We start from the raw sequence: 288,358 nt of genomic DNA, 5'->3' as shown, positions 1-288,358 counted from the left end.
ATTACATTTGTACAGTCAGAATTTCAAAACAAACAAAAAAAATTATGAAAATCCACTATCATGTTTCATTTAGTAACTTTTCATTTTCCTATATATATATATATGATAATGATAAGATGTTCTCATAGTACTTACTCCCACCTAATAGAAGCTCTAGATTGTCAAATTTCTTAAATAGTTTTTGTTGATCAGTTCCTATCATATATGAAGAATTATCTAATAGAAAACAAGTTTTGAATCATGTGATTATAGGATACATGTATGTTTTTTAAGTCCTTTCAAAATCAATGGCTCACAATGTATCAAAATTACATGACTTAAAAAATCTTATTTTTATGTCCAAAAAACATGATCCAAAGCATGCGTCCTATCAAATAAACTATGTTGAGTATATCAATAAGGTTTAATTCAGAAGATACAACCTACTACCATGATTTCCAGTATGTGGGAGTAGGTATTCCTGGAGCACCGTAGCATTACTCTCTCTCTCTCTCTCACACACACACATACATACACACATATATATATATATATATCACTCTTTTCTTCAAAATCAAGTGTTACAAATGAGATCATCAAGGAAACTTAATTTGAATCACATGATTACGATAAGTAATTAGGATTTTAAAGGGGTCTAAAAATCAATGGCTCACAATGTGCCAAAATTTCCTAAATCAAAAGATCATATTTTTACATTAAAAAAGTATGATCTAAGGCTCGATCCTTAACAAACAAACCATGTTGAAGACATCTATATGGTTAGATTGAGTCGATACAATTTGCACCTATGATTTCTAGCTCATTAGTTTCTTACCTTCATTAGTAGCAAATACTTTCACACACACATATATATCCTTAGAAGGTCTTTTTTTTCTCTTAATTTGGTAGCCGCCTCGGCCTTCATGCTAGGCCAATAGTGAGGTGGGGAGCGAAGCGGCTAAGTTTCGATTGGGCTGCTTTAATATCCCTTTCACTCATAGTATGGGTCACGATCCTGCAAGGTGAGCCAACACTTTTAACTCGTAGGCTAGTTTGAATTGCAGGATGCAACTCGCCTGCATGAAGCCGGAATCGCTAATAAGAGCCGGTCAACCATACACCGGTGAATTATATAAAGAAAGTAATAAAATCTTGCAAATCAATAAGATCATTATAATGTTGTGGCAAAATTACAATAGACTGGAGTAGGTGGCATTGTGAAAATCTCGGGATGTTGTCGTTATTTTGAGTCTTGACAACATGTGAATGTGTGACAATAATATCGTGGCAAGGAAATTACTCATAGGGAAGTTCCAATAGTCACAAAGAATTTCTCGAAACCAGAAAATCTCAGGAGATTTTGATAAAAACTTGTTTTTTTAAGAAAAATCTCGGTGCATCAAAAGGATTAAAAAATATTAAATGTTTAAGCCTAAAATGAAAAAGTGTTTAATAAGTAAACTAATAAGTTTATTGAAGAAAACATGAATAATTAAAAATAAATATTACGAATCGGGTTTATCAAATAAAATAAGAATGGGTTTAAAAACTACAAGGAATGGGCCCTTGCCCCGAAGGAGTCTCTAGGCTTCAGCTTGCGCAAAATGAGATTTTCAAATAAGAAAAGGTACAACTATGCCCCTCATTAGAAATTTTGTTTGATGATTTCGCAAGTTATACAAATGGATAACGAGATCAATGAAGGACTAGGAGTGTAGATAGGTAGGCCCAGATGGGCTAGGTTCGAGCCTGAGTGTAAAGACCTGGTCCATTGGAAACTAGGAAACACCCTTTCCTTTAGATTAGGGGTGGACATTGGCCTGGCGAACTTCCTCTCAATTAGGGGCCTATAAGGGCTCCACAGGCCCTAGCCTGGCATGACCAAATCATAGTTGGTCTCAGGCCAAGCCTTTATAGGACCAACCCAATTAATTAATTGGGCCCTCTGAGCCACATTATTTTCTAAATGGGTAAGGCAAGACCCAACCCAACTTTAATCGGGCCTGGGCTGTAAAAAGCATCCCCAGCCTGACCCATCACAGGCTGGGTACCATACAACCTGTTGGGTACTTGCCGCTATGTCCACCCGTGCTTTAGATACCTTTTGGGCAAATTGGACCCTGGCAACTCTAATTAAGGCTAGAAAATGAAATGGCATTCGGTAGGGTACGTTTGATCATGTTTTTGAGAAGTGAAAACACTGTTCAAAGGGATTTACTTTTAAAATATTGCAAAATTTCATGAGAAAGTGAGATTTGCTTTCTAAATCTTATTTTTGGATTATGTGTCAACTCACTTCTTATGAGGCTTGATTTTGAAGTTACATGATTTTTTTTTTATGTTTGATTGTTTTTGAGATCCTGTTCAAATGAATCACTTTTCAAATCTCATGAGATTTCAAATCACATGAGATGCAACCAAACATACCTTCAATCTTCAGCTTGGCTTGAATCCCCAAAAGTTTGTTTGTGGTCATAAAATAATCTTTGTGAGCTGAGCATAAGTTATCTCATTTAGAAATTCAAGCCAAGCCCCTAAAAAAAAGCCAAACCAAGCCTTTATTAGTGGGATTATGTAATATTAAATTAATTGTATTTAACATTAGATAAATTAAACTTTATTAAAATAACTAAAATATTCTTAAAAAATGACATTTTTTAAAAGACCAGTAATGCCCTAAAAAGTAAACACAAGGATTTGAAAAAATGCTACTTTTAAGGGCATTTTAACAATTTTAATAAGGTTGAATGTAGTTAAATACAATTAGTTTAATCTTAGATAAACTATATATATCTATATATCTATATATATATCTATATATCTATATATATATATATATATATATATATATATATATATATATATATATATATATATATATATATATATATATATATATATATATATATATATAAGGGGATGGTCTTACCCCTTTTTCATTAGGTCCGTATATAACCGTTTAAAAATTATACTTTCAAGTATTTTTTGCTCAATATGAACAGTTAAATGTGTTTATCATTTCTTATTTACTAAAAAAACATTCTTTCAAATTGAATTGATGTAAAAATATAAATATTTTATCATCAAATTTAGCATAATATTAATCATTGTTTTTTTTTTTACTTTTTAAAAATAGACATCTAAGAATAAAAAATCTTAATCAAATACATATTCTCTATTGAGTAAACCATGATAAACATATCTAACAAGTAAAAAATACTTGGAAGTATGATTTTTTGAGAGTTGTAATTGAACCTAACAAAAAAAGGGGTAGGACCATTCTCTCTCTCCACACACACACATAATGTGTGTGTCCCTTTTGTGTAGATGTGCATACAATATCAATGAATTGAAACTCATATGTATAAGTTTTTTTGACAAAATCTGACTTTACACATGTCTTTAGCATAGTCAATTAGTTAGAGATCCACCTTATTAGTCTGTTTAGGACCTTTTAAAAAGTATACTTTCAAGTAGTTTTGCTCCATTTAAACTGTTAGATGTGTTTATCATTTCTTATTTACTTAAAAAACAAGCTTTATTCAAATTGATTTGATGTAAAAATGTAAATATTTTATCATCAAATTTTAGTATAATATTAATTATTGAACTTTTTAATTTTTTGAAATACACATCTCAGCATAAAAAATCTTAATAAAACACATATTCTCTAATGAGTAAACAATGATATACACATCTAACAACAACAATAACTACGCCTTCATCCCAAAACAATTGGGGTCGGCGATATGAACCAACAAAGAAAATCATTCTGGGTCTTCCACATGAATCCTTCTCCAATCATTTCTATCCAATGCCATGTCCTCGGTGAGGTTCAAAGCATTCATATCCTTTCCTATCATCTCCATTTAAGTCTTCCTAGGCTTACCCCGACCTCTTTTAACTAATATATTTTCCCATTTCTCAATCCTTCTAACTGGAGCATCATTAGGCCTTCGCCGTATATGTTCAAACCACCATAAACGTTTCTCTCTCATCTTATTTTTAATGGGTGCAACGCCTACCTTCTTACGTATCTCCTCGTTCCGAATCTTATCTTTTAGTGTATTTCCACATATCCATCTAAGCATACGCATCTCAGCTACACTCATTTTTTGAATATGATGTCTCTTGGCAGCCCAACATTCCGTACCATATAGTAAAGCGGGCCTAATAGTCGTCCTATAAAACTTTCCGTTCAACCGCAATGACATTCTACGATCGCACAACACTCCAGTTGCACTTTTCCATTTCATCCACCCAACCTTTATCCTATGATTTACATCTCCATCAATTTCTCCACCTTTAGGGATGGCAGTCGACCCAGGAGAAATGGGACCCTGTCCCACACGCCTCGTTTGGATCGAGGATGAAGGACATAAAACGACGATGAAGGTTAAAATCAAAACTGGTGCAGAGATGTAGGACTAAATGTTGAGACGGGGCAGGGGTGGAGACCTTGTCCCCCGCCCCCGCTCCTGCCCCCGCCCTCGCCCTCGCCCTCGCCCTCACCCCAGTCCACAGCCATCCCTAAATTCATTGTGATGACCCTATGTGTTGATGAGTAAATCTTTTTTTTTTTTTTTTTGAAAGGCAAGCTGGGGTTAGGCAGACCCTTACCAAATATCTCTTAAGCCCCATGTGCCAGAGGGATTCAAACCTGGGCCTTCAGCTTGGCACAGGACCCCGCTTACCAAATGGGATATCACCTCGGTGGTGTTGATGAGTAAATCTATTGTGACGCTTAGCCATGTCAATGAATAAACATGTTGTGACGGTTGATTGTGTCAGTGAACATGCCTATTGTGACACTAGGAGGTGTTACTAACATGAACTATTCTAACGCTTGAAGGCTTTACTAAAAATTTATATTACTGTGCTAAATATGGGTTGGTGAACCTGCCTATTGTAATACTAGAATGCGTTACTAACATAATTTATTCTAATGCTGCAAGGCGTCACTAAAAATTTAACGCTAACAACGTGCATTACTAATTGCAGTACTGACGAGATCTTTACTGACGTTTGCTGTGATGCTCAGAAGTTTACTGACGCATACGCGCTCAGTAAAGACCAGTATTGCAGTGTATCTTCACCGAAGGGCCTCTTTGTTTAACCCAAAAAGCTCAAATATGACACTTTTTTGTGTGAAAATACGTCATTTTCTTAATTTCAGTGTCAACGGAATCCACTCATCCCTATCTTCATACCCTGATGTCATATCTATGTGAGATCTCTTTGTTGCAAGTTGTTTTCATATCAAATTAGTCACCTTAGGTGAATTCACCATGGTTTGACAAGAAGAGCAGCTAGTGCACGTCACCTTGTGTTGGCACGTTGCAGGTTCAAAACCCAAACGGTATAATTGTATAACTGATAGGCGTCTGCCTAACCCCAGCTTGGTTTAAAAAAAAAAAAAAATCCATCTTTAGATAGTGTTTTTTCAATGTTTTTTTTTTTAAATCATAAGCAATGTTGTTAAAATCGGTCTGAATTGGCTGATTTACACCGAATCGGTCAAATGACGATTAAAAAAGGGCTGATTCACAACCGATTCAATTCATTTTTTAATATTTTTTTATTGTTTAATGGCATGTGTCATCTGATGGTAAAAAGTTGTCGATTCTCAAACTATTCGATTCAGTTCAATTCGATTCTTAGGTTTTTCTAGAAAGCTGATAGTGAACCAGTTTTAACAACATTGATCGTATGATTTTGGTATTTTCATGGCCGTTGATTTTTGAATAGCAAGAAAATCCTATGCACAGGCGGGATTCTCATGATTAAAATGCCGATCTTAAATGACAAAATATGTAGAGCGCAACTTTAGGGTGAGATTTGATGAAAGCAGCACACAACAATGAAATCCTGGAGGAGGTATGACAGTAGGATATTTTATTTTTGGATTTATAAGCCGAAAAAATGGACTCGGGGGAAGACCTGATTGCGCTGGCTCAGCCTGCCATTCCTACTGTCATCATGCCAGCATCGTAAAACTCCGAGGCTAGGACCCCTGCACCCAAAAACTATGCTAGGCATTGGCTTGCATAGAAGGATGGTGCCCATAGGAATCAAACCTTGACTATCCATCAAGCAGCCAAGCCCCCACCACACTACGCCAACCCCTACCTTGGAGCATGACATTACACTACAAGAAAAATATTATTTAGCGACAGAAATTTGTGACAAAAATAATCCATCGTAACGTTGCGATGGATTAGCGAGAGAAAACTATCTGTCGCTAAAATTTGAATTATTTGCGAAATTTGCGACGGAAAAATTCCGTCGTCAATGCTGTCGCTAATTTGCGACGGATTAGTAGTGGACAAATTCTATCTCACACTCTGTCGCAACATCACGATGGATGAATGACACCATTTTTTCGTCGCTACTCCGTCGCAAATTTGCTATGGCATTTGCGATAGACTTTTTCATTGCTAATCCGTCGCTAAATAACCCGTAAAACCCTAATGTGAGCCATTTTCTTTTCTCTTTCTTTTTTATTCTGTCGCCCGTTGCCTTTCACCCATAGCTCGTCGTTTGCCGCCCATTATCCACCGCCCGTCACTCGTCAGCCACACTCGTCGCCTGCCACCCTCTCCTTCACCTCCTCCTTCTTCCCTCACTCCATCTCTCACCACCGTGTGCCTCGTCGCCAACCCCCAAGCACCGATGTCGTCGTATGCTGTGTGCCGATGACCCCACAACCCCCAAACAACCCAATTCGTCGACAGTGCCTCATGGTGCGACAAGGTCTGGACATAATTGGGGTCTCACCCTCTCCGGTGCCGTGTGTCACCACCGCCGACCCCCGAGCACCGATGCCGCCGTGTGCCGATGACCCCCTAACAACCCGATTCGTTGACAGCGCCTCGTGGTGCGACAGAGTCCGAACACGATTGGGCTCTCACCCTCTTCGGTGCCCCCTTCCAGGGGACTTGGGTCCAGTCCATCGGTGAAGACGCTTCTATAGACTACAATTTGGTAGGCGAAGCCTACCGATTCTCAAGCTGAACTATTCTCGGTTCACTCATCGTTACTAGAGGAATCCTTGTAAGATTCTTTTCCTCCGCTTATTGATATGCTTAAACTCAACGGGTGGCCTCACCTGACCTGGGGTCGCTAAGATGAGACAAGTAATCAACTTTAGAGTTCCAGCAAACTTCTGATGCTTCATGCGAGCTGCGGCAATCCACCGCACATAGAGTGCACGACTATGGTAATCCCCCGCTTGCCTCACCACATCGTGCCATGATCCAACATTTCAGCCGACGACACATCGATAAAAAAGGCACTGCAGGCCAATCCTCTATTTGTACATTTGTGCTTTGCAGGTGCATAACTAAGCTAATTGCGCGATGCTTAGTGCTAAGCATCACATGTGTCTAAAAATACCATGCAAAAAGAAATAAGAAAAATGCAAAGGCAAAAACATGCAAATCGGGTAAATACCCGTGATGAGTAATTGATGTAGGCGCATCACAAGTTATTTAATTTTTTGGATGCAACACTTTTTTATTTACACACTCACTTATTTGTGGATATCTAAGACTGATTTGATGGAGTTCGAAGATCATGCTGAGCATGATTTGAATGTATAAAAATAGAAGTGTTCTTACGTTTATAGTTCGTATTCCATGCTAGTCATGGTAGTAGTTAGCAAGATATTAAAGTGTGTTTGTTGCAGGTACATGTTTGACATTATTTTGATATAAATGATTTGAATATGTTGCAATGTTTGAAGTGACTGTATTCATGCTTGTATGAAGTTATTTTCAATTTGATTATGCCTTTCATGTAAAATTGTATTATGAAAATATGCTTCAAATGAATGTAGCGTGATGATGAATGTGAATTCATCATTCTAAATATCCTTGTGATGAGTGTAAATATGATGTGATGGTTTTGCACATAAAAATATTAAGTTATCAACGTTTGCATCATAGTTCTTATGATTGAATGACATCATATATATATATATATGATTGTGTGTGTGATATATATATCAATTCATTACATCCACCATTAATGCATGATAAATTAGATATTTTCTTTATCATAACATTCTTATGATTCTCTTTTAACTGGTTAGGATAATATTTGTAACATCATAGGACAAAATGACTGTAAACTGTGAATGATCGACAAAGCCTCAGGCATTGTGGAGGTGAATCATAAATCAAAGTTTGGAACATATGAACCATCATATTAGCCTCGCAAGCTCAACAAGTTTACTATACTTCATATCCGAATACAAGGAAGTCAAATAGAAATTAATGGTTGGCAGTATGCAAGGTGAAGTCTAAACTATACCCCGAGTATGATCAATTACAGGAAGACAAGATTGCTGAAGAAGGTGATTACTATCAGTCAGATGATATGTTTGACTTCTCTTATGGTTACAATGTCACACATGATTTGCATGTCATATCTTCATTGTCCGATGGCATACGTATGTAAGAATGTGATTCAAATGATATACCAAGTGGATGGATGCCTAATGAAGAAGAAGACATCAAACAAGTGATGAGGAAGCATACTCGAGATAGTGAAATACATCTTATAATACATACCACATCACTTTCTCATATGCTCTTATGTTTGTATTTCAGAGACTATGTTATTCATTGTTGTGGTTAGTGGGATATTGAAGTGTGTTTGCTGCAGGTACATGTTTGACATTGTTTTGATATGAATGATTTGAATATATTGCAATGTTTGATGTGACTGTACGCATGCTTGTATGAAGTTATTTTCGATTTGATTATGTATCCATGAAGATATAAAGTTGTGTAACTGATCAAAATAAAGTTTTTATTTGTTAGAATATGGTTTGTGGAAGTCACAGTGGTCGAGCACACAGTGGTAGCTAGTCTCAACCTTCATCTTCATGGGCTACTTCGATAAGTATATCATTTAACTAATTGTATACTTGATTGATTTAAATGTGCATTGTGTGAATTTCTAACTCATTTTTCTATAAATGATGTTTCGCCTGTACATGACCCACCTACACCAACTATTCATACACGTCACGAGACAACGCCGAATATAGGGTCTTCTCAGTCTCACACACAATGACTAATTCAAATAGTGTATATCGATAATCGACCATAAATATTTCATTTTCACTTATCCAATACTTATCTTATAAATAATGTATATCAATAGTTAATGTGTACCAATTCATGTGCAGTGCGAGGTTCGAGCTACAAGAATTAATACAAGAAATTAGGCAGTCACTAGTTCAGCATCTTCCAGGACTGGTCGCTCAATGGAAAGAGTACCCGAAGGAAGTGTTGAACATATTGTGCTCTTTATTCATGGTACATAATCGTTTATTATAGATAATGTGTTTTATATTTAATTTTTTGTTATAGTCATGTCTACTAACTTTCTGAAATTATTTGTAGGCTTCAAATCGCTTCACAATTGCGATGGAGGAGCAGGACGCGATGTGGGTGTAGTAGAAGATGATTGCTAGTCAATTTGCAGACATGCTGCACAATATGAAGACTGCAATAATAAAAGCATCTGGTGGGATAGATGATCCACTGTAGTGGAAGGGACATGACCCTCCTACTATCAGGTCAGATTATTGGGATGTAATGTGTGACAAGTGAGCGGACCATGAATTTCAAAACCGCTCACCAAAGGCTACACAAAACCGAGCGAAGATGCCTGATGCCCATCTACACATAGGTGAATTTAGGCCTTTTGGGAGCCACAAAAAGAAAACGGTAACTCATCAATATATATTATCAAATTTATAAGTATTGTTATATACTTTTTAATTGATTTTTTCATCATTTAACCCCGTAAGAAGCAGAAAAAAGAGACATTGTGCCTTACAAGAATGTGTTTATTGAAACATTGTAATAGATAAGTTACCATGAACATTGTAATTCTTAATTATTAATCCATACTGTAATCATTACTTTGTACGAGTCATACGAGCAACAGATGGTAGAGCGATATGACGATGACTCTACTCAGCATCCGCCTTTTGATCCTGCAGCATGAGTGACTGCAACCGGTGAACCAAAAAAGGGTTGTGTGTTCAGGTTTGGGAGTAATATCAATACCACACCAGTCGTTGCCTCCTCTAGCTAGGGCTCTCAGAGTTCTCTCGTCAGCATTAACTCCGAACGTTCGATTGACCCTGCTAATTCTTGGGATGGTGTTCACCAGCTTGTTAAGAACACGGTGCATGACTATTTATTTGAAACCATTTTCAACATTGTCCGTAATGAGTTGTGCAACTTTTTTCGAGACAGGATAACTTTGTCTGCATGTGCCTATTAGGTATGAAAGTTTCATGTTGTTAGATTTCAAGCTAATATATGCATGATTTCATCACATATGAGCATGATTTCATTATTATGAAAGTTTTTTAACTGCCTTATAACACATATATACATGATTGAATCACTATGAAACTTTTTTGACAACCTTAAAATACATATCTGTATGATTTCAAAAGCAGAGAAGACACATCCAAGTCAGAATAAAATCTGTAAGGGAACTGGTGTCTCAGTTAGTGGTTGCTGTGGACTATGTTGGATCCAAAGAAAACACAGCTGACCCATTAACGAAAGGACTAGATAAGTCTTTAGTCCTAAAATCCAGAGAGGGGATGGGACTGAAACCCATCAGTAGTTCATCTACAGTAGCAACCCAACCTATCTGAGTGGAGATCCCACAAAGTAGGTTCAATGTGGTAATAACAAGCTGTAGGGTGAACTGGTTAGCACCTTACTAAAGATGATACTTTGTATCTGTGTCTGTTCCTCTGTTTACTCTAGAAAGGTGCTGTAGTTGCAAGTTAAGGAAGAGTTAAAACTCTGAATGGGTCCAAAGTCTTCAAGGCGAGATGTTAGCAGTGCATCTTTGGAGAAGCCCACCTATGTGAGTGTGACTGTGTGGCCGCAGTTCAAGGAATTGGGTTATTCCTGAAGTCACTCATGAAACAGGATTCGGGCGCATGGCCATTAACGCGCCGCCCCTAAAGATTACAACCAGAACCTTTATCATGTTGTTGCTGATGGACACTCCTACACCAAAGGTTCAAGTTCAAGACTTCAGTTCACTTCGTTCCTGTAGGGGTAAAGTTAGTCAACTAAGGTAGTGGTTCAAACCGGAAGGTACCATTGCTGAAAGCATGATATGTCTTGTTGCAGAATGTCTTTTTTTGGCACTTTTGTTTCCTCCCGCTTCATTCTTTGAATTTGTGGGGGAATGTTAGGTGTAAGAAAGAATGGAGAGAAATTCAAAGAAGGAATGAGGTGTTTAAGATAGAGGTCTTGATGAGGTGGAATAGTTCCATATTGCTTTTGCATGAGTTTTCTGAGAGCTTTATAAGCAATTAGTGAACTCATACACTTGTTCCTGAGAACAAGGGAGTGGGATGACCACCACACACACGCGCGCGCGCGCACGCCCGCCCGCCGTGCCGTACCGTGCCGAGCCGAGCCGGGTCGGGTCGGGCTCGGGTTCGGGTTCGGGTTCGGGTTCGGGTAATTGGCCCTTTAGGGCCATATCCAATCAAGACAAGTATCTTTTTACCCAAAGTTTCTTTGGATTCGGTAACGGGCTATGAGAATGGATAACGGGTCACGACTCCTCGGATTCCGTGCCCGTTATGGAACTTCGGATTCCGTAACGGATCTCGATCTTTCGAAGTCCGTTAACGGATCACGTCCCCTCGGATTCCGTAACGGGCTCCTTCCACGTTTCATAACCGTTCGTGGGTTATAAAAGCGTGGTCAGGGGTGGGGTTACGTAGATGCTGAGACAGGCGATTTTCTGAAGGAGAGTTCTGCGATTTCCCATCTCCCCTGTTACTCTCTCTCTCTTTCCTGTGAGTTTTTCCGAAAGAGTGGTTCTGCAACTTTGGTTCGAAGAGGCTGTTTTCGAAGGACGATCCGCCGGAGTGCACCGTTCGGTTCGTCGTGGCTATTGTATCCTGGGGGAAGGACGTCAGACCCTGATTTGCACAGTATGTGGGGGCGAATCTTCTCTAAGGGGAGTACTTTCGTACGCCTTAGCCTATTACATAAAGTAAACATGTTCCTGTTGTTTTCTTTATGTTCTATGCATCTGTTTAATCTTATGCTGTCGTCTGGATTTTGGTCTGATGCGGAAAATGCCATGCTTGCTCCCTGTTACTGTTTCGGTCGTTTGTTAATCATGTTATTTACACTGTTATATTTCTTGATTTATTTCGTGTTTTATATCATGATGACGATTGTGAAACTGTGTGATCTTTAATATGATCCAACAGTCTTAGAGAAGATTCTAAGCATGTCGACTTCTTCTGCTTTTGTACCAAAAGTGGACATGTCCGGTATGCCAGAAAAGTTTGCCGGTCAGAACTTCAAGCATTGGCAGCAACGCATGAAGATCTGGTTCACTACGATTGGGCTGTTGAATGTTCTGGAAGTCGACTGCCCTTCGGTGTCTGATACTAACCCTGACCCTGCTGCAGTTACTGCGGCTGTAGAGTGGAAAGAAAAAGACAGTATATGCCGTGGTTGCATACTGTTGGCTCTGTCCAACACATTGTTCGATGTGTACTGTTCTTCGTCTACCACTGCTAAGGGTTTATGGGATCAACTTGACAAGAAGTACAATACCGAAGACCAAGGTCTTGAAAAGTACTCTGTTGCCAAGTTTCTGAAATATCAGATGGTAGAAGGCAAGTCGGTCACTGAGCAGGCACACGAGTTTCTGCTACTGCTCCATAGTTTGGCTGAGACTGAAATGAAACTTCCTGAGAAGTTTCAGGTTATGACCATCGTAGAGAAATTTCCTAAGTCTTGGGTAGACTTCGGTATGTCTCTCAAGCACCGTAGAGGAAAAATTTTTCTAGATGATCTTATGGTAGCCATTGCCATTGAAGAAGAGCATAGGAGCCAGAAACAGATCGTAATGCCAACTGAACCGCCTAAGGTGAACATGATGACCGGAGCTTTTAAGGGCAAAGGACAAAAATCGAAATCTGCAATGAAAAACCAGTTTAAACCTAAGGCCAAAATCCAGAAAAAGGCAAAGAACAAACCGTGCTGGAACTGTGGGCAGGTTGGGCACTGGGCTAAGGAATGTCCTTCCAAGAAGTCCAAAGCTCATGGGACCACAGAAAGAACGCCTCAAGTCAACATGGTGACTGAGGTCGTTGGGACCAGTACTGGGTATGTTTCTGTTAACCCACAAATCTATCACGTTTATGAGCCAACTGAGTGGCTGGTTGACATTGGGGCTAATGTGCACGTCTGTGCTGATAAGTCTGTCTTTGTCTCATACCAGGCTGCTGCAGGCAGATCCGTGACTATGGGCAATTCAACGGCTGCAAAGGTGTTAGGAATTGGACGCGTGGATCTGAAGTTTCCTTCAGGACGAGTTCTATCTTTACACAGAGTGCACCATGTGCCTGTAGTTAGAAGGAACATTCTTAGTGGTTCATGTCTTGTTAGAGAGGGTTATGAATTTAACTTTAAATGTAATAAAATTGTTATTTTACATTCTGAAACTTTTATTGGCAAGGGGTATTTAGATGATGGTTTATTTAAACTTCGTGTTGAACATGATTGCAGTGATAAATTAGAAAATGATGTTTCTTTTGACTCATTGTCTAATGTTGCTTATAACATAGAATCATCTGACTTATGGCATAATAGATTAGGTCATGTGAATTTCAACTCTGTGAAACGCATGATGAACTTGAAAATGATTCCTGAGCATTCCATTGATAAAACTAAAAAATGTGAAATTTGTGTGCAAGCAAAACAATGTAGGAAACCATTCCATACGATTGTTAGAGATTCTGAAATATTGGATCTGGTGCATACAGATATCTGTGAGTTTAATGGAGTGTTAACTAGAAATCATAAAAAATATTTTATCACTTTTATAGATGATGGCACTAAATACTGTTATGTGTATCTGCTAAAATCAAAAGATGAAGCTTTTGATAAGTTTCTTAACTTTAAGAATGAAGCAGAAACACAAACTGGTAGAAAACTTAAAAGATTGAGGTCTGATAGAGGGGGAGAATATACCTCTAATAAACTCGATGAATATTGCAAATCTATTGGAATAGTTCATGAGTTTACTGCTCCATATTCTCCTCAATCCAATGGGATTGCAGAAAGAAAGAATAGAACCCTAACTGACATGATAAATACTCTACTTGGGAGTTCTGGATTACCTACCTATATGTGGGGGGATGCTCTGAATACGGCTTGTCATATTCTGAATAGAGTACCTCAAAAGCATAAGGATAGTAGCCCTTTTGAACTCTGGAGAAATAGGAAAGCTAGCTTAAAATACCTTAAAGTGTGGGGGTGCCTTGCTAAGGTACTTGTCCCAGAACACAATAGGAAGAAGCTGGGTCCTAAAACAGTAGATGCTGTCTTTTTGGGTTATGTAGAGAACAACTATGCCTATAAGTTCTTAGTAATTAAGTCTGAGATATTTGGCATAGATGTTAACTCTATTGTAGATCTTCGAGAAGCTACATTCTTTGAGGATGTATTTCTCATGAAAGTTGGTGTACCTCAGAATCTGTCTTCTTTAGATATACCTTCAACTTCTGGTTAAATTCCCGAACATGTGGAAATGATGACAGATGTGGGGGTAGAACCATCTTGTTCCCATCCTAGACCCGATGAGTCTGAGGAAGTGGTTGAACCTAGAAGGAGCAAGAGACCAATGATTACCAAGGATTTGGGAAGTGACTTTATCACTTACCTTATCGAAGATGATCCTCCCACTTTCCGAGATGCAATGGCTTCACCTGAAGCAAAGCATTGGAAAGACGCCATCAAGAGTGAAATGGACTCCATTATCTCTAATGGTACTTGGGAACTGGTTGACCTCCCTCGTGGTAGTTCCACAATTGGGTGCAAGTGGATCTTTAAGAAGAAGTTGAAACCAGATGGATCTATTGACAAGTACAAGGCGAGACTGGTTGCCAAGGGGTTCAAACAAAAGGAGGGAATAGATTACTTTGATACCTATTCTCCGGTTACCCGGATGACCACTATTAGGGTGCTTATTGCACTGGCTTCCATTTATGATCTCTCGGTCCATCAAATGGACGTGAAGACCGCTTTCTTGCATGGCGATCTTGAAGAAGAGATCTATATGGATCAACCTGAGGGTTATGTGGCTCCTGGTAATGAAGATAAAGTTTGTAGACTTGTTAAGTCATTATATGGACTGAAACAAGCCCCTAAACAATGGCATGAGAAGTTTGATAATATTATATTATCATTTGGCTTTGTTGTCAATGAATCTGATAAGTGTGTTTATTGTAAAGTTAAAAGTGATGGTTGTATTATTTTATGCCTGTATGTAGATGATATTCTACTGTTTGGTTCCAATATGGGAATTGTTAATGAGACAAAGTCGTTTCTTAGTAGTAAATTTGATATGAAGGATATGGGTGTTGCAAGCGTGATCTTAGGCTTAAAGCTGACTCATTCAGCTGAAGGGTTAACCATTTCTCAATCTCACTTTGTCGAGAAAGTACTTGTGAAATTTGGTTATAACCAAGGGAGATCTGTAGCAACTCCATATGACCCTTCTATCCCTCTTCATAAGAATACGACTGGTGTTCCTGTGTCTCAATTGAGGTATTCCCAGATTATTGGAAGTTTGATGTATCTTGCAAATTGCACGAGACCGGATATTTCGTTCTCCGTGACAAAACTAAGTAGATACACAAGTTGTCCAAATCGCACTCATTGGAAGGCATTGGACAGGGTACTTAGATACCTGAAAGGAACCATTTCCTTGAGTTTGCATTACAAGAGATTCCCTGCAGTTCTTGAGGGATATAGTGATGCGAGCTGGATAGCCATGAACTCTGGCAGTTATGGCGTGACAGAGTATGTATTTACCTTGGGTGGCGGCGCAGTCGCCTGGAGATCAGTAAAACAGACCATCTTGTCTCGATCTACTTTTGAGGCTGAACTCTGTGCTTTAGATGTCACTGGATTGGAAGCTGAATGGTTAAATGGACTTCTTGAGGAACTTCCTTTAATGTGCAAGCCAATTCCTGCGATATATGTGCATTGTGACAATATGGGCACTATTGCAAAGATTAAAAGCACAAAATATAACCAAAAGCAGAGAAGACACATCCAAGTCAGAATAAAATCTGTAAGGGAACTGGTGTCTCAGTTAGTGGTTGCTGTGGACTATGTTGGATCCAAAGAAAACACAGCTGACCCATTAACGAAAGGACTAGATAAGTCTTTAGTCCTAAAATCCAGAGAGGGGATGGGACTGAAACCCATCAGTAGTTCATCTACAGTAGCAACCCAACCTATCTGAGTGGAGATCCCACAAAGTAGGTTCAATGTGGTAATAACAAGCTGTAGGGTGAACTGGTTAGCACCTTACTAAAGATGATACTTTGTATCTGTGTCTGTTCCTCTGTTTACTCTAGAAAGGTGCTGTAGTTGCAAGTTAAGGAAGAGTTAAAACTCTGAATGGGTTCAAAGTCTTAAAGGCGAGATGTTAGCAGTGCATCTTTGGAGAAGCCCACCTATGTGAGTGTGATTGTGTGGCCGCAGTTCAAGGAATTGGGTTATTCCTGAAGTCACTCATGAAACAGGATTCGGGCGCATGGCCATTAACGCGCCGCCCCTAAAGATTACAACCAGAACCTTTATCATGTTGTTGCTGATGGACACTCCTACACCAAAGGTTCAAGTTCAAGACTTCAGTTCACTTCGTTCCTGTGGGGGTAAAGTTAGTCAACTAAGGTAGTGGTTCAAACCGGAAGGTACCATTGCTGAAAGCATGATATGTCTTGTTGCAGAATGTCTTTTTTTGGCACTTTTGTTTCCTCCCGCTTCATTCTTTGAATTTGTGGGGGAATGTTAGGTGTAAGAAAGAATGGAGAGAAATTCAAAGAAGGAATGAGGTGTTTAAGATAGAGGTCTTGATGAGGTGGAATAGTTCCATATTGCTTTTGCATGAGTTTTCTGAGAGCTTTATAAGCAATTAGTGAACTCATACACTTGTTCCTGAGAACAAGGGAGTGGGATGACCACCACACACACGCGCGCGCGCGCGCGCCCGCCCGCCGTGCCGTGCCGTGCCGAGCCGAGCCGGGTCGGGTCGGGCTCGGGTTCGGGTTCGGGTTCGGGTTCGGGTTCGGGTTCGGGTAATTGGCCCTTTAGGGCCATATCCAATCAAGACAAGTATCTTTTTACCCAAAGTTTCTTTGGATTCGGTAACGGGTTATGAGAATGGATAACGGGTCACGACTCCTCGGATTCCGTGCCCGTTATGGAACTTCAGATTCCGTAACGGATCTCGATCTTTTGAAGTCCGTTAACGGATCACGTCCCCTCGGATTCCGTAACGGGCTCCTTCCACGTTTCATAACCGTTTGTGGGTTATAAAAGCGTGGTCAGGGGTGGGGTTACGTAGATGCTGAGACAGGCGATTTTCTGAAGGAGAGTTCTGCGATTTCCCATCTCCCCTGTTACTCTCTCTCTCTTTCCTGTGAGTTTTTCCGAAAGAGTGGTTCTGCAACTTTGGTTCGAAGAGGCTGTTTTCGAAGGACGATCCGCCGGAGTGCACCGTTCGGTTCGTCGTGGCTATTGTATCCTGGGGGAAGGACGCCGGACCCTGATTTGCACAGTATGTGGGGGCGAATCTTCTCTAAGGGGAGTACTTTCGTACGCCTTAGCCTATTACATAAACTAAACATGTTCCTGTTGTTTTCTTTATGTTCTATGCTTATGCTGTCGTCTGGATTTTGGTCTGATGCGGAAAATGCCATGCTTGCTCCCTGTTACTGTTTCGGTCGTTTGTTAATCATGTTATTTACACTGTTATATTTCTTGATTTATTTCGTGTTTTATATCATGATGACGATTGTGAAACTGTGTGATCTGAAATATGATCCAACATCTGGTGGTATAAAATCATAGTGCACCCTCACCCCTAGGGAGTCACCGTTGGCTTAATGTGCAAGGGGTTAATGACTGTGAGATTGAACCCAAACCACCCATGTAGTGGCCTAGGCTTCATCCTATTATGCCAAAACAGAGTTGCCAGTCCAAGAAGCCGGAACAAGAAGAAGAAGCGAAAAGCGAGACATTTCTAAGAAGCAAAAAACACAATACGATTTAAAAGCGAACCAAGAATCGTCTCGAAAGCGAGAAGAAAAGTGATCCGAAAGCAACCTAGAAAGCAAAACAGAAGCTAAGAAGGAAGCGACTTAGAATTCAAGTGAGAAGTGAAAAAAAATCAAATTTTCCTAATATTGGGCACAAAAAAAATGTCAAAAGCTCCAAACAAAAAAAAATTGCATCATAATATTGAAAAGTGAGTGAGAAGCAATCGAGAAATGACCTAGAAATTTGCATCATAATATTGAAAAGTGAGTGGGAAGCAATTGAGAAGTGATAGAGAAGCGAGTGAGAAGTGATCGAGAAGCCAATGAGAAGCAAAATGAGAAGCACACTTTTCCATAATGAGAAGCACGCTCCGCAATCAAAATGGGCACTTCTTCGCTCATTTCAAAAGCACTGTGTTTTGTGCTTTTGAGACGCGTTTCAAAGAAGCACGCTTCCCCAAGCCCATGGGTGCTTCTGGTAACCTTACGTCAAACCCCTTTAGGGCTTTATACTGCAGACACTAACTCAAGTCCACGGTTAACTTAACACCTCTCAGCCTGTAATGGGAAGTCCAAACCATAACAGTGGTTTCTTGGTGTCAAATAAAAAAAATTAAAAATATAGGAAATAACCCTTGAGATTTGAACCCGAGACCCCTATTATGATAGTGCAAACCAACTATTTAGCTATCTCATTCTACCAGAGTCTCCAAACTTGGTCAGCACATAATCTAAAGATTGCATTCTTTGTCTTAAAATAGGCTTCTTATAATGGTTTGTTTCGTAGGCCTTGAAAGCTTTCAAACATAATGAAAGCTCATTTCAAAAGTGTGAAACTGCCTTGTTACATTGTGAAAACCTCACTTTCAATCAATAGTGTGTAGTCGCTTCTTAGTTCATCACTTTCATTTCGAAATTTCTTAAGACTCCTTGTTTCACACTTTACCTTGCACCCACTTCTTTGGTAACTACGATTTAGTTCTAAAATTCAACACTAGTTATAAAGGGAAGTAAATTCATGAGATCAGAGCATGCTACAAACCCCTGAATTAAAGATGTGTGTTAAACAGGCCAGGATTTGCTTAGTGGCAGCAGGCCTGGGGAAAAGGTGCTGACTTCTTTGTGCTGGGTACGATTCCCACTGGGTGTGCGGGTGCCTTTAACTGGTGGGTTTGGTATTGGTGACCTCACCTGGGGTTTACCTTGCAGAGAGGAAAAAGATTTAACCTCTGTTGTTACTTTTACACAATGGGTTAAACTGATAATTTTTAAAGTAAAAAATCAAGAAATTCCACAACCAACAAAGATGAGCACTTAGGAAAAGGTGCTATCTTTACCGTTGATAATCATACAACTTGCAACAAAGCAGTAAACCACTTCAATAGTTTTTATCATTATTAGGAGACACTTGCGCCATTAATGGACCTACTCTTCTCCATACTTGGCATGATCAAAGAAGAGCAAGTTTTATGGCTACTTCCACTAGTAAGGGGACCAGCAGCAGAAGCAGAAGGGAACCTCGCCGAATTGCTTCTCAGTTTCTTCCTTTCTCCTTCAAATAACTTGAGCTCTTGCCCCTGTCTGACCGTTGTCGCATGAAGCCCGGTTGGTAATACGCAGTTGCACAGGGAACCTGAAATATGAAGCAGGGAGGATAACACATAAATCAGCATAGTTTTCTTTGAGCATACTGATGAAGCTATCTCAATAATTCCCAGCAGAACAGCTATAGCTCTTTAACACGTGATGGTCTTGTCAACATTAGGACGCCAAGTTCATGATCTCCATGGAATTTACTATAGAGATTAATGCTGAACTTCACGAACTTAGACACATATTACATTATTCCAAACATACATGCACCTGTTTGAGGATTGACTAGTTCAGTATCTGAAAAAATATCAATACCTGCTTTTATGTGGAGAAATGCACTTTTCAACATTAGGGTGACTTCTTTCAAAAAAACATTAGGGTGACAAGTTCATGAACTCCATGAAATCTACCATAACAGAAACATTGGAATGCATGAACTTGGACCCATATTACATGATTTCAAGCATACATCCATTTGAGGGTTGACTGGTTCATTATCTAAAAATATGAAAATCTGCTTTTATTTGGAGACCAACAACCTCCAAGGATGGTTAGGTTAATTTAAATGGATTATATATCACTATATGTAGGCCATCCTTCAAAACAAGAAAGAATATGCTTGGACCATAGAACTTGAACAAGGGACATGAATATGATCTCCCCTGCAAAGAATTCATCTCTTTCAGTGCATAATGAAAAACAAGAAAAGTTATTGAATCAAAACTAGTTAAGTGGTCTATTTCAAATTAATATGCCCCTCATCTTTAACCCCAAATGGCCCCTAAAGAAATCTAAAGCACTAGCCTATGGATCTCTTTCAACACAAGTGTCTAACCCTTGGGTTGGTCTTGGATAGCCCACATTTATTATCTTTTTTTTCGGATAAGGCCCACATTTAATATCTTGATAGATAAACGATGCAAGGCCCAGTCTATCTTATTTCTTTAGACGCACCAACCACACCCTTAAATGTAACCCAAAACAAAGCCACATATTTCTGTCCCAATTGAGATTGAAATCTTCTCTTGAACGGCCTTAAACGAAGCTACTTTAAACATCAAGGTGATGAACGCAAACACATTAAAACATGACATATTTCTCTTTTGAAACTGCAAAAACTACACTCTGCAAATAACTCATGAAAAAATTAATACTTCTCTCTCAAAATAACACTCTGCTATCAGAATAAGGATATGTTAACATTAATACCAATAATAACACTATAAAACCCAAAATAGTACAACCACAGATAATTCCTAACAAGTAACAATATGTGTTGACATCAGGAGAAGAATGTACATACCACAAACATATTTTCTGCCAAACTACACATATCTAAGAAAGAAAAAGGATCCAAAAATTGCAAACAAACCAACTTAGTCATTTTAGAGTAAATGCAAAATGGTTTCTTCATTTTCTATTGGTAAAATATAGAAGAAATGCTTGGTGAGAAAGAAACAGGAAGAGAGGCTAACCTAATCTGGCAAGACGGTTTACCCATCTAGGAATGGTCCTTCCTGTGAGCTTCAAGCAGGCATCGTTGCAAAAATGGTTACAATTCTTCCTGATGAGATTGTATGCGTTTCCGGTGTAATTCTCAGATAGTTTTCCCATCAATTCCCTGACCTCCTTCTGGCCGAGGTCCGTCCGTCCGATCAGAATCGACTTCCGAAATGTGAATCCGGGGCATTTCTTCGGCTCTCCTTCGAAAATTCCGGTTGTAGGAGACTCATGTGCCCCGAAAGCATACTCCACTTCATGAACTGAAGTATCTCGGAATTTACGGGAACCAATATTATTATTTTGTTATATATTGATGGCATGATAATTTTTACTAGTAATAACCAAAGAGGAGACTTTTGCAGAGAATCTAACTGTTACCTTGTACGCCTGAATGGTAGATCCCGAGGCCGAACCAGTAAGCATAACCATTAATAGGCGTCAAATCGTACACGTTTAGATAGACGGGAACAGATCCTGATCGGCGTTTGGCAGAGAGCCCCCTGCACAACATTTTTCCAGAGAGATTCACAAGATGGGGATCTCTGTTTATTGGAGTAGAGAATTCAACAAGCATCACTTTCACCCAAAAGTATTCCTTGGGGCTTGTTTCAATCCACCTCTCTCTCTCTCTCTCTCTCTCTCTGATTTGGTGGATTGGTGACGAAAGTGGCAACCGTTTAGTAGTACCAATTGGCTATACAAGGAACCTACATACTATAATTAAAGGAGAAGAAACAGTGAAAAGTAATTGGAGTATTTATTTGATCGAGATTCTCAATATTGTTCCCTACTTCAAAGCATCCCTTTTCTGTGTAGTCCCTTGTGTCTCCACTTTATTTGGTGCGTTTGCACCTCTCTAATGTTTTTGTCATGAGATTTGTCTGGTTGGCTTTTCTCATTACTTTGCCAAGGATCCTCTCACTGTAGTGAGTTGGTTGCTCCAACTCAACATGAAAGTTAGTTTAGGTCATGAATAGGGATGGCAGTGGACTGGGGCAGGCACTCCTGCCCCGTCTCAAAAATTTGCCCTCTATCTTTGCACGAGTTTTGATTTTAACCTTCATCCGTGCTCCATTCTCCGTTTCATGTCCTTCATTCCTGATCCAAACTAGTCAAGGTTGAGTGCTTCATTTTCTCTGTCTTTTCGCTGCTGCTCCCTTCCGCTGTTAGAGAAAGAAGATTAAGGTTTGGAGAAAAAATGAGAGCTGATTCGTTAGAAGAAGGATAGGAAGGAGAGACGAGAGATTTGAGAAATAGTTTTATGTTAGGATTAAGAATATATATATATATATATATAAGATTTTATAATATGTATAATAGGGATGGCAGTGGACCGGGGGAAAGTGGGGCCCCGCCCTGCCTCGCCCCGTTTGGACCAGGGATGAAGGGTATGAAACGGGGATGGAGGCGGGGACGAAGGTTAAAATCCATCCCCGTCCGGGGGTGGAGGCGGGGATGGACGTGCACTTTTCCCTGCCCCGCCTCGTCCCCGCCACGATCCCCGCCTCATCCCCACCACGACCACTTTTCCCCGCAATATCCCCGCCCCGCCCTGCCTCATCCCCGTTTGAACCGGGGATGGAGGATAAAATCCATTCCCCGCCGGGGATGGAGGCGGGGGTGGAGGATAAAATCTTGAGGCGGGGCGGGGGTGGAGACCTTGTCCCCCGCCCCGCCCCGCCCCACTGCCATCCCTAATGTATAATGCTATAATAGTAATTTTCTTGACAAATATTGAAGACTGGGCGGGGCAGGGCGTTAGCAAGAGTAAGTCCATTCCCACCTCCATTCTTGCACGGGTTTTGATTTTAACCTCAATCCTCGATCCATTCTCCGTTTCATATCTTCCATCCCTGGTCCAAACTAGGCAAGGCTGGGCATTGTCATTCGACAGACATCCCTAGTCCTGGACCAGATGCGTCATTGAGAAGCTGAACTCGGATCAGGTGATCAAGGATATTGCCCCAATCACTTAATCAACTGATAGACAGTGTAGTTCTTGTGGGCCCATCCTTTGTCAGCTAAGCCCAGCACTCTTCGGCATGATTGGTTGATTTAGTAATTACTGTGGTTACCGCACCTGAGGATGTGAACAGTTTGAGTTCGTGTTGGATATCTGACTGAATATGAGTCCTTTTAGTCAGATTTGGTAAGCAAAACCAGATCTGAATGCTGATCTGATTCAGGTTCTACTGTAGCATTCTCATATTCGAATCTAAATCCAAATCCAAGACCACTTAAAGTTGCACAAGATCTGACCCGATTATATGTATCACAGTATATACTAATACGGATCAGGAACCAGTACAGGCTTTATGCTTCTGAGCCCAAATCCAATTATCTTACATCCGACTATATTTGACATGAGACCAATTTGTTTACGTACCTAGCCCTACCCGGACCTTAAATCTGTGATTGGCTAGAGCACATAAGGGATCACTTAAGAGATCCCAACTAAGTTATGCAGGGGATCTAGGAATCTCTTAACTGATCCTTCATGTGCCCTCAGCCAATCAGGTGATCGCATTCCATGGGCCCCAAAGTAGTAACAGAATGCAGACCCCACTCAAAATGCTGTCATGTGATTGGCTGGAGGCACATAAGGGATCAGTTAAGAGACCCTTTGGATCCAAAGTAATATGGTTGGCTTGCATGGCTCAGATGATTCAAGAAAGTAAATCGTTTCCAAACTTTAAGAGAGTCTAGACCAAGTTGAGATGGATACTTTTCGGTTCATTTCCTCTCGTTGAAACTCTTAAAGCAACTGGGTCCTATATGATCTTAGTGGAGATTAGGACCCAGTGAGAGTGCCTAATCTTTTATTTGTTTTTTGGTTATTTTAGAGGTCCGACTATGTTTTGTCTCCCACCTACAGGCCTCGCATGCACCTTTGCTGGGTCTGGATGTGGGCTACATGTCTCACCATATCTTAAAATGACAAACTCCTACTTTTGGATTCAAGCCCACACATCATATTGCGGCTCTCTCTGGAACAATATTGTCAGTATCGGTATCGCCCCTGAATCGTTTGGCCACCGATTCAGCTGTATAATACTTAAGTGAATGGTTCTGTATCGACCCAAAAATAAAAAAAAAATTATTAGTTGTTAATCATTAACGTAACACAGTGTTAAAACTTTTAAAATAAATTTAAAATTATTTTTGCCATTTTTTACATTTATTAAAAAATAACCGATTCAGGCTTGCAGCGTATCGATTTTCTGCAGATATGCATCGATACTGACAACATTGCTGTGGACAGGCCCCAGTTGTCGCTGTTTCTTTTAGTGATAGCATCTTCAGTGGCGCGTTAAGTGTCGGTCAGTGTATCCATTAGCGACGAACAAGGGGACCCTTTGGCGGCAGTCATGTCCTTTGCTAGTGCTGTATTGTCATGTAATTGGCCGAATATGATCTACACCAACAAGAGCTCTGACTCTGTGGCTGCGTGGGTTGGCTTAAGGGTTTCAATTGAAGGACATCAAGAGTTCGATACCTGGGGTGTGTGTGTTCCTTGTCGTAAAGATGAAGCTAAAGAGAAAAGACTTTAAGATTCAGACTTGAGGCAATAGTTAGAAACAAAAAAATGCTTGTCATGGTTCAGGAGCAGAGTTGTCAGTCGGAGAAGTGAGAGCGAGAAACAATACAGAAAACGGAAGTGGGAAGCAAGACACTTTCAAAATTTTAAGAAGCGAAAATACATGATGACTTAGAAATGAATCAGGAATCGTCTCGAAAGTGAACCGAAAGCAACCTAAGAAGCGAGTGAAAAGCGAAAAAAAAGGAAAAAAATAAAGCACACTTTCCAATTAATTTTGGTGCTTCCCAACACATTTCGAAAACGCCACATTTTGCGCTTCCGAAATTCTCATCCCCAGGTCCTATGGCGCTTCAGGTAACCCTGTTCAAGAGTCGTTTATGACCATGAAAATCAAGCCAGTGGATATGCAAATTAGTTATGATTCCGTTGTAATGCACCAAGTCAAATTCTTGCCCCCACACACTTGATGTCTTGCATAATCCTAAACATTTGGATCTGGACACAGGTCCAACATGTTAGATAAAACCATAGTCACACCTAAGGTTGTCAACGGGTCAGGTTTGGTTTGGACTCAGTTGGAATCAGACTTGGAGCAGATTTTTGAGTATGGTATCAGGTTCAGACTCGAGTCTAAACGGGTCCATCATAAGAAAAACCATACCTGGACCCGATAGAAACTACATGAACCAAACCCAGTAAAACCATATTTTTTTTATGATTTTTACATTAAAAAATTGAGGGTCTTAATTAGAACTCGGGTCGGGTCCGAGTCTGGTATAAATTTCCACAAACTATACCTGAATCCATATATTAATTGGACCTTCGGGTCCAGACCCGAGTCTTAATCGGGACTTTTTATTTATCACCATACCTGGACCCTATAGGGTTTGGTTCGGTTTGGGTCTGGGTAAACCAGGCCCATTGACACTCCTACTCATATCTTGAGCCGGCACAATCCTATGCCATGAACTATAGTAAAACGTTGTGGATCTGGCATGGATCATCTGCAACCAAATATCTAGATCAGACCTGTTTCATGATCGTATCTCAGTATGAGTCTCAAAATCTCATGTCAGATCTGAGATCCAGATCTAGAGTGGGAGTCCTACTTGTTTTATTTGAGACTTGGAAAACAAGGACAAAGAAAAAGGGTGATGGGAAATTTGATACCCAGCTTTTGAACATAATGTTTTTAGATACAGGATGACATTTGCTACCCACGTGGGAACCACCTACTTAGAACTCATAGGAGAAGTTGTTTTCACCAAATTAACTGGACCTCATGAGATGTGTTCAGCATAGGGGTGAGCAACCGGCCGGACCGCCCGCTAATGGACCAGGCTGACCGGGCTGGTCCGAAAGCCCGGTTGGACGAAGTCGGGCTACAGGCCGGCCTGGGCCAAAAGCCTGAAATAGTAGGAATGGAGATGTACAAATATGTTTTTAAGGTTAAAAAATTTGGTACATAGTAGGTCTGATTTTTTAAAATCTCACATACATTATACATCAGAAAAATATGATCCAAAGGTCAGTTTCTGCTATGCTTAATACGTAGATCACATCCATCTGAAGGGTGAGATGTGAAAAAAACTGAAAACAAAATAAAATTATTGCATTTTTTAACTAGTTACCCAGGAGGGTAGCAAACATTACCCCCTTTAATTAGGTACGGAGGGAGATAAATATCAATTTCGTAAAATTGGACCCCTCCAGTGTTTTTACATTGTTTTATAGTTACATTAGAAATGCTTTTGGATGGGTTAGAAGTTAGAAATATCTCACAAAGGCCTGCAGTTTGCACGAGGTATCATTCATGTGGGACCCACATGCAGGAGCATTCCATGTTCAAAGTTTGGGTTTTCCCATGTCATCTCATGTTCAGATGTTAGGTGGGTGAGGGTCTTGGTCGGGTCCACCCAACTGACTGGTTTGGTGCTTCAAGTGTTCAAGGCTGGCCAAGCCAGCTCAAGTGGGTCCACATGAGCTCGAACCGAGTCAACTGGGGGCAAGGCCAGAAAACTGAATCAGTCTTTGGTTCCAGGCAGGGTAGGCTCCTTCTGTCTCTGATCCTTTAATTTGACAATTGAAGGCCACACACAAGCAGTGTTTGCTTTTGTTTTGGCTAACAACATATGGTTGCCAAATGATGGAGGCTCATTGTCTGGTGCAATGATAAAGTAGTCTGCGAGCTAGCCTAGTATGGTCAGTGTGGGTTCGCTCGTTTACAGCCAGACACTGTTCAGGCTCAGCTCATCTCTCAGGCTAGCTGAGCTGAACTGGCTCATTTGAAATTTCATAAGGTTCGAAGTGAGAATGGAACCTCTGTTATATATAGAGGTTACGTACGTGGTACAAGCATACCATCCGGTCAGTTGGGCTAATATGTTATTTTTGACATAAATAAGAGGAATTGGTTCCTCCTACCTGCATCCATACGGTGTGGACTGCTGATTTTCAATGTTCTAAGTCATGTTTTGCAAGCCCCAAAGGGGTTTGACGCAGTGGGATGGGGGCCTAGGCTACTAGGCAGGCAGTCTAGGTTCAAATCCCATGTGCAAGCCGAAGCGTGGCAACTCCCTTAGGGCAAGGGTTAAGCCCACAGAGTTTTACACTGTCACGATAGTGATTGAGCTAGGGTGGCTAGGTCTCTGATCCCGTGGGTGGTTTCTCCGTGTAAATATTAAAAAAAAATCATGTTTTGCAAACCAGACCTTACAGATACGTGTAGCATGTTTTGTTTGCTAGGAACTGACAGTTGGAGTGTGTTTTTCTGATAAAAGAATTAATACGATATTATGAGCTTTGAAATTTATAAAAATTTTGGGTCATTGACATTTGAAACCTTATAAAACTTTATTATATTTGGATGATCCAAAAATGGGTTCCTACTAAACAAGCTAGGTAGATCACATCCATAAGATCAAATTAGAAAAAAAGAACCAAAAAAAAATAAAATATTTGAGCAATCAAAACGGTTCATTCCCTCCTACCAGGGTAGGAGGAAACAATTACTCATATACATTAATTATAAACGTGCTCATCTAGATGACCCAAGATAAGTTGAGTCGATCTGAATGCCCATTGTGAAAGTTTTGAGAAATAACCATTTACAGAATATAAATGAGTCCAAAACCATTTTGCATGTGAAATTTTTGAAAAATAACCATGATAGATGGCTATGTGGTCAAGTTCATGCTTGGTTCGATCCCCATCCAATACTAGTAAGGGATCCTTAAAACCAAATTGGGGGAATCCCAAGAACATCCTAGTTGCATCTGAACCGGAGTGCAACCACAATACTGATAGAAGTTCTGGATGTTGGACTCAGACCTCGACTTGGGTCCACATGGACCACAGCTTAGAGCCTCTGCAAAGGGTGAAACACAGGTCTCTGCAAAGTCATATTCATGTTGGCCCTGCTCAATACCAAATGATCAAAGGAGTTGGTAACCTGTTGATAAGAAAGGCGGCAACCTAAGCCCAAGGTGAGAGAAGGTCTTAAGATTGCTAGGAAAGAAAATACTTGCAATGATCTTTCACAAGTAGAGCTGTGCACAAGGGACCACATTTATCGACAATTTTACATGGCGGTGCTTGAAACATACAAAGAGTGCTGGAGCCTTGGTCATGTTTGTAAAACCATGTTGTTGAGGTTTCACTATCAATATGTTCGAAGTTGCCCACATTCCATGAAAATTCAAGGCTCTAGTGCCCCCACATTGCAAGACAATATTCAGCATTAACCTGCAGCAAAAAGGAGTGAATATAATAGTGGTTGGATCCATGTTTGGGGGTGCTCAATCTTGGGTTTTGGATAGGGCAGACAATGGGCATGGTCCTAGTGCACTTTTAAGGGGGGCAAGGGCTTCTCTCTCTCTCTCTTTCCTGAGCGTCTTTTATAGGTGAATGGGCCAACTCCTCGCTCTTGGTTCTTAGCCTGGTTAATTTTACACGATAAGGTACAAACGGACAACTTCCTTAAGAAGGTGGGTTTTCAGTATCCGAGTAGGTGCGTCTTTTGCCAAGCGACGGAAGAATCCACCTACCAGCTGTTTTGGGCGTGCCCAATCTTTTTGGATCTCTTTAAAAGTACGTAGAATCAGCCTGAAGTAATTGTGAGACAGGAATCCTTCGCGCTCAACCTTCTGTGGAGTCTGCCGCGGGTTTGCAGTTGCAAACAGTGACGGCTGATATGGAGAACTTGGCTTCTTACTTCTTGGTGGGCTGTGTGGATGACTCGCAACAATGCGATCTTTCATCAAATTTTGATTGCTTTCAATAAGCTTGTTCATTGCATCTTGGCTGATGTGTACGCAATTCTGTGCCTTCTCTCATGTTATCCACCTCCTTAAGCTGCTTTCTCTTCCTCAAGACCCTGACTGATCTATGTGTTCTCCTATTTTTATGTTTTACCTTTGTGCTTTCAGCCTTTTGTTTTGGGTTTGTTGTTATTTTTGTTTTTGCGGGCTCAACTTTTTGTTGATCTCCCGCCTTAGTAATGTTGATCTCTCTCTCTCTCTCTCTCTCTCTCTCTCTCTCTCTCTCTCTCTCTCTCTATCTATCTATATATATATATATATATATATATATATATATATATATATATATATATATATATATATATATATATATATATATATATATATATATATATATATATATATATATATATTATTGAAGTTAGGCAAACCCTACCAGTTACAAGCAGTTGAGTCAAACATTATAATGGAACCAATCTGATTGCTTATCTTTCCAGATCCATCTCCAGCAGCAAAACCCATCCGAGCTAGATTGTGCGCCCACTGATTACTGTACTTGTCAACATGAAAACATTTGGCATGTTCTAAACTAAACAATATATTAGCAACCTTCGAAGCCATGCAAATTGGTCGACCTCTGCCCTCCAATAGTCTAATTGTTGCGGCCACTTCTGGATGATTCGATGATTAACTTACTACAAGGAGGGATGAGAGCCAACACCTCCCTCCAAGCTATCCACTCCCACTTGCAGTCATCTTCTCTCAGAGCTAACCATCCAAGACATAAATTCCAGCCTTGGTGATACAGTAAGCCTCACCTGCCATGATTTGGATATATGTGAGTACAAACTGTAAACATTCATCTTTATCCATCCTTCTACAGGCATGCACCACCATTCAGCATAAATCCAAACCCTTACAATTGGATGAGCATTGTTTGGACAATTTCGAAGAACATTCAACTGAACCTCATTAAGCACAAGATGGACAACACATTCTCGCGACATATCTACTTATTCTGCACTTCCCATAACTTCCTGATAACCATCTGAAAAGAAACTATCCATGCTTTTTTAGTGCTCCTATGATCCTATCTTTAAATTTATGACATCCCTAATGGCGTAAGGAGTCTCCAATATCCAAGTCTGGAAATTGCGTCCTGCCAACATACCTAACAACCCTTCTCGAAATCTGTTTTGCGACAGAGCAGTGAATCATGATATGAACTAAGGTTTCGTCATCAAGCTTACACATCGGACAACAACTGCATACCCAATTGCTTGATTCTATCCATTGTAAGAAGTCTGTTCTCAACTGCAAATCTTAATGTAAGAGCTACTCTAGGAACATAAGCACTGGACCAGATTAATTTGTGCAGATCAAATCTTGTTCCCTTTTTGCTGATCACCTCCCAAGCCAATTTAGTCATGAAAGGTTGGCCACCTTGCCACTGCAGCAGGCGAGCTTTTAGATCGAGGTTGGCAATTTACCAAATTTGCAATGTTTGTCACTTGGTCTTGAGTGCAAAACTGAATGATAGAGCTGTATTGCAAACATTGTTTTTGAAACTGGTGGCATTGCAACCGCCTCATTGTGACCATTGAGATATGCTCATGGATGAAACAAATAAGTGGGAATCGGTCACGCCATAGGTCTGTTGGGTTCAGCCCTATCCCTCATTAATGATATGGGGAAGTGGAATAGCCATCCATTGCTTCTCATTAATGCAGGAGAAGTTGAAGGGCCAAAACTCCTTCGTTTTCTGGAATAAGTCTACAAGGCTCATATCTAGAAGGTTCACACCTAGAAGGTTCACATTTAGAAGGCTCTATGCCATCTATAAATAGGGGTGCAGAGGTTGTGTGTTATGAGTAGGAGAGTAGAGTGACAGTGTGCAGAGAGAAAAGAAGAGAGAAAGAGTAAAGAGAAGAAGATGAAGGAAGAAGGTTCGTCACCACACATTGATCCTGAGAGAGAGGTGTTGGTTGTGGTGTGGGTTTTGACTCGGGTTGTGCACCCGAGAGGTAATCTTGTATCACTTTTTTCCTATGATTTCTTTGTTATTATTCTCTTTAGCTTTGGGCAAGCTATTGGACGTTGTACTGTCTATATTGTACTCTCTATTTTTATTATAGTGGATTATTCTCTTCGTGCCCCATGGATGTAGGTTGTGTTGACCAAACCACGCAAACCCTTGTGTTGTAATTTGATTATGCATTTGTTAGATCCTATATTGCTTTTACACATTTTTTGTTATCTTCATTTCTCTACTAATGGTATCAAAGCTAGGTTCGTAGAAAATTATGTCTTTTAAGTTAGTTAGCTCTAAGTTTGAGGTGGAGAGGTTTGATGACAAAGAAAACTTCTCCTTATGACAAAGAAGGGTGAAGGCTCTACTTGCACAGCAAGGGTTGCACAAGGCCCTTGTCGGGAAGGCGAATAAGCCAAAAAACATGACCGATAATGAATGTGATGATCTTGACTTCAAGGCCATTGGTGTGATTGAGTTCTATCTATCAGATGAAGTCATGTGTAACGTGATGGAAGAAAGGACAACAGCGGAATTGTGGTTGCGGCTAGAGAGCCTGTATATAACGAAGAACTTGTCCAACAAGTTACACTGCAAGAAATAACTTTATAGTCTTCATATGAAGGAATGTACTCTCATTCTTGACCATCTTAGTATGTTTAATAAGATTATTGCGGGTCTGTTTAGTTAGGATGTTAAACTTGAAGATGAGGATAAAACTTTGTTGTTACTAACCTCATTGTCACCATCTTATGAGCATCTTGTGACAACCATAATTTATGAAAAAGAAACATTGGATATGGAAGATGTCACAGGTACACTCATTTCAAGTGAAATTAGGAGAAAACCATCACTAAATGAGGATTCTGCTATAAAATTGATGGTGAGTTCATCCAAAGGCAGAGGTCGGTCAAAAGATAGAAAAATTAATCGTAGATATAGGAGTAAGTCTAGGTCAAAGAAAGACATCACTTGCTATAATTGCGGAAAGAAAGTGCATTTCCAGAATCAGTGTAAAGAGCCAAAGAAAAATCATAAAAAGGGAAAATAGATAGAATCATCAGAAACCAAAGAAGATACCATAACCACAGTTGAAGGTGAGCTTATGATTTTGTCTACTACTAATGATCCATGTATCTATGTATGCCAGGATACAGATTGGGTTACAGACACAGGAGCCCCGTACCATGCCACACCACGGAGAGAGTATTTTAGTACATACAAGATCAGTAGTTTTGGTGTTGCCTGAATGTGAAACATAAGAACACCAAAAATTATAGGGATTGGAGATATTCATCTCCAGACCAGTCTTGGGTACATGTTGGTGCTCAAGGATGCCAGACATGTTCCAGACTTGAGGTTGAATTTGCTTTCAGTAGGAAAGCTTGATGAAAAGGGCAGAAGCAGTGTTTTTAGTCAAGGACAGTGGAAACTCAGCAGCGGGTCATTGGTTCAGGACAGAGGAAAGAGATGTTGTACTCTTTACAAGATGCAAGTTAAGGTATGCAAGGAACAATTGAATACAATTGAGGACTCTTCTATTGATTTGTGGCACAATCGGTTAGGCCACATGAGTGATAAGGGCTTGCAGATTCTTGCTAAGGGGGAACAACTTCCAGAGTTAAAAGGTATACCTCTAAACTCGTGTGTTTATTGCTTAGCTGGTAAGCAACATAGAGTATCTTTTATTAGAAATGCCTTTTATAAAAAATCTCACATTCTGGAGCGAGTTTATACTGATGTTTGTGGTCCTCTGAAAACAAAAATTGTTAATGGTTTTACTAATATAAAAACTTTAAGTGGTGCACTTTATTTTGTTACTTTTATAGATGACTTCTTCAGGAAGGTTTGGGCATACCCTCTGAAAACCAAGGATTAGGTTCTTGATGTATTTAAGAAATTTTATGGTATGGTTGAGAGGAAAACGACTGAAATGCATCAGGTCAGATAATGGTGGCGAGCACACAGGTCCATTCCATGAATATTGCAAAATTCATGGAATTCGACATGAGTTGACAGTTCTAGGTACCCTACAGTATAATGCAATTGCAGAAAGGATGAACCATACATTAATTGCAAAGAGAATCAGGTGTATGCTTGCACAGTCCAAGCTGCCAAAAAAATTTGGGGGAGAGGCTTTAAGGACAACAATTGATGTGATCAACTTGTCTCCTGCTCATGCCTTAGTAAATGATGTTGCAAATAGGGTGTGGTCAGGAAAGAATGTTTCCTACAAGCACCTGAGAGTATTTGAATGAAGGGCATTTGCACATATCCCCAAGGAGGAGAGGTCGAAGCTTGATGATAAGATGAGGCAATGTATTTTTTTGGGATATGGTGATGCCAAATTCGGCTATAGGCTATGGGATCTAGAGAAGTAGAAGGTATTCAGATCCAAATATATGGTATTATTTGAAGACCAGACACTTAAAGATATCAAGAATGAGGTGTCAATTCAGACTTCTACAAGTGGATCTATCCACTTAGATCCAGTTACTCCTCTAGTGACACAAGTTGAAGGAAGGACAGTGCAAGAAGATGATGCAAAGACTGATGTTGATTTACCTGCAGGCCATGTTGAGCAGGAAGAAGTTGAAGAACAACCTTCTGCAAAACCCCAGTTGAGAATATCTTCCAGAGAGTCACAACCTTCCAGAATATATTCTCCACATGAGTATGTGATGCTTACTGATGCAGGTGAACCAGAGAGTTACACGAAAGCACAAAAGTGTGAGCAAAAAGAGCAGTGGCTAATAGCTATGCATGATAAAATGGATGCATTGCAGAAGAACCACACTTATGACTTGGTGGAACTACCAGAAGGCAGAAAGGCCTTGAAGAACAAGTGAGTTTTCAGGTTGAAAACTCAAGAACAATGTTCTCAACCAAAGTACAATGCCAGATTGGTTGTGAAAGGCTTTGGTCAAAAGCACGGTATTGACTTTGAAGAGATTTTCTCTTCTATTGTTAAAATGTCTTCTATTCGTGTTGCTCTAGGTATTACTGCTAGCCGGGACTTGGAGATTGAGCAGCTAGATGTGAAGACTACTTTCCTCCATATTGATTTGGAGGAAGAGATATACATGGAGCAACCAGAATGCTTCAAAGTCAAAGGTAAAGAAAATCTTGTCTGCAAGTTGAAAAAGAGTTTGTATGGGCTGAAGAAAGCTCCAAGATAGTGGTACAAGAAATTTGATTCATTTATGGCTGAAAATGGATACAATAGATTGGCTTCAGATTATTGTGTCTACATAAAATGGTTCAGTGAGAATTTTGTTATTCTCTTGTTATATGTTGATGATATGCTTATCCTTGGAGAAGATATGTCTATAATTGACAGGCTCAAGAAGGAACTGAGTACGACCTTTGCAATGAAGGACATAAGGCCAACAAAGAAAATATTGTGCATGCAGATCTCTCATGATAGAAAAATAAAAAAGATATGGTTGTCACATGAGAAATACATCAAGAAGGTATTGGACATGTTCAGTATGAATAATGCAAAACCAATTGGTTCTCCTTTTGCAGGTCGCTTTAAGAGATAGTCAATTTCAAAGATATGTATCTTGATAATAACTTTCAAGTTGCAGTCATCATTGAAAAACTACTTGATTCTTAGAAAGAATATATGAATTACCTAAAACATAAAAATGAGAAAATAACTTTAGATGGTCTTCTGAAGGACATCCAAATTGAAGAGGAGACTCGTCTTCGTAACAAAAAGAATTTGAGTCCTAAAAAGGGTTATTCTAAAGTGAATATTATTAATAACAAATGTAGCAAAACCATGAAAACTCAGAGAAACAAAAATAATTTCGTAAAATAGAAAAAGCTAATTGATAAAAAAAAAATTAGTTGCTATGTTTGTGGCAAGTTATGCCATTTTGCTAGAAAATACAGAGAACGAAAGATGACTGGTCCCAAGCCAAATGACTCAGAAAAAAGGCTTATTGCTATAATCTTTGAAACCTTTATGGTGGTTGTGAATAGGGACTGGTACCTGGATACTGCCAAGCATTGTTTATGTGACAAACGATAGAAACTTGTTCAAGTCGTATGAAGTAGGGGGGAGGTATGCAATCTCTTTATGAAAAACTCTTCATCAATTAAAGTGTTGGGAAAAGGGAGTGTAGAAATTAAGTTTACCTCCATAAAAATCCTAACACTTAAGAATATTCACTATACTCTAAAATTTTGTAAGAACTTAATCTTTGCAGATCTACCATCACGAAATGGTTTCAAAATTGTTATTGAGTCTGAGATTATAATTGTGACAAAAGAAATCTTTGTAGGCAAAGGATTTGCTACTGGTGGTATGTTCACGATAACCATAAATGAATATATCACTTCTGTTTACATAGTTGACTCATATTTTTTTTGGCATTCATGATTTTGACATATTAATTCTTGTAGCATTCATAATATGAATACTTTTGGTCTGCTTTCTTGCCATGTCAAAATAAAATATAATCATAAGTGTGTGACATGCATTTAAACTAAGCTAACTAGACTTTTATTTTCTAGTATAGAAAAGAATTATAAATTGCTTGAATTATTGCATTCAGATGTGGGTACAATAGATAATGTTTTAAGTCATGGTGATAGAGTTATCAGTCAAGAAAGTGAGAGCGAAAAGCGATTCAGGAAGCAAAAGCAAATAATGAGGCACTTTAAAAAATTTAAAAAGCGGGAAGCATGAAACAACTTACAAGCGAACTAGAAAGCGACTTAGGAAGTGAACCTGAAGCTAGGGAGAAATAAAAAAAGTGAATACAAATACAAATACAAATACAAAAAAGTTTAAAAAAGAGAGAAGTGTGCTTCCCAGCACGTTTTGCGCTTCCAAAATGCACTTCCCCCCTCCTTATGGCACTTGTGGTTATTCTGATCCGGATCTCCAATAGAATTGGATCTAACCCATGCCAATCCGATATTAATGAGCAAAATCATGTCCATTAAGCTAATTGGGTTGTAACTACAAGGTTTAAGTGCTATTAATTTGGACCCAGGAGCTTGTTTAGGTGTTTTAAAATCAGGGCCCTATTCAACCTAGGATAATCAGATTTTGCACCGGCTTTAAGGGTTGGGTTGCAAAGAAGTATATGGGTTGATTCAGGTTGACCCACAAGTGGATCTGGCTTTCAATGAATGCGTCCAGTTCCAGATCTGGATTTGACTTGTTACACATGGTAGACTTCCAGATCCGGATATGATCTAACCCCACTGGTATTGTATAAGCAGAAACCGAGTCAAGCATGTTGACTTTCATATGAAATAGATAAAACAGGTTCTGTCAGACCTTGTTTAGAGCAGATTCTAAACCTATTTATTTATCTGATTCTGATATGGATCCGACTAAATCTGAACCATTTATGAAAAGCACACTAATTTCCAAACCGTTTCCACACAAAAATCCCGTAAGTCTGGTCAAATATCTGATCCGGATCCAACGCACTCACAGCCCTTGCAACTTTTGAAAGAAGGGTTTTACCTGAATAAACCAAGCATGGTTCTTCCAATCTGACCCAGTTACATGTACCAGACCCATACAAACTAGCTTCGGTTGATCCTGGGGCTGATATGGGAAACATAAAGTGGGATCCAGCTCCAACCCTACCTGTTATGAGCCTTATTCAAACCTCCATGAAATAGCACACAAGTGGCCCCCACTTGCGATGGCAAGCGGGCAACACTAGAGCGGCAGAAAACTACTGAAAGGGGGACCGGTAAACAACGTACGCATGATGAGATTCGAAAGGATGGATGACAGAAAATGTAGTGAATTATGGTTATACACAAAGCTAGCTTGAGTGTGATAGGGGTAGAGTTCACCTTACCAACCGAGTGGCTCGTCACTCGGCTCGGTTTGGCTCATCACAATTAGTATAGCTGGCGAGCCACAGGGTGTTAGGCTTAGGCTTCGCTCAACTCAAGAGAACTCTCTCTCTCTCTCTCTCTCTCTCTCTATATATATATATATATATATATATATATATATATATATATATATATATATACATATATATAGTCTCTAGAATATGAAAATTTGAAATATGAGAATTTTCAATATTTTTTTTTTGCAAATCCAACCATGTGGCATTTTCGATGAAAAAATGTGATTTTTGAATGCTTAAATATTTATGAAGATTATGAGCTATTGATTTTAAAGCCTTAAAAAAATCTTGTTTATGCATCGAAATCGAACGATTCAAGGGTGAGTTATCATAAAACCAAGCACGAAGATCACATTTATGGTTAAATTCAAGAGAAAAGAACAAAAAACCCATGAAAATCATAGTTCCCACATTAGTTCTCATATTTTCAGTTCTCATATTCTAGTGATTATATATATATAATTAAAATATGTAAACAAATATGCACCAAGATTTTTAAAGTTTATTTATTTCTAAAATTGCACCAAATGAATGTGATCTAGATGCTTGGTTTTTATAGAAACAGACTCTTAGATCATCCAATTATAATATATAAGGATCTCTTAAAGCTTGAAAATCATCGGCTCAGAATTTTTTTAAATATTCAAGCATACAAAAGCATATTTTTTTGCTCCGATTATGATGATCCAATAGTTGATTCCAAGCAAATGGACCATGTCGAATGCATTGTAGGAGATTTGCAAAAAACTCTATGAAAATCTCATTTCATACTAGTTTACATATTTTACTAATCGCTAGAATATGAAAATTGAAAATATGAGAACTAATGTGTGAATTGGGATTTCATGATTTTTTTGTTGTTTTTTCTTAACTCTAAATGTATGCATGTGATATACATGCTTGGTTTTATAAGAACTTGCTCTTGAATCATTCAATTGTGATGCATAAATGAGCTTTTTTTAAGGCTTAAAAATCATTGATAATCTTCATAAATATTCAAGCATTAAAAAATCACATTTTTAAATGAAAAATACACTATCTAATGGTTGATTCTTGGTTAAATTTGCAAAAAAATGTTGAAAATGCCCATATTTCTAGTTCTCATATTTCAGTTCTTATATATATATATATATATATATATATATATATATATATATATATATATATATATATATATATATAACCATTAGAACATGAAAACTAGAAATATGAGAACTAATGTGTGATCTGCGATTTTTATGGATTTTTTGTTTTTTTTTCTCTTGAATCTAACTGTACATATGTAATCTGCATGCTTGGTTTTATAAGAACTCACTCTTGAATCGTCCAATTTTGATGCATAAAAGAGATTTTTTTAAGGCTTTAAAATCAATGGATCATAATCTTCATAAATATTCAATCATTCAAAAATCACATTTTTTCATCGAAAATACATGATCCAATAGTTGAATCCTATTAAATTCACCATATCAGGCACATCCACATGGTTAGATTTGCAAAAAAAGTATTGAAAATGCTCATATTTTTAGTTCTCATATTCTATTGAGTATATATATATATAACACTACAAGAAAATTGCTAATTAGCAATGGACATTTGCGATGGATTTTTTTTGTCGCAAATTTGTGACGAATGAGCAAGAGAAAACTATCTGTCACTAACATTCAAAATATTTGCAAAATTAGCGACGAAAATATCTCCTTCGCTAATTTCGTCGCTAATGAGCGACGAATTAGCGACAAAATTTTTTCGTCGTCAAACACTACAAGAAAATTGCTAATTAGCGAGCGAATTATTTCGCAACTACTCTATCGCTAATTAGCGAGGGATTAGCGAAGAAATTTTTCTGTCGCTAATTAGCGATGGAATTAGCGATGGAATTAGCGACAAAATTTTTTCATCGCTAATCTTTCGCTACTTTTCGATTTAAACCAGTGCAAAATTTTCCCTTTCTCCCCATTCAAAATTTAAACCGACTACTACATGGAGAGCTTTCTTGACTTCTCGAACAAGGATGACTTCGTGGCGGAGGAACGCGAGGAAGAAGAAGAGTCGGAGTCGCCTGCCGGCGCTGGAGGACCAGACTGACCCGACCTCTCCGATCCGGTAAATGGTTTTCTTTTTCGAGCGTGGCTTTCCGTTCCTGGCCTAACGATTCTGTTGGGGGTTATGGTTTCAGGTCGACGGACAAGCGAGGGAACTAGGTAAGAAGGGCACAAGTTTAGAGGTGCAGCCAATGCATTATGTAGAACACCCCGCAGTGGCGGGCCGGGCTGGACAATCGGGAAACCAGGTCGAGAGGGCCTCGGAGATCGCACATGAGAGTGCACTGGTTCGGAGGTGCACTCTCCTGCATTGTGTAGAAGACCCCATAATGGCGGGCCAGGCCAGAAAAGCAGGGAACCAGGTTGGGAGGGCGCTGGAGAGCGCGCCGGAGAGTGCACCGGAGAGTGCATCGGAGAGCACGACGGTTCTGCGCAAAATACCCAGCAGTGGCGGGTCGGGCCGCTCGGGTGCAACGCATGTGTGGTGTGGTATAAGTCCGGCCTATTGCTGTCAGAATACTGCTCGACAAGGAGCAATTTTTTTTAAAAATTTAGCGATAGATTAGAGACGGATATTATCTGTCACTAATTTAAAATAGTGATGAATATTATCCATCGTTAATTTAAAATAGCGACAGACTCGCGACCGATCATGTTCGTAGCTAATCCATCACAAATTAGCGACAAAAGTAACGACGAATAAGTTCTGTCACTAATTAGCGACCAAAATTATGTGACGGATGCTATCTATTGTTAATCCATCGCTAAACTGTTTAGCAACAGATTAGAGATGGATTAGCGATGGATAGCATCCGTCGCTAATCCATGTTTTTCTTGTAGTGTAACATGTAATGTTTTTATGCGAGGCAGCTCTTTTTTTTTAGTTAAACACAAACACAAGCTCAATCCACTTGTAAACAAGCTGAGTCTGAGCATGCCTTGTTCCGTTCGTTTACCAGCTCTACTCCCATGTGTGAATTCTGAATGAGGTTGGACCAATGTCCTTAAATAGACAGAGACATCACATCAGGAGTCAACAAATGACTCCACCCAACGATTTGTGGCCGCATTGGATGACAAGGAGAGTGCGGTTTGCACCTCAAAGTTGCAAACTACCAAAAATTTTCACCCTTAAGGCTGCCATCATCACCTCATGTTCTTAGCAATAACACTGTTGGAAGCAAGAGGACAGTAAATGGCCAAAGTGCCCTTCATTAGGGCAATGCCGTTCTTTTCTTTTTTGTCGATGGGTCTGCACTCAGCTGTGCTGGTATACATGGCCTGAGTTCTCTATGGTTGGTTGGTAGGTTGCATTGGATGGAACTATAAACAGTGTGGATCCAAATCCACTTTAGTGTCTACACTGGATTGGATAATGAAAGTCTGAGTCCATCAGATCAATTTAAATGTTGTCTGATTGGCTTGGGTTTATAGGCTTAATAGCTGTTGTAGTGGGATCCGGACCGGATTTGGATCCAGTTTTTTTTTTTTTTAGGCTTGGTTTTTAACATGTCCAAAAATCAAGGCTTCAAACTGTGGTCATCAAAACCAATAGCTTCAAGTGCTTAGGTTGGATTAGGATCATACTGACAAAAATTAAAACGGCAAAATAACGCCCACAAAATTCGCATGAGAAATTGAAAATTTTCATTTTGTCTCATTTTTATCATCATAAATTAATTAATTAAAAAAAATAGAAAATACATTTGTATGAAGAAATAAAAGTATAAAAAGAGCAAAAAAAGTGCCATTTTCCCGTTAAATAGCCGATGTAACAGTAAATATCATTATAAAATCATAATATTCGTTATAAATGACAATATCATGATATTTTTAAATAGTGCAATAATTTGGCAGTTTAAAACAGTAACCAAAACCTATGTCATAGGGGACACGCCATTTGGTGATAGAGACACCATTTTAATATCTTTTTATTATTTTTCATGTTTTATTTTAATAAAAATGCATTTTTACCATTAAAATGTAGAAACAATAGTTTCTTATTGATTAAAAAACTAAAACATTTTGTGTCCTCATGTCTTATCTTCCATAAAAATTTCAGAATTGCGAGTCAGACCCGCATCTCGCATCCTCGTGTCTTTGTGACATAAACCGAAACACAACATTTGTTTCACGATATTTTCAAAAAATATTGTCAATATTTGTCACTGTGGTTAGGACTGACTTGGATCTGACCCATTTAATGGTACTGGGGCTTACCTTCGCCCTCCTCTTGTTGAATTGTTGATTCACAGTGGAATGTCAGCCTCAACTACCAATCACTTGATAGTGAGAATTAACTGAGGCACATGCATGGTCCTGTTGGTCCTCACTCATTTTAAAAGGACTTTAACAAATAAAAGAGTTGATGTAGTAGACCTTTCAAGTATGAAATGGATGGCTTTCTTTTGTCAATCTTTGCTCCTCAACCAATGAATTTTAGGGTAGTATTGATTGCTTAAGGAACCTCATTCTCCATGAAACTCCAAAGTATTGAAGTCAATGTAGCATTTCATTGTTGCTGTTCTGTTCTGTTTCTTTTCTAGTGGATGACGTCCATTTGATCATTCTCTTCCATAATTCACATGCAATCTTTTAGGATTCTTGTCCTTTCTAGTGTTGCTTTAAGAAAAGACAAAAACTCAGTTCCCACTTTTAATTGCAGTCGTGCAGAGATAAGGAGGCTCTTGTCTGTCTTTGACGGAGAGTTGGGCACATTTTTTTAGAGATACAATAATGGTCCTATCTTTTTTTTTATGGTTGAAGTTGTACCATGACCTGCCTTTATAGACAAAAACCTGCCATCCACCGCATCTGTCCTTTACCCACATCTCTCTCTCTCTCTCTCTCTCTCTCTATATATATATATATATATATATATATATATATATATATATAAAGAATATGTGAGATTTTATTAAGGGTGTCAATGGGTTGGTTTACTCATATCCGACCCGAACCAAATTCTATAAGGTTTGTGTATGGTGATAAATAAGAAGACCCCATTAAGATCAGAAAGTTTGATTAATACATAGACTCGGGTATAGTTTATAAAATTTTATACCCGACCCAAGTTTCGATTAAGACCCACAAATTTTCAATGTAAATTTGATAAAAAAAGTGTGGTTTTATCGGGTATGGTTCAGGTTTGGTTCATGTAGTTTTTATTGGGTCCGGGTATGGTTTTTCTTGTAGTAGATTCGATTAGACTCGGGTCAAAACCTGAAACCATACCCAAAAATCTGGTCTAAGTCTGGTTTCACCTCGGTCCTAACCAAAACCGACAGGTTGACACCCCTAGATTTTATGAGGGTTTAAAAACAATAATATAAAGTCTACTAAAATATTTAGCTCCAAAACAAACATTTTCATGTGGGAAAACTATGATTCTAAGGGTCGATTTCTACTATTGTGACCATGCTGAACATATCCATGAGCTCAAAATTGATCAAAACATTCTCCCCATATTACTTCCAAGTAGGGAGTTCCTTACCCACGAGGATATCAAATGATATCCCTACATATTTAATGCATTGTTGATTTATTGCGAGTAAGCTAGAATCAAGTGATTCTTATTGTATCGGCTACAAAGAAATTGGTATCGGGCCTATTTTTTTAAAAAAAGGTTAAAATTAGTTTCTTATATTTTGAATATTGTTAATGTTATTTTAATATTTTTGTTGACACATGTAATCTGCTGATAAAAAATTAACCGATTCAGCTCGTTTCACTTCAGAATCGAAATCGGAAAATTCTCTTAATCATTTTGAAAAATGGATTCAGCCCCAATGCCAATTCTGACAACATTGATCTGATGACATTTTATATGATATTATCAAGGACGTTTACCATGTATAATTGACCTTTATAAGAGGTTAATTGTAGAATTCGGGTAGGCATGTGCAGTTCAAAGAATTCAACATGGTACATATTGAAATCCATGAATGTACATGGTCAAGTTTCACGTGATGCATAAGTACAGATTTGGTGGTATCATGTCATCGATGAAGTTGATGAGAACCCAAACACATCACTGATATGATGACATCTTTACACGATTGCCATTAAACTCAAACAGTTCTGCTAGTAATATTGCTGATGCATCATTACAGCCACGGTTTCTTTCGTAGCTCTTTCACTGATATCAGTGGCGGATCTTGGGGATTTTATAATAAAATAAAATGGTTCAAAATAAGGTCATTTATGAGCCTTATTTTGAAAAAAAAAAGATCATGATGATAAAAAAATTTGACCATATTAATAAAATACTAAAAAATAGGTGAAATGAGTAAGCACAAAATTTCAAAAAACTCATTTTTCACAAAGTATTTTGTTACTAACTTGATTTTTGTTCTTGTGGCAAGAAGAAAGATAGATGTGTACAAAAAGAGACCCAGACAATCAACCATTCAAGAGAGAGGCCCAAGAAAATAAGAGATGGCGAGAGAAAGATGAAGAGAACCCAAAAAATAAAAGCAGAAAACTGAGCACTATGTCTTTCACTCTTCACTTTTTATCATAGAAGGTAGGTTTTGCTTTTTTACTAAAGGTTGTATTGCTTTTTTGAGTTTTTACTTTTTGAAAGTACATTTTTTGTCTTATTTATTTTAAACCTTTCAAAGAAAGTTTAGAATTAATGATTTCAATCCCTTGCCTAATTAACCAAAAGAAAGAAAGAAAAAAGGAAAAAAAGTTTCACTCCAATATCTATGCAAATCGGCGTAATTAATCAGACGACTTGTATGGTACTGGCTAGGAATCGATATGGTACAAGGCAGATTCGCTGACGTTCAAATTTTTTAAAAATGATTAATTTTTTAATATTTTTTATAAATTTAAATATTATTTTAATATATTTTCAACACGTCATTTTTTTTCTTGAAAATTGGATGATTCAGTTCCATTAAGCTCAATCAGGAATTGCTGAATCGTTTCATGGCCTGATGCGATATTGACAACATTGCTCTGGATGTGCTTCAAAGATTGTTCAGTCAAAAGACTTCACATTATATGGAGCATTGCTGCATGGTGGGCATATATGGGTGCCGAGAAATGCCAAGATGGAAGAATGACTTCTAGTCAAAACATAATTTGTATCATTAGATTACGTGACGTGAGGTAATTTTTAATCATTTGAAAATCAACAGCCTGCTTAGTACCAAGTTTTATGATTGCAAAATCTATGTTTCTCTGTAAAAACCATTTTACCAAAAGTGGTACTGCTAAAAATGAACCATTCTTCACAAATCTGTGGGTCAATTCGACCAAATACTGATTACCACATGCTTAATAATTTTAGAAATTTTTGGATCCTGTCAAACTCTGGATGAGATTAGCAATCTCACCACAAAACCCACTCTTCTGTTAATCTCACCCAGCGTTTGACAGGATCTGCTCTATCATTTTGTTTTTTTTGTACCACACATCAAAACCGCACCTGAAATTGGAGACTCTGCTGCACTGGTCGTAGTTTGCTGTACCTCCTACAGTCTTGGAGGCGTAAAACTTCGTGGGCAGTACCTCACGTTTGAGGTTCTCCTGCCCACCGGAGAGCACCTAGCTTTGACCTTCCGGCAAAGATGATCTACCTGTGGGTTTCAAACTTGTAACATCCCATCAACTTGTTGACATTCACAAGTAGCCCCTAGCAGATGAGTGGAGTCCTTGGGAGCCTTTGCAGAATATTTTAATTTAGGTAAATTTAGATAAATAGACACTTAACATTATTGAAAAATAGAAGGAAATTCTCCGTTGTTCATAACTCAATAGATTTTCTAATAAAAAAAAGGGAAGCATCAAACAAGAATGGCAAAAGAACAAAATCCTGCTTCCACATTTTTTTTCAAATTTCTTCGCCTACTTTGTTTCCAAAAAATGAATCCAACCAGCGTTCCTTCCAAACTAAGGTAATAAAAACTTACCCATGGAAAAATGTCTCCATATATGTTCCCATGTTTGTTTACTTTACCTGCTTGCGCTTCCTCTGTTAATTTTCAGCCTTCTGCTTGAATTGCATGCATCTTTATGACTCGTGTAGAAGAATTTTGGTTTCTCACTGTTACAGCTAGAGTAAAAACACCCAATAAATGAAATCAAAGGTTCAAGGCTCAACAAGCTCAGGAGCTTGTATTTTTCTTCTTGTTAGAAATATATCTCCACAGTTTATAAAACCAAGCATTTACTTACCAAAAATGAAATGTAAAAGGCAAAAAAAAAATCATAACTTCAATGACAGATCAAGCTTGTTACACTCTTTCTGAGGCTCAAATTGGGCACCATTCCAGCCGAATTCGTAGCCATTGACCGCTGCCATCGGAGACCCCAAGTTCCTCCCGGTCCACTGGGCGAACCCACCATCAAACCTAGCTGCACCACCGGCTCTCCAGCCAGTGTCGCAATCGCCAAGTGTGTGCTTACCGACCGCAGGGCGTTGGTCAAAGTGCAACTGGGTCCAGCCATGGTGCACACTTGGTGCGGCCGGTTTATGAATCATGGCGTGTGCCTGGATCCCAAGAGACCGGTTTGGGAACGATCCATGGAGCGGCAGAGATGCCATGCTCTGGAAACCATGGTGGCTGCCAAACCCGGCAGCACTGCCGCCGAGCCTCTGACCTCTCTTGGCTAGAGTCCTCTCTCTCTTGTGTGCGTTCTGGTGACCACCTAGTGCCTGTGAGCTCAGGAAAGTCCTTCGGCAGTAGTTGCAAGAGAAGACCCTGGGTTCGAGCTCGGTCTCTTGTTCGGCATCCGGCTCGCGCCGGCGCTCGGCAGGGAAAGTATTGTTAAGGTTCTCTATCAGATTGAGTTCGAGCACAGCACCAGAATTCGAGTCATTCTTGCCTAGGTTTAGATCTAGTTCGATCTGAGCCTCCAACCCAGCGACCTCATGGTCCTTTGAAGTGGCCTCACTAGTTGCATCTGATATTTCATGATCAGATTTCTCTCCCCCCATCAGATCCCTCTTCTTCTCTGTTATATATGGACTGTCAGAAAAGAGTGATCAAATTGGAGGTCTATGGTGTTTACTTCAAGGAAATATGTTTTTTTTTTCTGAATCAAATGCAATGAGTTACATGGTATATTTATTGAAAGAAATAAAGGAGAAAAGAGCAATATTTCATGTTCAAAAGAAGTGAAGAAAAAAAGAAATAGAGAATTCAAACTTACTGTGATGTTGGTGAGGGATTTAGATTGTCACCAAGAAAAGTCTGATCACATAAATGAATGAAGGTGAGCTTTTTTTCTTCTTCTTCTGATAGAGAGGAACTCCTTTGTAAAGTCTCTAAAAGGTAAAGACTATGGGAAAAGGAAAGAATATGGACCAAAGTCCTGGACTACCCACTTTATATGTTTTTTTATATGTACAACAAATGAATTTGTCATACATGGAAGATTTATGCATTTATGGTCCTGTTTGTTTCTATAGAAAGAAATTGCTGACGTGGGCTGCTCAAATGGGTCTAATCTGAATAGGATCCAAACCAGATCATTTTCTATGGACAATCATAACAAAAAGTTAATTTCAATTGGATCTGAGTGTACAACCAACTCAATGTGGAGTGCATTATATGATCCTAATCAGCACACATTGATCATCAAGCAATAAAAGAATGCATACTGACTTGGATCTGAACACCTCAGATCTTAAGCAGTTTGCTCAGTGGGATTGCCAGTTGGACTATTGCTCTTAAAGTACAAAGCATCAAATATGATGCTGATCCTATCAATATTTTCTATAAGTCAAGTTGCTAAGTGGAACCGTCTCTCTCTCTCTCTCTCTCTCTCTCTATATATATATATATATATATATATATATATATATATATATATATATATATATATATATATATATATATATATATATATATATATATATATATAAAGTCCATACACTTTTTTATGGTAATTTAGTAAAAATATTAATACATGCTGGGTTAGCATTTTCTTAGGTCGCCATCATTGTAACAATATAGGCTATATATAGCCTATATATATAACATTATATATCACCACTCAATCCAAATCCTAAAAACTTTTAAAAAAATAGGCACTCAGATATATTAAGATACATGAGTAAAAATCAAGTTTTTTACCTGTATTTTTCTTTTCTTTTGGAAATCTAACCTTTCAATTGATGTAGATAAACAAAACTGGGGATTTTTGGGGGATTCAATTTAGAAAAAAAAAATAAAAGTAAACATACTTGATCCCCTTCATATCTTGTAGGTTTGAAGAATCCAAACATATAGCGTGTGTTAACATGTAATTGCGTTGAATGTTATGTTATATGTTTATTTATTTTCAATAATAAATGAATATTATAGCTAATGCACTGATCTAGTGCACTTTTTTTATGGATTTATAACCTGAAGAAACCGCTGTCATGAAGACCTGGTCGCGCTGGCTCAGCCTGTCATACCTACAGTCGTCTTGCTGGCAGCGTAAAACTCTGAGGTGCCTAGGACCCCTTCCCCCGGGGCATATGCTACGCATTGGCTTGCATAGATGGGCAATGCCCATGGGAATGGAACCTTGACTGCCTGTCTAGTAGCCAAGGACCCACCCTACACTAACCCTTTGGGGCTACTGATCTAGTGCGTGAATTTGATCTTCTATATATGTTCAATAGCAACTTGATTGCTAATAAATTAACAATGGATAGGCTATATAGCCAATATGTGATATGAATGGAAACGGCCATATATAAATTTGTGACCATGGTCACCATTACGTATGCATGAGTTTTTTTTTTTTCAATTTTTGTTGTAAAACTAATTCCTCACAGATGTGATCTACATGGTTTGGTTAGTGAAATCGGCTCTTTGATCATCCAATAAGTAGGTATAAATTTATGAACCTTGAAAAATCAAACGGCCTACAATGTGAAATGTTTTTTCAGCTCATAAAATAAAAAAATTTCATAAAAAAAACATGATCCAAAAGACAGTTCCTAACATTTGGACCATGCTAAATCTATCTATGAGGTCTGATTGGGTCGACCTAACCCATGACATGATCAAATAATCCACACTTGTGTGTGTGTGTGTGTCACCTATTCATTGCATATATTTGTGAGATATGTGGGCTGGGCGATTCTGACCAAGGGTAAAAGGAGTACTGAACAAGCAACAATTTAAGTGACTAGTTTGGTGGACTTATCTAGGTTGGGTGGTGGCTGGTTCTCAGGTGTTCAAATAGTGTATTCCATGCTCAAGTGTAGGACCCACGGCTGGAAAACTACACCTGACCTAACACAATGCATTGCTGTTGCAGGGAAATGGACTTAATTAGGAAGCACAGTAACGATCACTGAAAACCTGGATTAGAACCTAATTTTAATACCAAATCTACAGAGTTCAAGTAGGTTGAAAAATATTGAACATATATAGAGCATCTCATTTTCATTATTCTTCCCCCGCGGACGGGTTTGATTTAACAACTACGTACATTGACAAACTCTTTCTCTAAAACAAAACCTGAATCCGGTGCTTGCCTTTGACTATCAAGGTTTTCCCTTCTCACTTGGCTTCTCAACTCCCTAGGCCCTCCGCTCTTGATAGAGCTCCGGGCTGCGGCCCAGGGAGCGCAGGCAAGGGGGGAAGCAAACCTTTCAGGGTTTTGACTGCATGTAGGGCTGTTAATGGTCGGGTATCCAACCCATCAGGGTGCACCCAAACCTGCCAAAATAATATACTCTCGGGTTCAAGTTTGGGTTCGGGTTAATTATGTCGAGTTAGGAAAATAGAATATCAAACCTGACTCACATAATTTAGAGGTATTTTTAAAATATATTTTTAGTAAGAATGAACGTGGAAACACTTGGGTCAGCATTTTTTATGCCCATATATAATTAAATATCAAGGAGAAGGTTGGGTCGAGTACCCGAGACAACCTATCGACAGCCCTATCTACGTAGATATCCATCCTTGATTCTGTATGTTGCCCTTTCCTAAATTGATTATTCTGATAGCCGCTTGGATTGGGTTCAAAAATACAATATAGCTGCCCGCCTCCAGATCCACAGAGGATCAGGTGCAATGTGATTGCACACTTTTAGTGTTCTGCTGCACCTGATCACCCTCCATCGTTTCTTGGGCCCCCACAACTGACAGGCCCTATCCCCACTGATATTTTCTGCTAAATCCCTTTGTTTTCTTAAACTAGATAAATTGTTCACAAAGCTCTAATCACTATATAGGTTAGGCGAGTCAGCATAAAGCATTCAAGCCTAAGGATGTCAAGAGTTCAATACCTAGGTTGTGCTTAGATTATCACAAGGTGAAGGTGGTCCAGGGGTTTTAACTGCTTAGGGGTGCATGGGTCATATGGTAAGGCTTCATTCTCTTCCATTCATTAAATATAAAGAAAGACCTACATTCAAATAAATTTACTTCCACCCAGGGGGGTGGGACAGGGGCTCTGCATGGTTCGTAGGAGTTGTCAGGGCACTTTTCCTTGTTGTGAGACGTTGCATGTTCAAACCTCAGTGGTATGTAATAATAAGGGGTGGAGGTATGCCCAACAGAGTCTGGATCGGGTGCAATATAATTGCACACAAATTGTTCATTAAGCACCCGATCGCCCTCCATCAGGTCTTGGTTCCTGTACCTGGCAGGTCCTGTCCCCAAGATAGAGGATGATCGCCCTCCATCAGGTCAGGTCCTGTCTCCAAGATAGAGGGTGATCAGGTGCTTAACGCACAAGGGGCACTTGCATCTTATACAATTCCAAATCACATGCAATTCTATCTCATGTAACTCCAGATCATATGATTCCAAATCACAAGGTAGACAATGTGGTTTGAATCACAGGAGAAGCTAGTAAATTGGCACCAAATGTGATTTCAAATATGTCAGCTCCATTTCCTGTTGTTTGCTTGCATGATCAGTGATCAGTATGAGGCAGATGAGCCTCTGCCACTCACTATTGTGAGAGAATGATTCTCATTTAGGAACAAGCAAACAAGTTTCCATACTTCTACATAGACAATACCGTTTTGGTGCAACTCATTAAGGCTTTTTTTTTTTTTACAAACAGTACCTTAAGTTTTGAATGAGGGGTTTGTGTCTAGGAATACAATTTGGTACCTAAATGACTCGTAATTGAATATTTGCCTTATTTAGATGTCATGCTTACTGTCAAATTTTTTATCATCTCCAAATCCCAACTAGGTCTATAGATATCATCGATATGATTTATTTAGTAAAGAACATGTTTTGGATTATTAAATTGTATTGTGTTGACAGGTTTTTTAAGAGCTTGTAATATCAATCATCCATAATTCACAAAGTTTCATGAATAGGAAAAAAAAAACATGTTTTTTACATTGATTGATGCCTCTTACCCCGAAGCCTATTTTCTGATCCAGCTTTAGGTAAGGATATGAGATTGTCTTAATGGAGTCCACTAACCTGGCCAGTTTATACATGGGGTTTAGAAGAGCCCAACCTGACCACCTCAAACCCAGGCCAATAAGACTCCTGCCCAAACCAATCATGACAAGGTCCGGGTTGGTCCCATGCATGTCCACTCCTACCCATATTAACCGGTGTGTGCCTGCGCTCTACCTACATCCAACCAATGCCACAGAGCCACGTGGCATACGGTGACAAGATTCCTATTCATCGTTTGAGAAAGTGATTTGGCATCCTCACCGTCCACAAATTGCATAAAGACCGTCGGATCCTCGTGGGAAGAAACCATAGACAGTGAAGATGTCAAATCACTTTCTTAAAGTGATTTGACGGATTACCTGATCTGCTCTCCACACATTGGCCGACAAGTAGGTGGTAGATGACGTGGAGGGCCCACGGTGGCCCTCACTATGAGGCAGCATGCCTATCAATTAAACCATGGTCACATCCACAAAGTAAGCTTTCCCAATAATATCTCTCTCTCTCTCTCTCTAAACCATGTTCCACATGGTTTCACCAATAGGGAAGAGAGAAGATGATTAGCCTAAAGTGCTGGACCTTACACATCCCACTTAAAACAATAACAGACCCCAAATTGTTTGAGAGCCGTCCATCTTTGAGAATGATGGGACTTGGAGGGCCGAGTGAGCATAGTACAGTACCTGAATAAAAAGCGTATGAAATGAGAAAAGGAGAGGTGAGAAAGCACTACAGCACCCTCTTGTCTTTTAGGCTTTTTTTAGGACCCCACCCCCTGGGGCTCCTCAATAAATATGCATTTCCTTGTCCATACGCCCAACTTAACTAGATTCTCAAGGGATTTTGCATGTCTCTACCTTCCTTAATTTAAAAGGAATACAGCCATCTTATGGTGTTCACACAAAAATACATTTGAATGTGGATGAGATCATCAGTTGTGAACGCCTCCGTGTCCTCACTTCCTAGGGTGTTCACCCAACAGCAGCGACTGTACACCACTTAAGTAGTCCAAACAACATCCATCCCAAAAAGGCCAATTGTCATATAATAATATATCACTATGCCCACTTACTCATCGACCATATCCACACCACCCATATGACGTTCAAATCTCTCTCTCTCTCTCTCTCTCTCATCAAATTAATATTTGGTGCGGTTGAAGGCATCAAATTGTATGAAACTATATATTGAGCTGAAAATCATTCCTTTTGGTGTGTGTTTTTGTAAATTAAATCTTATGGATGTGATCTACAATATTTGTTTAGTGGGAAATGGGTTTTGAAACATATGGTTGTGACACATAAGCTGGTTTTTCAAAGATTTAAAAAATGAATGGGTTTTCCCATGAATTATCCAAAGAAATATGAACGATCTACAATGCCCTAAAATTTCATGACAAAAATCATATTTTTGAATTGAATTAACACGATCCAAGACTTGATCCTTAATTAGCAAACAAATCTTCCCGAATACAACAATGTGATGAAATTGAGTTGATAAAGCTTGAACCTATGATTTTTAGCTCAATAGTTAAATGTGTGTGTGTGTGTGTGTGTGAATATTTGCTGCAACTTCTCTGTAGAATTTAGTAAAAAACATCATGTTTTACATACATATATAAACCTTACAAATGTAATGTACATTGTTTGTTTGTTTAGCCTTTTTTTTTAGAATAATACATTTGTGTTTAGTCAAAATCATGTGTTGGATCATATAATTATGCTCATGTAAATAAGTTTGTCAAGAACTTTAAAAAAATCAACACCTCACAATGTAACAATTTTTTTTCACTTAAAACATGATTTTATATGAAAATGACACAATCCAAGACAAATGCTAAATGGACATGTACACACGTGTGTGTTTAAGCCAAGGGAAAACCTCTTAATCCACTGCACATTGACAGGCTTCCGGTTGTTAAAACCCTTTAGATTTTTTCTGCTTAGTGGGATTACACTCAGTTTTGACCTTGCAGCATTGGACGCCTCCCATGAGTTTCCCACCTCAGTTTATTACAATCGTTTCATATATTTTTTCTTATTTTTAGTACACAAAAAAAAATCCCATACTCTAAGAGAACTTTTTAAGTATCATGGGTTTTCTTTATAAATTTTTTTAATGATATTATAATAAGTTATTAACATGAATTAAGATAAGATTTAGGCTCTGTTTGGGGAGCCGGTGTTGGAGAAGAGATGGAGTGATGAGAGTGAAAATAAAAAAATGGGAGAGAGCTCTGAACATCTTCTTGATGTAGTTGAAAATGGTTCATCTTCAGTCCCACACCATTTTCATCTCCCAAAACGGTGTTCCCAAACTCCTTTGGTGGTTAAGTAGTATTAATTACACCCTCATTAAATATCATCTCTTCCCATCTCCGGCTCCCAAACAGAGCCTCAATGATGATAACGACGAGGGGTACACATGTTCATTTGATGCTTCTTTTTTCAGTTAAAGTTATTCTATTGATGGTCTCTAGTTATGTCAGATCAGCCATAGTAACCACATAAAGTGCAAGTAAAAGAAGCCAATATGGAAACATATAGGTTTGGTGCATTTCAACTCAGTTTGCATAGCTTTTAGACAAATTAAGTTGTCCCATGGAGTCAAAAGATCCTTTACTTTGATAAAAGAAAAAGATTTACAGGAAAAAAACTGTGTTTCTTTTATTGTAACAGGTGGTGGCAGAAAAGCACAAAAAATACAGGAGATAGGTGGAATAATTAGAGATGTGAACTACATGCCCCTGGCCATGTCACATGGACACGTCAAAAAGGACTCGGAAGGCACCATTTTTGTTCTGTTTTCTGTTAGAAATAGTATATCAGGGAACATTGATATGGGTATAAGTTGAAGTATCCCTGCGACATAGGCCTCAGCAGGCATCCTCTGGCATACACAGGAATTTGCCCCAAAAGGGCTCCACTCATCTGGTCATCCCCGGGGGACCTCAAGGATTTTACCAAATGAAGGCCAGCCAATGTGCAGTCGATGATGGGGTTTTCTTGTTAGACTAGCCACAAAAGAAAAAAAAAATACACATGCAGAAATTTCTGCCATATACAAACCAGGGATGGCAATGGACAAGGGAAGGTGCGGTCTCCACCCTTGTCCTGTCTCAAAACTTTTTCCTCCATTGTCGGTCCATCCCCATCTCCATTCCTGTTCCCGTCCCTGTCTCCGTCCCGTCCCCGTCCCCCTCCCATCACCATCACCATCACCGTCATTGTCTCTGTCCCTGTTTTTAAAATAACTTTGTTTTTTATTTTAAGAGGAATAGGAAGTAAGTAAGGAGGGGAAGGGTTTAGGGTTATATATATATAAGTATAATAATAATTTCATTAACGGGGATCCAAGACGAGGGACAGGACAAGGGCAAGAGTAAGTACATCCCCGCCTTCATCCCCGTACTGGTTTTAATTTTCTCCTTCATCCCGCATCCATTCCCCGTTTTATGTCCTCCGTCTCTGGTTCAAATGGGGCGGGTTTGGATGAATCTCTGTTTTTCTCAGATCCACCGCCATCCCTAACCACACCTAGGACGCAATTCACACAAGCAATAAAACTTTTATAAACTTGCAAGTAGGACCGGCATGTGACACAACTATGTGCATAAATTTTTTGAGAAAATAGGACATGAGGGGTTTACAACAACAACTACGCCTTCATCCCAAAACAATTGGGGTCGGCGATATGAACCAACAAATAAAATCATTTTGGGTCTTCCGCATGAATCCTTCTCCTCCATTCATTTCTATCCAATGCCATGTCCTCGGTGAGGTTCAAAGCATTCATATCCTTTCCTATCACCTCCATCCATGTCTTCCTAGGCCTACCCCGACCTCTTTTAACTAATATATTTTCCCATTTCTCCATCCTTCTAACTGAAGCATCATTAGGCCTTCGTCGAATATGTCCAAACCACCGTAAACGATTCTCTCTCATCTTATTTTCAATGGGTCCAACACCTACCTTCTTACGTATCTCCTCGTTCTGAATCTTATCTTTTATTGTATTTCCACACATCCATCTCAGCATACGCATCTCAGCTACACTCATTTTTTAAATATGATGTTTCTTGGCAGCCCAACATTCCGTACCATATAGTAAAGCGGGCCTAATAGTCGTCCTATAAAACTTTCCCTTCAACCGCAATGACATTCTACGATCACACAACACTCTAGTTGCACTCTTCCATTTCATCCACGCAACCTTTATCCTATGATTTACATCTGCATCAATTTCTCCATACTTTTGAATGATAGATCCCAAATATTTGAAAGAATCATCCACCGGTATTTCTTGCTCACCAAGCTTCACTACACTCACATCTCTATTTTGTTGCTTACTAAATCGGCATTCCATGTATTATGTCTTACTCTTACTCAACTTAAAACCTCTTGCTTCCAATGTCTGTCTCCATAATTCTAACTTAGCATTAACCCCAGCTCTAGACTCATCAATCAAAACAATATCATCAGCAAACAACATACACCACGACACATTTTCTTGAATTGATCTCGTAAGCTCATCCATCACTATAGCAAATAGGAAAGGGCTTAAAGCAGATCTTTGATGTAACCCAACCGTTATAGGAAAATTGGTTGTCACCCCTCCACAAGTGCGGACATTGGTTACTACTCCTTCATACATATCTTTAATTATACTAATGTACTTGAGAGAAACACCTTTCTTCATCATTGTCCACTAGAGAACGTCCCTAGGTACTCTATCGTAAGCCTTCTCCAAATCAATAAAAACCATATGCAAATCTTTGTTTCTCTCTCTATTTCTCTCAATAAGTTGTCTAAGAAGATGTATAGCTTCCATAGTAGATCTTCCAGGCATAAAACCAAATTGATTCTCTGATATCATGACAACCTTCCTCAACCTAGACTCAATCACCCTCTCCCAAAGTTTCATAGTATGACTCATGAGTTTTATACCACAATAGTTTGTGCAATCTTGTATATCACCCTTATTCTTATATAGAGGCACCAAAGTACTCTTCCTCCACTCATTAGGCATCTTATTTGTCCGCCAAATCTTGTTAAAAAGATTTGTCAACCATTCTAAACATTTCTCTCCCAAGCATTTCAAAGCCTCGATAGGTATACCATTTGGGCCAATTGCCCTTCTTGATTTCATTTTCTTCAAAGCCTCTGCAATTTCTTTCTTTTGAATCTTGCGCATGAAGTCACGATTCATCCCATGAAAAGGAATGAAAAAGTCTTCAAGATCCTGAGCATGACTTTCATTAAATTGCTTATCAAAATAATCTTTCCATCTCTCCTTAATCTCCTCATCTTTGACTAAAACCCTTTGCGTTTCATCTTTGATACATCTAACCATACCCATATCCCTCGATTTCCTATCTCTCATTTTTGCAATCCTATAAATATCCTTCTCACCCTCTTTGGTATCCAACTTGTCATAAACCAACTTATATACCTTATTCCTCGCGTTCCGAACCAGTTTTTTAGCTTCCTTCTTTGCTATCATATACTTCTCCAAATTCTCATTATCACGACTTTTACTTAGATTTCTATAACACTCTCTTTTAACCTTAATAGCTAATTTGACATCCTCGTTCCACCACGATGTATCCTTACCTAGCGGTGCACCGCCTTTAGACTCAACCAATACCTCCTTAGCCACCTTTCTCCTGCCACCCGCTATCTTATTTCACATAGATTCTGAATCCTCCTCGAGACACCAATCAACTTCCTTAACTACCCGCTCTACAAACATTTCTTGTTTAGCTGCTTTCAGTGCCCACCACTTAATTCTAGGATCTATCCTATGTCTATCCCTTTTGCGGCATTGTCTAATTCTAAGATCTAAAATTAAGACTCTATATTGTATTGCTACACTTTCTCCCGATATAACCTTACAATCGATGCAACAACCCCTATCTCTCTTTCTAAGTAGGAAAAAATCTATCTGACTCGTATTAACCCCACTTTTAAATGTTACTAGGTGAGACTCCATCTTCCTAAACCAAGTGTTTGCTAAGATCATATCATAGGACAAACCAAAATCTAAAATCCTTTCTCCAGTATCGTTTCTTTCTCCTATACCATAGAATCCATGGATACTCTCAAATACATCCCTACTAATGCCTACATGCCCATTAAGGTCACCGCCGATGAAAAGCCTTTCTCCATAAGATATCCCTTGTACTACTCCATCTAAATCTTTTCAAAATTGATGCTTAGTGGAATCATCTAAACCTACTTGAGGTGCATAAACACTAATAATATTAATAATATTTGTACCTAATATTAATTTAATAAGTAAAATCCTATCACCCTTCCTACGGACCTCAACTACATGAGGGGTTTATTAAATTTTAATCTATAAAAATTATTTTTGATATTTTAATGTGCAAAAACATATTTTTGTCTAAATATAATTAAAATTTATCAAAAATCTATTAAAATAGTGTTGGTACGTTCTTGGCTGGTGTCAATGTGTCTAGTGACTACAGTCTGTGTCACCGAGGACACATAGCCAAAATGGTGTGTCCCTGTGATAGCTTGTAAATAGCATAGCAAGTAAAGCAATTGATCTTTGCTGTCCCTAATGGTTTTAGGAAAGTTCTTTTTCTGCATGAAGCTTTATAAGGTCAAAGGGGAAAAGGTAGACACGATGATGCAGATCGGCCAAAACCAAAAGGGTAGATGCACAAACTGGAGTCTGTGGTTGACCCTTTAAACCAAAAGGGATAAAGAAGAAATCTGATTTTCTTTTTTGACATATCTACTACTACAAAGATAATTGGTGTATTGTTGAGCCCTCTTATCAGATTAATTTTGATACTAATACATGCCTTTCAAAAACTTAGGGGCTAAGTTGCTTTAAGATGTGGTGAGCCTATGTGACAGGTTGCTAAAGACTAAGAGTTAGCTCATTTAATTTGTACTTGGTTTTTTTTTCTATTTTATTATTTTATTTAGCATCATTTATAGGTAAATGATGGATTGAGATAGACTTAAAGCATTAATGATTGACTTTAACTGGTGTGTGTGTGTGTGTGTGTGTGTGTGTGTGTGTGTGTGTGAGAGAGAGAGAGAGAGAGAGAGAGAGAGAGAGATGCACATAATTGATGGATGAGTAAAAGTAAAAGGGTATTGGGTGCAAGAAATTTGATGTTTTTTGTTTTTTTTAATTAACGTTGGCATGTGTTTTGAGAATGTCATTATAAATTTGTTTGGTCATTTGTATAAAGATTTTCAAAAAAGAAAGTGGCACTTTGTAATTTTTTCAAAAACTTAAAAGTAAATTTGTTAAAGTCTCTCCCCCTCTCTCACGGTAACCACAAAATAAAGAAAATAAAGAAACCTGCATTATTGCCCCCCATGCGCAACGTCTACCTATGCCTTTTATATTTGCCAAAATCAGTCCCTCTATCGTCAACACATCAATGTTTGTATGAGCACTGATTCGGTCTTCACGCATTGGAGACTAGCACTTTGTAGGTGTGGCTTTCTCTTTCATATTTCAAAGCAAGTGCATCCTCGCTTTCCAATTCAAGATTTTGAGTCCCCACTTTAATTCTACTGTTCTCCTTGAGATGAGAAGTTTTATATGAAAATATTTCTCACTTCTATAAACATTTCCTTTTTTTCCTTTTAATTGTTTTTTTTTACTTGGTAATATATTGTCTTAGTTTTTCTCTTTTTTTACATGGGAGAGGTGCATGACGTTTGGTTCTTCCACCTCCTTCTCCCTTCCACTTTTTCCTTAAAAATCGAGTTTTCTTTATGATAATTGGTAGGGGTTGGCTTTAATTTTTTTAGGCGGTATTGGGATAGGATCGAGTTTTGAATCATGCATGTCAATTTATGCATGGTAGCTAATACGCTGGGCAATCCTGACTTGTTTGATTTTGTTTTGCTTTTTTCTATTGGTTTTATGATATATTTGTCTGATAATATTATAAGAGAATGTTTATGTACGTATAAAAAATGTATTGAAACTTTGTGTGATTTTTCTTTGATTATACGGAATTAACAAAAAGCTATTCCAGTACTATATTAAAAAAGAAAAAATAAAGAAAAATTGCCCACATGGGGAAAGACTTTGTGTTAGTTTATTTTCTTTTCACTAAATACGGAAGTTTGTAAAATGATTTCCCATTTATTTATCTATAGCCTTTAACCAAATGGGTTAAACCTCGCAAACCTACTAAATTGCCTTTTCACTTCAACTCCAAAATATTTTTGTTGGTCATTAGGTTTTTCTTTATTTTTTATCGACAAAACTTATATTTTTTAGAATGTCTTTATGCATCATAAGGATAAATAATAAATGTTTTAAAAATGTTTTAAATTAATTCAATCTTGATAAAAGTGTCTAATATCAATTTTTTTTACCGTTTCAGTTGCCTTGTTGGTCTAGTGTTTAATAAAAGTGCAAAAAGTAGGCATAATTGGTAAGGCTCACAACCAGATCAATTGGATCTGACTTCATATCTGCTTAATTAGACTGACTCCAATGACACTCTGTGTCCCTATGTGTCTATCAGGATTGATATCAGCCTGCAGTAGACCCATTTACTGCATAACCATACTAAGGTAATTTTGATATCCAATGGTTCAAATGATGAACACCAAGTGTACCACCAACAGCCAGTTCATGTTTGACTGGTGGACCACTAATGTTTGTGTTTTGGGGTCCAACCTCCCAAGGAGGAACCAAGAAGTTCATTAAATATTTACAAGAAAGGTGTAGTTGAATTTGATTTTACGTGTGTTAGCAGGTAAGAACTTTGAAATGCAACTGCATATGTTGGTCAATGATGACTATGAAAGAAACAACACAGGTTAAAACCAATGCCTTGACCTATTATCTTTCTTTCTTTTATCAGGAAAAATGAAAAGTTAAAAAAGTATGGTTGGTTGTCTTCTTTATGCAGATCAAACATTTAGAACTATTTTGCAGTTGAGCACATATTCGAACAACTCACATTATAATAATATGAAAGCATAGTTACCGAGGTGGTATCCCATGTGATAAAGCGGGGTCCTGTGTCAAGCTGAAGGCCCAGGATCGAATCCCTGCCACATGGGGCGGCTGTTGTTCTGATAGGGGTCTGCCCAACCTAGTGCAGGAAAGAATTCTTTATAGGAATATATATATATATATATATAAAAAGGTGATGGACTCACCAATCAAAAGGTCCTCCTTTCAGACAAAGGAGTCTCATGAATCAACAAGATGATTTGGTCCCAAGGTGAAGAGAAAAAGACTCTCTTGGTTGGACATGATGCCAAGTGCAGGGAGGCTTCCAGTGCTCTGAGATAACGACGTACCATGTTTTAATATGTATTTCATCATAAAATGAATCTCTCTCTCTCTCATTTTTTTCATGTTTTCTCAAATCTGCCTCTACATGCTTGATTTTATAAGAATTGACTCTTAGATCGTCCAATTCCACACATGGGTAGGTTTTTATAAGGTTTGAAAATCAATGGTCTACAATTTTGATAAATATTCAAATTCAAAAATTCATATTTTCATAAAAAACATGATCCAAGCATTGTTTTCTAGCAAATCGACCATGCTGAATGCATCTGTGGGGTCAGATTTGCAAAAGTTGCCCCCAAATCTCCTGATCGCTCACAGTAGACTCCTAACTTAGTAGGCGCCTACTATCTACTCATTATTCATCATATTGTCATTGTCACTTTCACATGGTTGCAAGATTAATGGCGTGTTTGTAAACCTTGTGATTTTGGTCATGAAAAAGCATTCAAAGTGAAATAAGTTTCTAATCTTCTGATTGGCCTTACACCGTGAACTTTGGCTCAATTGATTCCATGCAAATCATGTGAATGTTTTCATAAAGGACTGCTTTCATATGCATAAGCAAAGTAATCGCTCCCCAATTATCAACCAGATCAGCTTCCACCTGATCACAGATAGGGACACCCTGAGTATTGTACTCTTGACATCCTTCAGCCAAAACACCTTACGCTGACCTACCTAACCAGGTGTTCACTTGAGCAATATTGAACCCTTCATATTGTCAAACAAGGCTTGAGGCAATATATGCCTTTCTTCCAATGTCACAAAGACGTGAACATGAACTGTGACTCAATAAGAGCATGAGAAGCCAATTTACAAAATGTTGAAAAATAACACATGAGGACATGAATTTCTAATTATTTAACTGATTAAAATAATTTAAAATATCTTAATATATATAAACTTAAAATATAATTAAAATTATTTAAAAACTCTTAAGAATAAAACAATGACAGCACGTGTCCAAATAGCGTGTCGTGTCACCTAAAGACTGCACCCCAAATGGGGTATTATCCCTATCACACATCCTTCTTCTCCAGTTCATCAACCTAATTGACATTTTCTTTATGCAACCAATCAAACTGTTGTCTTGATGGCACGTTATTCATCCCATGCAAGAAAAATATATGCTTTGTGAAGATGCATTTAATTAAGTAGAATGTCTCCTCAGTTATCACAACTCTTTTTAAGTACGCCAGGCATCCATGTACTACGTCTTTCAATCCAACCACCATCATCATATCTCGTCCACCAAACCATATTTTTTTTTTCTTCAACCAAACAGAAGTGCCCTTGTCTAGAAGCAGAAACAAAAACCATTTATCACAAATCATATTAAGGGCCTGTTTGTTTTAGGGCATTTTGATGGGAAAATGCTGAGCTGGCAGGAAAGCCCATGCTTTTTCCACCATTGATGAAACAACCAACAGTGCAATGGAAGGGAAATGTGTGAGCTGGTGTCAGCCCCAGCTTTTCTCACCCTCTCCCCCTTTTCATGTCATTTTTGAGTCACACTTTCCCCCCCATGTGAAAGTCATTTCTCATCCTTGGTGCACGATGGCAGTAGGGCTGGTAAACGAACCAAACACGTGTTGTTCGGGCTCGGCTCATTTACAATCAGTTAGTGTTCGGGCACAGCTCATCTCAGCCGAACCGAGCTCAGCTTGTATAGGCCCGAGCTGAACAAGCCAAGCCTGAGCTTGCTTGTTTAAGTTAAAAAACATTTTTTAATCAAGAGGTCTAAGGTGAGAATGAAACTCTTGACCTAGTGGTTTTAAGCACAACCATTCAACCAGTGGAGCTACCATGTTTCTTATAATGATTAAGATACATATAAGCTATACGGGGAATGAAAACCTACCCAATAGAAAACCCACCAAACCTACCCAATAAAAAATGTTTATCAGATTTTTGGTGTTTTTTTTTTAATTCTGACCTTACAACGTGATCTATGCACTTGTTTTTATAGGAATCAGTTGATTCTTAGAGCATTTGATTTCGATGCATGGATATGTTTTTATAAGGTTTCAAAAATCAACAGCCTACAATTTCATAAAATTTTCAGGCTCCAAATACCATTTTTCCATCCAAAATGGATGATCCAAGTGTCGATTTCTGGTAAATCAATCATGCTGAACACATCTGTAAGGTCAGAATTTTGAAAAAAAAAACACAGAAAATCCGATAAATATTTCTTATTGGGTAGGTTTGGGAGGTTTTATATTGGGTAGGTTGTCATTTTCCTAAGCTATATAATTAACTTTAACAAGCCTATACCAGCAGAGCCGAGACAAACACCCTATTGTTTGTGCTCAGCAAGGCTACTTATAACAAATGAGCTCGCGCTCGGCTTGTAATCTAAATGAACCAAGCACTAACAAGCTGGGAATGAGCCGAGAAACCAGTTGTTTGGTTCGTTTCCCAGCCACAACTGGCAGCATGGTGGGCTCCAGGGATGAAAAAGGGAGTTCCCATCCCTAGCATGAAAAAAAGGGACCCTATGATAGACTTTCGCATTCTTCTTGATAGAGTGCACACTGGCGACTTCGTTAACAAATTGTACATGCTTGAATCAGAAGGAAGAGAACTTCAAACATTCTGAACAATTTCACAAATCTTAGTAACAGAATTTTCTCAGTAAGAGAAAATCTCATAATAAATTAAAAGAATTTGAAGAAATCTTTTGGAAAGAATCTCAGCATATTTAAAACTTTAAAAATAAAAATGCTTAAAAACATTAAAAAAAATAAGAAAAATAAAAAGCTGCATCCCTATTTTTGTTATATAGCATAATAGAAATGGCCTCGAGTCCCAGTCACGAAAAAAATTACAAAACAATCTTGAAAGAAAGGGCATTTCTAAGGGGAAGAAACTGTGTAGGAGAATAAGGATAAAGAATATACTTAAACTACAAAGATATGCTAGCAATTTCAGTTTTATAATCAAATTTTAAAGTTGACTCTCAAACTTCAGGAAAAACAAAAATGGCGCCTGCTCCCCTTTCTGTTATATAGCAACAGAAATGGCCTCAAGTCCCAGTTGCAAACAAGAATACAAGATGATCATGCAAGCAGGGGCGTAGCTAGGGGGGGGCAGGACTGGGCTGTAGCCCAGTCCTGCCTCCCCAAACAGTTAAATTTTTTTTTTTTTTTTAAAAGCCCAGTCCTAGCCCTGCCCTGATTCCATATGAAATAGATTTTTATCCATTTTTTAGCCCAGCCCGGTCCTAGCCCAGCCCTTACTGCAGCAAATAGTTTGATTTGTCCATATGAAATAGATTTTTATTAATAATTGTAGCCATTTTTTATTTTATCTCAAAAAAAATTTTTCCGGGGGCGCTGCCCCCGAACCCCCGACTATCACACAAATAATTTTTTTTTTCTACACCCTTGTTTGCCCACCCCTCACATGAATCCTAGCTACGCCCCTGCATGCAAGGGCATTCCAAAGTGGAAGAACACACATCTATGCTCCTCTAAAACTGTTTTTGACAGGAAAGAGAACAAAAAGGAAGTAAACGATAGCCCATCTTTGATGCAAGTTGGGCATATTGGCAGGAGGCTATGAAGTCTATGCAGATGATATCTAAATCCAGAGGCCCACAAGGGGTACATACTATTTTGTTTACAATCTTGTATGCTACATTTGTCAGCCAAAGATGTTGGATGGAGAAAGGAACAAAAACAAAATCCAAAGGTTTCCTGAAAACAATAATCACCACTTTCTTGTTACTCAGCATAGACGCTTACGTGAAGAATCAGTGAAGACAATTCATTTTAATTTACATGGTGAGTGATTATTTCAAGTTATCCTTGATCTGTTTGAGATCCCTACCTAACCTTCAAACATTTTTTCTAATGGGAGTTAACAATGTAGCAAACAAAATATGTAATTATGTTGAATTTAACCTGATGCTATTCATATTTATGTGCATCTCAGATTCCCACCTATGATTACTAATCAGGACCATAAACAAGTTTTTATTGCTTCTCGTCTTTTAGATTAGCATGCAATGTAGGGGAAGTTCTGAAAACCATTTGCAATATGATATAGAACTGCAATATCTGGATGTAATTATTAATCCTGATTTATATTGGTTCATTGTCATCCATTTATAGGATATTTAGATGTATCCATCAGTACTGGAAGCTTTTAAAAACCTTGTAAATTTGCTTCAAAAGCACGAAACCACGTGCTTCTTTCACCTTTCCAAAACTTTATGGAAAGCTTGCTTCCACCATTATGAAAGTTGGAGTTGCACCTTTTGTTTAGTATTTTCTTTTCTTTTTACAAAATATCTTGTATTATAAAATGTATATATGATATTTTGGGCAAAAGGCCTAAAGATGTGCTGAAGTAAAAATACTTCTATTTTTTTCTTTAATGCTACTTCCTACACGCTCCAATTATTCTTATGCTTCATAAATGCTGCACACCTCATGCACTGAGGCACTTTTTAAAAGCTCACTTCCATTTCACCCACTGCTTCTCAGTCCAGATAGTAGACAATTATGAAGAAAAATCACAACTCCATACTTTTACCAAATGTAGTGATTCTTGGCCCAAAAAATCTCTAAAATGGCCCTCTATCTGGCACAAAAGAACCAAAAGCAAAATCCCACATCCTTACTCATTATTGGAGAGGTTGCTGATGTCACTAGGTGGTAACCAGAATCTTCAACTCTGTCCCAGAGCTTGACATCTGCTATGATACCATATTTAACCCATTGGGGCTATATTTACAGTGTTATTGAAGGTAAAAACAAGAAAAAATTTGTGAAATAGATAGAGAGAAATGAAGAAGATGAGGTATCGGGTGATGTAGAGAGAAAGGAGACACTAAGAGAAGAAAAATTAGGCAATCTTAGTGTCTTCTCATTCTATTGAGCATCAAATATTTACATAACTTTTCAGGTAGGAGAAAATTGCCCTTGTAAGATGCAGAAAGCAACAAGAATATGCAAAATAGGAGTACAATGACAAAAATACCTACTAGTAAACCTATTATTCTTCTTGGAAAAAGGAAATTGTAACCAGAGATTCCAGAAATGAGCACATGTAGGTGTCTTATATTTGAGTTACAATTAAGAAAGCAAAATAGCTAACATGAAAAATAAACATTAGTTATGGCATGCAAGATCAATGTATAGCTTCTGAAAAATAAAACTTTCACACATGGTGATGAACTAAGCATGAACCCTACCTAAATTCTACTAGTTGGATTTCCCTGTAGCCTATGTCACATAAGTACGAGTGCGGGTCCGGGGTATCACATGGGTATGATACAGAAATTTCCAGAAATATGGGTATGAAAGTATATATATATATGTGTGTGTGTGTGTGTGTGTGTGTGTGTGTGTGTGTGTGTGTGTGTGTGTGTGATCTATATGTGAATGAGTTTGAATTATATTCCTTGGTCTATTGGTGAGCCATATCCCTAAGGATTGTGAAAGATGCTCCACTAGAAATATTCTTGTTATTGTTTCCACCCAAAAGGTGGTTCCCACTCTAATAGCTCCAAATAAATCAAATACATGTCACTTAGAGAAGAAAATGTCCCATATATATATATATATATATATATATATATATATATATATATATATATATATAAACTTCCATTCATGAACTAAAAGTCTTAACACATATCACAAATATATAGTTAACAATTATCATATATATAGTTAACATTAGATGCTTTTGATCTCACATGTTGGCCACAAGTTGACCAGATTACAAAACGGATGAAGTGGGCCATGTTAGGACCCAAACTTAGTTTACCCATAGCCCAAGAGTACCCAGTACCAGTGCCCCATGTCAACATGGTATGACACGAGTACTGCAGCATGGTAGAAGTACCCATGTTACATAGCCTATAACTGAAAAATAGTGAAAATATTTGAACCACCCCTCTTTCGTTAGTGTATTGTTTTATACAAGTATTTAATCTTCCAAAACTAAAGAAAAATATGAAAATTGGAGGAAAGAGAAAGTTAAACTCTACACGAACCAAATATGAAACAGAGTATTTGGTGGGAGAGGAGAAGAAAAACAAAATTCGCAAACAAAGGAGGCATGCAGAGTCTTGGATTATTAATTAAAATGGTGTGCAAGGATTCTCTTTCAGCCAGGCCCTTGCCCATATGATAAAGTTGTCCATCTGAACGATTCTAAACCTGGGTTTTGTCTGCAACCCTCACAACATAGAGGAGAGGCATCTTTGCAGGTTGATGTGAGTGATGTCACCACATTCAGCTGGATGTAGACCATCTAACTTGAAACTTCACACCCATAAGCAGTGAAAAAGGAACCAACATTCCAATTGTTATAAGCCCCCCCTCCCCCTACACACACACACACATTGGGAATAAGAGACTCATAGACAACATATCAAAACTCAAATAGATGTAAACTTTAACACCCAAAAGAACGAAAATTGCTTTATTTACAAATTGGAAATGAACAAGTTGCCAACTTACAAGAGAACACTGACTATTCACAACAGTTTACTTTGACAGCCAGTAAATTAGAATAAGAAACGTGCAAGAAGAAGCAACAAGTGAAAGGATGATAGTATCCATTGACTTTTTCTTTTTTATCAAAGAGAGAATATTATTGACCTGCATAATCAGAGTAAGTGATACTCATAAACTGCAGCTAAAACGCAATATCAGAAAACATGAATGATAGAGTGATTCAGCTGTAAAACTTGAAAATTCAAGAAATCTAACATACCGTCGGTAAGCCGCCACTGACATCACTAATCTTTGTGCTGATACCACTAAATGTTAAGCGTTGGAAAACAAGTGCTCCCAAGGTAGCTTGGGCTTGTGATATAACATTATCTATCTGTAGAACCACAAATGTCCTGGTGTTAATTCAAGACAAGATTCAAATGTTCAGAAAGAACATTTTCTCAGAAAAATATTGCAGTTACTCAAACAGGCCTCAGCAAAAAATACAATTGAAAGTAGTCCATCCAGATGCCCACAAGGGCTCTGCACACCTGACTTGGTGGATCAGCTTAAGGCGACCAAGTTGAAGGATGTCAAAGACTTTGATACCCAAGGTGCACGTCCCTTGCTGCAGGACAAGCCAACAGGAAGCTATTCCTGGTGGGAAGGAGGGAGTAGTAGTGGAATTTCACACTGCAGAGACTGAAACAAGCCCACAGTGAACGTGGTACCTCTCAGCCAGTAACAAGACGTCCAAACCATAGCGGTGGTTTCTCCTTGTTATAAAAAAGGAGAGGAAAAAACAGTATCCAATTCAACAGACAATGCAGTACTGTTTCTATCTCCTAGGGGTCCATGAATTGCCATTAGTCGTTACTTAGCTACTAATTTTAACAGAAAGATGCTGATTGTCTTTTATCAAAACTCCAGTTTGAAAGTGTGTAACAATAATTTGTGTCAAAGGTTTGAAAATTCAGTGTCCTATTAGAGATGCTGGCAGAGCTATCATAATAAAATGCTGGGGTATAGTTACTATCTGAAAACACAGATACTTAAGCAACTTTTTGTATCCTAATATAAATTTTTTATTTATTCTAATCCAGAATGGGATTTCAAACCATAGAGTCCTCATGCAGAAGAGTGCCCTTTTATTGCATTGCAACTCTGTTTGGCTTTTTTCCTTCGTCAATTATATACTATGGTATCAAAGAACAGAATTCTACAAATATCGCATAACCATCCTTATCCACTTACCTTTATTCCCTTATATCTCCTCTTTCTCTGCACTCTTGTTCTTCATCATCCACAAGAGGGCATTTAATTGCAAGGAGGATTCTTTACAAGCAAATCTGCATGGTATCCCATACCCGCATCCGCATCCATGTGACATAGGCCTGGACCCACTGCACGGGTTGAGAATTTCTTTTCCAAACACGAACACCCCCCACCCCCCTCTTCTCTCCTCTTAGAGTTCAAAATCTCAAACTTTGTCAAACTGTGCACTTAAAAATTCTTGCATTGTGTTCTTCAGTCATTTCTGCTGATGATTGTCTAGCCTCATCAGACCTCAGCAGGTAAGAGTTGAATTAAGCATCCAAATAAGACCTACAAGCATGTTCTCAGCCTATTTTTTTAACCCAAGCCAAAAACACAATCAGCAAGTCCCTATGAAATCTAAAACCCAGATACGGTTTCAGTCCCAGGTAGGGAAGGATAGAACAAACCTGCGGTCTTATTTCCATCCCCATTACCTTATATACTTGCAATGGGATCATTAAATCGTTTTATTATAAGCTCATGCTTCTCACCCTCATCTCCTAACCAATATGTATTTGATTCCTTATCGAATTCCCAGTTTCAGATGTTCCCTCAATCAAAAAAATTTAAGTGAAAATTGGGACAAATAATCCAGTTTCTAGACTCACATTTACATCTCACACGCCAAAGTTTTCATCCACAAATGCTTCCCCAACCGAAATTGTTCCCGGTGCAACCCAGGGGCAAATTTGCTTTCCCTAATCAGATGTTTTCACACTTTCAAGCATTCAGAGTGAGACTTCCATCATATAATAAAAAAATCAACCATTTTTCGCAACCACATTCGCTTGGATTTCAACAATAACACCAATTAGAATGGAAATCGGGTAAAAATGGCGCGTTTGTAGACGCAATTCAACAAAAGAAAAGGGGAAATCGACGCAAGCGACCCAGATCTTCAACATTCTGGTCCAGAATCAGTATGACAAAGACGGAATCGGCAATCTTCTCCGAACAAACGACTACAAAAAATCACCAAAAACTATAATAAACAAGGAAAAATAAGAGAGAGAAGGAAGAATCTGTTTGCGTAGGGCGTCCCATGTGCTCGGCAAATCCATGAAATCCGGACTCCTCTTCCCAAACTAGAATTCAGATCCAGATCATCGCCAGAGAAGAATAGTGATGGAAGTGAACCGGGGGAAAACGGGTATCCGTCCAAACCTGTCCCGTTTGGAGCGGAGATTGAAGACAAGGTGAAAATCAAAACCAACTTAATTTGCCAACGTCCGCCGTCTCTCTTAATGAAATTATTGATATACTTTGATTATATTATAAAATAATATTTAACCTTTAGTTCCTCCTTTTTAATCCTAAAAACAGATTTCTTTGTTTTCACTCTTTCCTCTAAAGATCATATAAATCTTGTACAAAGAGAAAACAGAGATTCATCAAACCCGCCCCCATTGAAGGCGGAGATAAAAGACATAAAATGAAGAATGAACAGGAGATTGAGGTGAAAATCAAAACCCATATCGGGAAAATTTTGAAGATGAAACAGGGGTGAAGATCATATAAAAAACAGATGGGTTCTTGGGTGAGAAAAAATTAGGCTTAAACTTGTTTATGCCCAACCCGTTTTATGTCCGACTCAAATTGGTTTTAACGATTTGTACCATTCTCACCTAAGTCCAAACGAGACTTGTGCCAAATTTCATTCCATACCCAACTGGAACTTGAATCGAACCAAACAATAACAAAATTTGTAAAACCCTTTTCAAGTAATGTTCTTTTCATTTTTAAATTTAAGTATTGACTAGGTGACCTACCGCCAGTTTATCAGGCTTTTGAAAGGTTTTGTTTTCAATGTTTTCGTTAAATCTGACTAAATAGATTATACATGCTTGATTTTATAATGATGACTTTTGGATTTTCTGATCCTAACATATTGGTAGGTTTTATAAGATTCAAATTTTTATGAGTTTTAAAATTTATAAAAAAATTAATTAATTGATTTTTTAATCTAGTTTTTATAACGAAAAAACCTTCACCAAAGTGAGGAAAACCCCCTGGTGAAACCCTACTACGTCGTGGCCCACCTCTGTTTCATGTCACCATGGACTTGCAACATGCAATGCAAGGTTGATTTTTGAATTCTTATAAAATTCTGCTCAAATGTCATGATTGGATTATTCAAAAACTAATTTCTACTAAACCATGGAGATCACATCCCTAAGGTTAGGTTTCCAAGAAAGTATAAAAAATAAAATTTGAGACTGTCCACACCTGCTTACTAAAAGTCATACTTTCAAGTCGTTTTTGCTCGATCTGAATCATTAGATGCGTTTGTCATTGGTTATTAACTAAGAAACAATCTTTCTTTTAAATTGATTTAATGTAAAAATATAAAAAATTTATTATCAAATTCTAGTATAATATCAACCATTGATTCTTTTATATCTTTAAAATACACATTTGAGCATAAAAAATCTTAATCAAATACATGTTCCTTACTGAGTAAATGATAAACACATTTAATCAGATCAAGCAAAAAATACTTAAAAGTATGATTTTTGAAGACTTCTAACATGACATAACAAAAAAAGTGCAGGACCATCCTCTTCTTTCTCTCTCTTATATATATATATATATATAAAACAAACCTATGTGGGACGAGCCGAGCCGAGCTTGCCATGTTCGTGCTCAGCTCATTTACCTAAACGAGCTGGGTCGTAGCTCGCCTCACCAAACTCCATTTCGGAGCCGAACTGAATCACGAGCTGCTCTTCTCGTTTCTCAGACCCAAATATACCTAACCTGTGTGTATCCATTAGGTGGAGCCATGTGGGTCTTGGTTCGGGTATGTAGAATATGACAAAACATTAGGATTTTCTTTGACTTGTGCACCTTGGAATCAGCCATCATGGTTTAACTTGGCCCTACTGGTTCCTATGGTCCTAAGCAAGTCCAGCCTGATCAAGTGCAGGTGCATGGAATCCAGGTTCAGCAGGACAAGTTCCGGTGCAACCTAATCAGTTTCATCTCTGTCTCTCGAAAGTTTAAGTTTAAATGGGTCAAAACTGATCACAGACCCTGACTGGGAGTGAAGACAATCAAGCCAGGCATGGACCAGTGTTATCAGTAGGACTGCCAGACCTGCACTGGACTCGAGTAGGTCCTGATCCAGAACCGACTCTTGAGTGCTGGTCCTGGGACTCGGTCTTCATCCTACCAAACCTAGCGTATAAAAACCATCTCTGGTTCCGTATATGGACAACATAGATCCATTTTTATACTTTTTACATTGAAAAAATGCAGTTCTTAACCGGAATTCATGTCGGACATGTGTTTGGTATGGGTTTTTCTAAACAATACCCGATTCCAAATACTACTCCAATGGATCAGACCCGAAAAGTCAACCAGAACTATTTCATTATTACTGAACCAATGTAGATCCGATATAGGTCGGAATCGGGTTAAATACCCGACCAATTGACAGGCCTAGTTATCAGGTTGGGCTCAGTTTGGGATAGGTCATGTCTCGTCTCTGTTGAACTCAGTGAATTTTGAAACTGGTAGGTGATGGAAGTGGGACAATATCCTAACCCCAAACAGTCAAGTATATAAATACGAAAACCAATTAATTAGGAAAAAAACTCTCAAAATGCCTACCAAACAATAAAATAATAGTGATCAATACAACTTTACGTAGATTTCACTATCACAAGATTCCAAATTTGTGACAACCAATCCCACTCACACCACACATTATTGAAGTGTAGATAAGTCAGTAAAAGTGACTACCCACTTTCCAGTTTCCATGCCTAATAGTCAAAAAAAGTGACCACCCACTTTCCATGCCTCTCTCTCTCTCTCTCTCTCTCTCTCTCTCTCTCTCTCAGAGAAATGGTGCTAGTGCTTGCTGTGTCCTTCCTCTCTCTTTTGCTTCCCTCTTCAGCCTTGACAGCCAGCATCAAGGCTGCATACTGGCCTTCATGGACCAATTCCTATGCCCCTCCATCATCCATCAATACCACCTTCTTCTCACACATCTACTATGCCTTCCTAGACATGGATCCTTCAACCTTCCAGCTTCTCGTTTCCCCATCTCAGGCTACCCTACTTTCCGAATTTACGACGGTCCTTCGAGGTCGCAATCCCCCTGCTAAGACCCTTATCTCCATCGGTGGCGGTGGGGCTGATCCGGCTGCATATGCTCGTATGGCTAGCAATTCCTCATCTCGCCGGGCTTTTATCGGCTCGACGATCTCCATTGCTAGGAACTACAACTTTGATGGCCTAGACCTTGACTGGGAATTCCCAAGGACTACTCAAGAGATGCAAAGCCTTGCCACGCTTCTTCGCGAGTGGCGCTCAGCCACCGAAAAGGAGGAGATCGACTCTGGCCAGCCACGCCTTCTTCTTACTGCAGCAGTCTACTTTTCGTCACACTTTTGGCTCAGTGGTGTGCCGAGAGCATATCCAGCAAGGTCAATCAAGGACAACCTTGACTGGGTGAGCCCGATGTGCTACGATTACCATGGCTCGTGGAACACGTCGTTGACTGGTGCGCATGCTGCGCTTTACGATCCCAAGAACAACATTAGCACCAGCAGTGGCATCAAGTCCTGGATCAGGTCCGGTGTGCCACCGAAGCAGATTGTTCTTGGTCTGCCACTGTACGGTCGCACCTGGACCCTCAAGGATGCTGGGTCGCATGGGTTAGGTGCACCAGCAGTGGGTGTGGGGCCAGGAAAAGGAGTGTTAACTTACTCACAGGTGGCAGACTTCAATTTGGCCAACAATGCAAAGGTTGTATATGATGGGCCCACAGTGTCCACGTACTCGTATGCAGGGACAGCTTGGATAGGTTACGATGATGTGGCATCAATCACAAGGAAGATTAAGTTTGCCCTGACCCACCAACTCGGAGGATACTTTTTCTGGGCTGTTAGCTACGATAGGAATTGGACGCTGTCAAGACAAGGTACGTGGGAGCTGCTGTTTTAGGGCACATTCACAATTCCTTGTGAAAAATAGGTTTTTTTTTTCAAGATCCTTGCATGCAAATCGCAATCACAATACTTTCTCAAGCTTTTACAAACATGAGAAGTGCAAGTTGTGATTGTGATTCTCACTTGAGAATGATCTTTTCTAGAGACTTGAGAAAGTTGGTTTCGCACCTGTGACCAACTTTCTCAACTATGATGGCTGGGCTCACCTGTGACCAAAGCAAACATGATGTAGACTAGAGTTTCTTTGAGCTCTCTCTCTCTCTCTCATTTAATATATAGTTTATCTAATATTAAATAAATTATATTTAACATTAGTTGTATTTACTTGATTGAAATTGAAATGATCAAAACACCTTTTAAAAGTAATAATATTTTTAAAAACACATGATTACCTTTTTAGGATAAAAAATAGTTTTGTATTTTATATTCAAATTTGTAAAGTAAACCATTTATATTTTTGAAAGCATGTTAGGGCCATCAATGTCGCTGTATCTTGAGTTAATTTCAAAGCATGTTTTGCAATTTAGGGCCATCAAAGGGTCGGGTCATGTTCAACTCAAGTCCAACATGGACATGGAGTTTCGGATTAGGGTCATGTTTGGATTGGAATTTTGTCACACTCTCTTACCAAATCCAAGTATCGGTCTTTATTGTGGTTACCACATCTGACCTGTATAATACAAGTTCTGTTCTTGGGTAGCATGTTTACCACAAAGAATGACTAACCTTTGACAAACTAATAGCATTGCTTCACTTGGTTTTTTTTTTCACCATTTACAATGCTTCTCATTTTCAAAATCAACCAGCAACATTCAAATTATGGTTGGAAATCTTGACACGATAAAATGGATTTGGATCAAATTCATGATTTGTTTTAACCTTAAATGAATAATGATTGTACATATCGGAATGAAGATCAGACCTGAATCCAAATCCAATGAGCTCATAAATTTTGTGGCGAGCATGATCTTGGTCATATTTCAGCCGATGCCCGAAAAGTCACAAGATTTCTAGTTCATGATCTTCACGATTCACATAATCCCCAAATGCACCCTTTTTCTTTCTTTGTTTTTCAATGTTAAATTCGGATTTGCTGGTTACATGATATTGGTTGTCTTTGTTGACAGCTTGGGTGACATGGGGACTCTGAGGTATGTTCACCATGTGATCCAATATGGAGGCCCGACTTCATCAATGGTGCATATGACCTATTCAAAGTTACACTTCACGTGCTCTCTCTCTCTCTCTCTCTCTCTCTCTCTCTCTCTCTCTCTCTCTCTCTCTCTCTCTCTCTCACACACACACACACACACAGAAACTATGTAGCAAGAACTCATAGGTCAAGTTGTATTGACTCAAACAGATTACATAAATATGTTCAATATGGTTTGTTTGCTATTAATTCGTGTTTTTACAACATAAAAAAAAAGAACTTTGTATATTATGAGCGATTGATTTTTCAAACTGCTTGAAAAACCTGCTTACCTGCACAATCGCATGATTCAAAAATTCAATTCCTACTAAACAAATCATGTATGATCACATCAGTGGCGGAGCCAGGGGTAGGCATGGGTGGGCGGTCGCCCACCCCAGAATTAGAAACCGAGTTGAAATATGATACGACTCGGGTCTTCTTCTTCATTCTGCACGATTTGGTGGTTGCATTCTTTCCTTGCGAATGCTTGTCGAATAAGATCAGAGCAGGGTGGTGCAGGAGTGGAGATCAAGCCTCCGTGCGATACAGAGTACCCTATGGCCTATGGCACCCAGACGCAGGAGACGGTGGACATGGGATGGAGCCAGCCTAGGGAGTTGCTCCGCCTCATGCTGTGGCGAGGACCGTCCCCTCCGAGAAGGAGCTGAGGAGGCACCTTAGTTGGAAGACCTTCGGCTTGCTGCTGGATCACCACCGAGAAGGAGGTGGCTCAACTACTGAAACAGGCTTTCGATCTCGATCTATGATCTTCACCACCACGGAGGCTTCGAGCCATTGCGCCACCGATAGAGGTCGATCATCACCACCCGAAGTCTGCCCACCCAACGAAAAACTTCTGGCTCCGCCACTGTCTCACATACAAAAATATTTTAAAATATGAAAAAAAATAATCAATTGTTTCTTATATTCTTGGTACCAATTTGTATGTGTGTTTACGCATGCTCGCGTGTTGGCTTAAAATTGGCCAAATTGAGCACATGAACGGAAATTGAAAGGAGATTGTTTGAGGAACCTGACCATAGAATTGTGGAATAAGAGAGAGTATGTGGTGCATAAAAAGTCATTCATTGGGTTTGGAGTCGCATTGCAACCCCGATGTGCGATGGCAGATTGGTAATGGAGCCCACACAAAATTTTGGAAAGAACCATGGCTATTTCATCGTCCTGTTGATTCCATCACTCCAGAGGAATATGGTCAGATCTACTCACTTATATCTCATGGTGTTTGAAGCAACATCACTATACCTCTCTCATGAAGATATTCAAAATTGGCTCCCGCATTGGGCATCTTTAAGTCCTCGATCTATATTTAGTTCAGCAAACGTGCTTCATTGGCAAAACGGCCACTGCTCACAAGTATCTCATAAGCATTTGTGGGAAACATTGTGCACTAAATTTAATGTGGATGAATAACGTAAACACATCTGGATCAAGAATCATATCCCTCGAGCAGCCTAGACCCTGTACTTATCCTGTAAAAACAGGATTTTAACCTTAGATCGACTTCAGAGGATTGGCATCACATTAGCTAATCGATGCCCAGAATTTGGAACATCATGAAAAAATTTGGGAAGTCCAAGAGATTAATGCAATCTCTAATCCATGAGATGCAATGGCGGTTTCACGTGAAGTTCAAACAGGATTGGTTGCAGACATGCTGGAAACAAACCTTTCATGTAGTGTGGCATATCTGGAAGTTGAGAAACCAGGTTGTTCATAATGGCGAGACATTATCTGAGACGGAAGACGTACATTCCTTGTGGCACTCATGCAAAGAAAACTACTTGAAACCCAATGATGTCATTGACCTTCAACTTCTATCCCACGCAATGGGCAGTAGCACCAGAATTGCATATGCTATGCAGGATGCTACGGGCCATCATTTGGCAGTAGGTGTCATTCAACATTCTAAGGTGCTTTTGTTTTCAGAATTTCTCATCCTAGAGGATTTGATTCAAATGATGCATGATACATGGGTACATTCAAATAACAGAGGTTGGGTTTCTCGTATGAAGGCTGCTCAGGAAGGGCTCATCAGATCCCTGGACCATGTGAGAGCTGGGAATATCATCATGAGCCATTGTGTCTTCTGATTCAGAAATCTTGGTCTGAAAGCATGTTTAGTTATAAATTTTATTTTTAAAGATGGATACTATGTAATGTGGAAAGATAAACCGCCTTATGTAAATTTTGATTTTCAACCATAGTAGTACATGTCTACTGTAGGTATAGGAGGAAAACCTTAATCTCCCAGCTTGAATGTCTAAAAAAAAGTAAGAAAAAAAACTTGCCAGTCAGCAAAGAAGAAGAGGATGCAGGATTTTGGGGCTAAATTTGTCTCGTTTTCTCTGAGATGATACGTGACTTATTTCCTTTCCTTTATATAAGAGATACAATAATTTTAATGGACATAATAGTCCTACAACATAAACAATGTTACAAGTATGCTCCAATAAACACGCCCACACAATATACAGTCAATATACAGTTTGGATTTGGACTAGATCCAAACTGATCCAACCCATTATCACAATACTTTAATAACCTCCCTCAAGTGCATGGTCCTGTACCATGGACAACTTGCCCTTTAAAAACCAAAAATTGTTCTTCATCCGTCCTTTTATAAATAAATCTGCCACTTGATTTTATGTAGAAATGAAGTGAGGTTCAATCTCTTTGTCTTCAACTTTTTTGCCGGATGAAGTCATGATCTATCTCAATGTGCTTTGTCCTACTATGATAAATAGGATTAAACGATATTTTGATGGCACTCTGATTGTCACATAGTAAAATAGATTTTGAGATCGGTTCTCGCAACTCATTCAACAAACGCCTTGTCCAAGTAACTTCAGCAGTTGTCGCAACCATCGATTGATATTTAGCTTTGATACTTGATCTGGCCACTGCTTTATGTTTTGTACAAATCCAAGACACCAAATTTTCCCCAAGAAAGATGTAATATCCCGAAACAGACCTTCTTTCATTAGGATCTCCTGCTCAATCCGCATCACTGTAGACAGTGATGACATGCATAACTTTTCTTTTCCAAAATTTCTTATATAGAAGCCCATCTCCAACTTTACCCTTTAAATACCCCAATATTCTCTTGATTGCATCAATGTGCCCTGTTCATGGTTCATGCATGAACTGTGACACTTGGTTGACTAAATAAATAATGTTAGGGCAAGTAAAGGTAAGATATTAAAGCATGCCAACTATATTTTGATATCTTGTAGGATCCATGTAGCGCTCTCCATCCTACGAATTGAGTTTTTGATGTAAAACACTTGGCGTAGATAAAGGCTTGCAATCCTTCATGCCAAACTTTCTCAATAAATCCAATGCATACTTGTGTTGCGTTAGGGTCAAGTAATCATCCTTTTTGTCCACCTCAACTCCAAGTAAATATCGCAAATCCTCAAGATCTTTCATCTTAAACCACTGACTTAAGAGTCTCTTTATTTCTTCAATGTGATTCTTTGAGTTTCCTATAACAATGATATCATCAACATATATCAACAATAAGGTAATTGTACCTTCACTTTTGAAGATGAATAGTGAATGATCCAAGAGAGATCAACATAACCCATATTTTTATATTTTCAAGGAGAAACTTTCAAACCACGAGCGTGAGGCCTGTTTCAAATCATAGTTGGCTCTTCTTAGTCTGCATACATGTGTCCCTGGGTCTCCTTCAGCATATCTAGGGAGTTGCTCTATGTAAACTTCTTCCTTCAAATCTCTATGAAAAAATGTATTCTTGACATCCAATTGACTCAATGTCCACCCATGATCAACAACTAAAAATAATATAATTCTTATTGTTCCCGTCTTAACCATAGGATTGAAGGTTTCATCATAATCTCGACCATATTCTTGAGTGAACCCCTTTGCAACAAGTTTGGTCGTGTATCGTTCTATGGTGCCATCAGGTTTGTACTTGATTTTGTAAACCTAGTTCGAATCAACAACATTTTTATCAGTGGGTCTGGAAATAATTTCTCATGTTTGGCATTCATGTAGTGCTTTCATTTCTTCATTCATGGCTTTAATCCATTTATTTGATTGCATAGCTTGGTAAAATGCCATGAGTTCATCATGCTTCTCAATCTGCGATAAAAATAGCAAAAAATTTATAGAAAAAATTTCATAACTAACCCACCTCTCAATAGGATGTTTGATTGCAGCTGACCTTCTCACGTTATCTTGAGTCACATGATTATCTTGTTCTACATTTTGAACAAGAGGAGAATCTTTTTCTTTTCTCACATAAATATACCCTTTGAATTTATCAATATAAGGGGGTTGCGAGCCTGCACCTTCTTGAACGCTAGGTGGAGATAAGCCTACTTGACCTGAGTTGATGTCATCCTTATCAACAGATTGTGCCTCCTGAATACACTGGGATGAGCAACCACCATTGATACTCGCAAATAAATTTGCATTCAGCCATGGATGATAAACTTCTGCTCTAGGAATTCATTGGCAGAGATTGAAAAATACATCACCAAAATCATTATTATCAAAAATAATATTTCTTGAAATTCTAACACGTCTAATCACAGGATCATAACATCAATATCCTTTATAATTATCTGCATATCCCACAAACCTACACTTGCAAACCTTTGGCTGAAATTTATTTTTGAAGGAATCATCAATATGGACATAACAACTACATCAAAAAACACTTGTTATGTCCCACATCTAATAATATTTCTTGAAATTCTAACACGTCTAATCACAGGATCATAACATCGATATCCTTTATAATTATCTGCATATCCCACAAACCTACACTTGGAAGCCTTTGGCTGAAATTTATTTTTGAAGGAATCATCAATATGGACATAACAAGTGCATCCAAAAACACGCCGAGCATTATAATCAGGATGGATGCCAAAAAGAGAGAAAAATGAAGAATTATTTTGTAAAATTGTGAACCGCCAAATGAAATGCTTCTGTCCATAAGCTATTAGGGAGATTGTTGTCATGCATCATACTCATAACAGTCTCAACAATATGTTCATGCTTTCTCTCAGCAATCCCATTTTGTTGAGGTATATGTGGACAAGACAATCTATGCTTTATTCCATTACTATGGAGAAAATCAATAAAGTTCTTTGAGGCATACTCACCATCTCGTTCAAGTAAAAAATGCAAGATATTGGTAGAAATGTAGTTTTGAATAAAGTCATGAAAATTACAAAATAGGTAAAAAACTTCAAACTTGTGTTTCATAAAAAATATCCAAGTGTAATGAGAATAAATATTAATGAAAACGATGTACTATCGATTGCCAGAAGTAGAACAAATGGAAGCAGGTCCCCAAACATCAGAATAAACAATTTCAAAAGACCTTGAAACTCTTTTATTGATAGAATTAAAAGGAAGTACATGACTCTTACATATTTGACAACTTGGGCACTTTTTATCGTTTTCCTCAAGAGTCAAACTTGACTTAGGGATTAACTCACTTGACATAAGTTTCTGAAGAAAATGATGACTACAATGACCAAGTCAACCATGCCAAAGACTTGGCTTATTACATTTAGAAAGACTGAAGACAGTCTCAAGACATAATGAAGATGATATAGACTGAAAAGACTTAGACTCCAATGAAGGCTTTGAGGCAGAACTTGTACGCGCATATGGATCTTCCTTGAAGATGTACATATTTTCTTGTCGCTCTCCTTCAATGAACATCTCTCTCGTTTGAAGATCCTTGACACGCACAGAAGATTAAGTAAATTCAACATAGAAATGTGTATCATCAACAAGTCTAGATACATAAATAATATTCTTTTTTATATTAGGGGCATGGATGCCATTTGACAGATTGAGAGATGATTTTGACAAAGAAATGGTTGCATTTCCAACATGAGAGATATAATGATGAGATCCATATCCAGTAACTATATTATTTTTACCAAAGAAATTGAGCTTGAGAGCTTACCAACATCCCCCGTAACATAGGTTGTTGCCCTAGAGTCAACATACCATAACCCTTGAACATTCTGCTCCAAGTGTAACCCAGACAATGCAGACAACAAAAGTTTTTTCACATCCCCCTCAGCCTTAGCAACATTGTCTTCTTTCTTTGGCTCAATATTTTGGGACCTTCCTTTATTTTGGGGATTGAATCAGCAATTAGCCTTAATGTGTCCCCTCTTATTACACAAATAACACGTTGGAACAACTCTTTGATTTTGATTCTTCACATTGGAGTTGGGTGGCATATTAGGTGTAGGAATCAAACCTGAACCTGCATATCTTCCTCGACCCCTTCCTCCTCGAAAGTTATTGCCTCCACGACCATGACCAAAGGAAAATTCAGTAGTTAAAACATCATGAGAATCAGGTTGAGCATCGGAATCATCAACAATTCCCTTTAATGACATATCATACTGCAGAAGTTTTACTCGTAGGTCTTTAAATGTGGGCAGAATAGGTACACATAACAAGGATGTCACCAATACATGGTAATCTGGCCCCTAAACTATTCAACGTTTGTTGCACTTTATCCTTATCGTGTACCTCATATTCAATAATAGCTAGTTGATATGTAATAAACTTCACCTTATTCAAATATTCCATGACAGACATGTTGCCTTTTCTGAGGAGTTGAAATTCATGCTTGAGAAATAAAACTCTAGCCTCAGATATATGAGAAAAAGTTTGCGTCAATCTGTTCCACAATTCTATCATTGTGCAGTCGTTTGGAATAGCAATCAACACCTCTTGCGATAAGGTAGAAGTGATGTAGGCAATCACTGTTTGATATCTCTTCATCCATGAAACATAATCTAAATTTCGAATAATCTTGAAAGATATAGACCACTGTGCAGCATTTTCCTCCTTTGTGATGAATTCTGGTGGGGTTGAAATTGATCCATCCAGATGACCAAAAAAATCTTGACTCCTAATAAAAGAAATAATATGTCTCTTCCAAGTCAAGAAATTAAAATTATTTATTTTTTTCAAAACAAGTTGACTGAGAAAGTTTGATGACAATCCAGGGTGAGTTGAAGAGGAGTCCATGGTCACGAAGGAAGAAAATATAAAATAGGGATACTCGAAGAAGAAAGAAAGAAGGGAGAGATTGATCAAACACTCAAACACTAACGTGATATCACTGTTCAGATTCAGTCCAAAGAAAAGTTTATCTTGTTATAACTGGATTTAGATCTTCACTGCAATCAGTCAGCCTTTTCACTTTTTTTGGCAGAAATCAAATCACGTTAATATGCAGTGAAAAGAGATGTACACAAAGATTGAGGACTGAAACTAAATAAATTGATGACAAGGCAACAAGTGTTTGATCAACGACAAACTTATGACAGAAAGAAAATTGGGAATCAATGCACGACAACATAGGAATAGAAGTTTGAGAGATTGAGGGATTAGGGTTTAACCCATGGCAAGACTGAGACAGAATAGAGATTGCATACTGACGCTAAAAAATAGAAACAAAAAATAAGATTTGGGAATGTTAGAATATTAGGGTTTTGGAAATACAGTCAAGAATATTTCAGATGGAGAAAAAACAAGATTTTAAGAGAAGCAAACAAAAACCCAATAAATTTTTTTTTGAGATAGACAAGAGGAATCACTTGGACCTGCATATCTTCCTTGACCCCTTCTTCCTCGGAAGTTATTTCATCCATGACCGCGACCAAAGGAAAACTCAATAGCTAAAACATTATGGGAATCAGGTTGAGCACCAACATCTTCAGCAATGCCTTTTAATGACATCTCATACTATATAAGTTTTGCTCGTAGGTCCTCAAATATGAGCAGTATAGGTAAACACAGTAATGACATCACCAATACATGATAATCTGGGCCCAAACCATTCAATGTCTGTTGCACCTTATCCTTGTCTTGCACTTCACATCCAATAATAGCTAGTTGACTTGTAATGGGTTTCACTTTATTAAAGTATTCTATGATAGACATGTTGCCTTTTCTGAGGAGTTGAAATTCATGCTTGAGAAACAAAACACTCGCTTCAGATATCTGAGAATAAGTCTGCATTAATCTGATCCACAATTTCATCATTGTGCAGTCGTTTGGAATGACAATCAACACCCCCTGTGATAAGGTAGAAGTGATGTAGGCAATTAATGCTTGATCTTTCTTCATCCAAGAAACATAATCTGAATTTCGAACAATCTTGGAAGATGCATCCCCTTCTTTGCGATGAATTCTGGTTAGGCTGAAATTGATCCATCCAGATGACTAAAGAGATCTTGGCTCCTAATAAAAGAAACTATGTCTCTTCCAAGTTAGGAAATTTGAATTATTCAATTTTTCATAAACAAGCAGACTGAGGAAGTTTGATGACAATCCAAATTGAGTTGAAGAGGAGTCATGGTCACAAAGTAAGGAAATATAAAATAGAAATACTCAAAGAAGAAAAACAAGTGGTTGATCAAACGCTAGCTTAATATGACTGTTTAGATTCAATCCAAGAAGATAGTTAACCTGTCACAACTGGATTCAGATCTGCAACTGCAATCAGTCTATCCTTTTTTTTAAAGAGAAACGAAAATCAGATCATGTGACTATGTAGGTTATCACTTCAATGTGTATAAATCAAATCACTTTAATATGCAGTGTTTGATCAACGTTAATAAACTTTAAAGCAAAGGAATATTTATAACTAAATCATGGCAAGAATCATATTTTAGATGGCATATGAGAAAACAAACTTTAAGAGAAATCATATTTCAGACATGAATATGATCACGATTTTAATACCAAGAAACGATTAGAAATCATATTTTAGATGAAAATATGAAAAAAATGATTTTAAGAGATACAAGAGAAATACGAGAGAACGGATTTTAAGAGATACGATGAAATGCAAGAACACCACAAAAAAACAGTTGATTAGCGACGAAATTTAGCGACGACATTATTCCGTCGCTACTTAGCGACGGATTAACGAGAGAAATGCATCCATCGCTATAATTGGAGAATTTTACGAAAATAGCGATAGATTATTTTCCCTCGCAAAATCCGTCGCTAAGTAGCGATGGATTGTGCGAGAGAATATTTTGTCGTAATAAATACGGCATTTAGCGAAGGAATTGCGACGGAATATATTCCGTCGCTATTTAGCGACGACCTGGGCGACAAAATATATTTTGTCGCCTTTTTCGTGTTTTGAATTACGATGGCTTAGCGACGGCACTAAGCTGTCGCTAAATGTCACATAACCCTTAATCCCAGCTCTCTTTTTCCTTTCTTCTTTCGCTGCTCCCGCTCCCGCCCGCCGCCCTCTCCCTCCTGCCGCCCTCTTCCTTCAGTCGCCCTATCCATCCCGTCGACCTCTCTGCCGGCCCCCACCGTTCGCCGGAAGTCGATCTCCGTCAACCTTCCGTCGCCGCCGCCCGGAGGAAGCGCAGGTATTTTTGGGCCCCACCGTTAAATGGATTGGGGGTCGACCCCCTGCGTTTTTCGACAAGGGGTCGACTCCGCCAGGATCTCAACCCCAGCAGGGGGTCAACCCCTTGTCATGTCCGGCAGGGGGTCGACCTCAGTAGAGGGTCGACCCCAGCAGGCGCTCGACCCCGTCAAGGGGTCGACCCCCTACGGTTCCGACAGGGGGTCGACCCCTTGCCATGTCCGGTAGGGGGTCGACCCCGACAGAGGGTCGACCCCAGCAAGGGGTCGACCCCGACAGAGGGTCGACCCCAGCAAGGGGTCGACCCCCTGCGGTTTCGGCAGGGGGTCGACCCCCTGCGGTTCCGGCAGGGGGTCGACCCCTTGCCGTGTCCAGTAGGGGGTCGACCCCGGCAGAGGGTTGACCCCCTGTCGTTTCCGGCAGTGGGTCGACCCTCTACCATGTCTGGCAGGGGGTCGACCACCTGCCGTGTACGACAGGGGGTCGACCACCTGCCGTGTATGGCAGAGGGTCGACCCTGGCAGAGGGTTGACCCCCTGTTGTGTCCTGTAGGGGGTCGACCCGCTACCAGAAACAGTTTCTGGCAGCGGGTCGACCCCCTACTATTCTGGCAGGGGGTTAACCCCCTATGTTCCGGCAGAGGGTCGACCCCCTGTGGTTTTGGTAGGTCATTAGGTACTAGGCTTCTCAAGCCCTATGCAAGATGTTTTTATTTGCTTCGGGTTTTTTTCGTGGTGACTTTATTTTAAAACAACATTTTTTTTTGTGCAGATTTTTCAATGGAACCAGCTCGTGCTCAGCCACTTGTGGTAAGTAAGGGACAAAAACAATGCAAATCGAGTAAATACCCGTGGTGAGTAAGTGATGCAAGTGTATCACATGTTATTTAATTTATTAGATGTAACACTTTATTGTTTATACACTCACTTAGTTGTTAATATTTAGGGTTGCTTTGTTGGAGTTCGGAGATCATGCTAAGCATGATTTTAATGTATGAATATTGAAGTGTTCTTATTTTTGGAGTACGGAGTCTATGCTAGGCATGGTAGTAGTTAGTGAGATATTGAAGTGTGTTTGCTACAGGTACATGTTTGCCATTTGTTTAATATGAATGATTACAATGTATTGCAATGTTTGATGTAATTGTATCCATGTTTGCATGTAGTTATTTTCAATTTGATTATGACTTCCATGTGAAATTGTATAATGAAAGCATGCTTCAAATGATTGTATCGTGTCATTAATAGTTTGCACATGAAAATATTAAGTTATCAATGCATGCATCAAAATTCTTGTTATTGTATGACATCATATATTGCATGATAAATTTGATATGTTCTTCATCGTAGCATTCTGATTGTTCTCTTTTAATTCGTTAGGCTATTATTCGTAACATCATAAAAAATGACTACAAACCGTGAATTGATGTACCGTAGGATAGTGGACAATGAGTTATCGCATGAATATATGGATGGTGTTGACAATTTTATTGAATTTGCAACGGGAAGTGTCAGTAAAGTGGATCCCACAGGTCAGATTAGGTGTCCCTGCAAGATTTGTAAGAATAGTCGATTTGTAGAACCTCATAGCGTTAGACATCACCTATACAGGAAGGGTTTTGTGAGTGATTATCAGAACTGGATGTTTCATGAAGAAGAATTTAGAAACTATTTTGATGCACGGGTGAATGTGGTGCACGATAATCCATATACGGATTTGATATTTGATGTCGCAGGAACATAACTGGGTTTTGCTATGAGTTCTAGTGATGTAAGAACTGCCGTAGATGAAGAATCACCAAATGATGCAGCTAGTAGATTTTATGATTTACTTAGAGATGTTGATGAGCCACTTTGGAACGGTTGTGAGAGTCACACTATCTTGTCTGCAGTTCTTCAACTAATGAATTTGAAGTCCGAGTATAATTTGAGTCAATCATGTTTGGGAGCCACTTGAAGCTCATCTACAGACAGGTGAATCTAAGACATTTGGGAGCCACCTGAAGAAAATGATAACTCATCAATATATAATATTAATTTTATAAGTATTGTTGCAAACTTGTGAACTAAATCTTTTGTCATTTAACTTCGCATGAAGCAGAAAAAGGAGACATTGTACCATATAATGACGTGTTTGTTGAAACACATAAACGGAAGACCACGGGAGTCTTCGTATCAGAGAAGGTGATAACGACAATGGTATGTATTTATTCTATTAATAATCATTGCAATATATATGCAAGTTATCATAATGTTATTATTAATTATTAATGCATACTTTAAACATTATTTTGTAGGAGGCATATGAGCAACAGATGGTAGAGCGATATGGCGATGACGTTACTCAGCATCCATCATTTGATCCTACAACATGGGTGACTGCAGCAGGTGAACCCAAAAAAGGTCGCATGTTCGGGTTTGGGAGTAATATGAACACTTCACCAGTTATTGCTTCTTCCAGTTACGGCTCACCGACTTCTTGCACCGAGATAAGCTCCAAGCAACAGACTATTCTTTCCGGTGATGATGTACGTCAGATCGTTACAGAATCACTGAATAACTACTTCCATGACACCGTCGCCCCCTTTCTCTGAAATGAGATCAACAATCTTGTTCTGAACAGAGAATCTTCGATTGCAGATCTCTCTCAGATATAATCACATATTTAGTTTTTTGTCTGCCTTAGAACACATATGAGCATAATCGAATCACATATATAACTTTTTGCCTGCCTTAGAGCACATATGAGCATGATAGAATCACATATAGAGTTTTTTGCCTGCCTTAGAGCACATATGAGCATGCTATAATCACATATAAAGTTTTTTGCCTGCCTTAGAGCACATATGAGCACGTGATAGAATCACATATAAAGTTTTTTTGACTGCCTTAGAACACATATGAGCATGCTATAATCACATATTCATTTTTTTGACTGCTTGAGAACACATATGAGCATGTTATAATCACATATTCAATTTTTTGACTACTTTAAAACACATATGAGCATGCCAAAATCACATATAGAGTTTTTTTACTGCCTTAGAGCATATATCATTCATGATAGAATCACATATAAAGTTTTTTGCTTTGCCTGCCTTAGAGCACATATGAGCATGATAGAATCACATATATAGTTTGTGTCTGCCTTAGAATACATATGGGCATGCTATAATCACATATTCAATTTTTTGACTGCCTTAGCACACATACGAGCATGATCGAATCACATATATAGCTTTTTGTCTGCCTTAAAGCACATATAAGCATGGTAGAATCACATATGAGCATGGTAGAATCACATATAGAGTTTTTTGCCTGCCTTAGAGCACATATGAGCATGCTATAATCACATATAAATTTTTTTTATTGCCTTAGAACATATATGAGCACGTGATAGAATCACATGTAGTGTGTAATTTATTTCATTATATTTTGTTTATCAATACTGATTGTTCTTTTCTTGTGTAGGCTGCTAGCGATAATCAGCGTAGCGGAGCTGAAGGGACAGATAAAGGCAATGAACAAGAAGACGCACAAAATCTTGGCGATGATTAGAGAACTGTGTTGAAGAAGTTCTAATTTTTTTTGTTTCCTAATTGTAATTGTTGAATTGTAAATAATTAAACTTGTTAATTTTAAGGTGGAACGATTAATTGTTTGTAGATTCCTTTTATATGGAAATTTTTGTGTAGTTTGTTTTTTATTTACAGGAAATATAAATTGTACAGGAAATATAAATTGTATCGTTCTCGGTATTTAATTTTCAAATAAATTTTTTAATTTTTTTTTTATGTTTGCGACGAATTAGCGACAGAAACATCCGTCGCTATGGATATAAACCTAGCAACGGCGTAGCGACGGAAACAGTCGTCGCTATGCATATAAATCTATCGACGACTTAGCGACAAACGTAAATCCGTCGCCAAGCCGAGGTCATCGTTTAGTACCGACGGATTGACGACGGAATACATCGCTCGTTATTCCGTCGCAAGTAGCGACAGACCGAGCGACAAATTTATTCCGTCGCCAGTTAGCGTTGAAAAATTCGCGACGTAAGCATACTGTTGCCTCGTCGTCGCTAATCCGTCGCTAAGCCAGTTAGCAACGAATTAGTGACGGAATAGCGACAGAATGTGGTCATCGCTAATCCACTGCTTTGTTGTGGTGGAAAATAGATGTTAAGATAAACGTATTTCATATGCGAATACAATCAAGATACCGAGAAATAATTAAGATTCATACTTCAGATGAGAATACGAGAAAACAAATTTCGAGAAAGAGAAGAACCGAGAAATAATTAGAGAAGAGAATATTTCCTGACAGGAATCAAATATTAATCTCTATGGTCGTACCTTTTGGAGACAATACCAAAACCCTAGATCCAATCTTGCTTTGATACCATGTTAGATCTTGAGATATCACCAGAATCGATCTGCAAGAGGAAGATGCAAAGTAGTTGGGGTTGAATAGGTCGCGTCATTCTCAATACATGCGTGACCTATCTTTTCTCATTTATACTTAAGATACAATGATTTTCATCAACATAACAATCCTACAACAAAAATAATATTACAAGTATACCCCAATAAACATGTCAATCACGCAATACACGATTTGGGCCTTTGTTGCACCTTGGTTCTTTGCTACACCTTGAGGAGTTGATAAATCTTGTGACTTTGCTAAGCCATGTGACGTTGTTGAGCCATATGACATTGTTGCCATTGGAGACCTTGAAGTTTGGAAATTTGCATTGTTTCAAGCTTGCTCATGTGAGCCCTGTGTGTATGAACCTTGTTCATGAAAACCCATTGCTGATGTTCGAGTAAACCCTTGTTGTTGTTCGTGAACCATGCAATTGCTTGTGACATTTTATGGCAGTCATAGACTGCATCCGTTCCATTGTTTCCATTGTCTCAAAGAAAACATGTTGCTTGAATCGGCCAACCTTCATCGATTTTGGTTTGGCTAGAAACTTGATTATTTTGTTAAACTTGTGTTGTGAAAGTTGTTGGGTCTTGGATTTAATACTTCATCGTGGTAGTTCTTGATTGAGTTCTCATTTGTGCATGCAATATTTGAAACTTGCCTGCACTTTTTAAAGAGTTCGGTTTTGTGAAATTGTTATCATGCTATCTTGTGTTTGGTAAATATCTCTCATGTGTTGCTTGTATTTTTTATCTAACCAGAGTTGGGTTAAGGAGGAGGGGATATTGAACATTGTAAAAATTATCATTAGAAGTGTTTTTTTATGCAGGTCGAACTTTAATCACCCAAAGATAAAATTGACAGATAATAATCTTATTTGTGCTCGTTGTTTCCATTTTCGGTTTTCTGGTTCGTCTGGCCCAGTCTAAGTAAATAGAGTGTATTTTCTTAGATATAGGACAGATTTATGCGTGATTAGATTCGTTGAAAAGATGATGAATTTTTTGACAACTTTTGTATTTTCTCCATCAATAGATTCTATATTTACAGTCTCTAATAACGGACCCAAACAGAGAGCATTCTCATTCACATGACTATGTTCTAGTTTATCAGTCAGTCTCAGTGTTGATGTGATATCTTGACACCCTAGAGTCAGAATTTTGTGTTCTTGGAGTTGTTGAAAAGCTATCAAAAATATCTACATCTTTCATGTTTTGTCCATCAACAGATTCTGTCCCTAAAGTCTATAAATAGACCCGAACAGAGAGAACAGTCTTTCGGGTGACTATTTCTGGTATGTAAGTCAATCCTGTTGTTTGAATCATATCTTGATTTCTCGATATCAAAAAACTATGATTTTTGAAGCGTTAGAAAGATGTTTCTATCGTATGCATTTTCTCTATTGACCATATTTTCAAATCCAGTAACCTACTGAGTTGAATTTCAGTAGTATCAATCACTACCGTATTTCTAAAATCTCATTTTGAAAGCTTCCGCAATAGAATAGTAGGTTCGGTGTCTTGGTCACAAACTAACTCGTGGTCAGTCTGCACCATTATTGGTATCAAAGCTAGTTCAGGGTTTTTTCTAATTCTAGAGTGCTCGTGGGTGCATTCGTCATGGCATAGCGAATGAGTGGTCAAGGTCGAGGCAACTATGACTTCGACAATGAAGCATGTGATCTTAGATGTGAAAATCATGACTTGCGGCGATAAGTCAAAGAGCTAACCCGTAGAATAAATGACTTTACTAGGGAGAGGGAACATCGATCTGAGCATAGTACTCACAAATCTCGAGGGTTTCATGATGCGAGTCAGTATGACTTTGATAGCAAGTTTGACCCACATATGTGTTTGCATTAGGGTAGGAACATGGATCTTCCTAGGAGATCCAATTGGGAGTCAGGTCTTAAGTTTGAAATTCTTGAATTTAAGAGATCCAACACTCTAGAGGAGTTCTTGGACTGGTTAGGTGTGGTCAGGGAGGTCCTAGAGTTCAAGGAAGTCCTCGAGAAAAATAGAGTATGATTAGTCACCCTTAGGTTGAAGGGTAGGGTTGTTGCTTGGTGGAGACAACTCAAGCAGACTCGTATGTATCAGGGTAGAACACCTATCGAGCATTAAGAGAATATTGAACAAAAGCTTTGAACTCAGTTTCTATCTCGCAATTACCATATGGAGTTGTACCAGAGGTACCAGAACCTCAAACAAGGTACAAAGGATGTCGATCAGTATAACGAGGAGTTTCATGATTTGGTAGCTAGGAATGTTGTGTCAGAAGCTCATCAACGAGCTAGACAGCAGAAGAAGTCTTCACAGAGAAAGACTTTGGCTAGAGTCAATCAGCCCATGAAGACCGCTAGTCATGCACCTGCTGCACTGGCTCACAGAAAATGCAATTTAAATCTAACAATAATTTTGAAGAGAAAAATATTTTAAAGATTTTAACAAATAACCCCATATACCCAAGAGAATTCAAAAATCCCAATCATTTTGATAATTAACACTCATAAAACAAATGAGATTTTAAAAACATTTTTAGAAATAACAAATAATTTTTCAAATATAAGAAAAAATGGTGTTGTTCTCATGCATAATGTATGAGATAGACAACAAAAAGTAAAAATAACTAAAAGATTTAAAATGCATATAGAGTCAAGATTTCTCTTGAATCCAAGCCATACGTCGATCATTATTTCTTCATGAGACACAAATCCGAACCAATGAATTTTAAAACCCAAAGAGGCAAAATACCAAGAAAATTTTCTTGGATTTGATATCATGTAATGAAATAAGCAAAAAATAAAAGTACAATGTGTACGAGTACAAATATAAATCCACTAAGGGATAATACAAAGGCACTAAGGTACTACACAAGCACAAAGTGCATACAATAGCTACAAAGAGCCTAAATGTGCACAAACACAAGTCCTCAAAGAGACAACACACAATCCAATCAATGACAAATACATAAGATTACAAGATACGCTAATGAACACATACATAAGAACACAAAATATAAAATAAAAATTCTTTATTGATGTAGAATGCTTAGAAAAAACATTAGAAACAAATGAAGGGATTTACCGCTTTATATAGGCTACATGGGTCACCATATAGTCGTTGGGATGCTCCCAACGGCAAATATAGCCATTGGGGAGATCCCAGCGACTATATTGGACTTTGTCCAATATACCTTTATAAAAGAGGGAGAAGACAAAAAAATATAAAAACTGTACAAGACAAAACTTTCTCTAATAGGTAGTACCTATTACATAAGTGCAAATAACCAAAATGCCCATACATGGGAAAAACCTATTACAATAATAAAACAGTTATATATATATATATATATATCAAGGTTGTATGTATCATATCATAACCCGTATCGGTCGGGCCAAAAATAAGATACGTATCGTATCGTATTGTATCATATCGTAAAAAATCATAAATTTTGAAAAAAATAAATAAATTCTAAAAAAATCATAAAAAACAAAATAAATTTTAAAAACTCATAATACATAAAACAATAATGATTTGCACAAAATACATCGAGAAAATCACATATGAAGCTTTAATGTCTCTATGAGCTGCATAAGACATTATCAAACATCAACAATCTCACAAGAACAATGCAAAATATTAAATATCTTGCAATTAAGAATATGCCACAAGACTCATACTTTCATATTACATAAACAAAAATATTATGACAATAGTTGCAGTCGATTTTCAATCGGTTTTCACTCATTACTTGAGTGTCTCATTGTCACACTAGATCATCTTATGCCATTTGTGTTGGAGGAGTGTAAAACCTGATTTCTACCTTGATATAAATCTCTCATTTTTGCGGATCCAGTGGGGGCAATACCCCCGAGAGTAACTTTGTAATTTTACTCATAATATTTTTTTTTTACCTTAACCCACTTCTTGAGTAGAAAAAATGATGAAAATACACTCTTGATGAAATCGCAAAAGCTCTCTTCTTTTGTGCACAAATCAGCCCCCAAATTGCTCTCATGAGTAATAGGGTGCATGGATACCTATCTAATGATTTCTACAAAAATGAAAGAGTCAGCCCTCAAGAGGTCTTTAAAATCCAAAATTGAAAAATTATGATTTGGTCATTTTTAAGAGTGTTGACCATGTATCGTACGATACACCCCATATCATACAATACAGACATGTATCGTACATACACCCCATATCATACAATACAGACATGTATCGTACGATACATATAATACACACTTGTATTGTGATACGAGTGCATATCGTATCGATATTCTAAATAATGACAATACATATCGTATTGTATCATACAATACAATATATATATATATATATACACTTTAACAGTTGCATACATGAATTTTTTTAAAAATACATGCATTATTGAATTACTCTTAAAACTTGTGTGCAAACTTGGAAATTACCCTTAAATAAAAAAATAAGACAGAACAGAAAACAAAAACCAATAACATGGTGTATTGCATCTGATGTTCATCACATTTTTATTGAAAAAAACCAGAATTCTGATCAAAGAATGGAATGTGAGGAACAAGAAATGCTATGTTAGAAGATACAAGAGGAGAGAAAAGAATGCTATGTTAGAAGATACAAGAGGAGAGAAAAGAATGCTATGTTAGAAGATACAAGAGAGGAGAAAAGAATGCAATGTTAAAAGATGCAAGAGGGTACAGCAACAAATACAGACATGTACTTTTTTTCATGTTAGCCTCTTTTCGTTTCTGGCACATGTATCCTCAGTTTTGCTTCTTCCCTCCAGTCAAAATTCGTGAAATTTGCAAGCCTCGGCTGAATGCTTGGTTGAAGAGCAGTCGCGTCTGAAACTCAGATACAAAGGGGAACCAGGCAAGGATAGCAACAGGGGAAAAAATTACAAGGCCCATAATATAATCGTATCCCTTTGCAAGTGCTTTTACTGAGGCCCAGAGGCCCAAAGCTTTCACCAGTGGCCTGCATGCTTGCGCAATCTGCATCAACATTATGATAAGGATCTCTCATCAACAAGACTGCACATATTGGCATAACAAGTTCAACTGCATAGAGCTAGGATGTCAACAACTAGCACAATTCATTAATGTTGTCAGCAGATTCAATAAAAGCAAGACTTTTTACTTAACAACATTAGATCTCAGGATAGAGGAATTACAAGTGAGATGACATTGGAGATGGACCATTGAGGCAAGCTCAATGTCCAAGGAAATTAACATAAACCACAGATTTGGTACGCTTTAGAGGGAGAAAAAAGGTTGCCACTGTATGTCAACTTATTTCACTAGCATTTCTATGTTCTATCCAGTGTTATCAGTATCCTATCGAGCTGTATCGGCCATCAAACTGATATGATACTGCATCAGGTATCATCAGGTTGTGATTAATAGGTTGTATCAGCCCGTATCCTACAATATGGTACGATACACCCATTCTATTATCGTTTTGACATGTTTGGCAAATCCAAGTAGATTTGATTTTTTCTTTGTTTTATGTAATTTAACTCTAAACAGTAAACATTTTATTTTGTTATTTATTACATTTTGCATGTTTCAGTAGTGCACAGCTATGTTTAAATGATTATAATACTTAAATTAACTTTATTATTGCATTTTATGTTTTTTCCTAGCTTTTCTGATTTTTTAGATTTTTCTGATTTTCTGTAATTTTTTAAATAGGGTTTTTTCTGTATCTTATGATACAACACAGTATGATACATGCCCTTCCAATACAGGCTTCAATATGCTTTTTACAACATTGGTTCTATCACTGAGTGCCCAATAGACTTGTTTTGTAGTAAAAAAAAAAATGAAAACAAAAATGAAAAATCTAGCAGTTTATCTTGCCTGTCACACAAATGCTATGTTTATGATAGATAGGAGGGAGAAGAAAAACACCTGTAATAGCGCCCACGCTGTTGGCGTGAAAGCCAAGATACTGGCAAAGATGTCCCCAACTGTGAGGTTAAGCAGCAAGAAGAGGATAACTACAGCCGCAACTGATCCAATAAACAATAATAGTTTGAGCAGTCTGAACATCAATTGGAAATCTGCACTGAACTTCTTCCTTCCCATGGACACCACCTGCAGCATAGTTTCCAATATCCATTTAGGTGATCTATTTAAGTAACCAACCTAGTGTAATGAAGTATGCGGAAATGTAATACAAGAATGCTAATGCATTCACAATGTCCATTAATGTACAAGCACAAAGGCACAAGAGAGAGATAAGAGAGAATTTCACTTAGACAATACAAAAAGCCTTTAAAAGGCTACACAAATAAGTAAAAAGTAAAGAACTTTATTGTAAAGGAGCTCACAAGCTTAAGAATACAAGGGGAGAAGTCCCTTATTTATACATAAAAAAAAAAAGGGAAAAAGGAGAGCCATTGGGGGCTCCGACATGGTGTCGTTAGGAGCCCTCAACAGTCATATTTATGACCGTTGGGGGTCTCAACGACTCTATGTGGGAGCCCCCCAATGCTTAATAAAAAGGACAAAAAAGAAAAGAAAAGAAAATAAATCTACCCTATTTGAAATAGTTATTTCTAGAAGCCACCATGTAAAAAGACCAAAGTACCCCTGTATATATATTTTAACAGCTTGGTATACATATACATACATAAAGACATACAAATGCATAAATCAATATATACATATATAGAATGAAAAATTATAATGAAACTTCAAGTACACAGGAGAGATGCCATGAGGGGCTACAAAAGAGTGCACACCCACACAAATACAAAGCCACTAATGAGCAAGATACAAAGAGCCACAAAGGGCTAATCACAATGCTCATAAATAGGAACAAGAACATTGTTAAGATATAGTTAATACATATATATATATAGTTATGTAAACCAAAATACCCATTAGGGGTATTTCAGTCTTTTCACCAAATAGGCATCAGCCCCTAATGGGCTGATATTTTATTGTTCATTGTCTTTTGCATTTTTGTCTTTTGTATTTTTTGTTTTTTTATTTTATTTTTTGTTATGCAAAAGGGGCAGCCCATATGACTGTTGGAGCTGCCCCAACAGTCACAAATGTGACCGTTGGGTGCAGTCCCAACAGTCATATGCTCAGCCTCTTATTCTCCCATTGTATTATAAATAGCTCTCATGGGGCCATGTATTTCTTTAACTCTTTGAGAGTGCCTTTTATGCAATAACAATTTGTTAAGACCCTTGTGTGGGTGGTTTCCTTGATTCAATCAAGTATTCTACTTGATTGAAAGTGTGTTCTTGCACGTGTATCAGATTCAATCCACTTCATTACAAAAGTGTGTTCTTGCATGTGTATCAGATTCAATCCACTTCATTACAAACATAAAAAAATAATTGTAATTGAACAAAATGCTATCAAAAAGCAACTCAAGGAGAGGGGGCTAACAATCCCTAATTATATACCAAAAGAACCAAGAGGAGGCCCCCATAGAGACGTTGGGATGAGTCCCAAGGACTCTATGGTTAATGATCATAGAGCCCATGGTCATTAAATAAAAAGAAAAATAAATAAGAAAAATAAAATTACAAGACAGACCTTATTGGACTGTTTTAATTACAAAGGATAAAATGACAAAAATACTCCTGACTACAAAAGTATATATATTATATATATATTAATCAAACTTACGGTGAGATCACTGAAAGTTTGTTAAGGAAAAAAATAAACCGAGGTGCAGGAAGGACTTTGATAAATCTGTAAGTTGACTACGATGTGACGTACAATAACTCAATAGTTCCTTTCAGATACTCATCATGTACATAATGACAATACATCTCAATGTGCTTTGTTCTTTCATGGAATGTGTGGTTGCTCACAATGTAAATTGCACTTTTGTTGTAACAACACATTTTCGAAGGTTTGGAGATATAAACTATCATATCTTGAAGAAGAGTCATTAGCCATACAAGCTTCATTGTTGTCATGGTCGTGGCTCGATATTCTGCTTTAGTTGAAGACAACGAGACCTTTTGTTGTTTCTTTCACCTTCAAGAAATTAAGGAATCCTCTGTAATGAAAAGAGGCGGAAGCACCAATGAAGTAAAAAGCACTCTTTAAGAGTGACCTCAAGAGCCAAGAACACAAACACTAAAAGTGCACACACAAAACTCTCAAAAGTAGAAAATGACTTAAAGTCATAAGTTGGATTTATTGAAGAAAGGAAGAGAAGGGTGAAAACCCATTGCTTACAAGAGGAGAATACCTCCTCTATTTATAGAGGAGGGAATCTAAAGGAAGGGACCACAAGGGGCTCCCATGTAGTCGTTGGGAGCCCCAACGGTCATAAATCTGACCGTTGGGGCCCCAACGACTACATGTGTGGGGCCCTTGTGGTCTTACAAAAAGGAGAAAATAAAAAACAAAAAAGGAAAAAGAAAAAGGAGAAAAAAGAAAAAAGTAAAAAAGAAAAAGGTTACATTGTGGTTTTACAAAAATACCCCTATCGGGTATTCCAAGAAAGGGAAAACTGTATATATATACATATATGTATATATATACTTATATATATACGAATGTATATATATATATATATATATATAAGAATATGTATATATATATATATACATATTTTAACATCCTCTAAGAAAATACAAAAACCAGTAGTTGATGTTGTGTCATTTGGATTACCACCCCAATTAGCATCAATGCAAGCAGTTAAATCTAAGGATGAGGAGGAGGATAAGAAAGCCCTTTTGAGATTGTATTTAATATATCGAATAATCCTCATAACTATGCCCATGTGTACTGTGGTAGGAGCATGTTGAAAATGATTTGTTGTATGAACTGTGTGAGCGGTATAAGGTTGAGTAATAGAAAGGTAGGTGAGAGATCCAATCAATTGTTGATAAGGAGTAAGATCTTTGAGTAGTACACTATCTTCAAGTATTAATTTGGCATTTATGACTTCTAGGGTCTCTACCTTTTCACCAGAAATTCCTGACCTAGCACATATGTCAATAACCAATTTCATTTGGGAGAGGATATATCCTCTGGATTAGTAGAAAACCTCAATTCCTAAAAATATCTTAAAAACCCTAAGTCAAACATATCAAAATTTTTCTTTAAAATAAATGTAATTTCAATAACTCCTTTGTCAATTCTTTTAATGATTATGTCATCAACATATAGTAGAAGTATCACAATCTTAGTACATGTTTTCTTGACAAAGAGAGCAGTGTCAATATAAAAAAAAATCTCAAACCAAGCAAACATTACTAAACTTATTATACCAAGCCTTAGGAGCTTGTTTAAGACCATACAAGGCCTTCTTTAGTTTCAAAATTTTACTATTAATATCAACTTCTGGCAGAGGACCTACGCAAACTTTCTCACAAAGTTTTTCATTTAAAAATACATTCTTAATGTCTAGTTGATAAATTGACTATTGTTGGATAGAGGCAAAGTCGATTAAGATTCGAACACTGGTCATCCTAGCGATAGGAGCAAAAGTTTCTTCATAATCTATTCCATATTCATGTGCATATCCTTTGGCAACCAATCTTGTTTTAAACCTTTCTAAGGATACAACAATGGTCTTGACTTTAAACACCCACTACATCCCATAGGTTTATTGCCTAAAGAAAGATTACCTATTTTTCAAGTGTTGGCCTTCCTAAGGGCATCAAGCTCTATTTCCATTGTTTTAATCCAATGAGGGATATTTTTTGGCATCATTATAATGGAATGATTCATAATAGGAGTGAAGAGTTATTAAACATGCTCTAAAGTTGTGAGAAAAATAACCATAAGATACAAATCTATTAGGAGCATTAAAGATTCAATTAGATCTTTTAAGTTGGGATTCCTCTAAAGGTATATTTTGAGAGAACTTGTCGAGAGCACATGGATGATCACCTTGTCCACGCCAGGTATAAACATGCATATTTTCAATTAGTCTTTCATTTTGATGACCTACCTCATCAACAATTGAATGTTCATTATTAAAAGCATCATTCAAACAAAGATCAAAAACATCATTAGAGTCAAGCTTTTTAGAGTCATCATGTCATGGTAAAAGATTAAATAGAAATGTATAGTTAATTTCTTCTTTAGTTCCTTTCAAATCCATTTTCATTCCCTAAGAAAGTAATGTCTTTAGAAATATAAAGGTTGTTGTTCTTTGTGTCAAAACAACAATGCCTTTTTTTACTTTCCCAGTATCCCAAGAAAACACACTCAATAGATTTTAGAGATAGTTTAGCATTTTTATGAGTAAGCACATAACTTTGACAACCAAAGATTCTTAGTCTTTTAAAATTGGGAGTCATTTTGAAAAGTTTGCAAATGGTAAGACATTTTGTAAGGAAGATGAAAGCATTCTATTTATTAAGTAGATTGAGGTTAAAATGGCTTCGACCCAAAAAAATTTTGGAATGTCCCTAGAAATGAGAAGAGTCCTATTGGTTTATATTATATGTCTATGTTTCCTTTCCACTAACCCATTTTGTTGAAGGGTTATAGAGCAAGACTTTTGATAACAAATGACAATTTGTTTCAAATAAGTTTGAAAAACATTTGGCATATATTCCCCTCTAAAATCAGAATTAAGAATAGATATGTTACTAAGAAATTGATTTTTAATCATTATATGAAATACTTTAAAAAAAGAGAACACATCAAATTTAAGATTTAGAAAGTAAACCCATGTATATCTAGTGAACTCATCAACAAAAATAATATAATAAGAGTAACCTCCCTTTGATATGACCGGTGAAGGGGTCCATACATCCGAATGCACTAATTTAAAAGGACGAACATAAACAAAATATCTATGGGAAAAAGGAATAACTTTCATTTTTTCAAAAATGCAATCTTTACAAGATATATCATTTTCATTACAAATATTTTGCAAAAAAGGAAAGAGATGCATTTTCGAAAAACTAGGATGCCCACGTCTCTTATGCCAAATATCAATACTTTTGCTTTGTATATAATTACTTTTGACTTGGATGGAAGAGTCAAAAAATCTATAAAGTAAAGATTGTCTCTCCTATGGCCTTGTCCAATAAGCTTCCCTGACTGGAAATCTTGCACGATGCAATATTTAGACGAGAAAGAGACTTTGCATTCATAGTCAAAAATTTAAGAGACGGAGAAAAGATTTAAATTCAATTTTTGAACAACCTTTATTTTTGGAACAAGAAATCTTTGAATCAAGAGTTTCAATACTATCTATTTTTAAAAAGGTTCTACCGGCAGTAGAGACATAAGATGAAATAAAATTAGGGAAAACTTCAGAAATGGCATTCTCATTAGGGCTCATATGAAAAGAAGCACCCAAGTCAATAATCCACATATCTGGAGGAGATGAAGAAGATGCAATGGCAACACCCGAAGTAAAAGATTTGAGGAGTTGTTATAGTGCCTCTAATATTTGACTATGAGTGTTTTTAATATCTCCTTCATTCTTGCTAGATTCTTCCTTCTTAGGTGTGATTTCTTCAACAAAAGTGACTTTGCCTTTAAGCTTTGGGAAAACCGATTTAATATGTCCCAGTTTATTACAATAATGACAAATAGCACCTTTCATATAATCACTATTATAGTTATTTTGTTTTACAAAGTGAGAGGCTCTTACATTGCTACCCAACCTAGTAACGGCCAAAACATCTTCACCTTTAGTAGTCATGCCAAGGTGAGTCCCCTCTTGGCATACCTCGGCAAGAGAATCTTTAAAAGGGATGGTCGATGTAACACCCCGAAATTTTAACTCAAATTTTGAGGACTTTTTTTTTTAACAGCAAAAACAAGAAATACTATAGGGTTAAGCATTTCGAGACATTACGGTGGAGAGAAAACCCAACACATTTATTTCATTCTATTTATCAATGAAAATCATCAGAGTTAAAATCATAAAGGAACTCAAACTATCCCTGGAACAATAAATCCAAAAATCTCGATCTGATGCCTCATCCCGCAGCCGCTCATAAACCTTATTCTTTACCTGAAAAATAGTAAATTTATTGGAATTAGACTACCACGTCTAAGTAGGAAAAACTGTAATTTTTCTTGCAGGTATATCATGTGTCAAGTATGTGATGTGGGTGTCGTGTGTGAGTTTTCAACCTATTAAGACTCACACAAAGAAGGTTATGTAACAGCAGTAACAGACATGTATTCAAGCAGGCATACAGATTATGCAGCAATTATAATTAAGCAATTATAGCATTTTATGCAAAGACAACAATTAAGCAAGTAAGGCATTAAGCAATTAAATCATATTCTGCAACAACAATAACAGTCATGCATAACATTCGTGTAGTAGTCCCAATACGAATTTGATTATCTCATATCCACACATTGCAGGATGTCATATCATCACAAGCTCAGAACATGCTGGAAGAATATAAACCGGTCTCCCTAGTAACTCCACTCAAGGTGATACCTAACATGTTCTAACTGATGTTTATATTGTCTTATCCCGTGGGTACACACGGGCCGAGGCAACCATCACTGAAGAGAACGTTCAGGGGTATATTATTCAAGGTTATTTTATTAACCCGAACATTCTAACTGTGACTGAAATCCCAAGGGAGCGGCCAGTGACCGAGAGAGCCTCCCAAAGGCCAAAACCAAAACAGGATGCATCCCTAACTTCTGCAGAAGAGCAAAGAGCTACCACCTAGGACATATTGGTAGTCCGGGTCCCCCAACTCCGAGGACTGGGGACCAACAAGTCACTTTAGCTCGAAACAAAAAAAAAACATGTCCCCAGAGTTTTGTACCACCTACCCTCTCCAAGGTAAGCCTGAATCTGAGTGAGTTAATCTTTTCATTTAATTATTTTCCCGAAGTATGGGGTATTTCCCCAACTTCCTTCTACTATCATAGCAGTAGAATTCTCAACCTTAGTCATTTTACCAAGGTGTATAAATCATCCAAATCCTTTCTCCATATTGATTGCTTAAACCCACTCAGAGTGCTCCGGTGCCTTTAAACCAGTCAAGCACACAAGTCTCGGTACCTTTAAACCAGTCAGGCCATAAAAATTAAATTTAAGTTTCTCATCAATGTTATGGTTATTACCCAAAGTGCTTCGGTACCTTCAAACCAATCGTACACAAATGCCCTGATATCTTTAAACCAGTCAGGCTCACAGAAATTAACCTTGAATTTTTTTTCCACTAATGTTATTAACCTTGAGTGCAAGCTCGTTACCCAAAGTACCTGCATCAGGTACCCAATTCATATTGCCCAATTAGGCAAGATTCCTAAACTCCCTATCATTCATTTTGACTCCACAGTGGACAAGGAAAAACAATTCACATAACTTGACTGCATGCAACAAACATTTTCAATAAATGACATTTCTTTAATATGTCTCACAACTCTCCTACAGAAAACAGTCAAACTCAGACATTTCCAGATTTGAATGTCAGTAGCTTACATCCCATAATTTCATATATAAACAAATTGCACATACGCCCATTTTTATATCAAGTTACAATTCCTTCTATCACTAAAAAATAAAACATAATGTTTCACAAATATGTAGCATCACATATTTCCCACTACAATCAGGATGTCATATACATGTTCATAATGGCAATAAAGATTAAAACACACTTTGTTCTCCTTTTTTTTTGTAACTAGCACATAATAGTAGTTGATTTACTTAGAGAATATGCATTGCATAAATCAGACGTGCAGTTTCAGAAATTTATTAATGACCCTACATGACAACATTTCGAAAAATATGTGGGTTCTTTCATGTATAACACCAATATACTTCTGTGTACGCTCCCCAATATGTGCAGTAAGAGTAATGTCGTGTAATGGTTGTATGAGTACTGTGAAAAAGCACATAAAATTTAAACACAAAGTGCATGTCCATTTGTTCGTGTACATAAGGTTATAGCCAAGGCTCAATTTACTCACAATTTATAACACATATACCGTTAAGGTTATACAACAATTAGCAAGGAAATAATAGGACAAACTCTATTATAACTACCCAAATATACATGTAGATATTGTTTTGCATATGAATAGGCATATACTTGTACAGCCTAACAGGTTGACAGGTGTGTACAGGTTATTGTTCTACCAAGGCTAAAAAAATAATCTATCAATCAATCAGTATGTGCATGCTTCTATTCTACACCACGCAATAGTCTGGGCATAATAATTTTAGAATATACAGTTATCTGTGCCTGAGAAAAATCAGGACACACAAAACACGCGCTTAAATTACAGTTATACAGGCATCAAATTAATATACAACTTCCTATGAAACAGAATATCATCATAATAGGCAGTAAGCATCAGATTAATGTGCACTTTCATATGAAACAGAATATCATAATATCATGTAGCTAACTTGACATTTGGAAATATGGAACACAGGCAGCTTCGTGTGAAATCGAAGATCATTATAATAGGCAGCTAAATTGCCATTGATTAATCATATGAAAAAAAAATATGCACAAGTCCTAATCATACTTAGTGACATTCACAAGTGGCCCACTATATATATATATATATATATAGAGAGAGAGAGAGAGAGAGATAACATCTAACTATTAAATGCACAAACAGTTGTGGAACAAGTCCATGAAAACTTTTTCTTTTGATGCAAGGTGGGCAAGGTAGGGGAAGAGACTTAGTGGGATCTGAACCTGAGGCCCCCTGGGTCAAGATAGCATGTCCATACTAATCCAGCTATCATACTTGATCCTTATGAGAACATGATGAACAATAAGTCTTATTTATTCTAGTATAGATTGGCAATAGATAGAGGACCAATCTGATGTCGTGTACACACTAAATCATATTAGAGACAAATAGAAACTGAAGAAAAGAAGTTTAAAGGAGTAAATTAGCGAAGCCAGTATCCAAGAAGTTCGATGGAGTAGCTCAGTGAAATCTAGCACCAAAAAAAATAACATGCCAATCTCTTTCAAGGAGACCGTTACATAAACACAGAAACCTACATTCAGGAATATTAACAGTTCTCTGTAATTTCTTTTACATTGTAGATATGCATTACAACTATTCCAGATTACAGCGACAATAGCATTGCTCGACACCAAGATCAATAAAAAGGGCTAAAGAGGCAATAAGTACAATCCACAATATAGACAAATAGATGCAGGAGACAATATGGAGTAGCTAGCTGAACTAAATTTAAGGATGCATAAGGCAGGGAAATAACCTCACCAAAGAAAGGGGCCCAAAACAGTGAGAAACCAACAAACAATGTCAAAGAACTGAACACGCATGGAAGGTTCTTACAAGTTATGTTGTTAAAATAACACATTACTAAGCTTCGTTGTGGACAAAGAAGCTTCCCTATTGAATGTACACAATCATGAAAAGAAGCACGTTAGCTGAAGATCAGTAAGAAAGGCATGCTTGATCCTCTTGTGGAATGTACTGCTACAAGCTCCACAAAGTAACTCTTACGTGATCACCAAATTTACCAAAATTTATATCAAAAAGAATAATTCAAATCATGAGGTGAGATTCCCTTGCATTCTTGAACACAGTATACGGAAGATTTACAAATCCCTATTCTCGAAAATCCCATTCCTAATACAATCGGAAACCCCCAAATTGTAGATTTGGGGTTTCCAGTTTAGGGTTGACAGAAAAACCTCCGATTTGGGGATTCTTTTTTTTTTTTCTTTTTGTTTCCCACGCACACACCTAATCACATTCCATAGCCCACGAGAAGAAATCACAACATCCTACCTGTTTCGGCGAGAGGGAGGAGGCTGTCGCGGTTGGGAAGGTCGTCGGTGTCGATTGCTCCACCGTCGAGCGAGAAATCGAGAGAGGAGCGAGAGACCGAGGATAGGGGAAGACAAACAGGCTGCTGCTGCGAGAGGCGAGTCCGCCGACCTCGATTTCTCCATTGCCGAGCAAGGGTTCAAAAGGACAAGGAGACAGAGACTGTGGGAGGAGAAAGAAGAGGAGAGTGGGAGGAAGAGGAAGACAGAGGGCATGAGAGGAAGAGAGGTGTGGGAGGGGAGTAAATAGGGCAGGTGGCCCCGAAACGGAAGGAGGTAGTTACCTCCTCCTCCCCGGCGGCTGCGCACACCCCTTCCCCTTTCACACCATCGCCCTGCGTTAGGGTTCACTCAGAACCCTACGCAGCATATCGGGAGCCCAGTATCGGGTAAAAAAAAATTTTAATTACTTACCTTGCGTACGCGGGGTGCGGCTCGGGTCTGGATCCGAGACCCGGGATCCAACCGAGTGTTGGATCCGCGTCCCTCCTGCGATGTGGATCCGTAAGTTGGATCCATATGGATCCAACCATAAATTTATTAAAATTATTTTTTATATATTATTTATCTATTTATTTCTAATATATGTATATGATATTATATATATGGACCCAAATTGATATGGGTCTCGGGTCCGAATCGTGGATTCCAGTAATTTATTATAGACCCAACCTTAAAATTTTAAGTGGATCCATACTACATTTAAATCTCAGATGTCCAGGATCCAATTGTCGTAATGTGAATCCACCCATCACATATGCTATTCCGGACCCCTCTAAAGTGTTATAGGTACAAAAATAGAAATTTTCTCATTATCGTCTGATTTACTTCAAGGATCCAAATAGGTTATCCAAGATCCAATAAATAGTAAATAATTAAAACAATAAAATATTCTTGTATCACTTTAATGACTTAAAATCTAAATTTATTTATCTGATAAAAATCACGGGTATTACAGTCGAGGTCCTATGAAGGAGAAAGGACCTCACTTATACAAATTCCGGTCTTAGACCATAAAGAAAATAAAAGAAGTGTTCTTTCTCAACTTGCTATCTTCTAAGTTCAATATCTTCGGGAGCCACCCATTTTGGCTCAAGAAGTGTTAATTTGTCTCAAAGAAGAGACAAAGCACTAAAATAATCACGAATATTCATGTCCCTTGTGCAGTGGTTTTAATCTTGTCTTGACAAAAATATTGTCTAGCAAGATCTTTTTGGGTATACATACCCTTAAGAAAGAACCATACTTCATTAGCTCTTTAGAACTTAGCAATGTTGGCACATATTTGTATGTCAATGTTATTCATGAACTGTGCTAAAATCTTAGCATGGTTGCTTTCCTAATCTTCTACCTTTAGTTGATGTTCATGGATAGCCTTAATGCGATCATCTCCTTCAAGGGCATTTTCAACACATTCTTCGACTTTGGCGAGCTTTAAAGATGGTTCGGGAGTGGTGTGTTAAGATAGATGTATTCTTTTGTATATATATATATATATATATATGTATGTATCCGTATATATATTATATATATGATTAATCAATATATGTTGACTAAAGTCAACATTGGTTGACTTCTAGCCATTGAAGAGGGTGTCCAACAACTAGATTTCTAGTCGTTGGACCCTCTCCAATGGCTAAAAAGGGCTTTTTGTTCTCCCTTTACTCTCTTCTTCACTCTATAAATAAGTGGGTGTGTAAAACCTATAAATATTGGATATTATTAATAAATAAATAATTTATTTTTATCTTTGAATTAGAAATGTGTTTCTATCATTTAAATCTCATTTATTGGTGTTTAAATGCTCAATTACTCATTTATGGCTAACAAGGATAAAATTAGTATTTTTAAAACTATTTCAGATATTTAATAATCAATTATATTACATCTTATAAAAAACATGTTTTTAAGAGTTTTGTAAAATATTGGTGTAATATCATTGAATTTTGGAATTTACTAGATGAATTTAGCAAGTTAAAAATCTTAATTTTTAACCAAGAGGCATTTTGGTCATTTTAATCAAAAGTACTATTTAAAATATTTAATCTATGTTTTGTAATAATCAAATTTGATGAGATGGAGATGTTGGTGTATGCATCGTTTTTTGCTCAGTAGTTAATATTTATTGGTGGTCTACCCTATTTTTCTATATTTTTGAAGATTTCATATTTTTAGAGCTTTTGACATTTTTGACCATGCATCAAGTGTTGGGTTCATTGTTGCTTGAGCGGTCTTTGTGGATTTTGAAACCCCTTGGTCTTTCGGGTTTTGATTTGTTGTTCTTCACATTATCAAAGCAAGTTTCCTTAACTAATCTCATAGAAAGCATGTTTAGGCACTAATTACGTAAGCATAATGTTGTTGCGCTAAATACTTCACTGAATTGCAAATACAAATTATGCGCACACACCGCACGAAGTTGTGGATATCTAGGGGTGATATTGTTGCCTATATGTTTAACTGATTTGAATGCAGGATATACTAAAAATGTAAAATGTGATACGCTAAGTATCAAAACAGCTATAAGTCAATGTGCATTGAATGCAAAAATGCAAATCGGGTAAATGCTCATGGTAAGTACGTGGTGCAAATGCATCACCTAATAAATTTATTGTTATTGTATATAACACTTTCCTGCTCACACACACACCACTTAGTTGTAGATATTTAGGACTGTTATGATTGTAGTTCAAAGATCATGTTGAGCATGATTTGAATGTATGAGAATATAATTGATTTTCTTGTCGTAGTTCGGAGATCATGCTCGTCATGATTTTAAATAGCAGAATATGGAGTATGTTTGTTGCAGGTATATGTTTGAGCATGCATTTATGTAAATGAATGTTGCATAAATAGATATGTTTGACATGACCATATTGAATGATAGTGTGAAATAATAATTGTGTAATCATGCACGAAAGCATGAACGATAGAATCATGTTCATGATATGATTATGCAAATACCGTTATGCATGAACTGATACGTACGAACCATGATTTGTGTGAATGCTATTAATATATATATACTATGTGTGAGAAACATTATGCATGAAATACTTGCTTTGCATATTGATTCATGTGGTGAAACAACATATATATGACTTGAATCTTGTGTGCATAACTCGAACTATGTAAGAGTTACGTATGTTGAGGTTTAGTTACTTCGTATTATGAAATGTGCATGTTCACGTATGCATGCATAGAACTCATGTTTTGTTTACGTATAATTCGATGTTCAATCTATGAAATGCAATGTTCCTTGTGGCGATGATAATGATGCATAGGATAATATGCTTTTGTATGATATGATTTAAATGCCATGTGATATGAAATTATGAAGGAATACGATAAATGTTTAAGTTCAATAGTGAATTATGGTTTATGAAACCTTATTGGCTAAATGTGTGATTTTATGATTTAAGTGTCATATGAAGTAATGTATGATGTGATGCATATTGATTATATACATGCTTGTGCCTGTGTTGGTGGCTAACGACCCAGAGAGTGGTCAATTGATTTGATGCATGTATCATAATAGTTTTTACTGGATATCGTACCCACTGAGGAATTGTTTTCAAAGGATTCTCTGTGAGGGTATGCATGATCAGATCAGGTAATCCGACTAGAGCGGTAAGTATCTGTGAGGAAGTACATTATCCAAGAATAGGCAGCCCACGAAGACTGTATATTCATGTAAGGAACTTCATTATCCAAGACCAGGCAGACCATCCGTCTAGGGTAGTAACTCCTTGTGAGGTTGTACATTTCCCAGACTAGGCGATCTAGTGTGGATCTTGTGAATATTTATATGATTAAATGAAAGGTTATAATGAATTATGATAATTTTTTGAGTTGATTGAGATAACCAGTTATGAATCTATAGATTTAGCTTTTCTATTATAGCATGATTATATACTGAACTAAAATGTGAAAATCAGATCCTTTTTTATTTTAGATCTTGATATGAGGTTATGGTTGTGACGCTTATATTAGCGTATAGGTGAATAACACATCACGTGTATAAATGACTAATTTTGACTTATTAGGTGAATGATACATCACGCCTACATAGTTTCATTGCAAATAATTGCATTATGATTGTTTGAGTTAATACATCACACTTATGTATTATGATTGATGTGTATCATGAATATTTAACTAAAATACTTAGAAGGTATGTGCGTGTGTTTCACACTGGAATGGTCAAATGTGATTTGACTTATTGTTTATAAGAATTATGAATGTATATAAAAATGATGCAATGATATGAATGCCTTAGATGCATATAAATTATGCTTTATTATGTGAGTTAAGGTTGAATAGAATATTAAGTGATGAAATACTTTTAAATGCTTTATGTTTGAATGCTTGAAATGAATTACTCATAGGACATTCCCTTATTTATCACTTTACGATTGATAAATAATATATCATGTCTTTACCTTTAAATGCTTGATATGTTTTCTTTAAGTTTGAGTTGCTTTACCAGACTTTAGCGAGTCTAACCCTGTTTTATGGGGAACAGGTAATGCAGGTAAAGTATGATGAGTAGTTGGAGCGAAAGACTGGTCGAGTTGCATCCTCGAGGCTCCACTCTTATCTTGCGATCTTGATAGACATGATCTTTTCGTTTTAAGTACTTGATCATATAGAGACTAAACTATTGTTTTTATACTCTGATTTGAAATGAAATTAAAACTTCATATTTCAGTCTTATATTATACGTGGTTTGAAATATGTATATCTCGTACATTGTGATTTGATTGTTATCTTTAGTGTAACCTTACCTAAAGTCTTAACCATTTTTTAAAATCGTTTTCGCATTATAAGATCTAATTTACTTATAAAAAAAATAGTCTCAAAATTTCAATATTTGAACAAAAATTAAGGTTAAAATTTTGTCGAAGTTATAGGGTGTGTCAATATATGAGGTTTGAGAGTGTATGGGTAGACTTTAGTATAATGAGTGTTTTGAGTGACTTTAGTGAATCTCTTTGTAATTTTGCTTTTCTTTTGTATTATTTGAATTTCATTCTTAATGAAATTGTTTATTTTTCAAGTTTTGTGTTCCATTGTTATTTCTATGATGAATATGTATTCAAATACATTGTATTTGTTGGTTCTTGATCTATTCCGAAGTGCATCGGGATTTATGTTATTCTTATGATATGGTATCAGAGCTTGGCATCTTTGACTTGGTATCTTGTTCGTGTTTGTTATATTAAATAAAACTCTTAATTGATTAATGTCTTGGACTCGATGATCTCATATTCCGGTATGTGTTTTATATTTGGTAAAGTGTCTAGGGTAAAATTTCACAATTTGTTTTTGGTATGTTATGTTGAAAAAATTGGACATGTTTTTCAAATTGACTGAAATTAAAGCTTTCTTTTAAATCTCTTTTTAAATATATTATTATTTTATTGGCTCTTGCATAAGCATGTTGATTCAAAATATATTTTAAGTATGCTAGTACTTTTATTTTAACAAAACATTACTAAGTAAATATGTGATTTTTTAAGGATTTTAAAATTATGATTACATGTTCTTCAGGTTTCTTGCATTGGTGTGTCCTTAGACACTTGTTGTGTTTGTCCATTAAGAACTTTTGTGGATATTTTTGTTCTATCCTATCATCAATAAAATATTATCTTATTGTGTTAACCACCTTGGGTGGATTTAGTGTGTGAGCCCATCTTGTGGCTTGTGCATGTTCCTTTGATGCTTTGGTGAAACTCTTTGAGTGTCCACTTTGTTGATTTGGTGAACATCTTTGAGAAACCTTGTTTTTTTTTTCATGTTAAAACTTATTTAAAAAAAAAATCGTTGTTGTTGAGTCTTAATTGACTTTATGTGTTTTGCCCATTGATGATTTATTGACTTGGGTACTTGTTCGCTCTTGCTACTCTTAGTGATTTCTTTCTTTGATATTTAACATCATGGTTCTTAGAGATCTTATACTTGTTGCAAAATTTCTTGTATGACATATGTGAGTTCGTGATTAGAGAAAATTATGTATTAAACATCTATATGAAAGATCCTTATGAATCTCTACATATGTGCCTTCATTGTCTCATAGTAGACTTATGATTTAGATTAAGCTTCTTAAAACTATTATTCTTGTTTCCTTTTATTGGATCTTTGTGCCTTGGTGCACATGAACTTTGATTGGCGAATTTATGAAAGGTAAATATAAAAATTTCATCTTCTCTGTGTTGATTGCTTAAAATTGAGCGTGTTGATTGCTTAAAATTGAGCATGATCCTTATTGATTGATTGCTTGTTCAAATTTGTGAAAAATGGTCTATCATGTATTACATATAATTGCATCAATCTTCAGATTGTTGTGCATATGTTTGCACTATATTCATGCTAAGGTTTTCATCTACTTTTATTGAATTTGATTTCAAACTTATATTTTTTTCAAAACAGTTATTTGATATGAACTCACCTATTTGAAAATTAATTTTCATAAGTATTTATTGCCTTCTTATGGCATTGATTTTGTTCATAGAATTTTATATGATGCATCATCTCTTTAGGCCTTGTTGTTGAGTCAAGGTTAGCCGTTGAGGTGAGTTATGTGTGCACCTCATGTCATCATATAAATCTAGATTTTCAAGGGTTATGAGTGACGTGGTCACTTGTCTTGGGTCTGATTGATGGTTGATTGACCTCTGAACTCATTATTGTTGATATTCTGAATTAGCCATTGAGGTGAGTTATGTGTGCACCTCAAATCATCTTATCAATCTGCAATTATCAATGTAATAAACAAAAAAAAATTATTGGCTTGGATTCTGGTCGGATCCAGACCCGGACCCAATTGTGGTACCGCCTCTCGCCCTCTCGTCTCTTCCCGACTCTCTCTCTCGCTTGTTTGTTGCCGCCACCGGCGACCACCTTTCTCCGGCGAGCCAGCTCAGAGCCCTCCGCCACCATCACTGTCGTTGCGACCGACGCCGACGACCCCTAGTACGCTGCCTCCTACTTTTTCCCCCTTTTTCTTTTCTTCTCCCTTCGTCGACTGACAGGGGCAAAAGCCCCTGCCGATTGGCCTGTTACAGCAGGGGACGGGCCGAGCCCTCCTCCCTGCCTCCTGTTACGGCAGAGGAGGGGCTCGCCCCCCTCCTCTCTGTTCCCTCTGTCACGGCAGGGGAGGGGCCGAGCCCTCCTCCCTGCCTCCTGTTACGGCAGAGGAGGGGCTCGCCCCCCTCCTCTCTGTTCCTTTTGTTCGGCAGGGGAGGGGCTGAGCCCCCTCCCTGCTTCGTGTTACGGTAAGGGAGGGACTGAGCCCCCTCTCTGCTCTTTGTTTTGACAGGGGAGGGGGTCGAGCCCCCTCCCAGCTCGTTGTTACAGCAAGGGAGGGGCCGAGCCCCCTCCCTACTCCCTGTTACGGCATGGGAGGGGGATGAGCCCTCCCTGTGCCTCTTCTCTCATTAGGCAGGGGCGATCCCCTACCTTCGTTGTTTTTCGGCAGACGGGGGCAAGTTCCCTCGCCTCACTTTTCCCTGGCATCAGGCGGGGGCTTCGCCCCCTGCCTATTCGTATTTCGGCAGGTAGGGGCAAAGCCCCCTGCCTCCCTCTTAGCATGTTTGTTAGGCAGGGGCGAAGCCCCCTGCCTCTGTTCGTTGTTGAGAGGTAGGGGCTTTGACCCTGCCTCTCTTCTACTTTGTCAAGCAAGGGTGCAACCCTGCCTGCCCTCGCTTTATGAGGGCAAAGGTGCAATCCCCTACCTTTTTTTTGGTTGCTGACAGGAGGTTAGCAGGGGCTCGCAGCCCCTGCCTTTGCTTCTTGCGCGGATAGCAGGTGCGCAGGGGCACGATGCTCCTGCCTTTGTTTTCTTCATGTCAGGACGACGGCAGTACCCCTGACCTTCTATTTTTGGTATTAGCTTGCTAAGATTGTTACTTTTACAGCTCGTGCGACGGATCTTGCTCGCGCTCCGTGACCCGAGCCGTCCATCGCTTACACTCGCAGACGCCAGCAAGCTTGCAACTCTCAAAGGTAGGGGAAGATTGCACAGAAGACTTGGACAACTGAATTAAGTTCAATTAACGAAAAAGGGATCATTAAATAAATATATATATAGAAATATATATATATTTATACGAGTACATATTTAACTCAAGGATGCGATTTCACGATCCTTGTCCTTTACTTTGCCGTTGCGCATCGCGCAAAGGTTCTGCATTGCACTCCTGCTTACAGTCTTTACTTTGCCATCGCGCATCGTGCAAAGATTTTGTGTTGCACTCCTGCTTACAATCTTTACTTTGTTGTCGCGCTTTACGCCAGACTCTTGCTTTTGCATGTGTTGTTTCTGCCTTGCTATTGCAGATGACGTGCAGGTTCTTGCTCTTTGCGTATGCCTTAAAGGCATCCTCGTAGAGGATGCAAGGGGCATTTATCACTCTCCCTCTTGCGACAAGAGTTCAGTCGGGAGCTGGCGATACACCTTCGTCTAAGGAGAGGGATATCTCGCAAGGATCCTGACTCTTCGTGTGCGCAGTCCTGCAGAGTCGACTTGAGATTTTAGGGAGCTGCGCAAAAGCATCAAAGACTGCTCCAAATCGAAGCATTTTGAAGGATGTGACTGGCTGGTTCTGCTCGCCTTTTTGGCATATCTCGAGTGATCCCGAATTGGGGGTTCGAGCGAACTTCTTAGCGGGTGTTCTGTTGAGAAACCCGTATCCCGTCTATAGAGGCTGGTATCGAGTCATGCGAGACATGTAGATACCCCGATAGCGGATGTGATTCGAGATAATCACATGCATAATGTTGGCACAAGGTACTGTTGTTTCAAAAGATAAAGTAAAGCTGATAAACTTTACATCTTTGTGAAACACTCATGTTAAGGCTTCTATTGAGGAGCTATACCCCCTTTATCCTAGAGTACTTGTAGTCGTGCATGACACGTCTAGTACTGCGATGATCGGATGAGACGGTTGTGCGACCTCGGATAGTGCTAAATGCACAATGTTGTAATAACATAAATGGCCTCACATTCGCCTTCATAGGCAAGATGCTCAAGTGGTTTAAAGACTACAGCATAGGATGGGTTGTTAGTTAAGCAACCCCTAACGCACCCATTCGCTTCTGGTTGTTCTGTCAAGGGAGAGGACAGAGCGGTATAAAACTCTAATGGACAGGTTGTTAATAACCACCCCACGGGCAATGATCTGGCCTCCCCAGTCAATGGAGTTAAGGGGAAAGGGGCTACATTAGTTAGCTCAACACTTCTGCAGAAGTTGGATGCATCCGCAGCACAGCCTCCTTTGGGGAATCCTCTCTCGGCTAAAGTCGGCCCTTTAGGAGCGGACTTAACTAGTTATTCGGGTTATTGAAAATACATAGAATAACAGACGCCCGAACTAGTTTCAGTTGTTTCTACGTTTTGCCTGCGCGTACCCGCAGGCCAGTAATATCGAAACATAAAGTCTGTTCACACTGATCGATCGCTTGCTTGCTCGGTAGTTCAGTATGTTATTCGTTGAGTTGTGCACGCCTGTCAATGCATTACTCTAGTTGGTTAAACTGCTTACGCAGTTCTTTGCGGAGTAATAAGGAGCTTCTCATACTAGTTAAATGCTTATAATAATAGCATTATGCCAGTTGCTACATATTAGCATGTGACTTGCTTTATCCCTTGGTCGAACTGTTTCGTGCTTATTGTAGCATAGCACTTGTTGGCTTGCATCTATTATGATTGATGTGATTGCATATAGCTCGTAATCTACGAACTGGTGGCAACTAGGATTGATGTGGCCATTTGTCTTATAAGCTGCTTACATATTATGATATAACTGTTGTCGTATGATTGCTTATGAATGGCGGGTGATGTAATGGTTTATGCCTTACGATTAATTTAATTACTTGTTGATAGACTGAGCCATATTATGGTAATTATATGTTTTACGAGCATTGTTACGAGTGCTTGTCTTATTCAGTTGTTTTGTTTGGTTGTCAGATAGAGTTAGTTACTCTTCGCCTATAGAATCAACTGAATTGCAATATTTGTGTGTTCTCATGTGTCATTTACGCATGCTTTGAGGTCCTATTTGAGGATTGCAATATTCCTTGTGACAATAATACGATGTGTAGGATTATATGCTTCTGTGTGGAGTGATACGATGCATATTACTCATATACATGCTTGTGCCCATATTGTGGCTACTGACCTCGAGGCGGTCAATGGTTCAGAGCAGTCGATTATTGATGCATATATCACCGAGTAGGGTGTCTGTCGAGAACCTGATTTCCAAAGGATTATCTGCGAGGGCGTGTATGATCAAGATCAGGTACCCGGCTAGAGTGGTAGATTCTCTGTGAGGATGTACACTGTCCACGAACGGGTAGCCACAAAGGCGGTGAACTCCTGTGAGGAAGTGTATGGTCCAAGACCAGGTATACCATCTAGAGCGGAATTCCTTGTGAGGTTATACATTTCTCAGATCAGGTGATCCGGCATTGATCTTGTTGTTTGTATTAGTGGTTATCGACCCTGAGAGCGGTCATTCGTGTTTATGTGTGTATCACAATGATTTTTATTGGATATGACATTTGTTGGGGACTGACTTCCCAAAGGTTTCGTTGTGGGGGTATATATGATCAAGATCAGGTGACCCGGCTAGAGTGGGACATCTCTGTGAGGATGTACACTGTCCACGAACGGGTAGCTGCAAAGACGGTAAACTCCTGTGAGGAAGTGTATGGTCCAAGACCAAGTATACCCTCTAAAGCAGTAATTCCTTGTCAGGTCGTATATTTTCCGGATCGAGCGATCCGACGTGGATCTTATATTTTTACTTACCATAAAAAGTTATGGTGAGCTGTGATGATCTTCTGAGATTGTTTGTGATAGCCAACTATGAATACATAGTTTCGGCTTTCTGTTTTAGCATGATTACATTCATGACTCAGATGTGAGAATCCGATCATTAGCGATTTGAGATAGTGATCATGTTTTGGACCTTCTACGGAAGAGTGAGCTTTTCTGAGAAAGTATGACGCCTTAGTGAGTAATAACCGGTGACATGTGGTCGCGTAAGGCCTTGAGAGATGAAAATAGTTTAAGGTTGTTCAGGATAAAGCGTTTGTTAGAAGTTGTGAGAGCGACAAACGATGTCCTGATACTGATTCAATGCAGAGACCTCATTCTAGGAACGAGAACAAGTTAGTTACATGGTGGTTCACAGCCTACGATCAATTGAATCGTATGTTGCGTTTGTCAGTTGCACTGCTTACTTACTTTGAACTACTTACTTGCTTTGAACTGCTTACTGTTTACACTACTTACACATTTGCACTGCTTACGCGCTTGCACTGCTGACTCGCTTGCACTACTTACTCGCTCGCACTACTTATTCGCTTGTACTACTTACACGTTTGCACTATTCACCTGCTTGAATTGCTTACATGTTTAACTGCATATCTACTTTAAACTGCGTAACCTACTGAATTAAATGTGCTTAATTCAGTTTCTTGTAGTCTCTCTTGTGCACCTACTAGTTTTTCGCGAAACTAACTCATTCTATGGGTATAGGTGAAGATTAGGTACACTACGGGTGATGGCGCGATTGCAAGATGGCTTCAAGACTTCTTCCTGCTCTTAGCTCGCGTCTTGGACGCTTTGGGTTTGTATCGGGTTTTCCTTATGATACCCTAATTTTGTGAGTTTTGGTTCTCTTAGCTAACGTGCCCAAAGTTGTCAGCTTGCTTTCTGATTTAACAAAAGAAAAATCTTGCCTGTTTTTCTGAAAAGGTTCACAAGTTTGAAATTTGGGGTGTTACAATCAAAGTCTATGAGTGTTGTGTTGACACCAGTCTTGGATTTGATTGATAGTTTATTGGCCTCTGAATCTATATATGCTTTTGTTGATTCAAAGATGTTTGTTGGAGTGAGTTGTATGCATCTTATTTTATGTCAGTTTAGATTGTCAACTTATGGTTTGGCTCTAACTGACAGTTGTTTGATGTCTGGATATGAGTGTTATATCACTCATTTGTTGTATGGCCATTATTATTATGGATGCTTATAACTCTGTTTATCTGAGATATCTATCTGTTTTTGAAACTATAGTGTTTCGAAATATGGTTAAAATTGATATTCTTATTGATAACATTAGTGTGTTTCTATTACAAGTTTTTTTACCTCGAATGTCTTCTCGTTTTTATGTCTCGTATTTAAGTGCCATTATATACAGACAAGAGATGTTTGTTCACACCTTCATGTGTGTTTTCTGCCCATTGATGGCATTGTGATTATACTCTTATTCTAGTAGCTGATACATTCATGTTGAGTGTCATTAAATATAGACAAAAGATGGTTATTCACATTTTTTGTGTTTGTTAAGCCCATAAGTGACATTGTAATTATACTCTTGTTTTAGTAGTTGATACACTCATTTTAAGTATCATTATATGTAGACAAGAGATATTTATTCATACTTTTGTATGTGTTTTTAGCCCATAAGTGGCATTGAAATTATGCTCATGTTCTAGTCGCTAATACAATTGATTTTTTGGGGTTGGAGGTCTGGTAAAGTGATTGCTTATGGTAGTCAAACTAGTGTTTTAATTTACAAAATCCATTCATTATGATGTATGAGATTTTTTTAATCTCTATAATTTTTCAAAAACTCATTTGCTCTTTTATGAGAAATGGTTGTTAAAATCTTTTTATGCATTTTGCATTATACTTTAGTTCCATGAGTTATTCCATGATTGATTGTCTTGGACAATTTGCTTAAGTTTATGCTTTTTCAAGCATATATTCAATAAAGAATATATTTTTTACTTGTTTGTGTTGCCCTTCGTTGGCTCTTTTTGTTGTCCCATAGTGGACTTGTGATTTTGCACTTTTGTGCTTATATTATGCCTTTGTGCCTTTGTATTATCCACTATTGGACTTGCATGTGCTTTTGCACTTTGTTTTTGTAATTCCACGTACTCCATTGCATGCTTTTCTAAGCATTTCATTAGTATGCTCATAGCGGTTATTGTATGCATCTGATTGCTCTTGAGATTGATCTCACTTTGTATTACTTTTTGGTAAAACCGGTGCTTGTACATTCCTATTGAATTTGTGTGGATCCTCATTGGGATTCCTTTTTTCGCTTGTTTTCTAAGCATGTGTTATCTCTTAAAATTGGTCCATAAGTGACTTTTTTTAGTTGTATGGCTGATATTGCTTCTAAAATAAAATTGATCTATGTATTTGATTTTTCTTAAATCTTTTATTGAGTAATTGAAATCATTTCTTATTTTTCGCTGTGTAAAAATAATTTGCTATTTAAATTGCTTTATGATATTGATAATATAAAAAATTCATGCCTGTTATGCAATAATATGCTTTTTGTGAAAGATATATGTGTGCATGATTTCATGAATGATTAAACTAATAAATGACTGGTGTTTGAAATTAATAATTGTTTTAAAATTAATTCTCTCTAAATATTTTTTGAAATTTGCTAAATTGACTTATTTTTTATATATTATATCTTTGTGTGTTTAGCCATCCTCTCTCCATAATATATATATATATATATATATATATATATATATATATATATATATATCCTATTAGATTGCTCTTGTTTTGTTCTCTTTACAGGTTCTCCAAATATTAGCGGTATTGAGATTCTAAAAGACATTTCAAGCATATCAAAAATTGATGATATTAAAGATCCTCTGTGTAATGGAGCATATGTTTGAGCATCCTTTAAAGAATCACCAAATGGAAGAAATTGTTGAAGTCTATGAAGACATTTTTTGTAATGGGTTTCTCATTTTGTAATTTCAAACTTACAATGAAACACTGTAAGTTTGAGGGAGGGTGTTAAGATAAATGTATTTTTTTGTACATATATATGTATGTATACATATATATATATATATATATAATATTAAATATTATATATATATATAAATATATTATATATATATGATTAGTCACCATAGGTTGACTAAAGTCAACATTGGTTGTCTTCTAGCCGTTGGAAAGGGTGTCCAATGGCTAAAAAGAGCTTTCTCTTCTCCCTTTACTCTCTTTTCCCCTCTACAAATAAGTGGGTGTGTGCATATGTGAGGTTTGAGAGAGTGTATGGGTAGTTTTTATTGTAATGAGTGTTTTGAGTACCTGTAGTGAGGCTCTTTGTAATTTTGCATTTCTTTTGTATTATTTGAATTTCATTCTTAATGAAATTGTTTATTTTTCAAGTTTTGTCTTTCATTGTTATTTCTATGATGAATATATATTCAAATACGTTGTATTGTTGGTTCTTGATCCATTCTGGGGTGCATCGGGATTCGTGTTATTCTCATGTTATGGTGTGCATCACGAATCCCCATAGTTTCTTGCCTTTGAGTTGGTTTTTCATTGTCGAAGACCACATCATGTAGTTGGATCTGTTGAGCTTGAAGGAGAGCTCAACTCATGATTCATGCTCCATGACGAATAATAAGAGGAAAGGATAAAGAAGAAAAAGAGAGCATTAAAAACTTTTTATCATGAACATACGATCTTTGATCACCACAAACAAATCCTCTAAGATCAAAACAACCCAAAGAGCTCTGATACCATGTAATGAGACTTCAAGTGCACAAGAGAGATGCCACAAAGGGCTACTAGAGTGCACACCCACACAAAAACAAAGCCACTAATGAGCAAGATACAAAGAGCCACTAAGGGCTAATTACAATGCTCACAAAGAAAAAACAAGAACATAAAAAATAATAAATTGTTATTGAGAAAACTGCTATAAAAGAGCAATACATGGAGAGGGGCTAACAGCCCCAATTTATACACCAAAAGAACGGGAAGGCTCCCATAGAGACGTTAGGATCTCCCCAACAGTAATATTTGTGACCGTTGTGATGAGTCCCAAGGACTCTATGGTTAATGGCCATAGAGCCCTTTGTCATTAAATAAAAAGAAAATTACAAGACAGTCCCTAGTGGACTGTTCTAATTACAAGTGGTAAAATGACAAAAATACCCTTGACTGCAAAACTATACATATATATTAGAATATATATGTATATATACATAACATATAGATATATATATATGTATATATATACATATATATATATATATGTATATATTTTAACAAAAAACTCATACACAATACGCACCCACATCAGCAACATCTAGAAACAGACACCATTTTTACATTTCCTGGTCATGCATGTGCTGGAATTTTGCCAGAAAACTATGCAATTCCAGAAAAGTCATGGTTCTATGGTATAAGATGCCAGACCATAACAGTATTGATGGGTCTGGGAACATACAATGGAGTCATTTAATGTGCAGGATAGCACAATCTTTTTAAAGTTTGCCCCAGCAGATGCAAGAATCAGGACATACATCTTACATGCAGAGCAGATGATTTATGAGACTTGGAAGAGTATGTGGAAGAATCCAAAACTAACCTTTAAGATGAGCATCAGTGCAACAATAACAAGCCACGACAGTCCATAAACCTGAAAATGGAAGCACATTAATTCATCATAATTGAAAAAGAATGACATCAGACATGCTTCTAAGATCTGTAATTAGTTCTATTAACTACTAAATGGCATGTAGATATTCTTCAATCAGTGCATCAGTAAGAAGATGATCCATTTAAAACAAAACAATCTCCACCAAGAGAATAACCATATGAATTTCATATAAAAAAACAAAAACTTAATATATGTATGACGTGTGTGCATAAGAAAAAAAACTTCTTATATAATTACAAATGTTAATTCATCTCTACATTTTAAGAAACACTTGGATGATCAACCAAAAGCAACAAAGAAATTAACTCTCTAAGACCAAGAATAATCAGATGAATATGTGCATTTTATATTTTTTATCATAATTAAGACTAATGGTATTATTACAATATTTCAGATAACTTGTTTCCCCAAAAAGATGCTGGTCAATTTAAAAAATAAAAATAATATAATTTGAAAATATGAAAATTTGAAATTAATTTTTTTTGAAAAAATATCACAATATTCAGATCGTAATGGTTAATTAAGGGTGATGATGATGATGAGTTATTTGAGGATCTAAATTGTAAGGAGCAGCCTAGATTTGGTGGTAGTGGTAGCAATACATCAAGGTGCATTCAGGCCATAGAGCTGTAAATGTAGAGCATATACAAACCATAGAATTTCTATATGTATATTATATGTAACACACTAGAATATCTATGAGTTCATTATAAGGAAATTAACTCATCATAGCTAGACACATCTCGATACAGGAAATGACAATAATTGGCCTCTCCTAACCAATTTAAGTATGGACAATTATATTAGCTTTTTATGTTTCATTTCATGGGAATTACAGTAATTGGCCTCTCCTAACCAATTTATGGACCAGTATATTAACGTTTTATGTTTCATTTCATGAGAATTACAGTAATTGGCCTCTCTTAACCAATTCAAGTATGAACCAGTATATTAGTTTTTTATGTTTCATAATCAAACCTTAGAATATGATCTTTATAGTTATTTAGAAGAAAAATCTATTAGATTAGGAATTTCTTATGTTCAGATATCTTTTAAAAGAATCTAAAAATCAATAGCCCACATTGCACCAAAACTTTGCAATGAAAATTTTGATTGTTCTCCATCAAAACAGTTCAATTGAAAAACAAGTTTTCTAGTACACAAGCAATAACAAACACAATTACAGAATCAGATTAATCAAAAAACAGCTGCAGATTTGACTTTTCGAAGTGGTTCATACCCAAATTGGATAGGACAGGCCAATTATAATATATATATATATATATATATATATATATATATATATATATATATATATACCAAGAGTTCAGAGAGAGAGAAAGCAAACATCACTACCTAAAGATGTCTTAATTGCGGTAAATATGGACATTAACTCTTGTCTTTGTCATATTCATTGAAATAACTAAAGAAGCCGAGTGACAATGATAAACGAATGATGAAACACAGTGCAGACTATGCCTGAATTTGCAATGAAGGGGCAAAATTATTGCACGTTCTTCACATGTTGCTGGAAGAAATCAGGCATCTTGAAGACAGAGGCTAGATAGGAAGGCAATTTTTATAGAATAATCACAATGGTGGGGCTACCAGAGATGTGACGTGGATAGCAATTGGTTGAAAAGTTGGATTTAAGAACATGTAAAAATGACACATATTATGAGTGTCACTGCTACTACAGTCCAGTTGATTAGTTGAAGTAATAACTAACAAGGGAATTTAGGACATATTAACATCCTAATATGTTCTACAACACTCATAATATACAAGCAGTTTATTCTGGAGACAGATCTTTTAAATAGTTACTAAATTACTAATCAAAAGCACTCGTACACAAGATATGGCCATCATTGAGCAGCTAATATGTGAGAAAACTAAAGGAAATCTTAGTAGTAGTTAATTTGCACATATGCTTGATGACAATAATATTATGATCATATATACATATAAATCATCAGAATTTCTCGAACATATGTATATTTGGCTGGAATGGTTCAAACTTCAGGTACCTTGAATGACTACTAAAAAAGATTATACATACAAATTGACTATTGAAGTGGGCTAAGAAACTTACAATGATGCTTGTATTCTTGTTTGATATTTCCAAATGGTAAACAATTCCATATTGGAACAGGAAGAACCGAAGGGAGAGAACAATCTCACAGAAGCGTCCAAATAGCCCAGTGTATTGCAAGTGTTCCTGCTCCTCTTCCCACCATGACTCCCAGCTCTTATTCCCTGGTACACCGATTCCTCCCCTACTACTCATCCACTTGATCCAATCATCCCAGTCTTCTACAATCTTCTGCCACTCAAATCCAGATGGGTTGAAAAGGAAGGGGCAAAATAGCCAAGTTACCACCATGAACCACATTGACATTGTAGTCAACATGTATGCAATCATATCAGATGATTCATAACCATAAATCTCATACACTACTAGAAGTATCATCAACTCCAACCCCTTCACAAAGTGGCTCCTTGAGTAAAGCCTGTAATTCTCTGCAAACTTTTCATGTCGCACCACAAAACCACGACCAGTGGCCCTATATTTAGCCCCACCATGCAAGACAGTGCGACCAAAATAATGGGTCTTTGTACCAAGAGAAAAGGTGAAGAAAACAGCACACAGCTGAAGTTGCATGATGATAAGATCACTCAGTGCTGTTTTGAAGCCTCTTTCTAATCCAATCTCCATAAGCATAGGCAATGTCATCAAAAAGCCTATTTGAACAAGGGACTGGGATGCCAGTGCAGCCTTTAGAGGATCATCACCCCTAGCACGTGCATGCCTTACTAGTGAGTTCTCCAACCCACTTAGTGATAGATAAAGCCTTCCATACAAGAATACATAAACAATAATGACAACCATCTGCACCCCATAAAAATCAAGATGCAATATTAGTCAAAGGAGACGTAATAAAAACAAAGATGCAATATAAATGCACTAACAATTACCATGGAGCTGAAGTAAAATCCAACAGTTGTAAAATAACATGAAAGCATGCGGAACATGTCAAAACGGTGCCCCAAACGGTAGATGTCTCGGCTCAGTATCTGCTCCCCATTACCACATGCTACTTTTGCTTCAAAAAGTGATATTTGGTTAAGCCCGACATCACGACCTTTTCCAACTTGGATATACTCGTGGTGGGTAATATTTCCCCGCCTTAATGTAGAGTTGAAACCTGTCAATAAGTTTGTGCAACACAAATTCAGATTAATATGGAGTACTGGAATGCCCTAATAAAAATAAGATGATTACCGGCAAAAATATCTTCGCTTAGGTTGATCCCTCGAGAAGCCTTGCTAATACCACCTCTTGTGATGTGGAAAATCCTGTCAAAAACATCTGGATGGCCATAGTGGAAACGAACCCTGAACACATCAAAGATATTCATCCTGCATCAGTTCATATTCAACTATGGCTTCGGAACTAAAATTGGAGATAGCCACAGTTGAATAGTACATACAAAATCTAAAATCATGCATCTAAAATTTTAATGATGTCCATGAACAAAAATAATAAAAATGATAAGTAAATCTAACAACTAAAATCTTTGAAAAATCAAAGGAGAAACTTCGTTTCAATGGATAGTATTGAGTTATACATGATATTTGTCCCACATTTGGATTTTATTTCTTTGTCTCTGGCCATGATTTGATACACAAATACTGACTTTACAAGCATGCATGTTTTTTTCACATTCAATTGAAATCATAATGATGACCATAGATCTCCACTAACAGTCTGAATGGAGAACATGGACAGCTACTATAAAGCAAAGCCACAAATCCAATTCGTAGGATTTTCTCAGCAAGAAAAACTGGCAACACAAAAAAAATCATTTTAAAAAAAATGTGGAAATAAATTTTAAAATATCAAACTGAAGAAAAATAGTCAACATATAAACATAATAAAGACAATAACATGTGTTATAATCACAATAAAATCTGCTAATTAATAAAGATACTGATTGATTTTCACAATTTCCCATTTTGTGAATTGATTGCAATACAAATACAATATAACAGTGATATCTTTGACATAGGTATAAAGATAACTAAATCTGTTCATGAATAGCCCTACACTGCTACATCACGATGTATTTTGGGTGACCATAACTTTAGCAGCATAAGGAAATTAAGTTGTGTGACATGGTTTATCATGAAATATCTTCCTGAGAGTGAAGTTTCACGTTTCACAAAATCAGAAATCACAAAATCAGCCTTCATCTCATGGTTCAATCCAGATTTACCGGAAGCTTCTTAGATAGGTGGGAAGCCTGCTACCCGGAAACTCGCTTCAGAAGCATGATACTCCTCGATTCCGAAACTTGATGAGAATCTCAATTCCCCCATGCTTTCCATATGCTTCATCTATTCTTCTTATATATTCTCTCACTCTACTTTTCATATTTTTTATTTGCTTGCTCTCACGCTTCTCAATCACTTCCATGTGCTTTATCTAAATTGGCAGTTATCATTTTTAGATTTTGTTAAAAATTTAATTCTTACACTAAAAAATCATGAAATTTAAGAATAGTCATTTTTATTTGTGTTCCATTTCGATTCTCATTCAATTCATATATTATTTTTTTATTCCTCGCTTCCCACATCCTATACATTTTAAAATGCATTGCTTCTTGATTCCGCTTCCCGTGTCGTTTCCCGCTTCTGCTTCCTAGTCTGGCAACCTTGGTTCAATCCAACCCTACAACATATGATTGTTGAATCCAGTGAGCCAAGATCTAAAGAAGGGAACAACACTCACAGCCAGGGATACCTCATCTACCATTCATCATGGTAGGTCTACTTGAAAGTGATATAAGATACTCTTCTGTCATGATTGTTCATATCAATTGTACTGCTTATATTTTATAAGGGCATGTCTGACTTTATCCATTTTCTGCATGATAATCATGTTTAATAATGGGTCAAACACCCTTATATTCCCATTTAGATTTTGAGGGAAGTTAGGAATATCATTACTGGAGGGAAATTTACTGATTGAAGTTAAATCATACCTTTCTGCATTACTTAATAATCCACAAGGATATTTCTATAATTCAAGTTTTAACATAATATGAAAAGAGAATTATGCATCTATGTGTGCATATATGAGTGAATAAGTATTATTATATACCATAAAAATCAGAAAGATAACTATTACCTGTTCATGCTTTTTGGGTTAGAAATGTTCATCAATTTTGTGTTCCAAAAAGTCACTGTCTAGATAACCATTGCATAGGGCAACAGATCTAAACCAATTAGTTCACCAAGAAAAAAACTATCTTGAGTTTTTACCATATAGTCACACTTTGGGAATAAATGCATCTGCATCAATCTTGTTTAACCTAAAATTTAAAAAAACAAAAAAAAAAGATGTAAATCTAAATTCTACTGATTTCCCACATCTCAGACACCAGAAACTGGTCCAGATTAGCTCCAGTAGGGAAAGATGACACCTCCATGCAAGTTGCCAGCTTGTCATGCATGAATGCCCAAATATAAGGTGTTGTTGCAATACCAGGGTCTTGTCCATTTTCTTGACACTTTTATTTTCTGAACCATAGCAGCAGCAATGTATGCAACAGGTATGATTGGTGCCATCTAGGATTGATGCCACTAGCCAGTAGCCAAACAAGGCATGAGGCATGCTGCTATTTGGATGGTGCCAAAAGAATTAAAAATATAGTCTATAGATGTAAACTTATTTTGGACAATCATTATCCACAAATGAAAAAAAATAAAAGCAATGATCAATTTGTTATGAATACTGACAACTTTCATAGTGACTAATGTTGTGGTGGAAATTGAATGCCCAAAACATACATTTTCTGATAACCACATACTAGAAAAGGAAAGCAGCATGGCGTTAAGGGCATACTTTTTGTTCACAGATGTTTAGTGTTCTAAAGCATCGGTTCTTTTGTTGAACAGTTAAAGAGAACAACTAAAATTAAAGCATAAAAGAAATGCTTTGATAATAACAGTATTTCTCTCCCTTGTTATACTGTCAACCTGCAATGTTGTTTGGGGAGGGGGGGCACCACAGCATCTTCAACAAATATTAAGTTTTCGTTATTAATCTTTTCAGAAACACATGCATGAGAAAAGTAGACATGCAACAAATGTAAAGAGAAGAAAGATTACTTCAATGGGTTTGCTAGAACCCTTTGACCAATTGTTACAAAACTTGTTTCTTGATTTGACATAAACCATCCCAAAGAAGAGACACTGCATTTTCATTTAGTAAAATAATTAGAGATCCAGAAAACAAAAGGTACCTAAAACTATGCAATTAAAAAGCTCACAGGTTGGGAAAGAACAAAACCTTCCCGTGAAAATATGCTCACGGACACCTAAGATTGTAGGTGGACGCACCCCATGATCTTCATTGAACTCTTCCAGGAGATTGCGCATTTTAAAAGCTTCTTCCAAGTAATTATCCTATGATCATGGCAGGACACATATGTACAATACGGCCATTTATTGCAGCAGAACCACTATAAAGACAAGGATTACATCAAAACTCTTACCTGATTCATATCAATTGTCTGAAGAGCTTCCCCCCGAGTGAATATTATTGCATGGTTCTGATTTTCTGGCTTACCTTCTCCTATCTTTGCAGGACCAGGTAATTTTATTCGATAAATTTCCTATTAAAAGTAAAAGGTCACAAACAGACCAACCATCTACTCTCCACCTAAAATTCAAAGTGTGAAAAATGACTACCTGATCACGATTATCAACAGCTTTGATTAAAACAGAATAATAGACCTTCTGCACTCTGCCATTTTCTCTTTCCTCAACTTCATCAATATAGGCTACACGTAGAGACGGATGGCTACACAGAAGAGACCATTATTAGCTTTCACATCAAGAACAAGACATCATAGTGACATGCATGATACATTGAAGATGCAGGAATTCAAGTTGTCATGTGAATGATACATGGTTAAATTTATGATTGATATGCATGAAAAAATCCTGCCTTTTAAACAATCTTAAAAGTGAGTTGAGGTAATTTGTGAACTGAATTATAATGAGATATTTGTCAAATACATAGCTGTCTATTCCAAGAGACTGAATGAAATGAGAGAATCAACACAAATATTTGGCTGGAGTTTGAAGTAGCGAGAGGATTATGAGAACTCTTGGTTATGTGCATAAACATAGAATTTGGTCATCAGGGAACAGGGAGAGAGAAAACATACTTAACCATAAGATTCAGAATGTCTGTAGCACGGCGATCTCCACTTTGCTTTTGGTTACCATAGTTCTGGCAGGTAGCAACATATGTGAATTTCATGTCAGCCACAGCCTCAAGCTGAGAACACAGTGACCTCTGGCTCTTCTTCTCTTCATCCGTTGGATCAGTAACTGCTTTATAGCCTTCCAATATTTCTGAATCCAAATATAAAAAGAAAAATGAATGCAACTATCATAGGACAAGCCTATTTCTGAAATATAATATAAAGAGAAAAACAAATAAAATTATCATATAACAAGCCTTAGCATCAATGGAGGGAAGGAAATAGTTCAGCATTCCATACCAGTTTCAGAAGCCATGTCAAGAAAAGACTGAAGCTTCAAGGCCCTTCTGTAGTACATCATCCCTCGAACTGAAGTAAATGATTACTTCATAAGCACACAAACAAACTCTGGTTCAAAAAATCTGTATTGGGAATAACATCATCTACCTGTTCTGCAAAGGGTTTGCCCTCTTAGAGATGCCCAGTGACGGAGATGCAGGACATTCTCTTCATTACTCCAAACCTCACTCTCTCTTTTGCAATTTAGTCGTTCCATGAAATTGTTCCATTCATCTAATAAAATTCAGAATAACAGTGGAAAAGGTTCACTTTTTACCAGTCACATTCATAAGCCCTCAATGAAAAATGCTGCATATTACATGGAAGCTGCAATAGTAATCTCAAAAGAAAATAGGCACCTGGGAAAATCTTCTGCAAGTAGAATATTATTGAGATACCATCCTCATTCTCCAGCTCAATGTCACTTTTCGAGTAGACCGTTTCCTCACTATAGTATGGTGTCATAACACTGCAACAGTCACCAGATTAATTAGAAAAAATTTAAACAGTTTAAACAATATGAAAATGAACTAAAGAAACATTTTTAGCAGATAATTCGATCATTCCCGTGTCATACCACAAGCATAAAAAAAAATTATCTAAAAGGCAACCTTTCAAAAATATGGAAAATGTTCAAGGTTAAAAAGGCATTAGCCATTTCGACCTTTAAAAGGACAATAATAACTAGCTCTCTTTCATGTAATAAGAACATGGACACAATATAATAGCTTCTCTAATGGTTTTACGACTTTTTGGTAGCAGATAAGTGAATATGAAACTCAAGAGTGCATTCTGGTAGAGATACCACAAGCTCACTGACTTCTCATCAGATTGCACTCACAATGGTAATGAATTGCCATTTGTCACGGAGGAACTCCTTCATATTGAGGATTATAACTGTAGCTCATCCATCTTTTGGTTTTTTGAGACACTCCTTGTTAGGAAGGATGCATTGGATGGCAAAGGCACTATAGTCATTCAAGTAGAATAATGACACTCGTAATTTCTACACAGTTGTGTAACTAAAAGAAGCATCCTTAATTTGTGAAAATATCTTCAAGAATATCAAGTCCAAAGATGACTTGATTAGCCCACAAGAATTGCAAAGAAAATAGGTGCACAAAGGCACAATGAAACACTCACAAAGGAGCACAAATGCACAAAGGCATAAAAAAATTATCTTTTATTGAAGGAGAAAACATTCCAAAAGCAATACTTTACAATGGGCAAACACCCTTTACTTATAGACTACAAAAAGACCCAAGGAGGGGCCCTCATATAGACGTTGGACTCCAACGGTCATATTTATGACCGTTAGAGGGTTCCTGTAACGCCCCAAAATTTCGAACCTTATAAATTCCTTGAAATAGTTGGAAAATTCCTTTTCTTTACAGAGTTTATTTCTAAATTCAGCGGAAACGATTTCTTTTAAAAGAAAAAGGACAGGTATTACAACCTTGGGCACGTTAGCGAGAAAACAAAGATTTACCATGGACGATCTGCAATAATACTTAGGAAACCATTTCTTCTATTTAAAGAGAGTATCAAGTTTGTACAAAAGTTGGATTTCCTCAAGGGAAAACCATATCAAAAACCAAAATGTCCAGGAGAAGCACTACGAGTAGAAACAGTGGATCCTTAAATCATCTCGCAGTCGCGCCATCGCCTGATGCACCTAATCGTCACCTGTACCCATGAGATGGGTTAGTTTTGCGAAAAACTAGCAGAAGATTATAAAGACAGAAAAAACTAAATTAGGCATAGATAATTTATGCAGCAGGTAGTAACGAGCAAACTAAGAAGATAGACTGGAGGAATAAGCTAAGTACAACAAACTGAAAAGGGTGTGCATGCTCATTTTAGTTATTACTTGATAACCGGCCATGCGGGTACATACATGGCACGTGAGTCGAGACAGTCGAGTCCAAGCCGAGTGTTCATTATGTTAAGTATTTTAATATACCTCGGTTGTCTGACTGAATCCTATTCTTATGGAGACGACCGATGCTCGAGAGAGTAAGTCCCCAAGGCCTGATAGGGATGCATCCAACTTCTGCAGAAGTGTTAGGCTAACTTATGTAGCCCCTATCCCTCCCCCTAACCTCCGATGACTGGGAAAAAACAGGTATTTTGCCCTTTTTGAAAGTCATAAATGGACTGTCTATCGGAGTTGGTACCCTTCGTCCTCTCTCTTGACGAAGCCAGGTTGAATTGAGCGCGACGGGGTTTCTTAGCCGTTGCCTCATTCTTCATGCTCTGGTCCATTAGACCGAAACGAGCATCTTGCCTATGAAGGCGATCCCACTCTTATATGTGTTTTCAACAATGTGCATTAAGCATCAATCGAGGTCATAAGATTCTCTAATCCAATCGTCGCAGTACTAACATGTCTCGCATGTTAAAGAAGTACACTTACGAGGAAAGGGATACAGGTCCTTAATAGGAGCCTCGGGAGTGTGTTTCGCAAAGATATAATGTTTTTAAAATCTATTTTAACATTTTAAATCTTTCGAAACGACACACAACTTGCCAACATATGGCATGTGATTTTCTCGAATCTGACATCCGATGACGCAGTGTCTGGGTGCTATGTAAGTCACGACACTGGTTTTGGTAAATGGGTTTTACAAATGAACCCATCACCCAACAACTTGATCTTGCCCCAGATCAAGGGTTTTCCAAAATCATATCGTGTGGAAAGAGGAATAGGTATTCCTCCCGAATATACTGAGTCTATGGCAAGGCAAAAACAAAAGACAATAATGCGAAAAAGGAAGTGCCTGGGCGCGAAGCGCGACGGCAAACAAGAACTGCGAAAGCAAAGGACAAGGATCGCGAAGCCGCGTCCTTGAATTAAAAGACAGTAAGTAGTAAATACGAAAGCAAAAGCCTGAGCGCAAAGCGCGACGGCAACAGAAACAAGAAGTGCGTAAGCAAAGGACAAGGACCGCGAAACCGCGTCCTTGATTTAAAAGACAATAAGTAGTAATACGAAAGTAAAAGCCTAGGCGCAAAGCGCGACGGCAAACTGAAATGCGAAAGCAAAGGACAAGGATCGCGAAACCGCGTCCTTGATTTAAAAGTGTACTTATATACGTATAAGTATATAAATATATCATTAAGTCCTTTCGATCATCAATTATTTAAGCTTGATTTAATTATTTAAGTCCTTGTGCAACTTCTCCTACCTTGGAGTATTGCGAGAATGAAGCCGTCTACGAACGTAAGTGATCGTCGGTTTAGTTCACGGGGCGCGAACGGGCTCCGTTGCGTAACACTGCAAAAGTACGTAGTTTAGCATGTATAAAATGAATATAGGTAGGGAGAAAGCTCGGTTTCTCCGCAACTCAATGCAGGGGTCATCGGCCCCTACCGTTATGAAAGAGAACGGGGTAGGGTCCAATGACCCATGCCATTAAAGGAGATGGGTGCAGAGGCCATCGGCTCCTGCCGGATATCTAAAGGAGGGCAGGGGCCATCGGCCCCTGCCGTGATAAAAGTAAGAGGGCAGGGGCCAAAGGCCCCTGCTAAGTCTTCAAAAGGGAGGGGCAAGGGCCTTCGAGGCCCTTGCTGGGTTTTGAAAAGGAGGGGGTTCGCCGGAGAGGGTGGCACCGTGAAGGGGGTTGGCCGGCGTCGGCAAAGAGAAAGAGAGATAGAGTCGGGGGAAGAGAGAGCAGAAGGGAGAGAGACGAGAGATGAGAGAGAGTCGGGGGAGGCTCGTAAGCCTTCCCCTCTCCCCTCTCGCCTTTTAATAGGGAGGGGGCGCACACAGGGCCCGCCCCCTGTGTCGCCGGAGGTTCCCCTCCCTCTGCGGGCTGCCAGCCCCCTCTGAAAAGGATTTTCGAGGGGCTGGCACGGGTTGGATCCGGGTCGGGTCTGGACTCGACCCGGGTCCGATCTTTTTAAAAATTTTTTTTTTTAAACTGGTTTTTACATCCAACCCTCCTTAAAATAATTTCGTCCTCGAAATTAAATTGAACTTAACGATCAAAGTACAAGTCAGGGTATTTCTCCCTAATAGCAGAGTCAGGCTCCCAAGTACATTCCTCAATTCCATGGTGCTTCCAACGCACCTTTACAAGAGATATCGTCTTAGATCTAAGCACTTACTCTCGATGATCAACGATCTCGACTGGTTTTTCCTCGAAAGACAAATCCTTCTGAATGTCTGCATCATCATAATGGATGATGTGAGATGGGTCGTGAACGTATTTTCGAAGCATGGATACGTGAAAAACGTTATGGATCTGAGCGTACTGAGGAGGTAAAGCCACACGATAAGCTGCTTCACCAATCCGTTTCAGGATCTCGAACGGTCCGACAAATCTAGGGCTTAGCTTTCCCTTTTTCCCAAAACAAAAAACGCTCTTTGTGGGAGATACCTTAACAAAAACCATATCTCCTATCGAGAAGGTGAGCTCTCGACGACGACGATCCGCGTAACTTTTCTGCCGACTCTATGCAGTACGGAGTCGCTCTCGTATCATCTGCACCTGCTGAGTGTAGTGTTGTAGCACTATAGGAGATTCCATCCTTCGCTCGCCAACCTCGTCCCAGTAGAGAGGCGAACGACAAGGCTTTCCATACAAGGCCTCGTAAGGGGCCATCCCGATGCTAGCATGATAACTGTTATTGTACGCGAATTCGGCCAGACTGGTATGAGAATCCCATTCTCCCTTCCAGTCCATCATGCACGCACGCAACATGTTCTCCAAAGTTTGAATTGTGCGTTCAGACTGTCCGTCAGTCTGAGGGTGAAAAGCGGTGCTGAACTTTAAATTCGTACCCAACGCGATTTGAAGTTGTCCCCAAAACCTCGAGGTAAACCTCGGATCACGATCAGAGATGATAGATACCGGAACTCCGTGCAACCTCAAAATCTCACGAATGTAGAGATCCGCCAAACTGTCTAAGGACTGACTAATACGGATAGGAAGGAAATGAGCCGATTTGGTGAGTCGATCAACGATCACCCGAATCGCATCGTTCTTTCTTCGTGTCCTTGGCAAACCGACGATAAAGTCCATAGTGATGTCTTCCCACTTCCATTGTGGGATCTCCATTTGTTGCATCACTCCGCCAGGTCGTTGATGCTCGATCTTAATCTGCTGGCAAGTCAAACACTTAGAGATGTATTCGGCCACGTCTCGCTTCATTCCGCTCCACCAATATCTGCGCTGCAAGTCTTTGAACATCTTCGTGCCTCTCGGGTGAATCGTATATTTGGATTTATGGGCCTCTTCGAGAATTTCGTCTCTCAAAACGGGATCATTTTGGACCCAAAGACGATTTTTGAGCCAAAGGCTTCCATCGTCCTTAAGTCGGAAAAGAGTATCAGTCTGTTGTGTACGAGCCTTCAGCTTCTCGTACTGTGCATCAGTCTTTTGCCCAGCAAGGATCTTGGCTAATAGCTCAGGTTGAGCTATCAGATTAGAAAGACTGATAGAATTTGATGAGACTGCAAACGGTTTCCATGAAACCAAATCCTCAATCAACTTCCAACCAACGTATAATAGGTTGACGGAAATGCTAGAAGCCTTACGGCTGAGAGCATCAGCTACCACGTTCGCCTTTCCTTGATGGTAGGAAAGGGTGAAATCGTAATCCTTGAGCAATTCTAGCCACCGTCGTTGCCTCATATTAAGCTCCTTCTGTGAAAACAAGTATTTGAGGCTCTTATGATCCGTAAAAGCCTCGAATTGTTCCCCGTACAAGTAGTGTCGCCAAATCTTTAATGCGAACACCACAGCCGCTAATTCCAAGTCATGAGTCGGATAATTCTTCTCATGAATCTTAAGTTGACGCGATGCGTAGGCGATTACCTTACCATTCTGCATTAGGACGCAGCCTAAGCCTGTCCCGGAAGCGTCAGTATAAATCACGAAGCCGCCTTGTCCTGAAGGCAAGGCCAAGATAGGAGCGGTAGTAAGTCGTTCCTTCAACAACTGAAAACTGTTTTCGCACGAATCGTCCCACACGAACCTAGCCTCCTTCTTTAGCAGCTTTGTCATAGGCAGAGAGATTTTGGAAAAGTCTTGGATAAATCTTCGATAATATCCAGCTAATCCAAGGAAACTTCTGATGTCACGAACATTCCTCGGTTGTTGCCAATTTAGTACGGCCTCCACCTTGGCAGGATCTACGGATACGCCTCTCTCGGATATAACATGTCCCAAAAACATAACCTCCTTAAGCCAAAACTCGCTTTTAGAGAATTTAGCGAACAAACGCTCCTTCCGCAAGGTTTCCAAAATGATGATCAGGTGTTTGCGATGTTGATCCCAGGTCTCCGAGTACACCAGGATGTCATCGATGAACACGATGACGAAGGTGTCTAAAAAGGGTTTAAACACACGGTTCATGAGGTCCATGAAGGCTGCAGGAGCGTTGGTGAGTCCGAAAGGCATGACAGTAAACTCGAAATGCCCATACCTGGTTCGAAAAGCCGTCTTGGAGATATCATCTCCCTTAATTCTGAGTTGATGGTATCCTGACCTGAGGTCGATTTTTGAGAAAATCTTGGCATTCCGCAGTTGATCGAACAGATCTTCGATACGCGGTAACGGATATTTATTCTTTATCGTGGCCTGGTTGAGCATTTGATAGTCGATGCACAACCGCAATGATCCGTCCTTCTTTTTAACGAATAAAACAGGAGCTCCCCAAGGCGAGACACTGGGGCGAATGAATCCTAGATCCATCAACTCCTGTAGTTGCTTCTTGAGTTCCTCGAGCTCGGCTGGCGCCATACGGTATGGAGCTTTAGAAATTGGCGCAGTACCCGGTAGCAACTCGATGTTGAATTCAACCTCTCGTGGTGGGGGAAGTCCTGACAGCTCCTCTGGGAAGACGTCTGAAAAATCCCGAACCACCTCTAGATCTCTAATCGAAACTAGCGTCGGTTCAGACTGGACGATACTGACTAAAAAGGCAGTGCATCCCCTTCTCAGGCAATGTTGTGCCTTTAGCAAAGAAATCATCTTGCTTGCACGGACTGCCTTCACGAACTTGAATTCCACCTTAGGCATCCCTGGTGGAGATAACACAATCTTGCTTTCATGGCAAAAGATTTTGGCATGGTACTTGTGCAGCCAATCCATGCCTAGGATGACGTCAAATTCGGTCATATCTAGAAGGATAGTGCAGGCCAGATAATGTCGATCTGCCAAGACTACGTCCAAAGCTGGCACGTAGGTCGCACAAATAGTGCTCTTCCCAATCGGGTTATAGACGTTGAGAGCATTATCAAACGAACTTACAGGTACGTGCAAGAGTTCAGCAAATTTTACAGAAATAAAAGAATGAGTGGCACCGCAATCAAAGAGTACGAAAGCTGCTTGGTTAGCAATCAAGATGGTACCTTGCACAAGCTCGCCTTTGGTCAGTTGTTCGACCGTGGCAGTATAAACGCGTCCCGGTGCTTTCTTCTGGCCGCTGGACTGTGGTTGTTGCGCCTGGTAAGAATGTTGCTGATGTTGCGGTTGCGGCGGTGGTCGGGGGAGCAGAGGTGCTCCACTATTCCGTCTGAGGTCGTCAGCCGCCTTCTTGCGGCACTCGTGTGCAAAGTGGCCCATCTTACCACAGTACAGGCATCCGCCTGTAAGAAGAGGGCATGCTTGCCCGGGGTGAGGTCGTCCGCATTTGGGGCAGACATCGCCCGCCTGCTGCCGGGCGGGAGGGTTGCCCTGAGGACGCTGACGTTTGGAGGGAGGATATGGCTTTCTTCCACCTTCCTTGTTTACGAAAGAGGGCGGTCGCTTGGTTTGACCACCAGATGGATATCTCTTTTGATTGTTACCCGCAACGGGTGGCTTCTTGCTTTGGGTGCTCTTGGAGCGTTCCCAATCCTCGGTCAGGAGAGTGGCTGCAGCAACAGCTGTGGAGAGAGTTGATGGCATGCTGTTTAGGACCCTTGGTCGGAGTCCTTTTAATCCGCGGATGAATTTACCTGCCCGCTCCCGATCATCAGCGAATAAGTTGGGGCAATGACGCTCCAACTCCTGGAACCTGGAGATGTAGTCCACCAGACTTGACGAGCCTTGGCAAAGTTCCAAGAACTCCACCTTTTTCCTCTCCCTAGCATGAGGAGAAAAATAGTTCTCTAAGAAAGCCTTTTTGAAGGACTCCCAAGGAATAAGTGAATCTGCTGAGAACTGGATGTTCCGAGTCGTGTCCCACCAATGGTGGGCGGCACCCAAAAGTCTGAAAGTACCGAAAATAGTCTTCTTGTCTTCTGGGACTGTCAAAACTTGGAAAACTCATTCTACTTCCAAAATCCAGTTTTCAGCTGCATCGGGGTCGGGCTTGCCTGCGAAGGTTGGAGGATCGAGCTTTAAGAACTTTTCATATGATACTGTCGCAGGGTGGCTTGGTTCTGGGGTAGGTACTTGGTTGTGCGTTTGATTTCGCATGGCGCTAGCCAATGCGCTCAAGGAATCCATGATGAATCCCCGTTGATCTGACCATTCGTCAGACGAACCTTCGTTCGACCCTCGAACCATCCTTAAAATACCCAGATGATACATAAGTCAATACTTGAAGGAGAAGAGTAATATCAAAAAGTTTATCGTATTTCCGAGTAATAGAGATTACAAAAGCCCAGCAGTGCTGGTATAAGAGGGCACTTACAAAAAGTCAAAACAAAAACTGTCCACGGGTACAAAAACCAACGAGTTTATATCCTTTAGGGATGATGTGAGTACTTCCTTAAGTACTCTCTTGCGATACCCGTGCGCCTTAACCCGCGCAGAGGGGGAAAATGATGTAAATCCTCATTCGGGACTCCTTGCCCGTGAAGAGGAGTAGTGGGGGAGTAATGTGGCGAGGCATCCGGTGCATAGGGCGGCGAAGCCAGAGTGTACACCGGAGAATCCGGTATGTACTGCGGTGGAGCTGGTGTGTACACCGGAGAATCCGATATGTACAGCGGTGAAGCCGGAGTGTTTATCGGGGTATCTGATATGTACTGCGGCGAGTCTAGGGTTGGTGTGTATATTGGTGAGTTGGGGGAAGGCATAAGAGTGGGTGGAGCGACGTCCTGAGCACTTTCTAAGGGTAATATTTGTAAATCACACGATGGTGTGTCATAAGTACCCTGGACTGAGGATGCTGTGTCCTCCAAATCTTGTGCTACAGTCGCCCTTCTATCGTATGTCCTTCTTCACCACAGAATTCGCACCCTATCTGGGCCTGCCAGGGGGATTCTGCTTCAGAGGATTCCAGAGAAGTGTGCCGATTAACTAGGACATGGTTTGGTATACGACTTCCTTCCCGAAAGTGCACTGCCACCCATGTCGCGGCTAGCGGTGCTTGGTAGGCATCTGGAAGCGTAAAGCCCCATGAATCCGCAAAAGTGGGAGGGGGCGGCCTGTTGGTCCAATGATCTGAACCGGTAGTCGAACGCTCAAGTCTTCCTACCACAGAATTTCTGCCCCTTACAGAACGACAGCGCGTTCTTCTTGCGCCTCTTCTGCGTTCCAATCTCTCACCATTCGGAGGGTTCATTTTCTTTGAACAAGAAAAACCCCCAAATACTCATGTAAGGTATACTCTAGTCAAATAGTATAAAAAGAGAAATTAATTTACTTACAGTGCGATGCGGATGCTCGATGACCAAGAATCACTGTTTCGATCTGCTCCGATACCAAGTTGTAACGCCCCAAAATTTTGAACCTTATAAATTCCTTGAAATAGTTGGAAAATTCTTTTTCTTTACAGAGTTTATTTCTAAAATCAGCGGAAAACGATTTCTTTTAAAAGAAAAAGGACAGGTATTACAACCTTGGGCACGTTAGCGAGAAAACAAAGATTTACCATTGACGATCTGCAATAATACTTAGGAAACCATTTCTTCTATTTAAAGAGAGTATCAAGTTTGTACAAAAGTTGGATTTCCTTAAGGGAAAACCGTATCAAAAACCAAAATATCCAGGAGAAGCACTACGAGTAGAAACAGTGGATCCTTAAATCATCTCGCAGTCGCGCCATCGCCTGATGCACCTAATCGTCACCTGTACCCATGAGATGGGTTAGTTTTGCAAAAAACTAGCAGGAGAGTACAAAGACAAAAAGAACTAAATTAGGCATAGATAATTTATGCAGCAGGTAGTAACGAGCAAACTAAGAAGATAGACTGGAGGAATAAGCTAAGTACAACAAACTGAAAAGGGTGTGCATGCTCATTTTAGTTATTACTTGATAACCGGCCATGCGAGTACATACATGACACGTGAGTCGAGACAGTCGAGTCCAAGCCGAGTGTTCATTATGTTAAGTATTTTAATATACCTCGGTTGTCTGACTGAATCATATTCATATGGAGACGACCGATGGTCGAGAGAGTAAGTCCCCAAAGCCTAATAGGGATGCATCCAACTTCTGCAGAAGTGTTAGGCTAACTTATGTAGCCCCTATCCCTCCCCCTAACCTCCGATGACTGGGGAAAAACGGGTCTTTTGCCCTTTTTGAAAGCCATAAATGGAGTGTCTATCGGAGTTGGTACCCTTCGTCCTCTCTCTTGACGAAGCCAGGTTGAATTGAGCGCGACGGGGTTTCTTAGCCGTTGCCTCATTCTTCATGCTCTGGTCCATTAGACCGAAACGAGCATCTTGCCTATGAAGGCGATCCCACTCTTATATGTGTTTTCAACAATGTGCATTAAGCATCAATCGAGGTCATAAGATTCTCTAATCCAATCGTCGCAGTACTAACATGTCTCGCATGTTAAAGAAGTACACTTACGAGGAAAGGGATACAGGTCCATAATAGGAGCCTCGGGAGTGTGTTTCGCAAAGATATAATGTTTTTAAAAGCTATTTTAACATTTTAAATCTTTCGAAACGACACACAACTTGCCAACATATGGCATGTGATTTTCTCGAATCTGACATCCGATGACGCAGTGTCTGGGTGATATGTAAGTCACGACACTGGTTTTGGTAAATGGGTTTTACAAATGAACCCATCACCCAACAACTTGATCTTACCCCAGATCAAGGGTTTTCCAAAATCATATCGTGTGGAAAGAGGAATAGGTATTCCTCCCGAATATACTGAGTCTATGGCAAGGCAAAAACAAAAGACAATAATGCGAAAAGGAAGTGCCTGGGGGCGAAGCGCGACGACAAACAAGAACTGCGAAAGCAAAGGACAAGGATCGCGAAGCCGCGTCCTTGAATTAAAAAACAGCAAGTAGTAAATACGAAAGCAAAAGCCTGGGCACAAAGCGCGACGGCAACAGAAACAGGAAGTGCGTAAGCAAAGGACAAGGACCGCGAAACCGCGTCCTTGAATTAAAAGACAATAAGCAGTAAATACGAAAGTAAAAGCCTGAGCGCAAAGCGCGACGGCAAACTGAAATGCGAAAGCAAAGGATAAGGATCGCGAAACCGCGTTCTTGATTTAAAAGTGTACTTATATACGTATAAGTATATAAATATATCATTAAGTCCTTTCGATCATCAATTATTTAAGCTTGATTTAATTATTTAAGTCCTTGTGCAACTTCTCCTACCTTGGAGTATTGCGAGAATGAAGCCGTCTACGAACGTAAGTGATCGTCGGTTTAGTTCGCGGGGCGCGAACGGGCTCCGTTGCGTAACACTGCAAAAGTACGTAGTTTAGCATGTATAAAATGAATATAGGTAGGGAGAAAGCTTGGTTTCTCCACAACTCAATGCAGGGGTCATCGGCCCCTACCGTTATGAAAGAGAACGGGGTAGGGTCCAATGACCCATGCCATTAAAGGAGATGGGTGCAGGGGCCATCGGCCCCTGCCGGATATCTAAAGGAGGGCAGGGGCCATCGGCCCCTGCCGTGATAAAAGTAAGAGGGGCAGGGGCATTTGGCCCCTGCTAAGTCTTCAAAAGGGAGGGGCAAGGGCCTTCGAGGCCCTTGCTGGGTTTTGAAAAGGAGGGGCTGGAGCCTTCGGCTCCTGCCAGCCTTCTTAAAAGAAAGGGGCCCCTGCCAAGGGAATGCATAGGGGGAGAGTGCAGGGGCCAAAGGCCCCTGCCGAGCCCTTGCTCGCCAGAAAAAGAGACAAGGGCTTCTGGCCCCTGTCGGTTAAAAGAGGGGCAGGGGCCAAATGGCCCCTGCTTGGTTTCCGAGGGGTGGGGCAGGAGCCTTCGGCTCCTGCCTCCTCTCTTAAGGAGAAGGGTAGGGGCCATCGGCCCCTGCCAAAAAATTAAAAGGGCAGGGGGCTCCGCCCCCTGCCTGCTAAGAAGAGGAAAGCAAGGGGGGCGGAGCCCCCTTGCTTGTCGAAAAAGAGGAAGGCAAGGGGGCGGAGCCCCTTGCCTGTCGAGAAAAGGAGGAGGAAGGCTCGGCAGGGGCCGCCGGCCACCTGCCGGCCTTCCGGCGAATCAGGGGGAGGAAAAAAGGGGGAAAAAGAGGGGGCTACCTGGGCTGCCGTGAAGGGGGGGGGGGGTTCGCCGGAGAGGGTGGCGCCGTGAAGGGGGTTGGCCGGCGTCGGCAAAGAGAAAGAGAGATAGAGTCGGGGGAAGAGAGAGCAGAGGGGAGAGAGACGAGAGATGAGAGAGAGTCGGGGGGTCGGGGGAGGCTCGTAAGCCTTCCCCTCTCCCCTCTCGCCTTTTAATAGGGAGGGGGCGCACACAGGGCCCGCCCCCTGTGTCGCCGGAGGTTCCCCTCCCTCTGCGAGCTGCCAGCCCCTCTGAAAAGGATTTTCGAGGGGCTGGCACGGGTTGGATCCGGGTCGGGTCTGATCTTTTTTTAAACTGGTTTTTACAGTTCCAACTGTGAAGATGAGAGGAGGTAGCACCAGAACCTGTTCACGCAAGAAAAATAAGGTGGAGGAGAGAGACGTGGTTGCTGCAGTCATGAAAACCCACAATCCTTCTCTTTTTTGGGTCGTGACCTAATTCCTCTTATTATAAAGAAAGGCATTAGTATACAATGGACGGTAATGCCCTCAATGAATAAAACAAAATACAATGTACATGAATAATGGCACACGCTGAATATAACATATGGATCTAGATCCAAATGTGGACCCAGTCCATATACGACATCTTAATAGCCTCCCTCAAGTTGTGCATGGTTTTGGACCATGGACAACTTGTTCTTTAAGAACCAAAACGTGTGTTTCGTTAAACCCTTAGTGAACAAATCAGCCACTTGATTCTCCGAGCGGACATACTGAGGGACAATCTCCTTATCTTCAATTTTTTGTCTGATAAAATATTGATCGATCTCAATATGTTTTGTCCGGCTATGATGGATGGGATTGAAGGCGATATGTATGGCACTCTGATTATCACAAAGTAAAAGACAACTTGAGATAGTTTCTCCCAACTCAGTCAACAAATGCCTAATCCACGTAACTTCTGCAGTGGTAGCAGCCATAGATCTGTATTCGGCCTCAGTACTAGATCTATCCACTGCCTTTTGTTTCCTGCTACTCCAAGATACAAGATTAGAGTCAATAAAGACGCAATAACCCGATACCGACCTTTCATCAGGATCCAATGCCCAGTCGGCATCTGTATAAGCATAAATGTCATGTCCATTCTTTTCACACAAAGATTGAATATACGAAAGTCCATCTCCAACAATACCTTTCAAAAATCTAAGGATCCTTTTAACGACATCCATGTGACCCGTTCGTGGCTCATGCATAAGCTGAGAGACTTGATTGACAGCATAAATAATGTCTAGCCTAGTAAAGGTAAGATACTGAAACATACCTACCAGACTCCGGTATCTAGTGGGGTCATGATACAGATCCCCATTTTAGAGACTAAGCTTTTGATTGATCACACTAGGGGTGGCTAGCGGTTTGCAATAAGTCATTCATGCTTTTTCCAACAAATCTAACGTATATTTATGATGAGTTAAAGTCAACTTTCCTCCTTTTCTATCCACCTCTACACCAAAAAAAGTATCTTAAAGTGCCGAGGTCTTTCATCTTAAACCACTTACTCAGTAAGTCCTTGACTTCTTGAATATGGCTTGGTGCATTGCATGTGATGATGATATCATCAACATATATTAACAACAATATAACAGTATGTGTACCTTGACAAATAAATAAAGAATGATCGAGTTGGGAATGACGAAAGCCATGCTTCTAAATCTCTAACGAAAAACTCTTAAACCAAGATCTAGAAGCCTGCCTCAAGCCATAAAGTGCTTTCTTCAATTTACATACATACTCCTTAGAATCACTTTCAGCATACCCGAGGAGTTGCTCCATATATACTTCTTCCTTCAAATTTCCATGAAGGAAGGCATTTTTCACGTCTAGCTGATTGAGACTCCATCCATGGTCAACGACCAGGGAAAGAACAATTCAAATTGTTCCCATCTTGACCATTGGAGTGAATGTTTCATCATAATCTTGTCCATATTCCTGTGTGAACCCCTTCGCTACTAGGCGAGCTTTATACCGTTCAATGCTTCCATCTAGCTTATGCTTAATTTTAAACACCCATCTTGATCCGACAACATTCTTGTCTGGAGGTGACACTCGTGGAGAGCTTCCATTTCTTCATTCATAGCCTCAATCCACTTATTTGACTGAACAACTTGATAGAAACTGATTGGTTCATCTTGTTTCTCAATTTTGGATAAAAAGAGCTGGAAATCCATGGTGAAGTTTTCATAACTGACCCACCTTTCAATAGGATGTCGAATCCTTTCTGATCTCCTTAAGAGCACATGTTCTGTGGAAGATGGACATAGATCAGGTGTGACACTTAATTGTTCCTCATTAGAAAGAGTTGGTTCCCTTCCTCTTCTTGTATAGATGTTCCCTTTGTATCTGCCCACATCTGAGAATGGGACTGCATTATGAATATCATTCTGATCTGTTGAGTTGTCTATTGGAGATGGAGACTGATGTATACAAGCAAAAGAATGATCCCCGTCCACGTTAGAGAAAAGCTCTGCACTTAACCAAGGATGATAAACAGACACATTAGGGCTTGGCTGCACAGTAGTACTAGTATCAACACTATTCCCAAAGTTGCCTTCATCGAAAACAACATTTCTAGATATTTTGATGCGCCTCTTTACAGGATCATAGCACCTGTAGCCTCTATAATCATCTACATAGCCTACAAACCTGCACTTAGATGCTTTGTCCTGAAATTTATTTTGCAAGGTCTTGTCAATGTGCACATAGCATATAGATCCAAAGGCTCGCAGTTCATCATAATTGGGATACACACCAAACAGAGTAAAATAAGGAGATAAATGGCTGAATGAAAAGCTTCAGTCCAGAGACTAATGGGAACCCCACTATCATGCATCATACTCATCGCACTTTCAACAATATGTCAGTGTTTTCGTTCAGCAACACCGTTTTGCTGAGGAGTATGTGGACAGGACACTCCACGATCAATCCCATTATCTTGAAGAAAATCAACAAAATTTCTAAAGGAGTACTCCCCTCATCCATCACATTGGAAATGAACAATATTAGAAGAAAACTGATTCTTAACGAAAGCATGAAAGCGACAAAAAATATCAAAGACTTCAGACTTGTGTTTCATGAAAAATATCCAAGTGTATCAAGAAAAACTATCAATAAAAGAAACATAATATCGACTACCAGAAAGAGAAGATTCAAGAGCAGGTCCCCAAACAACAAAACAAATAACCTCGAAAGGTCTGGAAGCTCTTTTATTCATCAACACAAAGGAAAGAACATGACTTTTGCAAAGTTGACAACTTGAACGCATTCCATTGTCTGACTCAGAACTCAAACTAGACTCAGGAATGAGATTATTTAACACAAGCCTTTCAATAAAGGCACGACTACAATGACCAAGACGTGAATGCCAGATGTCTGGCTTATTACATTTGGCTAGGCTAAGAACACACTGTGTGGATGGTGATTGGGCAGACTTAAGCTTTGACTTCAAGACACGAGAACCACGAATAGAAGGATCTTCTTGGAAGACGTACATGTTCCCTTGTCGTTTTCCTTTAGCGAACGTCTACTTCGTTCGAAGATCCTTGACATAAACAGAAGGAGTAAACTCAACTGAGAAATTCATATCATCTACTAGCTTAGAAACTGAAACAATATTTTTCTTGATGTCTGGGGCATGAAAGACATTAGATAAAGGAAGTGAAGAAGACTTTGACAAAGGAATATGTATATTTCCAGTATGTGAAATAGAGTGGTGAGAGTCATCTCCAGTAACTATGTTGTTTTTACCAAAATAAGGAATTAAAGTAGAGAGCTTACCAGCATTACCTGTAACATGTGCGGCAACTCCAGAGTCAACGTACCATACTCCTTGATCATCCTGCTTAAGGTTTAACCCAGATAGTGTAGCCAAGAGGAGTTCCTTCGCTTCTCCACTGACCTTACTCCTTTTTGAGATTTTCCTTTATTTTGTGGATTAAACCAATAGTTGGCTTTAATATGCCCTCGCTTATTACATAGGAAACAAGTGGGAATAGTCCTTTGATTTTGATTACCAGAAAAGGAGATGCTCGGAGTTGGTAATAGCCCACATCCTCCTTGTGGTCCTCTACCTCTACCACGCCCTCCGACAAAAAGGTTATCTCTACGATCACGTCCAAAGGCAACCCCAGTAGCAAGGACATTGTGAGTATCTGTCTGCCCCGCAGACTGACTCGTCATTCCCTTCAATGTCATCTCATATTGTAGCAATTTAGCACGAAGATCTTCAAAACCAGGCAAAACAGGCAAGCACAACAAAGAAGTAACACGAACATGATACTCCTGACCCAATCCACTTAGAGTTTGTTGTACTTTATCTTTATTTGACACTGCATACCCAACAACTGCTAGTTGATCTGTGATGCTCTTGACCTGATTCAGAAATTCCATAATCGACATGGATCCCCTTTTGAGTAACTGAAATTCACGCTTCAAATATAGAACTCTGGCCTCTGATATCTGTGAGTACGTCTAAATCAATCTGTCCCATAGCTCCTTTGCTGAACAATCATCAGAAATGGCAACTAGAACTTCTTGAGATAAAGTAGAGGTAATATAAGCGACCAAAGCTTGGTCACGCTTCATCCAAGAAATAAAATTAGGGTTTCAGACCAGTTTGGTGGAAACAACCCCATCTCCATCCTTGGCTTCCTGCATGACAAATTCTGGTGGGACTTAGACTGATCCATCTAGGTGTCCAGAAAGATCTTGGCTTCTGATAAAAGAAGCAATTTGCCTCTTCCAAGTCAGAAAGTTGGTATTGCACAATTTTTCAGAAACAAGTTGACTTAAAAAGTTGGACGAAAGACCATATTGAGAAGTAAAAGAGTCCATGATTAAAAGAAAGATACAAATAATGAAAAGAGAAGTGATTACGTTGATCACAATGGAAAAAGAGCTTTTGCTTCAACAGTTGTTCGACTTTCCTTTTTTTTGTTGATGCAGAGAGATACAGACTACACGTCAGATCATATTATTATTGGAATCTGATTTGGTGCGTCAAAACAAAAGATAAAGGAAGTTGTTAATGCTTTGTTATCCTAAATTCCAAAACAGTGATATTAAGAATGATGTTCAACAAGAAAGAGATAGAAAAAAAAAGAAAAATTGTTCTGGTGAACAAAGTGCAGATTGAATAACAAGGACAATATATTTTGGGTAAAGAAAGAAAGAAAGAGAGCACATGTGAAGATATGTAACTTTCTGTTCACGTAGGCAGTAGTAATAAAAGAGAAGTGTTTGGGTCTATCGTAAAACAGAATAACAGAGAAGAAAAGGTCGACAATTTTTTTTTTTAAAAAGAGATGTAGATTAAGAACAAAAGGGTTTTCAGATAGGAAAGAGACGAAGGAAGATGATGGGAAGAAATGACGTCAAGATGAAAGAAACAGATTTTGAATAGCAGATTAAGAATCAAATTTAAGAAAATACCTTAGGAAACACTGAGAAGGAAAAGTCAAGAGGAGAGAAAACTGAGGAAGACTTAAAGGAGGCACCAGAACCTTCAGTTGCTTTGATACCATGTGAAGATGAGAGGAGGTAGCACCAGAACTTGTTCACGCAAGAAAAACAAGGTGGAGGAGAGAGACGTGGTTGTTGCAGTCACGAAAACCCACGATCCTTCTCTTTTTTGGGTCGTGACCTAATTCCTCTTATTATAAAGAAAGGCATTAGTATACAATGGACGGTAATGCCCTCAATGAATAAAACAAAATACAATGTACATGAATAATGGCACACACTGAATATAACATATGGATCTGGATCCAAACGTGGACCTAGTCCATATATGATATCTTAATACCAACGTCTATAATGTGGACAACTAATGATAAAAACACAAAAAGAAAAAGAAAAGAAAAATAAAATGCATATTCAAGTGAATATGCGAGTTACATGTGAAAAGACAGATTTACCCCTAAAAGGTATAACAAAGAAAATATATATTTATATATACAAATAGATAGATACATAGACATATATACAGAATATATATGTATCTCTCTCTCTCTCTCTCTCTCTCTCTCTCTCTCTCTCTCGCTCTATATATATATATATATATATATATATATATATTAGACACAATTTAGCACCCCCCCCCCTCAAACTTACGATATAATAACCCAAAGTTTGCCAAGAAGAAAATTGAATCTAGGAGAACAAAGCACCTTAGTAAAAAAGTCAGACAACTGATATTCTGATGTTATATAAGGAAGATCTATAACTTTCTTCAGATATTCTTTTCTAACATAGTGGCAGTTCATCTCGATATGCTCTATGCGCTCATGAAATATGTAATTTTTGACAATATAGATTGCACTCTTGTTCTCACAACACAGCTTCGTGGGCCCTTGAACATGAACCCCCATGTCCTCCAATAATTGGTGAATCCAAACAATCTCCATGGTTATAGTTGTCATAGCTCGATATTCGGCTTCAGTAGATGACGAAAAAACCTTTTGTTGCTTCTTGCATCTCCAAAAAATTAAATATTCACTTAAGAACACGCAAAAACCATTGGTGGAGTGACGATTATTTGGATCACCTCCCTAATCAGAGTCAGTATAAGCAATTAAATTTAACTCAGAAGATAAAGATAGAAATACTCTCATATTCAAAGATCCCTTTATATATCTGATGATTCGAAGAATTGCACTCACATGAATTGATGTAGACGCACGCTGGAATTGACTTGCAACATAAACGACATGTGAAATATTAGGTCTAGTGATGCTAAGATACATCAAAGGCCCAACAAGTTGCCTGTAAGGAGTGGGATCTTTTAGGAGAACCCCATCATCAATTTTTAACTTTGTTCCTACCACTTCAAGAGTTTCACAAACTTTATTATCTGTAATTCCTGACCTGTCAATAATCTCAAATGCAAGTTTAGTTTGAGATAAAAAATAACTCCTAGGAGAGTAGGCAACTTTAATGCCTAAAAAATATATCAGAAATCCCAAGTCTGACATTTCAAATTTATTTTTTAATATAGACTTTATACTCTTAATTCCTTTAGTATTATCACCTGTAATTAGCATATCATCAACATATAATAATAAAATCACAATTCCTGCGTTAGATTTCTTAACAAACAAGGCAGTGTTAGTAAAACATGAAGTAAAACCATTTTCTATCATCAAATTATTAAACTGATCATACCAAGCTTTGGGAGCTTATTTCAAACCATAAAGAGCTTTTCGTAGGCGAAGAACTTTACCTTTAGAAACATCCATTCCTGGAAGGGCATTCATATAGACTTCTTCGTTTAGATCACCATTCAAAAATGCATTTTTGACATCTATTTGATATATGCTTTATTTTTTAATAGAAACAATAGTAATAAGACATCTAACAATAATCATACGCGCAACGGGGGGAAAAGTTTCATCGCAGTCTATTTAATATTCTTTATTATACCCTTTGGCAACTATACAAGCTTTATACCTTTCAAGAGGCCCATCATTCTTGGTTTTAACCTTGAAAACCCATCTACATCTTATAGTCTTCTTTCCACTAGGAAGATCTTGAAGTTCCCAAGTTTTAGCTTTTCTAAGAGCTCTAAGTTCATTATCCATAGCTTCCCTTCATTCAACAATTTTCTTGGCTTTTTCAAAGTTTTTAGGTTCCACATATGAATGGATGGCGCTAAGGCATGCTCTATATTTAGGTGAGAATGATTCATAAGATATAAATCTAGAAGGAATTCTTATAGTTCTTTCGGTTCTTTGAGGGATTTAGATCATTTATGGAGGTAGACTTACTAGATTCACTATATTTCTCAATTGTACTTCTAAAAGTGTTTTTATCTCTATGTGTATAGGTGATAGGATCACTAGATCTTTTTTTGATAGGATGATCAATAGATTGATAAGAGTTGTTATTCTCTTCTATATTTTCATTATCACTAAGATAATTATATACGAGTTCATCATCATTTCTAGATAACAACTCAAACAAAAAAGAATAATCCACATTTTTTATGAGGTTCACATTCTTTAAAACCACTAACATTTTCTAAAAAGGTTACATTCTTATAAACATATAATTTATCATTTTTTATATCATAATATCTAAAACCTTTTTGAGTTTCAGAATATCCAAGAAATGCACAAGGAATAGCTTTTGGTGAGAGTATCATTTTTATCAGTAAAAATAAAACATTTGCATCCAAAGCCTCTCAACCTATTGTAGTCGGATTCTTTTTTATATAGAATTTCAAAAAGTGAGATTTTATTTAAATTTTTTTAGAGAAGATGATTTATAAGATAAACGGATGCAAGGGCCGCCTCGGCCCAAAATCTTTTAGGAATGTTTTGAAAAATAAGAGAAGTTCTAGATGTTTCAATAATATGCTTATGTTTTCTTTTGGTCAAACTATTTTGTTAAGGTGTTTTGGGACAAGATTTTTGATAAACAATTTCATAGTTTTCAAGATAATTTTTAAATTCATTTGAAAGATATTCACCTCCGGAGTCGGTCCTAAGAATCTTTAAGTTACCATTAAATTGATTTTTAATCATCATGTGATATGCCTTAAATGATGCAAAAACCTCATGTTTATATTTAAGGAAATATATTCAACAATATCTAGAATAATCATAAACAAAAATAACATAATATGCAAATCCTCATTTAGATATAACGGGTGTTGGTCCCCATACATCTGAATGCACAAGTTCAAATGGTTTGGTTGTGAACATAAATCTTTATTTAAAAGGCAAGCTTCTCATTTTTCCAAGAATACAATCATTACAAGTGAAATTACTTTTACAAAGATCCTTAACAAAATGTAAATAAGAAAGCTTGATGGCATTCGGATGCCCAAGTCTTTTATGCCAAACATTTATATCTTTATGTTGGGCAATATTACAAAATGAATGTTTTGGAATTTGTAGAAACTCCATGTAGTAGAGATCTCCTTTTCTAGAGCCTTTCATAATCAACTTTTCAGACCGACGATCTTGTACCCAATATTTATTTGATGAGAACTTAACAACACATTCATGGTCTGAGAGTTGAGCGACCAAAAGCAAATTCAAATTTAATTTTGGTATAAATCTAACTTTGAGAATAAAAAAAATCTTGTTTTTCAAAATTTCCAACTCCTTTGATTTCAAGAGAAGCTCCATTTGCGGTTGAAACAAAATATGGTTAAACATTTTTTGTATATTCGAAAAGTAAAAAAATATTGAGTCATATGAAAGGAGGCACTCGAATCTAAAAGCCAAGGAATCTTACCGTGAGGAGAAAAAGATGATATGGCAGCACCAGAAATGGATCCTTTGAAGAGAGGTTGAAGAGCCTCCATGACTTGACTTAATGATAAAACACTATTGTTGGAAGTAGATGGATTATCCTCCTTGTGTGGTCGAAACGTGGTAGACATAGCCACCTTCTTCTTCCACTTTGGACAAACCGGCTTAATATGTTCCGGTTCTTTACAAAAATGACATATAATTTTTCCATACTCCCTTCCTTGATTCCATATTTTATTTTGGCCTCCTTCTTCCCTTACTCCTTGACTTTGATTTTGAAACTTTTTGAAGTGAGGAGGCTTATATGTTTTTAAATTGCTTCTCGGCCTAGAGACGGCATAAGCTCCTTTATTCTCATCTTTGGTTGAAGGCATAACTAGAACACTTTGATTAATTTTACCCATTCCAGTGCAAGTTTCTTTCCCACCTTAGTAAGAACATCTTCAAGAGGTGGAGAAGTGAATAAAGATCTTATTTGCACAAATTCAGGTCTAAGCCCATTCAAGAAATTAAAAAATCGATCTTCTTCTAATTGTTTATGCCGTAGCTCTATAGCTTCAACACTCCATTTTGGTTCAAGAATAGCAAGCTCATCCCAAATGGATGATAATTTGGCAAAATATTTTCTAATGGTCATTTCACCTTGTTGAAGGGTCAACGCCCTTTTTTATAGGTAATATTTATGAGATAAATCTCTCGAGGTATACATCCTCTCAAGATATTCTCAAACTTGATACGCCTTTTTAAACTTCAAACTGTTGGCATTGATTCTAGTCTCAACCAAAAAAACTCCATGAAAAGATTTTATAGTTTTTTATCACCCATTCTTCATGTTTTTTGTTATATTCTTCAAAATCTTTTACTCTTTCTTCTCTATCAAGCACTTTTATTTCTCCTTTTTCAACTATAATAATTTTTGGCTTGGGTTCCAGAATCGTACCTTTGATGTAGCCCCAAAGCCCTTTTTCCTTGATGTGAGCTTCCATATTATCGACCCAAACATGATAGTTTGACCCGTTGAGTTTGAATCCGAGGAAAAAATGAGCCCTTTTCCGCCATTGAGGAGCTTTTATGGGAAACAAAAGAATCTTTACAATTAGAATACTTACCACAACGGGTCTTCTTTTTTGCTATTTCTTGAAGCACATAAACCAGGAAGAATCTTGCAAGAACCTTCCACGCCAAGATAGAAGAGAAAAAAAAAGGTACATTTTTTGAGGCATTGATCACGATGGCTATAGCGTATACTTCCATTTCTCATAAACCTGGTTATGATACCATGTGAAAATGTCTTCAAGAATATCAAGTCCAAAGATGACTTGATTAGCCCACAAGAATGGCAAAGAGAATAGGTGCACAAAGGCATAATAAAACACTCACAAAGGAGCACAAATGCACAAAGGCATAAAAAAGTTATCTTTTATCGAGGGAGAAAACATTCCAAAAGCAATACTTTATAATAGGGAAACACCCCTTATTTATATACTACAAAGAGACCCAAGGAGAGGCTCCCATATAGACGTTGCAGCCCCTCCAACGGTCAATGTCTATAATGTGGACCCCTCCTCAACCAATAATAAGAAGACAAAAAGAAAAAGAAAAGAAAGAAAAATAAAATGCATATTCAAGTGAATATGGGAGTTACATATAAAAAGAAAGATTTTCCCCTAGAGGGTATAACAAAGAATATATATATATATATATATATATATATACATAGACATATATATGGAATATATATGTATATGTATTATATATATATTATATACAATTTAACATAATTAGGGTTGTACCAACATTTATTATAGATAGGTAACATGAGGGTGCATCCCTCCAAGCAATTCTATTCAGAAATCAAGGGTTTATCCTTTTCTCTCACATTGTTCTCCTCCTTCTTACTTCTCTCTTTGATATTGTTTATCTTTTGCTAAGCTATTTGTAAATCGTGGGACCTTGATCTCTTCCAGGTCTTGAAGTCGATGAGAGAAAAGTTCTTCAATTTAAGAAGACTCTCTATGGACTTGAACAAACTCCTAAAGCTTCGTATGACAAATTTAGTAAGGTAATGATAAGTTTGGAATATAAATCTTACTATGTTGATATTGCTTTTTTTGTTAAAGAAATAGGTTATGATATTCTCATTTTATTACTCTATATGGATGATATGATCATAACCGGAAGCGACAAAAAGGGAGTAAATAAAATTAAAATTGTTCTTAAAAATCATTTTAATGTGTCTGACCTTTGATACTTGAGATATTTTTTGGCATTGAGGTGGCATATTATCCAAAAGGATATCTCTTATGCCATATAAAGTTGTTGACAACATAGCCAGTCAAGAATTTTAGATAAGAAAGCAAACACACCTGAAGTTGTTAATAACAAGATAAGGGAAGAAGACGAGACTCCATTAGAAGATATGATGCTCTACAAACAACTATTTGGTTCATTAACTTATCTTTCAATCACCCATCCGAATATAGCTCATGCAGTGCACACAACACACTAGTTTCAACATGCCCCTACTACCGTGAATATGATTGTTGTATTAAGGATTCTTGGATATATTAAAAACACTATTACTAAAGGGATTTTTTATCATCTTCTGCCTCTTTTAAACTAATTGCTTATATTGATGATGATTGGGGGAAAATCAAAATGATAGAGTCTCAACTATTGGCTTTGGTGTGTTTTTAAGTGACTCACTTATTTCTTGGAGGTGTAAGAAGCAATAAAAAATAATTTTATCGTCAACAGAAGTTGAGTACCATGCCATAGCAACCACGACTACAAAAATTGTATAATTAAGAAGCTTTCTTAGAGACATGGAAATCAACATCTTAATTCCATTCAAGAAGTGTTGCAACAACAAAAAACCAACAATCACACCTCTACGAGCGTACGAATCACATAGAGATACACTACAACTATGTTAGAGAAAAATATCTAAAAGGAACAATAGAGTTGCCTTATGTATTATTAGAATATCAACTTGTGGACTTCTTCACTAAAGTGTTGTCTTCACCTTGTTTTCCTTTTTACATGTCAAACTTTCAGTTATTACACTGTAAGTTTAAGGAGAAGTATTAATTATTTGATGTATTTCTTTAATATACATATATATATATATATATGTATATACATTCATATGTTATATACATATACATATGCTTTATGTATACAAATTATATAATGTATATATTATATAGTATATTTTGTAATTTTTATTTTTTTATTTGAACTAGTTGTTGAGAGCTAGTCGTTAGGCATGCCTAATGGCTAGTCTAACAGCTAGTTAGACTAGCCGTTAGGAACGCCTAATGGCTAGTAGTCTATCTCTTTTGTTCTCTCCATTGTGTATATATGGGCTTCTTGCCCACTGAGATGTACGCTTGTGAAGAGCATTTTATTAATAAAAGTAATATTTTTTACGCATTGTTCTTTCTTGATTGTTCACTTGTGACTTTGTTCTTTTCCCTTAGTGGCTAGTGTTATTTCCCATAGTGGTGTGTATTTGGCCTTAGAGCCCATTGCCATATCTTGTACTTTTTGGTGTTGATTCATTACACTAACTACTAGCCAAAGCAGTTTGCAAAACAAAGCATATGGAAATGACAAGTTAGGGATGGTTGACATATTCACCCCCAACTTGAGCGAGATTGTTGAAGAGAAGTCTATTTCTGTCCTACATTCTTGAATGTTATGTTCATCCCTTATTTTTTGACTTTTTGTGTATATGTACTTATGGGACATTGCCAGGGGCATAGTGGACTTTTTACTTATTAATTTATCAGCCATAATAGAACAAGTGAGAGAAGTTGACCAATTTTGATTCTCTTTTTTCCCTCTACTTCCTTTTCTACTGTCTTTCTCATCTTCTTCTCCAGCCTATTCGTCCTCTCCTACCTTTTTTTTTATTATCCAAAGCTAAACAACACTTGAAGAGCACAAAGATTTCCATCAAATGCTCCAAGAGTTGATCCCTATAAAATCAAGCATGTAGATCACATCTATACAGTCACAATTTAAAAATAAAACAAAAAAAAGGCTGAAAAAACCATTTGGCATGTTTTATTTAACATATTACATTTTGTATGTTCATCACTATATATATATATAGACACACACATACATACATATATATGTTGTATCCTTTATACCCATATATAACCGTGTAGCCGTAGTCATACCCTTACCTATGTGACATAGGTCATACATGGGTACAATGTCAAACAATTCAATGCTCAAAAAAATCAAACACATGGAATAGCAACATATATAAGAATACCACTAAAAGAGTATGTTTGAACTGTTAAAATATGTATATATATATATACATATACTTATATATATATATACATACGTATATATATATAAGTATATATATACATATATGTATATATATATATATACATTTTTCCATTTCTTGAAATACCCAATAGGGGTATTCTTGTAAAACCACATGTACCTTTTTTTGCTTTTACCTTTTTCTTTTTTCCTTTCTTTCTTTTCTCTTTTTTCTTTTTTATTTTTTCCTTTTTGTAAGACCACAAGGACCCCACACATGTAGTCGTTGGGGCTCTCTGTAATGAAATGGTGGTCTTCAACAAATGCACAAATAACTCACAAACAAGTGTCTATTGGAGACACTACAAGCATGACCCTTGAAAGGGTATAAAAGGAAGAACACTTGAAAAATAAATAATACTTTATTCATGAACAAAATGCTTAAGAAGCATAGTAATTTACATTGAAGGGGTTCACCCCTATATATACAAAAAAGTGGAAGAGAGAGGAGAGCTCATTTTGAGCTCTCCAAAAGAGACGTTGGACTCCAACGTCTCTTAATATAGCTGTTGGACTACATTCCAACAGCATTTATTATTATAGTTGTTGGACTATAGTACAACAACATTTATTATAGCTGTTGGACTACAGTCCAACAGCTATTTGCACAGTCAAGTTCCAACAGGAACTTGACTGGATCAAATATCTAGTTTCTATTGAACTAGATGCTAAAAAAGAAAATAAAGAAAAATAGAAAAGAAAATAATAAAAGAAAATATAATAATATTAAATAATATATATATATATTACAGTTTACATTTTAACACTCTCAACGACTACATGGGAGCCCCTTGTGGTCCCTTCCTTGGCACTCCCTCCTCTATAAATAGAGGAGGTCTCTCCTCTTGTAAAGCATGGGTTTTTCACCCCTCTTTCTTTCTTCAATAATATTCAACTTATGACTTTAAGTCATTTTCTACTTTTGTGAGTTTTGTGTGTACACCTCTAGTGTTTGTGTTCTTGGCTCTTGATGTCACTCTTAAAGAGTGCTTTTGCTATATTGGTGCTTCTGCCTCTTTTCATTACATGGTATCAGAGCTCAGTTGGTGATGGGGCTTCTCTTTGTTATCTTGGGACGTGTGCCTCTCAAGCTTTTGAAGAAAGGAAGAATATTTGGTGCCGATGGAACGTGATTCTAAAGTTGAGCTTTCTTTTAAGCTCAATGGATCCAACTACCTTATGTGGGCCTCCACCATGGAAAATCATCTAAGAGGTAAGAAACTTTGGGGTTTTGTTATGGGAACTGCTCCCGAACCCTCTCTTGTTCTCACTAAAATCGAAAATGATGTTGAAAAAGCTTTAGATGGCGATGAGCGCATCAAAGCTATCATTGACCACCAATCCAAAGTTGAGGATTGGGAGAGTAACCATGCCAAAATTTTGGCATGGTTTATGAACAATGTTGACCTTAAAAATTGTGCTAATATTGCCAAATTTAGAAGGGCCAATGAGGCTTGGTTTTTCCTTAAGGGTATGTATACCCAAAAGGATCTTGCTCGACAATTTTTTTGTTAAGAAAAAAATCCGTTCCACCAAACAAATGGATATGAGTGTCCGGGATTACTTTAGCTCTCTAACCCCTCTTTGGGATGAACTTGCTCTTCTTGAGCCCAAATGGGTGTCTCCGGAAGATATTGAGCTAAGAAGGGAATAAATAGAAAAGGAGCACTTTTTCAAGTTCTTCATGGTTTTCGACCGGAATTTGAACAAGTTAGGGCATCCCTTCTCCATAGAAGCAAAGCCTTACCCATAGAAGACGACCTTGCCGAAATATGCCAAGAAGAAACTCGACTTGGCCTAAGCATTAAGAGTGATGAAGTTTTGGCCGTTACTAGGCCCGGATCAAATGTAAAAGCATATAGACCTCCTCATTTTAACAAAAACAATGGGCCTAGAAAGGGAGTGATATGTCATTATTGTAATGAACCGGGACACATTAGACCGGTTTGTCCCAAACTTAAGAGAAAAGTTGCCGCGGTTGGAGAAAATTCTCCAAAAAAGAAAGAAGAAAGTGTCAAAGAGGGAGATATCAAAGAAACTCTTAATCATATCTCCGAAGTTCTCCAACATCTTCTCAAGACGTCTTCTTCAACATCCGGAGCCGCCATCGCCTATTCTTCATCACCTCCAGGTATGTAGATACTAGACTCCGGTGCTTCTTTTCATATGACATCTCATAAAAACTCTCTTTCAAATGTTTTTTCCGAACCCATATCCTCTTATGTTTCAACGGCCGATGGAACATCTTTGAAAATTGAAAGTATTAGAACACTTGATTTTAAAAATTCTCAAAACTTTTTCGTTCCTAAAGTAAGAATTGTTCCAAAAATTAATCTAAATCTTTTTTCCATTTCCCAAATCACCGATCATGGATGCCAAGTCTCTTTCTCACCTAAAGATTGCACCGTGCAGGATCTCCAGTCAGGGAAGCTGATTAGACAAAGCCATAGAAGGGGTGATCTCTATTTTATGGATTTTTTGACTCTTCCATCTAAGTCATCTTGCAATCTTGTAAAAGACAAAAGTATTGGAATTTGGCATGAGAGACTTGGTCATCCAAATTTTGTAAAAATGTCTCTTTTTTTTCTTTTGAACAATACTTGTAAAGACAATCACATGGCTTGTAAAGATTGCATTTTTAGGAAATCTAAAGCTACTCCATTTCCTCAAAGAAGTTACTTCACCACTCGGCCTTTTGAACTTGTTCATTCCGATATATGGGGACCTTCCCCTATTTTGTCTAAAGGAGGTTTTTCGTACTATGTGGCCTTTATTGATGACTTCACTCGATTTACATGGATTTACTTCCTAAGTCGCAAATCCGAAGTGTTCTCCTTCTTTAAAGAATTCCATGCAATGGTTAAAAATCAATTCTTGGGGAACTTATCTATTCTTAGGTCCGATTCGGGAGGCGAATACATGTCAAATGATTTTCAAAGCTATTTGAAAGAAAACGGAATTTGTCATCAACGATCTTGTCCCAACACTCCGCAACAAAATGGTCTTGCGGAAAGAAAGCATAGGCACATAATAGAAACCACAAGAACGTTATTAATTTCAAAAAATATTCCAAAATCCTTTTGGGCCGAAGCAGTTCTAACCTCAACATACCTTATCAATAGAACCCCTTCATCTTCTTTGAAAAATCTCTCTCCATTTGAAAAACTTTACAATATGTCTCCCGATTATAAAAGACTAAGAATTTTTTGATGTAAATGCTTTGTCCTAACTCACAAAAATGATAAACTTTCTCCTAGGGCTATTGAATGCATTTTCTTAGGATATGGCGAAAAACAAAAAGGGTATCGATGTTTTGACATACTAAAAAACAAACTTTATATCCCAAAGGATGTCACATTCCTAGAAGAAGAAAATGGTTTTTCACACCAACCGAATGAAAATATTGATTATTCCTTCTTATTTGACTTGTTGCCTCAAAAAAACATCATAGATGATCATAGTGATCCTAGTGAACCTCTCATTGAAGATCATTTTGAACATCCAAACGATGATCAAAATTTAGAAGAAAATATGTCAAGACAAATACAAGTCTACTCTAGAAGAAATGAAAGAAATCCACCTTGTGCCCTTGAAAAATTATCTCAAAGTGAGTCAATCGAAGAAACCTCTCAAAGAAGATCAAATTGTATTTCAAGAGTACCAAATAGATTTGTCTCTTATGATTCTTTTTCTCCCAACTATCGAGCATGTCTACTTGCTCTTCACTCCTTTCATGAACCATCTCACTACAATGATGCTAAACAATATGTTCATTGGAATGAAGCTATGGAACTAGAACTTAATGCTCTTAAAAAGGCACAAACTTGGGAAAATATTGATCCTCCCAATGGCAAGAAACCCATTGGATGTAGATGGGTTTTAAAGTAAAAACTAAGTGTGATGGTTCATTGGAAAGGTATAAGGCTAGGTTAGTGGCCAAGGGATATGCCCAAGAGTATGGGATAGATTATGATGAAACCTTTGCCCCTGTTGCTCGAATGACTAGTGTTCGAGCTCTTATTGCAATAGCCTCTGCTAAAAAATGGCCTATTTTTCAATTAGATGTCAAAAATGCCTTTTTAAATGGAAATTTAAATGAAGAAGTTTACATGGAACCACCTCCGGGTATGAATTTAAATGGTAAAATTTTGAAATTAAAAAAGGCCCTATATGGTCTTAAGCAAGCTCCTAAAGCTTGGTATGATAAGTTTAGTAGTGTTTTAATCAATCTAGGATTTACTTCTTGCTATACTGACACTGCTCTTTTTGTTAAGAAAACAGGTAATCTCATTGTTATTCTTCTATTATATGTTGATGATATGATCATCTTTGGGAATGACAAAAAGGGGGTAAATGATGTAAAGTCTGTGTTAAAAGAAACCTTTGATATGTCTGACCTTGGATTCTTGAGATATTTCTTAGGAATTGAAGTGGCATACTCCCCACGAGGATACATTTTATCTCAGATGAAATTGGCAACAGATATTTGTATCAAATCTAGAATATCTGATGAAAAGAAGGTTGAGACTCCCGAAGTTATCAATGCAAAACTGAGACTTGAGGATGTTGTTCTTCTTGAGGATCCAACTCCCTATCGTCAATTAATTGGATCTCTCACTTACTTATCCATCACTCGTCCAGACATAGCTCATGCAGTTCATGCTGCAAGCCAGTTTCAGCACGCACCTACTACAGTTCATATGGCGGCTGTAATGAGAATTGTGTGATACATCAAAAATACCATATCCAAGGGACTCTTATCATCTTCCTCATTTCTTGAATTAACTGCTTTTACTGATGCTGACTGGGGAGGAAATCCCAATGATCGTATCTCAACTACTGGTCTTTGCATTTTTTTAGGTGAATCTCTTATCTCGTGGAGATGTAAGAAGCAGCAAAAGGTCTCACTATCATTCACTGAAGCTGAATATCGAGCTATGGCAATGACGACAATGGAAATCGTGTGGCTTAGAGGACTCCTTGGTGACATGGGTGTCCTCATTTCCTCACCCACCAAGCTCTGCTGTGATAACAAAAGCGCGATCTACATTGCAAGCAATCATACGTTTCACGAACGGACCAAGCATATCGAGATGGATTGTCACTACGTTCGAGATGAGTACATCAGAGGAACTATCACATTACCATACGTCACTTCAAAATATCAACTAGCTGACTTCTTCACCAAAGCGCTCCCAACTCCATGATTTATGTTTCTTCTTGGCAAACTTTCGGTCTTTTCCCCGTAAAGTTTGAGGGGGCGTGTTAAAATATGTATATATATATATATACATATACTTATATATATATACGTATATATATAAGTATATATATACATATATGTATATATATACATTTTTCCATTTCTTGAAATACCCAATAGGGGTATTCTTGTAAAACCACATGTACCTTTTTTGCTTTTACTTTTTTCTTTTTTCCTTTCTTTCTTTTCTCTTTTTTCTTTTTTATTTTTTCCTTTTTGTAAGACCACAAGGGCCCCACACATGTAGTCGTTGGGGCTCCAACGGTCAGATTTCTGACCGTTGGGGCTCCCAACGACTACATGGGAGCCCCTTGTGGTCCCTTCCTTGGCACTCCCTCCTCTATAAATAGAGGAGGTCTCTCCTCTTGTAAAGCATGGGTTTTTCACCCCTCTCTTTCTTTCTTCAATAATATTCAACTTATGACTTTAAGTCATTTTCTACTTTTGTGAGTTTTGTGTGTACACCTCTAGTGTTTGTGTTCTTGGTTGTTGGTGTCACTCTTAAAGAGTGCTTTTGCTATATTGGTGCTTCCGCCTCTTTTCATTACATGAACTTCAAAGTTCAAACTACAAAAAGGAATGGTAAAGGATGTTTGAACATTGAACTACAAAAAGAAGTATCAAATTAGTAATATGATGTATGAGTTTAGAAGTTAATAATTATTTCTTTGATTATCCGAATAAAATCACAAAGATGTGACTAATACAAATCATCAATGCTCTTGCAATTGTAGACAAAATTATCTATAAAAGGTGTTAAAATCGTAAATATATATATATATACAAAGAAGACTTGAGCATTTCATGAATTAAAAATTTAAAATTGAGGTCTCATGAAGTGCCAGTGCTGGTGACACTTTTAGCTGGTAGGAGAAACCAGGTAACAGACAGAAATGTATAGAGCAGTCTTTCCTAAGATTCAATAATATTCAAACCTGAAAGAGAGCATTTTACGGACACGGGGAGCACGTGGCATGTCCATAAACAAAGAATTTGTAAAGAATGCTATCCTTCTACGTGCTTCCAAGTTGGTAGGCACATCAATGGCAGACTCCTTGACCGTGAAAAGCAGGTAAAGGCGTTTGACCTGCAATGCAGAATACATGATGGCCCAAAGAATTTATGGTTTTGAATATCAGAAATTTGAGAAACACGTTTTATTGTCAGAAATTTGGAAGATGCATAAACAAATACTTACCTGTTCTTCCCATTGTGCAGTTACCACAGGTGGAAAGTTTACTGCAGGTTTTGGATCAGTACCAGCAAAAAGCTGTCTCCCAGTTTGGGATGCATTAACTAGATCATACCTTCCTGATATTGAGTCTTTAATTCCATGTCCAAGATCAACCAATTCGCTACAAGTAACACAAACTTGAAATTTAAGTGGCTTTCATGAAAACAACTAAGCAGAAGATACAATATTTACTAACCGAATCTCATTAATCATCATATCACGGGTGACAATTTCTAACATATCTTGCAGCAGCAAAACAACAGTATCACGCTTAGTTAGATCGCCATCTTTCTGGAGAAAAAACTGAAAAGATTGAATATATGAAAAACATAAACAAGAAAAACAAAGCCTGAAGGAAGAACAAGAATGGAAAACTCAACCAATATCTCAAGAAGCTCCACAAATTTTTTACAGAGTTTTGGCATTGCACTCATTCTGAAATTTGCAAGAAATGTGTTCTTTGAAATGTTGGCCTCAACTTCCTTGATGATGTTGCTTATTATCCTGTTAACACCATTAACTCATAATTAGAAAAACAAAATTTCCTAAGTTATTTCCAGAGTTCATTATGGCCAAAAAGGAAAATTACTTTTAGTTCTCAGGTCTCTTTCATGTACTTGAGATAACAAGAAGTTGGAAGGGCAAAATAAAAGGACCAGAAGGATACTACATGAAAAAGAGAACCACCTTTTCTCATTTTCACCAACCACCAATATGTTCAATACATGTTTAAAAGATTCATAACATTCCAGAATAGCACATTTCATGTACTCGTCAGCACATATACGCTTCCAAAGATCAGCATCCCTGGACCAAAATTGCACTGCCATGTCCAGTGCTATTGGAATCTGCAAGAACCAGTCAACAGTCAAACAAATTATGATGCATCAGAAAATAGCAAATGCCATTCGCAAGTGTCAAACCTTGCCAGCCAGCAAAAATGGTGGCCACTGTATGAGTTTCAAGCTAGGATCTGATGAATAAGGAACCAGCATCAGGTCCATTTCCCTGTAGTAAGAAAGACATTTATTTAAGGAAGATAATTGTAATTAAGGCACATAGTTTTAGAATTATAGGATACTCGTAGGGCATTATTAGTTACAAAACAAAGCAGAGGGTTCCTTTCCTGTCACTTATTATGTCTTCTTCACGGAAACTAGTAATAATTTCATTCCATAACTGTGCAAATTTTGCAGCCTCAGTTCTCCTGCCCGGTGAGACCTGGAAACAGAGCAACCATACAGGAGTAGGATTACATATGGAACAGTCATTAACACCTAGAAGCGGAAATCTATTGATAGGCATGGTATAGAACCTCAGCAAAACGCTTAGACAATGAAAACCCACTACGCCGGGTCTTTTCAGAAGGCACTAAGCATGTATTGAAAGCTCCAGGAAGTGAAAGAAATCTTGACCTTAGCATACCTAAGGTGCGTATCTGAAAAAGAATAGATGAGGCAGGGTGTCTCAACAAAAGCTTTATTTCATACTTTCCCGATTCTTGGCACAGACATGCATCCAACTCAAGTTGTGAGTGGCTTAAAAATAAGGCAAGTGTTGTGACAACAAATAAAAAGTGGCTCAGAACTTTGTGACATGTTTGAAATGCATTAATGACATACTTTCAAGCATTCTTGTGTGTGTATATATGTGCGTGTGTTGAGGGGAAAGAAAAGTAATCCATTAAATCAACAAACAATACTGTAAAGAAGACAACAGTGAAGAGAAATCACCCACTAACAGCAAAACAAAACAGCAAGAACAACCCATGGCAATCCCATTGCCGAAAGGACTCAAAATGTACACACACATATACTATGTATGTATATGTATCTATGGGTATAGAGAGAAGGACGGTCCAAAAACTCTAAGAAAATCCCAACTATCTGTCCTTTAAATCGTACGGTTGAGATTTGGTCTCTCTCTTTCTCTTCACACCTTCTCCCACCATGCTTCGACCCTTTGCCGGCTGACGGCTGCATGGCAAATGACCGGCAACTACCGGTCATTGTTTGCTATCGGAAGGCCGTCTGACAAAGTGTGTTTTTTCTTTTTTTCTGTTTGAGGGCAGCTGCCCACCCATCTTTTCTATGCTACTAGTGGATGGTTAGTAGTTGGCCTTTTGGTGGCTGTCTAGAGACCGCTTGGACTCAGATCGCTCGCGGCTGCCAAATAGCAATTGGAGGGAGAGAGAGAGGTGGTCTATCATAAAACTGCCTAGTGGTTGAACAGAGACCGTCCACGGACAACCCACCAGCAAAATGGGTGTCAGGTGTGTGTTTGTGTGTGTGAGAAAGACAGAGAGTCTCAACCATCATCTGATTGTAAAAATAGGACGATTGAAATACTGGATTGGTTATGAGATATGTAGCGCCTATGTTATCGCACCACAAAACTGGAATGTTAGTAAAACTGATACCCAAATCCTTCTTGCTTAAGCCTAGTTAATTCATGCAATAGCTTTATACTCTGCTTTTGTACTTGATATGAAATTTGTATGTTGTTTAGAAGAACTCTATGACAACAAGTGTAGCCCCAAGAAAGTAACATAGCCACTAATGGATTTCTTGTCATCAGGGCAACTTGCCTAATCTGCATCTGAAAACAGTCAACCTGAAATTTGTCGACCTTTTGATGTATACACTATAATTAACACTTACTTTAAGATATCTTAGAAAATGTTTTACATGAGTCTAATGTTCCTGCATGGGCTTATACATAAACCGGCATGCCTTATTTACCGCAAAGGCAACATTTGGGCATGTGAAAGTAGTGTGTTGAAAAGAACTAACAATGCTTCTATAATGAGCAGGGTTTTCCAATAGCTGTCCCGAATATCTTGAAAGAGAAACATTAAGGGATGCTAGAGTGACCATACTTTTGCAATCTATCATGCCTGACTTGAGTAGAAGATCTGTAATATATTTCTTCTGGGTTAATATAACACGAGCCTTGGAGAACTTTAATACCCAAGAAATAGTGAAAGGGCTCCCAAGTCTTTTATCGAGAATTCCTGACCAAGAGCTTTAATGATAGCTTTGACTTCCTTATGAGAGTTTCCTTTCACGATTATATCATCTACATTTATCAAAATATACATATTTATTTCTTTTTTGATTTGAACGAACAAACAAGAGTTCGCTTTAGACTCTACAAAGTTTTATTTTTATAAGTGCACCTTTAACCTCTTGAACCATGCAGGGCTTTAAGCCATATAGGGCTCAAACAAGCTTGAATACATAATAAGCATAACTCTTATCTACAAATCCTGCAGGTTGTGCCATATAAACTTCTTCTTTTAGAAACCCATGCAGGAAAACATTGTTAACATCTAGTTGATGAATCTATCAACCACCAAAGACAACGATAGAGAAAATTATTCTGACCAAAGTTATTGAAAGCTTCTTAGGTAGGTAGAAAGTATGCTCTCCGAAAACTCACTTAGGAAGCGCGATACTCTTCGCTTTTGAAACTTCATGAGAATCTCGATCCCACCACGCTTCTTCTATGCATGGTCTATGCTTCCTATATGCTTTTCTCACATTTTTTTTGTGTTTTTCATGTATTTTCTCACACACTTTCACTGACTTTTCATGTACTTTCTCTAATTTGGTACCCATCATTTGTTAGATTTTAACAAAAATTTAACTCTTTTACTGAAAAATCATGAAAGATAAGAATAATCAATTTTATTTTAGTTTTTATTTGCTTCTTATTTGATTCCTATTCAATTACCACATTGCTTTATTTTTTATTCCTATTTCGCTTTCAAATTGATACTTTGCTTCCCACTTCCTATAAAACTTTAAATGCCTCACTTCTTGCTTTTGCTTCCCATATCGCTTCCTAGTTTGGCAACCTTAGTTCTGATAGATGTGGGTTTGACAATTGAGCTCAAAGTCTCAAAATAATCTACTCCTTTTTTTATTGTACCCCTTGGCAACTAGTTGTTCCTTATACCTGGTAATGGACCCATTTGCATGTCTTTTTATCTTACATATCCACTTACAACCTATCAAGTTGTGAGCTGTTGTATGAGGAACTAGGGTCCAAGTTTTGTTTCTATGTAAGGCCTATAGCTCTTCTTTCATTGTGTTTTTTCATTTGGGTTTTTCGAACAGCTTGGATAAAATTGAGTGGCTCTTTTTTTCCTATAGGACTTCGGTTAAGAGATCAACATGTATGATATACTTCATGGCAAAGAACATTTTTGTTTTATTATATCTTGGAACCTGGTTATCATAGGATGAGTTCTAACTGGACCTTGACTCACAGGAGTTAGTTCCATCAGTTTAAGGCTAGGTACAGGGTTAGACAAATTTGGATGCATATTGAGAGACTCAGTAGGAGGTGAAGATGGGTTAACGACTGTAAAAACCAGTAAAAAAATTTTAAAGAGATCGGACCCGAGTCGGGTCCAGACCCAACCCGGATCCAACCCGTGCCCAGCCCCTCGAAAACTCCTTTTTCAGAGGGGCTGGCAGCCCACGGCAGGGGGCTTCTCCGGCGACATAGGGGGTGGGCCCTGTGTGCGCCCCCTCCCTATTAAAAGGCGAGAGGGGAGAGGGGAAGGCTTACGAGCCTCCCCCGACCTCCCGACTCTCTCTCTCATCTCTTGTCTCTCTCCCCTCTGTCTCTGCTCTCTCTCTCTCCCCCCCCCGACTCTCTCTCTCTCTCTCTCTCTCTTTGTCGACGCCGGCCAACCCCCCCTTCACGGCACCACTCTCTCCGGCGAGTCCCCCCTTCACGGCAACCTCCTTCCCCTCGGCAGCCCAGGTAAGTCCCCCTCTTTTCTTCCCCTGATTCGTCGGAAGGCCGGCAGGTGGTCGGCGCCCCTGCCGAGCCTTCCTCCTCCTTTTCTCGACAGGCAAGGGGCTCCGTCCCCTTGCCTTCCTCTTTTTCAACAAGCAAGGGGGCTCCGCCCCCTGCCCTTTTTAATATTCTGGCAGGGGCCATGGCCCCTGCCCTTCCCTTTTCACGTAGGGGCCGATGGCCCCTACCCTTCTCCTTAAGAGAGGAGGCAGGAGCCGAAGGCTCCTGCCTCACCACTCGGAAACCAAGCAGGGGCCATTTGGCCCCTGCCCCTCTTTTAACCGACAGGGGCCAGAGGCCCCTGTCTCTTTTTCTGTCGAGCAAGGGCTCGGCAGGGGCCTTTGGCCCCTGCGCTCTCCCCCACCCTATTCATTTCCTTGGCAGGGGCCTTCGGCCCCTGCCCCTTTCTTTTAAAAAGAAAAAGGGCTGGCAGGAGCCGAAGGCTCTTGCCCCTCCTTCCTTTAAAACCCAGCAAGGGCCTCGAAGGCCCTTGCCCCTCCTTTTGAAGACTCTGCAGGGGCCAAAGGACCCTGCCTCTCTAAATGTTATCACGGCAGGGGCCGATGGCCCCTGCCCTCCTTTAGAAATCCGACAGAGGCCGATGGCCCCTGCACCCATCTCCTTTAACGGCATGGTTCATTGGACCCAACCCCGTTCTCTTTCGCAACGGTAGGGACCGATGACCCCTGCAGTGGATTGCGGAGAAACTGAGCTTTTTCCCTATCTATTTTTATTTTATGCATGTTAAACTACGTACTTTTGCAGTGTTACGCAACGGAGCCCGTTCGTACCCCGCGAACTAAACCGACGATCACCTACGCTCGTAGACGACTTCATTCTCGCAATACCCCAAGGTAGGAGAAGTTGCACAAGGACTTAAATAATTAAATCAAGCTTAAATAATTAAAGATCACAAGGACTTAATGATATATTTATATACATATACGTATATAAGTACACTTTTAAATCAAGGACGCGGTTTCGCGATCCTTGTCCTTGCTTTCGCATTTCCTATTTTTGTTGCTGTCGCGCTTTGCGCCCAGGCTTTGTTTTAGCAATTACTACTTACTGTCTTTTAATTCAAGGACGCGGTTTCGCGATCCTTGTCCTTTGCTTTCGCATTTCCTGTTTCAGTTTGTCGTTGCGCTTTGCGCCCAGGCTTTTACTTTCGTATTTACTGCTTATTGTCTTTTAATTCAAGGACGCGGGTTCGCGATCCTTGTCCTTTGCTTTTGCATTTCCTATTTCCGGTTGCCGTCGCGCTTCGCGCCCAGGCTCTTGCTTTTCGCATTATTGTCTCTCATTTTTGCCTTGCCATAGACTCAACGTATTCGGGAGGAATACCTATTCCACTTTTTACCCGATATAATTTGGGAAAACCCTTGATCTGGGGCAAGATCAAGTTGTTGGGTGATGGGTTCATTTGTAAAGCCCATTTACCAAAACCAGTGTTGTGACTTACATAGCACCCAGACACTGCGTCATCGAATGTCAGATTCGAGAAAATCACATGCCATATGTTGGCAAGTTATGTGTCGTTTCGAAGGATTTGAAATGTTAAAATAACTTTTTAAAAACATTATATCTCTGCGAAACACACTCTTGAGGCTCCTATTAAGGACCTATATCTCTTTCCTCGTAAAGTGTACTCTTGAACATGCGAGGCATGTTAGTACAACGACGATTGTATGAGAGAGTCTTATGACCTCGATTAACGCTTAGTGCATGTTGTTGAAAACACATATAAAAATGGGATCGCCTTCCTAGGCAAGATTCTCGTTTCGGTCTAATGGACCAGAGCATGAAGAATGAGGCAACGACTAAGAAACCCCGTTGCGCTCAATTCAACCTGGCTTCGTCAAGAGAGAGAACGAAGGGTACCAACTCCGATGGACAGACCATTTATGGCTTTTTAAAAGAGCAAAAGACCCGTTTTTCCCCAGTCATCGGAGGTTAGGGGGAGGGATAGGGGCTACATAAGTTAGCCTAACACTTCTGCAGAAGTTGGATGCATCCCTATCAGGCCTTGGGGACTTACTCTCTCGATCATCGGTCGTCTCCATAGGAATAAGATTCAGTCAGACAACCGAGGTATATTAAAATACTTAACATAATGAACACTCGGCTTGGACTCGACTGTTTCGACTCACGTGCCATGTATGTACCCACATTGCCGGTTATCAAGTAATAACTAAATTGAGCATGCTCACCCTTTTCAGTTTGTTGTACTTAGCTTATTCCTCCAGTTTATCTGCTTAGTTTGCTCGTTACTACCTGCTGCATAAATTAGCTATGCCTAATTTAGTTCTTTCTGTCTTTGTACTCTCCTGCTAGTTTTTCGCAAAACTAACCCATTTCATGGGTACAGGTGACGATTAGGTGCATCAGGCGATGGCGCGACTGCGAGATGATTTAAGGATCCACTGTTTCTGCTCGTAGTTCTTCTCCTGGATATTTTGGTTTTTGATACGGTTTTCCCTTGAGGAAATCCAAATTTTGTACAAACATGATATTCACTTTAATAGAAGAAATGGTTTCCTAAGTATTATTGCAGATTGTCCATGGTAAATCTTTGTTTTCTCGCTAACGTGCCTAAGGTTGTAAAACCTGTCCTCTTTCTTTTAAAAAGAAATCGTTTCCGCTGATTTTTAGAAATAAACTCTGTAAAGAAAAGGAATTTTCCAACTATTTCAAGAAAATTATAAGGTTCGAAATTTTGGGGCGTTACAACGACAGTATTTGGACTCGCTTGGTTTTTGTTTTCATGCTCTTGAGTTGTAGTTTGGTTTATATTAGGTAGGACAACAAATGAGGATTCTTCTAGTGTTCTACTGCTATGAATGGTCCAAGGGACTTGGATTTGGTCAAGAGTCTATGTCAGAGGTATAATATTGTTTTGCTTATTATACATGAACTTAGATTGATCAAATATAACATGCCTGGAAATAAAGTTTTTTCAAGTAGCATGATCATAGCAAACATAACCTTTATAATTTGTGCCATAACCAATAAACATGCATGCTTTGTATCTAGGTACTAATTATTGTTTTGAGTAAATTTAACAATTGATATAAGATTTTTCTTTATGGAAGGCACATGTAGAGCATCTAAGAGAATAAATTGTTTTGCAGATGTAGGTAAATACATATTACCTATACTTGTAATTGAAAGATTTGCATTGTTACCTACCATGACACCATCTTGTCCATGATACTCAGACTTGTTTACCATATTGTGATCATTTGTAGCCTTGTGATGTGTGGCACTTGTGCTTGGGTACCATGTGTTGCCATGCATGTTGTTTAAAGTCATAGTTGGGAAGGCTTTTGAGATATCGTAGCAGGTTCGGGCTATGTGAATCTTGCACCTACAAAACTGACATATGACATAGCTGTCTCTCTGGACACCTTCACGCTCGGGCGTTCATTTTTTTTAGTACCATTGTTATGATAGTCTTCGAAGAAGGGGTTAAATCATTCACCCCCTCTTCTATAGCCACTGCAGCCTCCATATGCTCAACCATGCCCTCTCTGAGAGAAGAAGGTTGTTGTGGAAGACTCAACTTGACGTGAAAGTTTTGGGTTCAACATTTGGAGTCTCCTATCTTGATTTAGCAGAAGATCAAAAATTTCATTGAACCGTGGAAGCTTATTGAGAGTGGATGTTGTAATAAAGCTCTCATATTTTAAAGTTAAACCATTTAACATATATTTAACCAAGTCTCAGTTGGGGATTGGTTCATCCATTGCACATAAGAAATCCACAATGAATTTAACATGATTCAAATCGTCTACCATGCTCTGATCCTCCATCTTGATGTTTTGAAGGTTACGTTTGTGAAAATCTCTATAAAAAAGGATTTTGTGTATAAGCACAATACTAGAAACACAGAGTGTGCACAAAGGCATAAAAGGAGAACTCTCACAAGTGCACAAAGGCATGGATACAAATGCACAAAGGCATAAAAGGAGAACTCTCACAAGTGCACAAAGGCACGGATACAAATGCACAAACATAAAAAAAATATCAACTTCAATATGTTGGGTCCCAAAAGAGGGCTTTACAAAAGTGTAAGTTACAAGGGGGTAACACCCCATATTTATAATACAAGGGAGAGAGGGAATGAGGGAGTGTTGGGCTCCCAACGGCTCTAAATAGAGTTGTTGGGAGCCCAACAGCTCTCTCTACTTTATGCTTTTTGACTTTGGTCAAAAAAGCATAAAGTCAAATAAGTCCAAAAACTAAACTAAAAAAGAAAAAGAAACCTAACCTAGTTAAATAAACTAACCTAATCCTAACTAAACTTAAAAGTAAACTAAAACTATGAGATTACATGTTGAATTATGTTACATTATTTAACACCCCCCCTCAAACTTAGGGTGACATAACCGAAAGTTTGCCAAGAAGGAAGTTAAATCTTGGAGAGCACAACGCTTTGGTGAAGAAGTCTGTTAGTTGGTATTCTGATGTAACATATGGAAGGTCTATAGTTCTTCTTAAGTATTCTTCACGAACATAGTGGCAGTCCATCTCAATGTGCTTCGTGCGCTCATGAAATGTGTGATTTTTGGCAATATAAATTGCACTTTTATTATCACAACATAGTTTTGTGGGCCCTTGAACTTGAATATGCATATCTTCCAGCAAGTTGCGAATCCAAACAATCTCCATGGTAGTAGATGCCATGGCTCTATATTCGGCTTCTGTGGATGAAAGTGAGACCTTATGTTGTTTCTTGTATCTCCAAGAAATTAAAGATTCCCCTAAAAAAATACAAAAACCAGTGGTGGAGTGACGGTTATTTGGGTCACCTCCCCAATCAGAGTCAGTATAAGCAATTAAATTCAATTCAGAAGAAGAAGATAGAAATACCCCATTGTTTACTGTACCCTTTATGTATCTGATGATGCGGAGTATGGCACTCATATGAACTGAAGTAGGTGCATGTTGAAACTGACTAGCAACATGTACAGCATGAGAAATATCAGGCCTCGTAATGTTGAGATACGTTAGAGATCCAACCAGTTGCCGGTAAGGTGTGGGATCTTTTAGGAGAATCCCATCATCAATCTTCATCTTTGAACCTACTATTTCAGGAGTTTCACAAACCTTGTCATCTGTGATTCCTGATCTGTCAAGAATCTCACAAGCAAGTTTAGTTTGAGACAAAAAATAGCCTCTATGAGAATAGGCAACCTCAATTCCCAAAAAATATGTCAGAAATCCTAAGTCTGACATTTCAAATCTTGAAGTCAGGATAGATTTAATGCTCTTGATTCCTTTGACATCATCACCTGTTATTAATATATCATCAACATATAACAGTAATATAACAATCCCTGCATCAGATTTCTTAACAAACAATGCAGTGTCAGTATAGCATGAAGTAAAACCATTTTCAGTCATTACATTGTTAAACCTATCGTGCCAAGCCTTGGGAGCTTGTTTCAAGCCATAAAGAGCTTTACGAAGACGAAGAACTTTATTTTTAGGAATTTCCATACCAGGTGGAGCATCCATGTAGACTTCTTCATTAAGATCACCATTTAGAAAGGCATTTTTGACATCCATTTGGTAAATATTCCATTTTCTAATGGAAGCAATGGTGACGAGACATCTAACAGTAACCATACGAGCTACTGGAGCAAATGTCTCTTCATAGTCAATCCTGTATTCTTGACTATACCCTTTAGCTACAAGACGAGCTTTATACCTCTCAAGAGATCCATCACTCTTTGTTTTGACTTTGAACACCCATCGGCATCCTATAGTTTTCTTTCCACTGGGAAGCGTTTGAAATTCCCAAGTGTTGGCTTTCCTAAGCGCTTTGAGTTCATTCTCCATGGCTTCTCTCCATTCAATACATCGTTTGGCGTCTTCAAAATTTTTTGGTTCAAAATATGAGTGAATGGCACTTAAGCAAGCCCGATATTTAGGAGAGAAAGAATCAAAAGATACGAATCTAGAGGGAGTTCTTCTAGTTCTCTCGGTTCTTCTAGGGTTTGAATCATGTGAGGGGATAGATTCGCTAGGTTCACTATATTGCTCAATAGCACTTCTAAAGGGGAGTCTATCTCTATGAGTATAGGTGATAGGGTCTCTAGTTATATTTTCTTCTTGAGAGGTAGTAGGGTTAGAGTTATTGTTGATTTCAACCACTTCATTGTCATTGTTATATGTTGATTCATCATCACTAGAGATATCATCATCTTTAGATAAAAGATCAAAGAGAAAGGAATAGTCAGCAATTTCTAAATGAGATTCATTATTTTCAAAACCACTATCATTTTCTAAAAATGTTACATTCCTTGAGACATATAACTTATCATTTTTAGTATCATAACATCGAAACCCTTTTTGGGTTTCGGAGTAGCCAAGAAAAGCACAAGGAATGGCTTTAGGTGAGAGTTTATCATTCTTATCTGTAAGGACAAAGCACTTATAACCAAAAACTCTCAATCTATTATAATCGGGTTCTTTTTCATATAGAGTTTCGAAAGGAGAGATTTTATCTAAATTTTTGGATGGAAGACGATTAATAAGATAAACTGAAGCAAGAGCCGCTTCGGCCCAAAATGTTTTTGGAATACTTTGGGAAATAAAAAGGGTTCTAGTGGTTTCAATGATATGCCTATGCTTCCTTTCGGCTAACCCATTTTGTTGTGGGGTCTTAGGACACGATCTTTGATGGACAATACCATAGTCTTCAAGATATTTCTTAAATTCATTGGAAAGATATTCGCCTCCGGAATCGGTCCTAAAAATCTTTAAATTACTATTAAATTGATTCTTAATTATCATATGATATGATTTAAAACATGAAAGCACTTCGTGCTTATGTTTAAGGAAATATATCCAACAATATCGAGAAAAATCATCTACAAAAATCACATAATAGGCAAAGCCTCCCTTGGATATGACGGGTGTCGGACCCCAAACATCCGAATGAACAATTTCAAAAGGTTTTGTGGTAAACATAGATCTTTGTTCAAAAGGCATACTTCTCATTTTTTCAAGAATACAATCATTACAAGAGAAAGTATTTTTACAAAGATTTTTAATAAAATGCAAATAGGATAACTTGGTGATGTTGGGATGACCAAGTCTATTGTGCCAAACATTTATGTCTTTATGTTGGGCCACATTACAAAAAGGGGTTTTAGGGATTTAGAGAGAATCCACATAGTACAAGTCTCCCTTCCTAGAGCCTTCCCCAATCAACTTCCCGGACTGGTGATCCTGTATTAAACACTTATTAGATGAAAATTGAATGTCACATCCAAGGTCCGAGAGTTGAGAGACGGAAAGTAAGTTCAAATTCAATTTAGGTATAAATCTAATTTTGGGAATAAAAAAATTTTGAGTTTCAAAGTTTCCAATCCCCTTAATTTCAAGAGAAGTGCCATCCGCAGTTGAAACAAAAGATGGTGATAAACTTTTGGAATATTCAAAAAGAGAAGAGATGTTTGGAGACATATGAAAAGATGCACCCGAATCTAAAAGCCAAGAAGTTTTACCTGGAGGAGAAGGAGTGGATACGGCGGCACCGGAAATAGCTCCCTTAAGAAGAGGTTGAAGAGCTTCCATAATTTGATTTAGAGAGAGAGCTCCACTTGTAGATTCCTCTTTTTGTGATTGAGATGTGGTTGCCATTGCAAGTAGTTTCTTCCATTTAGGACAAACCGGTTTGATGTGACCGGGTTCCTTGCAAAAGTGGCACACAATTTTGCTATTGTCCCTTCTTCCGCCTTGACCGCCATTATATCCTTGATTTTGGTTTTTAAAGTGAGGAGGTTTATATGTCCTCAAGTTGTTGCCAGACCTAGACACGGCATTAGCTCCATCACATTCATCTTGATTTGTGTGCATTGCAAGAACACTTGGATTTTGCATGCTAATGCCCATACGAGTTTCCTCTCCACTTAACTTGGTAATAACATCTTCAATGGAAGGAGATGTGAAAGAAGATAGAAGAGAGGACCGAATTTGTTCAAATTCGGGTCGAAGACCATTTAGGAAGTTAAAGAAGTGATCTTCCTCTAATTGCTTGTATCTAAGTTCAATAGCTTCGCCACTCCACTTGGGCTCAAGCATGGCAAGCTCATCCCAAATAGAGGATAATTCAGCAAAGTACTCACGAATAGACATCTCATTTTGTTGTAGGGTCAAGGCCCTCTTTTGAAGATAGTACTTGTGAGATAAGTCTCGTGAAGTATACATCTTTTCAAGATAATGCCAAGCTTCAGAGGCTTTCTTGAATTTGATGATATTGGCATTGATCTTGGTTTCAACGGATGAGAAGATCCAAGATAGGATCTTGAAGTTTCTCATTTCCCATTCCTCATGTTTCTTTGAATATTCTTCAAGAGCTTTTTGTCTTTCTTCTCCTTCAAGAATTTTGATTTCTCCTCTTTCAACCATCGTAATTTTTGGTTCGGGTTCCGTTATGGAACCTTGAACATATCCCCAAAGCCCATTTCCTTTAATATGAGCTTCCATATTTCTGGCCCATACATGATAATTGGAACCATTGAGCTTAAAGCCAAGAGAGAAATGAGAGTCTTTTTCACCCATTAGAGAGATAAGATGAAGGAGAAAAATACGTATCACAAAGAGATTTTAACTCTTACTTGTTGTAGTAATCTTCCAAAATATTTGATGAAGAGAAGTCTTCACGCCAATCTCGAAAAAATTGAAGGCACGCTTTTCGAGGCACTCAATATTGTGAAGAATCACAAGACTTTCCTTCTCAAGCAACCTTGCTCTGATACCATGTGAAAATATCTATAAAAAAGGATTTTGTGTATAAACACAATACTAGAAACACAAAGTGTGCACAAAGGCATAAAAGGAGAACTCTCACAAGTGCACAAAGGCACGGATACAAATGCACAAACGTAAAAAAAATATCAACTTCAATATGTTGGGTCCCAAAAGAGGGCTTTACAAAAGTGTAAGTTACAAGGGGGTAACACCCCATATTTATAATACAAGGGAGAGAGGGAATTAGGGAGTGTTGGGCTCCCAACGGCTCTAAATAGAGTTGTTGGGAGTCCAACAGCTCTCTCTACTTTATGCTTTTTTACTTTGGTCAAAAAAGCATAAAGCCAAATAAGTCCAAACACTAAACTAAAAAAGAAAAAGAAACCTAACCTAGTTAAATAAACTAACCTAATCCTAACTAAACTTAAAAGTAAACTAAAACTATGAGATTACATGTTGAATTATGTTACATTATTTAACAACGTTTTCACTGAAGGATCCTGAGGCTCGAGTGAGATGCATAGGATTGTTCCAAAGCAATCCAGACCTCGCAAGCAAAGGAAGCCTGAATTAACTGTGTCAAAATGACTTCATTGATAATGGCTTTGTTCCAACTCAATGCGAGTTGAACAAACCTTTTCCAAACACTGTACTCAAGATTAATTTTCAGAAGCTCACCTTATCTGACATATTAGACTGGCGTCGGGTGTGATCGATCAACATACTTGATGAGAACCTGGTTGAACATAACAAATTCAATTTAAGAGCATCATACTAGATAATTGTTTTGATCCAACTTAACTAACACTTTTGTTCCACTGCATGTCCAGAATAGGAATGAGGCTAGAAAAACTTGATGTCATTCACGGTTTTCTATCACAATCGGGATCCAACTAACAAACTCTCTGGAGTGACAGGCTCTGATACCATGTAAAAACGCAAATTGTGGAACACACACACAAGAATGCACAATTTATAGTGGTTCGGTCTAACATGACCTATATCCACTACAGAACCTCTTTCTTTCTCTAGGCTTAACGACCCTAAGAGGAGGCTCCTCTCATGTTTATATAATTTTTCAAGATACAATGTGTGGGGAATTCTCCAAATACAAGGAGTCCCATTGGCATACTAAGTCCTTTTGATTACAACCAAGCTTGGATTTGGGAGTCTTCTTTATAGTGTCTTTGAAGAGTCCTTGCTTTGAACAACTACTAAGACATGTGTCTTGAATGGATCTTTCTTCCTTCTTGGACTTTGCATCCATTCCAACGTGTGGGTTCAATTGGGAGGAACCCAATTCAACATCATCTAGGTCTGGACCCAAATCTAGATGTCTTCACAAAGAGCTTGCTACTTCTGGACTGCCATGTGTATTTGAACACTTTCCAGCTGACGTCAACAGTGTAAATTGCTCCAAGATAACCATGGGCAATGGATGGCTCAAAATGTCAATACTTGATTTATTGAATATACAACGGGGTTTAATCCAGGCTTTCAAGATATAGTGTTTTGAGCAACAATGATCACAGGGTGTATTATCATAACTTAATTATCATTTGCTATAATACTACATTTCCAGATAGTTACAATATATATATATATATGAGAGTAAATGTTTGGTACTATTAAAGGTATGAAATTATTGAGTAGGGATCACCTTTCTTTCATACATTTTACTTTTTATGTAGATAGAACCCTATGCTTGTAATCTACATTGTTATTTTAGTAGAAACAGGTTTTCTAAGAGCATTAAAAATCTATGGCTGACAATGTACCAAAAAGTTCACACCTCAAAAATTCATATTTTACATAAAAAAAGCACAATCTAAGGTTCGGTACTTAGCAAACAAACTGCTGAACACATCTATACGGTCAGATTAAGTTGATACAACTTGCACCTATGATTTCTTAATCAATAGTTCCTTACCTTCATTACCAAATATAAACCCTGTATATATATAGTTCCTTACCTTCATTATTACCAAATATAAGCCCTGTATATATACATATATGAGTGGGGGTAGCTGCCTACACCACATCTGGCCTACCGTGGCCAACATGTGCGATGGAGGTCACGGCATTTAGCGGCAGCTGAGACCACCACTAAAAAAAAAATGGGTGTGTGATACACCAGGGCTGCCCATTGTGTGAGATGGACAGCCCTGGTGTGTAGGCAGTTACCCTCTCTCTCTCTCTCTCTCTCTCTCTCTCTCTATATATATATATATATATATATATATATATATATATATATATATATGTTGAGGGAGTTTCGTTACCTAGACAGTTTCAGAACCTTAAGGGTTGCAGCTCTAGGAGCCATCACTGAGATGGTTGGAGATGACCTTGACACGCTAATTTTGCAAACAAGAAGTGTCCTACAACGTTCTGAATCATGGACACTTTGACTCATATGCCAAACAAAACGCTCAGCTCTGGACACTTTGATATGTCCAACAATGAAATGTCAGTGAACATTTCTTATGTTAGAATAATGTTCGACATGTAGATCTATATATCACATAATTTTCTTGCTTTCTTATTTACATGTTCCTCTTTCCTTTGTTGCTTAAATAGTGTGCTACCCATAATTACAGGATCCTGTACACAATGAACGGTGACCCACAGCCTAGCGTTCCAAGCATACTAAAATTCCTGGAAGTTAAAAATGATCCCCAGTATGCGAGGGTCTTTGGGCCTTGGATAGTAATGACATGCAACCCACAATCCACAAACGCCAAACACAGACTATATGGTTTTACAAAGTTAGGGTATTCCTCTTGCCCTCTTGCCAATACCTGCTTGGTTCATGTCAGACAGTCGGAAAGGACTTGCCAAAAATTCCATGGTTTTAATCAGGATGCTGTATAAGAATGATACATAGTTTTAGTTCAGGCTTCACGCTTGCTTTTGGTTTGATAAAAAAACATTTGATGAATATCTGTTTGTCTTTTTCTGGAATGGCATGCATCTTCGTGATTTACTGCTATAATTTTATGTCCATATTTATAAGAAACGTGGATTATTAATAAAGGAATTATGAAATAAAATATTGTTCTTCTTGACAAATTGCATTGCTATTATAAAAAACCACTCTATTTATAGTTCAATACTCCAAAGTCATTATTTCAGATTCTAATATTTTAAGCCTGGCATGTCCAGCACTTCACATCCATGGCCTACATAGACAGCTACAGATGCACTAGCATCCATGAGTGAAGGGCAGAAGTAATTGGACTCAGCTATTTCAAAATTGTAACAATTTGGGTCAAATAGAACCCCTTTGCTGCCCTTAGGAAGCGGGATGGGGTAGGAGACTGCAAAGATCTCAACTGAACCATCATACAGAATTAGCCTTCATGGAAGTGAAAAGGGGGGGTCTACAAATCTTTCCTACATGAAGATAGTGTTAGAATACAGTCTGCATATGTGTATGGATCTGGATCCAGATCCATACGCATATTATATGCAACACATGTTAAATAGGATCTCATTAATGGCATTCTTGTAAAATGTATATGTTTTTACTTTATAATGTTTAGGGTTTTGGAGGTCGAGTATTGCAGTGCCGCCCCAGCCATTTGTGAATTTCTCTCTCTCTCTCTCTCTCTCTCTCTCTCTCTCTCTCTTCTTATCTTCTGTGATCAAATCTGTTATGGTATCAGAGCTCAGGTTAAGTTGGTACCTTTATCTTCTTCATTCATTCCATCTTTTCCTCAACATCAACAACTGGTTTTCAGACCTGCGTTGGTTCCATCTTTTCCTAAACACCAACGACTGTTTTATTGTTGTTTTAGTGTTTTTTGTGCAACACTTTTGGTAGTATATATATATATATATGCCTTATTCAAGGTTTACTGATTGATTAAGTGGTCTCAAAATCTGTTTTATTTTCTTCCCATTCATCTTGTTTGCTTATTCATCATTTCACTGCTATGGACTTCTCTTCGTCATCTGGCCCCTCTGCCAATTTCTTGAGTCAGCTCATTATTGAAAAACTTTAATTCCTATACCACCACGACTTATTTTGCAGGAAACCAAGGATGAGAAGGGTGACACAATTACCATTTCTATTAAGAATCCAAAGTATACAGCTTGGAGGAAGCGGGATCAGTCTTTGGTTGCTTATATTACGTCAACACTCTCTCAAGAAGTGTTGGTTACTCTTTCAGATGATTGCACTGTGGCAGATCTGTGGAGTAAGTTGTCTCAGACATACTCTCAGATATCAGAAGCCCGAGTTATGTACTTAAAACATGAATTTCAAAGTTTGAAGAAAGGCTCCATGACAGTCATGGAATACATAGGCCGCTTGAAGAGTATTACTGATCAATTGGCTGTTGTTGGAAGTGCTATTGCAGATAAAGATAAAGTTCAACAACTTCTCAATGGATTGGGTCCTGATTTTGACATGTTTACCACAGCTTTATCATGCCTCCCTCACTTGCCTACTTTTGACGACCTCCAAGCGAAACTTCTTCAACATGAAATGATTATGAAGCAAAGGGCAGAAGGAAATGAATCAGCTCGTCCTCATTCAGTTTTGGCCATGAACACTTCTGTAGGTTTTGGACGAGGGAATGGAGGTCATCAAGGAGGAAGAGGCTGCGGACGTTTCGGGCAGGGAGGACGTGGTATCTTGCCTACACCTAATATTTCAGGGGTTTTTAATACAGGGAATCAGAAGAGAGTGCCCACTTGTTTCTTATGTAACAAAAAAGGACATGTGAAAGCTGATTGTTGGTTCAATCCACAGAATAGAGGAAAAATAAACAAAAAACAACAACAACAACAACAACTACGCCTTCATCCCAAAACAATTGGGGTCGGCGATATGAACCAACAAAGAAAATCATTATGGGTCTTCCACATGAATCCTTCTCCTCCATTCATTTCTATACAATGCCATGTCCTCGGTGAAGTTCAAAGCATTCATATCCTTTATTATCACCTCCATCCATGTCTTCCTAGGCCTACCCCGACCTTTTTTAACTAATATATTTTCCCATTTCTCCATCCTTCTAACTGGAGCATCATTAGGCCTTCGTCCACTATGTCCAAACCACCGTAAACGATTCTCTCTCATCTTATTTTCAATGGGTGCAATGCCTACCTTCTTACGTATCTCCTCGTTCCAAATCTTATCTTTTATTGTATTTCCACACATCCATCTCAGCATACGCATCTCAGCTATACTCATTTTTTGAATATGATGTCTCTTGGCAGCCTAACATTCCGTACTATATAGTAAAGCGGGGCTAATAATCGTCCTATAAAACTTTCCCTTCAACCACAATGGCATTCTACGATCGCACAACACTCCAGTTGCACTCTTCCATTTCATCCACCCAACCTTTATCCTATGATTTACATCTCCATCAATTTCTCCATACTTTTCAATGATAGATCCCAAATATTTGAAACAATCATCCACCGGTATTTCGTGCTCACCAAGCTTCACTACACTCCCATCACTACTTCGTTGCTTACTAAATCGACATTCCATGTATTTTGTCTTACTCTTACTCAACTTAAAACCTCTTGCTTCCAATGTTTGTCTCCATAATTCTAACTTAGCATTAACCCCAGCTCTAGACTCATCAATCAAAACAATATCATCAGCAAACAACATACACCACGGCACATTTTCTTGAATTGATCTCGTAAGCTCATCCATCACTATAGCAAATAGGAAAGGGCTTAAAGCAGATCCTTGATATAACCCAACTGTTATAGGAAAATTGGTTGTCACCCCTCCACAAGTGCGGACATTGGTTACTACTTCTTCATACATATCTTTAATTATACTAATGTACTTGAGAGAAACACCTTTCTTCATCATTGTCCACCAGAGAACGTCCCTTGGTACTCTATCGTAAGCCTTCTCCAAATCAATAAAAACCATATGCAAATCTTTGTTCCTCTCTCTATTTCTCTCAATAAGTTGTCTAAGAAGATGTATAGCTTTCATAGTTGATCTTCCAGGCATAAAACCAAATTGATTCTCCGATATCATGACAATCTTCCTCAACCTAGACTCAATCACCCTCTCCCAAAGTTTCATAGTATGACTCATGAGTTTTATACCACAATAGTTTGTGCAATCTTGTATATCACCCTTATTCTTATATAGAGGCACCAAAGTACTCTTCCTCCACTCATTAGGCATCTTATTTGTCCGACAAATCTTGTTAAAAAGATTTGTCAACCATTCTAAACCTTTCTCTCTCAAGCATTTCCAAGCCTCGATAGGTATACCATCTGGGCCAACTGCCCTTCTTGATTGAGAATAAATCAGCTACTGCTCTGGACACAAAAGTGTCATCCACAGATGTGCAACAACTTTTGTTATCAGCATTGTCACAGATGACGATCAAGCAGAATGAACAAGGTGAATGGTATGTTGATTCAGGTGCCGCCACACATGTTATGCGTAATGCGGGTAAGTTATCTCACTTATTGCCTTATTTTGAAAAAGGTAGTATAGTTACGGGAGATGAAACTTATCACTCCATTAGTCATACTGGCAATGCACATATCCCTATGTCAAAATCCTCACTTCATTTGTCAAATGTCCTTCTTGCTCCTAATATTAAAAAGAACATTGTTTCTGTAGCTAAACTTGTTGACGATATGAATTCTTCCGTCGAATTTACTCCCTCTTCTGTTTATGTTAAGGATCTACGAACGAAAAAGACGTTCGCTAAGGGGGAGCGACAAGGAAACATGTACGTCTTCAAGGAGATTCCTTCAGTGTCTTCGCCCTCAGTCCCAGTCCTCCAGTTGAAGTCGTCCAAGCATTCTTCAGTGTCTTCACCTTCAGAGTCTTTGTTCTTTCCTTCATTGGAAGTTTTTAATTCATCTCATTGTAATAAGCGAGATATTTGGCATAGTCGTTTGGGACATTGTAGTCGAGGTTTCATTGAAAATCTTGTATCTGATGGTCTCCTTCCAGAGTCTAGTTTAAGTTTATTTTTTTATAATAATAATAAATGTTCTTCATGCGAACTCTACAAAAGCCATGTTCTTCATTTTCATATTATAAATAAAAGAGCTTCAAAGCCATTTGAGATTATTTGTTCCGATGTTTGGAGACCCGCACCTATTCCTTCTCTTTCTGGCAGTCGTTACTATGTTGTCTTTATTGATTCCTATTCCCGTTATACTTGGATATATTTCTTAAAACACAAGCATGCAGTTTTTCAAATATTTCGAGAATTCCATTCGATGGTCAAAACAAAGTTTGCTTGTGATATTGTGCATTTACAATGTGATGGTTGAGGAGAGTATTCGTCGAACGAGTTTATTGCCTTTCTTCGGGATAAAGGAATAAGCCGACAGGTTTCTTGCCCTCATACTCCTCAACAAAATGGGGTTGCAGAGAGGAAACACAGGCATATTGTCGAGAGCGCGATGAGCATGTTACATGATAGCAATGTGCCTGTTAGTCTCTGGACAGAAGTTTTTCACACATCTGTTCATATCATAAATCGTCTTCCTATGGCACTTTTGGATCGGAAATCTCCCTATTATACTTTATTTGGGCAACATCCCTCTTACGATGAGCTGCGTGTTTTTGGTTGCGTATGTTATGTACATATTGATTCATCTCTGCGAAATAAGTTTCAGGACAAGGCTGTCAAGTACAGATTTGTTGGGTATGCAGATGAATACAAAGGTTATCGATGCTATGACCCTACTACAAAACGTATTAGGACCTCCAGAAATGTTGTTTTTGACGAACAAAATTTTCAGGTCAATGACTATGCAGTGTTGCCACCTCGAGAATTAGAAGTATATGATCCATGGATGAGCGCAGATCTTTTTGCTAATACAGGAGAAACATGCCAAACAAATTGTTCTTCCTTCGGCTTGAGTAGGGAGTTGAATGACTCACAAATGCATGTTGAATTATCTTCAGTTGAGCCAACCCCAGTAGAACGTTTCTCTGGACAGATATACACTAGACGGAGCAAAAATACAGAGCCGAGGAATGTGGAGGAAAGCATCGCCAATGATTCGGCTCAAAGGCCGTCACGCATTAAGAATCCTATTCAACGATGGGTGAGTTATGAGACCTTCTCCCTTGATTTCCAGTTGTTTATGTCTCAGCTCACAAAACAGGATGAACCCACTTGTTTTAATCAAGCTCTTCAATCCCGTCATTGAACTAAAGCTATGAATAAAGAAATGGAAGCTCTTCATGAATGCCAAACTTGGGAAATAGTCCCTCGGCCAGAAGGAAAGAATGTAGTTGGCTCAAAATGGGTTTATAAAATAAAATATAAGCTTGAAGGAAGTATTGACAGATATAAGGCGCGACTTGTTGCTCGAGGATTCACACAACAATATGGTGAAGACTACGACGAAACTTTTAGTCCCGTAGTCAAAATGGGTACTATTCGTATTATCATATCCCTAGCAGTCGATCAAGGTTGGAGCCTTAGCAAGATGGATGTTAAAAATGCATTTTTGCATGGAACCTTAAAGGAAGAAGTGTATATAGAGCAACCACCTGGTTATGCCGAGAAGGATCCTATTGCCTGGGTGTGCAAACTAAGGAAATCTCTGTATGGGTTGAAACAGGCGTCCCGTTCCTGGTTTGAAAGTTTCACTATGCAGATTCAGAGTTATGGTTTTAGAAGATGCTCTCTGGATCACTTATTCTTTATTTACCAAAAGGCGGACATTGTTATACTTCTTCTTATATATGTTGATGACATTGTAATCACTGGGAGCTCAGATGGTCATGTGCAAGACGTGAAACAGTTTTTAATAAAACTTTCAAGATGAAAGATTTAGGGGAGTTGCAGTACTTTCTTGGTGTGGAAGTTGACAGACAACAAAACACATTGACACTCATGCAACAAAAATACACTCTTGACCTTCTGGAAAGAGCAGGGATGACGAATTGCAAACCAGTCAGCACTCCTAGTGTATTACATCAAAGGCTGAGCTCTGAAGATGGTCATCTTTGTATCAACCCTACAACGTATAGAAGTCTCGTGGGGATGTTACAGTACTTGACCTTTACCAGACCTGATATAGTTTATGCTGTCAATCAGGTATCCCAGTTTATGCATGCTCCAACGGAGGGTCATATGGAAGTTGTGAAGCGCATTCTACGCTATTTAAAAGGAACTATAGGAGACGGACTTGTTTATCGCAAGAACGATAATCTGCATAGAGGACATGCACTCATCACTTATACAGACGCAGATTGGGCAGGGGATCCAGATGAGAGATGATCTGTCTCTGAATATTTTATTTATATTGGGCACAATTTAGTGTCCTGGAGCAGCAGAAAACAAAAGGCAGTGGCACGATCGAGTATAGAGGCTGAATACAAATCGATGGCTGCAGGCACGGCAGAAGCCACATGTATTAGACACTTAGAGTGATCTTGGGGAGACAATTATTCAATCATTTCTTTTCTATGACAATCAAAGAGCAATAAACATTGCATGTAATCTCATCCAGCATAGCAGAATGAAGCACATTGAGATTGATCAACATTTCATACGGCAGAAAGTCGAGATGAAGGAGATAGAACTACGTCATGTTCGAACAGAAGATCAAGTGGCAGACCTGTTTACCAAGGGATTAACAGGACGTCAATTTTGGCTATTGAAGAGCAAGTTGTACATGCTCCAAAATCACGTACAACTTGAGGGAGGGTGTTAGAATACAATCTGCATATGCGTATGGATCTGAATCCAGATCCATACGCATATTATATGCAACACATGTTAAATAGGATCTCATTAATGGCATTCTTGTAAAATGTATATGTTTTTACTTTATAATGTTTAGGGTTTTGGAGGTCGAGTATTGCAGTGTCGCCCCCAACCATTTGTGAATTTCTCTCTCTCTCTCTCTTCTTATCTCCTGTGATCAAATCTGCTAGATAGTTGTCGATCCACTATTCTCTCTCTCTCTCTCCCTCTCTCTCTCTCTCTCTCTCTCACACACACACACACACACACAAGCTTAGTTCATAAAAATAATGTTGAATAGTTCATGAAGATGAGAAAAAAGAATAACAGAAAATAAAATGACACTACATACAGCTAGCCTATACAATAACCATAAAAATAATTGATGAAAATTTTCTTACCTCTCCGAGACGACCAAAAGCACCTGAAACACCACCGTACAATGTTGAAAATATAGCATACCATATTTGAGTATCCATAAAATAAACCTGAGTAAAAAAATGCCCTTGCATGAGGATAAAAGGACAGCTCATGAAAGTCACCCTTATCATGTTTTAAGCCAATCAAGAGAATAAGGTGTACACACCAATATTACAGGTGCCCACAGTGACACAATAGCACCAAAGTTATGCTGGGCTGCATGGAACGGAAGAGGTGTCATTTCAGAAAAATGAGTGTTGCACCAAAGTAAAGAAACAAAATAAAATTAAGCAGGTATGTACCATTTGGGAAGAATTCGTGCCAAGAGTATTGGACATGGCGGACACTCATAATGTCTTTTGTTGGTTTTACAAGAGGTTTTATCTGCACAAAAGTACAACCAACCAAAAACATGGAAGATAGGTCAAGAATGGTAAAAAAATTCCGTTATCAAATTATCAGACATAGACAAGTAAAAGAACTTACTTGGATGAAGTAGCTGAATGACATTTTGGTGGCTAAAAGCAGCACCCAGAATAGAGTATACCTGACATTTAGAACAAAACAATAACTAGTAAATGAAAGGGAAGTAACCAGAGACGGAGAACTACAAAGAAACTGACACTAGCCTTGTAATATGTGAAGTATGAAAATGAACAAGACAAGAAAGAAAAAACATGTAATTCTACAAATTCAAAATTCAAGAACTTACTTGAAAAGCGTCCACTGGCTTTCATGCATTCCCCTTCCAACATAAAGCCTAGGCTGAAAGAATAAAAAATCAATTAAATTTGATGTCTGAAGAATCAATTACAGAATTCTGGACAAGAAGCTGTAAGAATTACAACCCCCAATGATTTATTAAATGAATCCCATTCTGCTAATTTTTGTGCTGTAAAATCATTAAGTGGAGAGATTTCTGAGACTGAATTAATATCACTTACTGATGAGAAGTATGCAAGGCCACTATTCAATTTCATGAATTAAGAACTATATGAAATTAACAGTATGTAAATATGCAGGAAAAGGAAGCAAAATTTCGAGAACTGTGTAAACACAGTGGTGATACAGCTGTATGCATCAAACTGCTATGTGGTGTGAAATTCTTTGAGCCATGAGAATTAGAATTTGGCAACATGAAAGACACATGCACTTCCATACATACATATTAGCTTTAACGTTTCTTTGCAAACATAACAAAAGAACTTTGAACTAACTCCAAAAATTGAAATAACTACTAAGAAGTTGACTTTTTCAGTAGGCTTTTTCACCTCCAATTGATTTTGAGTAAAGTTTTTTCTAATTGCACAAGCTAATGTGTTTGTTTTAGAAACTGTCAGTTTCCTTTCCTCTCATCTATAATAGATCCAGTTAATAGTAAAGTTGGACCACTGGGAAATTGGAAATTCTTTCACTCATGTCCTGATTGTTTAAAAACCAAGATGTCAGAAAAATGAATGACTCAACATAGAATCACAGCCAATTAGGAAAATTTGCAGTCATCTCATAAATTTTAGTCTGGTTCCTGTAGATTCTCCAACTCATGGCTGAAGACCTTACTGCATTGTAATGAAAGTATATATAATATGGTGTAGCATATATAGTATCATGCAAATCAGTCTTCTATTAGTTAGTATGCACATATCCCATTAAGAATTGGGCATAGTAGTCATTTTCTACTTTTGACCTTTTTGCTGTACTAAACGGGGTCGACCCTCTAAGTAAGGTTCCTCACTCATGACCTCAATAGAGACTCGTTCTCTCCCTTCTTTGTTGTCTCTCCTCTAACCCTAACCTCTTTCCATTTCTTCCTCACATTTTCTAACATGGTATCAGAGCCCCATTTGAGAAGGAGAAGAAGCATGTGGACAACATAGGAGGGAGAACCACAGCCAACCTTGCATTGACCTTCGCGCCTCTGCTAACATCATCCAATTGAAGAACGGCTGTACGGACTGCTTGAGGTTTGAGGCATTGGAGTTAGGGCTTTGCTAGGGTTTGATTTCACAGACTTTTTAAATCAAATCCCACTAAGTTTGGACGAGTTTTGTATTTTATATCGTTTTTTAATACTTTTTCTGTTGAAGATAGTTTTCTGCTCAGATTTTGTGAAACGGTGGTGTATGATCTGTTCTTCAACTGTTTTTGAATTGGGAATCTGTTAGAATTCAGAGCTTGGTCAAATCTGAAGTATTCTAAGAGTTTTGTTGATTGTGATGGCTAGCTCTTAGATGCGGTAAATAGTATTATGAATGTTCTGGGCATATTACTTGAATCGGGTGGTTGAGTTTGCTGAGTTTTTGTGTTCAGACTTTGTTGGTTGTTAGTTGGGAGTGTGCTATAGCATTTATCAGTTTTGTTTATGCTAATAGCCGTCCTATTGTTGGATCGTGTGCTGTGACTACTAAGCTTTGAAAGTCGTGCGTATTGCAAAATCTTCAAATTATAGTTTTGATATGCGTGACTATGGTTAGTTGAGATTCCTTTAGTTTACAGTGTGTTTGTGATGCAGAGCACGTCCCATACCCAACAGTACACAACCATGTTTTTGAGTTTGGGTCCAGACCCAAGACCCGGATCCAGCCGAACCCTTTTAAATAACCCAACTTAGGGTTGCGTGCGGGGAGATAGAGAATTCAGAATTGCAGCAGCCGTCAGTTTGGTTTTTCCTTTTGGTTCTTTTTTGCTGAGTCATTTTCTTTTCCAGTCGGTTTTCCCCTTTCTCCATTATTTTGTCTTTCTGCAGATTTTTCCCTGCATTTATTCCTTTTTGTCTCATTCAGCAGCTTTTCTTTTCATTTCTTTATTTCTCTGTCATGTCAGTTTGCAACAGCTTTGTTTTTTTTTTTTCATTGCTTCCTTCGTTGCCGTTGGTTTTATTTCCCATTGCTTGTTTCAAAGCCTATTGAATAAAACCAGCAGTACAGCACCGTTAGTTTACGGTGATCTCTTTACTTATTTTGGCACATCGCACGATCGTGGAAGTTGTGCCCCTACTTGCTACACCTCAAGTGCATCACCGAATCCGATCTTCACGCTGCATCAACGAGTGTCGACGCCGGCATCCATTAGCGAGAGTTATCGGTTCCTTCACTGCATCAAAATGGTATCAGAGCCCAGCCCCTCCTTCATCAACGACATGACGCAAGAAGCGAGGAACGATCCTATAAGCGGAAATGCGCGAGAAGAGATCATGAAGTGGATGCTCATCAAGTTGACGGAGATGCAGAAAGATATGCTATCCCTAGAAAAGGAGGTAGTCGGTCTGTCGAAGCGCATGGATGGGGTCGAAGCACGGATGGATGCTCTTGAATCCAAGGTGGATGCGCACGCAGTGCAATTGAACCAGTTAGGCACGCACGCAGTTAACCCTGTTGATACTACCGTTGTCGATCTAGCCCCGATGACGCTCCAGCACACGGCGCGACGAGAAGGCGTTAAGAAAACCTTGCACAGGGAAGCAGGTTGCGGTAGTTCTACCCATCTGGTACTTTCCCTCCATCTCGAATCGGCAGCGACCCTGGGTCGCCCATGTCCAGGTACCCTCCAACCGAACTATCAAGGTGCGAATGCACCCCAGCAATGGCAGCGAGCCTCTGCGACTGCATCGCAGAGCCTGCACAGGGATGTCGGTCGCGCGTCCATCCAGCAGGTGGTGTCATATCCATCATGGTTTCTTGATGCATTCAATTATGCCATTTCAACAAATATGGACGTCTTAAATTTGCGTATTGGTGGACCTGATTACTTAGACCTTCCATTGGTCGAAACGGGTTGGGAGTTGACTGCAAATAATATTATTATGGTTTCGACAATTGGGAATGACGGGCCTCTTTACGGAACATTGAACACTCCAGCAATGATTGATCTTTTGAAGCCGTTTGGGTTTGCTTTTGGGAACAAGATCCTGAACAGGGATTTCTCTATGGACGATGAGCAGAGCCACTATGCATTCGGGGCAGATTTAGTGAAGTTTTCAGGAGGTGGTCCAGTTTTTGGTAAGCATGCTTGTATTGTTGGGATTCTAGCCAAAACCTTAAGACCACGTGCTGGAGGGACAAAAATTCAGCTTATGCTTCCAGTGAGTGCCATAGCAGATGCTACAGACGATCAATTTCAAAATAAATCTACAGGCTTTGATTTAGAGTCGTCCAGGAATATCGCTACATGTTGCCTATCGTCAATGTGTCTGATTTATATGCATATCGTGGTGACAACAAGTCGTCAGAGTCGACTTCTTCCCAACCCGGGGAGAATGATGCAGAGCACGTCCCATACGCAACAACACACAACCATGTTTTTGAGTTTGGGTCCAGACCCAAGATCCGGATCCAGCCAAACCCTTTTAAATAACCCAACTTAGGGTTGCGTGCGGGGAGATAGAGAATTCAGAATTGCAGCAGCCGTCAGTTTGGTTTTTCCTTTTGGTTCTTTTTTGCTGAGTCATTTTCTTTTCCAGTCGGTTTTCCCCTTTCTCCATTATTTTGTCTTTCTGCAGATTTTTCACTGCATTTATTCCTTTTTGTCTCATTCAGCAGCTTTTCTTTTCATTTCTTTATTTCTCTGTCATGTCAGTTTGCAACAGCTTTGTTTTTTTTTTTCATTGCTTCCTTCATTGCCTTTGGTTTTATTTCCCATTGCTTGTTTCAAAGCCTATTGAATAAAACCAGCAGTACAACACCGTTAGTTTACGGTGATCTCTTTACTTATTTTGGCACATCGCACGATCGTGGAAGTTGTGCCCCTACTTGCTACACCTCAAGTGCATCACCGAATCCGATCTTCACGCTGCATCAACGAGTGTCTACACCGGCATCCATTAGCGAGAGTTATCGGTTCCTTCACTGCATCAGTTTGTGATATTGCTCTTGTCAGTAATTTGTGGGTTTTTGCAGTGGTTCTTTGGAGATTGTAGTTGGGGGTTGTGGTCAAGTATGGAGAATGAAGGGATTCAGAAGATCATCATAGTAAAGTTAAATAGGACAAACTATGCATATTGGGCTGATTTTTTGGAAGCAGTGGTGGTTGGAAAAGGATTGAGAGGTTAACTTGATGTTTAAAAAAAAATTAAAGCTTCTTATGAAGGTTTTGATAAATCTATTGAATAATGGGTCATAAACAATGCACGAAGCTTGGATTCTTGGGTCTCTGAAACCAAGGATTGCCATGAATATTTTCAAATTCCATGAGGCAAAAGAAGCTTAGACATATCTCAGATAAGTCTAGGCAAGAGAACTGGGCAAGACATTATCAACTCACTCAAGAGTTGAGAAGTATGCGCCAAGAAAGTGAGTCAATCAAAAAATTTTATTGAGAGATGTAGAGTACATGAGATGCTCTTGTACTAATGAAGGGGCAGAAGAAATGTAAGAAGTGTAAAAAATGTATATCTTGTACTTCATGTCAAACTTGTTTGGGGCTACTTGATCAGCTCATGGAGACAGACAAAGTCATTGAGTTTCTCATGGCCCTTAGGCCAAAATTTGATGGGACGAGGAGTGTCATATTGCATCATTCTCACTTACCATCCGTGACTCAAGTTATTGCTCAATTAATTGCAGAGGAGAATAAGATAAAGTCTCTTGGGTCTTTCTCATCTTGGGATAATGTCATGGTCGTATATGGGCAGATGGGTGGCAGAATGGGGGGAAGAGGAGGTGGTAGAACTAGAGGATGAGGGGACATAGGACTTGGAGGAAGAGGTGACCTTAGCTCATTTTGGTCATATAAAGAATCATTGCCCAGTTCTCAAGAAAAAGAAAGGAGGTGCATATGCAGCTTTTACTGAGAGTGAGGGTGTAATACCAAAGGATGAGTAGTCAGGTGGTTCTTTATTGATTGGTGGTGAAGTGATGGGTAGTGGGAAGATTCAGAGATTAGAGCAGGTTCAACATCAGATCCAACAATTGTAGCTTCTTGCTTAGTTAGCCATTAGCCCTTCTTCCTCTGCCACTCCTGCCTTCTCCTCTAATACTTCTTTTTTAAGTATCTTAGGGTCCTTCCTCTGGTTGGCTAATACACTTTGGAGTTTCATGTCATATGACACCTCATGAGTCTATCTTAGCTAATTGTCATCCATGCAGTAGCATTTTTCACACTCCAAAGTCAGTTCAATTGCTTGTAACTCCTATCTTGGTAGTAAATTTTATCTTTCTCAAGTTTATCATGTTCCATCTCTTGGTATAAATCTTATCTTTGTAGGGAAAATTGTCAAATTTAACTGTAATGTTATCTTCTCCTCTGTTGGTTATGTTATGCAAGATCTGTTGTCAGGAAAGAAGATTAGGATTGGCCATAGAAAATGAGATTTGTACTACCTAAATCAGATTGATATGAGGGAGCAAAAGGAAGTTAGAACATGATATAGAGCTTTAGTTTTGGATGAGTTTGTTTTGTGGCACAAAAAACTAGGGTATATTTCCAACTCTATGTTGCAAAGTTTAGTGTCCTCAAGAAGTTTTGGGAAATCCAAGCTAGTTCTATCAAATCATGTGCAAGATTGTGTAAGTTGTAGAATGACCAGAGTCATGCTCTGCCATTCAAGTCTAGTGATAGGGTATCAGAAAGTCTTTTTGATTTGGTACAATCAGATGTATGGGGTCTTTCTCCTGTTATGTCAAAAGAAGGATTATCCTATCTTGTGACTTTCATAGATAATAGTATAAGGTTTATTTGGATATACTTTATGAAAAATAGAAGTGATCTTTTTGAAATCTTTAAAAGCTTTTGTGTTATGGTTGATAATCAATTTGCATCTAAGATTAAAACTTTGTGTACTGACTCTGGTGGTGAATACATTAGTTATGTGTTTGAAAGGTTTCTGCAAGAAAGAGGTGTAGTTCACCAAAAGTCATGTTCTTACTCTCCTGAGCATAATGGTGTAACTGAGAGAAAGAACAAGCATATCTTGAAAACAATTAGAGCTCTTATGTTTGGTGGAGAAATACCTAAAGTGTTTTGGGCAGATGCAGTTCAATTGAGCATTTATCAGATAAATCATATGCCTTCTGAAGTCCTTAAAGGCATATCACCCTCTTAGAAACTATACAAAAGAGTTCCAAATTATGATATGTTGAAAGTATTTGGTTGCGTATGTTTTGTTTAGTTAGCTGATAGATATAGAGATAAGTAATCTCCTAAAGCTATAAAATATTGCTTTCTTAGTTTTTCTAATGGTCAGAAAGGATACAAGTGCTATAATCTGGTTGGAAAGAAAGTGTGGGTATCCAAACATGTTTTTCATGAGAATATGCTATACTTTAGCCAGTATAGAGACAAGACAGAGAATGAGAGTGACTTGTCCCTTTTGGTTTTCTTTAAAGAAAGGAAAGGTGGGAGAGAGAGAATAGAGAGTAAATGGGAGAAAGTTCTAGCTAGAGGAGATAGGTTTGATCAAACCTACTCAAGGAGACATGAAGGTGTGATTGAAATTCCGTTTTTAGATCAAGTGAAAGAGCAGGAAAGTGAAGAGGTCAATCTTGATCTCATTCCTTCGACAACAGATCCAGGACAACAACAACAAAACTTAGAGTTACCATCTTCTTCTTCCTCATCATCTGGTCAAGTACATAAAAGTTTTAGACCTATATTTCTGTCTTGTTTTGTATCCTACGAGTCTTTTGCACCTCATCGTCGTGTTTTCTAGCCTTAATTCATTCCTATGTTGAGCCTAAGTCCAATGCAGAAGCTAAAAAAAAGAAGAGTGGTAAAGAACCATGGTTGATGAAATGAATGCACTGAAAAGAATGCAAGCATGCAAACTAGTAAAACCTTATCCCAAAAAAATATTATTGGCAGCAAATGGGTGTACAAGGTAAAGACAAAGGCATATGGGTCAGTAGAGAGGTACAAAGCCAGGTTGGTGGCTAAGGGGTACAGTTAGTGGTTTGTAATTGACTTCGCGAAATTTTTTGCTCCTGTGGCTCTTATGACCACTATGCATACTCTTCTAGCAGTGACAACCATACAATAATGAGACCTTTGGCAGTTAGATGTCAAGAATGCATTCTTGAATGGGGACTTACAAGAAGTGGATATATAATTACCACAAGGATACTTAGATCCAGAAAATAGAGTGCGTAGACGAGCAAAGTCATCATGATCCTTGTTTGTTTGTATCTTCCTCTGCTCTTGGAAAATGTATATTGCTTCTTTATGTAGATTATATGGTTCTAACTGGAAATGACATAAAGAAGTCTGAAGAAACTGACCAATATGTTTGAGATGAAAGATTTAGTGTTTGAAGTACTTTCTTGGACTTGAGATAGCCTACTCTTCAAGGGGGCTGTATTTTTCCCAAGATAAGTATGCTACAAATTTAGTTGTGAAAGCAAGATTGGCAAATGACTTGAAACAAGTAAATTCTCCCATGGAGGCAAATTTGAAAATGAGAGCTACTAATGGTGTTGAGCTAGAGGATCCTGTGATATACAAACAATTAGTTGAGAGCCTTATATATTTGACTATATCTAGACTAGATATAACACATGCCGTCTATATAGTAAGTCAATTTATGTGTGCTTTCCGATTAGTTCACTTGGCAGCAATAATTAGGATCATCAGGTATGTCAGAGACTTTATGAACTATGATATGTTTTTCTCGTTTTCGTCGGGCAAAGAGTTGAGAGCTTTCTATGATGCTGATTTTGGAGGCTTTACTAGGGATCATCTTTCTACTACAAGATTTTGTGTATTTTTTCTTGTATATTTCTTGGAAGCTCCTTGATCTCATAGAAGAGCAAAAAACAACAAAGGGTGTCCTTGTTTCCTGCAGAAGTAGAGTACAAAACGATGGCTCAAGTTGTGGCTAAGGTTATTTAGGTTCAATGGCTATTAAGGGAATTGAGAATTCCATGTGAAAAGAAAACTCAGCTATATTGTGACAATATGAGTGCTATTCATATTGCAAAGAATCCAAAGTTTCATGAGTGCACTAAGCACATTGAAATAGATTGCCATTATACAAGGAGAGCTTATAAAGATGGAATTGTAGCTTGAGAGCATGTCACCTCAAAGAATCAAATTGCAGATGTGTTTACAAAAAGTCATTCTCTTTTGAATTTCAGTTCTTTCCTTTTCAAACTTGGAATGATTCCTTTAAATCCTTTCTAGTTTGAAGGGGAGTATTGAAAGTATATGTAATATGGAGTAGCATAGTATTATGTAAAGTAATCTTGTATTAGTTAGTTTGTACATACCCCATTAACAAGGGGGCATACTAATCATTTTTCTCTCTTTTACCTTTTCGTTGTACCAAAGGGGGGTCGACCCTCTAAGTGAGTAAGGTTCCTCACTTACGACATCAATAGAGAAACTCGTTTCTCCCTCCTTTGTTGTCTCTCCTCTAACCCTAACCTCTTTCCACTTCTTCCTCACATTTTCTAACACATTGAAGCATTATAATTGATACCAATGACTACATGTTAAGTAAATGTCAAAACCTCCAAGGAAACGAAAACCTGCACTAGGGGGCAGAGAAATGTGGTTATGCCTAGTCCTCTTACAACCATAATCAATGATTCTTCTCCCAAATTGGGCCCTGGCATCAACACTAAGGCTGTAAACATCGATAGTCCGACAGATTTTCTTGCAGATATCGACTTTCCTACAGCTCTTAGAAAGAGCAAGACTGTACCTCGTATCTTACATGCCACTTGTGTCTTATCAGTCTACATCCAAAGCCTTTAAATATTTTGTGACTAATTCTGAATCAACTATTATTTTGTCATGGTGTGGGTATTTTTCTCATAAAACCCCAAATGTTGTGTATGCAAAAGAAATTGAATGTTACATAACCCTTACACCAATTTCCTTCATCTTCTCTTTGTTTTCTCCTCCCTACTGCATCTTCTTTTATTCTTTCTTTCCTTCATTACTTCAGGTAAACAAGATGTAGAAACAAGGATTTAAGAAAGAATACAACAAAGGATCTGACCCTCTCAATTAACTTATGAGAAAAAAAAAACAGATTTAGGATCTTATGAAAAGATGTAACGGCATTAACTATTCCTTCTCAGCAACCCCACAAGTTAATAAAAGTGGCCTCACACCAAATAGGTTTTAGTTCAATCCTCTTTTTTCTTCACTTAGTGCTGAAAAATCTATCAATTCACACATCAATAATCATATTATATACCAAATACAAATTATTTTGAGCCATGATATGTGACATATGTGTGTGCTCATTCAGGTTCATGCATATGCACATCAGTGCAAAGAGAGATACCTGTGACCACCACAAGAGAAACCTTATGATGTGCCAATCAGAGTTCTCTATCCACCGTCTGAGCATAGGATTTACGAAAAAAACTCCTGCCAATAGATTCGGAAGCAAGTATATTATCACAGCCAAAAAATATAAGGGTGGCATATCCTTTGTTTCACTAAGCCACATCTGCAAATCTTTTATAAAAAATGGAGAATTTTTCAGTGAATGAATGTAGCAAAGGGGTAGGATAATGGCCCATGCTAGACCAACAAGAATCTTTAGCACATTTCTCAGAACAGTAGTAAATTGCTGCCGATGGTAGCCAGGGAAGTTCAGGATAAAATCCAAAACACCTACAAAATAAAGAAAAAGAAAAGGTCAGAGTGACGTGATATCAGACAAGGAGGAAAGGTGAAGAACATACTAAGTTATTATAGCATACAAAAGTGATTAATTTCATGCAGGTTGGTTTTGTTGGTGTGGAGTTGAGTTGCATCGATATCCATTTAAGACAAGAAGTACACAGGAATGGGTGTTGGATATCCAACCTAGCAGCTTATAGCCCTCTTTGTTGCAAACTATTCATGAGAGAGAGAGAGAGAGAGTCGTGTGGATTCCAATGCACTCCATGATGATCTCAAAGACTCAAAACATTATACATTTAAACAACAAACTTGAGAATTAAAAGACACATATCAAAATGTAAATGAATAATTTTATTCATAATGGACATTAAAAGAAATACAAAATAAAATTACATTCAAGCCTCATTAAAATGCACTCAAAAAATAATACGCAACCTTAATACTACCCATCACTCTCTCACCCTTAAACATTCACACACACCCTTCCTTTATAGAGGAGAAGGAGATAAAGAAGTAAAGGAAGCCAAGGAGAAGCCTCCCAACGACTAGAATTTCTAGCCGTTGGGACTAAGTCCCCAATATATGTATACATATTGTATGTATATAAAAATATATATATGTATACATGTGAACGTATATGTATATGCAATACTATATACATATATAGGTATGTATATACAGAATGATACATTTAATCTTAAACCCCCCCTCAAACTTACAGTGACTCAATGTAAGTTTGAAAATACAAATAAGCAAACCATTACATAAAATATCATTTGTCTTCATTAATTTCTTTCATTCATTGCTTCCTTAAGGAGGTGCCCTATCATATGCTCCAATACACAAAGGATTTTCACTATCATCAATTCTTGATATTCTCGAAATCTCTTTAGATTCAATCATAGAACATGTAAATAGCGCAAAACAAGAACAATCTAACAAGAAATAACTATATATATTGCATATATTATGGAGAGAGGATGGTCAAGCACACAAACATAAGATGAGTACAAAATAAGTCAATTTAACTACAAACATGATAGTCATTGACAAACTCGTCCATAATAGAATAATATTAAGAGAGATGCAAACAATGAAAATTATGCAAATACATATTTATTACAAAAGACATTAATGTATAACAATCATAGATTTTCATACTATAAAGGAATAACTTAATAACAAATCATCTTTACACAACAGAAGATATAAATAAGCATGGATCAATTAGAGGCAATATTTAAACTAATTAATGCATATATGAATGAACCATGCAATAATTTAGAACCAATAAAGAAGTCACATATAGACCAAAAATAAATAAATAAACTTTCAAGGACACATGCTTGAAAATAAGCAAAAATAAAGGAATCACAATGAGAATTCACACAAATACAATAGAAGTGCCCAGGCACTCAAGAGCAATCAAATGTACACAATAGCCACTATGGGCATACACATACGAGCTTTTACTAATGAAATGTTTAAAAAAACATGTATTAAAATATGCAGAATTTACAAAAAACAAAGTGCAAAAACATATACAAGTACATGAAGATACAAACGCCTAATATAAGCACAAAAGTGCATAAGTACAAGTCCACTATGGGACAACACAAAGAGCCAACAAAGAGTAACATAAACAGGAAAAAAACATATATTATTTAATGAGTATATGCTTGAAAAAGCATATACTTATACAAATTATGCAAGACAATTAACCATGCAACTAAAGCATAATGTAAAATGCATAAGAGTATTTCAACAACCATTTCTCATGAGAGAAAATGAGTTTAGACAAATTATGAATAGATTTAAAAAATCGCATACATCATAATGAATGAATATTGCAAATTAAAACATTGGTTTAACCACCACAAGCAATCACCTCCTAGGCTTTCAAACTTCAAATATCAAGTGTATCAACGACTAGAACAAGCGTATAATCAACATGCTACTAAAGGGCCAAAGGCACACACGAAGGTGTGTATAAACATCTTTTATCTACATATAATGACACTTAAAAACAAGTGTATCAACAAATAGAATAAGAGTATAATGCCAACAAATCACACACGAAGGTGTGAATAAACTTTTCTTGTTTACATATAATAACACTCTAAAAACAAGTATATCAGCAACTTGATCAAGAGTATAATGCCAACAATGGGCTAAAATCACATGTGAAGGTGTGAATAAATATCTCTTGTCTACATATAATGACACTAAAAAAACAAGTGTATCAGTGACTATATCAAGATTATAATATCAATGTCAACAAAGGGCTCAAAACACACACGAAGGTGTGAACAAACATCTCTTGTCTATATATAATGACACTTAGATAAGAGGCATAAAAAGGAGAAGACACCCGAGGTAAAAAGGCTTGTAATGAAAACAAACTAATGTCATCAATAAAAATGTCAATTTTAACCATATTTCAAAACACCATGGTTTTAAAAATTGATAGCCATCAGATATACACATAATTATAAACATCCATAATAAAGACAATGACAAAAGACAAATGAATGATTCAACACACTCACAATCAGAGATCACATAACTGTCAGTTAGAGCCAAACTACAAGTTGACAATCTAAAATGACATAAAACGAGGTGCACACAACTCACCCCAACAAATATCTCTGATTCAATAATAACAAGGCCAAGAAAAAATAAAGTTTCAAATCAAATTCTAATAACGATAGATGAAAATTTTGAATGAATATAGTGCAATCATATGCACAAGTGTTAATTGATGCAATTATATGGAATACAAGAGCATGTTTCTCAAGAAGCTCACTTCACAAGCAAGAAACCACATGGTCCTTTCATGCTTTCAAAACATTATTAGAAGCTCACTCCCGCCCCACCAAAATGTGAGATCCAACTTTTACTTATGTTGGAAATGCAACTTTCAATGTTAGATAAATTTTTTTTTAATGTTAAAACCTACATGTGATGGGCATTTTGGAGTAAAAGCTTAAAGATTACATTTCTACTTCCTACTTGCTTTGATTACCACTCCTCACTTCCTCTTATACTTCCTAAATGATTCATGCTTTACTCGGTCAATTAAACACTCATGTATTTTTTTTTTACTTGGTGAAACCACCCCTGAATCATAGACCTAGACGTGCTCACCCTGCCTGACATACTTACGGTCGCTGTCGTGGCAGAGTAAAACTCCAAGGGCTTACCCCTCGCCCCAGGGAGTCACCATGCTTCGGCTTGCGCAAGGGGCGATGCTCATGGGATTTGAACCAGGTTCTCAGACCCACCTCTTTTTGTTAGATACATATTGAATATGAACCAAATCCTGCTTGTGAACCTAGATTTAAATCCAAACAACTTCAGATGATATAAACTCACATCTAGATGCAGTCAGATGCTCAACCAAGTACCACCGGGTTCCTACTGCCTCAAACTCACATAATCTGGCCCGATAGAACATTCCTGGGGTTCGATCAAAATAAAATCCACTTATAGTCCCACTTCTTCCAATCCTTATGCACATGCGGATGTAATAAGATTTGGAGTTTTCAAAGCAAACCACATGCAACTATGTGAACCAAAGCATCCAAACAAAATGAACCTAAGGTTTCTTTACCTCATATGAAACCCATGAAGCTATGTCACAGGGATTCGGCTAGCAAGGTGCCGCACCCGCGTCGACGCGACTCGACGCGGGTGCGTGTGCGGGTGCGGCACCGGGTGCGGTCAACCCTATCCTGGGTGTGTTGACCACACCCAGGATCATTTTGGTCCATTCTTGTTTTGGATTTATTTTTTTAAAAAAAGAATTGCCCAAATGGGCTGCGAATTTTTTTTTTTTAAAAGTAATGCTGACAACAGCTGTCTGTCAGCTGCTGACAGCAGCAGCAACTGTCAGAACAGCTGCAGCAGTCTGCTGACAGCAGCTGTCTATCAGTTGCTGACCCCCTTTTATATATATATATATATATATATATATATATATATATATATATATATATATATATATATATATATACATTTTTTTCCCTGCCGCACCCCCGCACCCGGGTTTTTTGGAAGTGCCGAATCCCCGCACCCGCACCCACACCCGCGCCCGCACCTGCACCCGCACCCGCACCCGCACCCATGTGACATAGCCATGAAGCTATGACAATTTTCATAATCTTGAATAAGTAAATGACGAGTCAGGTTTAATATAAGCACTTTTCATAGAGGTGGTGGAATTATGAAGTTTAAGAATCCCCCAAAAGATCATAAATTCACTAATAAAAACCAAGTGCACTAAGCAAATCTTATACAAAAGATTAATAAATCTCACTAAAGAGACAAAAACAGATATGACTTAAGAAGTTAGAGCTAAATCATGAGTCTATTATGAAGCAATTGAAGACAATCAAATGGAGATTCCTAAAGAGCTATATAGATCCACATATATCCACATATATTTGATCACACTAAACAAGAGATTTTTCTCATAATGTATTTTTTTAATAAGCATGATGTAGAATATCAATATTTTATACAATAACAAGTCAAGTTTATGCCTTTTAATAATTAAGGCATATAAAAAAGAAAATCTTAATCCAACACGTGTCATTTGAAAATAATCTTTACTTAATAGAGCAATATTGCTCAAATATATATGAAATAACACATTAAAAAAGGCCTCATTAAAAATAGATCACGATAAAAGATTATGCTTGATCACATCATAAACAATTTCAAAGATAGTCCATACATATGTCAAGAAATATAAATTTCAGTATTTTTTCAAAACACATAATATTATAAGAAGCCACATATTTAACTGAGTGGATAACTACAAATGTGTTCCCTAAGGAACACATTCACAATACCCACAAAGGGAACTAAAAGAAGCGTTCTAAAAAAACACAATCACAAATCCCACAAGAGGATATACAATAAAGCATAATACAAAAATAAATATTTTTGATTAAATGAAATGAATGTGTAAAGGCATATGCAAAATATAATTTTACACTATACACATCCATAGTCTAAGACATATCAAAACACCATAATTTTTCATATACCTCATAAAAAATATTTATTTTAACATAATTTCTTTTAAAACTTACCATACATATAAAAGACAAGAAGCCAAAGATACATACCAAAATGCGAAATCTTTGAATTAATTTCATTTACTAATACGAATCCTTTTCAAGACCAATGCCTTGCTCTGATACCATGTCACGAAATGGTGCAAATTCCAATGCACTCTATGATGATCTCCAAGACTCAAAACATTATACATTTAAACAACAAACTTAAGAATTAAAAGATACATATTAAAATGTAAATGAATAATTTTATTCATAATGGACATTAAAAGAAATACAAAATAAAATTACATTCAAGCCTTACTACAATGCAATCAAAAAATAATACACAACCCTAATACTACCCATCACTCTCTCACGCTTACACATTCACACACACCCTTTATTTATAGAGAAGAAGAAGAGAAAGAAGTAAAGGAAAGGAAGCCAAGGAAAAGCCTCCCAACTGCTAGAATTCTATCCGTTGGGAGCTAGTCAATTGACTAGGTCCCAACTTGTTTTACTTAGTCCCCAATATATATATATACATATTGTACGTATATAGAAATATATATATGTATACATGTGAACGTATACGTATATGCAATACTATATACATATGTATATATACAAATAAATAATATACATTTATATGTATGTATATATGTATATATATACAAAATGATACATTTAATCTTAACAATCAGACAAGGAGGAAAGGTGAAGAGCATATACTAAGTTATTATAACATACAAAAGTGAGTAATTGCTCGCAGGTTGGTTTTGTTGGTGTGGGGTTGAGTTGCATCTATATCCATTTAAGACAAGAAGTACACGGGAATGGGTGTTGGATATCCAACCTAGCTGTTTTATAGCCCTATTTGTTGCAAACTATTCATGAGAGAGAGAGAGAGTCGCACTATACCATGTCCAAGTATCTCCAGCATGAAAATATCATGATGTTATCATGAGATTTCTACAAAATGATCTTAAAAGGTATTCTGCTGAAACATTTGCAACTCCCAATATATCATAACATTATTGCCAAAAATCTCACCTTATACAAACTTTTCCAGTTTCCTTGATTTTTATTTTTTATAATCTTTTGATTTTTCTACCTTTTCTTTAATTGTTATGGAGACACAGATTGGAGGAACGATAATGAGTAGGGTATTTCTGATTCCCTTCTTTCCAGCTTCAACATTCTTCAAAACCACGAGATCTTGAAACAAAATTGTTTTCAAGTCCTCCCAAGAATTACTTCACTGATAAATTGCTGACACTGATATTGATGATAGCAATTAATAAGTACATAGTACATACACATGCATACTTGCACACATACATGCATGCAACACATTTGTATCCAGACATGCATTTATGTCTGTATGCATGTTCACATTTCTTAATTCTGAAACCAACCCACACAGACTCAAGAAAAAGAAAGAAAAAAGAAAAAGAAATGGAAAATAATACCTTGGCCAACCATACATGTTAGCAGCAAGACCAAGGGCACCATAGTTAATTTATTTGTACATCTTTTTATATTTTATCTCTCCAGTACATTTATATATAGTTAGATCAGTGCACATTGCTTTGTTGGAGCCAAGAATTTACCTTCCATGAGAAATTCTTTATAGTTCCCTGCCCCCTCTCTAGGAGTATAAATTCTATGGCTGAAATCTTTATTTAAAGAAAAAAAGGAAATCCTGCCTTTGCTGGCACCTTATCATTGTCCAGGAACCTTCTTTCTAATGAAACTTATTCCTTTTTCAAAAGCTATTAAACAAATGAAAAGCGGTGCTTTAACACTGAAAGGTAAAAGTCGAAGTACTAAATTCCTTTGATGGCCACCAAAGGGATATTCCTGCTAAAATACCTCTGGCCAAGCCACGAAAAGCACATGAATGGATGAGGCACCTTTGCATTTTTTCTTAGGGTTAAAGCGGGAAACATAACTCAATTTCTTGAATAGATTTATACACCAGTAGAAGACTGAGAATTTCCCCAAGCTTCACTTGACTGTGCCAACCTTCACATAGTCAAAGAAGACAATAAAAAAGGGAAATTAGCTACAAGAAACTCCAAGCACAAATTTGCATAATTTCCCTGAGGATTCCAGCCTGCATTGCTCCATACACATGAATGTGAAGATTACTTAGAGATAGATACAGCATGGTAAAATTTCCAACTGATACCCAAAACATCAAGATATGAAAATCTAAGAATCTATTGTTCCTCTATTATTCATTAAGCAAAGAGGCTTGGCTCTTCAAATGTTGCATATGAAGAATGACATCAAGCAAAATATGTAAAATGCTTTATTTGAATGACCAGTTAGCATAATGGCAAGTTGAATATCAAAATAATGTGGAAACAATAAAAAAAAATATTATTGTAATTTTAGCCAAAAAATGGCATCATCCGACAAAAAAAAAGTTACTTGTACCTTGAAGTAGGCGCAAGATGGCAGCGGTGATAAAAATACTTGATAGAGAATACAAAGGATCTTTCTGAAGAATATCCATTGGTGAATAGCCATTCCAAGCAATGATAAGCATGGCCTGTAAAGAATAGGGATTCATTAAATGAAGCATTTGATTCTGATAAAACATCATTCTGTGGTCATATTTCGCATGCTCAGATGATACCTGCAATGCTAGTAAATAGAATGTCCACATACGATCAAAACTTCGGAAGATATTCCAAAATGTCCTGCTTTCTACAAAATTTGATTTGCCTGTGCTTCCTTTAAATCTTTTATGACATTGTTGTCCCGCCTAAATTATGAAGAGCCTTAAGCGAATGATAAACATGTAAGTTGATCTATGTAATTTTATTCTTCAATATGCTTAGTAGATTACCTGCGAGACAGGCCTTGTTTCACGTGTTGATTTAAAAAAATCACCGTCATCACTCATGGGCCAACCCAAAGAGAAACAATCTGCTGACCTACAAAACCGAGAAAAAAATGCTAATACCATATGAATTATACCATGAATAAGAGTAATCAGCAAATTCACAAACAAGAGGTTCATGACCAACCAAAAATATTCATTCAAGTCATCATAGTTACACCAAGCTGAATGAGGTGCTTTTCCATTCCGGCTTTTATTGGCCTCCTGGAAAAGCATGAAAATCAATAAATTAGCTTAGTCTATTAAAACATGAAAGAAGTAGTAGTTACCCATGGCCATACCATTTCAATTACACGGTACAATGGTGTTATGACCTTTCTTAAAAAAGATTCATCATCTCCACCGTAAGAAGATTTGATGTTCTCCCCAGTCACAACGCTAATATTTCGTCCCAACAAACCATGGAGTTCGTATGCCATCTATATACATGTGAAATGCTGCTAAGAAATATATTTTGAAAATGGAAATTGCAGAGGGGACAAATGACACCAACAAGTCTAGAGAGAAGCAAATAATATCAGTACTCACGTTGTGAAAAATGTAGCATAGACACTCTGGCATAAAACGAACATTTGCTGCTTCTCCCCATATCAGAAGATACAGACCCATATATATTATCTTTCTCTGTTGTACTTCTTGTTGGGGTTGAGGAAATCTAGGTATACACCACTATATTAGCACTAAATCATATAGCAAAATATCCACTAAAAATTGTGATATGATAAATTACATAGCTAATCTCTAGCAAAAATTGTGATACATGATAAAATACATAGCTAATATCTATCAAACTTTGTCATCCAGAGTATTAATGTATGCTAGGTTATATATATATATATATATATATATATATATATATATAGTAATGTGTTCCTTAGGCCCCTTCAAAAATTGTAATTTTAAGTATTTTTTCTCACATCTAACACTATAGATGTGATCTATAGGTTTTGTTTACTGGAAACCAGCTTTTAGATCTCCATAATCTGACATGTATACAGGTGTTTTTGGTGATCCAAAATCAATGGCTATGAAGTTACCAGTTTTTTCCCAGCTCATAAAAACATGTTTTTTCATCGAAAAAACATGATCCAAGAGTCGATTCCCACTAAATAGAGCATGCTAAACACATCTAACGGTTCAGATCTATCATAAAATACTTAAAAACTATGGGGCAAAATGGGGCAGAACGAGAAATGGGGCCTAATATGTTTAGTTCTCTCTCTCTCTCTCTCTCTCTCTCTCTCTCTCTATATATATATATATATATATATATATATATATATATATATATATATAGGGGTTCTTTCCCCTTGTAAGACCATGCATTCTTTGTGCATTGTTCAGCCATTAATAAAATAATATTTTTTATATTGAGTGCTTTCTTTGGAGTGTTGCTATTATGCCCTTAGTGGCCCTTGTGCGCGTAACCTTTGGTGGTTGATTTGGACATTGATTATGCTCGTGCTATTGGTGCTTGTAGATCTACACTTTTGGGTGTTCTGTCCATTACATGGTATTAGAGTCATCAGCTCTTGATCCTTGAAATTGAAGATCTTAAGTGGCTCAAGTGAAGAGGTTGTGGTTTGTGTGCTCCAAGTGTTCGTGATTCAAGAGTTATTTTTTCTTTTGTTTATCTCTCTCCCTCTCTTCTATCTCTTTATCTCCATTATGGATGACAAAGAAACCATCACTATTGTACCTGTCAAGCTTAATGAAACAAACTTTGTAATGTGGTCTACAATCATGAAGCATCACATATGGGGAAAACGACTATGTGATTTGGTAGATGGTACCGATGTTAAGCCAAAGCTTATTCTTATCAAAACAAACAATGGTAAGAGTGTTGAGCTTTTAGGAGAGGATAAAACCAAGACAATAGCGGAGTATGAGAGAAAGTACAAAGAATGGAGGATTGGGCATTCAAAAATAATGCCATGGCTTATTAACCATGTTGCAATGTAAGTCACCGTTTCTTCTTTTCACACCCCGTTTTGTCTCCTTGCCTCTTAGATTCCAATTTGTTGGGAACATGTTATCACAACTAATGAAATCTCTCTAACATGTTCTCGAAGGAGTATCATCATCAACCAAAGCCGTTGTTTCTTCTTTTTCGGATTTTGGTATATCTCCTTGGCTCTTAGATTCTGGTGCATCTTTTCATATAACCCCATATTATGACATCTTATCTAAATGTCAACCAAACTCAAATGTGTCTAAGGTTTTTACTGCCGATGGTACCTCTCTTGAAATTAAAGGCGTAGGTCATTTTGAGATTTTTTTTGAAATAAAAAAAAATTAAAGTTAGATATATTCCAAATTTGAATTTAAATCTTTTATCCGTTTTTCAAATTTCCAATCATGGGTGTAATATCTCCTTTTTATCAAATGGTTGTTAGGTGTAGGATCGCTAGTAAGGAAAGCTGATTGAGGAAGGCTATAGGAAAAAAAGGCTTATACTATATGGATTTTATATAAATGCCTAAGGATACTCTTTGTTGTAAAGTTAAAAAAATGTATGTAAATTTGTGGCACAAAATATTAGGACATCTTACTATTTTAAAGTGATCTTATTTTTATAGTGCTCTAACACTTGAGTAGTGTAACATAGAGGACGGCCGTAAAACCAAGCAGACACAGGTATGTAACAATTCCCAAACTTATTGGCTTCAATGAAAATGTCGGACAACTTGGAAGTATTGTAGATAACCCATTATTACAAATAGCAAGAAAGAAGTTATGCTTATGGTGGAGTTTGATCTAAATATATGCAAAATCCTGTTTTTGTCCTGTATAAGTTTGGAAGGTCAACAAAGGTGCCATGCACATGATAGTTCCTATTTGTTGTGCTTTGTGAAAATGCATAGGGGCACAGTTGTCATGTATAAATCTGTAATTATCAGAAGTGTCGATATTTTTGTCCCTTACCTTACTCTTCTCATTGTTACTCAAATAGAGGGCATTCTTATGTATAATTTTGACATATTAAATGAGATTAACTCAATCAGTGCAAATAGACATTGCTCTTCTCTCCTTTCTTCTTACCTGTATATATTTGCATTTTAGAAGTACAGACTCCAAATGAGAGCAACAACATCTGATATTGCTAAACTGGGAACTCTGCTGCCATGACCATAATAGTCCTAAAATGGGCAAAGGCCGAGCATTTATGTGCAACTAAGGACTAGGGAACTGGAATGCTGCATTTGGGTAGATGAATGCCATTTACTCACAAATGATTGGCTGAGGCATGACAAAAGAAGCAACATGCTAGCTGCTAGTAAAAGAACCAAACAATAATGGGCTTATGTATAACAGATGAACAGTGTCATCATTTAAAATGCTAAGGTTTCTCCTGTTCCTGCTAATATTTAGAAACCAAATTGAAGCATCCACAAAGCTGAGTGGTAGTTCATGAGTTCACGAAGCAGAGTGGTATGCCTATCAGGGAAAGACAACACTAATACCTAGTGAAGCAGATCATGAAGAGCACATACCAGATATAGACCTGATTACTAAAACAAGTATATGCACACTTTTTTCCATAAGGAGTCTAGCCACACTTTTGCTACTTCAGTATTTAAAGAACTGAACTTTTAGTTATGCAAAGAGGGAAAACTACTTAATTTAATCCATTTTTTTATTTTGCAGATGCAATCCAATTCAGACCACTTTTATGCTTCAATGCAATTTAAGTTTTACAACATTGGTGCTCATGAGTTTGATGTATCTATAATCTTCCAATTCTAGCAAATTACAATACATTCTTGGACTCACATACACAAAAACATATATGCAAGTATTTGTGCATGTATATATGTATGTATGCATGTGCATGCAAAAAATATCCGTACCCAGTGCAGTCCCATATTCTTGGGTGTCGGGGATGGATAGATTGGAGACAGTCCTAAGCTTCCATCTTTTACAAGAAGTGGCCGCTCTCAGGACTCAAACCAATGATTGTGTCCCCTTGTCACAGGGTCACTCTAACATACACTCATGTTGTGTCCCTTTGTATACCATTCTTAATGGAGAATGTGTCCCATGTCATTTTAGTCCATGTCCTTATGACATAGTTCCTCACTGACAGCCTGATCCCTTTATTATTGCACTAAGCAATGACCCTCATGCATGTGCATTTATACACAAGCAAAAGCATGCACATACATGTGCATGTGCACATGTTCTCTAGATATGGAATTCTCCAAACCTTAGAGACCTTACATGCAAGAGTAGCCATCACCAAGGAATTAAAGTTGTGGGTCATGCAGAATCAATAAATGTAGTTTTTTAACAAAACTTTATCACTCTCACCGTAAACTATGCTTGCGCCCCAAAAACTTGCACCATGTTTTGTAATTTTTAAACAGCTTGTCCATAACTGCATCTACAGCCCGTTCATCCAGCTGTGAACAATAAATGAAAAAACAGGAAAGGATGAAATTCAATGAGCAAAAAAAGAAACGATAGTGTGATGTGTCACAGAAAACCACGAAAGATCCACTATCAAACTGAGCAATAAGAATATACATGAGGCTCACAAGGATCAATTTCTATGAAACATATACATTACCAACACAAATGGAGCTGAGACTCCATGTGGAAAAAATACATGTGAAACATTAAAGATTGAATATAAAACAACTAGACTATATGTGCATTTCAAGACTGTCGAACAGACAAAATAAGTTCTTCAAAGAGTTTAGTCTCTGAAAAGTACAATTCATTAACCATATCTGCCGTGTGTTGCCAAACTGCCTCATGAAGCATTCAACAAGAGAAATGAAATAACATCCTCGAAAATGCACAGTAAAAGGTGAACATAAGCAAAATCAGTCATGCTTCTGCTTTTGACTAAATACAGCACAGAAACAATCCAGTGAAGGCATGAAAAGAATATGTTCTACAGCTAATTATCAACGACATTAAGGGAAAACTTCAGCACAAGCATTTGTAAGAAGTTTCAACCATGAAACTCATGTCTCATCTGTTATAATGTTAAAGGCAATACAAAAATTAAAAAATGATTCTTTTGATAACTATGATGGTGCCAGTGAGACCCAGAGAAGAAGAGTTTTTCCAATAAAGAATCAATACTATATATAAAAAAAATTAAAAACATAGCAACAAATAATAAAGAGAAATATAGTGCACGTGAAAAATAAAATTAGAAAACAATTGGAGCTATAATATTAATTGGACACATCATACTTATGTGCTTGGCTACAATAAGATGTATCATGAGAAAGCCTAGAAATGTTTTTTTACATTTTGCATATAGAGAGCATGTCAGCCTAATGAAAAATGAAGAATTTATACATTTTCACTGTTTACAAGAAAAACATAAGAATGGACCATGGTAAGCTATACCATTAATTATCTAGTGACTTTCAGTTTTAAATGGTACACAGGTAGATCCACCGACACATGCCCATATGAGGGTCATTAAAACAAAAACAAAAATCAAGTGTACCTAGAAGGAATGGCTAAACAGGATATTAAAGTAGTTTACATGTACAAGTCATCTACCAAACTCTGCATGGTTTTACAATAAGCAGGTGATGATGAAACTGATAAGGTAGCACTGAAACAGCTCATTAACATTGAAACAATTTCCACGAAGAGAATAAATTGATTTAAAAATAGATGGAATCAGGGACCTCAAAGATATTTGGAAGCGCATAGTGGATCTCCTGTAACTGGTGCATCCATGTAACTCTTTCAAATTATCCCCTTACTCGATTACATCCTTTGTTAGCATTTTCTTATTCCTAGTGTCTATCATCTACATGTTTTTTGCTATAGGATTCAATGACAAATTTAGAATATATAGCAGATTATAAAGTATACTTTTTAAAATAGTGCCCACTATACTGTTTGCGGATATTAGTCAACTCCACCAATATCTGCAATAGGTCTCAGAATAAAGGACCACATTCACATAACAACAATTCTAACAAAGAGAGGAGTAATTCCTAAGGAATAAAAATATAGTTGAACTTGTCATTTTATTCCTTGATGGAAAACTAACAGAAGCAACTTACCACTTCTTTCAAAAGGAAAAAAAGATGCAACCCACATATGATATGATTAAATACTAAGGGAACTTCATATGTGATCAGTAAATTTTCTCTTGCCATGGGTGTGGCTTGATTATACAACATGAAAAAAGAGTATGAAACAGAAAGTTAAGAGCATGATTGTAAGACTGATCATTATCTTATGGCATTCAATGTTGTACAGGTCCTTGACCAACTAAAACCAAGTGCAGGTAAGGATACATACAACATCATGTACCTTATTAAGAGGCTCAGGTTTAGGTACCAATCTGATATGAACATTAGCTAGCAACAAAATCAGATGTTCCCTCTGGTTTCTGACATTGTCTCTCTACAAAAGCAAACAAACATATGCCAATCAATAGAAAATAGCATCACCTTAAACAAGAAGAAAAAAGAATGAATTGGTATTATTTTCTAGAATAGGTCTAAAACTCTAAACTAACCTGAAATCCAAACATAGCCTTGAGCCAATCAAGAATGTCAAAGTCTGATTTTTGCCTGTGTTGCTCAAACGAAGTGGGCCAGTTCAAGCCATGAGTGTTCCGCAAAGCAGCAACTGCAGCTTTTATCTGTATGTACATGCAAAAGTTTATAGATATAATGATTTTTTAATTAAATAAGCTTTCTGTGTGATAGAATGAAAAGGTTGGTACAAGTTGTTGAGAAATTTTTTTTTCAGACAATAATATTAAATTGCAGAAACAAAAATAATACACCTGCATACCTCTTCAAGTTGCATAATAGACTGTGAAGCACCAGCAGCATCAAGTGGAAGAATGTTGTATGGTGTATATATTTCTTTTTTTTCTTGAACATCTTTAGCAGCTGCAATGATCTGATCAAGGCAAGACAACAAAGTCTTCTCAGAAAAATATCAGAAACAATAAACTGACATACAAACTGAACAATGCTATAGGTAATCACAATAAAAATCTGAAAAAAGCTAAAAAACAGTCATATACAACAGATTGCAAATCAGCAGTTCTTATACCAGTACTGAAACCAAAGATCCTACCTCTGGAGCAACTTCTTCAACTTTTTCGGTTTTATTAACAGCACAAAGAACTTCAAAAAGCACGCCAGCTGTTTGATAAGCTTTACCAAGTTGGATTCTATCATGAGGAATTATATCAAAAAATGTCAACCATTTGAGATATAACATGAGAGAAACTAAGAAAATAAAATATAACAAGAAAAAATGGCCCCACCTATCGGCCTGCTCTCCTTTGTCCAAAGCTCTAACATAATGTTGATAGTATTGCTGATAAAAGCTCTCAATTTCTCGTGCATCACTTTTTTTCAGCCTAGCTGCAAGACTTGGTGCATTATCCTGCACAATGACAAGTTATCAACACCTTTGAACTTGCAGAGACACAACGATCATGAACACATATGACTCGGAATAATTCCTTAAGATCACAATGCAAGATTTTGTTGGACCATCCACCCACAAGAAAGTTTAGTTACTATCCTCAAATTGAAGAGGACTATATAAGAACAACAGTGTATATTTATCGCAGAAAAGAACGAGTGTACATGACTTGGAAAGGATAAGCAAGTGAACAAGCATGTTTCGCAGGGTTGATGAATTGGATGTGAAGAACGTCTTTTGGCAGTTTATCAATAGCTAGTTGTGTGCAACGAAAGTGTATGACACGCTATTAGTGTACAAGGGGCCGATTGCTCTCGTATCCATCCTCATCCAATAGAAAAAATTTACTTCCATTCCAAACTAAAGATGTATGCAATAATAAAAACTTACAGAGCTGTTTTCTCTGTCCATGCATGGAATATTAAGAGTGTATTTGAAGATACAAACATAAACCAGTAACCATTATAATTTGCTTATAACGCATCGGATTTCTATGGAAATCTTTCTATTCAAAGCAACCATAAGGCACTAGCATCGAAATTTTTCTGGATGAAAGCATTAAAATAATTTGTTGCATAGTGGCAAATAATGATGCACTACAGCATTGTAATCTCAAATGCAATGGCAAGCAATTAAGCTCTAAGATGGAGAGGATGAAACAAAAATTCCAGCGTCTTCCTATTTTCATATCGCATGACAGAGCATGAGGGTGCAGCAGACGTGCGAAAGTGTGCAAACTGCTGTATTTTGTTTTTACGTCCAACAAAATGCAATAAACATCCAAGAATTAGGAGAAAAAAACACGAAAACTGCGAGAGGATTCTGACATCCGAGAATATGGGACTGCACAGCTAATCATGTGCAACTTATGATTGTTGGGAGCCAAACGTACAAATTAACTATTCTGAGGAGCTGTAGAGGCTGTAGTGACTACAACGTTAAGATATGCTCTTGAAATTACAACTAGCAAGAAATCGTGTAATCATTGTTCATTTTAAATAGTCGGCATCTCCTTCTCGTTCCTCAAGCAAAGACAACCATCAATTCTTTATATGCTGGTGCTGCTTCTATTGATGAGCCAAATTGGAAACTATTTTGGATGTGTTACTGATATAGCCATCTTATCAAACAACTGAAGAATCAACCTGCAATTCTCCAACTGTTTGTGGTCTCTTGGGAACCTTTGCCTGCTTCACTTGAGAGGGTTGGGGGGTGTTCTACTATCTGCCTTCTTTAAAGTGCCTAAGATGGTCACGCTTATAAGAGGAAAAGCAAGTCCCCTACAGGCTACAGGGACCGTATAGTGTCCTGTTTACCCAGTGTCCTTCAAAATGCAAGCGCTAAGCGGACCTCCCTAAGCCATGTTTTTACGGGCAATTGCAAACCCACAAGGAGGCTTGCCCCGTTTGGCGTCAAAGTGGATCCTTAGTAGTTCTAGGGGTGTAACCGGGTCGGGTTTTGTCAGATTCATTTTTAGATCAAGTTTAAAATCAATATAGATTGGGTTTGAGTTAGGACCCGTTTGGGTGTTGAGTCCAAGACATGTTTGGGTTTAGGTGGTCCGTGGACATTTGGATCGTGTATCAGAATGGGTCAGGTATGTAACAGTTTTGAGTATATACCGGATTGGAGTTCAGGTGTAAATTACATAGAACCGTTAGGGTTGAATATAAAAAATTGGTTCATGTCTAATCGATTTTAGATCTATATTTTTCATACTTAGATTTTAGACTTGACCCAGACCCATGGGTCTATAAAAATCAGGTCGAATCATGCCCAATGGGTTTGGTTCAAGCATACCTGACCCAGTTACAACCCCAGTTTACACAGAACATGTCTCGACATCATGGTAGTGTGTAAGCTTTTTATAGGGACGCGAGTATCAGTGGACGCCCGAAACAGTGAACTGAGAGTTGGCAACCTTTACTGAGGTTTTTTTCACCGCTAAAAGGGGCTTCCCAGTTTTTATATAAGAACAACGTTGATATGGTAATGATACGGTGCTCTGTGAGCGCCTACTTCCACCTATTAGAGATCCAACGGCTGTGATGCATGCATAAATATAGCTGCTCCTATTTAAATATGCATGCAGTACATTAAACGACACTCTCTCATCCTTTCTCATCCAACTGCTTTAAAAGTTATCTTTTTCTCATCCTTTTTCATTTTCCCATGGAACTATCTTAAATGACACTCTCTCACACAAATAGATAGTGGATATTGGACATGGACGATGGCATGTGCTTACGTGCCATCATTATGTCTTCTGGTTTTCTATTAAAAAAAAGTTAGTTTCCAACTCTCTCTCTCTACTGTTGGACTAGAGTTCCACTTATTTTATTTTTTATATTCCCTTTTTAAATTACAGATCAAAAACCTGTCCCAAAGGATATGATGGAGTATTGTCACAATTCCTATTTGTTAAAAAATGCGCAAAGGCATGTAAATCATTTACATTACATCATTAAAGAGATTTGGAAGCAGGTGCTACTTAACATAAGAGTAAGACGTTCTAAGTGCCTTTTAGGAGAGAGAGAGAGTAAGACGTTGTAAGTGCCTTTTAGGAGAGAGAGAGAGAGATTTATGCGTATTAGCAAATCAGTTAAATGGCATTTTTTATTTTTTGCTTACTAATACAGATCAAGCCATAACATAAATTTCTCGTTTTAGGGAATGAATTATTATAATGAACCATGACAAACACATACATGTTGCAATCACTCAGCTATGCTTGGGATGGATTTCATAGCTTGGATATAAGAGTTGCAGATTCGTGTTTAAATTTGGTCAAACTACTGCCATGATAGTTGTTTGGAAGAATGGTATTGAGATGGTAGTTTATAAAAGTGGAATGGAGGTGAGTTAAAATTATTGGCCCATTGTTGGGCCAGCCTCGATGACTTCAAGATTTAAAGGACTATATATATATATATATATATATATATATATATATATATATATTAACTATTTTGCAGTAGGTAATGAATGGCCCATACCCATACCCAAATGGTTCTGTTGGCCTCGGTCCACCGTATCATCCATTCATAGTGACAAAAGTTAAAAACGGCAAAATATCGGCAGTCAAGAAATCAGGAGATTTTGAAATTTTTCATAAATCATGATTTTTTTTGGCAAAATCTCAGCAATAAAAAATAAATTAAAAATATAAAAAAACATTGTATATAATAAAATATAAATGAAATATATTTAAAAATAAAAATCTCGGAGGTTTTTAGGGTAAATATCTGTTAAAAATGTAAATCTCACCATATTTGTCATGCTTTGAAAATCTTGCAAGAAATTATCGTTTTAATTAAACTTTCAAGCAATTTTTCATGATATTATTGCGAGATTTTTATTAATCTTGTGATATTTGCCGCAGAGCATCCACTATCCATGTTCATGTTCAATATCCACCCCGGTATCTATTTGTGAGATAGAGAGAGTACCATTTAAAGTAGTAGCATGGGAAAGGATGAGAAAGAGAGAATTTTAAGGCAGCTGCATGAGAAAGGATGAGAGAGTGTCATTTAAGAGGGAGTAGGAGCACCATATCATTACTAATCATGATATAGTAAGACATTTTTTTTTACTAAAAAAGCTGGTGGGGGTACACTTTTGTTCACATATCTAGCCACTAAATGTTAGATGTAACCTGGTACTCTAAGATTCGATTTTTGGAATGTTTAAAACTTAATGGCACACAATTCATGAAAATAGAGATAGTTTCAAAATAGACTAAGGCATCATGTTAGAATTAGAATGAACTTTATATATATATATATATATATATATATATATATATATATATATATATAATCCAAAGGTCAGGTTTGCTTTTACATAATCGTGTAGATGAAGTGTGTCCCACCATAAGTCATCGTGGCTCAGTAACATAAAGGCACTAAAGTTCGACACCTAAGTTTTACCTGATCTACCCCAAGGGGGCTTGGCATAGTGGGGTGAGGCCTTGGGCACTAAATGGGTGGTCAAGGTTGGATTCTCATAGGTGCGCGTCTGCTTAGACCCGGGGGACAGGGGTCCTAAGCCTTGAAGTTTTATACCACCAGCACAATGACCGTAGGTACAGCAGGATAAGCCGCACAACCATGTCTTCATGCTGGATCCGGTTTCCTAGGGTTATGAATGAAAAAAAGATTGTACCTTACCTGTTCTAACTAAAATATTGTTCAATGCCAACCATCTGCTCACCTAACTAGGGCTGTGGGGGTGCATGGCATCAGGCCTGAGCCACCTTTTTGGTGTCCAGTTTGACCTGAACTGGGCTTAGGCTTGTTCCACTGATAGAGTACAGATTGGTTCCAGTTGAATGCTAGTGGCCTATGATCCAGCCGATCTAGACCGGCCAAGGCTAGTGTTTTGGCCCTTGGCTTGATCAGGACTGACCTAGATCCCGACAATGGGGCCAGATTAGTTGTCCAGCCTACTCCTAACCAGGTCAAGACCAACTTAATTATAACCGGGCCAATACACCAAATTCAATACTCTTGCATTGTTGGATTGAAGAGGTTTAGATTTGAACCTTACAAGGTACTCGGCCCAATCACTAGATGCCATGCATCGAGTAGGTGGGGAAGGTGGGAAGGGTTCCGATGCGTGGCATCCACTGATTGTATGAATACCTTTGCAACGTACTGGGTCAATCACTGGATCTGCTCCCATATAGAACCCAACTACTTAATTGGTTGTAAACTTTCCAATTCCAATCACTTGTTGCAGCTAAACAAATAATAAATATAAAAAAGAAATATTATATATTATTGATATATTCCCGTTGTTGCACAAGCGTGTTCATAACTACACCCAAAGACGCCAAAAGATAATATATTTGACTTGAATTCTTAAATTCGTAAATATTATAAACCCATAAGCAAGGGTATAAGGTGCAAAAAATGGAAAGTTAATTTCTTATTTGACATTTAATTAAAAATTTATATGGGCATTCACAAAAAGTTTTCATAAAAAAGTCCTACTTACCAGACACATTATAATTTTTTCAAAATTTAATGAGTTACTATTTATATGTACTCTCTCTCTTCACGTTTTCTCTCCCCTTCTTATTCTTAATGACCACAAAATGACAAAATGAAAGAACATCTCTCGCTCTCTATTTTAATAGCCATAAAATGAGGAAACTATATATAGAAGCATAAAGTTTGCCACTCCTTGCATGGATTTGGCCATGAATCTCTCTCATTGGCCATAAAAAAATATTTATGCATGGATTTGAACATTCTTATGCATAACTGTCAAGGCCGTTGGTTAGTTAGCAACATCCAAAGAGAAATCTCCTCCAACCATGGGTACATAGAAAGGTACGTTCGCAAGATGAGAAATGCATGTTACGTGTATGATTGTTTTTGCACGCATAATAATCCACTAATTTGCCCTCAAAGATCATCCTTGGTGGGCCTATTCTTCTCCTGTCGTGTTGAGAAATTTTATGCTCAATGCTCCAATCTGTTAATCCTTTTACATGTTCTAGTTGTGATTGGGTGTATGGATGATGCACGGACCCTCTTCAATTTGCATCACACAAGCAATGTGAGGGAGTTACTTGTGAATTATTCATTATTCTTTATGTTTAATGGAGATACATAAACTACTTTATAATGTTTTAAAATTATCAAATATGTTTATGATTCTCATTATTTTTGTTTTAATCTTGATAAATATATTTGATGTAAACCATTTTTTACCATTTGAACTATCTTATAAAGCCCGACCATATGGGCGGGTCCCATTATCTAGGTTTGAAACCCATAGGTGTCGTCCCTTGCTACAAGGCCGAAGCAGGGTTTACTCAACGGAGGCCAGGTCAATGTGCTGTTGGTGATTAGGGGAGTGGGGTTCCCTTGGATTATCCAAAATGGCGTCGATATTTTGGTCCAGCTGATTAGACGAATTTTGGTTTTAATTGGGTCATCCGATCAAAACGGATGCTTTGTTCGAAGATGCATAAGGTCGTCACTAACAATTTGTACATGGATCCTTCACATCCTAAAGTCAAGTCGCTAAGAATTTGGTGTCAATCCAGCACTTCCCTGTCGTAGTGAGTTCTCGTTAAGCTATATGTGATGTGACACTGCTCTTCCCTCAATAGAAAGTCTGGAGGCTTCAACTTTTAGTAGGATCCCTCTCACTCCACTACTTGTCTACCAAGAAATAAGAACGAAGAAGGTGGATGTTTGGCGCTTTCGATGCCCCAGAATCCATTTAGATCCAAATTATTTTTGCCTTTACTGAATCAAGAAACAAAAGAAAAAGCGTTCTACGTTCCATAGGAGAGTGAAAGAAAAAGAACGTACCCTTTCCAAGCGCTGAAGCAGAGCGGTCTTGAACTGACGAACGCCTCGCCCGGTCGAGGTAGGGTCCAACCGATGCGCCTTCTCAAACGCATAGAATCGACCTTCCACGACCGTCAACCCAAAAGCAAATCACAAAATGACGATCGACAAAACTCGATATTGCCGAACTCTCACGCATCTAACGATGCTACAAGTGAATAAGAGAAGGGTAGCATGGTAATTTAGTGAGAGCTTACAGAGATAGGCGACTCTGGGGCGCTCGGGCTCGATCTCGGTGGCGACGCGGAGGATGGGCGAGATGCTGCCGAGGGAGGAGGGGACCACCTCGTTGTCGAACACCTCCAGGGAGTAGGTCGTCGTTGCCGCGCTCCTCGACGGCCGACGCATCAGCGTCTGCGGGCCTACGCTCGGCTCGTAGCTGGACATCCTCTCTAAACCCTAACCCACGCTCCCCCCCTCTGCTCCCCTTCCTTCACCCCCTCTTCTCTCTTTCACGAATCTGCAACGAAACAAACAATGCCGATTTACGAACAAGAAGAATATCATGAACTTGAGAAATCCCCGGTAGAACGAAAAATCTTGAATTTCTACACCCCATTCGCTATGTTTTGAACCCGATTTTGATTATTGAAAGATCGACGACGTTAGAAAACGTGTTTGCTCCAGAAAAAAATGGAAAATGTTCCTGGATCAACTTGAAATCTGGTGTGAGAAACAGAAATATCTTGAAATTCAGAATGGGCTTGAACGGATATCTTGAAATTTATGATCAGATTGTGCAAGAATGAGATAGATCATGGTTACCTGACGGTATAGATGTTAGGACCATCTCAGATCGTTTGAGAAGCATGTGGTTACGGATCTCGGGCTCGCTCTTCCACTACCTTCTTGCCGCTTGAGCGCCCTCGCCTGCAATTTTTCTAACAATTCAACGTGGAGAAAAAGAGATTTCCTTTTCGTTCTTTTACAAAAAATGAATGGACGTAGAAATATGATCAACCGATGAATATTCTCCAAGATTTCTCAGGAATAAGTTAATAACAGGCTAATTAAATATCAAGAAATCGTATTCCAGTTCTCAAACTCGGTCGGATTTAGATAAAAGAAAAAGATTACTGTGAGAACATACACAGAAAAAGAAAGAGTTGCATCCTATTTATTCTACAAATCTTCGTTCAAGAACTCGCATCCACAGCCAGATGCATTTCTTCTTCTCCATTATGAAAAGAAAATACAAAAATTCCTTCCAAATCTTTCCATGAAATGCGATCCAGACATCCGTTACCATAAAAAACTCCGTAAAGTCTGATCCATAAATCAAGAATCTCCAAAATCTCTTCGAACTCAACAAAAACCATCCGAAACTCAAGAATCCATTATTTCTGACGAAAAACGATGGAATTAATCATCGCAACAATCACGTTATAGGGTCAAAGTTCACACCAAAATTTCCCTCTCAGAGAGAGAGAGAGAGGTTCATCCTTTCGTTTTCAGATTAATTAAGAAACAAAAACAAATTAAAAGAATTAGTGAGGAAAAGAGAGGGATTCATCCGACCTTCGGACAAAGGCGATGGTAGCTCCGGCGGGAAGGAGCTCGGGCGGCCGCGGCAAAAGAAAGAGAGAGAGAGAAAGAGAGAGAGAGAGGTTTCTGGCTCTAAAATGAAGAGGGCGCCAAAATGGTCGGTATATGTGTATATATACTTTCTCCACGTAGATAGAGATTCGATTAGAAATAATTAAATTACATGTTAATTAGGAATCATTTAGGGATGGTAATTGCGAGGCCCTCTGGCCATTCCAGCCTGGCTTTCTCTATCTACGTGGCAGGAAAACGAGGTCGAACGGGAGGTTGGCTGTTGGGCCCTACAGTCGTGGCCATCCGCAAACACGCGACCGACCTTGTTGAATGGCCACCCAAGTCTCTCTCTCTCTCTCTCTCTATATATATATATATATATATATATAGAGAGAGAGAGAGAGAGTGACAAATATTTTTTTCCGAAAAATCTCGTTTTTCAAAAACTCGTAAAAAATTGAAAAAATTTCATAAATTTAGCATTTTTCGGAAAAATCTTGGCAATAAAAATAAATTTTAAATTTTAAAAATTATTTTTTTAAAAGAAAATATTTAAAAATAAAAATACACAGTTTTTTCACAATAAATAACTGTTTAAAACGTAAATATCACATTTAAATCATGGTATTTATGTTTTTTCATAAATCCTGAGATGTTTTGAAAATCTCCCAAAAAATTATCATTTTAAACTTTCAGGCAATTTCTTGAGATATTATCACGAGATTTTCATAAATCTCACAATATTTGTCACTATGGTCACAGCTGGGCCAAACTTAGCAGTCAGAAGAGCACACACAAAATACGGAAAATCATTGCATGCAGCGATTTTACAATTTTCTGGTAGGGGTTTTCTATGCTGTGTGGGCCGTGTACTTTGGGCTTTGGTCCAGATGAGAAGAAGGCGAATTCAGGTGCCATCACATTGCACACTTTGAGTGCTACTGTACTTGATTGCCCTTCATCTTTGGGATACAACCTGTCAGCTTGTCGGCCAACAGAAGATGAAGTGCTGATCAGGTGAAGCAGCACATTTAAAGTGTGCAATGTGATTGCACCTGATTTGGGTATTGAAAATAACCATTGATAGTGATTTTTCAATCCCCACCACTAATCTTGGTGGGTGGATCAAGGGCCGGATACCAAATCCCTCATCCAGAAATATTGGAAATAATCATTGATAGTGATTTTCAATATCCATTGCTCATCCTTGTGGATCAAGGGCCAGACACCAAATCCCCCATTCAAAAATTCTTTTGTGGAGAGGATTTGGCCTCTGGTGAGCACCATCATGGTGATTTTCAATATCACCTGATCCAAAACCTTGATCTTCTCTCTTGAATCGGAGGTTCTTCGTACGGACCCCAACTCTCTCTCTTTCTCTCTCATATATATATATATATATATATATATATATATATATATATATATATATATATATATATATGTGTGTGTGTATCCATCACGTGCACTCGAACCCTCCCAAATAAAAACTAGTTTGAAGTTCGGGCCATGCAGGGAAGAGGATACGGAAGCCCTAATGCAACCCATATGATTTAAAGGCTATTTAAAGCATATAGTTTTGCTTAAGATATATACGAAACAATGGAGTCAATCGGGTTACGCCATACATCCAGAAAAAAGACAGCTCAAACGAATGTCATAAATATTGGTATTGTGAAAATCTTGGGAAGGGAAATTCTTGCAATATCTTGAAAAATCTGTAAAATCTCAGGTATATAAAAATATAAAATGCAATAAAATTACCAAGGAAACATAATAATACAAATGAGTAAACCTCTGGATTGGTTTCCCTTTGGTATGTAATTCATGTTATGTATCTTGATGTGCTGTTAGGGGTCTGCCTATCCCCAGCTTGCTAATCCAAAAAAAAGTGATTTGATGGTGATATTATCTTGATCAAATGAAATATCTCCAAAATAGGTGCTATTTAAAAACTTCCATGTTTTTCAAGATTACATAAACTTTGAAGATATGGTGATAAATTCATGATATTTTCAAAAGATAGATGATATTTTGTTACATAGGCTCAACCCCGACCCAAATGTTACTAGGGTTGGGTTAGGAGTGCATCTGAAAATTGTTCAAGCTAGCATTTTGTTGATTATAACCCAGATAATTGGGTTCGGGTTGGGTTAGGAGTGCATCTGAAAAATGTTCAAGCTAGCATTTTGTTGATTATAATCCAGATAATTGCGTTCGGGTTGGGTACCTGAATTAACAAACCTGATCTCTTGACAACCCTAGTTTAAGGATTATGTTTTGAGTCTTTTGACAGCATGGAATGAGCTGGGTCATTTGGGTGGTGTTTAGATATTGATAGGATGGACCTGAAACCGAGTCAGAAACCAACAAGGATTCCGAATCCAGTTCATTGATCAAAATCCAATATGTAAGCTACAATATCAAGCTATGTCCAAACTGTGAGAGAGAGGGAGACAAAATGACGGTAGTAGAATCTTGGAGAGAGAAAGAGAGAGAGAGATCATTATCATTACCTTAATTACATTTACATAAATACTCATCTCATTTAAAAGATTCAGTTATATGACCAAGTAATTTCTCAATTTCACTGCAACCACATTTACATTTACAGATTCATTTACCTTAATTACATTTACAGAAATGCTCATCTCATTTAAAAGATTCAGTCATATAGCTAAGTAGTTTCTCAAAACCCTCCTATCCTCCAAAGGATCTAATTACAAAAATGGCCATCTCATTCAAAATATTCAGTCGTATGACCAAGTAATTTTCCAAAAACCCAATAAATTATTATAATGCAAATGGTCAGAAAAACCCAATAAATTATTAAAGGACAGATATATTATAAACAAACAAAACATCACTTAAAGAATGTTATAACTGCACCTAATTTTTGTCACAATGATGCCTTCTTAAGAAACAGTAGGATCTAATCAAAGCTGACCCAGTAAAATTGATGACTTAGGCAACCAATATAGATCAGCCATGCTAAAACATAAACAACTCACTCAGGGGCTGTCTTTGCATGAAATGCATGGGATTTCAAAAGAACGGTAAAACATGCAATTTATTTTCAAAAAATGTGTGGTTAATTTTCAAAATGGTAAGTTTTGCAAAACGTTGGATGATGCGGCATGCATGAGGCCATTTGGCCATAACACGTGTCACACGTATGCCAACAAAAATTTGGTAAGCCAAAACTATATTTTATTACAATTGGATGTGGATATGATCTTGATTTTCTGCTACCAAATCCAATGGATATCCGGATTTGACAGACATCTAAATCAGATTATATGTAATAAATCAGATATGGTGTGAGTTTTTCACCATTCACATACGAATTTGAATCCGAATACGTTTAGCCAACATCTGGGTATTTTGAAGCATACGAGTCAAACCCAAACTCTTTAGATCCCTAGTTATCAGTTCCTACTTTCCTTATTCTTTGTAGGCTACTTCAGCAAAAAATACTCTTTCCATCTAGGGACAACTAAAGCCTCCTTGCCCACAAGGGCTCCCATCATATGGCAAGAGTAACTCGTAAATGTCAACTTGATCCACGAGTGCACTTCTTTTGCCACAAGGCCCAAGATGCTTGTACTCCCCAGTACCCTATGGTTCAAACCCAGGTGAAACCAGTCTTGGACTAGATTTTCAAGTATGGTATCAGGTTTGAACACGGGTCTACAATAAGAAAAACCATACCCAGACCCGATAAGAACTACATGAACCAGACACGGACCATACCCGATAAAATAATATTTTTTTAGCATTTTTACATTGAAAAATTGTGGGTCTTAATCGGAACTTTATGTTGGGTCCGGGTCTGGTATAAAATTTCAAAAACTATACCTGAGTCAATGCATTAATCGGACCTTTGGGTCCGGTCCCAGGTCTTAATCGGGTCTTCTTATTTGTCACCATACTCGGACCCTATAGGGTTTAGTCCGGGTTGGGTCCAGGTAAACCCGACCAGTTGACACCCCAACCCTAATGAACAGAAAGTGAGGTGATTGTTCCCCGGATCTCTAAAAAAAAATTCAACTTGGTGACATTCACAAGTCGCCCCTACCAGATGAGAACAGCCCTTGTGGATGACTGTATGTTCATGTTGGCACTACAAGAAATTCGGGCTTTACTGCACCGTTTTGTACCAGTAAAAGTGCAACCGGTAAAGGTTTCACTGGCGTATTTTACATTTGTCGTCAGTGAAAGTTCTTTACTGGCGCAGACAGGGTGACAAAATGGTTTACTGGCGCACTGTCTGCGCCAGCGATATCCTAAAACTGGCGCAGAAAGTGCGCCAGTGAAAATCTTTTTAATGAAGCAGTTTTTGCGCCAGTAAAACCTTCTGAAAATTCATTTTTACTGGCGCATTTGTTGCACCAGTCAAAACTTTTTTTTTTCAAAAGCATTGAGGGTCAAAAGACCACATTAAAATAACTGTCAATTGCTCCAATATATTAACGAGCAGTGCAAATGGGTCAACGAAAAATGCTTAATATTGACAAACAAGCTAAAAGGCCAACCAATCAATGCATATAATAGCCAATTAATATTCTAAAACACCAGCAAGTACTTCAGCTCGTCTTGATGATGTAAAGCAAATAATAATAGAAGCTTTCACCTGTACCAGGATGAGAGTTTGGAAGTATTATGATCTCATAAGACATTATTATACTCATATTAGAGTTCATAGTCGAAGGTCAGCAACAACAACAACAAACTCAGTAGTAACTGCAAAGAAAAGTGTCTGACTGTATCTATACCACCATGATTGAACAAGTAGAGAATAACGAATAGACACTCTAATAGTCATAAGTTAAGACCTTTTGTGATACGCTAAAATTGTGAATTTTGCCAGACAAAAGTTAATCAATGAACTCACGTATAAATTTTATACAACCGAGTGGTTAGCCCAATGCTTTTTCCCAAAACTCATTGTAAGTTGTCTACTTTAAGAGAACTTATATGTTTGGCTTTGCACATACAGAGTGTGTGCATCCTCATTAACCTCGATTAACTTAGACTACGATATTTGCAGATAACCTTTGAAGAAAATCTTGAAGGCAAAATTCTTTTAAGAGGGGTACAATTTAAGACCCGTGTCATTTTTTTTTAAAAAGTTTTGGATCCAGGTTAACACCCTCCCCCGGTGTTCTATTTAAACCCACCACAAGGGGATTTTCTTTTTAAAAACACCCAAAACGAGAAGGCCCCCCACCCCTCCGAAGTCTTCTCTACTCACTCCGAGCCCACCCAACGTCTCACCCCTCTCGACTCTCGCCTAAGTCACATCGGCACAACCCAAACCCCCTCTCGATATCCCTACCAGAGCTCCCTGCACATCGTCGGGCCTTCATCGAAGCCCCTTTCCATCTCCCTCTCCCCACTGGAACCCTCTGCTCACCTTTCGTCTCTCTGTTTCCTTCTTCCCCCCTCATCTCCTCCCTCTCGCTGGTGCACCCGATCCTAACACTGTCTTTCTCCCTTAGGTACGATTCCCCCCGCCCCCCGCCCACCACCACCACCACCACCACTATCTTTGTCTCTCTTCCTCTATCATCTCTTTCTTGCCTCTCATGGTTCATGGGAGCCACGTGAACCCTCTCTCTTGCCTCTCGTGGTTCATGGGAGCCACCCAAACTCTCTCTCTCCTCTACTTGTGTTGCAGGACCGTTATCATATTCCACCATCATCGAGGATGCCCATGACAGAGCCACCATTGCTAGTGGTTTTAGCTTACTAGGAGGGACGGTGTCGAGCACTCTGTTCTCTCCTCTCTTCCCTATTTGTCGCCGGCAGACCAGAGCCACCACTGCTGGTGGCTCTGGCTCGCCAGTGAGGGGGTCAAGCATTCGTCCCTCTTCTCTTTTATTCCCTTACCAACCAAACCAACCAGGCGGGGCAGCTGAAGCCACAACCCACCCCTTGCTATTTTTTCTCTTGTCGGCAACCCAACCAGGAGAGAGGGTGTTGAGCACCCTCTCTCCTTCCTCTGCTCTGACTCACCAGAAATGTGGCTATCAAGCACCCTTCCCTCTTCTTTTCAAGCTCCTTTTCATTTTTAGCAACAGTCATAGGCTGCTGCTGCCGCTATGGTAGGGACAACCGACAGGGGGTGGCTGATGCCACTCCTTTGTCGCCCCTTTCTATCAGCCCCCCTCCCCCTGCACTCTTGTTGAAGGACCGAGCAAGGCTCAGTTCTGTCACAAGGTTGGCACCAGGTTGTGCTTGGACTGACCATCGATCCCACCCCTGTCCCATTGTTGTACCTGAGCAGCAACTACTGTTGTTGTTGTATCGAGTCAGGCCATACCGGGGTTAGCCTGAGTCGACCTTGCTCACCCGAGCCAGCTCGAGTGCAATGAGTTTGACTCAGTTCCTCCAAGCTTAGCTCAATCCGATAGGTTTAAACTGGGTTCGAGTTCAACCTCTGTGACACAAATGTCGCTTATTCTGTTAAATTAAGTTGTTGCGTTGTTCTTTTTGCAACATGATAAAATATCTTTTAGCGCACCACATCGATGCAACAGACGAGACACACTTACCAATGGACAAGCACACTATTTTTGAGGTAGAAAAAAGTTGCATACGAAGAGAAATGACAAAATACTTCTAATTTATACGTATATATATGCTTCTAACTCAAGGATGTAGTTTTGTATATTCTTATCTATTTAAATTATGTCATTTACTTTGCTGTCGCGTTGTAATATACACAGGCTCTTGCATATACAATTTATTTAGCCAATGCACAATTTTGTACATCGTGCATCACTTATGTAATTTATTTAGATAATGTGCGGTTTTGTACATCGTGTATTGCTTACATAATTTATTTAGACGATGTACGGTTTTGTACATTGTGTATTGCTTACGCAATTTATTTAGCCGATGTATGGTTTCGTATGTCATGCATCGCTTATCCAATTTATTTAGCCAATGTACGGTTTCGTACATCGTGCATCTTTTACGTAATTTATTTAGCTCGATGTGTGGTTTCACACATCAAGCCTTGCTTTATTTCATTTACTTTGTCGTTGCACTGCAATGTACACAGACTTATGCTTTACTATATATGTATTATATATACATGTATATAACTCTATAAGGTACGTGTACTCCTGCTTACTTTAGATTACACGTGCATTTAAAGACTAAGATTTGCGTATCCTCACCAAGTCCCTATTTTTAAAAGGTTTTCACATGCAAGATTTAAAGCTCATATTATTCGATGTCTCAAAAAACAAAACAAGTATTTGGCGTTTGTGTTTTCGCAATTGAGTTTTTTCCTCAAACATGCTTAACGAAAAGGCTTTGACTACATAGTCCTAGGTGATATGTACGTCTAGTCATTCTCTTTGGTATCCAAAATGACTCAGATATTCTCTGGTTTAAAGCATGAAACATTGAAATTTCTAAATAATGTTAGGATTTCTTTCTGAAAAACCGATATCCTTCTCATTGTAATGGCACTATCAGACATGCACTGTATGTTAGTACTATGATGATTGGATGGGAGGTTTATGGTAACCTCGTAATATAAAAATGCATGATGATTAAAAGAAAACCACCTAAATGGTGATGATCGCCTTCACAGGCAAGACACTCAATTTGGTTTGAAAGACCAGAGCATGTACAATGGGTCGTCAGTTAAAATAAAACCTGACATACCTATTCGTCTCTTTGGTTTCGTAAAGAGAGAAGATGAGATGGTACAAAAACTCCTATGGGTACAGGTTATTTACAACTATACTCCTCGAGTAGCAATGACACGGTATCTCCGGTCATCAGAGTTAAGAGATGCAGCTACCAAAAATTATCCTAGGTGATAGATCCTATTGGCTTATACAAAAATTCGGATGCATCCCTTTCCATGTATGCCTCTTGGGAATTGTCTCTCCGTCATTGATTGTTTTCTTAAGAGTGGACTCAACTAGTTGTTCGGGGTATCAAAATATATAGAATAGCAAACCCTCGGGCAATCTTAATTGTTTCTACGTTTCTCATGTGCATACCCTCAAGACAGTTAATATTGAAATAAGATTATTATGCTCATTTTACATATTCTGAGTTGTACATCATGAAAAGAACATCACATATGTTAGCCTTGTTCTAAATTTTGATATCTATACACATACTAGATTTTTATAAGTCTGACATGTTTTATGGGGTACATGCGATGATTAGATCGATACTGAAGGCGATGGCACGATGACGTGATGATATCAAGATTTTACTATTTCTCTGTTGTTTCGTTCTTGAGCACATTTTGAAATTTTGCATAAGGGTTTCTTTGGAAATCTCTTTTTTGTATAAACTTTAATTATCAAAAACATTATTTTGAATCTATGTGGTTTAAATGCTTATATGAAGATATAAATCTATTGTGTGAAAGAAAGTTTGCCTATAATGTGCCCAAGGTTCGTTAAGTTGTTATTTGAAACACTATTTTTTGGCTAAACTGCCATTTTAAACTCTGAAAAATGATTGATTGCAAAACATTTAAATTTCTTCTAAAAGATTACAAGTTCAGGAAGTGTGAACCCAAATATTACTTCCACAACTCATTGACTTGAAACCACTACCATGAAGATGACCAAACAACATTAAACTAAAATGGAACTTGTTTGTCTTCCAGAACTCAGAGTCTTGAAACCACAATGTTCTGATCTATAATGCTAATATTCATTTCCTTCAAGATCTGCACTTGAATTCAAAATTTTATGTTTTTTCATTGATCTGGGATAAATTTTCACTGTTGAACACTGTTGTGCTTTGTGAGACCCATATGGTCTTAAGCTAATTTGGACAACCTGTCATGCAAAGGCCTTGTAAAATCATAAATAATGTCCAACTTTTTATGGACTTGGTTCAAGTTGTTTCACTCGTCCAAACCTTTACTGGTTACGACTAAGTCTGAGGTAAGATATTGTGTCATATAGAACTTCATAAACCTTCTTGAGTCAATCGAGTTCATGTCCAAATTGTTTTTTTGCCAAGTCAGACATTTGACTTGTCTCTAAGTCCAACTTACGATCATTGAACCTTTCTATATTATTGTCTTTTTTTATATTTATTTTGCCTTTCTCGTGATATAGTGAACCAATGGGGCCTATCTAGCTAACTCAGATGTGTGAGGGCAATATAATTTGGAATTGTAATTTTCACTTTTCACATCTTATGATTTTTATTACTAAAGTTCCATTATATTGGTGGAGAGAATTTTAAGATTTGCTCTCATTCACGATATGGTATAAGTTCCTTCTGGTGTTGGAGCGAGAACAAATAATCAGTTACAACTCTTCATATCTATAGTTGTTACCTTGGGCTTGTATTATAAAAAGGCTATACAATGAAGCAAGCACGACATGCAAGCAAGGGAAAGCTCACAATGTACATGGTTCGGCTGATTGCAACCTACGTCCACTAAAGAGCCAAGCTGATTTCCTTATTATTTTGTTTGGAATACATGATGGAAATATATAGGACCTCTACAACAATAGCTGAATCCTTCATAAACAGAATAGATACGGATATGGATAGAGAAAAAAGAAAAAAGGAAGGGGATAAATATCATTTTTGGCAACTAATCTTCCAACGATTTATGCACAACGTTTTGTGCTCATCCATATCCGTTAACACTCCCCCTCAAGTTGGAGAGCAAATATTGATTTGTCCCAACTTGTTAGTCATGTGACAATGACTATCCTGACTTAGAGCTTTTGTAAAAACGTCAGCTAATTGTTCTTTACTTTTGACATATTTGGTTTGAATTTCTTTCGAATTGATTTTTTCTTGAACAAATGGCAATCAAGCTCAATATGTTTGGTCCTTTCGTGGAACACTGGATTTTCCCCTTTATGAATGACAACTTTGTTGTCGCAGTTAAGTCTCATCGAATTTTCAACCTGAATTCCCATATCTCTCAATAATGCCTTTATCCATATCAATTAACATGCTCCATGTGCCATAGCTCTGTATTCAGCTTTAGCACTGGATCTTGCCACCATGTTTTGTTTTTTGCTTTGCCAGGTGACCAAATTTTCTCCAACAAATGTACATAAACCAATTGTAGACCCCCTGTCATCCAAGTCTTCTGCCCAACTTGCATCAGTATATCCCACGACTTTTAGATAGTTGTTTCTTCTCATAATGATATCCCTTCCTGGAGTACCTTTGATATAGCGAAAGGCTCTATATGCTGCTCTTAGATGCAGCTCATGAGGTTGATGCATGCACTGGCTTAGCATATTTATAGCGTAGATAATATCTGGCCTTGTGACGATTAGATAGATCAACCACCCCACTAGTCTTTGGAAAGCATTGATGTCTGATAGAGGTTGACCTTCTGTTTTGTTCGACCGATGGTTGACTTCAAGAGGGGTGTCTGCTTGTTTTGCTCCCAATAAACCTGTCTCCTTTAACATATCAAGAGCATATTTACGTTGACAAATAAAAATTCCTTCTTCAGAGTGAGCTACTTCAAGGTCAAGAAAGTATCTTAATTTTCCCAGATTCTTTATTTCAAATTTATCATGTAAAATTTGTTTGGTTCGGGCTGTGGCCTCCATGTCATTCCCAGTGATGATAATATCATCCACATATATCAGAACCATCACGGTTTTTGTTTTTTGAATACGGGTAAACAGAGTGTGATCTGATGAACCAAGCTCTCAGAGATTGTTTTAATCCATAGAGAGCCTTTTTTAATTTACACACCATTCCTTTTTTTGGAAGAGTAACTTCTGGCGGAGATTGCATATAAACTTTCTAAGTGAGATCTCCATTTAAGAAAGCATTTTTTATGTCCATTGGATATGATTGTCAATATAGATTTGTCGCAACAGATAACAATATCCGAACATAATTCATCTTTGCTACGGAAGCAGAGGTCTCGTTGTAGTCAATACCTTCTACTTGTGTGTAACCCTTGGCAACGAGTTTGACCTTATATCTCTCTATACTGCCATTACTCTTGTATTTGATTTTGTAAACCCATCTACAACCCATAAGTTTTTTTCTTCAGGAAGGTCAACAAGCTCCCAAGTGTTATTTTTTTCTAAGGTCTTTAGTTCCTCATTCATAGCTCCTCTCCATTTGGAATCCTCACTAGCTTCCAAAAAGGTTTTGGGTTTCGGGTGTGTATAAACTTGTGAAACAAAGGAGTAATATGAGGGTTTTAGTTTATCAAGCTCCACATAGTTTTTTATCGAATAAGCAGTTCTATCTGAACGGTGAAATAATCATGGAGTCTAATAGGAGCTTGTGAAACACGTGTCGATCTTCTAAGGGGAACATGAGCCGAGGTATTTGGGTGAGTAGGAGAGGTGTCTAATATAGACATATTGTTTGATACCTCATCTTGGTTGTTTTGGTTACCAACGACAAGTGGGTTAATATTTTCTTCCACTTGAAGGTTGGGAAAGATAATTTCGGTATCATGACTAAAGTTCTCCCCCTCACATTTATCATCAAATAAATGTAAGAAAATATGTTATGGTTCTTTTTCAAAGAAATGAACATCTTGTGAGGTGTACCATGTACCATTAAAGGCATCATAACACTTGAAACCCTTTCTTATAGAGGAGTACCCAAGAAATACACACTTGACTGCTCTAGGTGATAGTTTGTCCCGGTCTTTGGATTGTATGTGCACAAAACATTTGCAACCAAAAACTCGGACGTGATCAAGAGATACCTGTTTGTTGTAGAGGATTTCCACAGGGACCTTGTTATCGATGGAGCTACTTGGCAGACGGTTAATGGAATAGCAGGCAGTAGATATGGCTTCGACCCAGAATTCTTCAGGTACATTCATGTGAAGCATTATGGCACGAGTCACCTTTAAAAGATGGTGGTTTTTCCTTTCTGCTACTCCGTTTTGCTGAGGTGTACCAACACATGTGTTTTGTGGGAGAATCCCTGTTTCCTTGAGAAAACTGCTCATAGTGGCATTAATAAATTCTCCTCCATTATTCGTTCTGAAGGACTTTATCCTGGTGTTGAACTGTGTGAGGACCATACTATAAAATTTTATAAAACATGTAGTAACCTCAGATTTGTGCCTAAGGAAATACACCATGTCATTCGAGAGAAATCATCAATAAATGTAAGAAAATACATAAAACCACTATGATATTTAACAGGAGTTGGGCCCCAAACATCACTATGAATTAATTTAAAAAGTTTATCAGATTGTCTTTCAGACTTAGCAAATAGAAGTCTAGTAAAATTAAAGTATTCACATGCATCACAAGATTTAGGATAAGAAGAATGTAATATGTTTGGAAGTAGATGGGTGCCCTAAACGGTTATGCCATAAATCAAAATTGTTATCATCACTTTGAGCAGCAAGAGCTTGTGAACCGGAGTCCAAGATGTAGAGCTTGTTGTGTACGGTTCATCTACCAATCATTGCCTTCATCACCGAATCATAAAATTCTAAGTGGTCAGCAAAAAACACAACAACACAGTTATGACTTTTGGTGATCTTGCTAACAGATAACAAATTTGCAGGGAAGCTTGGAACATATAAGGCTTCAGTCCCAACGTTTTGATTTAAAAAATAAACTTCATCTGTTCCCAAAACAAGAGTTTTTGTTCCATCGACAATACTGACAGGTTTCTTAATAGTCGGCCAAAAATTGCAAAGGAGATTTTTCTGTCCCGTCATGTGGTCTGTGGCTCCAGTATCCACAATCCAATAATCAGAATTAACACAAGCATTCATGGAAAGAAAATTACTTGATTTGTATTCAGTCGACTGATCAGTAGTGTTGGAAACAGTCAAGTTGGATCGCCCAATATTTTAAAAAACTTGGCAAGGTCCTCCATGCTTATTGTAGCTACACTAGCTTGTTTGGTGGGTTGAGTCAGTGACGATGTTGGATGAGATTTAGAAGGACGTTCGACGAGGTCCCAACACCTTTCATGGGTATGTCCATCCTTTTTCCAATAAGTGCACTTCATCTTAGGTCGCTGCTTGGTAGAGGCCTGGTTTTCGTCTGAACTGAGTTGTTTCTCACTGACATTAGTTTGTTGAATAACATATCTGCTTTCAGCCTTGCATGCCATATTTTCGTGTGTCTGGTCAGAGTTTTTTATTTTTGAATATCGGTTCAGCACACGTCGTCTAGACTCTTCACCTTGGATTATTTGGCACACAAAGTTGAAAGATGGAAGCGATGCCAACATAAGTATCTGGCTTCTAATAGCATCAAAATCTTCTCAAAGTCCAGCAAGCATGTTAAAAATGTTGTCTTCCTCTAAGCAGCGTTTGATCACCTCTGGATCTATGGACACGGGTCTGTGTTGGGACATTTCGTCCCACAAACCACGAAATTGGCCAAGATACACATTGTATGGTTTATCACTCTGTTGAAGATGGGCAATGTCTTGCTGGATTTGATAGATCTTTGCAAGATGATTTTGTTCACCATAGACTTCTCTTAGGCTAGTCCACATCTCTTCAGCCGTTTCAAGAAAGAGAAAACCCTCCGCAATAGATGGTTTCATCGAGTTAAGGAGCCATGACATGACCAAATGATTTGTCGATTCCCATTTGTCATAATTTGGATCATCAAGAGCAGGTTGAGAAATTTTACCATTTACGTAGCCGATTTTTCCTTTGCCGTTGAGGAATAGGCTGACTGTTTTCGACCATCCAAGGTAGTTTGAGCCGTTGAGAGGAGTAAATGTGATTTTCAGGATAGGATTTTGCTTATGGATCACCATCTTTGTAGATGACATGTGGTTTGCAGCAAACCCATCGCTGCTCGGTTGACTGTCTCCATTGTTGGTGCTCATGATGGAACGAATAATCATGATTTTGAAAAACAATCTTCAGATCGATTGCTCTTATACCATGTAAAAAGGCTATACAATCACTACAAGAAAAATGCTAATTAGCGACGGGCATTTGCGACGGATTTTTTCCGTCGCAAATTTGCGACGGATCAGCGAGCGAAAACTATTTGTCGCTAACATTTGAATTTTTTGCAAAATTAGCGACGGAAACATATCCGTCGCTAATTAGCGACGGATTAGCGACAATATTTTTTTGTCACCAAAACACTACAAAAAATGGTAATTAGCGACGGAATTAGCGATAGAATTTTTCCATCCCTAATCTGTCGCTAATTAGCGACAGATTAGGGACGGAAAAATTCCCTCGCTAATTCCGTCGCTAATTTTCGATTTAAACCCGTCTCGCCTGAGGCGCGAAATTTTCCCTCCCCCCCCCCCGTTCAAAAATTTTCTTCCCTATGTTTTTCCCTCCTCCCGTTCGATTTAAACCATCCCCACCTTCCTCTGACGATGCGCAACAACCTCTCACACCACAGAGGTCGTCCTTCTCATGCACCTCTCGCACCACGCGCAGCTTCTGCAGCCGCTCTGCAGCGATCCCTCCGTCCCTGTCTCATCGTCCAGCCCGACGGCACCTCTCGCACCACGTGCAACTTCTGCAGCCGCTCTGCAGCGATTCCTTTGTCGCCGTCTCGTCGTCCAGCCCGACGACACCTCCATCCTCCATTCTCAGGCACCTCTCGGTGGAGACTGCTCGGGCACCAATGGCACCTCCATCCTCCGCGTCGTCGTCCAGCCCGATGCCTCCTGCAAGTTCTCCCCTGTGAACCCTGGCTACGCCGCCTGCCTTGACCGCTCCTCTCGACGGTGCCCCTCGACAGTCTCCACTGCCTGTTTCGCCTCTCCCTCGCCGGATCCCATCTCCACTACGACCCTCGCCGGATTCCGTCTCCCTCGCCGGATCCCGTCTCCAGCCGTGACTGGCTCGCTGCGGAAGAGCGTCCCGACGCCGGTTCTGTACAAAAAAATTTGCTCCCTGCCGGAGAACGCGCCGGCAGCGAGCATTTTTTTTTTATTTTTTTTTTAAATTTAACGACGGATTAGCGACAGATATTATCCATCGCTAATTTAAAATAGCGAAGGACTAGCGATGGATCATATCCGTCGTTAATCCGTCACAAATTAGCGACGGATAAGTTGTGGCACTACTTAGCGTCGAAAAATTCGCGATGAAAGTTATCCGTCGCTAATCCAACGCTAATCCGTCGCTAAACAGTTTAGCGACGGATTAGCGATGGATTTAGGTTGTCGCTAATCCACGGGTTTCTTGTAGTGAATAAAGCAAGCACAACATGCAAGCAAGGAAAAGCTCACGATGTAAGTGGTTCGGCTGATTGCAGTCTATGTCCACTGAAGAGCCAAGAAGATTTTCTTATTATTCTGTTTGGAATACATGATGGAAATATATTGGACCTCTACAACAATAGCTGGATCCTTCCTAAACAGAATAGATAAGGATATGGATAAAAAAAAAAGGAAAGGGGATAAATATCGTTTTTGGCAACCAATCTTCCAACTATTTATGCACAACGTCTTGTGCTCGTCCATATCCGTAGACATGTATAAGTTCTTGTTTCCAACTTGCATTTATTATCCATCATCTTACAGAATTTCATTGGAAATTCCTTATAGTTTCTACAGTATCTACAGTATTGAGCCAAATACATGTTATATAGTCGGGACTTCTTGTTAACGTGCAAGAATGCTTGCTCAACTGTGTTATACCTTCTCCTGACATTGTTACAGGGAACTCAAGATGATATAGACGACTTCTCGCATGGCAAGCGACTGTGGGAGCTGTCCAAGGAGAAGTATGAACCTCTATGGATAAAGGGTGGGGGACACTGTAATCTGGAGACCTACCCTGAGTACATCAAGCACTTGAGGAAGTTCATACGTGCAATGGAGAAACTCTCCCTCGTGAAGTAATCAAATCTAACAAATCCACCAAACCAGGGCTTCACATAAACAAAACATAACAGATGCTTCAGATTTGGAAACAGATAGCGGGGCTAACAAATTCCGGTAGCCATAAAGAAGCTAATTTTTATCCTGGCAGAGCTGATCCTGTGTACCTCATGTGCTTCTCCCTCTAAAAAGATGGGGATGACAACTTATTAGTCTGTAAGTTTAGTTACCAATGTTAGACATCTTTTAACCTCATTCGGTGCCTACCGTCGTCTGTAGATTTTTATTTTTTTGGATATTTGTCGAAGGGGAACTGCGGTTCAGGCGGTGAGGCTTGGGCGAGATTGATACTATCTTATGGCCCACCCTCAAGCAGTTAAAACTTAAAACCTCTTGGCCACCCCCTTTATCCACCAGGGAGCCTATGGCTTCGGCCTAAAGGCAGGGGACATGCACCCCGGGTATCGAACTTTTAACGTTCTTCAACTTGAATGCCTTACGCCAGCCCACCTGACCATGTGTTCGGAGCCTTTGCAAGCAAGAACAACTGTAGATGTTTTTGTTTTTACGCTTCTGAATGCCGACGAGGACATCAAACCAGTATGTTTCTTCACAATCTGTTTAACTTTGTAATACTGTGGCCAATCCAATTCGTTACTGCCTGGTCATACTAGCGCTGAGTGGGGATGTAGAGTTGGTCCCCTTAGCTACTCTTGAAACTATGAAAGTGTAATGCCAAACAAAATTGTGTTGATTGTCATTAGTTTTCAGTCCCATCATCATCTCTGTCAATCCTTTTTCTACTCCAAAGTCTCTTCTCTGTAAATACCGTCTTTTGTACCAACGGGGGCTTTGCTTGTCAGGTAGAAGCCGCTAGTGCACGTCACCTTGTGTTGAGACGTTGCCGGTTCAAAACCCAATGCCTTTAAAAAAAACACCTGTCTTTTGTGGAGGTTATATACACTTGCTGTCTGCCGTTTGTATCAAATGAATCAATTTGTACCAAAATTATATCCAGAAATGAAGAGAGATGGATGGTCATGTTTAAATTGGCCATACATAGAACTACGGTCATACTTGTGTGGCTCCCCAATTTGGGGTTATGGTTGCACTGTTGAAGGGGTTGAGAAGAACCAGTTCCATCACGTGGCCGCACATACTATGTGGCTTTTACAACAGTCACTCGCAGTTGGCCATTTTGGTTTATAAGGTGGGCAAAGGGGATTGAGAATTGTATAACCACCAGCTATAATCAATCCAGTGATTTATAGTAGCTCAGGCATTGGCTTATTATTTGGTAAATCATGTCATGCTACAGTTTGTTTTGCCAACTTCTATGATTTCATCCAAGAGGTAAATGGTTTTACTAGCAACAATAGAATGTTTGAAAATCAAGCCCCCCCAACAACGACAACAACAATAGCAGTAGCATATTAACAACAGTAATAGTGCTGCACACACTTATTCCTCGTTACCATGACAGTATACTTAGAAGAGAATTTAATTGGTCTAATTGCTTTATTCTATCAAGAAACCCAACTGATCTTCTCCTTCATCAACCTGATCTTGATTGAGAATCACTCTGCTTTCCATATATACTCCTGTAAACCACCCTTGTCCTGTGGACCAACACCATGCTGGACAGTGATGCAGCAATGCAAACTCCAGCCATGATCAAGTAAGAAACAAAGAAACATGAAGCTCCAAAGCACTCCTGTTTCCCGTGACCACCGTGTCTTTTTTGCTGTTTCTGAGCTTCCAAATCGTACAGACTCCCTGCAATCACACTTGAGAGGAACATAGCGCCAGCAGGGCTTGTCATGGTGAGGAAGTTATAAAGTGTAGCAAAATGTTTCAGACCAAATATTTCTGAAACAGTAGCAGGTACAACAGCCCAGTGCACTCCATGGCCAAGGCCTACAAGCATGGTTCCTATATACATTGACCCCACCAATGACATAGCTAAAATTATCAGCCCAATTGCCATAGCCACCTCTGCAACAATCATGGCTAACCGGGCGCGGACAAGCGTGATTTCTGACAAGTTTTTCAGAGACATATCCGCCTCCAATCCTACCAAGGAAGTTCCAAATGCTCATCAAGGACACAAATACATGGCTTTTTCTGTACCCTATTGACTGACTCATCTGTCCAAGGTTGTCTATAATGGTGAGGCCGGTGCCCGAGGCAAAAACCAGAGACATAACCATTAGCCAGAAATCAGCCTTAACTAATGCCTGTAGCAGAGTGAAGTCTTCACCTCTCCTTGGGCCTTTTCTTTTCTTGATTCTAACTGCACCTTCTGCTACTGCATATAGGTACTCAGCTCGCAAGTGGGGAATCACTCCGCTTCTGTCCCATTCTGGCCTCAAATTCACATCTTTGAGGCTCTCATCATCTGTTTCACTTGTCATCCCCTCGGGCCGGATCAAAAGACAGGAATTCTGACTCTGGTCTGTCTCATCTGTTCTTGTTCCAGCATTCATATTTCTCAAGATGGTGATCAAAGAAAACCCAAATGGAAAGATCAATATGACCACCAACAAGACCGTAAAAATGAAGTTCAAAGTGCTACTCATGATCAGTTTTTTGGGGAGTACATCTTGGAGAAGTACTATTAACATAAGGTAAGCAGCAAGCAGGAGGCAAACAACATAAAAGAAATTAAAAATTGTCTCATCAAAGGGGTATGTCTCTTTGCACCCATCCACAGTCCTCAGAAGGAACATGGTTGAAACAGCAACAACTGAAGGAGCAACAGCCACCATGAGGATGAAGTGCACCTCATTCTCCATGAACATGGATGCATAGATTTGAGCAAAAATTGCACCACAAAGAGCTGAGAATCCTTTAAGGATACCAACGACTGGTCCTCTGCTCTTGGGGAAGTTCTTGACACTACAAACCAGAGCCACAGTAGTGAAATAGGTCTCCCCACTAGTTCCTAAGCCTATGAGGACACACTCAATCCAGAATCTAAGGTAGTTGATTTCATGGGACACCAGAAGATAAATGAAGCCATACCCAACAGAATTTAGCAGTGCACCAATCAAGAGGAGGGCCCAATATGGGAGTACATGTGAGAGGCAGCCAGGGATGAGCCCTAGACTGTCTCCAATGTCCTTTGCCACCCCAAGTGCACTGATTTGTTTCTGATTGTACCTGAGTGATGATTTTATAAGTGGAGAGATTATACCAAAGAGATAACCAATGCCACCAAAGGCTTGCAGCCATATTCCAGCAACAAGCACCGACCATCTATTGTTCCTCAGTCTCTGGAAATCTGTCATAGCCATTTCTATCAATAGAACAGATGATGATGATGATGGTGGTGATGATGTCTAAAGCATATTCGAAGGCAGAGATGATAGTTGCTAGGAGATTAGCAGTAAGCATGCCTATCGAGAATTAAAACCCTCACTACCCAGAATTGTCATATATATAAATGAGAGAGAGAGAGAGAGAGAGAGAGACGTGTGCTTGCCACGATCATGGTTTCCTTTGATGAAGCGTTGGTTTTTTGTGACAGGTGGACTTCAAAGTTTGGACTGGGGTAGGCACCGCCTGGAGTGGGTTGGACTGGGCAAGTTTGGTTGTTGTGTAAATAGATCAGTTCTGATCAATATCCAAATATAGATCTGAGAGAAACGTCGACTAAAATCTTTTGTAGACTTTGTACGATGAGAAAATGGATCAGATTCTACATGATCAAATCCATGGGATTTAAGGATTGATGAATCAGAGACGAAGAAAAGTCTAGTCTGCATAATTCTGAATCCGATCAGAGCATATTTGGATCTCGTTTTAATAACAATATCCGAAAATAGTGTAGCGGATTCAGATTGGATGGCTGGTTTGAATGTGACTCAAATGTATTTGAATCTTATTTTAATATCCATATCTGAGAATTGTGTAGTGGATTCAGATTAGATATCCCACTATAATCCGACCCATTTGCACCCTACTTCATGCCCAACTATTTTGCATCAACCTTTATGCAATTTGTTACAACAATTGTTTATTTCTTGACCATGAAAAATAATTTCTTTTATGTTTATATCAGGAGATGCGAGAAAGTCTGTCATAGATAATGCTAACAATCACAGCGGTTACTTAGTGCTGCTTTCAACAAGGAAACCAGTTCAAGTCCAGCATTAACAATCAGCCTAAATCCAAACTCGAATATGGTTGGGCTTAATTTGCAACCCAACCGGTTCTCTTTTAATCCGTGTCCCTATCTTCTTCCCAAACATGATCGTTGGATCTGGGTTGGTCAGTTACCCAACTATAGACCCAGCCTACATGTCACCCAAGATTTTATGAAAGTTAATTTCAAAGCGTAATGAATATTGCCCCAAAGGGGTTTTGTGTAGTGGGATGGGCGTCATCCCTTGCTCAAGCCAAAGCTTGGCGACTCATTGGAGGCAAAAGGTAAGCCCACGGAGTTTTATGCTGTCAGGACAGCGACTATAAGTACGGCAAGTAGAGCCAGCCCGACTAGGTCTTTGATCTTCGGAGGCGGTTTCTTCATGTAAATATCAAAAAAGAGAAGCGTAATGAAGATCATGATATTATCAATGACATTCAAAATAGCCAACTATTAGGAGGCGAGCAATTCACCTCAAACATCATACAAATATGTATCTATAAAAGCTAGTTCGAGCCCTTTAAAGTCATGCCATCGCACCTAGGGGTGTCAATGAGTCGGGTTTGACTCGGCCTGACTAGAGTTACCAACAACTTATTAGGTAGGTGGGAAGTTCGCTTCTCAAAAACCTGCTTCGGAAACTCGATAAGCCTTGCTTTTGAAACTTAATTTATGGGAATTTTGATTTCTCTATGCTTCTTTTATGTTTCTCACACGATTTGTCTATGCTTTTCTCACTCACGTTTCTCTTCATATTTTTCATGTGTTTTCTCATACATCCACTCACTTCTCATGTACTTTGTCTGAATTGGTAACCATCATTGTTAGATTTTAACAAAAATTTAACTCTTTTATTAAAATTTATGAAATATAAAAATAATCAATTTTAGTTTAGTTTTATTTGCTTCTTGTTTGATTCATATTCAACTACCATATTGCTTCATTTTTTATTCATATCTTGCTTTCAAATTAATACTTTGCTTCCCACTTATAAATTTTAAAATACCTTTCTTCTTGCTTCCGCTTCTTGTATCATTTCTCGGTTCCGGTTCCGGTTTCGCTTTCGCTTCCTAGTTTGGCAACATTTGAACCTTATCCATACGAAATCCTATAAGGTGAGGGTTTGGTGATAAAGAAGAAAGTTTGATTAGAATCGGGGTCGGATCCAAAGGGTGTGATTAGTATATAGAGCTTGGTATGGTCTCCAATTTCATACCAGATCCAGATTTGACCAGCGTTTTGACTAAGATCCATAAATTTTCAAAAGTCAGGGAGTTGTAGCTCATTTTAAACGCATCATGAAGATAGAGAGAGAGAGATCGGAGGGGGGGGGGGCTAAAGGGTAGGGGCCGTCACCCCCCTTTGGGTGAGGCACGAGTGCCTACCCTGACCCGCATCAACCGCTATCCACCCAGACAGGTCAGGGTGGAAACCCTCTGCTGGAAAATTTTGGGTCAGGGTGGACACGTGCCCACCCTCTCCACAACGTGGCTCCGCCACAGTCAGAAGCCATCTGCACCATCAGTTTCACCACCATCGGCTCCGGATGTAAGGTTGTAAAATAAAATGAGCTCTCATGGCTCGGCTTGTAAAAAAAACTTGTTCAAACTTGTGAAATAAGGTATTCAGTAATTAGGTCCTGCTCGCATACGCTCATTAAAGAGAAATCAATATATTTTATATATATATATCTTACAACATTAAGTGTAGTGTATAATAAATGATTGAAGTGTTTGACTTGCGAGAGTAGAAATTTAAATCTTATTATCTTTAGTTTTGAGATAATTTATTTATTTTATAAATAATTAATTAAGTTTGAGTTTAGCTTAATAGGTTTAGAGTTCAAATCCTATTACTTCCAGCTATGTAAGGTACTTTTTTCTTTTTTTCTCAAATGGGCCAGCACTCTTAGCTAGGTTTGGTCATGAGCTCGAGGTTTAGTTTTGTCACGAGCGCCATCCGAGCTTGAACACCTCAAGCTTCACTTATTCACCTTCAAGTATTATAAAGCCCAGCAAGAAAAGCAACACCACATTGGAACTCGATTTTTTCTTTTGCATTTGTTATTCTGCAGCACTCAATTTCAGAGTCTGGGAAAGCCGAGCTCGACCATGACAAAGTAATTATTGGTAACTTTTTGTAATCTCTCTCTCACAGTAATGAGAGTTTCTTTTTTAAAGCAAAAGCTGCTTTGTAAATAGGGGTGGGCATCGGGCCGGCCCGGCTGGCTAATGGACCAGGTTGGCCTAGTCAACGGCCTGGCCCATTTACTAACGGGTTGGGTTTTGGCCCGGTTTTTAATGGGCTTGGGTTTGAAAAGAAGCCCATGACCTGGCCCATTCGCTCAACGGGCCAATGTGAAGCGGGTTTGGCTCGGCCTGACCCAATCTTAAAATGCATAAATGTTTGATTGAAATTATGGGTTAACGAGATAATAGCAAGTTCACATGCAATTAATTTCTAATTAGTGCAACTAATTAGGTAAATAGTAATAATTAACAAATAGCAAGTTTTCATGCAACTAATTAGGTAAATAAAATGTTTATCCAAGTTACTATGTAATAGTTAATTTTTTTAAATTTTATATTATTAAAAAATTTAACAAATAACTCAGGCCCATTGGACCGGTAGCCCGTGGGCCGGCACGAGCCTGGCACACATATATAATGGGCCGGGTTTCGGCCCAGTACCTAACGGACCCAGGCCTACAATCATGGCCCAAACCCGGCCCATGGCGGGCCAGGTCGGTTTGGCCCATCGGGCTGCCAGGCCAGTTGCCCACCCTGACTTGTAACTAGGCATGGGAAAGCTCGGCTCAAAAATTGAGTTCAACGAGCCACTTTGGGTAAATGAGCCGAGCACAAACATGGTAAGCTCGGCTCAGCTCGTGACGAGCGCATGAGCCGAGTCCAAGCAGGCATTTAGTCTTAACAAGCCAAGCCCTAACAGCGTGAGCTCAGCTCGTTTACCAGCCCTACTTGTAACTTAAAAAATAATTTATATTATTGTTCCAAGAATTTATATTATTCACGTACGGTCATTATCATTTTTGTGGGCTATCAAGGGCTGGTTTCCTTCCAAGTTATGCAGTTCAACCCTTGATATGGTCATATATAAAATTTTGAAACATATGGAAAACAAAAAGTCAAAAACACATAAAAAATAAAAAATTTATTATTTGTGTAATAAAAAATCGATAATTAGAGTATAGACAATTTCGTGAAAATATCATGATTTTTTGGTTTTTATTGGCTTTTGGAAATAGCATGAAAGATTGCAATATTTTCAAAATATAGCTGATGTTCGTGACTATGGTTATAAATCCTCTCTTTTGGATCTGGATCCATGTTGGCTACTAGAAATGATGTGATTCTGATCATGGTCTGTTTACAATAGTAGTTCCATAAAAAGAAAAAACCTTTTGATCAGTTTCAAGTATAAAATTGAGTCATATTAATGTTTCGAAACAGCCCAGTCTAGAACTCCAGTAAGATATTTGGTCCTAGAGAGTGAGGATCCATATCAGCGCAAAATGCAATCATGTCTCTTAGATATTTAACTTGGGTCCAATCTAGTTGCAACCCATAGTTCCACATTCCAGCATGCAGTGATAAAGCCTTTTTTTCCAATTTATTTTTGACTAGTGGAAACTTGCAGAGTTGGAGTTCATGAACTTGGTTGCTTTTGTCATGATCTTAAAATATTCTTAGCATTAGGCATGTCAACAGGTTGGATATGGATTGGGTCATGCCCACTTTTGAATTGGGTCCAGTTTCAGATCCAGATCCAATTTGGATTTCACAGCCAAGTCCAATCTGGTTATAATCTGCGCCCCTACGGTATTGGATCCGAAAATAATGAACAAAATCTCTTGATATGTACATCTAAAAAGTAAAACAAGTCAAGTTAATTAGGACCCACTGCACTTGCTCGGACTATGCTTATGCCAAAGGTCAAGCCTAGCCCAGCTTGGTTCAACTTGATTGGTTTGGCTCAGCTTTTGATTAGTCTAAGTCCATTCCTGCTCTAATAATCCAACGGCTTATCTTCTTCCTACAAATTAGGTGGTTAACTCCAACGGCTTAACCCCATTCTTGAATCCTAATTGGATCTTCTAAGCCCGTGACACCCTGAATGCTTTTCATAAAAAAACATGCCCTGAAAGATTTTTATTCAATTTAATTAAGCCCAATTGTTCCCACTAGCTAGGCAATGGGATTTGAGATCTAGCCAGTGTTGTCAGTATGGTTGCGTATCGGCAAATACCATACGTATCGTATTGTCAGAAAATTGATTCGATACTGACCTGAATCGGTTATTTTTTCATAAATAAAAAAAACTTAAAATTAATTATTTAGTATTATTTTAATGACCTTAACACATGTCACGTTCTGATTGACACGTAGTAATTTTTAATTATTTTTTTGGCCGATTCAGAACGATTCACTTGAGAATCAGTATGGGCATATTCACCTGAATTGTTGGCCAAACGATACAGGTCCGATTCCCATATTGGCAACACTGGTTCTAGCAACTTTTTGTTTTTGTTGACAACGTGGAAACGGACAGGATCCAGTATGGAACTTTTATAAATTTTGGCTGTTCCGACCCATCTCGATCTGGAGCCGACTTTCTCACGAGTACTGATCCGGATCCGATCCGTTGCACCCCTAGATCCAACCCTCAAGCAAACAAAACATCTCAGACTCTTGGATTTAAGATCTCTAAAATCTGCCAAATCTATAGGTCTAGGAATATGAAATCCTAGATTCTTACATCCCTAGGGTTGGTGATTGCCTTGGATATGATATCTGAGGCTATCAAAGGCACCCCTAAGAAAGCTGTCTTTAGCTGATTACACTAAGAAAAAGCTTAGCAAAAGGTTTCATATGAATGTGGTTTCTCAAGGTGGTTGAGCCTGTTGCTGTGATAACTTCACCATTCCTTTAATTGGATCACTTGCTTATCAAGGACTAAAAGTTGGAAGACTATGACACCAAAATTCGTTGATACTACAAAGGTTTCTTCTCCCCATTTCCTTTTGATGAGTGTCACTCTCACTTTCTCCATGATCATTCTCTCTGCGTGCTAGTTGTTGTCGATTATGTGGACCTTGAGTGAGAAAACAAAATTGGACCCATAACTGCTTACAATACCCGTGTCACAATTAAAGACACGGTCAGCTGTGACTCAACACGAATTTGAGACAGGCTAGTAAATTTTGTCGAAAACGGAATACAATGTAACAAGGGCATGGAATTTTTTATTATTTTAATTTATTGAGAATATATTTGATATTTTAACATGTAAAAATACATTTATTGTTAAAAAAAATAAAACAATAAAATATTACCAGTACATGCCATGGATGCGTACGTGTTGTGTCGTGTCATTATACACAGAGCCAACAATGGCATCCCTGTGACATAGGTCAAGACTCTAACCAAAACTAAGAAAATGGTATGGTGTAGGAGTGAACACAGTTTGACCACCAACGCCCACGTTGCCGTGAGTACAGTTGTAGGATATATCAACGGGGGCTCCGCTTGTCTGGTAGTAATTAGTGTTGGAGACGTTGCAAGTTTAAAACCCAATGAGATTTGTTCTTATTTTTTTTATTTATGACTCCATTGAAATTAACTATTCATGCATGGGTTGGTGATTGGGGGTCTATAGAGACCCCGTTTTATGAAATATCTGAGAGATCAAAAGAGGAACAGATGGTTTATTTATCACAAGTAGAGATGAATACTATATGGTGGCGGCCGGAAATTCTTTGACACTGAATCAGGGTATTCAGGAAGAAGAAGTTGGTCGAGCTAGATACCGTTAAGAATTCTTGACTATTGCATGGGAAACAGATTCATCTTCGAAACATTTATCCCTTTCAATATTTTTCTATTGGAGCTTCCCTCATTCCTTTTATCTAGCATAATAATGCGAATCGGGCTTTAATGAGTTTTAATATGCAGCGTCAAGCAGTTCCGCTTTCTCAGTGCGAAAAGTGTATTGTTGGAACCGAGGGTTCGGCTAAATTCACATCTAAGATTGAAGACCTGATCACATTGGCTTAACCTGCCATACCTACAGTCGTCTTCCTGTAAGAAAGAAGCTTGCAGTAACAAGGTAACAAACAGCCCATCATTATACTTCCTGCTTAAGGTAACACCCCTGTGCTAGGGCTGTACCATCCGTTGGTAGTATATCCCCGTTCATGCCTACTGATAGAGATCTTATAACCGTTGACATGAATCCAAAAGGCTACTAAAGTATATCTAGCAGTATGATGATAGGGAGCGATGCATCCACTTACCGACGGTTTGAAGAAACAAGAACAAAAAAGCAAAAAGAAGAAAAAAAAACAGCTACATCAAGACAAAAATTTTACATATTCAACGAAAACTGCTTACTTTCATGGCTGCACTGTGCCTTCTTCTCTATTTGATTGATATTGAGTCTAGTTGTGTGGTTGGATACAACAAAAAAAACTACAAGAGTTGTACTGAAGTCTTGGATAAAATTATAAAAAATACCATCCAAACTTATCCAAAAAAAATCTACAAACACCAAGGATTTATATTAAAGTAGAAAATAAGCTTCACATTCCTCCAACACACACACACACACACACACACACACACACACATATATATATATATATATATATATATATATATATATATATATATATATATATATATATATATATATAATCCATTAAAATCACTACATCTCAGTCATTTAAATAAATTAAAGGGCTACAAAACTACCACTCTGACAAGACCACGTAACTTGGTGTTCTTAAATACATCGGTCAAACAATACCCTCCCTTTAACCATTCATGTTCCTAAATATTTCAGTTCATCTTTTTGGGGATTGCTTAGTAGAAAGCCCACATATGGAATAGATCTCTTTCCCACGAATTTGCATGTCAATATATCTGAAAAGCAGACATGGCACTATAAATTCTCAAGCATTAATAAATTATACATTGTACTTGGAGCAAAATATTTCAGGTGAATTCAATAATTTGAATATAAAATTTGATGTACTTTTTTTTATCTATAGGTGAAGAATTTAGTGGTTGGCATCTTTAGGTTAGCATGTGTTATCACCATGCCTACACTTTCATTTATAATTATCGCAAAAGTGAATTATACACGTCATTCTTTTATATATATATAATGAAAGGCTGTCACAAGTGAAACTAATTTAATCTAAAAGAATCACGATTGATATGCAGGTAGTTTAGCACTTTAAATTATTTAGTAAATCTTGTTAAGGGAACTAAGCTGCCGTCTCACATCACCAGACCGACAATGAATAGTGATAACTGATCAGGTCAGTTTGGGCCCCACACACTATACACATATATAGCAAGGGGCCCACCTAAAGGACCGTCCAAAACCTAAACTTCTCTCTCTCTCTCTCGCTGTACCCAGGTCTCACATACGCCTAGGGCTGTGTTTGTATCGGGTACCTGATCCGATTTAACCATGGGCATAAAAAATTACCGACCCAAATATTGTTCAGGTCGATCCGAACCTGATCTAAGTAATACGCAAGCTAGGTTTGGGTTGTGATTTTTGCCAGGTATGCGACCCAAGTGTTTTACTTGTATTCTTAGTGAAAATAAGCTCATGAAATTATATCCCGGTTTGGGATTTCATTTTCTTGATCTAGCAAGACCTGAACTCAAACCCGAATCCAATAACTTGTTATTTAGGTGGGTTTGAGTAACACCCTGATGGGTCGGATGCCTGACAGTACAGATGTGTTCAACATGATTGATTTACTAGAGATCAACATTTGGGCCATGCATTTTGGATGAAAAAAATAATATTTAAAGCCTAAAATTTTTATGAAAATTATAGACCATTAATGATTTTTGAAACTTTATAAAAATCTATCCATGCTTCGGACTCAAATGCCCCAAAGGGGCTTGGCGTAGTGGGTTGGGACCTAGGCTGCTAGGCAGGTGGTCTAGGTTCAAATCCGTCGAGTGTCACCCCTTGTGCAAGTTGAAACATGGCGACTCGCTTGGGGCAAGGGGTAAGCTCACCGAGTTTTACGCTGCCACGACAACGATTGTAAGCACGTCCGACAGAACCAACTTGGCTAGATCTTTGATACAGCTGGTGTTTTTTCTGTGTAAATATAAAAAATGCACCGGAATCAAATGCTCCAAGGACTGATTCATATATATAAAAACAAGCATATAGATTACATATGTACAAAATTTCAAAAACAAAACCCTGAAAAACTAATACCATGTTTCATTTAACACACACACACACACATATATATATATATATATATATATATATATATATAGAGAGAGAGAGAGAGAGAGAGAGAGAGAGAGATTTGCTACTAATGAAGGTAAGAAACTAATGAGTAAAAATTATTTTTTTCTTAAAAAAAAATCATTTTTTTTCTAAATTCAGATGTTATAGATATGATCTACATGGTTTGCTTAGTAGGAAACTTATTTTGAATAATGTGATTATGACATATAATTAGGTTTTTAAAAGGGTTCAAAAATCAACGGCCCATAATGTGTCAAACATTCATAACTCAAACGATCATGTATTTACATCAGAAATGCAAAATTCAAGACTTGATCCTTAGCAAACAATTCATGCTAAACACATCTATGTTGTCAGATTGAGTTGATGAAATTTGCTCATATGTCTTTTAGCTAACTAGTTCCTTAGTACCAAATATTTTCTCTTTCTCTTTCTCTTTCTCTCTCTCTCTCTCTATATATATATAAGTTAATATTTGGTGCTATTGAAGGTGCAGAACTATTGAGCTCCAAAATCATACCTTCAAACTTTATCTCTGACCACCTAAACGTGTTCAACATGGTTTGTTTGCTAAGGATCAAACCTTGGGTTGTGTTATTTCAATTTAAAAATATGATTTTTTAAGTCATGATATTTTAGTGCATTGTGTGATGATTTTTGAAGCCCTTAAAAAGCCTACTTATATGTTGCAATTATTTGATTCAAAATTCATTTTCTACTAAACAAGTCTTGCAGATCACATCCATTAGGTCTGATTTAAAAAAAAAAAACTAAAATTAGGATAAGAAGGTAATTTATACTCAATAGTTTTGTGCCTTTAATAGCACCAAAATATTCTCCATTTCTCTATATATATGTATGGGAGTAACAGAGGACAAGCAATTCGTCCATTGTTAAGTTGAACAAAAGAGAGCGTGCGCACGATGGGCGGCACAAATTTTTTGTGCTGAAACAGGTATGTAGCGGCTGTTAAAGACCTTTTTCTGCCCAGGTCTTTAGCTGCAGTCAAAGACTGCTCTAAAGGCTAGTTTTTGTAGCACCCGGTGCACAATTGTGCGTCAGATGTGGACCATTCGATTATGAGAAATGGAACGATCCAGACTCTCTCTTTCCACTACCAGCCTGTTATCCTAGCCCGATTCCACCCCTCCTAACTTTTTTTTTCTAGTGTCCATCGCCCGGAGATCGGTCGACAACTATCGAACGATTTCTACTGGTGGTTGAACACTACCCAACGAACCCTCTGCTTTAGGTGGTGGTGGCTCTAATCGTACAGAGAGAGAGACAGGCGGATGTCCGGCAGCCGGCTGGTGGTTCAGTGATCATCTCGTGGCCGCAGTAGGAAATATGGGTGGTGGGTGTGGAGAGACTCAATGGGAAATAGGGGAGGAGGATGATATTAGGGGCTCAAGGTTGGAAGGGTTCTGGCGAAGAACAGGGTGGTGTGAGAGACAACGAGAAAGGGAGAAAAGGGGGTTGAATCTTGACCGTCTAATGCAAGATGCTGTTGTAACTTTTGGACCGTCTCACTGCTGGACGGTATATACACACTATCTCTCTCTCTTATATATATATATATTCTACTAGTAAGACGGTATGAAAATTCATAGTTGGATCGTGTTTCAACTTAATTTGACGTCGTCGATACGTTTAATATGGTTGGTTTACTAGTGATGACTGATGGCACATAGAGAGGGAGAGAGAGTCATATGGGGGAGGGTTTGGGTGTTGAAAGGACATTAATGCGCTATGGGAAATTCAACAACCACTATTTGTTGTTAAACAACGACCAGTAAGTAAACCTCTTCTACATGCGATAAGGTGAGATACTTGGGTACGGTTTGGGGTTTCGTACCCAAATTAAGACCAAACACACCCCAAATGTAAAGCCGCATCCGTGTAAAAGGTTAATCAGATCTGATTTGTCAAGAAATCTCTTTATTCTACTTCAAGTCAGACCCTTTTATTTCATGCACGCTTAACACAATAAAATGCCTTGAAGAAAAGTTGAATGGGTCGATATTAGGGCGACGCGAGGCCTTTGGCATATAAGTGTTCAAGCCAACAAGAGATGAGTGTGTTGCCTTTATGTGACGATAGCATGAGCAATCGAAAGTCGTAGAGCCAATTATGCGTCTGAATGAGCATCACGAATATTTGAGTGAGTATCGAGTTTTGAAAATGAACCGAACAAGGGACATATTGATTTTTGGGACTTGTGGCCCATGCAGAGCATATATCGCACCCCACAAGAGCCTCCTATAATGACGGAGAAGGTCTTTCAACCTCTTAGCCAAAGCCAATTGCTTGTATGACGTGGTGAAACTCTCTAGTCAAAAGAAATCATCGTCGCTCAACATGCAATTGTTGAGCCCCTCCCAAGGGCGTGAGGATGGGCGACAAGGTAAAGAGCAAGAACAAGCCCTACACGTGCTTTAGATGCCCAAGTGAGAAATTTGTATAATCGTGAGCATCCCCGTCCACTTCGATATGCTACTCATGAGATATAGAGTTTTCCTAACCTATATTGCATGGTGGTGGATCAATGCAAGTCAAGAGGAAGGGTTCCTATACAGGTGTTGATCCCCCACCAGTAGAAAAAACCCAAATAACACTTGTGAACGCAACAATTTTTATCCTCAATGGTGCTTTGAGATGAAGTGTCATATTTTGCCAAAACGACAACACCACGATTTTCCTCACATATAAATGTATCAATGAGATTTTGATCTTGACTCAGTAATTCTCAATGTGTATGGAGATATGCAACTCCAAAGTTTAGGCAGGCCTGTGTGGGCACTGGCGTAACACAGATAAAGTTGCTCATTTACGTGTTCTGACTTCACAAACATGTTTCTCATATATATATGATTGTGTGGGAGAATACTCGACAATTAATGTATAATGAATTCTGCATAAAAGTCCTTCATTTACGGGCATGAAGTTGAGACGGGCTGCAGACGACATAGAACTCCCGAAGCATGGCATGTGGTCGTGGGTGGCCGAAGAGACTCCTGTGACATGGAACATGGAGTTGAGCAGATGCACTTGAGATATGCGACACATACTAATGCTTGCTTGTTGAGCTGCTAACGAGCATGTTGCATTGCCTTATGCCACCGCCACATGTCATGATCATCAACATGGGTTTTTCACATAGCAATACGCGTGTCACCAAGGCACCACCGCAGCACATGCGACATGGCATACTGGTGACGAATAAAGTTCATCACAGTAGGTATGGCAGGCTAAGCCATCACAACTAGGTCTTCTTCAGGTTATAAATCCAAAAAAGCCAAATTAACCCCTACTTATGTTAGAATTAACAATTAATGTTACCTTAAAAAAAGAATTAAAATTTGATCCTTCTTTTACAAAAGATCCAATTCTCCATCAGGTTCTTTTTTTTTTTATTCATAAATAGGAGAAAGTGTGACTAATACTAGAGACATGGTCGCTATCCCTGGGCATCCGATTTAGTGTAGGATGTCTCATATGGCATTACAAACAATGAAAGAGGTCGGGTCGGAGATCCATGTATATGAGATTGACTAGGATCTCATGTCCAGGGCAATAAAACACCCCTTTAGGGCACATCTGTGTGCCACAAAAAATCATTTTTGCAAAAATGCATGAAGCTCCATGCAACTTTGCGGGCTTCACTGTGGGTGCACAAATTGAGGAACCTCTTTCCATAAGAAAAGTGTGTAAAGATTTACGTGGCAAACTACACACTCATAACCTCACAAAAAACACTGGATTTTACGTGGTTCAGTTCAAATTTTGAACCTACATCCATGACACTAATGTTTCTTTGTCTCTCACTCACTGTTTTTTTGTGAGAAAGGTTCCATTATATGGAGAAAGTTGGTACATGTAATTTGGCTTGATATAATTTCTTTTCATTAGGATTTAAAGACCTTTTTACAATAGGAGGCTTAGAGTCTCATGTGTTTTCGTTAGGGAAGCTCCATGATATCCTTCTTTGAGTAGGAGTATGATTCTCTTGACACCCCGACAAATGTGACCCTAGTTCACATGTGGACTCCAGGTCTTCAACCCCCCCCCCCCTCAAGCTCATCTTGTTGTCTATAAGACTGAGCTTGGATCTCAAAATATTGTCTCATGGATATGTAAGTGGCTTGGTCAAGATATCTGTCAACTTATCATTGGAAGAGACAAATCTTATTATTAATTGATTCTTCTGCACCTTTTCACAAAAGAAGTGAAAATCGATCTCGATATGTTTTGTTTTAACATGAAACATCTGGTTAGCTGTAATATATGTGGCACCTAAATTATCACACCAAAGCACATGAGGTCCAGTTTAAGAGACAACCAATTCCATTAATAAAGAAGATATCAATGTGAGCTCAAACACAACTCCAGCTAGGCTTCTGTAATATGCCTTTGTACTTGATCTATAATAATTTTTTGTTTAGTGGACACCCCATTTTGGATCAAGATATTTTTATGTCAAAATCCTCGAATTTCATCACTAAGGCTAACTTTAATATGATTTTTGACATTTAGAATGACCTCTTTAAGTTTTTTTTTCCAAAAAAAAGTTAAAGAGGATGCTTTCAACTTTTCAAAACGTTAAAAATCAGGTTAAATCGACACCGAGATCAAAAGTTATGACCAAAACAAGTTCTTGGGTGATAACATCATATTTAATTAGTGTTATCATACCTTGAATTGACATTATTATATCTTGAATTATCATTAGAAATAGTCATTTTTTGGGTTATGTGAGCATCCCTTGACAACACATTCGATTATCGTCAAGAGCCAGTCACCCCCATAATTTATCGCTACCAAATGGGTTAACAATACATCAATTTGTTATTAACAGAAAATATATCATCAACACAATTTGTAATCAACAGATTCAGATTATTTTTTAGAAAGCGCATCTCTCCCATATTCGTGCCATTTGCCTTTCAAACTTAGAACTGAATATCATCATTTCTAAATCCTCTTTAAAAAAATAAAACCTTTATCTAAGGTAACATGCCTTGGACAAATTGTAGCCTTTCATTTCAAGTTCATTCAATGAAAACAATCCATCCATTTTGGGTCTCTCCACCAGAAAAAGTATAAATAAGGGGGTCACTCTGCTTATTTCAAATCTGGTATTTGTCTTCCAAGTACACCCTTACTCGGTTGGAATCCTTGCAGAACTTGGTCTAACCCACCTAGCATAGTTCAAGCCCATATCGATCTTAGTCTAGGACCCAAATCCTCAATCTCACACCTATTTCAAGTTTGTGTATGCTTAGCTGAAGTGTTGTCACGTTCCAACACTCGTCAAAGGTGGAAAGAGCTACCCAAGCCCGATGTGAGATTTAATTTATTTTATTTATTCAATGTGTTTCTCTAAGTTTTGATAGCTCTAACATTTTGTATATTTAATTGTTTTTATGTTTTTCTCGAGTCTTGATACACCAAACAAACTCCACATTGGCAGAACATGCAACGTTTGTCTGGTATTGACCAGTCGCACCCCGAGGGGTGGGAATGACGTGTCCTGTGCTGACGCTTTGTAAAGCATCGCACAGAACGCACTGCATCCTGTTCCCGACGCTGTGAGCCCTACTTAGCAAATGCAGGACAACTCTCAGGCAGGGACCGGCCCGCCCCCAACTAGGTGCATCTGCGAGTCAAACACACCCTTAGAGTCATCTGACACTATCTTTTGTGATGAAGAACATGAAATGTCAATGCGTTATCTTTTTCACATATTGCAAGCATGGCACTGAAGACTTGACTTTTAGGTTTCCAATAATCTGTTATTTTTTACTTCTAAAACACAATTGTTCTTACGAAATACAACAACTCTCTTTCTCTCTAAGTCGTCGACATCCAACTAAAACAACAAAGAGAGGAGACAACAAGGTTGGCACCAAGCATAGCCCCTAACTGTGTACTATGCTAGCCTAGCTCGGCCACCCTAGGGCTGTCCAATGGTATTCTCTCTCTCACACACACTCTCTCGCTCTACATGGTGTACCTTTTCATTTCCTTCATACTTTTCTTGTTTTATCGATCTTTTCCAAGGTCATGTGTCTTATTCAGTCTGTATTGACTGACAATTTTCCCTCTAGAACGAGCAAAAAGATTAGTCACTTTGTTAGAAAGACAAGAAAAACTTGGCCTAATGGGGACATCATATCCACTTTTAGTTTGAACTTTTTTAATAGCGAGACTGATTTCCTACATCATGAAAACGGGAAAAGAAGGAAGAAAAGCATGAGGATGCGAAAACTTGAATGTTATATTCTCCTACTCAAAACCATGTACGTTAGTTATACTTGTAAATAGCAATCATTTATTATGACTTGTCAAACCCTCTACAAGCTAAGAAACACATATGGTACACACAGAGGCCTAAACCTGGCTGTTTTAGACCACCCCCAATTGGAATAACCCCATAAATAATCCTTGCCACTTCTCTATCATTTCTGCTTTTAAAATAAAGTCGATTTTTATACATGCAATATTGAAGAAACCTCATGGTTTATAAACAGATATCAATAAGATATGAAATAGGGTAACCAGATGATGAGAGAGAGAGTGAGAGAAATGTGGAATAGGGATTGCAGAGTGGTCACAGTTCAATCTTTATGGTTTGTATTGTGGGCCCACATTATTAGAAGAGAAGTCCTGTCATTGTGATACTTCGTGGTCCTCTGGTCTTGCAAAAAGGCCATTGCAAATGGAGACAAAATGCTCAAGAATCATTAGAGCCCCCCTTTTGATAAGCCTATCCCACCAATACCTAGGAGGATATTCATGAATGCATGATACAACTCCCCATTGTTGTCATGAAAGTATAAAAGACAAGTTATTGCTCACAGCTATTGGAACACATCCATGGAGTGCAGCAAAGAGACATGAGAACGAAATGTTGGTACTTGGGGCAGCTGTCCTTTTGAATGGGTTATCCATCATAATCAATTGAATCGTATCATCCAGCTATGTTCCTAACATTATTGTCATAGATATTACTATTGGTACGTTTTTTCATGCCATTGGAGATCTATCAATTTTTGGGTCTTTGAATTTCTTACTATTTGGAGGAACCTAGAATACCTACATATTTTGGCCATTTTAGTAACATCCAAGGCTAGAACTGAATGCTACCAAAAGAAAATCTAAAAAAGAGAATTTGGGTCTTGTTTATTTGCTCAAATCTCTCCACTTATTAACCAACGGGGGCTACCCTTGTTTGGTAGGAACTGTTAGTGCACGTCACCTTGTGTTGGGACGTTGCAAGTTCAAAACCCAATGGTACCTTGTGTAACTGGTGGGGGTCTGACTAACCCCAGCTTGCCTATCAAAAAAAAGATCTCTTCACCTATTAGGGGGTGTTTGGGTGCACCCACTTATCCAAATAAACAAGATAAGCTGGGAAATCACATTTCATCTGGAATAGAAGATCCCACTTCCTCCTGTTCATCTGGATAAGTGGTTTCATCCAAACACCACCTTAGTGTGCCTGAAATTTATACATCACTGCACTTGCATTTGACGCCCATCATGATGATAAGCAGCTCATCTCGCTTTGACCTTATCTTGGATTCTCAATTTATCTTAATAAAAGGGCATGCGAGAAACTCTAAATTTTCAATGGCTATAAAACATAAGAATGACTTTTATAACCAATGTAAACTAGATGATTTAAAAACTTTGACAAACCAATTAGTCGTAAAACTCATTGAAACATCATTCTTTTCCATTGCAAAACAGGTGGTTTTTTACTAATCTGATGCTCAAGAACACCATTTGTCATAGCATATTTTACAACAAAAGAAGGTTGTACTTGGATTCCCTAAAGATAATGTGCCAAGTGAATGTATGGTTCGGGGGGTTTCTCAATGCATCCCATCAAAATACAAGGAGGATAAATAATATTAAAAAAAGAAAAAGAGGAGGAGAAACCAAAGCACATGTGAAATTGTAGTTAACAAGCAGTCAACAAACAAAAGCAGTCAAATTAGTACAAAAAGCATAATTTTAAATATCTTTATCCATCCTAAACTAAAGAATATTACAGCCTTTAAACAATTTAAAAAAAGGAAAAAAGAAAGAAAGAAAGTCATGCTACATTCTTTTATTTAAGGAAAAAAATATGTGCCCAAATTAACAAATCAGCATGCTCGCATCTAAGAAGAGGTCCTTTTTTCTCAGCATACAGAAGGCCAACTGGTCACGGCGCACGCGCGCCTGGCACTGGTGTGGAGATATCCACCCTGTAGAAAAGGCGTCCCACAGAATATCCCCTCTGCACGGTCTCTCTCTCTCTCTCTCTATATATATATATATATATCTCTTTTTTAATTTTTATTTTAGGTTTTGGTTTTTGGCTGGGCATGGACCAGTTAACGTTCCAATGAGTGTTTTAGCCACCTCCTCTCTCCCTTCCCGAACACTCCTCCTCATCAAAGATCTTCATTGGTAACAGTGCAAGTGCGTTACATGTTGACACGTGGAGTCACGGGACAGGCTGTCCCTAATGGCCCCCTTAGTCTTTCCTATTTGGCTGTCTCTCAAACCGTCTCGTTTCATCGTCAACTCAGCTTGGTCTCACTTGTCTCTCTCTCTTCAGTGATCGGTCTGCTTAAAACCAATTTGAGCTTGGGTTGGCATGGAACATATTATTAGTGTATTGATGCTTCATTGCATGTTTTGCATATTAATCTTACAAGGATTATCTTTATAAATTATTAAGTAGAAAGCATGTATTAGATTAGTAGTTTCTTATATTTAGATAGTTTTGAAAGATTGAAAGATTGAAAGAATGCAAGAATTAACATGTATTGAACAAAATTTTGCAATGAAAAGAGTTTTTCTAACAAAGCAGTTCGATCCAAAACATGCTTTTAGTAGACAAACAATAACAAATACAATTTAAAAAAAAATCATGGTTAAGCATAATGTACCAAGTACCAAAGTCAACAAAAACCAAGACTATAAGCTTGTAAGTTGAGGTAGCAGTCTGTCCAAAGACTCGACTCGGTTAGACTCGGACCGAGTCTAAGTTACATGCAACAAAACGCATGGCAAATTCATAAAAGGCTGATGCATTTGTGACATTTATTTGGCTGTATATTTGTTTCCTTTTCGTTTGAGAACCAAATCTCTTATATAAACGTCAATAAGTGAATTCCCACATAAATTATTACCCCAAAAGAAGGTCTCTCTCTCTCACTCACTCAGCTACCTCTTAGATCCCAGCTTTCCACTTTTCAGATGTTTCTCTGGTCTTTTCCACACTGTGGAAAGTAATTGGTAACTTAGATAATAATTTATTTTTTATTTCTGGTGGTGTGGTTCAGTTCTAGAGAGAGAGAGAGAGAGAGAGAGAGCGTTGGCCATAGGCTAGGTTGAGCCTTTCTTTTTGTGCTTTTAGCCAGCTTTCGTTTGTAGCAAAGAGTCTTATTTCTCTTCTGCTGCATTTTCTTTTGTGGGTTGTGCTCCTCTTTTGTTGGGTTTGTTTGTTTGTTTGGTTGCTTGCATCAATTAAATTCTCTGTATCTGTTTATTGGGTGGTGGGTATCTGGGATTTTAGGGAAGCAAAGGAGGGAGCTTTCTGTTCCCCGTAGAGACAGAGAGATTGAGTGGTTTGCAGGAAAGGTTTGGGTTTGTGCAAGCATAGCAGCATGACAGCCGAGGAGAGCGAAGTGGGCTCCAAGGACGATGATTTTCCGGTTGGTATGCGGGTTCTTGCTGTTGATGATGACCCAACATGCCTGAAACTGCTGAAGAGTCTACTGCAACTCTGCCAGTATCATGGTTGGTCTACTTTTTTCTTGCCTCTCTTTGCTTGTTTAAGTTAACTTTTTTCTTTTGATGCCTAGTACTTTAAATTTGGTCTCTCTCTCTCTCTCTCTCTCTCTCTCAAAACAAGACTCAGTTCTCTGGATTTAGTTTTTTTGTTTGTTTCATGTATATTACAAACCGCCCGTCTCATATATGACTTCCTTTTTCTGCGCTAATTGTTATTTTGTCATGGCCCATTGATCCTTTTTAATGAATAACTGTGTGATAGTACGTACCGTTGATCCTTTTTAGTGAATAATTGTATGATAGTATGTAAGAGTTCAGACACTTTTTCTTCTCGTACTTACTTTCCTATGAAAAATTTTGATGCGTTTGATGCTGTTGGTTTGCTTTCAGAAATTGAGTTGTTTCTTTTGTGGGTTTCTGGATACTGTGTTGGACGGCTGATTAGATTATGATTCGTGGCTCTTTTGCAGTTACTACTACTTCGCAGGCGATAACTGCTTTGAGGTTGTTGAGGGAGAACAGGGATAGTTTTGATCTTGTCTTAAGCGACGTGCACATGCCAGATATGGATGGTTTCAAACTTTTGGAGCTCATAGGACTAGAAATGGACCTGCCTGTCATAAGTATGTGATTGATTGTTTCTTGCTTCCTTATTGATTCTTCTGGAAACAAGCTTTCATTTCTGTGAATTTCGTTCACTTCTAGTTAAATGTTTGTATCTGACCACTCTAATATCTGAGCACTTGGTAAAATTATATTTCAGCATCATGTTTCATCTCTTTGTCTCAAAAAATTTGACTAATGCCTCCATCTTTTAATCCATGGCACCTTCAGTTTCATATGACAGTAACCAGAAGAACTCTTTTGCATTTCGAACTATCTCTAGTGTGTCCTCATTCCAGGTGGCCAACTGCTTAGCCAATATGATCCTATTGCTTGTTTACCCATAATTATGTTGTAAATCCCTGCCACCTTTTTCACTGTTCTTTGCAACTCCAGTTGACATAACCCTGTTCTCCACTTCAAGTAAAATGAAGAGAAAGGATTTCTTTATTTAATTCTCAAGTTTAGTGGACTTTCCAATCAGTATTTCCTTTCTTTAGAATATCCTCTTTCTTTTGTGTTGTGCTTCTGACTACTTCTATTGGATGGGATGTTCTGTGTGCAGTGATGTCTGTGAATAGTGAAACTAGCACTGTGATGAAGGGCATAACTCATGGAGCTTGTGATTATTTACTAAAACCAATCCGAATCGAGGAGCTTAAAAACATTTGGCAACATGTGGTCCGAAGAAAGAAAGTAGGTTCAAACGATCGCGAACAGAAGGGCAGTGAAGATGATCATAGGAAGCTTGCCTATGGCACTGATGGTGTACAAGGATGCAATGCAGTTGGGCAGACTGATAATAACTGCAAATTAGCCAAGAAAAGGAGAGATCGATGCAATGAGGAGGAATATGATGATGATGAGGAAAATGACAATGAAAATGAAGACCAGACAACCCAGAAAAAGCCAAGGGTGGTTTGGTCTGTGGAGCTGCATCAGAAATTTGTTGCTGCCGTGAATCAACTAGGCATAGATAGTGAGTGCTTTTACGAAATATGCTTACTATAATAACCTTAAGGCATAGAGTATTCATATTTTCAGGTTCCCATTCTTATATTTTTTGTTTGTGAAAACAGAGGCTTTTCCAAAGAGGATACTTGATATTATGAATGTTGAAAAGCTTACAAGGGAGAATGTTGCAAGCCATCTTCAGGAAAGACACCTTCTTGTTTTCCCTTATCTATCTATATTGTTAAATGAATTTAAATGTAGTCGTGGTATATTGCTTCTGTCTTATTTTCTATGTACTAGCTGCATGGTTTCTATTGCTTCTATCTTATTTTCTATGTACTAGCTGCATGTTTCTATTGCTTCTATCTTATTTTCTATGTACTAGCTGCATGGTTTCTATGTCTTATGGTCAATTGTTATCATTGCAGAAATACAGGTTGTACCTGAAAAGGATCAGTAGTGTGGCAAACCAACAAGGAAATATGACTCCTGCTTTAGGAGTTAGAGATTCTTCTTTTGTACCTATGGGTTCCATGGGTGCTTTCAGAGATTTTCATTCCCTGGGTGTGACTGGGCAGCTTTCTAATACCAGGCTTGCATCTTTTCAAGGAGTCAGAGCTCTAGACAGTTTAAATTCTACCATGGAATGGGCGGTGAATGCACCTAATGCTTCTGGAATGATTCAATTGGGACGTATCTGCAGCTTAAAAAATTCATTTGATGATTTGGGGAAAACAAACCGCATCCCTCTTCCAGGAAATCAGCATGCAAATTTGCTTCAGGGATTGCCAACATTGTTGGAACTGGACTGCCTGCAGAATAAATCACCCCTTCCTGGATTTAGTGGCTCCTCTACACTGATTGATGATCCTTTATCCTTTTCAGCTTCCCAGTATCAACCAACAGATATTCCCAGTTTCAATAGCACTGGCATAGGTAATAGAACTTTTAATAACCCGTTCCTTAATGTTCCAGATGATCCCCTAATGCTACAGTTTGTACAACAGAAGCAACAACATCAAGGTGGACAATATAGGGGATTGGATGGTCAATCTGAAGGAAATCGGGAAAATGTTGAGGTCAATTCTGGGGCCTCTTCTATGCCTGATCTGGATAGATGTAACAAAAACTGGCAGAATGCTGTGCAGTTAACGGGATATTCAACTGCTTTGCCTATGGCTCATCCTCTGAACAGTGTTGATAATTCTACAACTGGCTTCAGAAACAATATTTTGTTGAAACCCTCATCTGTGGATGCCAGTACACTTGATTTGTCTGCCTGCAGTTCATTAACAGCAATTTCACATAATTCAGCGGTTGGAAGACAGCCACTTTTGCCACAGGCCACTTCAAGTGATGTAAACATGATGCATTTATCAGTCGGCAATAATGATTCTACAAAGTTATCCTTGTTAAGGTCAGCTGGTAGTAGCAGCGCACATAACATTAGCCCTGCAGTGAAGCAAGACTGGGATATACAAAAGCCTGACTATGCCAATTCCTCAAATACTCCTTTGTGTTCTTCTGTATGCCCTACTTATCAAAATCACCACCTTATAGATCATGTTGACCAGTATCCAGGGCAAACCAATGGTACTTTGGATGGAAAGGCTAACTTTGACTGGAGAGGTCAAGGAACTTTGGGTAACCCATTCTCTGTGAAGCTATATGAGACTGCACAGTCAACAGATGGTCTAGTCAAGTTGCGCAATCACTTGAGGAACGCGAAGTTCCCAGACATGTTTGAAAATGATGGTCACAATTGTTTGGATGACGTGGTAAATACAGTTATAAAACGGGTAACATGATTCCTCCTTGCTTGAATGATTGCATTTGTGTATCATTGTATACCCTTCTTCTTTGCATCTTTATTACAGGATTTCGGTGATGGTAATAAACACAATGTTCTTGCATTATAATAATTAGTGATTATGACATGGGCATGGAAAATTGTCTGAGCTTCCTAGAATCATTATATTCTGTTACAGAAAATAAAAGCTTGTAAATTGCAAGATCAACAGCATATCTTCTGGAAGATTCTATAATTTTCATTATAAATAATTACATGCAGCAGCCAGCTCTTGACATTCAACTAAGACCTCTGCATTTTGTTCAAGTGTTAGATCTTGCCTGTATGCCCAATCTGAAGAAAACTAGAAAAGCAGTCAAATACATATAAAGCTGAAGCTGGAAAGATTTTTTTGCAACTTGATTCCTATCCGTTATGGTTTTACTCTATGTAACACATACACTTCTAAAAGGTCAATGCGCCCATGTTGCACCCGCTTCTGCAGTGTCAGGTGCAGTCAACTACACTGGGGTCCATTTCTGTCCAAAAATAGACTCAGTTAACCCTAACCAAGTCTACTTTTATCTATAGTATATACATAAATACGTATGTGCACACACACACACACACACACTCATGATACATACATACATATATACATGCAAGTTTTTTCAAACTGATGTGTCACCCGCACTTATGTGACATAGGTTTTACTTTGGTTCATGCTTGAAGCTGAAATTTGTTGCAACCTATATTTGACATACATTGTAGATGCACTGTTCCCTATTTTTTGTATAAAACACAATGGCTATTTGCTTATATCATGTATCAAGTTTGTATCTATTCATTGCCAGTTTCAACCTAGGGTCTGATGTCTTCTATGAGTTTCAATGATAAGGAAGCCAGATTACTATTTTGACTTGTTATGACTTTCCCAACAGTGGCAGGCATTTCATACACCCAGCAATAGGATGGCGTAAATATATTCCATGATCTTCCTGAAAAATAAGTAGACTAAAGCTTGTTCATATCTCTGACTCGGCAGCATTACACTAAAAACCATTGTTATGGACAAGGCACCTTCATGCTCAAAACTTGCATTCTTTTCAGTCCATAATGGACCTTGCATTTGGGGCACTTGTTACTATTGGATATTTTCTATATTTTAGTTGATGTTCCCGAAAACAAAATATGGGCATATTAGAAGTTAATTATAAAAATGCAGCCACAGAAGGATGTGTTCTTAAAATACTTCAACAAAGTTTCAAACATGTAAAACAATAGAAAAAGTAAGTAAATCAATCTTACTTTTGGCGTTCATAAGGCTAGCCAATTGTCACTTGTTGAGACTTGATACCCTCATAATTTAACCTGTGGCCTATATTGTTTGTCAGGTGCTTTGGCAACCATTAAGTCTAGTTCATGGTCTAGCTTAAGTATCAGTGAGGTTCACTAATCCCCAGACATGGACATGTTATTTCATTCTTTCTTACGTAGACGATATTCTAAATCCACTTTTTACTGCTTGAACTTATCTGAATATATGGCAGTTTGTTTCAAAGGATGAACTTAACTATATCTGGGTTTGAAACTGAGTGCACTTGCATGGCAGCCTAGGTTTGCTTATCCTAATTTATGCTTCAGTAACATGATCTAGGCCTAGTAGATCAGTTTTCTTCATTCTGTTCAATCAATCTCTGTATTCATCCAAAAATATACCAGGTACAACAACCAATCAACTTTGCACACTAAAGTGGGCTGAAATCCCATTTCATTCATCAGAGGTATGCAATGTACTTGAGGCCTCACATGGGGATCTATTTTCATTCTGATTAAGTCTTTAACATGCTTGAGGCACTGTATAAGTCACCATATTGTATTTCCACCATATTGTAATTCAGTTGTATGGGATATTTCCTATTCAGCACTAATGAGTTTCCCTGTCTAAGATCTGAAACTCATACATGTTCCATTATGAACAGGGGCATCAAGCCATGGCTCCCTAGACCCCAAGTCTAGTCTTTATCTGCTATACCATACCTTCACAGATTTTTTTTTGTATATATCCATATGCAAGTTGATACCTCAATAATCTATGCTTGAGTTTAGACATGCAGATAACCACAATGAAGCATCATGCACCCAACAACCCTACTCATTGTTGGAGAAAAGTAAGACTCTAGAAAGGGTTAGCATCCTCTTGTTTAAACTACAAAGAAAATATTTTTTAGTGTTCCATTTGTTAACTTATATTTACCCTTTAACCACACACACACACACACACTTGCACACAAGCACATATGGGCATGCATATAAAGTGCAGAACTAAGTACCTTTTTCAACAGATCCACAATATTCATCCCTAGAAAATATACAAAGTTCCATCTACTTGTAGAAATTTAATCAGAAATGGAGCTTGTTCTTGTGTGCTTTGCTTGAAATGCTCTTAATAAAAAAAATACTTTAATGTTGACCATAATTGCATGATAACCACCTTAAAATTTCTACTTGTGGATTGGGACTCATAGATGCAAGATCACTAGGGTAGGGCAACAGGGTGGTCGACCTAATTTTTGGACTGGCTGGGCATTGTCAAGCTTGTGAAAATCTGGTAATAAAAGAAGGAAGCGGTCACAGTTGGTCTCTAATGATTCTTTGAGACTGGAGTCAGCATCTCTTTCATTAATAAATGGTGCCCTAGTTAGGGTGAAGAACAAACAATATTATGATTAATTAATATAGCAAGACAATGTCATTATGGTGGCATGCCAAAATGCAAAACAAATTACATTAGTGCCATTACATGAAAGAGTTATAATTTGATTACTGAAAATGCCCTCTTGTTGATTGTGTGATGCTGCTAACACTCCCTCAAGTTGTATATCATGTTTGAACATGTATAACTTGCCATTCAATAAATTATTTTGATCCATTTTTAAACCTTTAGTAAGTATATCAGCCACTTGATGATGTGAAACAACAAACCTTGTTTCCACTTTTCCTGATTTCACCGTTTTGTGCACAAAGTGGTAATCGAAAAATGCTTTAAATGATCATGTAGAGCTGGATTGGGAGCAAGAGCAATAATGCTCCTTTTTGTCACCTTTGTATCTTTAGATTTAACATGCTCATGAAACTTCTAATCTATGATACCTCAACTACCACTCTAGCTAGAGTTTTGTACTTTGCTTCTGAGCTTGACCTGATAATGGTCTTCTGCTTTTACTTTTCATGACATTAAATTCTTTCTAAGGTATACATAATACTTGGAAGCTGATTTTCTTTTATATGGATTGCTGGTTGTTTACAAAAAATTTTCCGAATGGGGCAAAGAGGTGACTTACCCAGATTAGCTATAATACTTTTTGAAATTATTGGGATGCCGTATACGAGCCTTGATCATCCTTCGCCTGACGGGAAGGTAGGATCTAGGCAAGTTCTTCGATTTTTGTAGCCTGAATTGTACTGGCGAGACTCTCGAATATGCAATAAAGATCAAAGTGTATTAGTATTCATTTTTTAAAATAATAAAAATCGAAATAAAAGAACGAATATGAGTGAATGATTTGGAAAATTATTTTTTTCGGACTCGAGGGTCCGTTAAGCTTTTAAGCTCCTTTTTTGTCTAATAATATCTCTGCGTAGGTATGAGGGTTCTTCAATCGCTTCAGCAATACCTCTGTGTAGGTATGACAACTTGAAGGAGAAGGGTAGGACATGGCTAGGGCTCGTTCTCTCTAGGGACAACACTGAGACAAGAAATTTTCAGATGATCAGGTTCTAGGAGGAGGCCCCTATTTGTAGTTTTTTAAGTGAGATATGGATCACTGGATTTTTTCGGGTTCAGATCCAGTCCCAATGGACCAGTCTATCCCAAACGGGGATAAGACTCATCCAAAAGAGTCCTCTCCTCCTGAAAACCGCACAAGAGTTGAGGGGGGAGGGGTTGGAATGTGATAAGATTATGATAAGCCAAATGGCTTATCCCTTAATCGACGTGCAGAACGACGAAGCTGTTTGACCATCCCAGGTAGGAACAACCAAACAAACTGCCATCCCATAGGTGGGACGACGAGACGATCTGCCGTCTCAAGATGGGATGGTGCCAAGTGTCGTCGTCCTTGAGTACGGTATAAGACAGGGAGAATAAGGGTTAGACGGCGATGGTACCCACCATCCGAGACCCCATAGAGGGCAGGACCCACCGTCTGGGAACCCAAAGACGATTGGACGACGGGGTACCTGTCGTCTAGGACACCAAAGCGAGGAGAGAGAGTGGGGGACGACGGGGGTACCCGCCGTCCGGGACCCCCAAAGAGGCGAGAGAGAAGAGGGACGATGGGGGTACCTGCCGTTCGGAACCCCCAAATAGGGGCTGCCGCCATCCGAGTCTGGCTTGGGTGCCGAACATGACCTGCTCGGGACAAACTGGCGCCGGCGGTGGGTGTGTCGCCGTCCGAGACAAGTTCAGGATGATAGGATGAGACCTAAAGGTGACGGGATGAGGCTTGAACAGGAGGACGACACACTGTAATGAAGTGCCAAATGAAAAGAGCAACGTCTCCAAGTGAAAGCACGGAAGCACGCACATACACAAGATGCCACTAAAGGGCAAAATAAACCACAAAAGTGGTCAAGCACAAAAAGAAGATAAAAAATATATCACTTCATAGAATGCTTCAAAAGAAGCTTCAGGAATACATGGGACTGAGCCCCTTATTTATACACAGCAAGGGACCCAAGGAGGGGCTCCCATAGAGTCGTTGGAGCCCCTCCAACGGTCATATTTATGACCGTTGGAGGGGTCCAACGACTCTATGTGGACCCCTCTCAAATGTAAAAAAAAGAAAAAGTAAAAAATACAAAAAGGAAAAAGAAAAAAGGAAAAAGAAAGAAAAGAAAAAGCATATCAAGGATATGCGTGTACAGGTGAAATGACAGAAATACCCCTGTGGGGTTTTATAAAAATATATATATATATATATATATATATATTTATATATATAGATAGACACGTAGACATATATATATCATATATATGTATATGTGTCGTAATCGATATATATAGATATATATATAAATATACATCATATTTTAACACCCCCCCTCAAACACACGGTGAAATCACCGAGACTTTGCTAAGGAGGAAATAGAAGCGAGGCGAAGGCAAGGCTTTGGTGAAGAAGTCCGCCAACTGATATTCGGTAGGAACATATGGGAGTTGAATGGTGCCACGTAGGAACTCATCTCGAACATAATGACAGTCCATCTCAATATGCTTCGTTCGTTCGTGAAAAGTGTGATTGCTAGCGATATAAATGGAGCTCTTGTTGTCACAACATAGCTTTGAGGGAGTTGAGAAGGAGACACCCATATCTTTAAGTAAGTTTCTTAACCATATAATCTCAGTTGTGGTAGTGGCCATCGCACGATATTCAGCTTCAGTAGATGAGAGAGAAACTTTACGCTGCTTTTTACACCTCCAGGAGATAAGTGACTCCCCAAGAAACACACAATAACCTGTGGTAGAAATACGATCATCGGGGTTACCCCCCCAATCAGAGTCAGTATACGCAAGTAAAGTAAGAGGTGAAGAAGAGGATAAGAATACTCCCTTAGTTATGGAATCTTTTAGATATCTGATAATCCTCATTACTGCTGCCATGTGAGTGGTGGTAGGAGCAGTCTGAAATTGGCTTGCACTATGAACTGCATGGGAAATGTCAGGCCTGGTAATAGATAAATATGTTAATGATCCAATCAATTGACGATAAGGCGTGGGATCTGCTAAAGGAGTGCCATCATTGGCTCTCATCTTGGCATTGATCACTTCTGGAGTCTCCACCCTTTTGTCATCTGTTAGCCCAGACCTAGCAATAATATCAGAGGCAAGCTTCATCTGAGATAGGACATACCCCTTGGGGGAGTATGCAACTTCAATTCCTAAGAAATACCTCAAAAAACCCAGATCAGACATATCAAAATTTTTCTTAAGAATATTTTTAATAAGATCAATACCTTTCTTATCATTACCTGTGATAATTATATCATCAACATATAATAACAAAATGGTTATGTATTCATTAGAGGATTTAACAAACAAAGCAGTATCAGTGTAACATGAGGAGAAACCATTATCAAGAACTACTTTGCTAAAAAGATCATACCACGCTTTTGGCGCTTGTTTTAACCCATAAAGAGCTTTGTTTAATTTTAGAATATTGCCTTTCCCAATTTCAAGACCCGGCGGAGGATCCATAAGAACTTCTTCACATAAAGTTCCATTTAAGAAAGCATTTTTAACATCAAGTTGGTATATAGGCCATTGTTTGATGGATGCTAAAACAATTAAGGTTCGTACACTAGTTATTCTGGCCACGGGAGCAAAAGTTTCTTCATAATCAATCCCATATTCTTGGGCATAGCCTTTTGCTACCAAACGAGCTTTGTATCTTTCAAGAGACCCATCACTTTTAGTTTTGACTTTATATACCCATCTACACCCAATTGCCTTCTTCCCTAAAGGTTGAGGAATAATGCTCTAGGTTTGGGCCTTGTTAAGAGCCTCTAATTCGATTTTCATGGCTTCAATCCAATGTGGGTGATCTTTAGCTTCCTTGAAAGATGTAGGTTCGTGATACGAATGTATTAACATAAGACAGGCCCTATAATTTGGAGAAAAAGATTCATAGGACACAAACTTTTGTGGTGGCCTACTGGTACGAGAAGATCTCCTAGGTAGATTGTTGTCAGTAGATTCTTCTAAAGAGAAGTCTTGAGAGTATCTGTCAATAGCAGGTTGATGTTCATTTCCTATCCGTCGGGTATAAACATTTATATCATTAAGGTTTTCATTTTGGGAGGTATTGTCATGTTGTTGTATATTATAATGTGAAATTCCATCACAACTAGTATCACAAGAAATAGCCTCAGGAGACTCAAATCTAGGAGCTAAGTCAAATAGAAAAGAATAATCGATGTCTTCCTTAGATGTGTGGATATCGAAACCATTTTGTTCTTCAATAAAGTTTACATTTCTCGACACATATAATTTATTGTTTCGAATATCAAAACATCTATAGCCTTTTTGATTCTCACCATAGCCAATGAACACACATTCAATAGCTTTAGGTGACAACTTATCTTGTCCTAAACTAAGTACAAAACATTTGCATCCAAAGATTCTTAATCTATTAAAATCGGGAGTAATTTTAAATAATTTTTCAAAGGGCGAAACATTTTTCAAAGAGGAAGAGGGCATACGATTCACAAGATATGTTGCGGTAAGAAGAGCTTCAGCCCAAAAGTTTTTAGGAACACATTTAGACACAAGAAGAGTTCTTGTGGTTTCAATTAAATGCCTATGCTTCCTTTCTGCAAGACCATTTTGTTGCGGAGTTTTAGGACAAGATCTTTGGTGCAAAATTTCATTTGTTTTAAAATAATTTTGGAAGTCTTTAGACATGTATTCTCCTCCTGAGTCGGATCTAAAAATGGCTATATTGTGTTGGAATTGATTTTGAACAAGAGCGTGAAACTCTTTAAAATTAGTGAAGACATCAGATTTATTCTTGATAATATAAACCCATGTGTATCTAGTAAAATCATCAATAAAAGAAACATAGTAAGAGAAGCCTCCTTTGGACATAACGGGTGCCGGTCCCCATACATCGGAATGCACAAGTTCAAAAGGCCTTTTTGACACAAAATTGCTATGAGAATATGGAAGAGAGTGAATTTTCCCAAGAATACAATCATTGCATGTAAATGTATTTGTATTACAAAATTTTTCCAAAAATGGAAAAAGGTACAATTTGGAAATACTAGGGTGCCCAAGTCTCTTATGCCAAGTCTCAATATCTTTGGATTGAACATGATTACAAAATGATTTGGATGGCAAAGACAAAAAATCCATATAGTAAAGGTCCCCTCTTCTATGGCCTTGCCCAATCCGCTTCCCGGACCGGAGATCCTGCACATAGCAATGGGTTGGTGAAAAAGAGACATTACACTCAAAATCGGTGATTTGAGAGACGGAGAAAAGATTTAGATTAAGTTTTGGGATGATTCGGATTTTGGGAACAAAAAATTCTTTGTTTTGGTCATAAATTTTCTCAAGGTTTCCAATACCCTCAACATTTAAAGAAGTTCCATCGGCGGTGGATACATATGATTTAAACTTATTGAGACTTGGTTTTGACAAAAGTGATGCATTTGGAGTCATATGGAAAGAGGCACCCGAATCAAGAATCCAAGAAGACATACCTGGGAATGAAGAGATGGCGGCACCGGAAGTGGAAGGTGAGGATGATGATGTAGAGGCGTTCATCTTCATAAATTGTTGGAGAGTTTCGGTTAGATGAGCGATGGAATCCTTTATGTCACCATCCTTCTTTGAATCTTCATTGATGATTGAAGGAGTTTCTCCCACGGAAGCTACCTTCTTCTTGAATTTAGGGCAATCGGGACGAATATGGCCCGGTTCATTACAATTATGACAAATGATTTTCCTTCCTCCACCATTGTTCTTCCAAAAATGTGGTGGTTTATATGATCTTACATTGTTGCCGGGTCTAGACACGGCATGTACTTCATCAACATCCCTTTTTAAGGCCAAACGGGTTTCTTCTTGACATAAATCGGCCAAAATATCGCTTAGAGGAGTAGAGGCTCTATGAAGTAGAGATCCTCTAAGTTGTTCAAATTCGGGACGAAGCCCATGAATAAATTGAAAGAATCTCTCTTTTTTCATTTGCTCTTGTCTCATAGCAATAGCACTTCCTTCCCATTGAGGTTCGAGAAGGACAAGTTCATCCCATAAAGAGGATAGAGCACTATAGTAGTCCCTAATGCTCATATCACCTTGCTTGGTAGCTCTTACCTTTTCTTGAAGAAAAAAATGCCTAGCAAAGTCTCTTTGAGTGTACATACCTTTCATGAAAAACCATGCTTCATTAGCCTTCTTGAATTTAGCAAGATTTGCACAAATCTTCAATTCGACGTTATTCATGAACCATGCTAAGATTTTAGCATGTTCACTTTCCCAATCTTCCATTTTAGAAGAGTAATCAATAATAGCCTTTTCTTTTTCTTCTTCATTCAAGACCTTTTCTTCACCTCCTTCAAATTTAGTTAACTTAAGTTGTGGTTCCGGAATGGTTCCACATACATAACCCCAAAGCCTTTTACCTTTGAGATTATTCTCCATAGCGGCCGCCCACATACGATAATTGGTCCCATCCAATTTGAATGAGAGATCGATTTTTGCATCTTTGTTGGCCATTAGAAGAAAAATTTATAAGACAAGAGAGAGGAGAGGTATTACTTGTCAATGGAGGATCCAATGAAGCCTTCTTAGCCAAGGCTCTGATACCATGTAATGAAGTGCCAAATGAAAAGAGCAACGTCTCCAAGTGAAAGCACGGAAGCACGCGCATACACAAGATGCCACTAAAGGGCAAAATAAACCACAAAAGTGGTCAAGCACAAAAAGAAGATAAAAAAATATATCTCACTTCATAGAATGCTTCAAAAGAAGCTTCAGGAATACATGGGGCTGAGCCCCTTATTTATACACAGCAAGGGACCCAAGGAGGGGCTCCCATAGAGTCGTTGGAGCCCCTCCAACGGTCATATTTATGACCGTTGGAGGGGTCCAACGACTCTATGTGGACCCCTCTCAAATGTAAAAAAAAGAAAAAGTAAAAAATACAAAAAGGAAAAAGAAAAAAGGAAAAAGAAAGAAAAGAAAAAGCATATCAAGGATATGCGTGTACAGGTGAAATGACAGAAATACCCCTGTGGGGTTTTACAAATATATATATATATATATATATATATATATATATATATATATATATTTATATATATAGATAGACACGTAGACATATATATATCATATATATGTATATGTGTCGTAATCGATATATATAGATATATATATATATATAAATATACATCATATTTTAACACACACAATATGCCGTCCTCGGACAAGACCTAGGGTTTTAGGCATTTTGAAAAAATTTGGGTGTCTACACTGGCCCAATTTGCATTAGAGTACCTAATCCCATCATGCACAAATCTAAATTCTTATGGTAAATCAAACCATGATTTAAGGTCCATTTTACATAACCCATAATGCATTTTAATGCATCCATGTGTATATCCTTGGGTGGATGTATGAACTGACAAATTTAATTAACTCCAGATATTATATTTGGCTTCATTATTGAAGTTCTCCTACCATACTTTAAACCCTTTCTTTCTCACTATATGGTTCTTCTTCATTAGTGGAGAGATTCTTGTTCATGGATGCTGGTCTATTGTTAGGTTTGCAATTGTGCATATTACACATGCAGTATATTATAACCGTGCTTCTCTTGGGATGACTATATAATTATCCATTTTATCCACTTCCATTCCAAGGAAGAATCTCAATCTTATCGAGTCCTCCATCTTGATCCCTTAATGAAAACGATCTTTGTCTCTTGAATTAGTTCTCTTGATCTTTTTGTAATTATAATATCATCAACATAGAGAATAATGATTTGGTTTTTTACATAAAAATAGCGAGTTATCAACTGAAATTTTATGGAACTACATTATCTAATGGCGGTATAAAAGCTCTTCAACTAAGTTTTTGTGTTTTACTTCAATCCATAAATTGACTGATTGACTTTGCATGTATATCTCTTGGGATTTGCTTCAGAAAATCCCATATACTGCTCCATGTAAACTTCATCTCTTAGCCTTCCATGCAAAACTATGTTCTTTGCATCAAGCTAAAACAAGGGCTAGTTAAATGAATAATGCAAGTGAAAGGATTATTCTCACATGCAATTTTGACAACCAGGCTAAAAGACTTTATAAGCCAGTCCATGCTTCTAACAGAATCCCTTTGCAATCATTCGAGCTTTAAACCTCTCTATGCTTTCATATTATCTGTGTTTCACTTTGTAAACCCATTTTCAACTATGTTTTTATCTCGACCTTTTCATATTGATTCATGTATTTCTATGTCACACGGACTCTTCTAACAGGGCACCGCACCCGCACCCAGGCGGGTGCGACACTTGGACACAACTTCCTTTGTGTTAGGTGAAGTCAACCACACTGAGGTCCATTTCTATCCAAAAGTAGATTCAGTTAACCCTAATCAAGTCCATTTTTATCTATATTATATATATAAATACATAAATGCACACAAATACACGTAGTGTTAACTTAAAACTGTTAATATATATATCCTCCCCGCACCCAAGTTTTTTTAAAGTGCCGCATTAGCACCCGCACCTATGTGACATAGATGTATTGTTATGATACGTGGCTTCTATTTCTTTCCTTATGGCATGTACCCATCTTCTACCTTTTGCGGCTTCTGCATACATGACTGGTTCTTAATCTTGAACACTTCACTTATATACATCTGAAAATCTGTTGTAAAACTTTCTTATGACATGAGTATCTCAATGGAACAATATATCGTGGCGGACTTTCTTTAATTGAGTTTCTGCTGGATACCTGACAATAGATTATTTGCTGCTATGTTATCTTGAACTTGTGTAATATTGATTGAAAATCAAACTTCCAGCTTGCTGTTTGGATCTTGCCTGCATAATGGGCACATATTCTTGCATACCTTCCAAAGTACCTTGTTGTCCCTACTGTAATTCCAAAGTTTTAGATTGTTGATCGTTTGGATGGCGGCTATCTCTTAATTCTTCACCAAAGGACTGCTAAATCCTCTTCAAACTGCTTTGTGCTTGAGATATATGATATTTTTTCTCTATTTTAGTGCCATCCCACCCAATGTCACAAGGACACTTCACATAGCATGCATATCCCGTGCTAACACCGCGAGATAGTGAGAAACATCAGGGCACTCCTTGGACACAGTCAGTCAAACTAGTGTCGGACACAGTTAATATTGTGTCATTTAACTTTATCTATTCTCTTTTATGATCTTGATAACTTATTTTGTATTCACTTGCATTCTTTTTCTTTTAAAATTTGTAATCAATTACATTACATTTCAATTTCAGCTTACTTTCATTATTTAATGCTTTCAACTATAGTGATTTGAAATTTTTGGTCAGGAATTTGCACTTGTGATGGTATTCACTTTTTATTGATTTAGGTTAAGAGTTATATGCGTACATCTGTGCATATGTGTACGGACTTGTCCTCGTATCCTTATTTTTGAAAACTGCCGTGTTGTACCAAGTGTATTCACATTGTATTTTGTTCCCTCAGATTAAAGGTTTTTTTTTAATAAGCCCATTAGCTTTGCAAGTGTAATTATGCATTCTTTCCTTGACAAGGTAATTGCCTGGAATCATGCTTCATATGCCACAAGAGGCATGCTTCTAAGAATCATGCCTTCCAAACTGTGTCCAGCATGGGAAGCATTGGAATTTGAATTAGAATAAAAGTGTGACAATGTTTTTTATGAAAATTAAAAACCAATACAACAACAACAACTACGCCTTCATCCCAAAACAATTGGGGTCGGCGATATGAACCAACAAAGAAAATCATTCTGGGTCTTCCACATGAATCCTTCTCCTCCAATCATTTCTATCCAATGCCATGTCCTCGGTGAGGTTCAAAGCATTCATATCTTTTCCTATCATCTCCATCCAAGTCTTCCTAGGCTTACCCCGACCTCTTTTAACTAATATATTTTCCCATTTCAACATCCTTCTAACTGAAGCATCATTAGGCCTTCGCCGAATATGTCCAAACCACCGTAAACGATTCTCTCTCATCTTATTTTCAATGGGTGCAACGCCTACCTTATTACGTATCTCCTCGTTCTGAATCTTATCTTTTATTGTATTTCCACACATCCATCTAAGCATACGCATCTCAGCTACACTCATTTTTTGAATATGATGTCTCTTGGCAGCCCAACATTCCGTACCATATAGTAAAGCGGGCCTAATAGTCGTCCTATAAAACTTTTCCTTCAACCGCAATGGCATTCTATGATTGCACAACACTCCAGTTGCACTTTTCCATTTCATCCACCCAACCTTTATCCTATGATTTACATCTCTATCAATTTCTCTATACTTTTGAATGACAGCTCCCAAATATTTGAAACAATCATCCACCGATATTTCTTGCTCACCAAGCTTCACTATACTCCCATCACTACTTCGTTGCTTACTAAACTAACATTCCATATATTCTGTCTTACTCTTACTCAACTTAAAACCTCTTGCTTCTAATGTCTGTTTCCATCATTCTAACTTAGCATTAACCCCAGCTCTAGACTCATCAATCAAAACAATATCATCAGCAAACAACATACACCACGACACATTTTCCCAAATTTCAATTAGTTAATAAGATGGTATATAAAAAATTATGACATTTTCTAAAACAAGTTATTAAGAAGAGATGCATATAAAATTTGTATTTAGGGTGTGCAGATTCAGGGATGACTGGAAAGTTAAAATTCAAGTGAGATGGAAAGTTGAATTCATGTGAATTCATTGGAAGAGTAGAAAGCTACGAGTCAAATGGTTTCAAGAATTGCAATTGCTATCTACACAGATGACAACACTATAACTCCAAATGCTATTTTTGTCTTCGACTTGAGAATTTTTTGAGAAAACGGTGGAATTTGGATTCTAGTGAAGCAACTCCTCAACAAAAAAAAAGGGTTGCGGTAAGCATTCTCATTGATGAGAATTTCACCTTTGTAAATGTGGTGCTATTTTAAATGATTCTTGGTATTCTTGACAGGGTTGACACTTGACATCTTCCACTTCTTGATTGCAAGATTGTTCTTCAGGGGATGTACACTTTTTCTGGAACTTTTTGCTCACTGCATACTCACATAACTAGTTCCTCTTGTGAATTATAGGAAGGCAAATGAAATTAAAAGTAGGCCTTGAACAAAGATAGACATGGTGATTTGGAGCGTATGCTTGATGAGCATTTTGTTCCTCATGATCCTTATCCTTGATGGAGTTATCCTTCTCACATACGCTCTCTGTCTTGCTAAAATACCTGTAAAGTCTTGAATTTAATTAAGAAGAATAATTGATTTTGTATTTGACATTGATGATATTGGATATTTGTATATACACTGCATTGTTACAAAAGGAAACAAAAAGAACGGAACTTTAGGTTCATTACTGATTTAAATGGGGAACTGGTAAATGGTAGGTTCATGCAATTGCCTTCAACTGCTAAAACGTGAACAGCAGTAGAGATCAAATTATGCTAATACAGAAACATGTATTATCAATGACAGATTTCTCGTAAAGTCATCAATGAAAATGAAGGTTCCCTTGGTACAATTTTCAATTTTTCTATGCATAACATTTTCATTCTATGATGTGATAGTGAAGATTACTGAATAAGGATGAAGAAGCTATATTTAATTATTTTTTATTTAGTCGCTTCTTATTGAGCAATCCTAGGATGGGGTTACAGGTATATGGGCTTACATGATATTCTTTGAGTGTATACAACTGGTAATTTTCTTTTGAAATGCTGAATGCTGGAATACCCCTGTTTTTTTGTTGAAGATATGCATGTTCTCCACATCACTAACTTTGTGTTATACCCCTGTTTTCTTTGTTGAGGATATGCCTGTTGTCCACATCACTAACTTTGTCTATCTGAAAGGGTAATTTACAGAAAGAAACATATTTTTTTCAATAATCAAGTTCCAAGGTCTGCTTTTCTGCATATCTAAAACACTACCCAACTTTTGCCATCATTTATACATATTCACCATGACCACTAGTTTGGATAGCCATGGAAATAGGTAATTATATCTCTGAAATGTGGAGAAAAGTGGCTGTATAATTGAAATTTTGGAAAAAATCTGATGTTTTTGTCATGAAATGGCACGGATCCCAATGCATTCCAAAATGAACTCCAATGATCAAAACATAATGTGTTTGTACAAAAACATAAGAACCAAAAATGAAAAACAAGAGATGTGAATGAATGAATAATTTCATTAACAAAGAACATTAAAAAATACAAAAGAAAAATACATTTGATCCTCACTACAATACATTAACACTCGTAAGCTTAAACTACCCATCACTCTCTCAACCCCCACACATATACACACCCATACATTTATAGAGAAAGAGGAGAGAAGATGGAGTAAAGAGGCCACCAATCTAGCCATTGGACTAGCCTCCAATGGCTAGATAAAGTCAACCTAGGTTGACTAATATTATATATAATATATATAACTATATGCATACTATATATTATATATTTAAATATATATACATATATATACACATACATATATATATATATATAATAATAATACATAAAAAATGTATAGTACATTTATCCTAACATCCCCCCTCAAACTTACAGTGACTCACTGTAAGTTTGCAAATACAAATAAAAAACCCATTTGACTTTATCAAGTTCCTCCAATCGCTGATTCCTTAAAGAGTGCTCTTGATTTTCAAACATATACTCTATTATACAAAGGGTCTTTAGGGTCTTCAATATCATCAATGCTTGAGAACCCGTAAATAGAGCTCCCAAAATATCCCAACTATACACATGTATATATCATAAGAAGATTTCAAAAAATAATGATATTAGTTATATGTTATGGAGAGAGGATGGCCAAACACACAAAAATACAATATATAGAAAATATTTAATAAGAGAATTTAATATTTTTCAAAAAAACAAGAAATCATTAATTTGAAAACACATTAATTTTTCAAACATAATAGTCATAGAGAAAGACACCTCAATAGATCATTTTAAGAACACATAGTTCTTAATTTATAGAGAACATAATTGCATATTATCAAAATGAAAGATGCATGCATAAAATATCTCAAAGATAAGTTCATAAATCATTAACTACTTTAAATATTCATGAGAACATACATTATTCAAAATCAATATACACATATATCTATCACGAAAAGCATATTAATGCATAAAGGGCATGAAATATGGATTTTTCACACATCAATAAGTAACTGACAAAGGAGTTTAACTCATAAAATCCCACAAATGAAAGTAAATTTCTCATAGATAGATTTTCTTTTAAATATTTTTACACAGCGAAAGATATAATGATTCAAATCATTCAATAAAGATCAAGACAAGGCAAATATGCTAAACGTTAATGAACTATTTCATTTTTAGAAGCAATATTAATCATACAACTAATGCATATTTGAATGAACCATGCAATAGTTTAGAACCAATGAAAAAGTCACTTATAGACCAATTTCACGAAAACCTTTCAAGAGATAACAATTTACAAAAAAATATAAAGATATTTAAAATCTCACAAATATCAAGAAATGTTTGGACCAAGAAATCTCACAGTGGAGATACTCACCAACAACTCACAAAGAGAGTCACAAGTAAAATACAAGAGATCTTTTATTAACACATGCTTAGAAAAATGTTAATTAAATTTATGCAAAACACGCAAGACAATCAATCATGGAACAAATTTAAAATATCTTCGATCATGCAATTAATGCAAAATGCATGAAAATATTTCAATAACCATTTTTCATAAATGAGTTTAGAGATTTAAAAAGCCCACAAAACACAATGAATGATATTTGCAAATCTTAACAATAGTTCGACCACCACAAGCAATCACCTCTCCAGTTCCTAAAAGAACCGGTTTGAAAAGGCAATTTCAAATCCAATCTAATAAAAATGAATGAAGACTTAGAATGAATATAGTGCAATCATATCCATCAACAATATATCAATTGATGCAATCATATGCAACACAAGATGTCTCATGAAATTTTTTACAAACTTGAACAAGCACATAACCGACATGAATCATGGCCAATATAAACAATCTACATAGAGGAGATCAAATTATAAAGATAGAGTATCTTTCAAAAAATAATGGAATCAAGAAACAAGTGCGCTAAGGCACATCACATAAAAAAGATCCAATAAATCTCAATAAAGAGACAAGAAAATATGATTTTATTAAAGAAAAACTTCTAAGAAGTTAGATATAAATCATAAGTCTACTATGAGACAATTGATGACAAACATATAGAGATTCACAAAGAGCTATATACTATCACCAATCATGAACCCACATATATCATACAAGGAATTTGATCACAATGCAACAAATATACAATTTCTAAGAAGCATGCAATGAAGTATCAATGCATAAGAAAGAAATCTTTAAGGGTTACAAAAGTGCACAAACACTCAAGTCACTAAGCCACCAAAAAGCACATAAAACTACTAAGAGCTAAGCAACAATCATACAAGAGTTTTTAAAAATTATAAGTTTTATTCATAAAATGCTCAAGAAGTATAAACACAAGAACCCACTAAAAAATATAATGCATAATAGAGAAATTAAAACATGCATTTGAGTTCATGATGATAAATCATGCTTATGCCATCCAATAATAATCACAAAGGCTACATAATTAAAATGATGCATAGCCACATAATTAGAATCACCAAAGAAACATTACTATATATAAAAAATCACAAATATAATCTATGTAAATACATAAGTTAAGAGACACAAAAAAAATACAACATAAAATTTAATAGTTTGCAAAACATGAAACACATAAGATTTTAAGTGACCACATATTTTTTGCAAAATACAAATTTTCAATATATATATCTATAATCCAAAACATATAATTTATATATCAAAAGACAACAATTTTTACAAATTCTAATTTTAAAAACAATATTTTTAATATAACTCTTTTAAAACACCTACCGTACATATGAAAATAGAAAAACAAAGATACATACTAGAATGTGAAATCCTTGAATCCATACCATTCATTAATACAAATCTTTTTTCAAGACCACAATGCCTTGTTCTGATACATATCACAAAATGGCACGGATCCCAATGCACTCCACAATGAACTCCAAGAATCAAAACATAATGTGTTTGGACAAAAACATAACAAAAAATGAAACAAAAGAGATGTGAATGAATGAATAATTCCATTAATAAAGACCATTAAAAAATACAAAAGAAAAATACATTTGATCCTCACTGTAATACACTCACACTCATAAGCTTAAACTACCGATCACTCTCTCAACCCACACACATACACACACCTATACATTTATAAAGAAAGAGGAGAGAAGATGGAGTAAAGAGGCCACCAATCTCGCCGTTGGACTAGCCTCTAATGGCTAGATAAAGTCAACCTAGGTTGACTAATATTATATATAATATATATTATATATATTTTAATATATATATATATATATATGTATATATACACATAAGTATTTACATATGTATAATAATACATAAAAAATGTATATTACATTTCTCTTAACAGGTTTATTATCACTAGTCACTTTTGCTTGATTTTCCTTTATGTTTGACTCCAAAATCAGGTGCCATTCAGGAATTTGTTTGGATAAAGTCTAGGATGCATTGACGTTGACTGTTACTCATGTTGCAACAGTGTTAGTTTTGTGCTAGCTTGAGAGAGAGAGAGAGAGAGAGAGATTAGGTGTTTGATATTTCTTTTATTGTGCATCTATGTCTATGTCATCTTCACAGTACAATGTGCCATACTGCAGCCATTAATTTTTATTTCAAAAACAGTTGTAGGTTAATCTCTAGCTCAGTTTTTTTGTGTAAGACATTCTATAGTTCTTGATTTTAAGAATTTCCAGATCTTAGTTATTGTCTATAAGTTCTTCCTCAGCATTCATCTTTCTTTTTGATACTCTTTTATGTCTGATAATGTGCTGAGTGTCTGCATTTCATAGTCGTCGGTGCAGGACCAGGAGGAAGTTGGATTCATCAACGGGGAAGTGGGATATGATGCATATGCTCTTGGAACGTGTAACTGAAACGTGGTTCATTTACTTGTATCTCACCACTCATCAAGTGATGCTTGAAGGTCATTTGTATAATCATGTAATGGCTTCCGTAACTATATGTTTGTGTCAATCCTTGGTTTATACACTCCCCATCTTTTTATTTATAGGTTTCACCTAACATGTTTGATTTGCTTTCCCCAATATCTGGGTGTATATAATCTGAATTGTCTTATCAGCGAAGTTACTGAAACACACTGTTTTAATTAACAAGGCTCTTCAAACAAAGATGTCCTTAATGTTTTTTTTAATGACGAGGAACCTTCATAGGGACACAGGTTACTTAATGGCCCTGCTTCCCTATGAAGTAAACCCTGGGTAGTACATCGACCCCCATGCTTTACAAGGACTGACTGGAGAAAGCAGTGGGGTACATCCTGGAAGCGGAGTTTGATCTGGCATCCTTCATCTTGAGCATCTTCACACACTCCCTGCTGACCAGGTGTGCTCAACCCACAGGGGCAAAGATGTCCACAATGTCGAAATGCCTAATTGATAGTAAGGTCCTCGCATGAAACTTATCTAGAAAAGTTTTGATGATGTGCTGAAATCAGAAGATTTTCATTTCTGATTTTCATGTATTTTTTATAGGAGTGCAATCTACAGCTTCAACCGTGAGTAGTCTGGGTAACTTATATGTATAACATGGATTCATGTCCTGTATTGAACTCTTGCTTTGCCATTACCTTGTATCAATTTCTTTTAGGCTCTGTCTGGAAACTGACAGCTGGGATGGGAGGCATGTGTTTGGAAAATGGTAGCTGGGATGTGATCAGTTTATGCATTTGGGAGAGGAAGTGAGACTTGTCTCCCCTTTATATTTGCACTAAAGAGTGAATTTGGTAGCTATCAGTTTTTCAAATACATAAACTACTAGTTTCCAAACAGAGGCTTACGGTTCTTAGTACGTTAGAAAATACCAAGAGTAGAGCAAGAAAGAGGATGGCTATGGAAGCTCCCATCATTGACATATCAAATGGTAGAAGAAAAGTGGATGATATATATATAGCATTCCTTAGGCTCCCTTTTCTGTTAGGTCCCTTGAAAGATCATAGTTTTAAGTATTTTTTCTCACATCAAACACCGTAGATGTGATCTATAGGTTTTGTTTAGTGAGAACTGACTTTTGGATCGCAGGAATCTAACTTGTATACAGGTTTCTCCGATCCAAAATCAATGGTTAAGAAGGTAGCGGTTTTTCTTGGCTCTTAAAAGTATATTTTTTCGTCAAAAAAACATTATTCAAGAATTGATTCCCACTAAATAGAGCATGCTAAACACATCTAACGGTTCATATCTATCATAAAACACTTAAAACCTATGGGGGCAGAACAAGAAATGGGGCCTAATATGCTCTCTCTCTCTCTCTCTATATATATATATATATATATATATATATATATATATATAGTAATGGGTACGTGCTAAATGAGTTTTTCAAGGTTTTTTTGTTTTATTTTTAAATTCTGATTGTACATATGTGATCTATGTACTTGATTTTATAGGGATCAGCTCTTGAAGTGTTCGATTCTGATATGTGGGTGGGTTTTTATAAGGTTCGAAAAATCAACGGTCTAAAATCTTTGTAAATTTTTTAGGCTCCAAATATTATTTTTTTCATCGAAAACACATGATCCATGATTCAGGTGTGGATTTCTCATAAATTGATCATGCCCAACACATTTATGGGGTCAGAACTACAAAAAAACACCAGAAGGGCAGAAAAACCCATTTAGCAGGTATCAGTTTCACACCTACCCTCTCTCTCTCTCTCTCTCTCTCTCTCTCTCTCTCTCTCTCGGAGAGAGAGAGAGAGAGATGAAAACCTCCCCGACGAAAAACCCTCTCAAACCTCTTTAATGGATTATTTATTGGATTTTTGTTGTTTTTTTTTAAATTCTGCTGGATAGGTTTTTATAAGTTTCAAAATCAACTGCTTACAATTTTCATAAATTTTTGAGGCTCCAAATACCATTTTTTCTATCCAAAATTCACTACTCTAAGTTTTAATTTACAGTAAACCAATCACGTTGAAGACATCTGTATGGTCATAATTTTGATAAAAACACCAAAAAAAAAATTCATTGGGGAGGTTTGGGAGGGTTTACATTGGGAGGTTTTCATTCCCATATATATATATATATATATATATATATATATATATATATATGGGCTGCAGTACGTCCATTCGATTATACCACATCCACAGCTGAAACTCATGCGTGCATGCATTATCTGACCCCACAGATGTGTTTTCCATTGTTTCTCTATCAAGAATTGCACGCTGGATTTATTAGTTTTGGCATGAAAACATAATTTTGTAACCGTGAAAGTCTTTTGGCTTGTAAACCGTTTATTTTTTAGCTCGACTGGCCAGTTTAAGCAAAATAGTTGAATGATCGAAAATTCTCGAGTTCGGTTGAATCTTTTGGTTTTTAAGTCAGCTTTCTATGTGTTTTTGCCCTTACGATCGAAGTTTTATAAATCCGTCACTAATTCCTCCCAGTGTAAATTTATTATACAAAATGTCTTCTCGCATATTTTTCCAAAAATGCAGTCACGTTAGAACTTGGAAGAAAGTTCAAAACCATAATGAAACAATCTGCGCGTACCCGCATGAAACAATTGGCAGCAGCAACATCTTTTTGTATTTTGATTGTAAAACATGGGCCCACAAAACACCAAATGGTGCTCTTTTGATTCGTGTCTATGTCAAACTGACAAATGTCATTTGCAGTGGGTGTCATGGGAGACACGATTCGGACACGTTATGACATGCTGACATGTAGACCATGACATGTGGATATTATTTAAAATATTTTTCTAATAGTATCTATGATGGAGCTTACAGTAAGGATCAAGTTTTACGTAGTCATTGACCCCCACAGCCAATGAAAAAACAATGGAAGATGTGCGAGCAAATCTAGCAACATCAAAGCTCTCTCTCTCAAAAAGAATGTGGCAACATGATGGTCGTGAATATACAAGAAACCTGCCTTCTGAAAAAGAATATACAACCATTATCAATTTCACAAGATTCATTCCTCTTGTTTTGTGTCCAGAAAAAGTAGGGATGCATTAGAACATGTACCCTGAAGAACATAGGGTTTATGCTTGCTACAGTCGTTTGTAGGTACAAACGACCTAGCAAATGAGGTGAAACCCTTTTTTTTTCACATCTAACAACATAGATGTGATTTACAGGTTTTTTTAGTGGGAACAGACTTTTGGATCGTCGGAATCCAACATGTATACAGGTTTTTCCGGCATTCCAAAAATCAATGGCTATGAAGGCATCAATTTTTTTCGACTCATAAAAATGTTTTGTCATTGAAAAACATGATAAGAGTAATTCCTACTAAATCAAGCATGTTGAATACATTTATGAGGATAGATTGTGTCTAGATTGTAGGTACAATAGTTTGTACCAAATATAACCCCCCCCCCCCACACACACACATATATATATATATATATATATGTATGTGTGTGTGTGTGTTGATTAAAAATATTAATAAATATTAATAAATCCCACACAATAGTTTGTACCAAATACCCTTCTGTTTTATATCATTTTGGACTGTTGATTTTTTGAACATTATAAAAACTCTTTTAGCATGTTTTATTTTAGCATATTTCATTTATCACAAACCCATTACTCTCTCTCAGAGAGAGAGAGAGAGAGAAGACACGGTGGTTTTGTACCATGATACTATATGGTGGTAGATGCTTCTTAGCATAGATCTAACAGCCAAATGGTAAATCTTACCAATGTATTTAACATGATTTATTTAGATTATTAGAAGGTTTTATCATGTTTAATGCACCACAAGTTCTCTTTTTAAGATGGTAAAAATTAACGGCTTACAGTTCATGAAAATACGGGTGGTTTAAAAATGATATAAAACATCATGTTTGAGTCAACTTAAACAAATCAAAATGATAAATAGAATATGTTATACATAATCTGTCTGTTAGATTTTTCTTGCCTACCACTTTTTGAGCCTAGCACCAGTGAATAAGTGTTTTCAGGTTATTTTTCACAAATCTGACCCTTCAGATATGTTCGGTATGGTCAATTTATGAAAAATGACACTTGTATCATGTTTTTTGATAAAAAAAGCATGATTTTTTAAGAATTGAATATTTTTAAAAATTGTAGGCCATCAATTTTTAAATATTATAAAAACCTACCTGCATGTAGGAAGCAGATGATCTAAGAGTTAATTCTTTTAAAATCAAGCATGTAGATCACATATTGATGATCAGATTTAGAAAAAATGGAAACAACCCTCCAAAGCCTGATAGGCTGGCAGTAGGCTAGAAAAGTGGTAGGCAGCTACCACCTGCTCTCTTTATATATATATATATATATATATATATATATATATATATATATATATATATATATATATATATATATATATATATATATATATATATATATATATATATATATATATATATATATATATATATATATATATATAGTGTAATGAGTCTGTGCTAAACCCATTTGGTGCTAAACCGCATGCTAAATGGGTTTTTCAGCTTATCTGGTGCTTTTTACGCGGTTTCGGCCCTATAAATGTGTTGAGCATAGTCGATTTATTAAGATATCACACCTGGATCATGTGTTTTCGATGAAAAAAATGATGTTGGGAGCCTTGAAATTTTACAAAGATTTTGGAGTACTGTTGATTTTTCAAACTTTATAAAAATCCATCCATGTGGTGGAATCAAACGCTTCAAGAACTGATCCCTATAAAATCAAGTACATAGATCACATCTGTACAATCAGAATTTTAAAATAAAATAAAAAAGCCTGAAAAACCCATTTACCATGCGGTTTAGCACCGAGCCATTACTCTCTCTCTCTCTCTCTCTCTCTTTATATATATATATATATATACATATATATATATATATAAACCTAGAAAATGAGCCGGGAAACATGTTAATGGATTTTTGTTTTGTTTTGGAAATTCCAACCCCATAGATGTGTCAAACATGATTGATTTACTAGAAATCGACACTTGGATCATGCACTTTGGATGAAAAAATGGTATTTGGAGCTTTGAAAATTTATGAAAATTGTAGGCCGTTGATTTTTGAAACTTTATATAAACCTATCAATGCATAAGAATCAATGCTTAAAGAAGTGATTCTTATAAAAACAAGTACATAGATCACATATGTAAGGTCAGAATTTTAAAAAAAATACAGAGAATCCCATGCAGGTTTCATTTAGCATCAGTGCCCATTTTGTAGGTTTATATATATTGTCTATAAAAATAATTCTTTATGTAAGAGTAAAATAGGTGGCTGAATAAGCTTATTGAGAAATGAGGAGGGGAGACTGTTCTTGGAAAAGAAAAAGGGTTGCTTAAGAGTTACGGTTTGGTTGTGCACAAAAAAACACAGAGGAGAGAATCGAGAGACGGAGGATGCTAGAAAAGAGGGGACAAGAGGGACAAGCTGGGACTCACAGACATGCATGCTATTACAAATATAACAGGTGGCCATGTTCTTTCAGTGGTGGCCACCCACAAGCACCAGTGGGACTCCCCTTGTCCATAGTAAACCTGCAGCCGCTCTTCTTTGGACTAGTGGCACCCATTGTGGTGAGTCTGGCTCTCTCTCTCTCTCTCTCTCTCTCTCTCTCTCTCTCTCTCTCTCTCTATATATATATATATATATATATATATATATATATATATATATATATATATATATATATATATATATATATATATATATATGTGTGTGTGTGTGGGGGGGGGGGGGGGGGAAGCAGAAAAAGGGGACCATAAATGGCTACTTTGGTGGTGTTGGTACAATGCATTGATGTGAACTTGTCTGATTACAAGGTTATTACTGTTGCCTGTCTTTTATAGTTCTTTTCCAATAATGAAGGAAGAAAAGGCCCTTCTGGGCTGCCTTTCAAGTTTCAACAACAGATTGTGCACAAAAATAAGATTGGAAGCTTACATGCATCCAAAAAGGTCATGTCACTCTTCACAAGCAAAGAGACACGAAAGCACTGTTTGGGGCACAGCTGCATGTTCTGCAGGCCTTCAAAACCCTTAGGTAGGTTGGTCCCTTGATGTTGAATTTCTGCTCCTATTTCAAATGATGGGATCTGTGTTCGCCCAAGAGGCCTTGGACAGTTTTTTGTACAAGGCACTTTGGAAGCCCTTCATTTACGGTACCTAAAATGCACTGAAAGTTGCCTATAGAAAACTGTACTGAGAGTTTTATGTTTTGCACTAATTTCATCTATCTTTTTTTTTTTTTGGCCTTTGATGCTATTCATCTAGAAAGTGGATGTTGCACAAGAGCCAGGTTTGAGCCGAGCTTAGGCTGGAAAAGATGAGCATGTCCAGAAATATATGTTGAAGCTCAGCTCGAGCTCAAGCAGAGGTTGAACATTTTCTGTACAGACTCGGCTCGGGTCAAGCTCAAGCCCAGCGCAGCTTGTCTCGGCTCAAGCTAATTTCATTTAAAGAAACTAAGGATTCAAACCCTAGCTCCATCTCGTATGCTAAAGGCACACGACTTGCTCATTTAGGTAAAACATGTTTTTTTGTGATTAATAGCCAACAAATATATATTCTACATATTCATAAACTAGCTCTTATATAACTATACAATGCCTGATCAGACTTACCTCGTTTATATTTAATGAGCTTGAGGTCTTGTTCAAACTCAGCTCATTTACCTACTCGAACGAGTTCGAGCCAGGTTTAAACTAGTTGAGCTCGAGCCTAGCCCGAGCTAGCTCAGCTTATTGTGCAGCCATAAGTGGATGGCATAAAAACTTTTTGCGAGGCCCATTTAGATGAGGACCATCCTATTTGATGAGTTTTGGGTGCCGTTCATTTCCTAGATGGACAGCATCCAAGTTGCCTTACAGAAAAGTGACCAAAGACCCTTGGACCTGATCCACTCACGGGTCGAGCTGACCAAGTCTCCCAAAAGCAAGCCTGGTTTCTTGGTTCGGCACAGTTAATTCTCTTCCCACCTCTGTTTTTGCCTACCGTTCTCTTTATTGTTTGTGTCCCCGCATGATGTGCCTTTTGAACGTTCCATGATGGCAGAATGTGAGCAACACCACCACCATGTGCACGTTGTTATCCACTCCCCCACCCCCACCCCCACCCCCACCCCCACCCCACCCCACCCCACCCCCACCACACACACACACACACACTAACAATGTTTTGTTTTTCTAAGCCGCATTTTGAATATATATATATATATATATATATATATATATATATATATATATATATATATATATATATATATATATATATATATAGATAGATAGAGAGAGAGAGAGAGAGAGAGAGAGAGAGAGATTGTGGTGTCCCACAAAGCACAAACATGCAACTCTCCATTAATCATAGCATATTTATTAATAAAGCCACTCTCTCTGCACGACTGCTACTCCCTATTTCAACCCTCGCCCTTCCTCTCTTGAGCCTACCACACCTCCAAAACTATCCATGGAGTCTGAGAGTGTGATGATCAAGAGTTTCACTTCTGTCTATCCAGACCCCCTTCCCCATCAAAACGGAGAGAATGAGGAGATCCTCCCTCTCTCCAATCTTGACAGGAAGTGCCCCACGCTCATGTACTCAATCTTCTTCTACATGCCCCCCACTGATGGTTTTGAATCAGTTGTCCAGAAGATGAAGGTGGGTCTTGAGAAAACACTGTCTTATTGGTACCCAGCAGCTGGAAGGCTCACCATAAACCCAGGAAGTGGAAAGCTTGATCTCATTTGCAACATGAAGGGTGCAGTCCTAGTAGAGGCTTCCACACCAGTGGAAATCTCACAGCTTGGAGATCTATCACAGTACAACCCATTCTATGAGAAGCTTGTTCACAGGCCACCCTTCAATGGCTCCTACTCTGACATGCCTCTAGTTGCTGTTCAGGTGAGAAAATTTAAATAAAAAACTTACTATACAAACGCTCACTTTCATTTCTTCTCTTTTGTAGCAGCTAAAGCAATTTCATCTTGTACTAGCTTAGTAAATGGAATTAGAAGAAAGCAATTAAGGACTTTAGCATATTATATAAAACTTCCGATTGTTTTCAGAAAGACTAGAAGCGCTTCCTCTTTTCTTCTCTTTTTTACTTTTAGGGATATCTTTTTCACAGAGCCAATATTTTGTTTTATGCATCTATCTCTGATTGAAACTTTTCATCGTAATTCTATTCTGTTCAAGCATATCCTTCTTTTTCACATACAAATGATTCATTCTGGTATAGTTGATAATCCTTTTTTTTTTCTTAGCCCCATAAAATCATCACCATTTTAGTGAATCTCAACAAATACAGTTTCCAAGCTCACAAGGGCTCCACACACCTGACTAGGCAGGTCAAGTTAACGCATTAAACCGAAGGATATCATGAGTAGATATCCGGGTGCATGTCCCTTGCCGCAGTCGAAGTAGCAGGCTTCCTTGCCGGCGAGGGATGGGGGTGGCCGAGGGATTCTAACTTCTTGAGAGTGGGCCACACGCTAAAGCATAATCTGAAAAGAACAAATATAGGTTTCATTGCCTAGAATACGCCCTGAGGGCTAGGGTCCTAGCCTCGAGTTTTATGCTGTTGGGAAGGCGATTATGTCTCCATGACGGCCGTGTGTGGTTTCTTCAGGTTATAAACGAAAATACAGGTTCCATTGATTGGAAGGTGATGCAGCTAATCATGACCCCATATGTCATGCATGCAGGTGACAAGATTTGGGTGTGGTGGGTACACAGTGGGCGTGGGCACGAGTCATTCCTTGTTTGACGGTCCAGCAACTTTCAATTTTTTAACTGCATGGGCTCTGATGACAGCAGGAAGATCAGACGTGAGCTGTGAGCTTGTAGAGCCAGTGCACGACAGAAGTCGATTGTTGGTAACACCAAACAGTGAGAACACCACCAAGTGCGATGATGGTAATAATGATGATAGTGATCCCATGAAAAGCCTAGTCGTGCCCTTTTATCATCTTCTCCAACTGATTCAACAGGCAATGGCCTCTACTGAATGGGTTCAGTCTGATGCAGCAGCAGGAGGCTGCGAGTACTCCCAGATGGGGAGTACACTCCATAATGGTTATGTTTTTAAAACTTATACTCCCAGCAAAGAATCTATAGACAGCTTTAAGAGAGCATTAAATCTTGAGAGGAATATCGGCGAGTGTACCACGTTTGAGGTTGTAGCAACACACGTGTGGAAGGTACTGTCTCTCTCTCTCACATAAGCATTTGAATGCACGCATTATGTTCGTATATGTAAGAATGGAACACGATCTTGGTTTCATTAGTTTAAAAAATGAAAATTTTTGTGCTGGTATATTTGAGCCTACAGTACTATCATCTAATTCGGCTGCCTTTGTCCTTAAAGCTCATGATGCTTGATGTCTTTTTGGGCATGTTTTATATAGCATCATTGCTGCATCTGTGAGTGAAAAGTGTCATATTTATGAGGAAAGCAAAAGGGGGCATTCTAGACGGTATGATTCACAGTGTATCTTTTGGACTTCAAATCGTTCAAAATGATATCCTTTTTCAGAGAAATGAATTCCTATAAGCACCAATCTACCTGCAATAAATGCTTGCCAACTATCAATGCAGATGGCTTCTTCCATGGGGAATGGGTCCAGGAAATATGTTGCCCTCTGCATGGTATGGCCAACAACCTTGTCTCTCTGTGTTCAATATCCAAAAGGTTTTCTTGTACACCCCGGAGGTGCATCTCTATAATGGTATTGGTACCTAATGCCTATCAGGTGGAGCCCAGGCTGGAGGTCTAAACTGCTAGCCCGGATCAGCAAAGGGCTCTGGCTCAATAGCACAAAGCATCTCAAAGACAGCAGGGGTTGCATCAAAACCCAGGCTGGAGGATCAATGGATCCATCTCTACCGCTACCCTGTCTGCTAGTTTAGGGGTGTCAATGAGTCGGGTTTGACCCACACCCAACCCATATAAAACCCTATAGGGTTGGATTCGGTAATGAAAAAGGAGGTCCGATTAGTAACCGGGCCGGACCCATTATCAGCACCTAAAAAATAGATCCAGGTTCATATTCACCTGGGTATGCACCAAATCCAACCAGTTGACACCCTACAGCCAGTGCAAATGGTAAAAATTATTAAGGCAGAATTAAATAGTTCTTAGGCACACCTGACCAGCAGGGGGGGGCATAAAGACACTCGAGATGAAGGATGGCGGATCAAACACTGCTGTGGCCGGGATGCACCACGTGGCCTTCACTGGTCAGTACCCGTAAGGCATGGGGGTCAAAGACTACCCGAGGTTTACTTTGTCGGGAGGCAGACTCATTAAGTGACCCACGTCCCTAGAAAGTTTCCTCAGAGAAAAAGTTCTTAGGCTTTAACCTATCATGTATTATGCATGAATAAGGACATAGATGCGCAAATGTGTATGTGTGTGTGCACATGCATGCATGTGTGTGTATGTTATGCATAGCTTTATGTGGTTTATTTTTTGGAATATTTAACACTTAGTGATAAGTCGTCATTAAATATACATATTCATGAATTAGCACTTCCCCTCTTATGCTAATGGACATTATATTGTGCATGTGTATGTATATTTATGGCTCGATACATTCTCATGTAGCAGTATACCTTAAGAGCTAGAATGGCCCTGCAAAATATAAGGTCATCATTTAGTCGACTACATGCCATCCTCATTGTTTCGAGTATAAAACATATATCCTTTGGTGTTCGTTTTCTTTTTTTGAAAGACAATATATCCTTTGGTATGGTATTATGCTCTCTTTTTTCCCTTTTTTTGCTAGCTATGCAATCTTTGGATTGAACAGCTTATGTTCAACTGTGATAATGGTGTATACAGGCAAGAAACAAGGCATTGAACTTTCACAAGGACAAAATGGTATGTTTGCAATTTGCTGTGAACATTAGAAACAAATTGGTGCCACCCCTCTCAAAAGGGTTCAGTGGGAATGCATTTGTCCTGGCTTCTGTGTCATGCACAGTAGGGGCCCTAGAAGAGGAGAGCTTGGAGGAGACAATTAGCAAGATAAGGGCAGCCAAAGAAGCAGTCACTAACGACTATGTGAGGATGTATCTGCAAGCGCTTGAAGCTCCCCAAGTGCCACTCCCTCCATTGATGGAACTCACCATGGTCTCAGATTTGACCAGGTGCCCATTTGACAAGCTGGATTTTGGGCAAGGGCATCCAATGAGTGCATACCCACTAGCTTCTGCTCTTCCACATGCTGCATATCTTGTTCAGGGCTCCAATAAGGAAGCAACCATCAATGTGACTATCGGCTTACTCCCTCAACATGTGGATGCCTTCACCTACTACTTTCATAGCCAACTGTGCTAAGTGTTGGGAAAGCTTGTCACTTATAGGGGTTCTTGTCATTTCCATGCATACAGTATAGATCATCTCTTCTCTAAAAGTTTCTCAGTTTTAATAGCCTTAAGGCCATAAATATGTACTAAATTACCAAACAAAACATATACATGATTGCTGTAAAACTTTTTCTGTTATTCAAAGCATATATGTTGGTGTGTGATCCCCCAAAACATACTCTTTGATATTTATCAAGGG

At 38.0% G+C, this 288,358-nt stretch overlaps 8 protein-coding genes across 9 annotated transcripts; 4 read left to right on the top strand and 4 right to left on the bottom strand.

Moving 5' to 3' along the window:
- Nucleotides 1–19,399: 19,399 nt before the first annotated feature.
- On the bottom strand, nucleotides 19,400–21,767 carry LOC149838597 (deSI-like protein At4g17486). Its single transcript, XM_090007745.1, has 3 exons — nucleotides 21,593–21,767; nucleotides 21,187–21,474; nucleotides 19,400–19,751 (listed from the first exon to the last, which is right to left on the bottom strand). The coding sequence occupies exons 1-3, from the start codon at nucleotides 21,723–21,725 to the stop codon at nucleotides 19,516–19,518; spliced, it is 657 nt and encodes a 218-aa protein (XP_089863871.1). The 5' UTR covers nucleotides 21,726–21,767; the 3' UTR covers nucleotides 19,400–19,515.
- A 23,432-nt stretch (nucleotides 21,768–45,199) lies between these two features.
- Nucleotides 45,200–45,538, bottom strand: LOC149838596 (zinc finger protein 1-like). Its single transcript, XM_090008279.1, has one exon. It carries the CDS (start codon nucleotides 45,536–45,538, stop codon nucleotides 45,200–45,202), a length of 339 nt encoding a protein of 112 aa, XP_089864405.1.
- Nucleotides 45,539–71,302: 25,764 nt separating this feature from the next.
- LOC149838595 (class V chitinase CHIT5-like) lies at nucleotides 71,303–73,672 on the top strand. The gene is made up of 2 exons (XM_090008278.1): nucleotides 71,303–72,383; nucleotides 73,539–73,672. Exons 1-2 carry the CDS (start codon nucleotides 71,303–71,305, stop codon nucleotides 73,559–73,561), a joined length of 1,104 nt encoding a protein of 367 aa, XP_089864404.1. The 3' UTR covers nucleotides 73,562–73,672.
- An 18,445-nt stretch (nucleotides 73,673–92,117) lies between these two features.
- On the bottom strand, nucleotides 92,118–215,327 carry LOC149838594 (callose synthase 5-like). The gene is made up of 42 exons (XM_090008277.1): nucleotides 215,138–215,327; nucleotides 214,902–215,002; nucleotides 208,409–208,530; nucleotides 208,216–208,312; nucleotides 207,925–208,035; nucleotides 207,644–207,769; nucleotides 207,436–207,528; nucleotides 205,453–205,544; nucleotides 201,670–201,796; nucleotides 201,423–201,560; nucleotides 201,269–201,345; nucleotides 201,097–201,175; nucleotides 200,875–201,003; nucleotides 200,673–200,787; nucleotides 192,815–193,149; nucleotides 183,302–183,354; nucleotides 183,076–183,136; nucleotides 182,892–182,973; nucleotides 182,756–182,805; nucleotides 182,571–182,657; nucleotides 160,191–160,313; nucleotides 159,978–160,096; nucleotides 159,799–159,883; nucleotides 159,563–159,723; nucleotides 159,256–159,379; nucleotides 159,072–159,166; nucleotides 158,840–158,996; nucleotides 158,577–158,728; nucleotides 126,704–126,813; nucleotides 126,453–126,578; nucleotides 126,306–126,374; nucleotides 125,967–126,156; nucleotides 125,485–125,596; nucleotides 125,289–125,408; nucleotides 125,084–125,199; nucleotides 124,903–124,986; nucleotides 122,012–122,124; nucleotides 121,705–121,934; nucleotides 120,821–121,618; nucleotides 118,657–118,707; nucleotides 93,381–93,566; nucleotides 92,118–92,462 (listed from the first exon to the last, which is right to left on the bottom strand). Exons 1-42 carry the CDS (start codon nucleotides 215,325–215,327, stop codon nucleotides 92,232–92,234), a joined length of 5,817 nt encoding a protein of 1,938 aa, XP_089864403.1. The 3' UTR covers nucleotides 92,118–92,231.
- Nucleotides 215,328–233,820: 18,493 nt separating this feature from the next.
- On the bottom strand, nucleotides 233,821–235,561 carry LOC149838593 (protein NUCLEAR FUSION DEFECTIVE 4-like). Its single transcript, XM_090008276.1, has 2 exons — nucleotides 234,409–235,561; nucleotides 233,821–234,338 (listed from the first exon to the last, which is right to left on the bottom strand). The coding sequence occupies exons 1-2, from the start codon at nucleotides 235,559–235,561 to the stop codon at nucleotides 233,821–233,823; spliced, it is 1,671 nt and encodes a 556-aa protein (XP_089864402.1).
- Nucleotides 235,562–254,168: 18,607 nt separating this feature from the next.
- Nucleotides 254,169–256,531, top strand: LOC149838592 (two-component response regulator ORR24-like). Its single transcript, XM_090008275.1, has 5 exons — nucleotides 254,169–254,520; nucleotides 254,985–255,137; nucleotides 255,683–256,096; nucleotides 256,197–256,288; nucleotides 256,457–256,531. Exons 1-5 carry the CDS (start codon nucleotides 254,388–254,390, stop codon nucleotides 256,529–256,531), a joined length of 867 nt encoding a protein of 288 aa, XP_089864401.1. The 5' UTR covers nucleotides 254,169–254,387.
- Nucleotides 256,510–276,905, top strand: LOC149838591 (uncharacterized). 2 transcript variants are annotated; one of them, XM_090006683.1, is made up of 2 exons: nucleotides 256,510–257,849; nucleotides 276,635–276,905. In XM_090006683.1, the coding sequence occupies exons 1-2, from the start codon at nucleotides 256,554–256,556 to the stop codon at nucleotides 276,716–276,718; spliced, it is 1,380 nt and encodes a 459-aa protein (XP_089862809.1). In that variant the 5' UTR covers nucleotides 256,510–256,553; the 3' UTR covers nucleotides 276,719–276,905. The 2 variants fall into 2 exon arrangements, with proteins under 2 accessions (XP_089862809.1, XP_089862808.1); XM_090006682.1 differs by having other exon boundaries at nucleotides 256,510–257,870.
- A 7,351-nt stretch (nucleotides 276,906–284,256) lies between these two features.
- LOC149838590 (brassinosteroid-related acyltransferase 1-like) lies at nucleotides 284,257–288,130 on the top strand. The gene is made up of 4 exons (XM_090008274.1): nucleotides 284,257–284,691; nucleotides 285,495–285,989; nucleotides 286,387–286,437; nucleotides 287,633–288,130. The coding sequence occupies exons 1-4, from the start codon at nucleotides 284,257–284,259 to the stop codon at nucleotides 288,128–288,130; spliced, it is 1,479 nt and encodes a 492-aa protein (XP_089864400.1).
- The last annotated feature ends 228 nt before the right edge of the window (nucleotides 288,131–288,358 follow it).

This window comes from Nuphar pumila, chromosome 5 (assembly GCF_984573655.1).
Source record: "Nuphar pumila chromosome 5, dmNupPumi1.hap1.1, whole genome shotgun sequence".
NCBI classification, from domain to species: Eukaryota; Viridiplantae; Streptophyta; class Magnoliopsida; order Nymphaeales; family Nymphaeaceae; genus Nuphar; species Nuphar pumila.
This window is presented reverse-complemented; position numbering and strand designations above follow the sequence as displayed.

Excerpts from the sequence above, each read along its gene's own strand:
- LOC149838590 (XM_090008274.1), top strand. The coding sequence starts at position 284,257 with ATGGAGTCTGAGAGTGTGATGATCAAGAGTTTCACTTCTGTCTATCCA. Across the intron at positions 285,990-286,386 it reads TAGCAACACACGTGTGGAAG|ATGGCTTCTTCCATGGGGAA; the intron begins GTACTGTCTCTC and ends CTATCAATGCAG. Across the intron at positions 286,438-287,632 it reads AATATGTTGCCCTCTGCATG|GCAAGAAACAAGGCATTGAA; the intron begins GTATGGCCAACA and ends TGGTGTATACAG.
- LOC149838591 (XM_090006682.1), top strand. The coding sequence starts at position 256,554 with ATGACTCCTGCTTTAGGAGTTAGAGATTCTTCTTTTGTACCTATGGGT. Across the intron at positions 257,871-276,634 it reads TAAATACAGTTATAAAACGG|TCGTCGGTGCAGGACCAGGA; the intron begins GTAACATGATTC and ends TGCATTTCATAG.
- LOC149838594 (XM_090008277.1), bottom strand. The coding sequence starts at position 215,327 with ATGTCCAGCTACGAGCCGAGCGTAGGCCCGCAGACGCTGATGCGTCGG. Across the intron at positions 121,935-122,011 it reads AAGCGAAGATATTTTTGCCG|GTTTCAACTCTACATTAAGG; the intron begins GTAATCATCTTA and ends ACTTATTGACAG. Across the intron at positions 118,708-120,820 it reads ACAAGAATACAAGCATCATT|GTTTATGGACTGTCGTGGCT; the intron begins GTAAGTTTCTTA and ends TTCCATTTTCAG.
- LOC149838596 (XM_090008279.1), bottom strand. The coding sequence starts at position 45,538 with ATGGCATCTCTGCCGCTCCATGGATCGTTCCCAAACCGGTCTCTTGGG.
- LOC149838597 (XM_090007745.1), bottom strand. The coding sequence starts at position 21,725 with ATGTTGTGCAGGGGGCTCTCTGCCAAACGCCGATCAGGATCTGTTCCC. Across the intron at positions 21,475-21,592 it reads CTACCATTCAGGCGTACAAG|TTCATGAAGTGGAGTATGCT; the intron begins GTAACAGTTAGA and ends GAGATACTTCAG. Across the intron at positions 19,752-21,186 it reads AAACCGTCTTGCCAGATTAG|GTTCCCTGTGCAACTGCGTA; the intron begins GTTAGCCTCTCT and ends TTCATATTTCAG.
- LOC149838595 (XM_090008278.1), top strand. The coding sequence starts at position 71,303 with ATGGTGCTAGTGCTTGCTGTGTCCTTCCTCTCTCTTTTGCTTCCCTCT. Across the intron at positions 72,384-73,538 it reads TTGGACGCTGTCAAGACAAG|CTTGGGTGACATGGGGACTC; the intron begins GTACGTGGGAGC and ends CTTTGTTGACAG.
- LOC149838592 (XM_090008275.1), top strand. The coding sequence starts at position 254,388 with ATGACAGCCGAGGAGAGCGAAGTGGGCTCCAAGGACGATGATTTTCCG. Across the intron at positions 254,521-254,984 it reads GCAACTCTGCCAGTATCATG|TTACTACTACTTCGCAGGCG; the intron begins GTTGGTCTACTT and ends GCTCTTTTGCAG. Across the intron at positions 256,289-256,456 it reads TTCAGGAAAGACACCTTCTT|CTGCATGGTTTCTATGTCTT; the intron begins GTTTTCCCTTAT and ends TCTATGTACTAG.
- LOC149838593 (XM_090008276.1), bottom strand. The coding sequence starts at position 235,561 with ATGGCTATGACAGATTTCCAGAGACTGAGGAACAATAGATGGTCGGTG. Across the intron at positions 234,339-234,408 it reads AGACAACCTTGGACAGATGA|GATTGGAGGCGGATATGTCT; the intron begins GTCAGTCAATAG and ends CTTCCTTGGTAG.